The sequence below is a fragment of the Mirounga angustirostris genome, unplaced genomic scaffold (genome assembly GCF_029215605.1).
Source record: "Mirounga angustirostris isolate CCGP_5_RB_7025 unplaced genomic scaffold, mMirAng1.0.hap1 SCAF_12, whole genome shotgun sequence".
NCBI classification, from domain to species: Eukaryota; Metazoa; Chordata; class Mammalia; order Carnivora; family Phocidae; genus Mirounga; species Mirounga angustirostris.
The window spans coordinates 68,851,006-69,139,363 of NW_026991720.1; the positions used below are offsets into that span (position 1 = coordinate 68,851,006).

The 288,358-nt window shown below is 38.7% G+C and overlaps 2 protein-coding genes, 1 long non-coding RNA gene and 1 pseudogene across 6 annotated transcripts; 2 read left to right on the forward strand and 2 right to left on the reverse strand.

Annotated features, from left to right (window-relative positions):
* Positions 1–7,368: 7,368 nt before the first annotated feature.
* On the reverse strand, positions 7,369–57,240 carry CASD1 (CAS1 domain containing 1). 3 transcript variants are annotated; one of them, XM_045864685.3, is made up of 18 exons: positions 57,107–57,240; positions 49,504–49,600; positions 48,811–48,931; positions 38,826–38,870; positions 37,534–37,596; positions 33,215–33,259; positions 32,659–32,782; positions 31,323–31,537; positions 29,282–29,704; positions 28,145–28,234; positions 22,538–22,657; positions 21,398–21,554; positions 19,917–19,996; positions 17,514–17,615; positions 15,025–15,165; positions 14,417–14,494; positions 10,320–10,412; positions 7,369–8,880 (listed from the first exon to the last, which is right to left on the reverse strand). In XM_045864685.3, exons 1-18 carry the CDS (start codon positions 57,237–57,239, stop codon positions 8,614–8,616), a joined length of 2,394 nt encoding a protein of 797 aa, XP_045720641.1. In that variant the 5' UTR covers position 57,240; the 3' UTR covers positions 7,369–8,613. The 3 variants fall into 3 exon arrangements, with proteins under 3 accessions (XP_045720641.1, XP_054361266.1, XP_064431328.1); XM_054505291.2 differs by lacking the exon at positions 29,282–29,704; XM_064575258.1 differs by lacking the exon at positions 17,514–17,615.
* LOC123835560 (uncharacterized) lies at positions 57,081–117,533 on the forward strand. 2 transcript variants are annotated; one of them, XR_006788770.3, is made up of 5 exons: positions 57,081–57,218; positions 59,726–59,803; positions 113,840–113,875; positions 114,632–114,703; positions 117,375–117,533. It is a non-coding gene; the product is annotated as an uncharacterized LOC123835560 (long non-coding RNA). The 2 variants fall into 2 exon arrangements; XR_008505271.2 differs by lacking the exon at positions 57,081–57,218 and adding an exon at positions 57,515–57,680.
* COL1A2 (collagen type I alpha 2 chain) lies at positions 116,388–151,672 on the reverse strand. The gene is made up of 52 exons (XM_045864684.1): positions 151,274–151,672; positions 148,766–148,776; positions 148,149–148,163; positions 147,467–147,502; positions 146,240–146,332; positions 144,905–144,961; positions 141,869–141,913; positions 141,729–141,782; positions 141,583–141,636; positions 141,215–141,268; positions 140,745–140,798; positions 140,194–140,247; positions 138,584–138,628; positions 138,238–138,291; positions 138,095–138,139; positions 137,681–137,734; positions 137,102–137,200; positions 136,935–136,979; positions 136,730–136,828; positions 136,250–136,303; positions 135,982–136,089; positions 135,564–135,617; positions 135,364–135,462; positions 134,373–134,426; positions 133,829–133,927; positions 133,364–133,417; positions 132,832–132,885; positions 132,627–132,680; positions 132,279–132,332; positions 131,235–131,279; positions 129,953–130,051; positions 128,658–128,765; positions 127,860–127,913; positions 126,876–126,929; positions 126,124–126,177; positions 125,973–126,026; positions 125,770–125,877; positions 125,345–125,398; positions 124,412–124,465; positions 123,279–123,440; positions 122,461–122,568; positions 121,659–121,766; positions 121,206–121,259; positions 121,011–121,118; positions 120,814–120,867; positions 120,314–120,421; positions 119,798–119,851; positions 119,566–119,673; positions 119,028–119,286; positions 118,438–118,622; positions 117,527–117,769; positions 116,388–116,850 (listed from the first exon to the last, which is right to left on the reverse strand). The coding sequence occupies exons 1-52, from the start codon at positions 151,341–151,343 to the stop codon at positions 116,704–116,706; spliced, it is 4,104 nt and encodes a 1,367-aa protein (XP_045720640.1). The 5' UTR covers positions 151,344–151,672; the 3' UTR covers positions 116,388–116,703.
* Positions 151,673–281,912: 130,240 nt separating this feature from the next.
* Positions 281,913–282,388, forward strand: LOC129045493 (small nuclear ribonucleoprotein-associated protein N-like; annotated as a pseudogene).
* The last annotated feature ends 5,970 nt before the right edge of the window (positions 282,389–288,358 follow it).

Genomic DNA, 288,358 nt, shown 5'->3' on the forward strand with positions numbered 1-288,358 from the left:
CATATGGTTTCACTTATTTTTGGAACATAAGGAATAACATGGAGGACATTAGGAGAAGGAAGGGAAAAATGGGCGGGGGGAATTGGAGGGAGAGATGAACCATGAGAGACTATGGACCTGAGAAACAAACAGGGTTTTAGAGGGGAGGGGGGAGGGGGGATTGGTTAGCCCGGTGATGGGTATTAAGGAGGGCACGTACTGCATGGAGCACTGGGTGTTATACGAAAACAATGGATTGTGGATCACTACATCAAAAACTAATGATGTATTGTATGGTGACTAACATAACATAATAAAATTAAAAACTACCCCCCCCCAAAAAAAGAAAGGATAAATACCTACAATTTGCATCGACATGGATGGAACTGGAGGGGATTATGTTAAGTGAAATAAGTCAAGCAGAGAAAGACAGTTACCATATGGTTTCACTCATATGTGGAACATAAGGAATAGCATGGAGGACCATAGCGGAAGGGAAGGAAAACTGAATGGGAAGAAATCAGAGAAGGAGACAAACCATGAGAGACTCTGGACTCCGGGAACCTAAGTGAGGGTTACCGAAGGGAGGAGGGTGGGGGGATGGGGTATCTGGGTGATAGGTATTAAGAAGGTCACATGTTGTGATGAGCACTGGGTGTTATATGCAAATAATGAGTCATTTAACAATACATCAAAAAATAAAGATGTACTATATGTTGGCTAATTGAACATAATTAAATAAATAAGTAAATAAAAAAAAGAAAACGCTATAGTCAGAAATCAAGTACTTACTGTGACGACACAGACAGGGTTATGAAGAGAGCTAAGAATTAAAAAACCCCCACAGAACTGCCAGATACCGAATCGAGCTTTATTTTGACTGTGTGATAAGCCTTTAATATGACAAATATTTATAATATTGGAGATATTTTAAATTTGAAAATTAAAAAATAAAGGTAAAATAAGTTTAATTATGACATTTTTCTTTCCTGGGATAAGAATCCTGATACCATCTTTTTACTAGGATGTAAAATGTCAGGATTTTCATTGTGATATTCAGTACAATTTTACCTTTGAATCCTTTAGAGACAAGGGGTATGTGATTCAGTTTTATAGTCTCCCAAATTCTTCATAATTTTTACTTTTGAACATTGATAAAATAGCTGCATAATAGTATTTATATTTTAAGGCCAGTATTCCTAATGTCTATGTAGAATTCAGGTATTCCAATTCTGTCATATTTTGGTTCTGGGACCATATTAAATGGCAGTCATATAACTTCCACAGTGTCCCTTCATTTTTATTATCACTATTAATATGGAAAGGTCAAACAAATAGTTTTATTAAATTTTCGTAAGCCTTAAAACCAGAGAAGAATTTCTAGAAGTCATTCTTCAACATCACAACTTTGAGAATGTCGTCACCACTTCTTTCTCTGGAATCCCTTTTTAGCATAAGAAAATGAACCAAAATAACATGTTGCCAAATAAGTTTCCCCAAGTCACGATTCTCCTAAGAGTGAACAAATTAAGTTGTATATTTACACGACCAGTTTTGAAAGTCTTTGCAGAGAAATATTCAAACTGGTAAGATGGGTTGAACTGCCAATCAAGATGGACCATCTTTATTCCAGTCTTTGCAGTTAAGCCAACGGGATCATTTTCTCTTGAAGAGAATACTGAAGAATTAAATTTCTTTAAATAGTTCCTTTCTAGGTACAGTGCCACCTAACCTTCTGTGATATGGCAGACTCCCATGTGGTACATTCAATTTATTAAGCAAAACACTAACCTGTCTATAACACAAGCCAAGGAATACATCCTCTTTGTGATATAAATGGTTGTGTCCAGAATGCATCCTAAGGTCTTAGCATATAGTCATTCCCAGGGAATGAAATAGGTGGACCTAAGTTCTATGTCCTTTTGAAACTAACTTCAGTTTCATTTTGTAAGTCCATGGATCATCACAATAGCACTTTGTTATCATACTTATTAATTATAACTTGATTAATGTTAATATTAGCCTATATCAAACTTCAAGGTTTTTTTTCAAGCAAATTGATCAGTAATGAACCTGACATAGGTATGGTTCTGAGTCACTTGGTAATCTTAGATTTTTCTCTGAAAGTACACATAAATATAACTAAGTAGGTGGTATTGTTGATACCTGGGCTCTCAACTGCAATAGAAAATGTCACAAATGAACTTTTCATAAATTTTTCTATAAGTTCTCAGCTATATCTCGATATACTGAGGAAGATAAGAGTTTTCCCAGTTAGCCTTCTATTTTCAAAAGCTTCTTTCTTTTTGGCATGTAATTTCTGCTTATTTCTTTTGGCATGTAATTTTTGCTACATTCAGTGGATATGCTTTTAAAAGTTACCATCTGTTAAATGTTTTGATGCAATTTTTTTCACTTAATATATATCTGAATTTCACAGCATTATTAGTTTTAAATTTTTTATTTAAAATCAAGTCTTGTTAAAATGTCAGGCTCATTTAATTCATTAGTCTTATTTTATTTATACTGGCACTCACATATACATTTCTAAGTACTGGCAGTGGGTTTTAGTTTAGTTTATTTCATAATGATTTTTCAAGTTGTATTCTTTGACACAGTTACATTTTGCCTATTAAACACAGAGGAATATTTTTGACTTCCACAAAAAGCACAGTCTCTCTTTCTTTTTAAAATACATGGCTTTCTTGGTTTATCTTTTCATTTTCATACTTCCAATAGAGATATGGGTCCAAAGAATTAATTCTCTACTACAAGAAAAATAATCGTGTAAGTGCATTGGCAAAATGGCAGTTGACATCTGGCCCCAATGTAAAGCAAGCAAATGAGTTAATGATAGGATGGACCCACAGACAGTAAAAGACTTATGGTCTATATGGTATGGCTGGTGCTCTGTTCTGCAGGTAGTTGCAATCAAGGGCAGAAACTTACCCTGCTGCTGAGTCACTATTTACCTGGTTGCATGAGTGAATTACATTTTTTTAATAACATTATGCAAATCAACATTCTAAGAGCCAAACAGAGTACACCTTTAGCCTCTTGTCCAAATGGCTAAGGAAAAGTTTTTTTCCCAGCTGCCTCACCCTTGCATGACTGCCTACCTGCCCCGAGTGGGCTTAGTACTTGACACTGTTTTTTGCGGCATTCATGAATTCATCCAGCAAATAACTGAAAAAGGCATTGTTCTAAGAGTTGGGGATACCATGGTGAAGGAAAGAGAAAAATCCCTGTCCTCAGAAAAATCATGTTCTAATGGGGAGGGATGGAAAATAAAATAAATAGATAAGTAAAAGGTATGAGTGGGTCATAACTAGGGGACAAAAAATGGAGCCATTACAGTATTCCAGGAAAGAGCCAGTGGGGTTTTGGAACAGGGTGATCACATTGGAGGTGATGAAAAGTGGCTGAATTACTGAATTATGGATATATTTTGAAGATGAAGCTGACGAGGTTTACTAAAAATTATGATGTTAAGCTGTAAGAAAAAAGGAGCCAAAATTGTTTATCTGAGCAAGTTGAAGGATGTAGATGCCATTTACTGAGAAGAGAAAGATTGGGGTGTTTCTGTGGCCAGTAGTGGGGAAGCTTAGTTTTGGTCTGACTTAAGTTTGATCTGTGTTTTAGACATTCAAATGGAGATGTTAGGGAGGCAGTTGGATATCCAAGTCTGAATTGTAGAGGAGAGGTTTAGACTGAAAATATAATTTTGGTAGTCCACAGACTATAGATAATAAAGTCATGTGACTAGGTGATATCTCTTAAGAAGTGAGTGTGGAGGTCTGAGGCCTGAGTTTTGGGGAACTGCAATTTAGAGGTTGAGGGTATGAAGAAGACCCAGGGAACAAGACGGGAGAAACGGCCACTGAGGAGGGAAGAAAACAGGAAATGATGATGTCCTGGAAGCACAGTGAAGGTGGCTGAACAGGGAGGCAGTAAATCAACTGTGTCAAATACTGCTCATAGGTCAAGTAGGGTGAAGATTGAGAATTGGTCATTGGATTTAGCAATAGGGAGGCTCTCATTGATCTTGACAAGAGCAGTTCGGGTCTGTAGGAGAAAATAAATGAGGCAGTAGCTTTGGGAATGAACACAAGAGATAAAGAGGAGTTTTGTTTTTAAGATGGGAGAAATAAAGCCAGAATCCCTTAGCTGATGGTTAAGCCTCTTTACGTCGACTTTGTGTCTAGCACCTTGCTGTATCTGTAAGAAATACTCTCTTGACCCTGGAGTTGTAACCTTACTGAAGAAATGGAAGAAATGACAAAATGGTGGGAGCAGGTAATTAGTGCTAGAGTAGTTTTTAAAAAGTAAGATAATGAAAGTATTGTTTTCACAGAGATGGTGGAGTTCAAATTCTTAAATTCTTAATTCTTGAAATAAGTTGGATTTAGGTAGATGAAGAGTGGGAACAAAAGAAGAGTACAATATCTGGGGAACAGTAAGACTAGCCTGGCTAGAATTCATATTAAGAAGAGATGGGGTGATAAACATGGAGAGCTTTTACCATCAGCTAGTTCCAGCTTTGTTATTTTGGCAATGGAGAGTAAAGGAATTAATCCATCTGCAGTAGCTGTAGAATTAAAAAAAACAAAGTCTTGTTAATAGTTTTCTTTTTAGTGATTTTATTATTAGAAAATTCTCTCAAATGTTTTTTCAATAAGGAGTAAAAGCTAATAAAACTAGCTGAATTTTAAAATACTGTAATAATTACTTTTAAACATGAGGATTTTGCCCTATGGAAGACAAAAATACCTCTAGGTAACCACAAATTTCCTTTTAAAATGTTCATCTATCCCATTTTTATGCTCTGGAATGGTATTTTAACATTTTATAAATAAGAAATAAGTAAGTCATTTCTAATTAAACCATTAGATATTTTACAGTTCATAATATCAACTCTACTTTTGGAAAATAGTCTCTTGTTTACATTATAGATCTAACTTCAAAAAAATATAAAATATTTCTAATCTGTACAAGACACTAGAAGGGATTTCATTAAAAGAAAGACAAATATAGATTTAATGGAGCTTTTCAAATTAGGTGTATTTGAAGTTTTCATCAATCCTCAAAATCACCCTAAATAAAACCAGACTTAGTATTTGGAATTTTTGAAGTAGTTGTCCAGATAAGTTCTGGAGATAACTATCCGAGTTACTTTATTTTTACAAAAGGGAAGCTGTTAGGTTAAGCCATATGAAACTGCCATTTTTATAGGCTAAAAATGATAGCATGGTAGAATTTTAATTAACGGCTCAACATAAAAATTCCAACTTGGCTCTCCCAAGGTTTGTTAAAGTCCCAACCTCAAGGGGGAGGGACAATCTAAAGGAAGCGAGGTATTGTCCTAGAAATTGCACATTCTTTGGAGAACTGTCTTTTATTATCTATTACATGAAGGTTCTGCCCTTGGTCCTATAGTTTGTTTACTTATTTATTTACCTTAATGTTTGCAATCTAGTAAAAAAATTAAACATAAACATATACGCTTATTATTAAAGTTAATTTTACTATACTTACAAGCTTCCTATGCTAACATTTGAAATGATAAGGCATTTGTGTGGAGAGAAAAATTCACTCACCTTTAAAATTGTAACTGGAATGGTAGGGTGCAAATGTTATTTTTTACCAGCACCTAAAACAAATCATAGGATCTAGCTTAGAGGTACAGTGAATGATTTTAGGTCAAGGCTCTGAATTTTTAAAGTTTGTTTGCTTGTTTATTTGACAGAGAGAGAGAGAGAGATCACAAGTAGGCAGACAGGCAGGCAGGGGAGAGGGAGAAGCAGGCTCCCTGCTGAGCACGGAGCCCCATACGGGGCTTGATCCCAGAACGCTGGGATCAGGACCTGAGCTGAAGGCAGATGCTTAACCGACTGAGCCACCCAGGTGCCCTAAGGCTCTGAATTTTTAATGCTATGTTGGCTATCCATAAAAATGGGAAGGTTTGGCAAAGGAAATGGGGAAGGATTGCGGTAGATTTGAGTCAAGAAGTCCCTTCTGGGCCCAGATGGTAGATGTCTCAGTGCGATTTATGGTAGAGAAAATCTGAGTTTAGAGAACCTCTGTGGCATTATCTCAATTTTAGTGTGTCAAAATATTCCGTTAAACATCTTTTTCTGAAGAATGGTATGAATGAGCAATGCTAGTCAAAATCTAAATCAATGCAGAGAAGGTATTAAAACATATACCATACGTAGATGCTGTTCTTTTTTTTTTCCTGTTTTTGTGTTTTTTAATTTTATTTTGTTATGTTAATCACCATACATCATTAGTTTTTGATGTAGTTATCATGATTCATTGTTTGCATATAACACCCAGTGCTCCATGCAGTACTTGCCCTCCTTAATACCCATCACCGGGCTAACCAATCCCCCATCCCCCCTCCCCTCTAAAACCCTGTTTGTTTCTCAGAGTCCATAGTCTCTCATGGTTCTTCTCCCCCTCTGATTTCCCCCCCTTCATTTTTCCCTTCCTACTACCTTTTTTTTTTTTTTAACATATAATGTATTATTTGTTTCAGAGGTGCTATGGTAAGCGCCATAGATGATGTTCTTATGGCAACTTCTACCACAATCACCTCTTAGCCATAAGACTCATCAAGAAAATTAAATGTAAATAGAATATACTTCAATTACAAATGTGCTATATTGTAATTATTAAATATAACAGTGGGACATATTAAATGAGAGTACGTAATGAAGAAAGGGCTTGTTAACTTTTAGGCTTGAATTCAAATAGGAGAGAAAACATATTCATTGGGTATCACTATTGGAAGACATAAGTGCTTCCAAAAAACAGAGAAATGCTGGTCATCTTTCTTTTTCAATTGTTTCATCGGGAAGAATCTTTTTTAGGTGATAAAACTTACAAGCTAAATTAAAATGCACTCTACTCATTGGCAAGCCACACCAGCAAGAATAATGTGATCATGGTACTTGGAAGTTTTTGATTTATAACTATACTATTCTCTACTTATAAGGCTGCAGTCTAGGAGGCAGAGCAATGAATCATTACAATTGTCTATCTGGGAAATGTCAAAAGATTAAGGGCAGAAGAAGAGAGAAAAAGAAAGAACACACATTTCTGTCTGAGAATTACTCCACAATTAATGGGAAGATATCACTAGCACATAAATCCAGTGCTAAAGAAATAATAATTAAATTTTTAAGATCTTCAAGTAAGACTACTAATAAACCATAGTGCTTGAACTTCCTGGGTAGAAAGGCAGATTATCCTCTGATGCTCTGATAACTAAATCATTCCTTATTTAACTATCACAGTGACCTCTCCCTATGCACGAAGAGTTTGGAAAAGTAAATTTAAGCTGAAGAAGTAGATCAGAAATTTGACCCAATCATTAATGGATCCAGATTTTTAAAAAAAGGACACATACAGTTTAATTGATACTTTGCCAATACAAAAATAAGCATCCACAGAATGTTTATTTACTGTTTAAATTACTCCATATATTCATATACCATGAACAGAAAATATACTTTATCCCACACACAATAAGAGCAAACAAGTGCAATCTTTCAAACATTAAACGTTATAATCAAATCTGTACAACAGATAAATAAATTTATACCTCTAACAGTTAGCTTGTAACAAAACAAAATGAAAAACATATATTGCCCAAAGTCACCGGTTTACTTAAAATTCTACTTATGGTTATACATCTCAGTCATAACAACTTGAATCTTTACTACACTGCACCAGTTAGATTGATAAATATATTTTTTTTAAAATAGGGGGAGTAATAGGAAATACCAAAATGAGTATAAAGAGCTTTCCAAACATTGGAAAAAATAGAAATTAATTAGTTGGAGGAAAACATTAAATGGATCCACAGGGTAACTGGTATCACACTGGTATAGCTTAGGGAAAGGAAACATATGAATGGATTGGAAAGAAAACTTGGCCTTTTTACAGGAAGAAGCAACGACAACATCAACAGTGACAAAACCCTGTCATGGAGCCTAGCACGACTCTGTGAGACAAAATGTACAAGGATTTAGGTATGTATACCTGAAAGCCACAGCTAGGAAGAAAACCCTTGTCAGGAAACAGGTAACATCAGAACGTGAACACATATAAATTAAAGGCATACTGTTTATCGTTCCACATCATTGCACATATGGTAAGAGAACAATACTGCAGACATTCTTGAGTAAGAAAGTTTTCGGTGAAGTAGGAAGTTCCATGATGAATACAGGTATAGACAATCTTATTACCACAAATTTAGTAAAGATCAAAACACTCAGTGGTGCCACTAAGCTAATTAAATTATGTTTTTACTGGAAAGGTAATTATTTCCCTGCCTTCATGTTAACTTAAAATCATTTATAAACGGAAATATAGATCCAGTAGAAAAGACGTTTCACATGCAATCCTATACAATGCACTCTGCTTCAACTGTTCTTCAGGATTTCACATTGGAGACGTACATTTCCAATATATACAACCACACATGTTCCACAGACGCCACTGAGCTGTCCTCTTGCCACACGGGTTTTTAATTTACATATACATTTATATCTCCAGATAGATGCTTTTCTCCTCTAGGCAGACACAAAATTAGCCTGAAGAATTTAAGTTTCTTAGGATTTTAGGAACCTAATGTCTTGACTTCTCTTGAATCGACGATAAGATGAGGAGTCCACAGAAAAATGCAGCTATACATGCCAGCCTTTTCAAGAGAGAGGAGTTATCTTTAGGAATAATAATCTGTGCAAGATCATTAGTGATCTGAGAAATTTCGTGCGCCACACAGACAAATATGAAAGTGCTGACGATGATGTTGAGCATGGGGTTTCCAGGTATGAGTACCAAGACGCCTCTGGTGTCGGCGGCCAGCCATATGTGGTATTGGCAGATAAAGAGCTGGAAGGAGAGGAAAGTTAGATACGTACAGACGGTCAACGACTACAGCACAGTTTTGCCTAATTTAAACATTTCCTAGCATACTTATGTTAGAAGGCTTTTTCCAAACCATTTACTTATGTTTCACTCTTGGTCCTGAAAAGTCGACTGCAGTCTACTCTTCAGAACTCCTACTTGTTGAAGCGCTGTTTCAAAGTCCCCAAGAAATCAAACAGAACCTTACAACTTTAAAAAACATTTTTTTTTTTTTTTTTTTGCATGACACAGAAGACAGCTGACAGAAGGATTTCCGGACTCTGGTCTTTAGACCAGAGTATTACTAGGGGTGTGTGCACATATGTGCACACTGCATATTTATATATATTTGTGATTATACTTCTGTATGTGGATATATGAACAGGACGTGGTATGGGCATTAAGATGTCCTCAAGTTTGCTCTGCATGGCCAGACAAATGTTTTCAACTCCATTTGCATATTCCTAAAGTATATTTCAACTTCCATGTGAGTATACATATTAGATGAAACCACTACAACTTTCAGTGGTGGTTACAAATGTGGTTCTTTCATCACATTTGTTCAAAATATCAGAGAGCAGAAAAATGCTTAAGCTACCTCTCAAATATGAGACTATAAAATTTTGATATTTTTACTAGAAATACCAAATTATAAATTCATTCATTAAAGTTAATAAAAACACTCATGCTCCAAATATTAAGGGGATAGCAAAATAAACATTCTTTTATCTACTGAATGACTTGATAAGTCATACAAAAAAAAAGAACATGTATTAAAGAACTCAAAGAAAAATTTATTTTCCCTATTTTAAGGACAACTTAATAATAAATCTTATACTCTAAAATATGTCTTTATGATTATAATATGAATTCTACTGTTTTAATATGTTCTACTTTGAATAATAGAGCTCAGAATATTCAGAATGTTTTTCAAAACCTACTTTAAGGTTTTAAATAAGTCATATTCAGTATTGCATACAAAATGTAATAAGGTTAGAAAATTTCCCCAAATTTCCTATCATAAGGGTGAATTTTATTCGCATAAGTATCGGTAAACTAAATTCCAGGAATATTTAATTATGGAGATGAAGAACAAATAAAAATCCCTTCAGCTTGACTTCATTTATATCTATTTATAAATTTCATTTATATCTATTTAACTTTTCTCTTTTCTGATCTAAGCAATTTAGTGCTTACAAGCTGAAGACAATATAAAGAATATTTGAAAGTCATCTAGGTCTAGTCATTAAATAAGTAGATTAAAAATATACTACTTTGTTGCTGTTGAAAGTTCTGAGTTTCCTCTCTGTATTTCCATAAATAACATAGTTTTGATTTAAAAAAATGTATTTTGGATTTATAGACATACACACACGCATATAACACTTGGCTGTGTAAGTAGAACAAAATATTAATGTACCAACCTCTAATGAAATTTTTCCAAACCAAGCAAAAAATGAGCTATAAACTGATCGGGCATATCCAGGGATATTCCTTATTAGGATGAAGGCTAAAATCTAAGGAAAAACCACAAAGACAAAATAAATAACCTGTTTATTAAAAGCATTTGCTTTCCTTCAAGTGATAACTTTATTATCTCTGTTCTTGAATTTGATACATACACAATGGTTTTTGTCAACAGAGAAAGTTTTAGCAAGTTATTTTTGTTCTAGACTCTGTCCAAGTTAGATTTCTCAACATGTGGTCTGTATACTGTGTATCAGTGCAGATTTTAGGTAGCACGTGGCTGAACAATTTTATGTGTATTTGAAAAATTATAAATCCACCTCCGTGTAGAAAGAAATGATATCATAGTTTGTGTAGCCAAACTCAAAAACCCCCATGATACAATTTGGCTTCTTCCATAAAGTATCTGCCTGATTGCCAGCAACATACCCCGTCCTGCAGTCCTCCATAGCCCCCTTTCACTAACACCCATGTAAATATGAGAAATGGCATGACTTTTAAGATGTCCTCATGTTTGCTCTATATGGCCAGGCAAATGACGTCTTGAACTGCATTCACATGTCATATATTTTCCCCTTTTGATCTCTTCTCCCTAAAGACAACCTCCAGCTTTTGGGCGCCTGACCTTCACCATTCTCCCCCATCCTTTTGTACCAGGTGGAACAATCTTGAATTTTCTAAACCTCTAATTCAGTGTCACATTCAGTAGCTAGTTTATCTAGCAAAGAACTCTCTTTAGAATCTATTCTTATAAAAAAGCAAGAAATTGTAAAGAAAAAAACTTTTCACTTTCACAAATACCTTTCAAAAATCTTCTCATAAAAAGACTGAAAAATCTATTCACACTTCAGAGAAAAACCCTATATTCAGTGTTGATCACTCTGGGCATCTGGTCAAAGGCTTTAGGAAGAGGCCTCTGGGATGCATACAGGATGAGCAAATAGGAGATTTGTGGATCACTCTATCACTTATGGAAAAAGGAACCAAAGTGAACTACTCAGGTACCATTAAGTTGAGTGATCTTCATGGGTAGTGGCGTCAAAGGGACTCAAGTTTGAATCTAACCTTTGCCTTGTATTAGTTCCGGGATTGAAGGTAAGGCACTTTACTCCCTTAGGTCTGTTTCCTCATCCATATGAATAGGGGTAAGATTTACTTTGAAGGTTGATGTGAACATTAGATGGGAAAACATATATAAGGTACTTATCATAACATGCATTGTGAGCCATTTAAAGAAACCCATTAGGTAATTAATAGCACAGGTGGTATACATAAATGGTAAAAATCATAAAGGTGAGACCTAAATAAAGCCCTTAAACATGAAACCCTTTAATGAGTTATTATAATTAAAGTATTGCACAAACTGTAAAATGCTAGAAAGAATGACACAGATAAACACAAATCACTAGTCTGAGCATCAGAAAATCTAGGAGTAGCCCTAAGCAAATCACTTTCCTTCTTTCTAACTTTAATCTACCCTTTCTCAACGTGTACTTATTTCTTTAGCATATTCCAGTCTGTGTTTCGTCATATACTTCGTAAATGATGTGATTAGGGGAACAGAAAAATCAAAGAAATGATAGCCATGGAGAAGACAACTGGGGTCTAGGGAGTCATCTTTATTAGCTTGGTAAAGAAATAATAATAACACTTAAAATTTGTTCAGCATTTGTAACTTGCTGGGTACTATGCTAGCACTTAATATACATTATTTATGGTTAATCATCTGTATGCTGTTCTACAGCAAGCCTTTCTGGAAATTTCTATCCAGACTGATGGGCAAAATAAAAGGTCAGGATTTGGGGCACCTGGGTGGCTCAGTTGGTTAAGCGACTGCCTTCAGCTCAGGTCATGATCCTGGAGTCCTGGGATCGAGTCCCGCATCAGGCTCCCTGCTCAGTGGAGAGTCTGCTTCTCCCTCTGGCCCTCCCCCCTCTCATGCTCTCGCTCTCTATCTCATTGTCTCTCTCAAATAAATAAATAAAATCTTTAAAAAAAATAAATAAAAGGTGAGGATTCAAGGATTGATCTATAAGAGTGAAATAGATAAAAGGGATTAAGAGTACACTTATCTTGATGAGCACTGAGAAATGTATGTAATTGCTGAATTACTATATTGTACACCTGAGACTAATATAACACTGTTAACTGTACTTGAATTTAAAAAAAAAAAGGACTGATCCATAAGCCTTTTGCAGGGTCAGGCTGAGAAAATACTTTCTAACAGAACACTAGGAATCTTGTACATGTTAAACTCTTAAGAAACCTCCTCAGATAAGTATGCTAAGGACATATAAACATATATAAATTTTTAATAATCACATCCATACCCACACCCCCACACCTACATCACCTGTTGGCATCTGAGAATAAGAGTGAAACATGATAAGGAAGTAAAATTTGGGGCTCCCTGAATGGTCTGAGTTTTACAACAGGGGACTAGCGCCCTTGGAAAGAAGTAGCTGCCAATAAAATTGGTACTTGCTTCAATTTGTGCTCCCCGTCCATTCTTGCATTCTGTAAAGGAGGAGCTGAGGCCCTCGCTGAAAAAGTACTAGGGAGATAGGTGTGCGCAGAGGGTAGTGACTGGAAAGTTGATGGGGCTCAGGAGGGTAGTGACTGGAAAGGTGATGGGGCTCAGGAGGGCTTGTGTGTTCTTCTGTGTAGCCGCTCTTTCCCTTAGTTCCCTTTATATCCTTCTGTACGGGTGCACTGTGAACGGTGACACCTCCTTTCCATCAGGAGTAACAGAAATGATATGACATACGATATGCAAAGAGTTACTGGTAAGCACTATCACTGTCTATAGAAGTCCTGAAAATGCTACATGAATACAGTATAAGGTTTACAATTTCATTATTGATTGTATTTGAAGAGTCTGTCACATGCTCAGTTTTATTGACTCTAGAGAGGTTCAAGGGGAATAAAATAGTTCCTGCAGTGAAGAGAACTTAAGACCTAAGAGAAGATCCTCTAGAAATCATCCTTGCTCCTCTTTGCTGCACTGCTCATTTTTTAGGTCTCAGTTTAGATACTGCTTTTTCCAGGAACCCTGCTCTGATACCAAGGTGGGTTGGGAAGAAGTCCCATGTTACCAAAGCGCCCGGTACCTAACTATCATCACACCATCACAATGTCCCATAATGACCTGCAACCAGAGGTATCTCTGCAAAACATCAGTCTGATTTGAGTTGCTCCTTACCTCTGCCCGCCTCCCAGTCACAACCACATACTTCTCTAGACTCTGGCTCTCCGAGCTGTAACCCGCATGGCCTTCTTCAAATTCCCTGAATGTAAATATGCTCCCTTCCCCCACAGGGCCTGAGTTCTTGCTGTCTGCCTTTATCCCTCCATTCTCAATTTAATTTTCCCAGGGAAATAATTTCTGACCCCTCACCATGCCTTGCTTCAACTCCAACTAGGTCAGATTCCTTTATTAGATTCTCTTGTAGCATCATATACTACTATTTATAATTACACGGTGATTCTATGATTACTACCTGTAATAGAAGAATGGAGGCTCTGGGAGGGCAGGACCTAGGTCTGATGTGGTTACCACTGTATCCTCCCAGCCTAGTATCTAGTGCATAGTAGGTATCAAATATTGTTAAATGAATAAAAAGTGTTCAATGAATGAATGTTCACTGGTTCATAGCTCTATTAGACTGTAAATTCCACGAGGGCAGGAGCTGTATGCATCTTAACACTGAGCTTCTTACACACGTATATACGTGTACGTACAGCGCGGGACTTAACACATTAATAGTTATGATTAAATAAAGAAATATGAGTAAATGAAGACAAAGCAAATATGAGGAGAACCAACATTTTCTAAGTGCCTACTAAAGTGACCAATACCAATCATTTCCATACATTTAATGTAGCAATCCTTTAAAAGAGATTTTAATGTCCCTGTATAGTAAAGGAAGGTAGCACTTAGGAAGATTAAGTCATATACCTGCATTTTATAGTTTGATCTCAAATCTCACTGCCTCTAAAGACTGTATTCTTATCAAGAATTAAGAAAAAAAATTTTCTAAATCAAGACAATTACCTGTACCACAGACACAGATGGGTGGAGTTCGTTGCACTCTGCTTTGTTTTTACAACTGCTGGCCCAGATGGAATAGGTCTAAACCAAAAAAATATAGGGATCAGTTCATGAAACCAGTTATGCCTTAACGAGGCAGCTTTCTCAGCATCTTTACACGGTTTTCTTTGTTTATTACATTATACTCCATGATGCTATTTAAAAAGCTTCAGTAAAAATGCCCACACATTTGGTCATCACTTGTTTTGGTTTGCTCAACTGCTCAAAGAAAAGAAAGCAGAGAAAGAGGAGCATAGGTCTGTGCTCTTCCAGAAATAGTGATCATGAGGCAGTGATGGTTCTTCCTGTCAAACACCTTACATTATATTTTTCCCAAAATTTATTACAACTTTAAAAATTTGTTTCACTGAATCCTCAGTTATTCTTCATATTTAACTTACACATACATATTCTCTTAGCATTTATGTTCAATTAGAAAAATACAGAGCAAAGGATTTTAAAAGTAAAGTTTTATATATTAAAAATAATTGATTAAATTCCTATTTCTTAAAGTTAACTTCCTGTATCATTTAGGACTTCAAAAAATTATAAGATTACATTTTGAAACTTACCAAGAAAGAAACTACTGAAATAAACAATAGAAAATTTGAAATTTTGTTTGAAAAAAGAGGTTCACCCTTTCCCTCAGAAAGTACTTGACGCTTCTGTAAAGCCAGATAGATGAAAGCAAACAACATTCCATGAAAGACTACCTGAAAAATAAGAAGAGAAAATTTGTTTTAAATGGCAACTTTTCAGTAAATAGCATGAATATTTGGTAAATGAGGACACTATGTACAAAAGTAAGTAGGTTAAAAGCTGAAAGGTTGTAAGTTTCTATGAGGGACTTAAACTTCAAGAAATGACATAAAGTCAACGATTGTTAGAAACTCTCTGCAATAGGACAGCAAACAGCTCTTGCAACAAAACGAGATAAGCTGGTTCATTCTGAGCAGTCTCAGCAGCAAGTGAAGAAACAAAGATAATTTCAAAATAATGATAAAAACACAAGAAACAACAAGTGTTGGGAAGAAAAAAGAGAAAAAGGAACCCTTGTGCGCTGTTGGTGGGAAAGCAGATGGTGCAGCTGCAGTGGAAAATAGTATGGAGTTTCCTCAAAAAATTAAAAGTAGAACTTTCATCCAGTAATTCCACTACTGGTATTTATCCAGAGAACAAAGACACTAATTCAAAAAGATATATGCACCCCAATGTTTATAGCGGCATTATCTACAATAGCCAAATTATGGAACTAGTCCAAGTGTCCATCCACTGACAAATGGATAAAGAAGTGGTATATATATACACGATGGAGTATCGCTCAGCCACAAAAAGAATGCATTTGCAACAACATGGATGGATCCAGAGGGTATAATGCTAAGTGAAATTAAGTCAATCAGATAAGACAGATACCATATGACTTCAGTCATATGTGTAATTTAAGAAACAAATGAACAAAGACAAAAGGAGATAAACCAAAAAACAGACTCTTAACTACAGAGCACAAACTGGTGGTTACCAGAGGGGAGGTGGGTGGGGGAATGGGTGAAACAGGTGAAGGCAATTAAGAGTACAGTTATAATGACGAGCACGGAGTATTGCATAAAATTGTTGAATCACTATATTGCACACCTGAAACTGATATAACACTACATGTCAACTCTACTGGAATTAAAATGAAAAAAAGAACAACAACAAAAATAATAAATAAAACTATTATGGAGATGTATGATAAAATTTAAATGCTAAACCAAAATAAAACACATTCTATATTGATACTTTCAATCAAATAAATCAACACTAATACCACCAAGATCATGCTTTTAAGAAGGAGCATATGCAACACAAGAATGGAAAAAAAATATGGTGGGCCAGAAAGCACATAAAGCTTTTTTTTTTTTTTTAAGATTTATTTATTTTTTAGAGCGAGTGCATATGTGCACGCGCATGGGGGGGGGGGGCAGAGGGAGAGAATCTCCAAGCAGTCTCCCTGCTGAGCGTGGAGCCCTCCCATGACCCTGAGATCACAACCTGAGCCAAAAACCAAGAGTCAAACGCTTAACTGACTGAGCCACCCAGGCACCCCAAAGCTTATTTTTTTAAAAACAAGGACTTAAAGTGAACTATCATATCATAGTACACTGCTCTAATGACAAAGTTGAGAATTTAAAATTATTTGCTATCAAGCCTTTAGCAAAGCTTTTTATTCATATGTGGTTTTGAAATACCCTGTAGTACACTGGCAAGTACAGAGTTATTAGATACCGGGAATGGCACAGAACCGGCATTAAGAAAACATTTGTGGAATGAAAAAAAGGATGGAAGAAAAAGGGGAAAGAAAGGAGAGAGGTAATTAGTATTTATTCATTGTCCATTATTTTCCAAATGCTGTGCTAGATGTTTTACATTTTCTTGGCAAGGTGAATCTTAACTTTCCTTCACGATTACATTCACGGAATCACCCTCAACACCACTCTCTCTTCTTTGCACACTCCTATCACAAAATCCACACTACATAATTCAGCACCTAATTATAAGTAGTAATCTTGGGTTTTAAACTCGATTGTAAGGCTTAGAAGCCTGGTGGTATGTCTTCTTTCTCTACTATATTCCTTCCTCACAAAACCAACATCTAGAGCATATATCAGGGCTCAATAAATATTGTGTTGAATGGCTGAAGCATATACATGAGGGATCATTTTTTTTAAAGTTTATTTATTTAAGTAATTTCTACGCCGGACGCGGGGCTCCAACTCACGACCCAGAGATCACTCCACCAACTGAGCCAGGCAGGCACCCCTATGAGGGATCATTTATAAGTCAAAATTAGGACTCAAACAAAGGCCCCTTTATAGACAACATTTTTACAGTATTTTCCTGTTGATATAAATACCCATGCATACCCTTTCTCTGCTATAAAAAAAGGTGGAGCAGGGCTGCTTTAATTTACCAAGTCAACACGTTTCCTTATTCTAAAACTAAAAAAAAAAAATTATAATTTTTCCAAATAATTTTTTAAGTATAATTTGAAATGGCAAAATATCACAAGATAAATACATACGTAACGGTCTAACCTCCATCTGAACCACCATTCATATACATTCCCTTTCAGTTCAAAACACTTGGACAATGGCCAAAGAGAAAAGATCTTCTCAAATGCACCCTATGAAAAGGAATCCAGAACACAAATTAAGATGGTATGAGTCAATACTTGTTTTCTAATTCTATTATAAATTATAGTTTTCTAAAGTTAGGATTATCTAAGAGTCATTCACAATTTAAAAATTCTCTTTCATCTGAAATTCATTTGAAAAGAAATTTATTTTACTAAAGACTAACAAAGATGACTTAAAACTTTTTGTTAACTTACTTTCACTGCACATGAAAGACTATTGAGACTGCAAAATTAAAAAAAAAAAGGCAAGCTAGTAACTGGAAAATTCTTCCATTTAAGGTTTTAAATCTAGTATACAAAACAGCTAATATTTACAGATCAAAACACCAAAATACAAAAAAAACTTTAAGATCTCAATATCCTAAAGAATGATAGTTAAGGTTAGTTTTTCTTTCTCTAAATGTTCTTAATAATCTATAATTAACCATTTGAGTTAAAAGAATGCTCTGAATTAGTCACCTTACTTAATCAACCATACCCAAATGCTGTTACTAGCCTTTGAAACAAAGTTTACAGTTTTACTGTGGTCAAGTTAGTGAATGGTACCCTCTTATTAATCGGACAAGCCTGGAAAATCTGGGAATCAAGGGGCAGAAGTCTTGGGTGCATTCCTGCACATTAATGAAGTCTTTCAAAGAAGAGAACAAAAACCTCAATTTCCAGACTAAAGAATGGCAACAAACTCTATTAAGGAAAGCTCCATTATGGACCTAATGCCACAGCATAAAAAATGTAACATAACAATTTTTAAAAAGGCTATTAAAAAACAAACAAAAAATGAAAACAGAATTGTATTTTAGGTCATGCTGAATCTTTAGGTTAGAAGAAGTTTATTATTTTAATGAAATGCAATATTCTCCGTTTAATCATTTAAGAATTTAAAATACTTACAGCTTATTAAATAGAGGTTCTATCAAAATCTATGCCTCAGAAAATAGAGGATGATTCTTACCAAGAGTTGCAATATAAAGTACTTACAGATCATACATATGATATGTATATGAAATACAGAAATACAATATTGATACAAAACAGAGAAATATATAGTATCTATTAGAGATACATGGTCTTAGAGATCATATATATGTGACACATTTATCATTAAAAATAGTATTTCTGATTAAAAATTTGTTTCTTATGTGATCAATGGGCGAGTATTTAGTGAGCACCCATTTTGTGCAAGACACTGGGCTAACCAGGCCAAGTATTTTTTTTTTCCAGTGCACTGATCCAAAGCTGGGGAAACCTTCTTAGTCTCTTTATTGAACCCCTGGTTCACCTTCCCTTCTCTCCCTCAGATGCACTGTGGAGCGTCTGGAATTTTAATGAGTAAATGTCAAGCAGCTGTTGCAGTTACCTGGCTATTTCTTTATACATTTGCTATCGTTTCCTGCTTACTTTATAAATCTCCTGTAAAAAACCTTGGAGTTCAGGCAGAAATAAAAATGCTTTATTTCTAAATATGAAAATAAAGTATGAAAGCCTACAAAACAAACAAACAAACAAAAACCAGCTTATAAGATCACACACACACTATGCTTACGTGGCATTTGCACCTGACACAGCTAAGTCCAAGACAGGGAATGTTGGAGATGGGAGCAAACTGCAGAATATGTCACAACTATAGGTATTCAAATTAAAATATTTTGTTATAAATATCATGCTGCCCAAATAATCTGTCTGCCTGATGGATTGACCAGCAGGTAGCAGTTTCCCACCTTGCTAAAGTAGCTGAGAAAACCTCAATCATCATAATAGGGGGAGATAAAACGGTAGAGATAAGAAAATGACCAAAAATTTTATTAAATTAATAATTGGCGCTTTTATTAGACACTCATACTACATATATACAAACTCATGTGCTCCTAAGTTGGCTTTGCTAACTGCCAAAATTTTACTCTATGCAGTTATGGAAAAATCAAGGAACACTCTGATGCAATGAATAATGCACAAACCAAGTTGCGAATTCTGTCAAGAGAATTTTGATCTCCACTTAGAGTAGTGTCTTATAAGAGGCATTCAATAAACGTCTGATTGATCAAAGTAAAATGGATTTTGAACAATTGCCAGAGGAAGAGCTTTAAATTGCTCTTACAACAAAAACAGTGGTAACAAAAGTAGATAGGTCTCAAAAGAACTACACTGAGTAGTCAACTACAGAGTGACACTTTTATTACAGTCATTAAAAAATGAAGCTAAAAAAAAGCTCTGACTCTTCTCACATACTTTAATAGACTTGAACTTTAAAATAACATAGAACAAAATATAAACTGAAAAGACTGTACAAACCTGAGAATATGCCAAAAAACATATACATAACAGCAAGAAGGCTAGTTTCAACAGTAAGCCAAAATGCCAGAAACAATTTCCTAAGAGAGAAAATATTTAATTTACTAAAAGGTATAAATTTACATTAGAAAACATATTAATAGTCTCTGTTTAACATAGTAACACCCTGCATAGTTCTTAAAATAATTGAAGGCTGCCCACAGGATACATAAAATATATGTAAGTGGTATTAATTATAAGAAGGGCAAAAAGGAGTAGAGCATCCTCGCTAGGAAAGAGGCCACAACCTATGCCTGATACCCTCCGTATCTCCTGTTCATCCACTATAAATATATCTGAAAATACCTCCTTGGATTCAACTATACCTATTTATTATTCAAAGGCACAACAAAATTTGGAACAGTATGTTCAATATAGTTCTAACATTCATGTTGAATATAGCTTAGGTAATACTGCTGAAACATTAGAGTTCCAAGGAGAGAGCTTAAGAACTCCCTAATGGATCAGGGTTTAACCTTAAGATGTATTTTAACATACGCATATTTTAAGTTATGTGCTCATGGTTTATATATATTGATTTCATTTGTTAATACGCTAGGTTTGTGTCGAGGGATTAAGCTACAGAGGCTGTTCAAAGACATTCATGGGCCTGATGAAAGGCTGGAATTCGACTCTTACCTGAAAAAGTTATTTGACATTATAATGGGAGTCAGTGGAAGATATTTCTGATATATGGTATGTGGTTGAAAGAGTTAAGTTAAACATTATCAAAAACAACAACTTTTAATTTTTCCAAAAGAGGGAAGCTTTTATTTCAATGATATGATCTTGAGGGAAAGGAGCATTAAGATAAATAAGCATGGCCTCACTCTGAACATTATCAGTAATGGGATGTGTGGAGTTTGAAGGTGACGACCTTCCGGGCACTTAGGCTTCCTTGTATGTACAACAGGTTGAGAGTAACTGTGCTAAGGGTTGTCTAGAAGATAAATTATATTAGTGCTCTTTAAACCTGGCTAACACAAAAAGCCTTTTTGCAAATGAATGCTTATCCAAAATTCTCAATATAGGTAAAAAATCAAATAAAGCAGAGCTGCAAAAGACTGGAGAAGGATGCAGGGGCCCAGAGCCCTATTTGGCTTGCTCTTCTCTCTTCTAGTGCTCTTCACTCTGGCTCTATACAAGACAGTTTGAAAACTGTTGCATTAGCTGATATGTAAAATGACTTTGAAAAATTTAGATAAAAAAAAAAGAACACACACATACAATATACATGCAAACTACTAATCTGCCCTGTTATATAATCACTTGAATTAGTTCGCTGTAACATTTTAGAAACATAGTTTAAGAACAAAGTTTCAAATGTCAAAACTAGACATAAATTTGAACTATGTCTCAATAAAAAAATAGCCTTTAACAAATAAAAAGAAATTTAGTACATTAAAAGAATGTATTTATTAACAGTAAGAGAATATATTTACCGTTTGCTTTTTTTTGGATGATTTGTGGCCATAGGGCTAAAGTAACATATATGACCATGAACCATACGGTGACCAAGGGGACAAAATAATAGAATTGGTAAGGCCGATCCATCACTATACATAACACCACTACCAGGAAATTGAGACGAAATAAGACCTATTAAAAAGGAGAAGAGAATGGTTTTCATTCCAGGTTTGCATGAAGAGCAAAGACATTCTCTCTGACAGAGTATAAACATTTATTTAAGACTAAAGTAATAACTGTACAAGTATATTTTACTAATCCTTAAAATTATATTTGTTCTACAATCACTGTAAGGAGTTGAATATAAAATATTTATGCATCATTATATTAACTAAATCCAAGCAAATCACCAGCCTGAGCTGTCCTCTGGCTACAACTGCCATCTTGTTAAATGTAGGGGAAGAATCATAAGCCTCCTTCCTAGGGCTACAGTTTATAAGCAGAGATTAGATTACCTCAACAAAAGGGTGTCCATTTCATCTCTGTTTGATGTTGATTTACCCCATTTAGGATTAAATTGAGAGTTGTCATAGATACAAAATAATATTACTCAAATTAAAAAGTGTCTTTGGGACCCATGTAACAGTCATTTCAGACAGTGTGATGTCATTCAAAGAACACAGAATTTGAGCAGATTGATATTAGAGTTTTACCACTTACTATGTGACCGTAGGCAAATCATTTAACCTCTCTGAGCCTCAGTGTCCTTTCTGTAAACATGAAAATCACAACTCCGGGTTGTAATGAGGGGAAATAAAATAATATTCAGAAAGTGCCCAGCACAAGGTAGAAACTTAAGAAATATTAATCCTCTTCTTAAAGAAAACATAACACAGTATAATAATCCCGTAACTGTACATTTCTACAAAACTGAACTGAATTAGCAATGCTGTCCCTTGTGTACTGGCGCTTTTATTAGACACTCATCTAAATTACATTTTCCCTTCCCTCAGTAATAAATTATTTATCTCAAATTATTAACCACAGAACACAGAAATAACACAACTTTAAAGTGTAATTTCATAAATTCAAATTATCTGTGTCCTTATAATGACCATATTTATATTTTTCACACCAAAAGGAAAGAAAAAGAAAAGAACTGAATACATTCCTACCTGACAGACTCTATGAATTCCAAAGTCTCCTTTGATCCAAAAGTATGAGAAATGCCCGTACCCCGTCTGAAATAGGTATGCAGCAACCAGAACCCGGATGTGCATGTACACAGGCAAAAACTGTTGGCAAAAATAAACAGGTAAAATATGTTGGCACTAACTATACTTTGAATTATCATAACCAATACATTGAATCAAGACAATGGATCATTGTTACTTGGCATGAGCTCAATGAAAAGATTTATTTTTAAAACATAGGCAACATAGCAAGAGTTAAAAAAAAAAATGTGGACTTTGGAATCAGATCTCATTCAAATTCTGGTTCTGCCACTTACTAGCTACGTGACTTTAAGTGAGTTTTCTAAACCGCAAAACAAGAAGGTTCTTATGAGGAATGCAGGAGTTAATAAAGGTGAAACACTTTGTACATTTTCTCCACTTGGAATTAAATATATGATATCCATAATTACTAATCACCAGATAGGCTGAATATAAGTTAACTGTAGATTTCACATTTTCCCAATGAGAAGATAAAAAAAACAAAACAAAAATCCCACAAATTTTGGCCCCCTCAACTACACAGACTTTAGATTTGTAAATTGTCATATAACTACTTATAATATATAATTATTTAGCAACAAATATATATTAAAAAACATATGCAACCATAATTTAGAAATCCTATTTCCCTCCCACTCTTAATTTATAAAACAATTTTATTCTACACTCCCACATCAATGTTTCATGACCAAGACCCTTAGAATCATTTACGATGGTTTTTCAGAGCATCCTAGCTTCATTTCTAAGTTAAATGAAATGTAACACATTTCTGATCTATATTTTATGGGAATCACTGGAAATATCATCTCATTTGTAAGTCCTAATTCTCATAACCCTAGAACACTGTCATTCACCCTGTTGAATCAGCCATTGGTCCTTTATGTGTATATTCATGATCTCCACAACACAAGTAGTACTCTGTTTTTTAAAATGATCTTTAAAAGCCTTATTCAGTGACATCCAACCCTTGCAATTATAAGACTATTTTTTCAGGGGTAATTACTAAATCTATGTAAAAATTTTTTGGCTTCTATTTTATAGACTCATCTGATCACCTCTGTAATTATCCAGCATTGACACTGCTTATGGCCACTTCAGGTTAATGTGTCTTTCCCAAGTGATACTTTTGTAGGAAAAAATAATTAAGTAGACACCCTAAATAGATTTTATAAGTCCTTGAATGTATGCATCTTTTGTATATATCCTTGAATGCACCCTTGAACACATCTTTCTCTTTTCTGAGAAGGCAAAAACCCCCGAATTTATAATAGGTCATAAATTCTTCAATACCGCCTCCATTCTAGCCAAACTGTTAAGATTCTCTGTTTTCCATACTTGTCCTTCTTGTGCTTCCCTGTCACCTTTCCTTTGTTTATCTGTTTATTCTACCCTGGAATGTTCTTCCTGTGACATATTTTGCTTATTCAAATCCTATTCTTCTTTAGAGCCCTGTTCAAAATTTCCTATTTTTACTCAGATCAAAGTCATTTTTCCTTCCTTGGCATTCTTAAAGCACTCACAATCTATATGTCAAAAATAGTTTTTATTTATTGCCCTTCATCATCAGTTCTTTTTAAATGTCTTATCTCATCATTAAATCAGAAATTTTCAATGAAGGTGTAACATACTAGAATCACAGTGATGATGAAGGTAGCAAATGTCATCTTAACCTCAGGATTTGTCTATTCTAAGCCTGTTACCTTATTCTTGAAAGCACTCTAAAATATTCCCTTCAAGTATCTAAACATTTTTTTTTTTTAAGAGGGTGGGGAAGGGTGGAGCAGAGGGAGAAGGAGAGAAAGAATCTTCAGCAGGCTCCACGACCCAGGGCGGAGTCCTACACGAGGCTTGATCTCACAACTCTGAGATCATAACCTGAGCTGAAATCAAGAGTTGGATGCTTAATCAACTGGGTGGTTGGGTGGCACCTGGGTGGCACCCCCTTGAACACTTTTTAATAGCAGAAAACATACCAATTCCCAAGGCAATCCATTCCATTTTCAGATGATCATTTTCTACCATAAAGTTCCTTTTCAAGAAAGGTTGAAATCTGTGTAAAAGCTTCCAACTTCAGCTCTCTAGGACAGTGCTATGCAATCAAGATAAAATGCGAGCCATACAGTACTTTTTTAACATGGCTACCAGAATATTTAAAAAGCTAAAAGAATCAAGTGAAACTAATTTTAACAGATACAATGCATTTAACTAAATATATTTAAAATACTATCATTTCAACATGTAATAAGCATGTAGTGAGATATTTTATATTTTTTAAACCAAGTTTTTTAACTCATTATGCATTTATCACGATGAGTCATACTTCACTGGTATGTCTGTCATGTTCACAGAACGCCTCAATTCCAACCAGCCCTACTTCAAGGGCTCAACAGCCACACGTAGCTGGTGGCTTCCACAATGGAGAGTCTAGCTCCAGAGCCATTTGTACCACACTTAGCCACTCTTTTATCTGACTGTTCTACAAGTATCTGAAAACAGCGGTCCAACCTAGGCTAACTTCCCAGTTACTTCAACCACTGTCCATAAAACATGCTTTGAAATCCCTTCAAGACTGGGGCTGGGCCTACAGAGTTGAGACTTGGTTGTTACATGTAAATAGTAAATACTATTCATTTAAATTAAATTAAACACCATCACAATAATCTGCCAAGTGCCTGCCAATGTCGGATTATTACAAATTTCATGTAATACTTCTCCCAAGTTTTTATTTTAACATATTTTAAGTCCACAAACAATGAATCATGGAACACTTCATCTAAAACTAATGATGTAATGTATGGGGATTAACATAAGAATAAAACAAACAAACAAACAAACAAACATTTTAAGTCAACAGGAAAATTGAAAGAATAGTACAATGGACACCCACATACCATGCTGACCCATTTTAAAGAATGTTGTACACGACATCATCCCTAAATATTTTAGCAAGTATCTTCTAAGAAGAAAGAATAGTTTCTTACATGACTATATTATCATTATCATACCCAAGATTTAATATGAATATAACAGTATCTATTGTACAATCTGTATTCAAATATCCCTGATTGTCCCAGCAGCATCCTTTATGGTTTAAAAAAAATTTTTTTTAGCAATCTTGAGTCAAGGATCACACATTGCACTTGGTTGTCATTCCTCTTTATTCTCCTTTAATTCAAATTATTTTTCTTTTTATCTTTCATGAGTCAAGTATTACAACAAAATTTTAGTATTAAAATATATTTTGATTTCCAACTACATTATAATTAATAGCTAGGCTAGCTTCCGATTCTGTTCTTTTTCTAGTCCCACAAATTTTTCCTCAAGATCTTTTATTCAGATTCTTTCATGAAAGTTACTTACAAATTCCCGAAGGAAAAAAACCCACAGTGGAACACAAAATCATCTACTGTATAAACCTAACTTGCTGTACTCTCCATATTAAATTCACAGTATTTTATCCATATTTCCTATAAATTATGTTTTAAAGGAATGTTTATACCAACAACTGCAATCTGCCAGACCATCTGGATTATCTTAATAATTCTCTGTAATTTTTTATGGTTTCTATTTTAGTATAAAAACAAGGCACAACTAAAGTTTGACATATTTTACTCAAAATAAAAAACATTAGGTAATTAAAATAACCGTGGCACTTAAAAAGAATTTTTAATGAGGGTAATCCCTCAAATATCCAAGAATCAAGTTCCAAGATACGTTATAACCCATGCTAATAATGCTTTGCCAATGTAGATACAGGTAATTTGTAACCACAAAATCCTATTACATAAAAGAACAGGAATATGTTAATTAATCATAACAAATGGTCTGTTAATGAAAAATATGTCCTTCCAGAACAGGGATTTTTAAAAATTGTAATTTAGGATATATTGGGATGTAGTCTAAGATATATTAGAATTAGAATGCTGGCTTGGCAAATGATTATAATAGAATGCCAAATTGCCTTCATCTTTTTATGATCCAAATTCTTTCTGGAATCACTGAATTGAGGAACTTAATCTGCCATTAATTTTTTCTATCTGATTTTTTTAATAGGAGTATCACCCTTTAATATGTCAGCAATTAATTATGTCTCTAAGTGGCATTTTCTTAAAACAAAGCCTTTTTTCCCCTCTCAAATTAATCCAATCTTTATTCATATGTCAGAGATACTTCTAGGATTCAATATTCATCTCTACCTACTTTTTAGAGAATCTGACAAATATATCCTCCAAATTCTGAACTGGGCTTATAAACTAAATTTTACTATCCTCATCTGTCCTTGCCTTGGATTTCTTCTACTGTCTGGGATCTTCTGTAACCACCTGAACACACTAGGTCCCCCTCACCTGCAGTGTCACGGGAATTTCACTGCTGCCACAAATATACTTGTCAGAGCCATACAATTTCAGTATAAATTATACTTCATGCTTTTACCTTCTGCCCTTCAAACAAACCATCCATAAAATCACTGCCAGTTTTTGAAAATAATGAAAAGACTCAATGAAGAATAATATTATTTTCAAATTGTTAGAGACACCTGTTAGAGAAAAAAACCTCAGTATTATTTACCTTCCTAACTGCTGCTATGGAAATTTCAAAATATTTCTGTCTGGACAACACTCCCCCTCTTATCTCAATTTATCATTGATTCAAATACTATTTACAGATGTGTGCTTTATGTAAGCAACAAAAAAGTTTGGTAGTTCCAAAATTATGAATGAGTTTCTCAAATTTTTAAAACATGTTTTATAGAAATTAGTTTGTATCTTCACTATAAAACTTGTGTGAGAAGTGGTTATTAGATACCTGGATTCACCCTCAAAAGCTCATTTTAACTGCAATATAGCTAGAATGTTACAACTCGGAATACATTTTTTCCTACCCCTGACAAATCCAGAGTATTCCGAGACTATGAGAATCCTGTCTTTTAAGACACCTAGGGAGAAGGAAAAAAATGATTTTGTTCAGGTACAGAAGGCACTAGGTGAGCACAGAAAGGGTCCTCCAGCTCATGGAGGAGGTAATACTTAGGAAGTAGGGCACAAAAATGGTACAATGGTAGTCCCTTAGTACCTGAGTTCTTTGAATACTGGGGCAAAAGAATTCTAAGGTTTTTAAATTTTAAAGGGGTAAAAACAGTTGGCCAAACTTCCTAAAATACAAGTAAGGGCAGAATATAAATATAATCGTCTAACTTGATTTCTTTTGATAGGAACTTGCCTATTTGAAATCCTTTGCATCTACACAGTTTCTTCCTAAGTTTAAATTAGCTGTCCAACAGGGTGGCATGAAATAATACCCTTAGGTTATTGGCTACTTCTACTAATTAAAATTAAGGCCAAGTATTACAAATAAATTATTGCCTTGAAACTATACCTTCTCAAAGAGTTGGGTGGTAGAAGAATGGGAAGGTATAATGATTGGGTGGGAAATAAAACAGGTTTCTAAAGGTGGAGAATATAAAACACAAAAGAGGTGATGCCCTGAAAGAAACAGTATAGTCCCACCATTTCCTATGTCTTCTGAACGTAAATTCAAAATACTTACTGTACTTGCTCCAGAGATATGATAAATCAGAATCACAAGCTGCATCCAGCCTTTCCATTCATCTGTTTGTTCTCTATTTAACACTTTAGTCTGTGGAAAAGAACCAAAGTCTGTTTTAAAATTCACTATGAAGCTATTATTAAGTAAATTTTTTTTATAGGATATAAAGCAAATGCTTCTGTCAAAAGAAACTTGGGGGGAAAACAATTAAAGATTGGCATTTGATTTGATAAAAGATATAATAAAACTATTTAAAATACAATATGAATTTGAAGATTAATATAAACTAAAAGAAATTTTAAATATTTAAGTTGCTACTCATGGTTTTATATTAAGATTACATTTATATTGTGACAGATATGTTTGTAAAACTAAAAAATGGCATTTTATAATTTTCTTTAAAAGAATCTTAAGAGTTTCAGCTGGAAAAGACCTTATAGTTCTCTTACACTTTAATGTGAAAAAAGGGTCTATTACTATAGTTTATTTTCCCAAGGATATTCTCACTGGAGATTAAAAAACTGATTAGTAATCCTCATATGAGAGTTATTTCTTACAATAGAGTTTATTAATTCAAAATAAATCATGCCTTATAAAGAAGTTGCACCAATACTCTAAGCAATTACAATAATTCTAAAATAGGAAATTCAGAATATTGTAAGCAGTGCCCACATTATTATGTACATTCGAATTTGTGTGTATACTTGTCTGACCGTATAAATATATAAATATAAAATGTGCATATAGGCATTTGTTAATTATATTTTTAAGTTACATTTTTTTTTCACTTGATATAAGATAATAGTATCTCATGTTTGCAGACCATTATAAAATTGGGAGCATCTCCACTTTCTCCATCCCCAAACAGGCAAAAGAACACTAAGTTATGACATCTTTTTCACAGATCATTATTTACCGACTTTTCAACAATCTTCACATGACTCTTTGAACTTTTTCCAAACTGTTTCAAAAAAGCAACTGTTAAGAGTCCACCAGGCAAAGTACAGCTACAATATCCCTTTGTATTCTATATACATGTTTGAATATTCTGGTATGATAAATGATATTATTTATTTAATCCAGAGTTTATAATGAGATAAAAAGGATAACATTAGCTAAAAGGAAAATGACTCTTACCTCCTTAGTATTTTCATTGTAAAATACTCCCAAAACCAAGATGTAGATAATTGGAATAAAGAAAGTTGAATGTGTATAAAATTTATTTTCCTTCATAAATAGATTTGCACGGTCACACATATAGAAGTAAGCCATTATCAGGCCAAGTTTGCAGAAAGACTGTAAAAGTATTTCTAATGGAGACACAGGGGTATTGATAATATTTTTTTTTTCCTCTCCACTTTCCAAATCAGTACATGTCTTATTCTTCCGGTGAGCATTACGATGGATTATATAAAAAATTAAATATCCGATAATAGATAAAGTGAAAAAACAAGCAGCTAGCTTCTGTATGAGAGTAAGAGGAGGCCGAGGTTGACAACAGGAACCATCTACAGGCTTCAAAATCTTATTGCAATACACGTTCATAAGAATCATTGCACTCTGTGAACAAATCAAGTTATTTGGTTATTATCTTGTCAGTAATATATCTCGCATTAGATTTTTCTCTTGTGAATACTACTGAGTTTTCAGCACTGAAACCAAAATACCTTTGTGCTTTTTGCTACCATTTCCCAAACACTCATGCAAATAATGGTATTCCTTCAAGCTGTAATAGCCAGTTCAGGGTTTTTCAAACTTCTTGGACTATGATCCAAAATGAAAGATTCATTTTATAATGTGACCCAGAACACATATATAGGAAACGATACCTCTCCTTACTAGTTGGAATGCACTGTGACATTTTTCTATTCTATTCTTTTAAAAAAAGAAATACCCATTTCATGGCTGCTAATGGGCCATGACCTTTGGTGAAAAAAATACTGACAGATGTCAAAGCCCAAAGAATTTTAATTAACAGACTTTCAATACAGAAGATACCAGGATACTTAAGATAGAGTCCCAGTCTTTAGATGTAAAAATAAAAAAAGATGTAAAATTACTGGCACCAAAGAAATCACTAATTCTTAGCTAACAATATTTGTAATTTGCTTTTCATTTCGTTTACAGTTTATGGACCACTTAGGATTCTAATGTTTTAAGGTTTCTAATATCAAATAATGTGGAATCTTTAATATGGTTTCATTATAATAAAAATCTTCTAGACAAGCTGCCAATATTCTGTCTAGTTGAAGTTCAATCAAATCTAGTTTTATAAAAATTTCATAGTTTAGGCAATTTTGGAACTCTAAAATGATTATATTTTTTAAGCCTAAGCATTCAGAAAGACTCAACTATTTAGAAAAGCTCATCCTTTTAGCCCTGTGACTTCAGGAAGTTCTCTACCTGGCATTCTTGAAGATACTAGCCTACAAACTCCAGGCTAAGGTTCTTAACCAGTTCCAGGGTCCACAAAGCCCCTTTAAAGTCTATGGAGAACCATGTCTGTGAATATGCAAACAAGCATTTTTCTGCATGGAACAGGAATAGAATCATTGCCTTTTATTGAATAGTCAAAGGGGCTATGTGATCCTCAAAAAGATTCTGCTTTATAAGAAAACAATAATATCTGTTGTACTGTGTGCGAAAATTTACAATTAGGCAGTTCTCTTTCTTATTTGACCTAAAATCCCTTTCCATCTGTCAATCTGGATTTGCTCAGTAACTACTATGCACTCTGACTAATACTTAGGGTTTAAGAACTATAAGGAAATAATAAAATGATTCCACATATTTTAAAAATGTGTGCTTCACAGAAGCTTAGTCTTATAAATTTAAGGCTTAAGGTAAAGAGAACATAAAGTAATAGTTTTTAAATATGAACGTGCTGAGAACTTATAAGCTTCTTAGGAGATAAGGTATATTAACAGTGACTAGCACTCAATAAATGAAGTTTCATTTCCTCCCTTGCATAACTTCTTCCCTTTTTACTAAAACTCTAATATATTCAGCGAGGTAATAGAAAGCAAAATTATGTGTAGATATATGTTTAGATGGAATAACTACAAGTAATTAAGATTGCAATAAAATATATTTATTTGTTACCATATTATAGTGATGTATAGTTATAACCAATAAGATATTATAGTTTCTATCTTCTGACAGATACAAGAATTCTTACAGTTTCTCTGCTTGATTCAGGGAGATGTAAGCCATCCAATGATTCCATGATGGTTTCTTGAGCAATTAATTTAGAAACACTGAACATCTTAACATTTGATTTAGAATTTCTGGTGCTACTATTCAAAATACTGACTGCAGCTTCATTGTAGGCATCTATCTTCTCATTAGTGATCATTTTCCTATTTTCACTTAATAGATCTTCATAAACAGGATCTGCACGTGAAACACATATTTTTAAAAACACATTTAAAAAGTCCCTATTGGTAGAAATTGTGATCATGCAAATTAGTTGATTGCATTTCATATTTTGTTGTTAAAGTTCAGATGCTTTCAATCAATCAATACCTCCTTCAAATTTAAAGAATTTTCATCCCTTTTTTCTTTTATGTACACAGCTTTCAGGAAACATTTTTATGTTCTAGCATGTCTTAAGAGTTTAAAATTTGGGGATGCGGAGTTCTACTGGGCAATGGAATTTAAAACTGGACTGGGGAAGACTGCCTAATAAAGAGTAGCAGTCAATCTTTTTTTTTCTCCTGTCACTGCTTTGTTGACACAATTAGGAAGTAGTATTATTGAGGACCAAGGTCCCTTATCACTTACTATAAATAATTTAATTTTTTCTCATTTTAGTAAGAGAAGGGTTAACGATGAGTCTATAAATAATATAGATTGCAGAACAGACTATCACCACCCTTGTTGTTCCACTCAACTTGACATTCAATTTGGAAATAATCATAAGAATTTCTGACAAGCAAGTTGAATTGTTAAAATATCCAAGGCAATTTCATATTATGGTAGGCATTAAATAATGGACCTTCAATAAACTCCTCAAATGACTTGATCTAATGTCAACTTTCTCTTAAAGAATTTCATTACCAAGTATAAACTAGATGGTATGATTTAAATATATTCTGTCAATTCCAAAGTACATTCATTTACTTCCAATGAGTCTAATATTATGAAACAGACAATAATTTTTTCTATATTTCCCAATTATAATAAATATACTTTGTAAGAAATAAAATCAGACCTAAACATCTCATTTGCCTTCGAGAACTTATTCTCTTTGTTATATTCTACAGCCATTTTATATACAGAGGCTCCTTGAAGGATATGTTTATTTATTATTTATTTTTACTTATTATATTTATTTGTCTGTTCCTTAAGTTCAGAAAAGGAAAGCAAATAACTCAAATTATTCTAATTTTGCAATCCTTATTTCAAGATTTATTCTCACAAAGGAGTAATTTTGCTTCTTGAAACAGGAGACAATAAAAACCCATGCCTCAAAATATATGCAAAATGACATTTGTTCATTACTCATTCCTTACCTTGTAAGACCCAATAAACATCACTAGTCTTTGCCAGTTTTTCTAAAAGTGGTGCTATGGAGGTAATGTTCATTTTATATTGGGAAAGCGCTTCCTTGCTACCATTGTGAATCTTGATAGACCACTAAGAAGTAAAAATTAAGCATTAATTCAGTATTTATCACAGAAAAATTATAATTGACTCTATTGTAACAGAAGTTATTATTTTAAGATAATTCCCATTTTTATTCAACATTAGAATAAAATTTGGTCCAGTTATTTCATGAAATCTATGAAGGTAATTAGAAAAAGCTGATATAAAATTAGACACTCAATGTATAACATTCAAGAAAAATATAATTTTAGATATAAAATAATATTGACATTTAACACCAAGTTTATGAAGTGCACTCAGATTTTTTTCATGATAATTCATCAGCCTCATTAATTGTAATAGAAGTGGGAATTGATATCTAAGTACAATCAAGAATTTTATTTAACATAAGTTAACTTTTTCTTAGCATGTCCTTAAGTATGAAACAAAAATCATCATGTAAGAATATAGATAATAACTTACTGTGGCAGCTCCTGCTACAATCACATGGGGCTTTGCAACAGAGTCCTAAAGAAAGAAAAATCTTTGTCATAATGTTCTATCCAGTTAAGGGAATTAATATAAGTAACATCACTTGCTTCTTGCCTTGAATTTAAGTTTTTCCTTCTAAATGCACTTTAATTTTCTAGAATTCCTTACTGGATTCTTGTTATATAACAAGATGGAACATCCAATGCCTAAAACCTTACATGGTTATATGGTTAAGAGGGTGGCATGAAACTGGTATGTTTAATTCTTTGATGTTCAAAAAAAAAAAAAAAACCCAATCACTAAAATCTAATATGGCCTAATATTATCCTGAAATCTGAGTAAACTGTTTATAGAGTATATTATGGCAGCAAATTAAAAAAAATATCCATGGAAGCCAATAGGGTACATGGTGTAAGTGTTAAATAAAATATAAGAAATGTCTTTGGGAAAGCTAAATCCAATACGTATTTAACAAAATCCTGACCAAATGGAAATCATCCTATTTAACAAATCCTGACCAAATGGAAATTGTCCTACTACTAATATTACCAATTATATAGTACTTGTAATTTATTAAGTTCTGTTAAATTAGCTTATTTTAATATAGATTCTTACCACTTGTGATATAGGCAATAAGATATTATACATATCCTATAAAGTTAAGCATACAGACTCAGAAAAGTTTACAGGGTATTGCGGCTGAGGCCTGGTAGGGACAAAGCCAGAACTTAAGTCTTGTGACTCCTGAAGTGTACTTTCCACAACATCTAAGACGTGATATTAGAAACATGTGCACAAGGAACAAGTAAATATAAGCAAGAAATTTAATTAGAAAAAAATCTGACTCATCTATAAAAATAAAAATGATGGGTACTGTCTCATTGGAAAAGGTAATACATGCTACTGTAGAAGACTATGAAAGCGGAGAAAAAGAGTAACAATAATTTCCTTCCTAGATATTCTTATTTCCAGTCTAGTGTGCTTCATTTTACACTGTTATTTTAGTGGAACTTTTTCCTCAGCTTTAGATGGCTCCTTTTCTCATTCTTCACATTGGTTATCCCAAATCTTATTTCCCTTCTATAGGTCCCTCTTGCCTTCCTTCTTACTTTCAATATAGAATTTAATTCTCAAACTTCATAGAGAAACGAGAATTCATCTGGCTTGTGTGCTCTAGCCTTTCTTCCTCCGTTCTTACAACCTCAGCCAGCTTATCTTTCTTGAACAACAGAGTCAAGAAATATCTCCCTATTCCTAATGGCTAATCCTTACTCTGTTTCTATAGCCTCCCTCTATACCCATGAATGATCCGTCTCTAACTCTCATCAATCTTGTCTTCATTCTCTAGTCTCCTTCCTTCCCCCATCTACGAAATGCTAAATCATCTTTATCCTCAAAAACACGTTCCTTCAACCATGCCTCACTCTCAAATTCTTCCCCCTCACACCGTTAACCAACAGATTACATGGAAGAGCATTTTGCCCTCGCTATGACAATTTCTTTTATCTCTCATTTATGCCTCAATTGATCACGTTTTGATTGGGGGCTTGACCTCCCCATTAAGGAACTCTGAATTGCCACATTCTGTTAGCTTCATTCTACTCTGTCTAGTTCCTTAAGTGACACTTCTGACTGGCCACTTTTTTAAAACTCTTTCCTCCCCTGTGTGTTACATTACAATTATTCTTCTGCTTTTCCTCTTACTCCCTTTACTGCCCCTTCTCACAAGTTTTTTGATCATTCCATTACAAGCCCTCTTCTTTAATCTCTAAACCCACTGCCTATTCAATGTCTTCAAGTAACTTCAAATATCACCTCACACTGAACCCAGATTCTCCAAATCCACCTGAGTAGCTCAGACTTCTTAATGACTACCACTTACCTATAGTATTAAATCTAAATCGTTGGTTTCTTCACAGGTTAGCCTAATTTTCCCACAACTACTCCACTATGTCATCATTCTCTTGTTTAAACCTTTCAGAGCGGAGCCTGCTTCTCCCTCTCCCCCACTGCTTGTGCTCTCTCTCTGTCAAATAAATAAATAAAATCTTAAAAAAAAAGATCCCCTGAATAAGCTATACTCTATCTTCAGTATCTTTGCATATACTATTTCCTATGCATGAAACAACCCTCCTTTCTCACACCAGGCCCTCCCCCTCCCCCCCTTTTTTAGATTTTATTTATTTATTTGACAGACAGTGAGAGAGCACAAGCAGACGGAGTGGCAGGCAGAGGGCGAGGAAGAAGCAGGCTCCCTCCTGAGCAGGGAGCCCGATGCGAGGCTCGATCCCAGGACCCCATGATCAGGACCTGAACCGAAGGCAGACGCTTAACTGACTGAGCCACCCAGGCACCTCTGGGCCCGCACCCTTAAGATCACTTTATCTGAAAACTAGTTTTGAAAACTTAGAGTAGTGCCTACTCTCTGTAATCATCCTGCACCCTATCTTCCCCTTTTTTGGTATGTGTCACATTACTTTCTTAATTATATCTGCCACTCATCTGGAAGCTCTTTGAGGAGAGGAACTCTATTATGTTAACCAAGGTATCAGCAGTTTTTAACCCAGTACCTAGAAAATGACAGGCGATTAATAAATATCTGTTGAATCATAGTGGAGTTGTCTAAATTCAGCTTTGCTTTTATGCCTGTAGGCTTCAATAATGCTATCTCAGGTAATAAGTGTGCCTTTCTGACCCCACAGTTCTTCTGGAAATATTATCTCCTTTGTAAAGCTTTCTTAAACTATAACCTATGTCTAACCAACCCCCATACTAAGTGCCTCTATCCATGGTGCTTTCAGAGTCCGTTGTGCTCAATTCTGTAGTTACTCTTCATTTTACCACATTATTACTCATCAGAAAGTCACTATCTACTAGATATTGTAAAATCTTTGAGAGCCGAGACTGAGGCTAATTTCTAGCCACACTCCTAATACCCAGCATAAAACTAGCAATACTACGTAAATCATAAAAATATGGATCATTGTATTCTTAGGATCTAGCAGCTTACTATGAAAACTGCCAAAAATAAATACATAAATACATGCATACATACATACTCTTTAAATAAATGAAATCAATCAACTAATCAATCTTAGGTAATGACACGGCCATCTCCCTAAATAAGCTGAATCTTTTCTTTCCCCCAATAGTGCATATGGAGTTTTACAAGAGAAGCTAATGCTCCAAAAAACTAGTTTTACAAATTACAAGAACTGAAAATCTGGATATGCAATGTATCTCCAAGTTAGTAAATAACAAAGGTCTTCGGTGATTTTGCAGGACTTATAAATTATACTACACTGATGTTTATTTAACTGTGAATTTCTACTACTTTAATGGATATACTTTTAGGTCCAGCACAAATATAAAACATATGTTTAAATCCTTTGAAATATACATGTAACATTATTCTATACTTTTGCAATAAACATATCAACAAAAACAAAAGACAATTAGGTGAGACTGCAATTTACCAGAAAGTTGAATTCTAGAAGTTGTTTGCATTTTTGTTTTTTGAAAACTTAAACACATTTTGTGAAAGAAACAAAGTTAGAAATGTTGACTACATAAGCTTATTTGGTGTATGAAGTGGTTGCAGTACTAAACGTGTAATGTGAAAAGAAGCAAAGAAAAATACCATTGCAGCACAAGTAATTAAGCAAAACAAGATCAACAAAATTGAATATTGCTTTATCCATCCTGAATGCGAACACCTCTGGGAAAGAATACAGGTTTAATTAAAGGACAGACCAAGAGCTCCACAGAGACTACTGTGGAGATTGTAGAGTGGACTTGTGAGGACTTAGGGGTTTTCAAGGTTAATAGCATGCTTGTCCTTATATCTAATTTATCTCCGAACATTATGAGCCAAAATATACCAGGCTCCACTTTTGGGTCACAAGTGTAATGATAAAAGGGAAGAAAACAGGCTGTTTAACAAAAAATAGGTGCCTAAAGAACCTGGTCATGAGTCTGAAGGACAAAGTGGGAAAACACTCAAAAGAATGTATGTTGTGCGAGGAAGATGACCTGGGTTTGAATGAACTGGGCTACAGGAGTAACAGAAAATTCTCACTTTCACTGCAGAGTGTGGCATAAGCATAATGGCTGTAGGACCAGGGTGGTGGCAGCAGAGGAACTGGATCAAAACTCCCTCTTCTCAGTAAAGTGACAGAATCAATCCAGCACAATTTAGTCACTATTAAGAAAGTTGGCATAAAGTACAGAAGAGTGGGACAGGTGAGTAAGGGGGAGCAAATCAGTGCGTGTTCATGAGCTTTTAAAATGTGGTATTTTCAAATACAGACCTCGGTCCACACTTTGATACACTGTTTCATAGAACCATTAACTTCTGGATGCCACAGAAAATCCTGAAAAAGAAACATAAGAAAAGAAAAAGTCAAAGAAACTATCTACCATTCAAAACAAACATGCACCTGTCGTACAGAGTACCTAACGAATACCACCACTGGTCTGCAACACCTTCACTCCCACCTCAGTTTCCCGACGGTCTCATGATACTTCTTGTACCCACTTCTGTTTCCCTCTAAATGACTCCCTGTAGTAATCGCTTCAAAATTTAAATCTGATCTTGCCACATTCTTGCTTAAATATTCAAGGACTTTCAATGGCCCTCAGAATAAGTTCCAAAGTCCTCAGAACTGCTAAGGAGGTGCAGGATCTGGCCTCTACAAAGACATTCTGCCTTTTCTCCTGCCACTCTCGCCCTCATGGTAAGTACCCTTTGATTCTCCTTCAGCTGCTAGGATGCTCTATGTGCTCCTTTTTCTCCAGGACTTTGCACATACTGTTCTGTCTACAATGCTCGTAAAACTCTTCCATGGGACCTGACTTGCTCCTACTGATCCTTGAAGCTTTTTTTTTTTTTTTTTAAGATTTTATTTATTTATTTGACAGAGAGAGACACAGCGAGAGAGGGAACACAAGCAGAGGGGGTGGGAGAGGGAGAAGCAGGCTTCCCGCCGAGCAGGAAGCCCAATGTGGGGCTCGATCCCGGGACCCTGGGATCATGACCTGAGCTGAAGGCGGACGCTTAACGACTGAGCCACCCACGCACCCCAATCCTTGAAGCTTTAGTTAAAACATCTCTTTCTCAAAGAGGAAACTATTTTTAATTCCTTGTTTTGTACATTCCTAATGCCCCACTTTTTCCTTTTTACCATCCTTATTCCACATTTAATGCATGCAGAGAACTATAATGGCTTGCAAAATCCATTAGGTCTAGGACATCTTCGTCTTGATCCCCACTGTATTCTCAGTATCTAGGAGAAGTTACTGCAACTAGGAATTCAGAAAATTCACATATATTCTTTTACAGATATTAATCCTGAACATCTACTGGCTTCAAATTAACATACAAGATTATTTTTTTCTGGATTAAAAAAAATCCTAGAACCAAATTTTCCATTTTATTACACAAAACAGTGCATACATTTATTCAATCATTTGAACTATTCTTATCTACTCTAAATACATTGAAATATATTTAGTATACACAAAGCATTAGCTGATCTACAAATAAATTAACCAATGAATACAGTTTCAACACAATATTTAGCTTACTGTTACATGAACTTACCACTTTCACTGATGCAATCTTGTCTTCAAACGGAATGTTCCCATGCTATCATTTAAAAAAGAGAGAACAGAGAAATATTCATATACAAATTAATTTTATGTCACTAATTCTCCCTTTAGCTGCTTTTGTTAATTTATTTACGCACCACATCTCAATTATCTGTATTCAACCTGAAGGGAAAAAGACCTGCACAGAATACCAAAAAAATAAGTGACACTACATTGTTTATATGTGATTTTTAACATCTAAGATATAATTCAAAGACAAAACCTCAACTCCAAATAAGCAAGCAAATACGTAAACATGCCTACATAAATTATCTTTTTGTCACGGCTGCCACATTCCAGTTTAGTCCTACTACTATTATCTATGGCAAGGATGGATTGCTCTTCTGCATTTCCTGAGTCCCACCCCAGCCCCCCAATCCATTAGACAGAACTATATGACTAGTTCTGGCCAGTGTTACATGGCTAGATGTGATATGGGTCACTTTCCTCTTCCCAGGGCAATTCTCTAGTCTCTAGCTTAACCTAATGCTGAGACTGCAGAGGCATAATGTTCCAAATGGTACAACTAGAAGATGGTACAAATTCCAACAAGCAGGAATCCCTGATTGAGCGCAAAGAGCAAAGCCTCTTGCCAGCCCACCCACAACATGCAGCACTGAGTGAGAAAAGAATTTGTTAAGATCGTAGAGTGGTTTTGTTGCTACAGCAATATTAGTCTGTTCTCACCAGCATACTAGTAGCAGTCCTGTCTGAACAGGAGTGCACATATATGACTCTAGGTTATTTTGGGTTTCGCTTTGAAGACTGTACATAAGTGGTCCAGTTGAAGAAAAAAATAAAGTTTGGAGACAACATCTTATAACCAAGCATTCCATATAAAGAATAGAAATCCTTTCAGAGTTAAAAATCCAGGGTCGGGTGGGGGTGGCGGTGGTCAACTAAAGAAGCTAATTCTCTTCCTAAAACCAAGGCTGAAATGTCTTCATTAATTTAACCAGACAAATAGTATTTATATTTATATCTCTGTGAAACAAAGCTTGCTTTTATCAGCAGGCTAATGTTTAAAATTCAAGCATCATTTCCCAAAAGGACTCTTGGGACCAATAGTGCTTTAAGGTGTGTTCTATGAAAAGAGTTTCCTTAGTCCAATAAATCTTTTAAATACTGGGTCAGACAAAATTACACGTGTTTTCCTCCTCCTATCCCATTCCGACCTTGTTAAAGTTCTTCTCCAGAGAACTAATGTGTCATGAACTTCCTTTTTCCTCCTTTTGCATAGTTCAGTTAATTCAACTCAATCTCTCTCTTCTTTTCCTTTACCATTTTAATGTAACATTTGATATATACAAAAGAATATGTCACATATGTAATCACAAAGCACAATAAACATAAATAAGCACTCCTGAGTCCATGGCACAAATCAGAGCACTACCAACACACTGAGTGACCTACGTGGACCTCCCCTTCTTAATTCCTTGCTTCACCCAAAGGAACCACTACTTTGAATTTTGTTTTTTTATTTTTCTTTCTATTATATAGTTTTGTCACATGTATATGCATCCTTAAATGATATATTGTTTCATGTAATTGGCTTTCTCTCCAACTTTTAATTTTGAAAAATGTCAAACTTAAAAGAAAAATGTCAAACTGAGAGCAAAACTGACAAAATTATAATGAGCACCCCAACCACCCTTTATCAATTGTTTACATTTTCTACACTAGCTTGTCTCTCTCTGCACAGATATGTACATTGTTTTTCTCTTACCGAACCATATGAAAGTAAACTGCAGACGTACCATTTCACCCTTAAATACATAAAGCATGTATTTCCTAAGAACATATTCTCTTACGTAACCATAATACTATAATCCCACCTAAGAAACTTGACATTGACAAAATATTAATCTAATATACAGTCCACGTTCAAATTTCCCTAATTTCCCAATAATGTCCTCTCTATAGCTCTTCTATTTTAATCTAGAAATCAATTAAAATCAGGCATTTAGTTATCATGTCTCTTTACTCTTTTATAATCTAGAACATCTCTTGGCCTTTTAAAACCTTCCTACATCAATCAATTTATTATATTTATATATATCAAATATTATGTTTATTATTTTTGTAGAGTTTAGGTCAGTTGATACAATGCACCAAATCTAGATTGTAGACAGCACTGATAGTCACCTTCTTGTAGGTTTCTTAATAAATGAATAATAAGAGCGTCCCTAATAATAGTTGTTTAGGTTCACAGGCTATACAAATGTTCACCCTCACATGATAATGGAAGTTATTTTCTGAAGTGTTTGTAACACTCTATACTCTCACCAACAGTTTGAGATACAGTCTTTAATAAATCTTGTCAGATTTCATATTCTTTGCCATTGTAAAATTTAATTTGTCACTAAGTAGGTATATAATGGTATCTCACTATGGTCTTCATTTGAAATTCCCAAATTATGAATGCTTAAACATCTTTCAGATTTACACTGGGATTTATGTTTCCTCTTCTTTGAAATGCCTGGTCATGCCTTTCCTCTTTTGTTTCTACTGGGTTTTTTTTTTTTTTTAATTAATTTGTGAGTCCTTATATCTCTTGGATGTATGTTATAAATATCTTCTAGTTTGTAGCTTACCTTTTCTTCTGTATCTTTTGATGAACAGATTCTCTTAATCTTAAGGTATGTAAATTTATCCATCTTTTATTTTATAGTTAGCACTTTTTGTTTCTTATGTAAGAAACTTCTCCCTACTTGAAATAATGAAGATATTCCCTTGCATTTTTTTTTTTTGCTAAAGGTTTAAAAATTTTAGCTTCCACATTTAAGTCTAAATTCATCTAGAAATGATTTTACTTGATGAGATGAGGTAGGGGTTCCAATTTCACCTTTTTTCCATATACATAACCAATTGCCTCAACATCATTAATTGGATAGACCTCCTTTTCTCTAGGGATATTCAACAGCATCTCTGTTATTTATTAAGTCTTTTTATATGCAAGTGTTTTATTTTATATATATTTTTAAAGATTTATTTATTTATTTTAGAGAGAGAGAGCAGGGGGAGGGGAGGAGAAAGTCTCAAGCAGACTCCCTACTGAGTGTGGAGCCTGATGCAGGGCTCAGTCTCACGACCCTAAGATCATGACCTGAGCCGAAATCAAGAGCCATACACTTAACTGACTGGGCCACCCAGGCGTCCCACACATGTTTATTTTAATGCTCTATATCATGTTCCATTGGTTTCTTTGTTTAACTCTACCAATACCACACTGTCTTAGTTATGACAGAGTTAAAATAAATCTGGATATTGGAAAATAAGTCTTTTCCACCTTGTTCTTCAGACCTTGTGGTTATTCTTGGTCCACTGCCCTTCCACATAAAATTTAGAATCAATTGGTAAAGTTCCACAACAAATCCTGTTAGGATTTTATTCAAATCACATTGAATCTATAGATCAATTTAGGAATAACTGACATCTTTACAATATTGACTCTTCCCATTCCAGAATATAGTATATATCTCATATTTAATTTTATCATTCTAAATTGTGCTTACATAAAGTTTTATGATTTTTCCACATAAAGACCTTCCACATTTGCTAGGCTCATTCCTATGTACTCTATGGTTTTTGTTAACTATTGTACACAGTATTTTTTAAATGAGTTTGAATTTTATGATCCTCGTGTGTAGATAAGCAATTCATTTTTAACAGCTTCATTGAGTTACAATTAATTTTTGTATGTTCATTTTAATATCAGCTATCTTGTTAAAATTTTTATTACATCTAGTAATTTTCTATAGATTCTTTGGAGTTTTCTTTGTAGATAATTGTATCATACGAAATTCTGAGTCTATCTCTTTCCAATCTTTACATCTTTATCTTTCCTTGGTAAGACCTCTAATACAATTTTGAATAGAAGCAGAAATAATAGACAACCCTGTCTCCTCTTTGAATTTAACATAAATATGTCTAACATTTCACCATTAGGAATGTTTACTGTTCCTTATGGATCCTTATAGAATTTTTATCAGGTTAAGTTAGAATATAAAGGAACTTATCTAATAGAGAAAGAATGATACCAATTCTCTGATATTGTTGAGGCTTGCTTAATGGCCCAATATGTTGTCAAAAAGATTCCACGTGTGCCTTGAAAAAATATATTGTTTGATTTTTTAGTGTATTCTTTAAGTATTGAGCTGTAAGTTCATAAAATCAGCATGTTAATAGTCAACTATATGCTTAGTAAATTTGCTTGTCCTATCATTAAATGCATGAGCCGTGAGCAATTCCCTCACTTTGATGGAGGATTTGTCAACTCTTCACTGTAATCATATTAATTTTGCTTTATACATTTTAAGGTTAATTTATTTCATGCCCACGAGTTTCAAATCTTAGTGATTTAAAACTTTTGTCATTAAAAAGTATCTGTATCCTTGATAACACTTTTTGCCTTATAATCTATTCTCTTATACTAATATGACTTATCTTTCTTTAATAAGTATTTGTCTAGTAAATCTTTTCTCATTTTTAATTAAAACCTTCCATATCCTTTTTGTTTTAGATATGTCTTTTTAAGCAGCAGAAAGTTCTCTTTAAAACCAATCAGAAAATCTGTGTTTAGTTGACAAGTTTAGACCACTTGCACTTATTTTGATGATGTTTCTATCATCTTACTTTTTGATTTTTAGCTCCCTCACGCATACATAGGTTTTTTAAATATGTGGAATATATATAAAAAGTGATTTTTGCATGTATATGTTTTTGTACATGTAGATATGAATGTATGTGTATGGGCATATGTGTGTGTGTGTGTGTGTGCATGTTATGTATGTGTGGGACATTAGAAAACTTTGTGATCATACTCCTCTGACTTGCATGCTATTATTAGCCAGTTCTTTAATACTGTCTTTTTATAAAGTGTAAAAAGACATTATCGGGTGCCTGGGTGGCTCAGTTGGTTAAGCGACTGCCTTCAGCTCAGGTCATGATCCTGGAGTCCCGGGATCGAGTCCCACGTCAGGTTCCCTGCTCAGCAGGGAGTCTGCTTCTCCCTCTGACCTTCCCCCTCTCATGTGCGCTCTCTCTCTCTCTCATTCTCGCTCTCTCAAATAAATAAATAAATAAATAAAATCTTTAAAAAAAAAAGACATTATCGTTTAGACACTGTTTAGATTTACATGCATCCTTAGGATTTTCTTTAACCACTGCTTCTTACGTTCCAGGTCATTTTTTTCTGAATTATTTCCCTTCTTCCTGATGTTTACCCTTTAGAAAATCCTTTATTATAAATCTATCCAGCAATAAACCCTGATTTTGTTTATCTGAGAATGTTCTAAACTTCGAGAATAGACATTTGTATGCTAGGCACACAATTCTAGATTGAAATTTCCTTTCTCTCAGAAGTTTAAAGCTATTATTCTAGCATCCTCTGGCTTCCAATAGTACCACTGAGAAATCTGCTGGCCCAAAGCTTCATCTTCTATACACAGAGCATCGCCGCTATTGGCATCTGTCTTCAGGCCAGCCTGGGCCTCTACTGAGTGCCTGTTATTACTGTTCCCATCTCTGGTTTTGACTCATGGTTTGTTCCTTTTCTGGGGAGTGTCTCCCATTTCCTCAAAGTCTAGAAATACATCAACAAGTTTTAATCCAGGATCTAGCTGGTTTGAGGCTGAAGGGGCCTCCAGAGTATCTAGTTTGCCCTCTGGCTGAAAGCAACACAAACAGGGGTGTTTGTTTGTTTGTTTTACTGCAAGACTTCTCAATTTTTAATATCCCAGCCTAAATTAAAACCATCTAAAAGGGGGATAGGATACCCAGCTCTGCTCAAACTTATTTGACCAGAGTTTTTGCAGAACCAGTCTTGCACAAAATGGAATTTGAGGAGTCCTGCTCTACAGCTTCTTTAAGATTTTTTTTTTTTTGCTTCAACACGGAGAAGAAAAAATTCAAATAAAGAATTATCTTCAATACTCCTTATTCTACCCAAACAAACCCATACCAAGGCTAAAATAATAAAATTTAGCCTCTACAATATGCCAGGCTGTGAGAGGCACAACAAATGTATTTAAAAAATAAAAATGATAATACACAATCCCTGTCTTCAAGGTGTTCAGACAAGGGAACTAAGTAAAATACATTTTGGCAAATGTTCCACTAGCAGTTTGAACTACTTTCTCAGCAACTGTCTCTCAGACTATGACAAACTGTCTTTGTTTCTTTTTTAAATGCACATAAATTTAAATGTATCTTGTTTGATAATTGTGGGCACCTCAGAAAAATCTGGGCACCTCTAGAAAATAAAGACTGGAAACCTACTGTTATAACCAGGGCTCAGAAACAATGTACCATATTGTACCTACTTTTGGCTGTAAACTAAATCATTATAGTTTTTTTCAACTAACTGCTGTCAAATCCATTATTCCAATTTTCAGAAATTCACACTATTCTAAGCCTAGAAATATTACAACTGTTTCTTTGAAGTCAGAAATCTCTCTACTTTTTACAAGTTCACTCAAAGTATTTTACTTTAAACTGTGATAATCTCATGTCATTAAACATCAACTCTTCTGTATAATTTTGTGTATATAAATACAAATGAAAAATACATTTACAGATACCAAAATAAATGAAAAGTGGACTTTATCATTTTCCATTATTCAAATTTAAAATCTATACTAGCCTTTCCTAGTGGACAAAAATCTCTAATAGCTAATGGACTCTTCTCACAAGGAATAGTTCCCAAGGATGTAGTGACTATGTGACTAGATACTTAGCTGTGAAGTCCCTCACTTTTCAACTCCTTACCACATGGCGAGTTGACAGGAACAGGCAGATTTTCATCATAAAATCATGAGCTATTCCCCCTACAATTCTAAACTTTCTTGTATTTTACTTTTCTCTCCTTGCTATCGCCCACTCCCAATCATCTGCAGTTGAAGACAGGGATTAGAATTTTGCATCACTTAAAAATGTATAAAAAGAAAGGATGAGATAATCCACAAAGTATTAACTGACCAACCAATTAATTAACAAGTATATGTAGAGAGAGAGATCCATTCTTGTTAATTTTCAAAGACAGATATATTTTTAAAATCAGAAATTTTCTATAAAAAGAGCAGAAATTTGTCACATTGTTGTTTTAAGTATACAGTGTAATTGCCCAGTGCCAGCAAAGCTGTAGAAAATTAGGTCCTGATGGACATTGAAAATAGCAGTATAAATTAAAATAGTTTAGTAATATAATCAGTAGTTTTTAAAGTGTATTCTTTAACCTAATATTTACATTATAGAGATTCAATTCTTCAGAAATAATCTAAAAAGCAGAGTTTTCACACAAAGACATAATCAAGAATGTCCTTTTTTTAAATTGTAAAAGAAAAAATAGAAAACTACAAAAAGAAAAGAAAGAATTATATAAAATTACGTATATCCACTCAATAACACATTGCCATTATGAAGATGCTTACATTGATTATATAATAATACGGTGAATTATGGTAAGTGGTGGGAAAAGAAGCAAGACATAAAATTGTACATGCTAAAAGATTACAAGATTATTATCACTTTAAAAAAAAATTATTGTTATGTTAATCACCATACGTTACATCATTAGTTTTTGATGTAGTGTTCCATGATTCATTGTTTGTGTATAACACCCAGTGCACCATGCAGTATGTGCCCTCTTTAATACCATCACCAGGCTAACCCATCCCCCCGCCCCCCCCCAGAACCCTCAGTTTGTTTCTCAGACTCCATAGTCTCTCATGGTTCGTCTCCCCCTCTGATGTCCCCCCCTTCATTCTTCCCCTCCTACTATCTTCTTCTTCTTTTTTTTTTTTTTAACATATATTATTTGTTTCAGAGGTGCAGATCTGTGATTCAACAGTCTTGCACAATTCACAGTGCTCACCATAGCACATACCCTCCCCAATGTCTATCACCCAGCCACCCCATCCCTCCCACCCCCCACCACTCCAGCAACCCTCAGTTTGTTTCCTGTGATTAAGAATTCCTCATATCGGGGCGCCTGGGTGGCTCAGTTGGTTGGGCGACTGCCTTCGGCTCAGGTCATGATCCTGGAGTCCCGGGATCGAGTCCCGCATCGGGCTCCCTGCTCTGCAGGGAGTCTGCTCCTCCCTCTGACCCTCCCCCCTCTCATGTGCTCTCTGTCTCTCTCATTCTCTCTGTCTCAAATAAATAAATAAAATCTTTAAAAAAAAAAAAAGAATTCCTCATATCAATGAGGTCATATGATACATGTCTTTCTCTGATTGACTTATTTCGCTCAGCATAACACCTTCCAGTTCCATCCACGTTGTTGCAAATGGCAAGATCTCATTCTTTTTGGTGGCTGCATAATATTCCATTGTGGACTGGAAGAACAAATATTGTGAAGATGTCAATGCTACCTAGAGCAATCTACACATTCAATGCAATCCCCATCAAAATACCATCCACTTTTTTCAAAGAAATGGAACAAATAATCCTAAAATTTGTATGGAACCAGAAAAGACCCCGCATAGCCAGAGGAATGTTGAAAAAGAAAAGCAAAGCTGGCGGCATCACAATTCCGGACTTCCAGCTCTATTACAAAGCTGTCATCATCAAGACAGTATGGTACTGGCACAAAAACAGACACATAGATCAATGGAACAGAATAGAGAGCCCAGAAATGGATCCTCAACTCTATGGTCAACTAATCTTCGACAGAGCAGGAAAGAATGTCCAATGGAAAAAAACAGTCCCTTCAATAAATGGTGTTGGGAAAATTGGACAGACACATGCAGAAGAATGAAACTGGACCATTTCCTTACACCACACACAAAAATAGACTCCAAATGGTTGAAAGATCTAAATGTGAGACAAGAGTCCATCAAAATCCCAAAGAAGAACACAGGCAGCAACCTCTTCGACCTCAGCCGCAGCAACTTCTGCCTAGAAACATCGCTAAAGGCAAGGGAAGCAAGGGCAAAATGAACTATTGGGACTTCATCAAGATAAAAAGCTTTTGCACAGCAAAAGAAACAGTCAACAAAACCAAAAGAAAACTGACATAATGGGAGAAGGTATTTGCAAATGACATATCAGATAAAGGGCTAGTATCCAAAATCTACAAAGAGCTTTTTAAGCTCAACACCCAGAGAACAAATGATCCAATCAAGAAATGGGTAGCAGACATGAACAGACATTTTTCCAAAGAAGACATCCAAATGGCCAACAGACACATGAAAAAGTGCTGAACATCGCTCGGCATCAGGGAAATCCAAATCAAAACCTCAATGAGATACCACCTCACGCCAGTCAGAATGGCTAAAATTAACAACTCAGGAAATGACAGATGTTGGCGGGGATGCGGAGAAAGGGGAACCCTCCTACACTGTTGGTGGGAATGCAAGCTGGTGCAGCCACTCTGGAAAACAGTATGGAGGTTCCTCAAAAAGTTGAAAATAGAGCTACCCTACAACCCAGCAATTGCACTACTGGGTATTTACCCCAAAGATACAAACGTAGGGATCCAAAGGGGTATGTGCACCCCGATGTTTATAGCAGCAGTGTCCACAATAGCCGAACTGTGCAAAGAGCCAAGATGTCCATCGACAGATGAATGGATATTATCACTTTTTTAAGAGACCGAAAAGAAATATGGCAAAATATGAAAAGAAGAATAAGGGATATTTGCTCTTAGTTTTCTTTCTAAGGAATTCTAAAAAGTTTTTCTATCGAAAGAACTTACTATTTCCAAAAAACTAGAAGTTTACGGTAATGAAAGGTTTACTAATACCTTACCCACCACTTCTTGTGTTCTCCATTATGTTCCCTATTATGGTTATCATCCCTTTTTCCCTCCACCATTCCCAAAACCAAAGTAAAACTTTTATAGTTCTGTTAATGTGGAGAGGCATATTCCTCCTATAACTATCCAGTTGGTTAACTTCTAAAACAATACCCTAATGAAAAGGATAGATAAGGTTTACCTTATTTCCTTCTTCTTTGAATTGGGGATTGATTATTTTTACAAAAGAATAAAACAACTGACGAATTCTGGAATCTCCAATAAATGCAATATGTTTATCTACAAGACAGTTCTTTGCTTCACTGAAATCAACAAAGAAACATTAATTACAATAAGTAAAATCAGCATGTTGGCATTTCAAAGCACATAGTTTGTGAAGAAAGTAGTACAGAATTATCATACACACAGTTATGTTGCTTTAGAAATAGGTGGCCAGGTTTGTTTAGCCAACCAGCCCATGGATGATCAACTAACTCTACAATGATTAATAATTACAACCCTCATTTGTTAAGTGTTTAAGAGGTACTCTAAGTATATTAAGTGCTTTCTATCCATTATCTCAGAATCTAACTCCATGAGGTAAGCTATTCAAGTCCTAAAGCTAAAGTCCTTCACTCACGGGCTACTTATTGCCTTGGGCCTGGTTCTCTCTCACCTGAGATAAAGAAGCTTGGACAATTTCTTTCCCTAATGCTTTTGGCAGGAATCTTCATTTGGGCTCACCCCCACTTCCACCCCCCACTCTGTCAGCAATTCTCTACCATCATATAGAGAAGTACCATATAGTATTTTCTTTGCTTTACCAACCCCTCTCCACTAGATATTAAGATCCATCCTAGAAAAGAAAACAAACAACAAAATGAAGAAAACTTACCTGATTTTGTATTTATGCATCATGCAACTGTGAGGTTGCCAAACTTTCTCTCCAAGAAATCTGCCACTTGAGAGAAGGTATTCACATGAATCATTGCCTGTAATAGTTCAGCAAACAGTGTTGTAAACAATAGTTATATTTTTATACTTTGATTATCTGACCTCGTGTAAGCTCTTTGAGATGAGAAAGTACAGTTTTCTACGCTTCACTATACCTTCTAGGTGGATATTACTCATCCATGAGAAGCACAGTAAATATCATTATATTCATATTCAAGAGGATAAAAGCCACTAATGACAGATGCTTCACTGTAGAAGGGACTCCTAATTCTTAAATGCTATATTCACTGGTTTGGCAGTGCCTTCTGCTTCAGGTCTTTTTTCTAGGGACATCATCTCAAACTCAGAACCAGCTTATATCTGCTGACCACTCCTAGTTGGGAAAGAAAAGTTTAAGGAATAAAAGAGAAGACTTTGGAAATGGCTTCTTATTCAACTATTATAATGTATAATGCATTTGCACAACTGGAAATGCAGTAATGAAGATATTTTACAAACCTACTCCCTGATTTTCACAACTCCCCTGTGAGGAAGTATGGTAGCCCTATTCTGTAAATGTGCAAACAGAAAAAGATTTATTCAAGAACTTCCTACTGAGCTTACTAAAATTTCATCCTGTTATAAGTTACAAAGATAAGACTTAAAACTATGTTAGCTACAGGTGGCCAAAGGTACATGGTATAGGTATCAATAACAAATGTAGATTTCATCGTTATTAATAGTCAGCCTCTCTGCTTCTCTTGATGTTCTTGCCTTCCTTTCCAGTCATCAGTCAGCTCCTCCCAGTTTGCTTGAGGCTGTCACGATTTCATACAGAAAGTTCCACACCTGGGAAACCCCTCAGTCTTGTATAAACGGGACAGATGGTCACTGTATTTCCTTTGGCCATTTTATTAGACATTAGCTTACATGACTCAGGGAGTTTAAAAGGGATTTGGAGGCATTAAAAAAGTCCAAATATGTCAAATGGAAAAGGGAGAAATGAGATATTTAGGAAAACCATGGGGGGGGGGGCGCCTGGGTGGCTCAGTCGGTTAAGCGAATGCCTCCGGCTCAGGTCATGATCCTGGAGTCCCGGGATCGAGTCCCGCATCGGGCTCCCTGCTCGGCGGGGAGTCTGCTTCTCCCTCTGACCCTCCCCCCTCTCATGTGCTCTCTCTCTCTCATTCTCTCTCTCGCAAATAAAAAAAAAGAAAAAGAAAAAGAAAAACCATGGGGTTACAATAAAACATACGTATTATTTAATTTAATCACTAGTTCTTTATTAACAGTCACAAATATATTTGTTAAGGTCAGGAGAGAAACGCTACGGCACAAGAATGGTCCTGAACCATTTAGGGTGGGGACAGAGAACACCCAAAGATATTTCAAGTAGAACATCTGTTTTCTCAGCTGGTTATCCATTTATCTGGCCAACATACAGATAAAAGGTGATACAAATACAAGATAATGAAGGTGCTATTATTTCAGTGTTATAAATTCTAAAATAGAAGAGGAAGGAAAAGTGAAAATACTGCATTGTTGTCCTGGTAAAAAACTGGATAGGGAAAGCAAAATATCAATTATTAAAATTATGCAATTATATATGTAGCCTGTGCAGGTTTTTTTTTTAATTTCAAAGATTTTTTAATAATAGCTCTCTAAGGAAACTATAAATAATCCATTCTTAATTCTTTCCAATTATTAAAAACTAATTCTAGTTCTAAAAAACAAAATTAAGCTACATAAATAATCAAGAAGGAGTAAAGAAAGGACTATAAGAACACACAATTAAGTTATTTTTCTAAAAACATCCTTCTGCTTCATTCTTTTATAATGGTTCTATACTAAAATCCTATTAAAAATCTAGTAAATGTTTAAAATTAGAACAAAAATTCCATATTTATAGCATTTCTACCTCTTTAAATACATCTATAAACCAAGCAAAAAGTTAGTAACATCTATTTTCTAAAAAACTTATAAGAAGTTGCAAATAACTAGGTATTAATTCTGTGGACTTTTTCTTCCTTTTCTTTCTTCCTTCTCCCTTCCTTTTGTTGTTGTTATTTGACTTTTGTTTTTTAATAGAACTTGAAACAGAAACACATCTTCAGTATGTGGGATTATGATATTTGTTAAGTATCTACAGGGTTTTCAATATGGTTTTATTAAGATGGAAGTACAATACCAACATCTTAAAATAACCAGTCTTTTCTCCACCAGAAAATGTGTTTAAAAATGCAAAGTTCTTTTTTTCCTCACTACTACTACTCACACATTGTTTTTTAGTAGTTCAGCTAGTGGGAAAAACAGCTCTAAACTGATGAATCCATATTAGAGCCCCCCTCCCACCGGCAAAACAGATTTGGAGTTGCCACTAACCACACTGTAAACATCGTATTTTAGAAACCACTGGTCTTGGGATGCCTGGGTGGCTCAATCGGTTAAGTGTCTGCCTTCGGCTCAGGTCATGATCCCAGGGTGCTGGGATGGAGTCCCACATTGGTCTCCTTGCTCAGTGAGGAGCCTGTTTCTCCCTCTGCCTGCCGCTTCCCTGCTTGTGCTCTCTCTCTGACAAGTAAATAAAATCTTTAAAAAAAAAAAATAGAAACTACTGGTCTTTCCAGGAAAGAAACTTTTAATTTGCTAATGTAATGCTAGTTGATGATGACATTTCCTAATATATTTTATGACGCAAAGTTTTTTTTAAGTAATCCTTGTATCTGAAATCGATAGCCTCTTTATCATATTGGTTGAAGTTCCATCAGAAGATAGCAATTGTATCAGCTATTTTAATAGAATCTAATATAAAGAATTCTTAGAAAAGTAAAAGAACTGCTAATTAGACAATAAAAAAGGCAAGAGACTTTTCTTATACTTGTCTGAAAAATAATAAATAGTTGTAATAACTATTATAATCTGATTGAAAATAAATTAACCTAATCTAAAAAAGAAAACTCCCACAAAATTCCATACTCTAAAACAACTTCTCTTTTCCTGAAAAGTACTTTTGGACCAAATCACTAAATGAAACCTAGATGTTAAAATAAGTTGAAGTCCCACATCTTTATCATGTATACTAAGTATATACAAATATCTGCTGGCACATATTTCCCTTTCAAAATCCACCCAGAAAAACCCCAAACAAAAGAAAACAAAAAATCCCAGTCATTATTTTCATTTGTCTCATATAATTTTGATAGCTAGTTTAAAACAACCAGTGTGAGATGCAAGTTGCCTAGTGCTCAGATAAATTAAGCTAGAAACACAATAAAAACAAACAAAAAAAACCACAAAAAACCACACACACAACTAGAGGGATAGAATTCTCTACTTCAGCTATCTCCAATACTAAGATTATCTAGACGAATGGCTGTCTTCAGTCTATTATTTTAACCATAAGCATTTTGGTTTGTCAATCTAAAGTCTCAGGTTTTTATGTATAATTTTTCTATACTATAAAGATACTAAAAGCAAACAAAGTAAGTAAAAAGACAAACACGTGTTAAAAAAAAAGCTGAAAAACAAAATATAACAAGTAAGGAAAACATCTAATGTGCTAAGTAAACCATAGCTTATATTTCCCTTTCAATAGAACAACTCTGGCATACTGCACCCTTAGACTGGCTGAATCATCCTACCGAAGCTATCTGTTTCTTACTACCAACCATGAAAATATCCATAAAGTTTTTAACATGATTTGTGGAATATTTTGTTTGCCTAAAATTCAGCAAGGTCACACTTTGGTCTGTGTTGAAAAATCACTTTTAGGGGCACCTGGATGGCTCAGTTGGTTAAGTGTCTGCTTTTGGCTCAGGACATGATCCCAGAGTCCTGGGACTGAGCCCCACATTGGGCTCCCTGCTCAGTGGGGAGCCTGCTTCTCCCTCTGACTCTACCCCCCACCCCCTGGCTTGTGCTCTCTCTCTCTAATAAATAAATAAAATCTTAAAAAAAAAAGGAAAAAAAAGAAAAATCACCTTTTACATTTTTCATTTGACAAACTAGGAGTGCCTCTATTACAGGTGGTGTCATATATCAGGATCTTTCTGGCAAAGAGAGAAAAGGCTAAGAGACCTACTGGCCTCTTGTCACAGAAATGATGTTTTTAATCTGTAATCACAATATTAATGGAAATTTTGTGATTTAGTAATGTTAGAGATTGAGAAAATTCAGAAGAAATATAGTTAATCGGATTATTATTTAAAATGTCATTCTACTATTTTATGTGAAAGTAATATTAATAAAAAAAACCCCTTTATTTTCTGAAGTTGAGATCAGAATATACTATTAGAACATGAAATTCAATGAAAACCAAAAGAACCAAATGAAAGGAGAAAAATAGAAGGAAATAAGGATTTTGAAAATCTATTTATCCGATTATTGTTTATGGAGTTCCTTCTGTGTGTTAAGCTCGGATAATATAAAGATGAATAAAATACCCTTGGAAGCTCACAGATTGTGTGGGGAAGATGGATACAAATTATTATGATACAACATAAGTACTTACTAATTGCTATAGAAACACTAAATCCCTAATTCTTATTTCTGTGATGGTGACATCTGAATCAGACTCTGAAAGAAAAATCTGTACTTTCTTTTAAGGAGAGAGGTCACTGCGGGCAGAGAAAATCAGGTATCTGTAAGATATGTAAAAGGGCAAAGCATATTGTGACTGTGAGCCTGGAGTTTAGAAAGAAGGGAAAAGATAAACATAGGTAGGTAATAAAAAGTAAGCTGGTCAGATTTTGAAGTTTTACACATTCAACTTTTTGAAAATCATTTTATTTTAAAAAGAAAAGGAAAAACTCTTGACTGATACTGTGAGGTTGAATTAGTGTTTCTAAAGTATTTAATCCATGTCCCTCTGGAAAATGCTTTCTCACTCCATCTTCTATACATCACCACTGTCTAAGGAGCCCTGAGAAAGGCAGTCTATAACCTAATGGCATGAGGCAGACTAACTGGGTTGTAAATCCTAGCTCAATCACTGACTAATTGTGTGTCCTTAGGCAACTTAACCTCTCATGCCTCATCTTTAAAATGTAAATAATACCGTAATTCGCTGGATCTAAGACCACTGATTATAAGATACATCATTATTTTATGTAACACTAAGAAAAATGTTATCAATTAAACTTTGACATGCAATAAAGTTTTAAAAATTCATCCTGATGACAGAGATGTCAAAAATGGTGGTGGGGGGGATAGAATGGAGGATGAAATATGGTAATTTTAGCTACCTCACAGAATGGTTGTAAAGACAAAAGGAGTTCAAACATGTAAAACCCTTCGTAGCACAGCACCTGGCATATAATAAGTACTCAAAGTTAGCATGTCGTGTTTGCCAAGCCTTACTTTCTGCCATACGCAATTCTTTCCTTTCTATAGTTTATAAAGCAAGAGATACTGAAGATATGTATTCGAACTGCATTCACTCTACCTTGCCTGAGGTGTCCGTACACCCACACACTGGAGATTTTAATATAAAGCATAAACCTCTGTAACTAATAGAAAGTCCTTTCTTATTCTAAAGATTTATGATATTGTGATGCAAGTGTAGGGTTATCTTTGTGTGAAGAGCATTACATTTCATGCAGTTTGACTCTGCCAAAGCATGAGGATGTCTAAAAACTTCTTGGTAGGATCATTATTCTTCCCAAACAGTGTCTGGCTCAAGTTCTTGACATTCAGTCTAAGCAAGTACACACACCAGGTGTACTGCTTCACGCTGAAGACACTGAAGCACCTACGGAAGCTGGTGACTAGCTTCTGGAGGAGGCTTTATAAACAACCCCAGATTGCTACACTGACTCATAAAGTTCCATCTGACATTCTGTTTTCCCTGCTGATGACAGATCTTGAAAGGATGAAATGTAGAATCTAACTATAATAATTAGTATCCAAGTTTATCAAAAGACAAAAGCACAATATAAAGTTAAAGGGAGGGGGACCAGAGATTTACCTTTAGCATGGTAGCACCACAGTTATAACATTTATCTTCACTACCTTCACATAGACAAGATCGAGTTAGGTTACTGTCATCTTATACCAAACTAACATAAAATGATTAATAGTAGTTAGGAAATTTTCTTCAAAACGAACACGAATTAATGCATCAACACTGCTGGTTTCACTTTACATATGAAAGTTTGACTTCTGTTAGAGCCATTGCCAATGAACCAAAGTCCAGCCAGATCATATGGCTGTGACCTATAGGAGGGTGAAAGAGAAAGGCCAAAGGGTATAAAGAATTTATCTTTTAAAATCGATTCAGCGCATTTATATACAGAACTATTCATCCAGTATGGTACTAAAGATTTTTAATCCTCAAGAATTGGAGAAAACAAAGCAGCAAAACTGCTCAAAATATCCTACACTTTGAAAGATCTCCTGGGATGAGAACAGAGCTCAGATTCCAATGCCCCATTTACTGGATATTTTGCCAAAGTGGGTGCGAAGTTAAATGGGAACAGCGTTAAATGTGCACCTGTCCATTACACATTACATCTTGACCAATTAATCTCATAGTCACCCAGAGCTCTCCAGATAATGGCTTCGATAATACTAAGAGCCAAAAATAAAAGATCCTATCATTATTAAGTTAACCTCAGCTCGTCGGCCTCTCTGCTAGTGGTATTTTAACAGAGAAAATTAGAAAAAAAAAAAATCAATCAACAAGTAAATATCCCTTGATTACTGAAAGATAATTCGTTCTGAAATAAGGAGGTCATATTTCCTTTTCCCCTTTACACCAATTTCAAAACCCACATCGAAGGCCTCCTTTCAAACTGCTTCCGACGTAACTTCCTTGCCCACCTCGACTCCTGTCAACCCACAGCTTCCTTTCAAATAATCTGCCCCAGTGCCTTTACTTTGTAAAAAGTGTGCAGCCAGAACCCTTGAAACGTTTCTGGATCACCGAGGCTGGGCGACACCTCCTCCATTTGGCCAAGGGCATCCTTTGCCAGCTGTCGCCCAGGCGGCAGAGGAAAATGGGGCGGCCCTTGCCGCTGTCCAACAACAGCTCGGCTCGGCGGCACAGGGCAGAGGCCGGAGTAAACAAAGGCTAAAGAGCCGGACCCCTCGGGCTCAGAACCGACGACCCCAACTCTGGCAAAGGGGCCCCTGGCAGGCGGGGCCTCCGCCTCCGGCGCCCCGGGCTGGCCCCCGAGGGTCCGACCCGGTGCACGCGAGGCCCGGGCCTGGCGCGGCTCCCCCGGCGCAGCTCGCGCAGGAGCCCGGGCCCCGGCAGCAACTCGCGCCAGGCCCGGGCCGGCCGGCCCGACCGCAGCGCAGGCGGCTCAGGGGCCCCAGGACCACGGGCCCTTCTCTAGGGGCGGCGCGCACTGGGGTCCGCTCAGTCGGCCAGGGGCGCCCGGCCCCTGGCCGGGGACACCTGGGGGCACGTGGGGGCACCGCCTCCGCCGCCGGCCCGGCGCGCGGGCGGGCGGGCGCGCGGGCGGACGCGTGAGCGTGGGCGTGTGTTGGGCGAGGGGGGCGGCCTCCAGCCGCCGCGTCGCCTCCTCCCCCGGCCGGCCCAGGCAGGGGGAGGGCCCGCTCACCTCGGTAGCGGCGGGAGGCGAGGTGGCACGCTGCGAGGAGCAGCACGGCCACCAGCGCCAGCACCTTGGCGCTCCTCACGCTGAAGTAGTGGTTGATCTCCCGCTTGCCCAGGTTGTAGGCCAGAGCCGCCATCTTGGTTCCTCCATGACAACAGTGCGCGGCGGAGCGGGGAAGGGGCGCCGCACAGGGGCAGCACTGGGGCTGCCGCCGCCGCAGCCAGGCGAGGAGCCGCCGCCAGCCCCCGCGGCCGCCACCCGCGCCTCCCGCCGGGGAGCCTGACCCCGCCGCCGCGGCGCGCCGGGCCTCCACCTGCGCCTCTTCGGCCGCGGCCGCCTCGGCGGCTTTACCCCAGCCTCGCCACCCCTGCTCGGCGGTGCCGGTTCCCCAGGCGCCCTGGACGCCTGTCTCCTCCCCTTCCTCCTCCTCCCCTTTAGCCTCCTGCCTTAATAGCGGCTGCGCCTGCGAGGGGGGTCCGGATGCCCGGTGCTCCGGGGTCACGGGCCCCAGACAGCTCTCCGGGGTCAGCGGGTCAGGGGCGCCGGCGGGCGGCGGCAGCGGCAGGGACATGAGGATGTGAGTAGAGGGGACGAAGGGTCCAACCGAGCCCGAAAGCGAGCCCTGGGGCTTTCTCCTGTCTTTCCGGCCACTACCTGAGCCCAGGTTGGGGCACACAGAGCTACAGTTCCTGAAGAAAAGTACACGTTATTCCACCCCCCCAACACACCCTTTCCGAGCTTTCTACCACCCCTGAACCTGCCCAGCTGCATGTGATATCACGGGGCTTATGGTCAACCTATCCAGTCAGTCTGGCTGGTCCTAGATGCTTGACAGGTGTTGAAATTGCTGATCGCTCTAGCACCCAACCCACGAAGACCAGTCAACCCTTTAACTTACTTTCTTGGCCCATTTCTCTTGAAACTTAAAAAAAAAAAAATCCTCAGTTGCCCGATTCCGCGAAGTACAGAGTAGAAGGTACAGAACGAGCCTAGCTTAGTGTAGGTGTTGGGGCGAAAAGATCCTCACCCTTCATTTGTATTTACGTAAGGGTTAGCTAGGTGGATGCGCCAAACATTAAAAAGTGTGCTCGTGACAATCATTCCTGCTCCTAAAGTTGGTTAATATTTTGTGGCTATAGATAAAGCAAGTATGCCTTTGCTTCTATGAAGCGCTTGTTATCCCTCACCCAGCTTTTTCTTTGTTTTTGTTTTCTCCTGTGCTGCCCTCCAGATGGGAATGGTTATTTATATTGCTTTCCTATCTCCTTGCCTTGTTTAAAGTGAGTCACTGGTTAGTTGGGGTGTTTTCAAGTATTCTTTACAACTTTCCCATTTAGCCATTCCTGAACTTGTGTTTATGAGCCCCTCTTAAAATTATAGAATGTTAGATTTGAAGGGACTATCGAGATCTTGTCATCCCAATTCTTTTCATCCAAGGACTCTTTTTATTATGTTTTCATCTGTGGACCCCATATCTTGAAAGATTTTGTCACTTAAATGAAATCACATACATCACTGTCATGGATGTAATGCTAATAAGCAATAAAGTTAAATAAGTGTACAAACACTAGGCACTGTCCCCTGGAAATGGTCGCTTAATTTTGGCTGTCACTCTTCTGATCCAAGGTTGATCACATGCTGAAGGAATTAAATCAGATATTGTAAAAACCAGATAAATAACTCTGCTAACAGCATATGGTCCGCCAATAACATCCTAGAAATTTCTATGATGTCATCAACAGCAAATTAGAATTTCTGATCAGCGTGTGATAACCAGTGTTAGCCCGCAGGGTTGATTTAATGCCTGCCAAAAGTAAAGAAACTTGACATTTTATTTAATTGCAATTTCCAGAAGGCTTTCTGAAATATTGTAAATAGCTTGTGGACTTCATTCTTCCTTCCCTCTAGTTTAAAGCTAATCCCTCTCCCCTGCTCTAAATCTCTTCCTGTCCCCCTTTCTTGGGGTGTTGATGACTCCATCAGTCATCCCTACGTCAATCATCCTCTCTCTGTGTCTTCTTTAAACTCTCCCTCTCTCCTGGCTATTTCCCTTCCACCAATAAGTTTCTCATTTTAGTGAAATACATCCATGAACTGTTTCTGTGTGTTTACTTCTACAGCTCTCTTTTCTTCTCTGAACAAGTATCTAGAAAGAGTAGTTGACTTTGAGGTCTCCACTGGCTCCACTCCCATTCTCCCTTCTAAATAACTCTCAAATATACTGCCTCTGCTCTATCCCCTTGCTGTTGCCTTGGTTAAGGCATGATTTCTTGCCTGAATTTCCTATTCCCTTAACTCATCTTCCTCAATTCCGGCTCAAAAATCCAATCTTACTGCTTCTCTGCCATACCTCTAACCAGACTGAACTTTTCAAAACTCAAATCTGATGATGTTAAAAACTAGATAGTGGCTCCATGTTCATTTGCCAACCCCTAAACCATCCAGAATGTTTACTAATGCTCTGCCAGTTACCTCACCCCCTAATAATCTGATAAAAAGGGAAACCATCTGATAGGAACACTTTCAACTGTGCATTACTTAAAAACAAAAGCAAAAACAGAAACAACTACCACATTTATCCCTTTTCTTCTAACCAAATATCGATTTCTCATTTTACCACAGGAGGTTATGGGGATAAAGAGGACAGGAAAAGGAGACAAAATGGAGCAGCCAGAACAGTAGGAGGAGCACAATTTTGAGGTGAGAATCTTCTGGTCTAAATTGTTTCTGTTTCACTATATCCATTCATTCGTTTATATTGATCTAATTTTTTATTATGGTATAATTGACATAACATATTAATCTCAGGTGTGCAATGTAATGATTTGACATTTATATATAAAGTATTACAAGGTGATCACCACAATGATTCTAGTTAACATCAGTCACCGTACATAATTACAAAGATTTTTTTCTTGTGATGAAAACTTTTAAGATCTACTCTCTCAGCAACTTTGAAATACCCTATACAGTATTATTAACTATACTTCTTTTCTGATTTGAAAAATTCCTTCTTCCTCCACCAAAGCTGTCTCTTTCATCTGTGTGTTGGTATACCCCTATTTGAGAACTTGGTCTCGTAAGTTTCCCTTCTTTATTTCTACCTTCAATTTATCCTTCTTCACTGTTTGTCCTATATATAAGCTCAAATGTTTCCTATTTAAAGCGCCTTCCTTAATTCACTACACAATCTCTCTTCTCCCTATGGAACTTCTTGAAGGAACAATCTGATTTCTTTCTTTCTTTCTTTTTCTTTCTTTCTTTCTTTCTTTCTTTCTTTCTTTCTTTCTTTCTTTCGTTCTTTCTTTCTTTCGTTCTTTCTTTTGTTCTTTCTTTCGTTCTTTCCTTCCTTTTCTTTCTTTCTTTTGTTTTCTTTCCTTCCTTCCCTTTTCTTTCTTTCTTTTACCACTTACTGATTTTTAAGAACTTGAAAACTAACTTCTCCTATTACTTTACTTAAACCACTTGTTCAAATGTCAGCCGCATCCTAACTGACCAAACCCAATGTCTCTATCCTAACTTTATCCTTCTTCCCTGCACAGCATTGTTGGAATATTTGCTTTCTTAAATCTTTTCTTTTTGACTTCTGTGACACTACATCCTTCTGTCTCCTTTCTCATGCATCTCCAAGAAGAATCCTCTTGCTTTTGCAAATCCTTATATGTAAGTACTTTTCAAAGTTTTCTTGTTTGCTTACTTTTCTTCTTGGGAAACCTACGTTACAAGTTGGCTTCAACTATCACATTGGATCCTGCATGCAACTTAGATTCCTCTCACATGCTCCAGACCTCATTCATGTATCTCAGGGATAGCTTCATCAAGTCTCTCATGGTACCTCAGACTCAATGTGTCGGAAACCAGTTTTATTTTCCTTCCAAACCCATTCATCCTGTTATGTTTACCATTTAGGTTATTGACACCACTGTCCTTCAAGTCATGCCTGCTAATCTTTGACTCATCTTTCTCCTCTGCTTTATCTCAAGTATGGGTTTTCAGTTGGTTGTGTGATCACAGATGAGCCATTGGATAGTCAGAACAAAGTACTAAAACTTCTATTTATCGTGAATTCCTGTTACAAATGATTTTAAAAGATAATTTTGGTGACAAAAACAAACTTCACTTAACACCTCATGAAACGGATAGCCCCTTTCACAGAACTGCAAAATGTGGTGGAAGGCAAGGAATTTTAATTGGATAAAAAAAGAACCAAGGAAGAGAAAAAGAGACAATATCTAATTGGCTGGAGTCACACAGTCAACTTTGTTTGGGATGAGAAGAAACAAGGAAATAAGTATACAGCCCAGAGCTAGCTTGGCATTTGCGAATTGGCTCATTGCATTTCTGGTTAAGTGGGGGCATTTACAAGAGACACAAAACTTAGAAAAGTTTTGATTTGCTGATATGGCACCCCTGGGCAGGAATGGCTTATTTTGGGCCTAAGAAGTTATTTCAATATTCCTAACTACAGGAAAATAAGGTTTTATTACTATTTCATATAAGTACTTCCCTTGTACCCTAACTTGGTCTATAGGTAGAGTCATGTCATGTGCACATGGAGAGGAATTCTGAGGGGAGTGTGGGAATTCACATTTGTGAAGAGATCAACAATGGCTCACTTATTTGTTGACTTTAAACTGATTGTGCCTGTGAGCCTAACAAATGGATTCACAGATTGTATTATCTACTTTTACTTAAACTCACAAAATAGATGGTGACTTTAAAATTCCCTATGGTGAATGGGAATTGAAGATGATTCTAATTTATAAAAGCACTAGCAAACAAGAATGTGTAGAATGGAATCTTCTGCTACTACAAGCTCTTCATCAACTACCTCACATGTTTTTTAAAAAAAGTGTGCCTATTATCATATACACACATATAGATATATCAGATATGTACATAGATTGTGTATCATCCATGACATACACAGACATGGACAACTTAAATCTGTAAGAAATCAGAAAAAAATTTTGAAATTATCCAGATTATTTGAAATGAGAATTTACATTTGCTCATTGTAAACCACAGATCTTGCTATAAATCTGTGGTGCTTGGAGGTGAGTTACTACTAATACAAAGCCATGGAAATTAACAAGATGTTTAGAAATTAAGCATCCAAACATGAATTAAACCACTCTCTTTAAAAGCAAAAAAAAGTTTGTGAGCATGTGTGAATGTTTCAAATTACATGCATTATATTAGTTATATTAGCAGTACATTTTTTATAACTATGCATTAGTTGGAGGAGTTCATGCTCCAATTTTAACGAATATTGAGTGCACAGTCAAAAACCCCAAATCACTTACTTAGTGAATTACTGTATCCTTTTTATTCTGGTTTCCTCAAAGCTCTTTCCTTCTCCAGAATGCTCTGGTTCAGGCTTCAACCTGACCATTGCAATAGGTTCCTACTACTCCTTTTTCTGATATCTCACTTTTTCAATCTCTTTTTTTTGCCAATTGCTGCTAGAGTTACTTGTCTGAGGCTTATATTTGGTCTTGTCATTTCCCTGCTTAAAAACTTTGGGGGTTTCCTGTCAGGACACAAAGAATTCCCAGCCTCTTATCGTGTTGAGGGTTGGCTGTGGTTTGGCCTAAACCACCAAGTCTTCCATTTAGCTCTCATTTCCTTCAACCATGCTAACCTACAAGCCAGGAACATTACATTTCTGTCACTTTTCTCCTCCTCGAACCTTTGTTTAAAACACCTTTTTCCTTGCACCATGCATTCTACTTGTTTAAAGCCTGTCTTCTTTTTTCCCTACTTCAGCTTTATTGAGGTCTGATTGACAGAGACATTTGTTTGTTTGTTTGTTTTTTAAAGATTTTATTTATTTATTTATTTGACAGAGAGAGACACAGCAAGAGAGGAAACACAAGCAGGGGGAGTGGGAGAGAGAGAAGCAGGCTTCCCGCAGAGCAGGGAGCCCGATGCGGGACTTGATCCCAGGACCCTGGGTTCATGACCTGAGCCGAAGGCAGACGCTTAACGACTGAGCCACCCAGGCGCCCTGAGACAGTTGTTTATATTTGGAGTGTTCAGTGTGCTGGTTTGATCTATGTAGTCTTTGAAATGATTACCATAATTTTCTCCTCTAAAGCCTGCTCCAGGGGCGCCTGGGTGGCTCAGTCTTTAGGCGTCTGCCTTCGGCTCGGGTCATGATCCCGGGTCCTGGGATCGAGCCCCGCATCGGGCTCCCTGCTTCTCCTTCTCTCACTCCCCCTGCTTGTGTTCCCTGTTTCACTGTCTCTGTCAAATAAATGAATAAAAATCTTAAAAAAAAAAAATAAATAAAACCTGCTCCATTTTACCTCTTCCATGAAGTAAGCCCATGGCTCCTGATGGGACTATAACTCTTTCCTTTCTCTGATTTCTCATAGTACTTTGTTTCTGTCTGGGCTTAAGTATGCATCCAGCACAGGCACCATCCAATCAGAACAGATACCTTCTTTACTTGGGCATATTGTGTGTATGGGGAAATTATCAGCTCAGTCTTTTGGGATATATCCCACTGTGCTTTATAATCTATTCAGTTATTATGTTTATCTTTGTCTTCTTCATTCCCCTCCTTCTAGATTTTATGCATTGGGGCACAGGGAGTTAGTACTTTTTGTATTTTGTAGAGAGTACTTGTGAAAGACTTAGAAACAGTCCAAGATATTGTGGTTGTCTTCAATGGAAAAGTAGGCATTGTCCAGATTATCTGATTCTATCGGGTCTCTGAATCTTTTATTGTCTTTGAGTTATTTTACATTGCTCTAAGTTATATAATACTTATAGTAATGCAAATGGTTTTTGTCCATAGAAATGCAAATTGTATCTCATTGGGATTCAGTTGATTATTGCTCTGTGGATATTGAGCAGTTTTGAAGTTTTACATTTGTTAGGCAAATTTATTTTGCCATTCCTAATGCCGTATATGTGTGGTTCTTTTAATTCTCCTTTGAACCAATTGTAATATCTTCTGGTTCCTTCATTAATTAATGAATTAAATAAAGGCTTTGACACATGATCATTTTATATCTGTATGAAAGTCATGCTATATCCTCTTCTAAAAATTATCTTTTAATACATGAATATGCCTTGAACTTAATAAATATTAATGTTTCTTAAATCCAAATTAAAGGTCATTTAATGAAGAACACTGGAGAAAATTGAGACACTTTTCTTCTGAGAATTTTTGAGACCATGGGATAGATAAATATTTTCCAAACTGAATTTTGGCTGTCTGAACAAGTGAATAATTTCCTACGATAGATTTAAAACTGGGCTTTTATCACAGTGAATTTGAATATTGGCCTTTGGATTTTTTGATCAAGTTGAGTGTACCTAAAACAAAACCCAAACATCTGGTTTGTCTTTACTCAAGTATTTGAAAACTGATACAAAAAGGAATAATAAATTCTAAAGTATTACTCAGTTACCTTATTATATGTTTTTAGTTGCATTTTTTTTAATCTGAAAGATTTCACCTTGAAAAAATTATTCAGAAATCTCAGTAATCATTTGGAAGTTGTATAAGGTAAAAGTTTCATACATGATGTAATAGTCTTAAATATAAGGAACACATCCTGCACCTTATGTTCACATCTGTCCTTGTCTTCAGATTGGGAAATGTGTGAGAGTCACCCTCAGGTCTCTGGGTTTTTTTTTTAATCTAAATTCTCTGCATATCCCAATTGTATTCTCTTTCTCCCACTTTTCCAGCTTCTCTTCTATCTCCTTTCCTTCTGCTCCAGTTGTGTTTCCAAATATCTGTACTTCTGAGAAAGCTCTTTACTACCTACCCTCAGATTCTCATTCACTTTACTGGTTTGGACAAAGGTGAAATCAGAGGAAATGAGAAAAAGGTGGACAGATTGGAGACAGACTTTAGAAGTAAAATAGACAGCACTTGCTGATGAGATTGTATGTGGGAGATGAGGAGGGAGAACCAAGTGTGACTTTTGTTTCTGGCTTGAGCAACTGGTGGATTCAGGGATCATTTACAGACATGGTGAGACTGGGGTGGCAACAAGCTTGGGAAAGATTATCATAACATTGTTTTCAGTGTCTTCTTGTTTATACTGAAGTATGCTTAAAAATTAAAACCCAGAAAATACAGTACATACTAAATTTTCATGTGTGAAATTCTGCTGCACCCACCACTCTCAACACCCTTTCTTTAGGGCAGAAAAAAATGCATCTCCCACTCCATTCCAAGTTGCACACTTTTTTTTTTCAGGTGAAATCAACATTGTTTGTGTAAACATTTTTTAAAGATAAAGGGGGAGAGGGATGGTAGTGTAACAATTATTTTGCCCTAGGTCTTCCTCGAAGGCTAAGACAAATTCTCCTTTCTGTAGAAGTGTTGTTTAAATTAGCTGGAAATTCACAGTTCACTGCTTTTTAAAAGGCACCCTGTCCCTTAGGGAAGGAGAATATGAATATCTCCCACTGTTTCTAAGGTGAAGGATGTTAACCATTGATCAGATCAGAATGGAGCAACTTGAAGGGGAGAAAAAACTTCTAAATGACCTGCCTGGTTTCACAGCCTTCTGGCCCAAATGGTACTGACATTTTCATTAAGCAGGTTAAGGAAAACAATAGAGGTTAATTAACTTAACTTAGTGGTGTTTCAGCTGAAATGGCCGAAACTGCCCCAGGCCTCAGGTAAGTCTAATGTTGTTAGTAGCATCTTGGCCTTCCACTTTACACTATATCACCTTTGAAGGTCTGTAAACAAATTAGAATTGCTTTTTGTGGGGGGCTGTGTAGCTCACAGGGATGTGTGAAAATGTATTAGGTAACGTCTGTAAAGCACTTTAAATGATTTATTCTGGAGCCAGTTTTTCCTAAGGGATACTTTGTCTCACATGCTTCTAATTGCCTTCTAGCTGGATGAGAAAAAGCAATCTTCAACTAAACACTTAGTGGGTTGCAGGAGATGACTCATAGATCTTTTACTCTATGCACACAGAACATATACTTATATTTCCCATCATGAAATTCTGCCTTTTTAACTAGCATATTTTTCTTTTTGGTGACATTTAGATATCATTTTTGGCTTGCAGAAGTGGCAGGTATGACTTTGTGGTTGTTAGGAAAAAAGTTTTTACTACGGGGGTAGAATAATGTAAAAAGAGCGGAGGTTTTGAAAGAATGTTCAGGGTTTGACACCTGGCTTCACCATTTACTAGCTAAATAATGTGGCAAATCATTTTGCCTGTTGAACTTCAACTTTCTTACTTGTAAAATGAAGATAATAATACCTATCACTCAAGGTTGTTTTTATGACTAAATGAGTAATGTATAGTTTTTGACACTTAGGTGATGCTCAATAAAAGATTCTTCTTTCAAAGTTCATTGTCACTGGTAAATTCACAAGCAATTGTTCTTCAGTTTGCTCTCTACCAGTCAATATCTACCACTTAAGGTATATGTCACAGAGCCCAGGTGTTTAATAGAAAATAGTCAAGCACAGATACATTCCTTTAGATAATTAAATAATACTTGATTTAATCTGTTAAGCGGTACCTCAGTATGTTCTTGAAAGGTCCTGCCACCCACCTTTTTGCTTTATTTCCAAGTTTTAAATAATTTTGCTTAACAATCCACTCTTGATCATAAATAACCTTTAGAGATTATTTTTGATCGCTCACACACATGCAAACACACGTCTGGTTTCATTATATTTGTTTACATAGTTCAGCAAAAGGTATTAACTAACCATATGTGCCTCCTTGAGCATTCAGTATTGAGCAACTATACAGGGCAAAGAACTAAATTCTGCTGAATAATTTCATTAAGGGATATAGGATTCAATCATTTAAAAGCATTTTTTTTTTTCCCTATCCCAAGATTAAGAAAATCTACCTACCAAGATTTCATCTTCATTGCTTATAGATTCCGGAGAACTCCTTTCTACTTGAAGTCCCAAATATGCTGCAGTTCCTGGCCAGCCAGTGAGTGATGCTGCCTATGACCTGTGAGGCTTTAACCATAAAACAGATACCAGACCAATGTTCTTGGGTGGTACCTGGTTTATGGTTTCTTTCTTTTACACATAAAGTACACTTGCTCCTTAATGATGGAATTTTCATAGCTGATTAAATATCACTTATTTTCAAATATGACTCTCAGGACCTTGTGTGACAGCATCACAATTGAAGACAGTAAAACTCTCTGTTGGGGTAACACATAATTTTTTATAAGAATTTGATACCTGGTGAAAGGAAAACAGCTTCTTATTGACCCTATGCAGGTAACTTTATTTTCATGTAAGGTATAGAGACTCAGTATACATAATTGGTTTTAAATTCTGAAGGAGGCATGAAGCCTTAGAAGCCATTTTTAAAATATTTCACTTGATGTTGAGAGAGTTAGAGGTTAAGTTACCAGGTAAAAGAAAGGACTTCTTCATACAAGTATCAGAAAATAGACAACAAATAACTGCCATCAGTATTCCAAACCAAATATCTATGATTAAATTTAGTTCATTTCATTCATTTATGTATTTATTTCTTGTTCTGCTACATCTTGGGTCATCAGGCTGCTTTCGTGAAGTCATCTGCTTCTAAAATAGAACAGGTCTTGGAAATCCCAACCGTTCCCACATATATCTGACAATTGTGCAGGCAGTGTTATCTTTACGCTCTAGAGTTGCAACTCAGGAGCCAATTTGTTGAAATATCAACAATTAAAAGAACACGGTACAGTCCTTTCTGTGAAATTCTGAGATTGCCCTTATTGTTGAAGATACAAATTTTAAGCTCTGTGCTTTTTTGGCAAGCTTCAGAAGATAACAGGAGTCACGGGATTAAGTGATTATGGTTATTTTACCGTGGTAATGAACAGTGCCAAAATTGAAGGAAGTACAATCTCTAATGAGTGCAGGACATAATTTTTTTGTAATAATATGATTAGTATTTTTCCCAAGAGTAAGAATGTATTATGAACAGTGAGAGCACTGACAGATCTCCAGGGCCTTTCGATTCATTCTGTTATGTGTACAACCTCAGAAATGTGTATATGAGTATTATTTTATCTATAAAACTTACCCTTTAATTTGACCACTCTTTTGATCAGTTCTTAACGATAGTGTTGAGCTAATCGAGGAAATATAGAACATGTCAAGAAAACAACTATTTGGGGGCATCACTTCTTTTATAAGGCAAAAGAACAAATCTTCATGAACTTCCAAGACCCGTATGGGAAAATTTTTAAAGAAGCTTTATGTGTAAAGAAAAATCCTGAAATTTTAATTTTTCTGAATCTGGGATGTGATCATGGAAAAGCAAAATCAAAAGCATTATCAGAGTACTTTAGATCATCTATCATGACAGGATCAGGTGTGCCTGAGAAATGATAAATTGACTACCTATTAGAGTGACAATACAGTATTCTAAATGACAAGAAGGTAACGCAATTGAAAGGAATCTTAGATCTTTCAGAAATGAGGAACTTTATGTTTTTGTTGCTTAATAATCAAGGGCTTGACAAAGTCAGCACAAAATACAGAAGACTGTTTTGATGGGATATGGAATTTCTGCCACACATGCAGACAGATCACAGAGAATGTGAAAGAATAACTATTTACTATCCCTTGTTAAGAGAAGGCCAAATAGTTCAAGATAAACTGTCATTTTAATATATAGAAAACCAAATTCTAGTTTTGCATTAACATTCTATTTAGCAGTAAAGGATTCATGAGCTTCCTGCTCTACTTTTTAAATTATCTTACAAATAAATCCACTAAAGCTGAGCAAACTTTGTCAAAACTTGAATACATTTTATTTTTTTTCAGATTCATTGTCTGCAGTTTGAGACAAATACAGTTTGTTTTTTCTGCCAACTATAACTTTCTATATCTATTAAAAGTTTGTCTCACACAATCCTCTTTTACATTCTGGAAGAACCAGATTTTTTTAAGACAAAGCTACTCTCCTTTCCTCGAAAACAAAAACACCTTCCATTGACTTGTATTCACAGATGTAGTTTTCTGCAACGATTGCTTTGATCTGGTCTTTGATTAAATGTATGGATGGTAACTTTCAGTCAAATTAGCTAATTTATATTTCATAGAGAAAACTGGAAGGGAAATGTAGAAGTATCTATCATACACTGTTTAGCAAATTGGCAAAACTGAATATGCACGTAAAACTCTAGAGTTTTATTTACACTTACTTTTACATTTTAAATTAGCAAAATGAACACAATCATTAACATGACCAACAAATATACCCACTATAAGAAACAAAAGCACATATATATTAAAAATACCTCTAGTGACCATGTTTCAGTATTATAATTCACTTTAGAAATTGTCTAAGTGTCTAAGGTTAGGCATTAAATAACTTCATTTAAGAGTAGCCCAGGATTTTAAAGTTAAATAAGTATCTTGGTTAAGTTAAGTAGATATACTACAACTTAGACAATTGTTTATCAGAATTAAAATTTAAGAGTTTAGATCCTTTATATTCACAGAGCTTGGGAGTGAGAGCTGAGATTCCCTGTATCAATTTGACTTAATACTTGTTCCAGGAAATTCTTGGCTCAGGAGGATAAAGATATAAACCAATAAACAATTTTACTATTTGCTTTAGGAAATTCCTGAAAAGCAATTTATCCATATGATTTGTTCATCTGGCCAAACAGCTCTCCTATCAGGATAAAAAATTGCTCACTTGGCCAAATAGGTAGCTTATAAAAAAAAAAAATTTACTTATTAAGACTCATGTCAAGAAGCTGGCCTTGCTATATTTCTCAATCCTAAACTATTATGTCAAGGACTGTCCCCCGTGTCAATTAGTTTTCTGTCTTGACAAACTTGCCTTCAACCACTTAAGCCCAGATCCCCGAGCCCTATAATTATCCTCCCCTAATTTCCCCATTTTGAGACATTACTAGGATCTCTCAAGGTGGTGTTATCCCTTACTGCAGTAGGCCTAATGAACTTAGCTTTGATTGATCAACAGAAACTGTGAGTTAATAAATGTGTATTGCTTTAAGCCTAGAAGTTTGCGGTAATATTGTCATGCAGCAATAGCAAACAGATACAACGGCATTGATAAAACCAGCGGAGAATCAGATAGCTGTTTTCAAACCAAAAGTTATCAAACTCACCTAGATTGTAAAAGATACAACTTTATTATGTGAACTCGTGTTTTTATACAAACCTGCTTCTGACCTTGAGGTTCCTGTGAGAAATTTTTAAGGCTAGTTTTATGTGTCCATTTTTTTTTTTTTTTATTTCCTGAGAGACTTGGGAATATTAGAGTTATGTTACGTGTTTATTTTTCTTTATGAATCAATTAGAACGGAGCAATTTGGATTTGAGAGACCTTATAATTTATTTATATGCTCAAGAGGTAGGAAAACGTCAAACACGTAATGAGAGGTAAAAGTTTTTCTCAGTTACAGATGCACAGACTTGCTGAGAGCTTGCAGGTTTAGCTCCTCCACCTCAATCATAAGTTAACAGTAAACCCCGAACCATGACAACCCAGAAGAGCAGATCTCAAAGGGGTGTTCTACTTTCAATGAGAATAAAATATTTTCTTGACTGAGCTGAGTTCAATAACAAACAGACAAACAAAAAAAAGGTTAACAAAACAGATTCTTTATCATCTCTCACCTAAGAGATCTTCCATTATGTCCTGACAGAATCACCAGCAGTTAGATCATAAAACTGGAGTCCCAGATACTGCTATTATCAGTGAGGAATAACTTGTTGGCTGTGCAGCAACCAGACTTAACATATACACAGGGTGCTTTCTTGACCATGAAATTAAGACTGGCCCAGTGGTCCAGTGTACCCACTGGTCCATGAGTCCAGCTGTGGAGGTAGACAAGACATGAACAGATGAATAGTCTTGGCCAAGAACCAGCAAAAGGAAACAAAAGCTCCCACAGTATACTCATAATGATTTAGGCTATTTTAGTATTGATGAGTTTACGTGGGGAGTAGGATGGCCAAAGGGGCCATATTACTGATGACCTTGAATGTTCAGAAGTGAGTGTATCATTGTTGGATGTTAAAATATACTTCTTTTTAAAAAGGTAAAATCATAACGTTCATACAGATATAAAACTGAGTTGATGTGAACGATTTTATTTAACTCATTAATGAGGAAACTGGTGAGGTGTCATAAGTTCAAGGGGGAGTTATTTAAAAAAGGACACATTCATAAATCAGGATTATTGAAATAAATGTGCAAATGGAGGTAAAGCTGGCCTTATGGGGGTGGGTGGGAAGGGAGGAAAATTAATTGACTCTCCACCAGACAGAATTTACACAATTATAGACAATAATTATTATGCATTGTTATTGGTTATCTATATCTTACAAAATTGTAAAGTAACTCAAGGACTAGAATCAGATACTTGGAACAGTATGACTAAATAGTATGGGGTTTTTTGTTTGTTTTGTTTTTTTACACTGAAACATAATATTCCCCTACAATGAGACTGACTGACTTGATAGTAGAAAGTAGTGGGCCAGACCTGAGAAGTGCTTTAGGAATAGAAACTATACAGCTTGGTAGTTGCTTACATGTAGTAAGTGGGGAGGACAATTCAAAGGTCATTCATTACAAGTGTGGCATTTGCCAAAGTGGTTAGTGGTTGCTTCCTGTGGGCTAGGATAATGACCATCGTGGTGCTGGGGACAATGAAGGGAAAAATCGAGGAAATATTTTAATAAGGGATCATTTTAGAAACTGAAGTTCTGTGACAGTCAAAAGAGGCCTTTTGGTTGGGAGAGGGAGGGTTGCCATCCACTCCATTATCATTAGACCCTCCTTTTTAATGGTTTCCTTAAGTGTCATGAAATCTGAGTAAAAGTAGTGTGCTTGCTCAGCCTGATAGCCTCTGGGTAAGTCCTTTGGCTTTCCATTTTGGAATTGACTTAGAATATATTACCTTTTTCTGATGCACTTGACTAGGAATCATTTCTGGACCTACAGATAAAAATCAGGAGGGAATTTAGGGAAGTCCTGAAATGAACCGAGGAAGACATTACTCAGTAGTTTTCTTCTTCCCACTGTGAATTTGATTTGAGAATATTCTGAGTAAAAAAAAGAGAAAGAGGGAGAGAAAGGAAAAAAGGGGGAAAGTAGGAGGAGAAATTGGAGAAATATTACCCTCTCTTCTAAAAGTCTGGGTGAAAAGGCATTAATATGACCAGGGATCTTTTTCAAATTAAAGATATGAAGAACATGAGGTTTCTTGTCTATTGACATATTACTGTTTGCTTAGCTTAACATCCTTTGAAATTCAGTCCTATGTCAAATATCTGCTCTAAATTAGTCACCCTGCTGTTCTGGTTTCCCAACATTTCAAAAATTTCACCTTAATATAATCTCCTCTATCCATGTATAGAAATGAGATAGTCTATTGCTTTGTTCCTTGTTTAAGAAAGAGGAGACCAGGGCGCCTGGGTGGCTCAGTTGGTTAAGCGACTGCCTTCGGCTCGGGTCGTGGTCCTGGAGTCCCGGGATCGAGTCCCACATCGGGCTCCCTGCTCAGCGGGGAGTCTGCTTCTCCCTCTGACCCTCCCCCCCTCATGCTCTCTCTCTCTCATTCTCTCTCTCTCTCAAATAAATAAATAAAATCTTTAAAAAAAAAAAAAAAAAAAGAAAGAGGAGACCAAAGCAAGGAGGAAAGGAAAGAGGAAAGGAGAAAGGGACAAGGGACAACAGGAATGGGGGAATAAGGGAAGAGAAAGGGAGAGAAAGAAAAGGGAAGTGGGGGACTCCTGATTCTAGTTACAGTTTGGTCACTAGCTTGTTATAGCAGTTAGTCTGGTCATTATTGTAAACTTGGGATACCTTTTCTTGTTCTGCGCATGGGGTAGTACTAAAACCCCCAAACTATAACTTCCCTTAGACTCCCATTATTCTCTCATTATTATACTGTCAATCAATAAATATTCAGCACCTCAGATGTGCCAAGCCCTGTACTAGAGGCTGGGGATATGGAAGTGAATTAGGGTGTTCTTGCCCTCTTTGAAATTTTCCTCTGGCGGGAAGTGCTAAAAAATGAACACACGTAAGTAAAATACAATTTAATACAGGATACTTAGTAAGGCCCTTTTTTGTTGGTTAGAAACTCCTAGATTGGTGGCTAGAAGCCAAATCTGAGGTTAAAAAATGTGCTGAGTACTCCAGACTCTGAAGACAACAGCAGAGAAGTGGGGACAGACATCCCCTCAAGGCTGTGGTCGCTTAAGTAATTCTCCCAAGTGTCTGGCCATCTCCTCTTTCCATTTTTATTCCACCTCTCTTAGAGAGGGGACAGAGAGAGAAAGAATCATTTGCCTGAAGTGAGAGTGCTTGGCCTTTCCTCTACTACATTTGTTTCTCCTGTACTTAGCGGAGTTGGGGAGGTATCCCCTAAAAGTCAAGTGAATGTTTGTTTAACCCCAAAAGCCAAGGGCAGGGAGCTTCAAGATAGCCATCCAGAGAGATTGGGAGTATCTGCAAGAAAGCAAGACTGCATCTTGTTTTCTATTGGGTCAAATGCTTATGTATGTCCTCTCTGATCTGCCTCTTTGCCATTTCTACATTGTGAGAAAAAATCAACAAATCGCAGAACAGAGAGAGGAGGTGGCCTGTCCTCTAACCTTGGCATGGCGAATATATATATTCCCCAGTTCATATCGACACTGTAGATGGACTCAAGTTGACCTCCTGGTAACCCTACCTGGTGAGTAGATCTTGACAACCAAGAACTTTGTGGTATACCACTAACATAGCTGCTTGGGGAAAGTTGGAAGAAGTGAGCCAGAATGGAATTGCATATGCCAGGGATCCCTCAGAGTTTTCGGAGGAACCAGCCTTTGGAGGCTTGCTGGAGGGAGAGCATCAAAGGCTAGATGGTGTTACCTAGAGCAGCCTCTGTGACCAAGAGAGAACCACCAACAAGCAGACAGTTACAGAAGATCTTGGCTATATTTTCTTCCTTTTCATCCCCAATTCCGGAAGCCCTAAAATTGGAAGGATTGGAGAGGAGTAGTGAAGGAAGATGCTGGGAAGAGACATCCTGAGAAGGAGAATGAGACTGAGGTTTATAAATGAGCTGGCCTGGATTTTTAATAACTAAAAGTGACCCAGCAGCTTTGAGAGCTGCCTGAGTTACTGTTAAAAGTCAGGAAAGGAAAATTGAACAGTGCAAGATTGAAGGCAATGGTTGGGAAAAAAATAATATTTTACCTTTTTCGTTTGTTTTTGTTTAGCCCCCATAGAGTACGAACTATAAGTAAACTGGTTACAAATGGGTGGGATAATTGTATTTGGTGTTAATGCTATGGAAACTCTTTGGGTTGAAGACTTTCATGAGAAAGAGGCACTCATTCCAAATTCTGGGATAAAAGTATAAAATGCTCTAAGGTAAGATCCAGAAATAAGGTCAGTGTAGATGGAGTTCAGCTAGTGAGGCTGGAGGTGATAGAAGATACTTCTGGCAAAGGGCAGAGGCCAACTAACAAAGAGCCTTGTAGGCCTTGGTAAAATATTTTGATGGTGACTTTGCTTTTCTCAAAAAATTTTCAAGCATTTTCTTGGCCCTGACCTCCCTGTAGATTTGTTAACCTAATTTTATTTAATGGATCACATATACCATATAGTTCTAAGTAATTCTGGTCTCAGAGGTAAGAAACTACTAAGACCTCTTCCATCTGTTCTCTTATAACCTCAGTGCTACTATCAAGATAGTTATAAAAAATTCCTTTATGTTATTCCAGGTTTCCTCTCACTCAGCTCTTCATACCCAAGGATTAAATCCTTGCCCATCAGGGGGATGCCCATACTTAAGTAGTTATAACTGACATCTAGATTCTAGATGATATATCTGTTTGTTATAAGATTGAAGTTACGGATTTAAGTGTTGTTATAAATAGTTTATATTAATCATGCCAAAAGAAAGAACAAACTATTAATTTGTTAACAGAGAAAATGGATGGAAAGCAATGAAAACATGGCAGCTAAAGGTTCTGCTCTTTGATATTTCTGATTTAAACCCCAGAACAGGAAATCTTTCCTCTTGGACTTAGCTTTAAACTCCAGAGATGGAAATCTCTGGCAGGAGCAGTATGCATTGTCTCTCATTAGAGTGCAGTTTTTCCATAACCACATTAAAGAATGCACAGACAGCAAGGGACGTGTGCTCGGCCCTCTTGCAGCAATGTTCCTGGCTTCTTCTCTAATGTGAATTACAGACCTCTCAGCACAATTCTTAAACTTCTCCCTGCTACACTTATGCAAATAGTTCCTCTGAATCCAACATGATACCTTTTGGTTAATCCTGGAACATTAAGTATTGCAGCTGTCTCCTGGAAGAAACTGAGAGAAAAATTTCCTTTCAGTATGGAAATAACTCTATAAAGCTCATGATAAATGAAGGCTTATGAATAGTATATCAGTTATTGCAGTCATCATTATAGGAGTATATTTCCTTGGGTTCTTATGGGAAATTACTTTCTTTGGCACATTCTTGGGAATTATTTCCTGTGTTCCATTAGCTCCACGGGATGACATCCTAAAATGACGGATGCAGTTCTATTGTTTTGTTAGAGTGCTCTATAACTGCTCTTAGGACTCCTTGTTTGAATGCATGTTATATTCTCTTTGAATATTATCTGAGAATATGATCCATAGTTTAGTCTTAATGTTTCCACAAAAATGACTTAATGAGCAAGAAGGAAGCTTGTTCTGGTGGAAAGAGTAATAAACCGCAGAACAGGTAATCCTTGTTCTAGTCCTGATCCCACTGCTAAGTATGTGAACTATGGCAAATTGCTTTAGCTGTAGGGTCTGTTTCTTCATCTATAACTTCTTTCTTTAAAATCCCCTTCAGCTTATGTTTTCTGCTATCCTCACATTTTCAGCATTTAGTAAATATTAACTCTGTGACTTAAAATCCTGCTGGGGAGACAAAAGCGAAGTACAAAAATTATGGGAAAATGTACAATCGAGTACTGACTTATATAGTACGTTCGTAAGGGATATCAGTTGCACGCAACAGAAGTTCACTGACTAAGCAAAATTGAACTTACTCCAGAAAGTATCAGGGAGCTCTCAAAATTAGTTGGAGGTTAGGTAGAGGGCCAGGCTGGGGAATGGGCAATATTCCAGAGAGTTCTGAGGAGCAGAGAAGCAGGAAGTACAGCCACCGTAGCATGGCTGGAACAGTCTGGTCAGGATTCTGCTGTTATACGGACACTGCTGCATATGACTGTCAACCGTTCATTTTGTCCTTGCCTCACTTGCTCAGCTTCACAGTGTAGGATGAAAACATTCAAAGGGCTGACATTAGGTCACGTGCCCACCCTCTAGCTGTACTTAGAGATGGGAGCCCAACAGGGCAGGCACCTACAATTACTCTCCCAACTATGATCATACACCAAAAGGGGAATTTGTTCCCTAAAAGGACGTTAGAGTGTCTTGAAGTAGAATGGTTAATGACAATTGTCCCCATATATATTCAATCACAGAGACTGGAGAAGCTAGCTTAGTTTATACTGGAATTATTGAGAAACTTTATGAATAAATAGAAGTTGAGGTGAGGTCAGTGGAGGGAGATTAAAAATGCTACACCAAAGGAAGAAAGAAGCAACAACAACAACCACACACACACACACACACACACACATACGTACACACACAAAAGCAAAATATATCTAAGCCACCAAAATTCAGTCTGTGGAACTTTCAGTATTACTTCTAATCAGCAACATTGTGCCTTTTAGTTCTCAGAGAGGCTTTATGTTTACTCATGGGAAAGAGAACAGTGTAACTCTTAATACAATTCCATCTTCTCATCAGAGAACATGCTCCTTCTTTTTCCAGAGGCATCCTGAAAATGCATTCCCAGGACCTTGTCCCAGGCCACTGAGACCCTGAGGTTCCTTAGTCTCCCCACCCATTCAGAAAATACCTCCTCTTCTACGTTACAAAAACAATAAGCACTAAAATATATTTAAAAACAGCTAATACAAAAGATAAGAAATCATACACTTTTATTACGGATATCATTTATTATTTGTGGGACATTTTCCCGTCTCCCTTTTCACGGACATTTTATTGATGAATTGGAATAGGGTAGTTCATGTGGTGATGGCGCGTAGAGTTTCTAGCAGCAGAAGCAACACTCTATTTCCATAGCACTGTGTGATTGTGCGGGGCGGCAGCTGTCCCGGTGTTAACCAGTTGCAAAGGCTATTAAGGATCAGTGGACTACACCTAGACTTCTGTGGCTGAGATGTTCAAGTTAAATTTTAATTCCCCTTCACCCATAATAGAGTGAGAACTGAGGCTTATAGATCTCATTTCACTTTTCACAGAGAAAGGAAAACACACTTTTTTATGGTAGCAACATGAGAGAACAAATGAAGACCCCCACCTGTCTCTGTCTCAGTCTCAACACTGTTTCAAATAAACACATAAAACCTCCTTCAAATATAACATTTTCATGAATATAAACTTGAGGATTTCTCTGTGCTGAGCACGCATATTAGGGACTCAATAAATATTGGTTGATTTAATTCAAAATACATCTAGAAACTGATAGAGAAGTGCTTCTTCATGTTGGCTGTCATGAAATTACATTACTGTTGTTTGTGGTAGTCCTGTGAAGTAGAGCTCTCACTTTTCCCCAGAAACAGTAGGAGAGCAAACAACTCTCTAGATAACATGGGTAAACATGAATAAAATGTATTTACAGTATCCTACCTTGATGATGGATTTGCAAATCTGTCTGCTTTCCGATGTTCAAGGCAGAGAAAAATTGCACCGGAAAAAAATCGTGTATTTCCTTATCAAAACTGGTGAAAGTAAACATGTATAGTAAATTGGAAAAAGCCTGTAAGTCCGGAATATTTTTTTTAAGTGTTATCTTTTGTGTGTTAGCTTGGTGTTCTTGGTGGTGAGAGGAGGGCAATGATTATCGACTTTCCCTTCTTTAATTTCGTTTTTCTTCTAGAAGTGACAATCAACAATTGACACAAGTGGGATGAGACAACAACTGAAGTGTATCTTTCCCCCAATTAGTTGTGAAGAATGTGTTCTCTTTGTGGTAAATTCCTGCACATAAGGCCGACTAGGATGCCAACAATTAATGGGCTGCTGTGGTTAACATTAGTGCACAAAGGTAATAGAACTGCAAAGACAGGCCCAGTCTGTGAGAGGTGCATGGTCGGGTTCAAGCCAGCAGCTGGCTTTCTAGACACCTTACAGAACCCTGTAAGAAGGCTTTATTTTGGTGAATTTATCGCAGTAAGTGATCCGGCCCTGAGCTTGTCTAGGCTTGAAGCCCTGAAGTTTTAGTACACTCAACGAGAACAGATGCATTTCTCAGGGACACTTTGATGGAAACCAAGCTCATAGGTTGATATTTAAAATTGAGCACCAATTTATTAATTTTTAATGGGAAGTATAGTTGTCACACTAACCAGAGAACTCTAGTCTATGACCAGTCCATTCTATTTCTGTAGACAACTGAACACAACGTGTCAAATTATAGCCTGAAACTTATTTGAGGAATATGAAATCAGAACAAAGGGAAGTGGTTAAACAAACATTCTTTAACTGTTAATACACTCAGGACACAGTCAACTATTCTTTCTCTTTCATATCTTTGGTGATTAGTCATTACACGCTAAGCTTAACAATCATAGGGCCATCTTCCCTCATTTCCCAGCCTTAGGGAAAACTTTAATCCTTCATGTACTGAATTTAGGAGAATTCTATTTTTAACTTTTACTCTAGTGTGGTGTCATTTATAAGGCATAAATTAAGATTACAGGTACAGTTATAAAAATGTGTATTTGGGCAGCACATAGAAGTCACAAGTATTCTCAGAAGGCTGAGAAAAGTTGAGGAATACCGACTCTCTAAAACAATGCATTGGCTGTTACCCGCTGCTAAAGCAAGCCAGGAAGGTGTGTCCAGTTGTGGACCAGGAGAGGGACACCGAATCTGAAGGGCAAATTCCTGTCTCTAAGGAAGTGTTCTGTGGTGACAAGACTTCATCGCGCCTCTTTATACACTGGATGAAATATCCATAAACACTGAGCATGTAATTCTCCTGGGGGTCCAGGCCCCCACATACCTTGGTAGCAGCAAAGGAGGTGTCCTGAATTGCGCAAACTGTGGTAGGCGCCATTGAACTCTGCTGGGGGCTGTGTCTGATGGGCCTCTGACTGTTAGAGAAGTCACATTTCATATGGGTACCCCACCCTCACTTTAATTTTCCCTTACATGTTCAGCAAAAGCTGGTGTGAATGCAGACAAAGAATGTGAAGAACTGGAGGATGTTCAGTGTCTGTTTCCACATTTCCCATTCCCAGAGGCAGAGATCCTCATGGCACCGCATGCGCTGAGGAGGCTGGCAGTCTAGGTGTTCTAGGTCACCGCGGATACTTGGCCACACCTGGACCATTTTGAGGGGTGCTCTAGATCCTAGACCTAAAACCAAACTGCCAGGATTCACTGATATTACTAACAAAAACAGTATCCATCCTCTCCATTTCAAAAGCACATTTTAAAAGGATTTTGTCTTTCTGTCCTGACTTTGCTGCTTCCCAGTCCCAAGTGTTTTTGTAGATGGGATTCCCTGAAGGTATTCAAGGGAAAACAGTTGATTAAAGAGGAGTCTCTGTTCCGGTTTGAAGAATTCTTGCTTCAGCTAAAGGATTGGGGAATGAGTTAATATATTGCCAAGAAGAGCAAGAGCAAGAAGTAGGGAACCTGTTTGTTGGGAGGCAAAGTTTTCCAAATGTAGTGGAAAGAGCTCATGCTTTTAAGTCCCACAGCCCTGTGTTTGAATCCCAAATGATCACTTACTGCTTGAGTGATGGTGGACAAGTTACCCAGCGTCCCTGCTGTGGTCTCCTGGGTCTCATGAGGAAGAAAGACATCTACGTCACAAGTGAGATCACAGGAACAAAGTACGCATCAAGGTGCCTCGGCCACTGTGCGTTCAAATGCCACTTTCTTTCTTCTTAACCCATGATGTTTAATGGTGATCAGGTGAAAAAAAGAGGACTTCCAGGATAATAACCTTTTCTTCCTAGTTGATTGAAAGTTTCTCTTCCCATAATGTGATTGCCCTGGTAAGACCCGGAGAAGCGCTCTTTCACGCCTTGTCTGCAGACATCCCCGCCAGCAATCTCTTTTCCTGATTCACTTAGTGTACTTACCCTTGCTGTGATCACCCATAAGAGAGGAGATTGGTTCAATTCAGCAATGAAGAGAATATGTCACTGTCCCACAGCGGCAGTAATGGCCCTTCTGCCCTTGGGGAGAGAGATAATAGGCGCTACTAAGTTATTTGAAACTTTCATCTATATAGTTTTGTCCTTTTTCACTTTTGCCCATCTGATCTTATGCTTTTTTTTTTTTTTTTTTTTTAATACTTGATGCCATTCAAGCCTGGGCTTTGGAAGTGGTTCATTTATTGTTATATTCTCATTTGTTTTTTGGATTTTTTCAAGATGGGTTCAGCTAATTTAGCTTTTTCATTTTTTCAGAACTAAGTAACTTCTAGAATCCTTTGATTCTTAAAGTTCTTTACCTTCTGTATGTGCCTCAAATGCCATAACTACAATATTACAGTGAGCCAACATTTTCACTAAGGAGAATCAAATCTAATCTCACTAAACTTGTTTTTCAAATGTAAGAGCCAACACTGTGATTACCTGGGGGGCCCAAGGCATGGAATGGGAATAGGAAAACAAGAGTATAAAATAGGGCAGATTGTTTTCCAACAGGAATATAGACATAAAATTAAAATAATTTTCGACCTACAGACACAGCCTAGATTTGACTATATCCGGGATGGACAGGGACACAATGAATACCTTGTTTCTTTGACTAACATTGAAAACATCTCATTAAAAAAAATATGTTTTCAACAGTTGTACCCTAGACTGCAGAGCCAATCACCTAGACAGAAGATATTTGGACAGAGTATGGTTACTATATATCTATAAAGAAATCTAATTTGGAAAATGCTGGTCATTTGATTTTGAAAGAAAAGCTAATAATGTGCTATAGTTACTGCAGAGACCTCAAAGAAGCCATTGTATTTTTGCAGTCGAATTTAAGTTATGGAAAATTCTGGGAAAGCTTTTCAAGTTGTATTTACTACATTGAGTGAATCAGAGGTGAGAAATGTTCTAAATCAATAGCCAGCATTCTAATGTGACTTTTATATAATTCTTCGAGAGGAGATCTAGGAGACCCAATGCAATGTGACTTCTAGTCAAGCCCAGACAACTTGCTACCCTGTTCTCTCAAGAGAAGGATGAACACATGGGGATGACAAAAGGCTACCCTCTTGGGATCCTGTTGATTTTCACATGTTATTTTCCCTTCTGCTAGCCTCCTCCACCAATTTCTCACTCCCTGCTATTTCTTTCACTGCCTGCATGGCAGGGGAAAAAAATGTGGTTATTGGCACATGTTGGTGGATATTGTGCATATTGGTACTTTGAATAAGGTTTTCTATTTCTGTTCACAGTGCAAGAATGCACACAGAGCAGGGGAGTTTTTCTACAGTCCTAATGGTCCCTTTGGCCAGAAACCGACTGATATCCAGCTGAATTTAGAAATTGTTATTTCGAATGGCCTTTAAAATGTGTTGCTTTACAGGTAATTAGGACTTAAATTAGATTTCAGAGAGCCACCATAGCAAGTTGATTAAGGAATAAGGTCTGGAACAGAATCCTGATTCTACATCTTAGTAGATAACGTAACTTAGGCAAATTACTTAACTTCTCTGTGCCTCAGTCTCCTCATTTGTAAAATGATGCTAATCATAGTGTTTGTTGGGATAAAATATTTTGATATATAAAGCACTTAGAATATTCCTGGCTTATGATAAATGCAGTTTGAATTTTTTGCTATCACAGGTCCACGATCCCTTATTTGCAATTCTAAAATTAAAAAGCTGGGGGAAAAAATGGCACATCTTATAGAAAACTCCTTAAGTGGTTAAGATCTGACATGAGCTGATCTGTGGTGATTTATAGATTTTATTTATCCTACTTTGTGTGAATATTCATATGTGTGATTAAAGAATTATTAATATGTTTGATTATAAGCTAGATACCTCCCCCCCTGGGTTGTTACATAAGATACTATCCGCCGCTTTTTAAAATCCAAGGTGTTCTGAATTCCAAAAGACATCACCCCAAGGGTTTTTCGAGGCTCGGTAAAGCAAAGTACAATAAAACAAGGTATGCGTGTGTGATAGTATGCTTTTGAATTTACTGTTTAAAAATTATATTTCTATGTCTCCATTTCCAGTTATTACTTTTTGTCTTAAAGATTACATTATTGGATAGTATAGTCACAACACTTCTCTTATGGTTAGTGTTTGTATTTTACATCTTTTTCCATATATTTCTTCCAGTTTTTGTTTTCCTACATTTAAGGTGGTTGTCTTGTAAGCAGCATACAGATTTTTAAAATCTCTTGAACAACTTTGTCCTTTAATTGTAGTAATTAGTCACATATTTGTGTTTAAATATACTATACTAGGCTTGATTTTATTCCTCTTGCCTTTGGGTCCTCCTTTTGCTTTTTCCCTACCTTTATTTGAATTAATATGTATATTTTATTATTCTCTTTATACTTCTTTAAGGTTGGTAGTAATGCATTTAAAAATATTCTTTTGGGGGTGCTTGGGTGGCTCAGTCAGTTAAGCATTCAACTCCTGATTTCGGCTCAGGTCATGATTTTGAGGAACAGGTGCTTACTGGTCATTTGTATGACCTTTGGAGAAATACTGTATTTTGCATTGAAAATATTGAAAACCTTGGCCCATTTTAAAATTGGGCTATTTATTTTTTTGATTGTTGAGTTGTAAGAGTTCTTTAGATATTTAGAATGCATCTCTTATTAGATATATGATTTGTTAATATTTTTTTCCATTCTGGGAGGGTTTTTAAAATTTTCTTAATGATATCTTTTAAAGTACATTTTAATCTGATAATTTGATAAATTCCAATTTATCTACTTTCTTTTGTCCCTGTGCTATGGTGGCTTATCTAAAAAACCATTGCCAAATCTAAGGTCTTCAAGATTTATTCCTATGTTTTCTTCTAAAAGTTTTATGGCTTTAGCTTCACATTTAGGACTACAATCCATTTTGAGTTAGTTTTGAGTTAGAGGTTGAACTTTATTCTTTTGCAGGTGGATATGAGGTTGTCCCAATGCCACCTTTAAAAAGACTATTCTTTCCCCATTGAATTGTCCCCTTTGAATTTCCTTTCTGACTTTCATGTGGAGGTTTTCTAGTTACTCTCTTCCAGTTTACTAATCTTTACTTTTGCCTTATCTGCTTTTAAAGTTACATATTGAGTTTTTAATTTCTGTTATCTTTTTCAGTTATACATTTTCTACTTTATTCTTTTTGGTAGTTTTCTGTCTTTTTATAAATTCTTTGTTGTTTTCTCTATTTTCATGAATATATTAAACATTGTTATTTTTAAAATTTTATTGAAGTATAATTAACATGCAGTGTTACTTTAGTTTCAGGGGTACAATATAATGATTCAACAATTCTATACATTACTCAGTGCCTGTCATGATCACTGTGCTCTTAATCCCCTTTATCTGTTTCACTCATCCTTCCCTTCTGGCAACCTCTAGTTTGTTTTCTGTATTTAAGAGTCTGTTTTTTTTATTTGTCTCTTTTTTCTTTGTTATGTTTCCTAAATTCCACGTATGAGTGAAATGATAATGGTATTTGTCTTTCTCTGACTGACTTATTTCACTTAGCATAATACCCCCTAGGTCAATCTGTATTGTTGCACATGGCAAGATCTCATTCTTTTTTGTGGCCAAGTAATATTCCATTGTAGCCTTATCACATCTTCTTTATGGCTGACTAATATTCCATTGTAGCTATATCACACCTTCTTTATCCATTCATCTATAGAGGGACATTTGGGTTGCTTCCATATCTTGGCTATGCAGCAATAAATATAGGAATGCATATATTTTTCAAATTAGTGTTCTTTCTTTCTTTTTCTCTTTTTCTTTTTTTTCTTTTCCTCCCTCCCTCCCTCCCTCCCTCCCTCCCTCCCTCCCTCCCTTCCTTACTTCTTTCCTTCTATTCTTCTTTTTTCTTTTTTTTTCAAAATAGCCAAAATACTCAGAATTACTGCATCACATTATAATTCTATTTTTAATTTTTTGAGGAATCTTCATGCTGTTTTCCTAAGTGGCTGCACTGATTTGCATTCCCACAAAAGTGCATGAGGTTTGCTTTTTCTCCGCATCCTCTCCAACGTTTGTTATTTTTTATGTTTTTGATTTTAGCCCTTCTGACATGTATAAGGTGATACCTAATTGTGGTTTTGATTTGCATTTCCCTGATGATTAGTGATGTTGAGCATCTGTCCATGTGTCTGTTGGTCATCTGTATGTTCAGGTCTATTCAGGTCTTCTGCCCATTGTAATTGGATTTTTTTTGGTATTGTATAAATTCTTTATATATTTTGGATATTAACCCCTTACCAGATATATAATTTGCAAATATCTTCTTCCATTTGGTAGATTGACTTGTTTTGTGGATGGTTTTGCTTCACTGTGCAAAACCTTTTTATTTTGGTATAGTCCCAATAGTTTAATTTTGCTTTTGTTTGTGTTGCCTGAGAAGACTATCTAGAAATATGTTTCTATAACCAATGTCAAAGAAATTATTGCCTGTGTTTTCTTCTAGGAGTTTTATGGTTTCAGGTCTCACATTTAGGTCTTTAATTCATTTTGAGTTTATTTTTGTGTGTGGTGTAAGAAAGTGGTCCAGTTTCATTCCTTAGCATGTAGCTGTTAAATATTGTTACTTTAAAGTCTCCAATGATAATTCCAATATCTGTGTCATCTTTAGTTCTACTTCTGTTCTCAAATGTTTCCTAAATTTTTTGTTATATGTTCCAATTTCTTATTTTCTCTATTAATATGTGATGAGTATTGGACATCCTGAACATAAAATCTTAGAGGTCTTAGATGATGATGTCTTTCCCCAAAGGTAATTTAATTTCATTTTGACAGGAAGATAGATATGTGGAAGATCACCTTAATCTGGTCAAGAGATCTATGCTCTCAGATGTATCATGGGGTTATTTCCTACATCCCTTCTACTTTTGTGATCCCTGAATTATAATCTGTATGTCCTCAGTACCACCATATTACTGAAATTTTTGCCTAGCTCTTTAGCATACTGCTATGTTGGCTAGGTTTCTGGGAGTCTTGCTCTGTGTAGGTGCAGTTTTGGAGATGGTGAACTTTTCAGGGACATTGCATGCAGGATTTCAAGCTCTCTTTTATGTATTTCCTCTTCTTTCTCAAGCCTTAACCCCATTGGCTGCCCTCAACTACATAATTCTGTCTCTTCAGCCCAGTAAGAGTGCTGCAAGCCTGGTTTGTCTTTCGGTTTAGCATCAGTTTCTGCTACAAACCTGCAGATGCCTGGAGGGGAAATACCGCAGAGAGGCTCACTTCAGTGTGCTTACCTTTTCTGCAGGACTGCCGCTTCTCAAGTCCTGCCCACTGTCAGGACTCTCTGCTGTTGTCAAACTATTGTTTCATGCATTCGCTAGCTGATTTTGGCAAGAGGAGTATTCTGATGTATGCTCTTCTGTAATAGCTGGAAGCAGAGTTCCCCCAAATTTCTTTGGAAAAATATATAAGGAAATCCCTATATTTTGCTGCAATATAATTCTGTCATATCAGTAAGTAATGTTTTTAAGAAAGTCAGATACTTTCCTGGTGTTTTAATTTAGGGTTTTATTTGTGACCAAAAGACTTGGCACCAAATAAATCCTAAAGAGAACCCCCCCAATTTGAATGCTATAACATTTCCACAAAGATGTGATAATTTAAAATTGTAAAAACAGGGCTAGGTTTCTTTCTGCTATATATAAGGGACTTCAGCATATGTGATATGTAATATATTCAAGAAAAACTCTATTATATCAATGTGTTCATCCACAGTTAATATGGCGGCTACCATTAGCATTTAGTTCATTATACTTTTGTCTTAGAGCACAAAAAGTATTTCCGGAATTACAATTTGGATGAACTAGTTCTCTTTATAATGTTTCCAATAAAGTTTGAACTACTTGCTACATTTTCTCTCAGTAACCTTTTTTGAGGATTAATAGAATCCTTTTATTGATCTCCATTCTACCCAGAAATACTACGGCACATATAAAAATATTTATTGACATTGCTGTTGATGACTATCAAGATGTTTCTTCTACTGAACATTATTTTTAAAGTAATGATTGACAAAATATTTTTCTCTCCCTTTATCCTTGCCTAAGTTTTTGCCAACTAAGTATATCTAGTAAGTATCAGAACAGGAACTAATCATTTCTGCCAACTCACTGTCATTGATACTTTGACAATTATCAAAAAGCCTTGACATTTATTATCCACATGAATGATGAACATTTCCTTTAAAACAGAATCCTCAGCTTGACTATAGAATTGCAGAAATAGCTGTCACAGTTTAAAAATTGTATTCAAGTAATACTTATTAGGGGAAATGTAAGACTTTGGAATAAGCAAAGAAGACTTCTGTCTATATATTCAACACAATCCCAGAGCCTTTGGGGATTATCTGAACCTATAGGAATATGCAACCTGTCTCTAGCTATTTTACAACTCCATACAGCATGAAGTTAAGTTGTAGAAAATGGCTAACAATGCAAATAATTCTTGTCTGTAGACATGCACAGAAATTTTGTATAATAGAGGGAAAACATTTTTACTCCTATGGAAAAGCCAGTTTTACAAATTCGTGTCAATATTACAGATTCATGAATGTGTCTTCTTTGAGGTCTCCTTTTGAACCCATTGTAATGAGTCTCTCATTTAACTAATGGGTTAAAGAACACCTTTGGCATATGTTAATTTTGTATTTGTATGAGAGTCATGATTTTATCTTCTTTTGAAAATTATAATCTAACATAACGCTTCCTTGGGCTTGTTCATTTATGGAAATTCTTTTATTTATTTTTTATTTTAGTTTTATTTTAATTCCAGTATAGTAATATGGTATACAGTGTTATATTAATTTCAGGTGTACAATATAGTGATTGAGCAATTCCATACATCACGCTGTGCTCATTAAGACAATTGCACTCCTTAATCCCCATCGCCTCTTTCACCCATTGTCCCTCCCACTTCCCCTCTGGTAACCATCAGTTTGTTCTCTGTTGTTAAGAGTCTGTTTCTTGGTTTGTCTCTCTCTCTTTTCCTTCGCTTGTTTGTTTCTTACATTCCACATGAGTGAAGTCATGTGGTATTTTTTTTTCTCTGACAGACTTATTTCAATTAGCATAATATCCTATAGCTCCAGTCATTTCATTGCAAATGGCAAGATCTCATTCTTTTTTATGGCTAAATAAAATTCCACCTCTTCTTTATCTAGTCATCTATTGATGGATACTTGTGCTGCTTCCATAATTTGGCTATTGTAAATAATGCTGCTATAAACATAGGGCGCATGTATCCCTTTGAATTAGTGTTTTTGTATTTTATGGGTAAATACCCAGTAGTGCAATTACTGGATCATAGAGTAGTTCTATTTTTAACTTTTTGAGGATCCTCCATACTGTTTTGCACAGTGGTGATACCAGTTTGCATTCCCACCAGCAGTGCAAGGGGGTTCCTTTTTATTTTTTTAAGATTTTATTTTATTTTTTATTTATTTGAGAGAGAGAGAATGAGAGAGAGAGCACATGAGAGGGGGGAGGGTCAGTGGGAGAAGCAGACTCCCTGCCGAGCAGGGAGCCTGATGCAGGACTCGATCCAGACACTCCAGGATCATGACCTGAGCCCAAGGCAGTCGCTTAACCAACTGAGCCACCCAGGCACCCAAGAGGAACCCTTTTTTCCCACACTCTCGCCAATACTTGTTGTTTCTTGTGGTTTTGATTGTAGCCATTCTGACAGGTGTGAGGTGATATCTCATCATAGTTTTGATTTGTATTTTCATTTATGGAAACTCTTAAGGAAGAAATGCATTCAGGTGTTAATGGAAGTTAGGCATGTTTGGGTAGAATGATGGTCCACGAAAGCATGAAAAATAAGAGCTTGCCTCTGTGAAATTTAAGATAGACCCAGTCAACATAGGAAATAGGTCTGTAAGATTATAAAGGTTTCCTGGGGTTTTGTTGTTGTTGTTGCTGAAGTTTCTTTCTTTGTTTTAGTAGTTCCGATACAAAATCTGTTTTTGCATTGAATCAGTTACATTACAATTATTTTTAATATGATTTCTTGTACTTTTTATTTCAAAGTCTATAGATTGGTTCAGTAACTACAACTGCCCACACCTCTAGTAACAACTATCAATAAAGAGATGTTGAGATAGCTGGGACATAAGCTATTGTGTTTGCAAATCCTTCAGCTGGAGGATAGTCTCTGAGGCTACTTACAAAATAAAGTCTTATTCATTTCTGTACTCTTTCCCCTGCGGTAGAAATGCAAGGAGTGATTGCCCTGTCATTCCTACTATACTAGTCATCTAGGTTTTCTCTCTCCTATCTTGGGTTTTGAGAAGTCCTGGGGTATCATAATCAGGAGGGAGATTTCCTCAATGGGTTATTCAGTAAGAGATTAGTAGAAGCCTATAATCCAGAAGTCAGCATCCCTGCTTAAAATCAATTGGTGAAGCAGTGGGTTCTAATTAAGTCCTTTATCTTTGCTAAAGAGAGGATCAGCTGGAGTAGTGACATTCTCACTAGAGTGAGAGTTCCTGCTTACTCACCTTCCATTCTTTTCTGGGTACTAGAATAGTGCTTTTGGCAGTAGTCCTTAATTAGATCTACCCACTTGTTTCTTCCCCATGCAGCAAGCTCTTTCTTGGGCTGTGAGACTCCTGGGGCTCCTTCTGGTACTCCCTTTCATTTACTCACCTCTTTCCATCTTCCTTTTAGCCAGGGATAGGGGGAAGGTGGTGGAAAACCCACTCCTCTCTATTCAGACTTCCCTCACAGACATTTTCCCTTCCTCAAATTTAGTTCTCCTGTTTTTTCCCCCCCACAATAAACTTTGATGGCTCATTACCGTTGGAGGTTGAATCATTAACAGCCAAAATATTAGTTCTTTTTCTTAATATTGAAACCCTGCCTCTAAGCGAGGGAAAATGTTTGCATTCCATCATTCTCCACATGAAAGAAAAGAAAGAAAAAAACAGTTTAAGTTTGCATATTATAATGGCCATAAAATTGTAGTCTTGCCACAGAAAAATACTTGATTGGGAAGCTCCTAGGAGGTGGAAATACAGATATTGGAGCTGAACAGCTCCCCTCATTACCCCTTTTTCTTAGGTTAAGAATGCAGAAGAAATATTGTACTAGTCTACATTTGCTATAAAAACCACTTGAGGTCTGATGTGTGTTTCAGAGTTCAAAAATTTTTAGATTTTAGAATGGTACCGTAAATCCATATACCACATGTGAATTTATGATGTAACTTCTCCCAGAGGGGCCTGGGTCAGCACTGCCTACTCAAAAATACGATTTTTTTTTTTTTTGCCACTAACATAGGAATATCCATACTCTTAGTAGAATAAAGTCTTTGAATGGCCTCTTGTCAATTTAGATCAGCTTTTGCTACTAAATAATTTCAGATCAGATTATATTTTGCTACCAAATGAATATAAAATCACTTTAGATTTTCAGAGGTTTCTGGATTTTGCAATTTTGAATAAGAGATTTGGGCTTATATTTCCTTAATTTTAAGATGCCATTAATTATGAAATGCCCTATCCATTTACTGATAGTTTTGAGAACCAGAAAATAAATCTTTCATTTACTATTATTTTATGGGTTTTTATTTTATTTTTTGCTATTTTAGTTTCTATATCTAATTTCATTGCATGTGGGCACTGAACATGGTGTGCATAATATCAGGGTTTTTTTTTTTCTTTTTGTATTTTGTTGAACCTTCCTTTGTGGGTAGCACATGGTTATTTGTTGTAAACTTATTTATATTAGAAAGGAAGGTTAGGGGCACCTGGGTGGCTCAGTTGTTAAGCATCTGCCTTCGGCTCAGGTCATGATCTCAGGGTCATGGGATCAAGCCCCGCATTGGGCTCCCTGCTCAGCGGGAAGCCTGCTTCTCCCTCTCCCACTCCTCCTGCTTGTGTTCCCTCTCTCGCTGTCTCTCTATCTGTCAGATAAATAAATAAAATCTTTAAAAAAAAAACTTATAAAAAAAAAAGAAAGGAAGGTTATTTTCTGTGTGTAATATGTGTGTGTATACACATATATATATATTCATACTCTGATATGTATGTGCATATATATGTATACTATATAGATTATATATACATATAAGTGTATACATAGATATACATGTATATATTTTTATATATTAGCAAATGTTAAGTTGTGTTATTCAGATGTTGTTGATACTTATTTGAACCTGCTGGATCTGGGCACTCACTTATGTTCATTGTTAGTTACTAGAGAGTCATTGCTCCTAGACCCTCTCAGTAGAAGGTAGAAAATATATATGCGTAAGTAAACATGCACACACAATATTGTGATACATATATATCTATGTCTGTGTATCTACCCACATAAATATATCAAACAAAAACATGAGTTCACATTGGTACCTCCAATTCCAATTTAATAACTCAGGCCTCTTTCTAGCCTTCCTCCTTTTCATATTTGTAATTCACTTCTCCAACATTGTTAGATCTGGCTCCCATTATCCTTAATACGGTTGCTCTTTCCCCTCCACCCTCCTATATGCAACTAATCTCCTGATCACAGGAGCCATATCTTTGGCCTTTAGCTTCACCATCATCTCCTCATTGCTCCCCTTTCCCTGTCCTCATGCATACTTGGCTCCTGTCTCTACTGCACCTCCTCAGATACAGTGCTGGCCCCATGGCCCAATCACCTCTTCAGCTCCAGGCCCACTACTGCCTCCTGTGCCTTTGGCCATGCTATCCCGCCCAAAGAAAGAGAAGTGGAAGAAAGGAAACTAATTAGGTAGCAGAAAAAAGAGGAGAAACAGAAGGGTTTATTTCTTACCTTTCATGGTCTGCAATTTTACTCTGAAGTTTCTAGACTTGGATTTTTTTTCTTATTGAATTAGTTTTCTGGTAGCACTTGGTGAGCTCTTTTAACAAGGGAATCTCATCACTTAGTTCTTAGAAATTCTTTGCCTCTGTTTCTCCAAACATTGCTTTTCCTGCTTGTCTTTCCTCTCCTCTTATGAAAATTCTTTAAGTGAGTTATTAGAACTTCTGAATCTATGTGCTATATCTCCTAAAATTTCCTCCAGAGTTTATATCTCATTGCCTCTGTTTTATGCTCTAGAAGAAATCCTCAGCAATATATGATAGCTCAGCAATTTACTCTGCAGTAAATCCAGTCTTAGTCTGTTTATTTATTTTTTAATTTTAATTTTAATTTTTTTTTTTTTTTTTTTGCGAGAGAGAGAATGAGAGAGAGCATGAGACGGAGGAGGGTCAGAGGGAGAAGCAGACTCCCTGCTGAGCAGGGAGCCCGATGTGGGACTCGATCCCGGGACTCCAGGATCATGACCTGAGCCGAAGGCAGTCGCTTAACCAACTGAGCCACCCAGGCGCCCCTTAGTCTGTTTATTAAATTGTATATTTTAATGAGGGAATTTTCATTTCAAAAATATTTAACTGAGGGGCGCCTGGGTGGCTCAGTTGGTTAAGCGACTGCCTTTGGCTCAGGTCATGATCCTGGAGTCCCTGGATCGAGTCCCGCATCGGGCTCCCTGCTCGGCAGGGAGTCTGCTTCTCCCTCTGACCCTCCCCTGTCTCATGCTCTCTCTCTATCTCATTCTCTCTCTCAAATAAATAAATAAAATCTTAAAAAAAAAATCTTTAACTGATTATTTTTATTGCTATTTATTCTTGTTTCATAACTACTAGTTCTTGTTTTTAAGGTATTTTATTAAATTCCCTGCTTTATTTCTCCTATAGTATGAAATGTTCTTGGAGACCTTGTATTAACTCACTTCCTCAGGTGTAAGTTCTTTCTTGTGAGTTGAGGGGTTGAGCTTGTCAGCAATCTTTCATGGTGTTGCTCTGGGATTAATAAATTCTATTTAGACATGTATCTTCCATGACAGAATTCTCCTGTATATATGCTAGGCCGTGGTGGTCTCCTAATGGCATCCAAATTGACTCCCAGTGGGGTGATGTAGTTCTCCTGATAGAGCATGATGTGGCTATAGCAAGGGCAGTATCTTCGTTCAGGATGGCTGTCTTAATGTCTTAACACAGCAACTGTGACACGCTCCAGATGTAAAGGGCCCAAAGATTTTTTTGCCTATAATGACTTCCAATTATGATGACTTCCCACACAGTGGATGCCTGGATGCCTCCTAAACTTATGGCTATAATTGTGGCTCATTGCTATGGCTGCCAGTCTTTCTTTCTGTGATACCTCACAGGTTTACACACACCAAGAGTTTCCTTTCTTATTAAGATTTCCCTCCATCCCTCCCTTCCTTCTTTCTGTTATTCTCTGGTTTTATGTGTGAAGAAGAGATATCAGTATGTATTAGTCTGTATCTTAGAACCAGAATCTATTAATAAAATTTAGTACCTTTGTGTTAATTAGTTTATGTAAACAATGATATTTTTATGTCTTTGGCTTCATAGAGATTGAATCTATATATTTGGAGTCTAAAGGCTCTTCTGAATCATTCTTTCCATCTGTGGACAGTCATTTGGAAACACTTCCTAGGAGACTAACTTCTTCAACTTGTTTAGGATTGACACATTGGTACTGTAACAGGGGAGAGCACTAGAATTTTGTAAGCATTGCCTATTTGATTAAACTCATACTTTCTTTTTATCTGTAATTGAATTAAGCATTTCTAGAACTTAAATAACCTCTCTTGAAAGTCAGCCAAAGTTTTCTGATGGATAACTATTGGAGGCCCGGCTATGGTTCTTTATAAGCATGTATCGTTTGCCCCCATCTCGCCTAGCTTTGAAAGTTTGATGATTTATTAAAAAGATTTGGCAATTTCTGTTGCCTTTAATTGCATTGCCCGACTTCTGCTAGGTAATCTCTATCTTCTGCTATCGCAGTGTTTCATTTCAGTGCTATTTCATAATGCAGTCATTTTGAAAGCATTTTAAGTGAAAATTTGGAATCTGAATTTGTCAGTGTGCGACTGTATGATGTGTGACACCAGAGCAAAAACAGATCGCACCTCGATATACAAGGGTCTTCTTTTACTTAGCGAAGTTTTATCAGTGTGCAGGCAATGCCAGCTACATCATAACTTCTCAGAGTTTCTTTGGACATAAAGTATGAAAAAATATGCTTTAGTCCAGGAGATTTGGTATTTTTGTTAAAGATCTGATATACTGAATTAGAGAAGGGAAAAGGACACAATAGTCACAAGGTAAGAAGAAGCGACCAAATTGTTTATCAGATAGGTGTCCTCTGTTTGGGAAAGGAAGATTAACTCCAAATAGCTTAAGAAAAAAAACATATTGGCTCATGGAACAGAGCAGCTCGGGGTTTGATGCAGGACTCAAATAATATCATCAGGGCCTAGTTTTGCCATTTTTCTGAATTCTGCTGTCTCCTGGGCTTGCTTTATTCTTGGGGTAACTCTAGACCTAACTTCTCCTGCGTTCAAATCCAGAGGAAAAGGGAGAGAGTGTCTACTCTGGGGTTTCCTCACAAATCCCTGGAGCCATGGTAATGGGACCAACTTGGGTCATGTGATTCCCACCCAATCTCCTGGGGGATCTGTTGCTCTGATTGGCCGGGGACCAGGATGGTATGCCACCCCAAATATACAGATCGGTTGTTGAGAGGTGGATAAATAGTTTGCCAAGGAAAACTGTGCAATTTGCTCAAAGAAGTAGGAGATGAATATCGGGTAGTCAAGACCAACAACAAAATACCTTAGAGATACGGGTGGATACGGAAGACTGATGACAGAGAACTAATTATGAAGATTTTTAAAGGTCTCTAATTAGTTCTCTGTCATCAATCTTACATAACATCCCTCTTCTTATATATAGACTAAAGACTATTTAGGATTAAACTAAAAAAGAAAAGAAAAGAATTATATAGGGATAAAATGGAAAAAAGTAAATGTTTCCTTAACGATCCAAGTGCACTTACAACTCTTATTATTTATCATGATGACCTGGAAGACTAATAACATTGCTCCAGTTGTCTCTGGTGAGTAGGTAAATAGTAGCAAAAATCCTGTTGGCTAGCAAACTGGAGGTAAACCACACCATATTTTTTGTTGTTCTCATAAATCCCAAATACAGTATGCTGCTTCTGGTCAGAACTCGATTATTGTTGTTTACTGACCCACTCAGTAGCATAAATATATGTAAAATATGATTGTAATGTGGTATTCCAGCCTCAAAGCTGATCTACTGCACCTTCCTCAGAGATCTTAATGCAGACAAGCAGAACAGCAAGAAAATAAGCAGCTACTCCCTTTCATAACCAACAACACTCTTGGCCTTTCCCTGTCACTCTGCCCCCACACCCACACCAATGGAACCAAATAAACACATGGAACTGAAATGTTCTCTTCTCGTATGGTAAGATCGTAAGTATGCTTGAGTGGTGTCTGTCTTTCAACGTCCTAAGGCTTTGCGCTAATATAAGGTGTGGTCTCTCTTAAGGGTATTTGCATTATAAAAGGAAATTCTGAAGACTCTAAAGAAGCCCTAGGAGCAGTAACGAATTGTGGAAAGAGAGGTTCTTTGGGGGAGATGCCCCATCCCCACATTTTCAGTGGAGCAGCAAACATAGACCAGGTGTTTTTCATAGTGTTTCTGCTTATAGATTTAACCTAGCCGCCTCAAAGTGCATCCACTTCTGGGCCTATGTGTGTGAATGACTTAAGGATACTAGGCTCCTTCCCTCTTCCAGGTCGTGAGAGAGGGAATAAATAAAGACTTGGCAGCCATGTCACAGAGGCTGCTGACACCTGCTCGGACAAATCCCAGGGCAATGTGCTTTCCATCTTCATTGCATGTTCTGCACGAAGAACTCAACTCTGTTTATCCTCCATCCAGCAAGAGATTATATTTCATGGCCAGCTGGTTCGCTTTGAGGCAGAATTTGGCTCCTTAAATATAGTACTTGTCTAGGTAAATGTTTAAGTTGTTTAACGAAGAACATAAAATCACTTTTCACTTTTCATTAGTCTAATAGGGATTATTCATATATTTATTGACAAATTTTTTTGTTTTGCTCCCTCCCCTCAGAACAGTATAGAAAGACCAAATATTTTATTACTGTGGAAGGAATTCTTTCTACTTTATCATTATTCACAGCACTGTCCTCCTGAGGCTGAGAATATGATCATAAGAGGTGTGGAGTTATTGGTTTCAATTAATATAAATATTCTCAATTAATGTTGGGGGGAGGCTTTTTCCTTTTTGGTGTATTTCCCTTTGGTGTTATGTAGTATCTTCCATACTCACCACTGTCACGATAGCCTTGTGTGCTTAGAATTAAAAACTTAAGTCCCAAGGAAAAAACCTTAAGAAGCATATCTGCTTCTAAAGATCCATAAACATCTCCCAAAGCCCTGCAGTGGATACCCATAGTATCTATTGCAGCACCTTGCACACATTATGCATTCTGTCATGCTTGTTTTTTTGAGTGAAAAGAGATGTAAATAGTTTTAAATTAACTATGTTAACTATCCCCAAATCAAAAATAGATCATAATATTAGCTCTGTTCATAAGTCTTTCATTACGGGCTATTTTGATGTTTATGCTGCTCATTTTCGCGGAGCCCTAGCCTGCCAACGTGGGCTGGATCCTCATGAATGCAGTGGACTCAGATGTGACAAAGCTTCAGACTGTTTCATTATGTCCAGTTTGCCTGGTTTCACATAAAAAAAGGGAGCCTAGAAGTGTGAGTCCCTGAAGATCAGAAAGCAGCCACCATGAACTAAGCTAAATGAGACACCTCTGATTTTTCGGGCATGACTGAGAAACTGATGGTGCCACAGCTGTGTAGGGAGAATGCATAGCAGAATGGAGTCAAGCTGTCTAGGTTCAAGAACTAGATCTTCCCAATTACGAATGTGTACTCTTGGATCAATTATTTAACATCTCTAAGGCTCAGTTTCCTTGCTTGTGAAATGGAGATAATAATAGTATCTAACTCACAAGGTTGATGTGAGGATTAAATGAGATCATGCTACTGAGAGAACACGGGACAGAGCCTGGCACGAATAAACACTCAGTGAATGTTAGCTGTTAAGTCCTGTCTGCCATAACTACTCCTTGACTCTGAACTACTAAAGCTCTTGGAATCTGCCATGCTCCTTTTGGCACTTGATTATGCATTAATTCATCTATCACCATCTATTGAGGTGACTTTAATCCCCGCTGGAGTGCTGAATATGGTTCACATAGTGTTTAAGATAGCAGATTGCCTCTTTTAGCTCTGTTCACATTAAACTGACCTCTGATAAATATTTATTCAAAGCTCTAAGTCAGTACGGAAAAAGCTAAAGGAATATTGTGTTCTATTAATGCAGAAAAAGGGTCCGGTTTACAGGAGCCCTGCTTTATTCCTCATTGATAGGATACTGGGTTTGATTATGGTAATCTATACCCTGAGAATGACACTGGTAACGAGAAGCAAGTGGGGGGGGGGCGGCGTCTGGCAGCCTTACATTATGAGAAATGGTTGAAAAGACTGGATAAGGCAGGGGATGAGAATGTGTCTTTCTTTGGTGTTAGATGCTAGTGAGGAGGTTTGCAGTTTTTAGATTTCTATTTATAGTCAATTTTTAATACAAATCCCCGAGGCTGGGTTGGGGGTAGTTACCATCAGGAGTCACCACACTTTAGAAGCCCTTACTCTTACAACTGCTATGGCTTTATTTCTAGGTCTAGGTCAGCTTTATTGTCCTTCCCCCTACCCTTCCCCCCCTCCCCGAATAGTGCCCCTAGAGGCTCTTCAGTCTTTACTGAGGGAGCACCTAACCAGTTTGCCAGAGGGCCCTCAGCATTGCTGAATCCTGAGTCAGACTCTCACTGTGCCCTGCTCCCCCAGGCTCAATAGGTTCTAAAGCACTGGAGTACAAACAGGTGGGAAATTGGAACTAACAGACTGTAGATAGCCAACGGGCCTGGATTCATGGTCAGGAAGAGGGAACTGGGTTGGATAGAGTGGATTCAAAGCTTTGTCTTTTTCAGAGCATGTACTCAGTTTGGAGACACACTCTACAGCTTTGCAGCAGAGCCCTGCCCTCAATCTTAGACTGCCCGGCATGTTGAGGATTGTCTCTCAAGTGATTGTACTATTTAGTCTTTTTTTTTTTTTTAATTATTAATGCAAAGAAGAACATGGTTTTTCTACAAAATAAAAAAAGATGCCATATTTATACTATATTTGGCTTGGAGACTAAGTATCTAAATGTGTTGGTCAAAACTATCAGCGAGAGTACCAAGAACTGCTTTCTTTCATGATCTGATGTTTGGGATCATTGAATTTTGCACTTAAAAAACCAAGTACTTTGATTTTCTGCTCGTTTTTGATTCTGAAATCGGAGATAAGTGCAATTTCTGGCTATTACTTACTATCCCCATATGGATTCTCCTGCCCTTATAAGCCTTCTACCATCCCGACTGCTTTTAACTCTAGTGGTGGCTCAACTATGTGTTTGGATGTTTCACCAGTAACTCAAATTTGCTCTTTTCCCATCACAGTAGTAGTCTCCATTACTTTTTGTTTTGTTCTGTTTTTCAGCAATAGTCGTAATTCGTGTAACTGTAGGATGTTTGTTTGATGTAAACTCTTAGTCCTATCTGGAAATATTTAAAACACTGTGTTCTTTGGAAGCACCTAAGTAATAGTATTTTAACACACATAGCTTTTATTTTCACCGAGCCCACATTAAGCCAAGGTAATTTTGTTCCATGTTGTGTAATGTTCTCACTTGTGATTATTTCTGCAGGTTTCTCGTTTTCTTTTTTAAATCACAACAACTGAAGGGCAACAACAGCTGCTGGAGTTATGTTTGTCGGACATTTTAGGTTAGTTTTCCCCTTTGCACGAACGGGTTCCATTGACAGCACCAAACTGGGTATATGTTGAGATTGCCACCCGCTGGTGAAATAGAGAATTTTCATTTTCACCAGTAAGAAAACATACTTGTTTTCTGTTTTCAGAGTATGAGCTCATACATTTAGGTTCTTTAAAAAATATATTTCAAACTCCATTAAAAGAATAAAGAATTTCATTATTATGAAACAATTTAAAGCTTTATGAGAAGAATAAAAACGCCATTGTTATAAAACCATTTAGAAACCTTTATTTACATCTCTCGTAGCCTCTACAAAGTGAAGTGAAAAAGGAAAAAAAGCTTAGAATTAATTATGCCAAAGTGTTATCAGTGGTTGCTATTGAATACTAAGATTAAGAAGGATTTAACTAATTTTTGTTGCTTCTTTATACTTTTAGTTACAGTTTTTTTCTGTAGAAAACTTGTATTGCTCTAACAGAAAATATAAATCTGAAGAGGAAAAATAATTGTATGTGTGTATATAAATCGAAATGTAAGTCTTCAATAACAGCACTTTATAGAGTGTTAAAAAAAAAAAAAGCACCACCCTAAATCAATGCCACATTTAACTAAGCAGATACAAAAGGAACAAAAGCTCTGAGATTGAACTGCAGCTTTCATCACTCCACTAGCACAAATTTTAAATTCAAATGCATACATAAGAATTTATTATGTGATAAAGATGCCATTTCAATTTCATGTGCAAGGATGCTTGGTTACCTCACATCATTTACCAAATAAATTCCACATGTGAAAATTAAAACCATAAAATACAATAAATTTTAAAATACAGAAATGAATATTTAAGCTAAGCAAAAATGCAAAGAAAATTATGAAGGAAAATATTGAAAACTTCTGTGTAAGAATATTATCGTAAAAACAAAGGAGAAGCATATTAGGAAAAAATATAGCATATAGAACTGACAAGATAAATATTTTTTTAAAAGGCCTATGAGCATTTGAAAAAAGTTAAATTTCATTACTAACCAAAGGATTGCACATTTTTTTGAAATAAAAAATTTAGCTATAAATTGGCCAAGATTTAAAAAATACCAGTGTTGTCAACTCTAGAGCTACTTCGCTATTTGAAGTTATTCCTTAAAAAGATACTTAATGACATGAAAAAAAATGCCCATATCAAATTTAGATTACAAATAGTGTTTAAATAATAATGCAGTTTATGTATATCTCTCCAGAAAAATATTATTCCAAAGTTTTAATAGTAATTTTTTTGTATTACTAGAGTTATTGGTGATAATATCCTTCTTCATGCATTTCTGTATTTTTTAACTTTTGGCAGCAAAAAATTATAAATACACAATATGCTCATTAAAATTCACTTGAGAATAATACAGGTAGTTTGATTACTAATTAATAAAAATAAAAGCATATGTGTATATGATACATATCTAGCATTATAATTCATCTATGTAGATTAAAATTGAGTTTAATAATGATTATTTGTATGGTTATTACTTTATATTTCTGTGGTTATAGGTGATTATTTCCTTCATCATTCATTTTGTAACTATTTTACTACTGATTTTACTGAAAATCGTCTTTAGGAAGATAGGTAAAGACATGGAAAATATTCATGAAAACTTAATAGTTAAACGAGGGAAAGTATATGCAGTATATGCAGTTTGTCCAGTTTGTAGAAGTAGAAGCATATATCTATTTTATTCATACATATACACGAATAGATTTTTTAAAACTTGGAAGGACAATGTTTTAAAGGTTTTAATGGTGATTATAGTACTATGAATATAGTCGATAGTTTTCTTCTTTATTTTTCTGACTTTTTAACTAGAAACAATAAAGTCTATCCATGTATATCAAATATATACATTGAATTTTATACTTTAAACATGTACAGTTTATTGTGTTGATGATGCTTCAATAAAGTTGTTGAAATATGTAGTTTAAAACTGCTGCTCAAAAACAAAATAGAAACAATTCTCTTCTTTCTGAAAAGAAAATTTAATGTTTAAGAAATGTAGTGTCACTTTTAACTAGCCTGATGTTTATTTCATCCCATTTGTAGATATGTAGAACACTAAAGACATTTAAAAATATTTCTTCACTGGCATTTGGCACAGTAATGAATCAGCACTTTAAGCCAGTTTACACAAATTTGGATCTGCACATTCTTTTCTAGGGTAGGGGGAATGGGGTGGACTATTTTTACTTACCAAGATAATGTTAATCCCTATCATGTGCAAGGAGCCAAGTACCTTGTTGAAACATTTAGCTATTTTTCCCTTGAAAGAAGGTGATTTCTTATGATTAACAAACTTAAGCAAGCAAACAAACATGATTTGACTTTTCAGAAAGAAACCACTTACTCAGATATTAGAGTCTCTCATTAACACATCCCGTGCTTCAGCAGTAATTTTATTGATTATGTGAACTGTTAAATAGTCCACCTGCAATGCAAATGTAACTTTAAAATTAAAAACCTGACATCAGTTTATTTTCCTCCAGCAACTTCAGAGCTAAATTAAATAAAACCCTTGATTCGAAGCAGCCAGCCTTTTCTGATAAAGCCTTCAAATATCCGGCATGTTAAAAGTGTGTTGCTAGGTACGTGAAAGATGACACTAGACAAAGAACGACACTGTCTCAATCATTTTTTAATAAAGGAAAATATACAGCTCTCCTGCGTAGCTGCACACTGCTCGACTGGTGGGCAATACTAATATGTGTCCAGAGATACGATGATGTATCTGCTAGTCTAGCCGAGCTGTGCTGAGACCTCTTGTACAGATGCCCCTGTGTGACAGCTGGCTGTGTTGTCCATTCTGCCTTACTTGCAGGGCTCGCACTCTAAAACCCAAGCAGCTAATTTTAAAATAGTAATGCATGGCACAGGCGTAAAGAATGAATAAAAATACTCATCCCCAAGGCATGTCATGAGTTGATTATAATAAAATTGCTTAATTATTTATTAGTAGTTGCTTTATAAATCACTCTGGTTTTGCTGAAGGGTATAAACTGTGAGATGGGAGAGCAGAGCTAGAGAGGTGAAATTGTCAGGGGACACCGTAGTGAAGGGTTTCATATACCACACAGATGCCTTTTGACTTTATCCTGTAAGTGATGTGGAAACGGAAATCTTTTAACAGGAGATTGAAAGGTCAGATTTGTGTTTTCTCTGTGTGATGGCAGATGGATTTGAGGGGGACAGGAAGAGAGGCAGGTAGCAGTTAAGGTGAAAGACCATGAAAGCCTAAAGTTGCAGTAGAGGGGGGAAAAGATGGGAGGAAGCACCAAAATATTTGAAAAGGAAAGCATGTAGGAAAAACATTCAGAAGGATCTGGTAGTTGAGTGAATATGCGGGCCAGAGGTAAAGTCGAGGAAAGAATTGAGTTTTCTTCTTTGTATAACTGGGTGGATAGTTAACACCGTTAACTGATACTGAAATCACAGGTGCTGATGGAGATTAGAAGGGGGAAACATAAGTGGCTGGTTGACCTACTTTGCTAATGGATACATGCAGTCGCTAAGAAATTTTACAAGAGCAAATTGTATAGACAGACATACAATAAACAATGACAGTAAAATTACAGACAAAACCCTCCAACTAAATCACACAAGGCCAGGAAAGCATAAGAACCTTTTTATGAATCTGATGGCAGAGACATGAACAAAGATGGAACAATTAGATTGCATTAATTGTATTTGTTATGTTGCAATGGCAATGATTCTGCTCCCAGCAATAATGAGCTCTGTTATAATGGGCATTCACCTTGTATCCCACCTATTCATTCATTAGAATGAGTTTCTTTCCCCCCTTTTACAAAGTAAATACACAATAAGATCAAATAAATTTTGATGATTGCCAACAGATGGTGAGGGGCTCAACCTCAGACCATCTGATCTTTCGCTTTTCAGTTCTTTCCGGCTGTTCTTTCTACTTAATTACCTTCCCCTCACTTCCTAATCCCTTCCATGTAATTCTACACCAAGATTGGGTCTAGCACTCTCTATTAATTTTCCACAGCCTACACTCCTTTCTGATAAGATATTCTTTCTTTGTAGCTGTGTTGCTAATGGATCTAAACAGTCTGGTTTTAGCAGAACCTTTCAATCCTACTTGAACCATGTCTTTGCTCAATTTATTAATTCAGTTTAATGCTGAGAATTTAAAACTGACTCTTACAGTTTAATCTCATTTCACATCTGACACAATGGATCAACCACCAGTAATTTTGCACAATCAGAGAACTATTTTAACTGACCTGTCTTTAAAATCCTTCTCATATGAGACATTTATTTTTTCCAGTCACTAAAACAGACTTACCAGAGTGATATATGTGTTTCCGTGAGAAATTTCTTTCATTACATGAATGCGTCTATGCATTTTTTATGAATGGAGCTGAGAGTGTATGGCTGTAATAGGTATTTTAATGAAATTTTAGGCAACTGCATAAAGGGTAGGAATTCAGGGAAGCTCAGAAGGCATCTCCTAACGTAATTTACTATAGACTCTGTATATTTACATAATCCATATCTAGATAGAACCTTTTTTCTTTTGACAAGTACAGTTTAATGTCCAGTTCAAAATAAGGAGGCTGTTTCTGTGTCCTGTTCAATAGTCCCTAATAACACTGCTTTGACCGAGGTAGACTAATAGAATTCTGTTGAGACTTCCTGCACTATACGTATGTTCTCATGTTTCTGTTGTGTTTAGCAGCAGTTTGTTTAACCAAGTGCTTGTTCTTTTGATATATAGGTTGCACATCAAATACTATATATTTCTAAGCATTTGTAATCAAATAAGGCTTGGTTTTAAAGATATCATCTATGTTTTGTGAGTGCCAGTTAGAAACAGTCACTATTTTTTCTGATAAAGCAATAAATGTTCATTTAAAAAACTTTTTTTAAATACAGAAAAATAAGAGGCGAAAACTCCCCACAATACCCGTAATCTCATTAGAGATGATGGCTGTTAAATTTTTGCATATACTCTTTCTGGATCTTGTATGCATATCTGTATAAAATGAAAATTTTATTTTATTTTTGTTAAAGATTTTATTTATTTGACGGAGAGACACAGCAAGAGAGGGAACACAAGCAGGGGGAGTGGGAGAGGGAGAAGCAGGCTTCCCGCCGAGCAGGGAGCCCGATGCGGGGCTCGATCCCAGGACCCTGGGATCATGACCTGAGCCGAAGGCAGACGCCTAACGACTGAGCCACCTAGGCGCCCCTAAAATGAAAATTTTAACACAGACTTGGACTTGTAGATGATGATTTATACAGATAATCACTACACACATTTAACTTATGTGAATTTTACTCTGTGTGTGTGTGTGCAAGAGGACAACAGTTTAAATAGGTTTAAAAATATTCCCCTTCATTTTGTTCACAAGTATATGTCCCAGAATAAGCACCAGATGGGTGATAGGAATTTACTGTTTCCTCAGTCTCTGTGTCTCAATTCCTGTGTATCTTTTATGGTATGTGCATCTTACAGCAGTGATCATGACTCCAGTGGTAAAAATACATATTTTTCCTACAACATGGTCTCAACTCAGGCCAGCTGCTTTGGTGCTCAGGCACAGACACAGTTACCTATTCTAATGCTAAAAAGAAAAACTATGGTGAAGTTATGGTTATTTGCTATCCAACCTGGAGATTTTCAAGGGTAATGTTAACTATATGTGATCTTTTTCATCCTGATTTAAAAACCTATCTCCTGCATGAGAGGCAACTTCACAGTAATCTACTTGTTTATTTTGGTGTATAGTTATTAATCCCCCCCATATCACTAAGTATTCTTTGAGAACATTCTTAATAACAGTATTGCGATCCATCATATGGATGTGCCATACCTCCTCTAACCAATCCACTATTATTAGACATTTGGTTAATTTCCAATCTTTTGCTATAAATAAGGCTATGACAACTGTTGCGCCTGAGATATGATACGAGTGATTTGTCTTTGCGCTGGTACTTCCTGCTGTTGTAGTGTCTTTCCTTCAGGCACTTCTATCACGTTCATGCTGATAAGATACGGGAGGCGGGAGAATGTGATTGCACAATAACCAACTGAGGGTTGACTTCAGTCAAAGAGGAGGCAGTCAGACATATTTTTGAGTACAACCTTTTGGTGTTTCTTGGAAGCTCCTTACCATGACCCCTCCTGTTCGGGGGGTTCGATTGGCACTTAGGCAAGCGAGCCAGTTCAAAGGGTGGATTGGCTGTGGCTTTTTTGAGAGCTCCAGGGTTCTGGTTCCTTCTGTCAGCTTCATGCTGCAAATAGCCACGGCATTTCTCAAAGTTAGAAGACTTCTGTGATGCATGGGCTTGTCTTTCATTCCAGCAGAGCTCTCCCTCTCCCAGCTTAGGTTGCTCTGGGTGGGCTACACGACAGGACAGCTCTGTGTTCTGACTTGGGCAGGGGAGGGAAGACTAGAGTCTCACTCTTCATACAAACTCTGCTTGTTCAAAAGTCTTTGGAAAAATTAAGGATTCATTTCCTAGGATACATTCCAGGGTGTGGAATAATAACCGCTCAAAAGTGTAAAAATATTTTTGAGGCTTTTGGTACATACTGATAAAGTGCTCCCCAGAAATTTCGTACTGATTTATACTCATGCCAGCTATACATGAGACTGATATTTTGGCTAAAACACTATTATTTTTAAAAGAAGGATAGCAATAGACCAGTTAAGATCGTACTTTTTGTGTCTTTATTAGACAAGTTGAACATATTTTTTTGTATATTTAGTGACATCTATCTTTCTTTCTTTCTTTCTTTCTTTCTTTCTTTCTTTCTTTCTTTCTTTCTTTCTTTCTTTCTTTCTTTTTTTTCAGAATTCATGTTCTTTGTCTCCCCACCACCCAAGTTTTTTTTTGGTGCAAGTATGTGTTTTTTTAATTAATGTCTAAGAACTTTTTTGTGTTTTACGTTCTTATCTAAAAACAAACTACTCAAACCACGTGAAATAAGATACACATTTTTCAGGAGGAAGAAGTGACAGGAAGAGAGTGAGAGGATAGATAGGATGCATACCTCCAAATAGAGATGTTGCTTATGGCCTTTCATGCCCTCACCCCCTTGAAAAATAGCCCCACCTGAGGCTTCTGATGCCTAGGTGGCCAGGTGTTATATACCACATGACTTTAATGATTACAGTTGATGGGATGTCTACTCAAAGGTCATCAGTTAACAGGCTGCCAAGGGATTTATGAACTGCACTGAAATCTCTTCCTAAGGAATTAGGATAGCAAGTAAAAAAAAAAAAAAAAAGACAAACATGCGGAATATGAATGAACCAGATTAGTGGTAGAGCTGCAGAGAAAAGAGTCACAAATTCCTGCTTCTGAGATCTCTAAAGCCACCTTAAATAGAGAGGCACATTCCGGCTCCGGTTTCAGCAAAGCTGTTTACCTTTCCCACTCTTAAGTATGTCCCTGCTGCATGAGCTTCCCTGAGTCATCTCTATTATTCACAATTAAGTGAACTTGAAGAACAGAATGATTCTGAGGGAACGTACTTATGCTACAGATTTAAAACTATCTCAGAATTCCATACGTATCCCAGCAGAGTCATTTTTATAGTTATTTCTTTGATTTAACAATTTGCTCAACATAAAATCATCGAGCATACAGTCTATATTAGGTATTGGGCTAAGTGATAAAGGAGATACGGAGACGAATCAGACAATCTCTGTGATCTAGAAGCATGTAGTTCAATCACACTTTTCTACATAGCGTGGTCTTTCGTTACTGCAGTGTCAGATCAGTGGCGACCAACTAGTTGCTAGGCAACTTGAAAGACAGGAATACAGATCCGAGGCAGCTCCATTCTGATATGTATTTTTCTTCGAAATGTTTGTCAAGAACTGTGGAGGGTCTGAAATTTTCTCTGCTTTAAAGCTGAGATGTTAGCCGGCCACAGTGTAACAGATGCTGGCAGAAGACATGTGACTTCTAGGTCAGAGACAAGGGAGTTATTACTCGCAGTGAGGCAAGCAACAGAAGCTTTATGCTGGCTTTGCTTCCCTTGCCCCCAAGGCCTGTGGGGCAGTGCAGAGCAACCCAGCTGGACGTGTCACAAGAGAGGAACACAAAGCATAGGGAACCCAAATGTTTTACAGTGGACTGCAAGCAAACCTGTCAGATATTTGCCCTGTAGGGAAACATTATCTTTATTATATTGGACAGTAACCTGTTCTCCACTCTGGAAGGAGACACTGTCTCCCTCTTTCGGGGCTGTTCACTATCACTATACAAACATCGTTGAAAAGATAGTCCAGAACAAATGTTATCAGTACCTTTGTTGGCAAGATATTTTGCGGAATTGTCTCCCTACAATATTCTTTCTCTGGCCTTTTTTTTTTTTTTTTAGGCCATTCAAAATTTTGGTTCTTGTTTCTACTAACTTTTAAGTGATCACCCTATAGGGTGATCTGTTTTTGAGAGGACACCCTATAGTCCTCTGTTTTTGCTGTTCACTCTGTATCCTGTTTACTAGGTATATGAGTTAAAAAATTTTGTTTTTTGTAATAGAAATCAACTTTTCTCTAACTTAAGCAAAATAGATAGTGGAAGGATACTGGATTATTTCATAATTCAAAGCACAACCCCAAACCTACTACTGTTCTAGGACCTCATCAGCAGAAGTTTATGGCCACTCCTAGAGTGCTGTCATTAGCATGCCTCAACTTCAGTGGCTCCCAGTCTCTGTCATTCTCCACTCCAAGTTTTAAATTCTCTGGAAAGAAGAGTCAAATGGCCCAGTTGGCTAAGGCTCTGCCTCTATTTTTTTCAGTTATGGAAGGGGAAAGGGCCGTAAAAGCATAAGCCTAGTAAATCTTGGCTGTTCCCAAATTAGGAGAGATCATTTCTTGGGAGCGTTGGAAGCCATCCCAATTGCTTTCTACTCTGTCTGGATTTGTTTTGATTGATATTCCATTGCTTATAAGAGAAATACTGTTATTGTATGCAATTTTTTTTAAATCAATTAAATACAGCTTTGCTTTGCGTGTTATTTTCTTGGCCATTTCTCCTGCCATTTCTCAAAAAAAAATTTTTTGAGTCATTTTGTGACCTGCTCTAAACCAACTTAGTGATTCAAGAGTTTGGGGAAAATACTGGTAGCTTTTAGTGGTTGGAGATCAATTGGACTATCTGTCTTTTCTTGTCAATCTTGCTATTAGTGGCAGGCTACCAGTAGAGCAAGGCTTAGCTCAAATTTTGTTAATATTAAATATTTATTAGCTAGCCATTTATCTTCAAGACCATTATTTCAACAATAAAAATTTATTTTTTACATCTTTTATACTAATTAATATATCCCCTGACATAGATTTCAATAATGCCCATTTGAAATACCACAGTAGCCACCTCTAAAGCTTGGATTTTCCTAATCACGGTATCTCGGAGGTTACCTAATCAGCCCTGGAGGGTGGACTAATGTTACCTTATTGCCCACATGTACATATATATGTGAGACCTCCTGTGGAAGTATTTTTAAAGTAAGTTACCAGACAGACAATATAATAGGTCAGAATTTAGGCATTTAGTCATGCGCTCATGCTAATTTCCATACTCCTTTGTAATTAACATTCCTCCTGACTGGATTAATTGGGTTTGCAATAAGTAATCACATTTATAATACTGCAACTGTTCCCAAATTAATTGCTCATGGGTTCAATGAGCCATTACATGTTCTCATTTAAAGCAGCTTAGAGAGCCCATGATTTTAGAGCTGTGGTCCTAAACGTTTTGGGGAGAGGGGCACAGAATCATCCAAGAATATGTCAGTAATATGGTGACAGCAATAAACCAGTGGTTCCCAAACTTTGAGAGTACATGGGAATTACCTCAGTGGTAGTCATTGAAGATGAAGATACCTTGACTCCACCCCAGCAATTCTGGTTAGGTCGATACTGTATGGGCTGTGGAAAAACTAAGTATCGCACACCATCTTCCTAGAAAAAGGCACGTTTGCACCTACTTCCAACTTTACCAGTGATCTTAAGGGAGCGTTTCAGAACCCTGTGGCATTAGCCGAGTACAATTTTCCTCAGCACTGGCTGCACATTACAATCACCAAGGGAATTTTAAAACAATATTTCGGACCAATTCAATCATAATATGAGTGGTATAGGGTGACTAAACTGTCTGCATGGTTTTTCCCCCCAACCCAGAATGGAGACTAGAGATTTTTCCCAATGTATCAATCTGTTTTACTGAATTAGACTCACTTGACAGATACCTAACAGAAGTGATAATAAAAAGAAGCCCACTTACCCTATAAATCTTACAAAATACACAGTTTAATTTGTGTATTGGTGAGAAGGCACATCATTTTTGGCATTGATTTGTCTTTCTCTCTTCAGAGGTTCAAAGGATTTAGTGGACTTTATACTCTGTTTGATAGATAGCCCTCCCAAGCTTGGGAGAAGAAAAGCAAGGCTCTTTTTATAATTTATGGTGACAAGGTGAGTGTTTATTGTGATATTTTAGTTGAAGAAAATCTAAGAATACACACGGAGCTTCATATTAACTGTAGGTTTACTATATTTTAATATTTAACGAGAAGTAAATATTCATTATGAATAAACCCAGAGAAATGGTTAAATGGGCAATTTTCTAGATGTTATCTGAGGAAAGTCTTTTTAAATTCTTTTGATTAGCAACATATCATGAGCAAAGCAGTCGATAGAAACTTTAATTTAGTGACACTGACTGATAAGGTTTAAAAAAATTTTTGAGACTTTTGTATTATAAGGAAGAGGAGACCTATAATCAGTGATAGAAAAACCATGTTGGAAATGACTATAATCCAGCTTCTCTGAAGTGGTTCCACTTATAATAATACTCATATAGACATTCAAGGCACTGGCAATAATAGGTGATTTAATGATGTTCGAAGCCCTTGAGTAAATTCATATAGGCTAAGAAATTTCCCCCAAGGACATGAATTTAATAATTATGATCATTTCTTGTGCTGATAACCTTTGAGTTAGAATTTCTGCTGGCTGCCAGAGACAAAGTTTTAGAAACTCAAATTGTGAAAATTAAGTGTCAGGAGTTTGGCTAATTCAACATGTATGTATGAGTTATAGTCCATTTGTGTACAAGAACTGGCTTCCAAGTAGGTGAAGGGCTGTTGTCTCAGCTCAGAGAGCTTTGTCTCCCAAATCGGATGAACCTAATGGCATATGGCAGAGCCTAGTTGAATACAAAAAAAAAATTTTTTTTTTCAGAAGTTTTACCTTTTTGTTTTTACTGTTGAGGTGGGATTGTTTTTTTCTTTGTAAAAAAATTGAGAAGATTTTCAAGCTTGTAATGAAAGCTCGGTACTTTTTTTTTTTTAATTTTTTTATTCTTATGTTAATCCCCATACATTACATCATTAGTTTTAGATGTAGTGTTCCACGATTCATTGTTTGTGCATAACACCCAGTGCTCCATGCAGAATGTGCCCTCCTCAATACCCACCACCAGGCTAACCCATCCTCCCACCCCCCTCCCCTCTAGAACCCTGTTTGTTTTTCAGAGTCCATCGTCTCTCATGGTTTGTCTCCCCCTCCAATTTCCCTCCGTTCATTCTTCCCCTCCTGCTACCTTCTTCTTCTTCTTTTTTTTTTTCTTTACATATATTGCATTATTTGTTTCAGAGGTACAGATCTGAGATTCAACAGTCTTGCACAATTCACAGCGCTTACCAGAGCACATACCCTCCCCAGTGTCTATCACCCAGTCACCCCATCCCTCCCACCCCACCCTCCACTCCAGCAACCCTCAGTTTGTTTCCTGTGATTAAGAATTCCTCATATCAGTGAGGTCATATGATACATGTCTTTCTCTATTTGACTTATTTCACTCAACATAATACCCTCCAGTTCCATCCACGTCGTTGCAAATGGCAAGATCTCATTCCTTTTGATGGCTGCATAATATTCCATTGTATATATATACCACCTCTTCTTTATCCATTCATCTGTCGATGGACATCTTGGCTCTTTCCACAGTTTGGCTATTGTGGACATTGCTGCTATAAACATCAGGGTGCACGTACCCTTTCGGATCCCTACATTTGTATCTTTGGGGGAAATACCCAGTAGTGCAGTTGCTGGATCGTATGGTAGCTCTATTTTCAACTTTTTGAGGAACCTCCCTACTGTTTTCCAGAGTGGCTGCACCAAAGCTCGGTACTTTTTTATTGGCTCGTGGAGAAGGGTTCACCAGAATTGTGAGGGTTTGGAAGTTTGCTGGAATCCACTTGTAGTAGGAGAGATCGAAGTGTCATTGAATTGTAGATGTGCTATCCGTCTAGGCGGCGGTCCGAGAAGCCAGCACTCTGGGAAGGGGAAGGGTGGGGTTCCGGGCTTCGGGAAGGGGCAGCCTTGCGGGGCCGGGGCCGCCGTGGACAGTGGTGCCGCGTGCTCACTCTCCAGCAACCCTCCCGTTCCTGATCCCTGCCGTCCGGTGGGCAGTTCATCGTTATCTTCATCTTGCAGGGGAGGAAATGGTGGAGACAGGGCTCATATGCAGACAGCTCTGCCTCCTGAGCCCTTCTGCTTTTTGTCACATCCTCTTGTGTCTGTTCTCTATAATCCCTAAGACCCCTTGCTTCACTCCTGAAGCTAGTCACTGCGTTGTGGGGCAACGTTTGTAGCATTGGGCATCTCTCCTGGCCCAAAAGGCCATTCTCCCGTTCTCTTTTTGAACTTAGTTTGCCTCCTTGTGACTAACATTTTACCAGCTCCATGGGAGAGAGATTAAGGACAGATTTAAAAGAGTAAGGGGAAAAAAAGGGAGCATTGAGGACGGAAGGTAGGCTGCCACGGAAGCTGGAGAGAAGGCTGTGTGTCTGGGGCAGACAGGAAATAAGCACAGGAGGCTGTTCCATTTTCTCCTCTGAAATCTGAGTTTGCGTTCTCTGATGGTGTGCGTGTGGCTGTTCAAAGACGGGGGTGTTCTATTATCCAGTCAGCAGGGGGAGCAGTGAGCTCAAAGTGACATCCCGTGGGGAGAGAATGGCCATCTACTCAGCCACGGTGGTTTATGAGTAGGTGTTCTTATTCTGCCTGGCATTAATAGATTCCATTAAAAAAATTGTTTCTGCTTTTTCCCCCCATGCTGTTGACGGTTAATTAAGTCATTGGGCACCAAGAGCACTGCTGCACTAGAAAAAATTCACTTCAGCGGCATTTTGTGTTTGTGAGTTTCTTTAAATATGTAATGAATTGCAATTTTAAGGATACCTTTCTAGAATCCATGAGGATTGTTAATTCTGGCCAAAATTATTCTTATAGCTTGGGCTCAGAATAATAGCTCTGTTTGGGAAGAGTCAGATGAGGAGGAGACACTTGGTTCTGGGATGATTTGAAGGTCCCTGAAGAACATGTTCCAATTATTATCCTTACAGGAATTGCAATCTCTTTTAAGTTAAACTTCTTTTAAAAAATTAACATATGCATGTTTTACCTAAAAAGAATAACTCATTAATCAGTCTCCATTACTGAATTTGTTTGTTTCTTATTTGTTTGTGGACAGGTGCACTTTGATATCGGAAAGTCCAACTCTGGGTCCTAAAGCATCTGCCAAGCCTTGTTAAAACACAGGCGAGAGGGCCCAGGGCAGGAAAGTGGAAGAATGAAAGAGATAAACCTCAAGTTTAATGTGGGTCAGTGCTGGTTGGTTCTCTCAGGCCTTAGGACAGGAGAAGCAGCATGTTCCAAGTGTGAGACCCAAGATGAGACATGAAAGTCATAGTTCAGGAAAGCCCAGGGTTTATTAAATAAGGAATACTGCCTTTGTGCATAGGTCATAACATGGTTTGGGGGCATGAGCCCTCCTTTTGAAGTATCTGAAGAAAGTTGTGGATCCTCCCCCCGAGAAAAATGCACATACGCACAAAATTTAGCACTCTATTTCAGGACTTCACTGATGTTCGGCCCTCCCCTGAAGCCCATCGTGAATCCTTGTTTAGGGCACTAGTCTCTCCAATAGAGGGTGGGAATGTGCGTGCATCCCAGGGGTGTGCAACACCATCCACTGGAGTATGTAATTTTCTATTTGTATTTATTTTCTCTCTTTTAAAGGCTTTTCTTTTCCATGTAGGTTTTACATTGCACATCATACATTAGTACCGTAGTACATAGTATGCGCATAACATTTATATATAAGTAGATTAACAAAATTCATTATAAGGGCTCACATTTTTTACTGACGGGCAGGCATGACTCAAAATGGATCAATTACTAACTTAAAGAGAGGTGCTAATTGAATTTAAAATCTAGGCTCTGCTCTCCCTACATTGGAGGGCCAGGGAGAGATTAACTCAAGAGGGGACAACAGGTGACTGGAAATTTTGGACCTAATGATGGCACTTAACGTTTGCCCTCACTTCATGAGGCGCATTCGCGTCTGCCCCATTCGGTCCTCCCGGCAGTTCCGTGGACTAGGGAGAGCAGGTATGTTAACCAAATTCTTAGAGAACTTAAGAGACTTTCCCAAGTGCCCTTGGCCAATCGGTGGCGGAGCTGGTGCACATAACCTCAGCGGCTGACCACAAATTATGTGCTTATTTCACCCAGCAGCAGGGATAAGTCGATCATTATGGGCTGTCGGTGGCCCTAGTGCTGCAGTTACTGGTGTCCCTTGCGGACACTGAGTTGCTGAATCCCTGGCTGACCCAGGCACAGGGATAGAAAGCATATTTTAGCTGCTTGATCAGAGGGCCAGGAAGCCGAGCTAACAATTCAGCATTAGCTCTCTCCTGTTGGTACTGTAATACCAACATATTTCAAAACAGATAGAGGGCTCTGGAAGGGTTTAGATACATCTATGTACGAAAAAGATTTACAGCGGGTTATTAAATGGGAGTTTTGAGGCTGGTTTCTCAGGACGTGCCAACCGCTCTTTCTCCCAAATTTCCCTTGGTGCCACTGTCAAAGGCAAAGTACTCATCTAGATGGATTGTTGTTCTGACCCAAAACGACATTTCCAACTTCTCTTATATATAATCCAATTTCTGAACTTCTTTTTCAGTGATATTAAGTGGAATAGCAGAAAACAGTATTTTGGCATTAAAGATAATAAATGTGTTCTGCATTGGTCAGGTGTCCTTGCTCTTCGCCAGTGCATTAGCTGTATTGATTTTAGAATTTTAAATGACCCTTTTTACCAGACTTGATTAATGTCTCGTCCCCCAATCTTGGCTACCTGCTCCTTCCTTTTCTCATATGCAATCTTCTTCCCTCTCAGACTGGCATGGGTTAGAGGCGGCTGACCTTCATAGGACCAAGGGTCAGGAAATACTGTGAGGAGGGTCCTTCGGGCCCAATGATTAGCCTCTAAAGGGCGGGGGAGGGGGGGCCTGGTCATGCAAGGGTCAAGCCTTCAGTACTCGGCTCAGGCCCCAGGAACACCCACAGCGGACCTCCTGGCTTGGTAAGTACCAGACAGTTCTAGTATGTGGCTTCCAGAGAAGAAACCTCTGGCCAGATAGAGGCTTTGAAAGTGGAATGAGATCTCTGGCAAAAGCTGGCCAACTAAACCCGAATGTCACTGTTGCTGTGTGAAGCTAAGATTAATTTTCTGCGATTCCCTCTCATTAATTAATAGTGTCCTTCACTATCCTCAGAGGACACTTTGTTTAATACTGTGTTCACACATTGTTTTATTCTCTCTCGCAGCCGAAATGTGGAACCCCCTGAGGATGCTGCCGCCTGGTATGTATGGCTTTGTGCACCACTCCCTGGGGCCCCCCAGTGTGGCCGGGTCACAGTGAGTGATGACTCTGAGGCTGGGCTTTTCCTTCTCTTTCAGAAGAGAAGTGGGTGGGAGGTGGACCGCTCTTGCCCTGGAGATGGCCACTCCTCACCCAGGATTGTTTTCACTTGCTTACTGCTTATTTCTTTTCATAATATTTTAAGGGTAAATTTGTTGTAAATGATAAAGGTGATATAACTACATTACAGCAAATTTGGAAAATTTAGACATAAAAGTCACTCCTATCATTACTCCATGAATGCACCTACTCTCAGCATTTTGATCCGTATGTTTGATAGATTTCTAATGACAGTGTACTTGAATGTGATATTTTAAAGATTATAACATTCCATTCTAAGCTTTTTTTTTTGTTTAATCATCCTCATAAATGTTATTGGGATATCAAAATAATATTTTTCACTCTTCCTGTTGTTGTCTATTAGATATTACCATTATTCATTCCTCATTAGTATTGATTGGATATACCATCATTTATTTCCTCATTGTTGTTTATCAGATATACCACTGTTTTTTGAACTATTTTCCTGTAATCCCACACTCCTGATTAAATGATTATTAATGCCTATTGGCTTAAGAAATCTGCCTATTTGGATTCAGTTTTGACAAAGAGCATTGTTAACATCTAGCATAGTATTTGGCTCTCAGCTGGTACTCAGGAAATGATTTCTTCCTTCTTCATTTTTGCCTTCTTTAAGCCACTTTCTTGGACTGTGGACCTGAGGGCATAACATATTGAAGAAACCCAGCGATTTCTAACTGGCTATCATGTAAGTTTGCACTGGCCATTTCAGTTAATTTGTCGGGAGCACTCGTATTCTGATTACAGGGGTTTCGTTTTCTTTGTGTCATTTGGTAGGTATATTGCTTCATTCTTGCCAGATACAAAATGTGAGAACTTCGAGGGGCTGTGGAAATCACCGTATCCAGTGGTTTCCCAGTGGATGCACAACACAATTTTGCAAGGTGCTTAAGAATACTGATTCCTTACTAAATCTTAATTTGGTGGTTGAGGACTGGCAATCTGCATTTTAAAAAGCATCCCTGTGTTCTGATGCAGGTGGTGGATGGACAGTAATTTGAAGTTACTGTTTGGTTAATAGACCTTGCTGACTTTTTAGAGCTGATGTTAGATTTTCATCATGTTCAGTTTTTTGCTTTTAAAACTAATTGAATCTTGAGATGACTTATTTCAGGAGGCAAATATTACAATCACAATTATGTACTGCAACAGGAAATAAGCTCTAAATGAATTTTAACATTTTACTTGACACATTACTATGTTTAAGTGTATTAAAGATGTCATTGAAAGGTGCAGGGGAGGAAGATGAACTTGATTTGGCAGGGAGGTGTTCATGGTACTATTACCCACAACTGTCTGTGCTGATTGACAGCACACACATTACCTCCTAACAGGCATTGTACTCAGTTGCATCAGATTTAAGTGTGTGGCATTTTTACTGAATATTTGAAACTGTTTTAGTTAATAGTATTAATTGTACATAGACCAACTTTCAGCCACTGTTTCAAAGTGCTTAATAGATAATAAACCAGAAGGTTCTGTGGTCTCCGCTTAGAGTAAACTTAGGTCTACAATACCATTTGTTTAAGCCTTATGTATTTTGAGTAGGGCAAATGTTTTATAGTTCAGAGAAGGAATCTACCCCCCGCCCCCCCGGCCAACCATAGTATAGATAGGGAAATTAAACACAGAAAGGTGAGTGCTCAAGGTCACTCAGCCACAAGGAGCAGTCAGAATTGGAGCTCAGATCTCCTGGGTCCTTGTTCTTTGCTCTTTCTACTAGACCAAATTGCCTTTTTTGCATAGTTTCTATCTAATGAGAAACGCTCAGTCTAATGGCTGGTAGAGATGCTATGATCCATATATTTATATTGCGAAGAGCATCGAAGCAAGGAATTCTACTCGATATTTTCTTTTGGAAAACCAAACATGCTTTATTTCATTTTTTTCACAATTTATTTAAACATCTCACATATACAAAATAGGTACAATTTAATTTTTCTGCTTGTCCAAGAAACAAGGCTTCTTTTTGGTACCACGGGAGAGGATGAAAATGAGACTGGCAAAGAAATGCTGAATTTAAAGAAGAAGACAAGGTTGGGCAAGTGATCTGCATACTTTTATTTGGGAGTCAGATGTGAAATGCTGATGCTAAATCAAATGAAAAAAGAATACACAATACAACTCATTACAGAGGATCATTTCTTCTCAAACTCTTCTAGCACCATCAAGGGTCTTCAAGTATCTGAAATACTATTAGCACCTTTGTATTCTGAACAAAACAAAACAAGTACCTCAGCTCATCTCTGTCTAGGTCAGCACCTAATGATGTGGATCACACTCACAGGAAAGTGTTTTGAGGTAGTTTTAAACCTTTGGAAGTTTGGGTTTTAAACTTCCCTCTGCGGAAGATATTCAAAAGCCACAAGTGGTGCAAATGTTCATGGTTTTTATTTTTCAATTTTTATTTTGGTTTTCTTACAAAGGTTGACATTTTCCACAATAGGTGTAAGAGTGTTGAAAAAAAAAATCCAAAATTTTTTGGGGGGGGATGGGGGGGAGGGAATGAATGAAATCGTATTGCACTGTGCTCTGATCAATCCTTCTTCTCTTTTGCCCACAATTTAAGCAAGTAGATGTGCAGAGGAAATGGAAGGACTCAGCTCTCAGTTAAAAAAGAAGAAAAAGAAATGGCAAAGAGAGAAAGTTTTTTCAGATTTTTCTTTTTTTAATTTAGGTTGAGTTCATTCATTTGAAACAGACTGGGCCAACGTCCACCCTGAATTCTTGGTCAGCATCACCGATGTCCAAAGGTGCAATATCAAGGATAGGCAGGCGGGATGCCTTATTTGTTTTGTATTCAATGATTGTCTTTCTCCATTCATTCGTCTTTTTCTGTTTAAAAAAGAAAAAAAAAATTATATATATATATTCATAAAGCAGCACTATTTCTAAATCTAACATTATCATCAGAACCTTCGGTAGTTAAGAACTACTTTTGGGCCTGTTCATTCTGAGGTGTGTCCCAGATCAACATGTTGATCTTTGAAAGAGAAGCATTAGGGGGTGTTTTTAGGGAGAGAGATTTCCTACCAGTCTGTCTAATTTTTTAAAAGAAAATTTCAATACATATTCCAAGTGGTTTATTGCTACAATATCATTTTTGGGATATGTGTGTGTCAGTAGGGAGAGCTGGGTGGGTATGCTGTAAATTTTAATTTTTCTTCAATGTATAGCATATTGTAGAGAAAAATTACATGCAGACCATACTAATAAGTCAAATAAGGTACATATAGCTATAAATTATACCTTGGGACCTTTTAATCTCAAGTACTTTTAAGTTATGGGCAGACATCATCATTTAACAAACTCATGTTTAAAGAAAAACAGCTAATGCACAGACATGGTATGTATTTCAGCACTTCAGAGAATTTCCGAAGGCAAGATCTGATAAGAATCCTCAAGATTTGCCATCTGAATTTAAGGTAGGTAGGTCTCTCCTTCACCTGTTCATTCAATGGGTCTGAGCTAGAACTCCAACCCACTTTCCCCAAATTTCCCTATTACTTACAGAGCAGCCGTCTACAAGAACAGTGTAGGTGAACCTGCTGTTGCCCTCGGCAACCAGTTCAACATCATTGGAGCCTTGCAGAATGACAGCCTTCTTCAGGTTGCCAGTCTCCTCATCCAGGTAGGCAATGCTGTTCTTGCAGTGGTAGGTGATGTTTTGAGAGGCATGGTTGGCCAGCAGGCGCATGAAGGCGAGTTGAGTGGCCATTTCCTTGGTGGTCACTCCTTCAGCATTATATTCAAACTACAGAGAATAAGGTAGAACCGCTAGTTAAGTGGAGAGGGACTGAAATACTAAGTCAAAAAAGAGGGGGGCGGGGAAAGGCTGACTTAGGGAGGAATGATGGACTCAGATCTGAACCTTGGGGAAAAAGGTACTTTTACAGGAAACTCAATTCACTTGTCTGTGCAATATTAGTTACCTAGAAGGCACCTAGGAACTACCAGGCTGAGGCAAGATCATCTCATCTCAAAAAGGTACCTGTTTTAGATAAGCCTTTTAGAATAAGAGAGCAAGGAGACAGGGTCACACCTCTTTCTTTTTCTGTGATTCCCACCAGTAGGCATTCAATAAAGTTGAAGAGATTTGATTAAAAATTCAGAAAAGCACATGTCCTGAGAATACATATGCATGGGCACAGGGCTAGGTGCTGGCCAGCATGTCCTCATGCTAAAGGGCATTAGTTTCTCCAGTGATTATCAGTTAAGTCAGATTTGAATAATAACTTTAGATGGTATGGATATGTCCAATCACTCCAGCTTTAATATGCAGTCCAGGATAGAACGGAAACCCGAGAAAAGAGGTTCTTTTTAATAATCCCATTTTGGTAAAGGATTAAAATGCAGATCATTGAAAAGCAAACTATCTTAATATTGTTTAGTAGGAGAAGGGATGTTTGTAGGATTCCTCACCTGGGTACCACCATTGATAGTTTCTCCTAACCAGATGTGCTTCTTGACCTTGGAATTTCTGTACCAGTTCTTGGCTGGGATGTTTTCAGGTTGAGCCCGGATGCAGGTTTCGCCAGTAGAGAAATCACAGTATACTTTTATAGCATCCATAGTGCATCCTTGGTTAGGGTCAATCCAGTAGTAACCTTTAAAAAAAGAAACAAGACCCAGCTCATAAAACCTCTCCTTGAGTGGAGCATAGGTTCTAATAATTACTAGACAAAGATTTTTGATTCCCATAAGTAACATTGTCTACCCCACATTTAATAGGAAGAGGATGGCTATTTTTAAGATGAGACAGTTCCTCCTCTCTTGTCCTCCATGAAAAAAATCAAATCAGAGAATATATATTTTTGCCTTTTTCGTGGTAATATATAGAGAGGCCTGAGACTGGGTGCTGGCTGGGAGAAGAAAATGCTTTATTAGTTAGGTATGATTCCACATAATGCAATTTTTACCCCAAACTTTTTCATTCTAAATGTCCATGGGAATGGACTTTACAAAGCCCAGCTCATGAGAAGGGCCGGTCCGGCTTTGACATCCTGACTTACCGCTGCTCCACTCTGGGTGGCTGAGTCTCAAGTCACGGCATGTGCGAGCTGGGTTCTTCCTAGAGCCTTCAGGAGTAAGAAGGGTCTCGATCTGGTTGTTGAGGGATTTCAGAGTAGCATCAACTTCATAATCCTTGGGTCTGAGAGAAGGTGGTGAGCGAGGCTGGTCAGCCCTGTAGAAGTCCCCTTCATAACCAAAGTCATAGCCACCACCACTCGGGCCGGGAGGGCCAGGAGGACCAGGCGGACCTTGAGGGCCCTGCAAAGGTGAGAGCGAGAAAGAGGTTTCATATTTGGTCACAGTGAGAGATGTCAATGACAGCAGATTTTCAGTTGAGTGTTACAGGCACGTTCTAATAAGTAAAAGAGAATAACTTGATCCCAGGCATGCTGGTGGGGATGGGTTGAAACAGCTCCTTCCATACCATCTTTATACGGTTTAGAGCTAACATATGGAAGTGGGGAGCTCCTTGAGTGTGTTGTCACAGCCATCTTGGGTTCGTCTGAGCAGAATGTTATTTCCCGGAACGATACTTACAGCAGGACCTTGGCTCCCCTGAGAGCCACGGACGCCAGCAGGGCCGACTGTACCGGGATGTCCAGTGCGACCGTCCTTGCCAGCAGGGCCGGAAGGACCAGCAGGGCCCTGGCGAAGAAGGACACCAAGTGTGAGGGAGTCCGTAAAAACCCCACAAGGAAGGAGGGGCCTGGGGCTCCCTCCCTGCCATAAGCTCTCATTTCAGAGACCGAGGTCTCTTGGGTTGACCTACCCTAGGACCGGCAGGCCCCACAGAACCAGGTGCACCTTGATCGCCATGTTGACCCTTGAAAGAGAGGACAGGAAAATCACACTTTCAGAACACGTGTCAACAAACAGATTTTTTTTTTTTTAATTGAATGGAAAACTTTAGTTTCAATGGACTCTGGATTGAGAAAATTGAAAATGTAAAATGGGGCTCTTTTCTCCCATTATGTCTATTATATTCAATTACATTTTTTTCTACAAGCTATTTCAGCAGTGTAATATTAGTCATTCCTCTAATTATATTTATTTTAAGTGGGGTTGAAGGACATTGTTGCCAGGAGATTTTAATATATGTATATTTCGATCTCCCTTAACCCTCACCTTTTTGTGTTGGGATGAAATAGCATTATCTCTGCGAGATGGAGTCAGCCAGAGAATAGGAAATGAATACGATGTAGTTCATTTTAGAACAAGAGCAGTGAAAATTTGAGGAAGATCATTTAAGATCTGTACACATTCAGAATGTCCACACTTTACTTACAGCGAGACCAGGAAGACCTTGCAGTCCATTGTGTCCCTTTAAGCCAGGAAGACCTCTGGGCCCCTTGTCACCAGGCTCTCCCTTATCACCTCGAACACCTTGTGGGCCCTGTAAAGAAAAAGGAGGACAGACAGGGCATTTTACCTTCCTTTGAAAACGACACTCACTTCCCCACCAGTATTGCTTTATCTGTTTACAGAGCTAACTCAAGACATGCAAAGGTTTAAACACCACGTGGGTGTTACACCCATCTACTCCCCTAATCTGCTTTCATTGAACCCTCCGTTAAGTGGCTAGATTTTGGTGATTATTTAATACAAACAGGCAGAAGAGATTTGAAATGGAAGAGCCTTAGAAGCTAGATGTAGCAATTCTCAGCATGGACTGAATTTTTTAAAAATACGAAGTCTAGCCTATATATTATTTATTTTATTCATGGACGGTCTGGACAGAGTTTCCTCAAATGTTCATTTGTGAAGAAATCTTCATCATGTACGTACACTAGGACCTCTTGGACCAGCAGCACCAACTGAACCCACAGAACCAGCAGGACCCTGCAAATTGGAGAAGCAAAACCGAACTTGTCAGCCAAGCCCAAGCCCCTCCCCCACCAAATCCCCCAGTTCCCAAGTGTGGGGAGGTCAGAGTGAAGCCTCGGAAGAGGACAGCACTAAGGGACTGGTATTTACGAACTTACGGGTTCACCACGGTTTCCGTGTTTGCCAGTGGGACCCACAGGGCCGTGAGGACCAGGCGCGCCCACAGCGCCAGCAGGACCAATGTTGCCAGGGTAACCGCGCTCTCCCTACCAAAGGCAAAGTGAAGTTTAGCATCCACCTGGCCTGGGTTTTAGTCACTTTTAAATTGGAGAAAGACAAAGAGGTGTGCTGACCTTGTGTCCGGGTTGACCATCGCGGCCTGGGGGGCCATCGTTCCCAGGGTTGCCCTGTGAAGATACCACACCAATTAAGGCGCTTCGTGAGGCTCTTTACCCCGCCAGCCCCTTTAGTTCAGCTCCTCTGTCTTCATCCCTCCCAGTACTCCACAGTGAACCCCCAGGCAGACCATCAAACAGGCCAGTTAGAACTTGCCAGCCTAGTTTTCTTAGAGGTGTTTTTAGTATTTTGGCCAAATCTGAAGTATACCATTTAAAGAGCCATCCTCCCACCCCCCAGCCCAAGTAATTTTTCACATTTTCAATAGCAGGAGTGGTCAAGGCCCATAGATGTTATGGGGAAACAGACCATCTTATTCAGAGACTTGGAACAGGAGGAACTCAGCTGAGGACATGAAGTCATGCACAATGGACTACAGTTTGCTTCTACAAACCACACGTCAGACTCACATCACGACCAGCTTCGCCAGGAGCGCCGTTCACTCCCGGTGCGCCCACAGCCCCAGGGGGCCCACGAGCCCCAGGTGGGCCAGCGATGCCGAGAGGTCCGTGTTCACCCTAGACGTGGAGAAGAGGAAACATTCCTCTCATTGGATCGAGTTCAAGTCTCACCCTCCCAACACAACCCCGGCTAGGGGATTGCAGTTTGAAAAGAGAAAGTGCAGTGGGGGGTGGGGGGGTGGGGGGGTGGGTAGGCACGGGCCACAGAACAGCCAGAAGCCCCATTCGTGTTATCCTCGCCCTCATCCTACACACTCGGATGGCCGGCTTTCTGTAATTTTGGAACGTCGCTCTGTACGAGGTAAGCCTAGCTGCATCTGCTGTCCCAAATGAAATGAATTCATAAAGTTGAGAGAGTTTATGGAGATGAGAGGATTCTTAGGTGCTGTCATGTATGAGATTTAACGGAATGATTCAGAACTTCCAGAGTTTCATTCTGCCTACAGGATAAATGATGCCAGCATTTCATATTGCAGAGGAGTAAATGCAATTAGAGCTTATATAGTTCTTAAGCATGTAAAAAGAACAAAAATCATTCTGCATAATGTTAAGCTGTATCTTTATAGCGTGTGTCTAAGTAAGGTGGTATTAAAGCTTCTTAGATAAGTGACATGTGATCTGTATAAAGAAAATGCCATGAATAAAAAATCTTAAGTGGAGTTATTCAGTGATCAATCTGTCACATCTGAAGTGGCAGCTTTTAAAATCTTTTATTATGTTAATGAGAAGAAGAATGGTGTCAAACACTTACCACAGATCCAGAAACACCTGGTAGACCACGTTCACCTCGAGAGCCTGGGAGACCCAGAATGCCAGGAGCGCCAAGGAGACCTTGAGGACCTGCGGTGCCAGGAGGGCCCTGAACAAGAGGAAAAATACATCACCGGTGAGCCGCGAAGTGATAATACACGTTGGCTTGAGGATTGTGAGAATCCGCTATCCTCAGTTTAGAAAAAGGCTGGTGACCTCCTAGTAGGAGGACATATCCTTGGACATCTTTTCTCTAGTGATGACAAGGAGTTGACAGCTTGGCAAGTATATTTCTTTGTACCTGGTTCCTCCTTGAGACCAATGGAACAACAGTCAAAAATATGTGATTGAGATTAATGAAGACATCTGGGGTGACGCAAGAGAGTTTGTATAGAATCTATGCCAAGAAGCAAATTTTGACCTTGGCCTCCAGCTGAACCCGGTCTAGGAAAGGCACATTTCAGAGTAACATTGACAGACAATGCATGTTTAAGAGATTGGTAGCTTACTGAGATTGATTCGTGTACAATAGGATGACCATGGCAAAGGGATTCTGGTTCTAATCCCAGGACGAGTGAGGTGCCATTCTGATAAAACAGTGAGTTCCTTCATTTATTGCCCTCCCCGTCTAGTGCCTTCTAAGCAACTGCAGAAGCCCCGACACCTCAGTATGTGCCGGACAGATTTCCTGGCTCAACTGAGTTCTATGTGAAAGCCTGCAGTACTCATTAACAAATAGATGCCACTTGAAGATCTGTGTAAAGGCTTTATTTTAATTCAATACAAGGTATTACGAGAGAGGAGCTTGCAATCACTTACAGCGGTACCGGGCTCTCCAGAGGGACCCTTCTCGCCGGTAAAGCCGGGGGGACCATGTGCGCCAGTTTCTCCTGTTCGGCCAACTGGACCTTGGTCACCCCGAGGCCCACGGAGTCCTTCTTTACCAGCAGCGCCAGGGGGACCAGGAGGGCCGGTGATACCCTGTGAGCCAATGACAGAGTCATTTAACCCGTCACAGACCCGGGAGAGAGCAGCTGAGGTTCTAGAGATGAAGATGCAAACAGTGTGAAGCAACAAAATGCTACCCTGGCCACTGGGGAGACCTGTGGGGGCTTTGTCACATTCCTTGTAATGGAGAGAGGCCACTCCCTGTCCTCCTCCTCTGGAGCCTGTAATAAAGTGACTGACTGAGGTCGAAGCTGGGGCCAATGTCCGTGAGGAGAGGAAATGCTGTGCTACCAGGCCCCCGGCATCTTGGGGTCAGAACTCCAGAGAGTGAGAAGAGTCCGTCGTAAATGAATGGGACTTGGGGTTTGGGAAGACCCTGCTCATTTCTTTGTGAAGATAGCCAACACTGGCATTTTGTTCATCACTGAGGAATCACATGTGCGCTCCACTAGGTTTAATTAAATGCCTACAGGAAGTGAAGATTTTTCTGTTATGAACCTGTAAAAGGGTTCCAAGAAATCAACATCTTTGCTGTTTTTTTTTCCCTGAAATCTTAACCAGAAGACTTAATCCTTGGTAATTAATTAAATTCTCTTGAGTCCTGACAGGAGAGTCCGAATCAGAATTAAATTAGAGGCCAAACCACCTTTAAATTCAGGAACAATTATACGTGAACAACGGAGGCAGAATGTTGGCCATAAAAGGTAATTAGATATAGAAATATCTGATATGTGACTAAAACTGTTCTGTTTTTTATTTTTAACAAAGAGACCATGCCCCTAAAAGGGGACTTGTGTTCACATGAATAAAAGCCTCTTAAGCTGATCTTATAAAATATAATTTGTGATGATTTTGCCTTAATGGTTCAGGAAAACTGATTTCAGACCAGGAAAGTAATAGCAAAATATTAGTAGCGTGTTTCCAGAGAGTTTCTCACCAGTTTCCTACTAGAGGCAAGGCCTTTTGGGTAGAGTAAATGAGATACTTTGAAGTGATTTACTTACAGAGGGCCCAGGAGGACCAGTCCGTCCAGCAGCGCCAGGAAAACCAGTAGCACCCTAAGAACCAAGCACATTAAAATTCCACAATCAATGCCAACTCTAGGGATTTGGGTGAGATGGAAATTTCTCCTCTGGCCAGTCCTCGATACACGTGACCAAGGATGGACCAAGGAGTAGCTAGTGGTAGCCCCATATAGGGTATTATTTAACAAGGACCCTGAAGGCCCTCCATCTCTGCACCTCTCTCCTACCAGCATGCCCCGGTTGCAACACCCATATTTTGCATTAAGGCTCTGATGGTCCCTTTTGAAACGCTAACATATAACCTGACGGCTGTAAGAATAAGAAGACAAGACACCATGCCATTATTACACATTGCTGTGTATACAACAGGAACTATTTTAACCACCTGAAGGGGTGCGAAGGACATGGACACTGGATAAGTACTTTTGTTTCCAGAGGAAGGTACAACCAAAGACCAAGAGTATTAACTGCTGTCCAATGAGAGCAGGAAGGAGTCAGTGCAGTTCATTCCTAGGGAGGTCCGGGTCCTGAAGGAGTCAGTATAACAGCACTGGGCGCCAAGAGAAAGGGCATGGTCAGGCAGGAGAAGGGGGGCATCAGTAAAAGGACAGGCGGTACCAGAGAAATTATTTTTTATCCATTGCGCAATTAAACAGCCTGGGGTTAACTTTGGTTATTACCTCAGGTGAGGTGGTAGCAACATACACTGCATTGAGTTCCAGCTGGGATTAAGTTAGTAGCCCATGATCTAACGGTAACTTCAATATCAGAATTTCTCTGAAAGAAGTGAACTTGGATCTCAAGAGTCTCCTTATTATAGTTCAGAATTAACCAAAAATCTCCAAACTTTCAAGTTGTTTTTAATAGATTCTAAAGAAAGTCACGTTATCAGAGTCCATTGTGAATACTCACAGGGGGGCCGCCATCACCACGACTTCCAGCAGGACCAGGGGGACCATTTGGACCCTAAATGGAAACAAACAAAAAAACATGGAGTCAAATCACAAGACCGTTCTTCTAAATGTTGCTTTTTTCTTTGAAGGTATCATTCCCATGTCTGTGAGAAGCCAATCCAGAAATTAAAAATGATGATCTGCGTCATAAATGTCCTTCAGTGTGACCACCCTCATGGGGCTATACCAAAGAAGTGAGAGGAGATGTTTATGAAATGTTTACAGATTATAGAGTGGAATGCAAATGTTAATTCTTATTTTTTACATCATCTTCTATCTCGTATGTTCCCGGGATACAGCAGGCACTTGATTGATCTATGTTGAACTGTTGGATTTCCTGGGTACTGACACAGGCTGTGTTGACCACCAGTGAATTCAACTTACAGATGGGCCAGCAGATCCGACGGGGCCTGTGGGACCGACAGGACCATTTTCACCCTTGGGCCCTTTGGTTCCTCTCTCTCCTTTAGCACCAGGTTGACCAGCAGCACCCTGGTAGAGAGGAAGAGTTGGCGTTAGGCGTTCCAGCTCATTCTACTTGCCACCTTGGGATCTTTTCGGATTAACCTGCATCATAGGATACTTACAGCAGGACCAGCAAATCCATTGGGGCCAGCGGGACCAACCTCACCACGTTCACCCTAGGTGGGAGAAGGGGTTTAAGAATGTCACAGTGATCTTAGCTTCATTAAGGTCTGAAAGTTCCGAGTGCCCCAGATGCCCCAGGTTTCCACTTACAGGGCTACCACGAGGACCGGCAGGACCGGCAGAACCGGCAGGACCGGCTTCACCCTATAACGGGACCAAAGAGGAGTTTGTCAATGGGCTTCACATCGACGCTCACAGAGGAGGTGGGGAGAGGTACCGGTGGTAGAGAGTGGGCTTCTTGTCAGAGTTTGCAGTGTGTGTCAGAAGAGAAAACTAATGCACATCTCAGGGAGTAAAATAAAATGCATTCTTACTGTGCTTAATGTTGTATTCATTTGGGGGGTTGAAGTGGTATTGGTCATACACTTGCAAAAACACGATAAATCAGTGCCCACAATACGAGGAGGAGGAGGACATTTTAATTTTTAGATGGACACAGAGCTGATCTATTTGCTGCAATCTGTGCAGTACAATAAATAAGGTCTATTTTAAGGGGACTATTCGATGTGAAATGGGCACACTATGTATTTTATTGATTTTTTACAATTGAAGGCTTTGAGGCAGCTCAGTACATTAGGATATCGTTAATGGGCAACAGGGAAAGTCTTTAAAACAAATGATAGGGATTAAAGTACAGATCAGCTAGCTGGCACATCTCTAGGAAGGGAAAGAGGACTTTAAACACATAGCATTTGTTTCCTGCGGCCCCATCACAACAGATAGGTTTTTAAATAAGCAGGCTTTACACCAAGTCATAAAAATGAACTGCGGGGGCTCTCTGGGGCGAGGGCGGGCAGGAGACGCTCGATGCTGCAGTTGGCTCCGTGAAAACGCATGCTTACCCGGTCACCAGTGGCTCCAGCAGGACCAGGGGCACCCACAGCACCAGGGGCACCCTAGCACCGAAAGGAAACGAGTCTTATTAATTACACCCCCAGGCCATCAAAAGTCACCCTGCCATTCGCCCTCGCTGTGCTCAGACCGTGACCGAGCGCTGTCACTGCACACTTGGGGTGGACATCGAGAAAGCCTTCGATGCACTTCAGTTCTAATTGTCAAAACTACCAGAAGCGGCTCTCAGGAGGAAAGTACCCCAGTGATCGGAGGGGATGGAAATGTGGAAGTCAAGGCGGGTTAGGAACTGGGGAGATCCCGAACTCTCTGCTCTTGTCAAGCTCCCCGGAGAGCAGCAAATGAGTAGCCTTGTTTGAAAACCGCCAAGGCTGTGGGATTCAGAGAAAGGACGATTTTCAATGTGCCAGAGTGAGTTATCAGCTCTGAGGGAAGGGGAGGAGGAGAAGAGCCAAGGTAGCCGACGGCCCGGAAGAGCCATGTTGCCAACGCTCGAGGTAGCGTTATTATCCCTTCATGGGATGATCTTTGGCATCTCCGTGGCATTAACAGCTAATCACTGGGGCTGCTCTTTGAGTGGTAAATCTTAGGACACGCATTTGAATAAATGGGACCTTTGTTAGAGGTTCTGGATTCTGGCTTCTTAAAATATAAGAGTTATTGTTTTGTTTTTTCTTCCCCAAAGTCCTATAATAAACAATCACTTAAAAGTTCTATTAAACCTAGAGCTTTTGGTTTATAATTTGCACTTGGTATAGTTAACACTAAGGAAGGTAGAAAATTATTCAGGTTATGATTTTCAAAGGGCTAAGTTCTGTTGAATCTTTCTTTTGGAACATGTTAAATGATCCAGGAAGGAAAGGAAGATTCTTACTAAACCTGGATCCTCCTTTTGTCAGTTCAGTTTTGGAAAGCTGCTCAACTCGAGTGAAATGTAAAAACAACAGTCTAAGTACAAACAAAATTCTACTCACACGGGCACCATCTCTGCCTGGGTTACCAACTTCCCCTCGGAGACCAGTTTCACCCTGAAAGTATAAAGCAAGAGCAACTTTTGGTTTTCCGGCCACATTTTTGAATCAAAGTGTATCTGCAGTGTTTTTTACAGAAAATCCTATACACCTTCAGTCATTTAACGTTTGGCAATGTCTTCGAGTCCCTACTCTTCTCTAGGATGTTGAAGGAGGAAAAAAAAAAAAAAAAATATATATATATATATATATATAAGGAAAAAATAATTCAGGGCCCTCTCCAGATTATTGTTAAATATTCCTTTCTAATTTCCAGCCCGTCTTCTGCAGCATAACCAAGCAAGGTACAGATTCCTGGGGACGGAGTGACAAGGCAACATCACAATGGGCTCCGGCGCCCGATCTCTCTTACGGCGGAACTGATGCCGCGGCACGTTGGACAGCTGTTCAGCGTAGCTCCTTCCCGTTAATTAGGGCCGGATGAGGCAGGCTTGTTCGCGGCATTAAAATGAGCCTCATGTATTACTCAACACCATCTGTTTGCGTGAAATTCCATGGTAGCAAGCAATTTGGCCAGATTAGTGAGTTTAGAAATGCGTGGGTGCTAGGTGGCAGAGGGAAATGGGTAGAGATAGATATCAAAATGCTACCAGCCCACCTACCAAGAATTGCAAAAAAAACAAAACAAAACAAAACCCAAAAAACAAAACACCAAAAACCAGACCACCAGACACCAAACCCCAGCCTGCTTCGCTAGAGCTCCTCAAGCGCACGTGTTAAGGGCCAGCACTGAGAGCGTACCTTCTCGCCCTTGCCTCCAGGTGTGCCGGCAGCACCCCGCTCTCCTGGGAGGCCGCCGGGACCCGATGGACCCGCGGTGCCCGGAGCGCCGAGCACACCAGGTTCACCCTGGAATCAAACACACGTGAAATCAATTATGTCGGCGGCAAAAGAAGAAAACGAGGACCCGAACTCTCGAAGGATTCCAATTTAAACATTTAATAGGTCGCATTCTTGCCTGCTTAGAGACACAAAGGAGGGCTATTGAAAAGCAGGGAGACTGTAACCGAGGGAGATGTTATTAATGACACTGTGGCTGAAGAGAAGAGGAGTGGGAGTGGGGGGCGGCGAGTTTTCTCTGACCCGCTCCTGGTCTGCAGGCAGGCAGGCACGGCAAAGAAGAGGCCCCGGACAATAGGAGGCGCAGAGTGAAAAATGTTTGCCCACAAACCTTTTTCAAGGATAAGTCTCTTAGCCCACACAGGAAATGTGGAGAGAAACCTCGTCAACTGGGGAGATGTTTACATTTTAATCTCCGTAAGAGTGGGGACTATAAGCTTCCACTTTATATAAAAACCCTACAATTCCACATCCTTCAGACCTATTGACTAACTTCTAAGAGAAAACTCTTTGAGAGTACCATCCTCCGGACCGTGTTCTCTTTCTTGTTTCCTCTCTCTGTCTTAGCTTTTTATTTTTTTCTGATATCCTTCCACCGACCAAAATAGCTTTTTGCAGGTAATCCTTGCATTTCCCTCCCGCCTCCCTGCAAGGTAAGAAATCAGGAGTAATAGGAAATGCCTTCTCTTTACTGTGGTTAAAGTAATCTGTTTTTCAGAAATGTGTTATTCCACCTATTTTAAAATGTAAACCAGATTCTATTTTGAAACTCAAATTGTCAGGCTTGTGTTTTGGGGAATGAATGTATTGTCCAGTTAGTTTTCACCTCTCTTACTATTAAAATTTGGACTATCTTTGGAAATTGTACTCTCTGAAGTAGGATGGTGAGAAGGTGAAACTTTGTTCTTAAAAACAGTGTCCAAATGTATGTGATATTTCTAGATTAAAACCAAAGTATAAGCAGTGTGATGACACGACAGTAAAAACCCATACTAATTCATTTATGTCTGTAGAACACTGGGACTTCCTTTCTTTTGGAATAATTCAAGTCCACTGGAATCAGATTGTCATTCACTGTGATGGAAATCATCACAGAGTAGGAATAAAAAAATCTGAAAAACAATTCATTTCCTATTGTAAACGACCTAGTTACTCTATAGTGGGCCAAAGCAGCGTGAGAGAACAGAAAATTTTACCTTGTTTCCATCGGACCCAGGGGGTCCAGAAGGACCTCGGCTCCCAATAGGACCAGAAGGACCAGCAGCACCACTTTCTCCAGGGGGCCCACGCTCCCCCTGTTAAAAAAAAAAGGGGGGGGGGGAGAGAGAGAAATTAAAGTGTTGCACTCTTCATAGCTTTCAGGGATACCATTTTACACATCAGAGTTCATAGTTTTTAAGCTTTTGAATCCTGTTTCTGCCATTAACAAATTATAACTATTTTTCCTTAATTTCTCTACCAGCAAAATGAATGGATGGGATGAGATAATCTCCAAAGTCTCATTCAGCTTTAATGTTCTGTGGCTACAACTCCAGAATGTTTTTCTTCTAGAATATTCAACCTTGGAACTCATTCTTTTTTTTTTTTTTTTTTTGGCTCTTTTTGTAATAGATCCATAGGTAAAAATAAATGCCAGTTATGCGTGGTATTCATACGAGAAAGATTGTGTCGTTTTAGGAGAATAGCAATGCTAGGTGTAGCTATCTACACCTAGATTAGATATTCTCATAGCTACCCTCCCTTTTTCTAATCTTAGGCAAGAGTGATGAACAGTTATAATACTTAACAGGATATACATGTGTATGTGTGTCTGCATGTGTATATCAATCTATCTACCTATCTAAATTTCTCCCAATTGCATATCGGTATCACCATGACAAGGTATTCCATGGGCCAGAATATTTAACACGTATGTAGTCCACACTGTAACCATTTTCAAAGGCCCTTGTTATAATTCTGGTTCTATGATACTAAATTTGTTTGGGCATCCTATATATGGTAACTAACCATGTAACAGGATACTTGAGGGGCAAACTCATCATTCCAGTTATTCTAATGACCACAGACAAACTAAATCTATTTTTTTATACAAGCAGATTCATGATTTCAGCTTTAGACTGAACATCAACACACATTACAAAAATTGATTTTAAATCTCAGTAAGATATTACTTTTCCTTGTCAGGTTGAGCCACTTTCATAAATACATCATACTTGTCTATATAAATTACTGAATATAATACATGTATTAGGTCATTTATGTTTCTTGTAACTGCGTGGGTTTTGGCTAAGAAATATGAGTAATTAAATAAAAAAAGTCTACTTTCAATTAGAAATCACATGTTCTCTACAGATTATATTTGACTACAGAAGAGTGTCAGGAACTTGTTGCAAGGTCATCAATAGCTTTTAAGAGAAAGCACTACGTTTTAAAAACACATTGCCCAAAGTTTATGAAAGTAAATTAAAAAACACTTACTCTTGGACCAGCAGGACCAGGGAGACCAAATTCACCAGGGAGACCCTAGGCAGAACATGATACAGAAATAAATCATGAAGTATGTATATGTTCTCGAAATCCACTTATGATTATGATATTTAGATAAGTTTCAAAATAGCCGAGCAAAGCCAGCTACCCTCTAGCTCCCTGAGCGCATAAAAGTACAGGGCTATGAGGAACAAGAGAGTTTGCAGTTGTATACGGACAGATACAAAAAGTGAGAATTCCATTGCTATCAAAGATATTTCTATGCTAGAACCTGATATCAGAAAATTTAAGTTTCCGTTACTTAATTACTTTAAAAAAAATGACAAAACACACTATCTCATTTGATAATATGATAAATAATGATGAACAATATCAGACACTGCCTATTTTTAGTTACATAACAGACTGCTTTCTTAATAGAAATGATCATATTCTGCACATTACCTAGTTAATTGTATACCCAAGTGTATCTCCTTTATTACTGACCAGCTGTCTCCTTAATGTGCCCCACTGTTGACAAAGGAGACCAGGCCACAGAATGTAACTGAATTGAGGCACATTCATCACAATTATCAGAGAAAATGACTCAGAACTCCTGCCCTGACTGTGGCTAGCAGTGTCATGTCTGAATGCCAAGAAAAACATTAAACGCAATTTTTCAGGGTCTAGTTTGATGGAAAAGCAGTGCATTTACTTTTTCACCATGGGAAAGGAAATAATTTGCATGTTAACGTTACCAAGAACCATACAAAAAGTAAGGCTATTAAATGGAATGTTCATTGATATATTTTCCTTTCATAGTGCAGTGTTTCATTCAGTCTTTAAAACAAAGGAGTTGTTATTCCAACGAGAGAGCACAGAGTAACTGGGTTTATTCTCTCCAAAGTACCAACTTAAGTAGAACGCTATCATTAACATATGAAATACGAAGTTTCTTTTTGCATATTATAAGTGCACTGCAGTCAGGCGGTCGCTATTGGGTGGGGGGTGGAGTCCCAAGTTCCGCTGAGCCTACTATCCCTTGTTTTTACTCACCCTTTCTCCTGGTTTGCCAGCTTCACCAGCTGTACCTGCGGGGCCAGGCAGACCCTAGATGAAAAAAAAAAAAACCCCACAAATTTCCATCTTACGGCTCTATTCAGAGGATTTGCTAATAATTAGTTTTTTCTGGATACTATCTGATATCGACATGATCACAAACTATTCTGTGTTATTAAAGAGTTACACAAAAGTTTGCCTTGAAAAAAGTGGGCCCTTCTTTACTTCAGTTCTGAAATCATGCTCTGTGTGCTGGGGCGGGGGGGTGGGGAGCGGGGGCAGTGCGATGGAGATTGATAGCCGGCTAGTCTGACCAGAGGCAGTATTCTGTCTCAGTTGACTTACCTGGAAGCCTGGAGGACCAGCGGGACCTTGTTCACCTTTTCCACCTTGGACACCCTGAAAGTAATAGTAAAGATAGCGTTAAGTAGAGATGTATGCCCCCATTGCTCTCTACCTAGATAACGTTTGGACCGGAAAAAAAGATGGTCATTTGGCAGGACTAGATTCATTCAGGGCAGCAAAGGACAAGAATGGGAGAAATACTCACCTGTGGTCCAGGAGGCCCCTGAGCACCATTGTTTCCATCAGGACCTGGAGCACCCTACAATAGGTCACAGAAAGGCTCAGCGTTACCTGTGAGTCAGACAGTTTAAGAAGACTCGAAGCCTCATCTTAGCATGATACGAAGCGTATCATCTTAGCATGACTCATTGTGGGTCCCCTGCCCAAATACCAACTTTTGGTATGGCTTGTGGGAAGTCCATGGATGGAGGGCAATCTATGAAGGCCAGAGAATGCTACTAACATATGCATAGCTTTTTAATCCTAGAATAAATTAAATAAAAATCAAATGCGGCCATAAATAATTTTGACCTAAGACACATTCTGATTTGTTAGAGCTCCATCCAGTGCCTTATAAGTGTGGTTGAAAAAGAAAAAAAAGACATTTTGTGACAGTAAAACGATCTTTGGGGATGCCATTTTGAAAAGAAAATGACAGAATTATATCAGATGGCCTCAAAGAATGGGTGTTTCCTAAGTGAACACTACGTGGGCAGATACTCAAAGTCAGCACCTACCCGAGCACCAGCAAGACCAGCATGACCCTTCTCACCAGCTTTGCCAGGATCACCCTATGATAAACATTAAAAAAAAGTACACACTTCATGTCAAATTAAGCATGACAATTCTGACATGTCAATTTCTTGCTTGCTTTGCTTTTCCTTTCTTTTTTAAGGTTCCTAGTCTTTGAATTCCGTTAGCTAAGGCACGACCCATCATCTTGCACCTCCAAGTACAATAAGGCACACCTGTGTCTGCAGGGGCGCAGACTCCGGAGACGGATTTCCATCAGGTGTACAGTGGTATTCTGGAGATCAACTGTTAATGTGCTAAGGGGCTTGCAGTGTTCTTGTGTTGAAAGGGATCCCCCTCCTCCCCGACCTGGCCCTTGAGGTAGAGTGGACCGAGGATAGCAGAGAAACCGAGTTTGGGTGAAAGGCGGCACAGAAGGGCTGAGGGAGGAAAGGGGGTGGTGTTCTTACGGCGGGGCCTTTGGGTCCAGGGAATCCGATGTTGCCAGGCTCTCCTCTTGCTCCAGATGGGCCAATCGGACCAGGCCTGCCGTCAATACCAGGGAGGCCCTGAAACCAGAGTTTATGTAAAGTTCACTCAGCATCGACCAGGGTCTTCCGACCTCAAGCCTGTGATGCTGCCACAGGATGAAACAGAATCATTCTCTGAATGCATAGAGCTTCCTGGGATAAAGTGTCAATAAATTATGAATCCATTTTCCTTTTCTAAATAGGATGTCAGTACACACACAACCAAGTCAATCTCGTATGTACCCAATTCCCTCCTCGTCACCCTCTTCAATTTTCCCTGCCATGGTTTTCTTTTTCCTTCCCTCCTTCCAGTCCTGCGTTCATCTGGACTCCATAATTACAATCTATTACTTTGCGTTCCCAGATGAGGTATGTGGCTGATATTTATTTTCAGTGTGTTCATGTATAAATAAGCCACAGAATAGACTTGATAAGGGTGCAATAAGTGTCCTTGAAAATATAATGGAAAATGAGCAAGTCTTACCATGGGACCTTCTTTACCAGCTGGGCCAACATTTCCAGGGGCACCAGGAAAACCCTATAAAGTAAATGAGGATGCTTTCATGTCGGCACTTTAACGCACATACTCGAGGCTCCAATTTATTAAAATCTCACAAAAGCACTCCCCCCCGCCCCCCACTTCTTGTTTGTTGCCTAGGGTAAATCATTAGGGGCATTAGCCACTAGCTGGGAGGTATGAAAAGAGCTCTGAAATCTTTCTTCTATTTTTTATGCCTTTCCTTTCATTGGAGTTTAGCACAACTGATTCATTTACGGATATCTCAAAGTGTGAAGCAATATACTATATGGGCAAAATGTATCATGTTATTTACCTCATAATAGAAAAACAAATACTTTTAGTAAGCGATTTCCAAAGTGGATTTTTTATTGCTATATTTGGTGTCTTTATTACTTGTTTATGGTACAATTACAGATGATATTCATCCATAAGAGATAATGGAGGCAAAAAAAAATAAAAATCACTCTATTGCTATGGATTAGAGTGTCTACGAATCTAAAGGTCATTTCTCCATGGCTAGTGTGATGCTGAATACATTAAAGCACTTTGTGATTGCTGGAAAAATGATTCCACTTATGAGTCTAATACACTGGTAATGTATAGTCCTAATACGTTTCATGGACACCTTATATAAAACTCACAAATTGAGATAAAAGATTCATGCTGATAGGAGAACCAACCTAATTTGGATATATTAAAATAAATCTATTCTTCCAAAAACCTCACAGCCATTGGATCAAATAATAAATAGGAAATTTATGACCTAACCAAATCTGTAAAAAATATCTCTGGGCTTTGATAAAGTTAAATTAAAAAGGCAACCATCAGCAAATCTACTAACAGATTTACTTTGGATGATTGTTTTTTCTTTTTTATTGTCTTCAAAGATGAATCCTCCCTTTCAAAAAGGAAACAGTGCCAGGTGTGACTTGCTCCGCTTCAATCTGAAACTTACTCGGGGCCCCATGAGGCCAGGCTCTCCAGGGCGACCAGAATCTCCATTGGGACCTCGGACACCAGCAGGGCCGGTCGCACCACGAGGGCCAGGAGGGCCCTATTCAACAGAAGGGAGAGGGGAGGATGCTGAAGCGAAGGACAAACCCACCAAAAGCAGCATCATAGTCCCTGCCCGGGAGGGAGTAATGGACAACGTACCATGACACCAGCTCTGCCGTCAGCTCCAGGAAGACCACGAGAACCAGGACCTCCCTGTAAGAGATTACACGAAACAGGAAAGACTGGGGAAAACCCTTGAATCCAATAGGGCAGCGTTTATTGAAACATGGCTGCATGCCAGAAATCTTGATGCCCTGAAGGGAGAGATACAAACAAAAAAACCAAGCCAAAAAACTTCACCCAAACCCCGAAGGAATGTGTGGAGGAGGCAGGTCTACAAAAGTAGGTCAACGTCGTTTCCAGACCACATTGAGAGTCACTGATTTAATAAAGCAGATGGAAAGCAGATGCTGCCTTCGTCTAGAAAACGCACTCGGTGATTCTGACCAATTCCCAATGAAAGGGTGTCATCAGATCCCTCTGGTGTGTCGGGGCATCAAGAGCATCTGGAACCTACTCTCAGCCCAGGAGGTCCAGAGGGGCCAGTGGATCCGGCTTCACCGTTGGGGCCTCTCTTTCCTTCTTCACCACTGGGACCGGGAGGACCTTGGGGCCCAGCAGAGCCCTGTTTCGTGAGAAAAGCAAACGAGGAGTGAACGGGAAAAATCATTCTTATGTCCTATCCAGCCAGAGAAAAAGTAATCCCTTTTTTACAAAGTAAAAGTAGGACTTTTTGGATCAAATAAGGAATAAATCCATAAAACTGTGATCATCGAACTACTTACGGGCTCACCCTTGTTGCCGCTTTCTCCTTTGGAACCAGCTGGACCAGGCTCACCCTAGGGTTCGATACAAACCGGTGGTCAAAGGACAAACGTGTGCCTTAACGCTCTCACAGACAAACATCTTGGAATATTTATGGGTCCAGATAAAGAGAAGTTCAAGTTCTGTAAGAAGGTGCATGTTCAAACAGCTGGCGGGGCTGGCTGCGTTGAAAGGACTTGAGTGATCTAGAAATGTACCTCACTGACCTTTGGGGAGTGTTCCAGGAGAGCAGGGGGCGTGTGTGTGAGAGAGACGCCCGCACGGACACACGGACAGAGAGAATGGACATGCGCACGCACTCACAGAAGTAATACAGACTAAAAATGCTCAGGAAAGGAAACGTAAAACTGCTAAGACCACAAGAGGAAGTCCGGACGGTGACAAAATGACAGCTGAGCTGGCCGCTCAGGAGGAGGAGCGCTGCGGTGGCGACCACTTACGACGAGTCCTCTGGCCCCAGTAGCACCAGCAGCGCCAACAGGCCCGGGAATTCCGCGGGGTCCAGGGAGGCCGGGAGCCCCAGCCACACCGGGCAGGCCCTGGAAGAGAAGGCGGCGTGGCGGGTCACGAGGGGCCTGGCCGGCGAGGCGGCGCCCATCCAAGTGCCTCTGAGGGCGGAGCAGCGCCCCAAAGCCAGATACTCACAGCAGCACCCTTAGCACCAGCCAGGCCGTTGGCTCCAGGGTTACCCTGTGAGCAGAAAGAAGGGAGAAGGCGGTCGGCTACGGGCAGTGTTTCCGTTCTTCTTTGAGCCCAGCTTCGCGCCCTTTGCCTGCTCCCACCCCGTGGGGTTAATGATGGGGGCTACTTACAGGAGGTCCAACGGGGCCGGAGACACCCGGAAGACCTACTTCACCGCGGGGACCCGCGGGACCAGCAGGACCAGGGTTGCCAACAGGTCCGAGTTCACCCTAAGAGAGGGAACGACACTGAGGCATCGGTCTGCAAATAATGAAAGAGCGAATCTCCATTTTTAGGCCGGCAAGTTCCATGATCTTTCTTGGGAACTGCAATCATTTCCCTCCTCTGGTTTGGTACCACCGATTTGGATTTGAGTTCCCTCTCGGCTACCACCTTCACCTACTTCTGTCTCTCTGTGATAGAGACTCCAGTTCTCAGCTAGCCGGTCCTCACTAGTTTGGGAGCATAGCCCAGAGGGGTCCCATAAAACACATTTCCTTGTTGGCTTCTCTACCTATGTTCTTGGGCTCAAGTACAGAGACACTGTTTCAAGCTTGGAGTGAGAACACAGGTCATTCTACAGCCATTTTGAAAGGGGGACTCATTAAGTTCCCTGTTGTGTAATTATCTATCTGCAAACTCTGGGCCTATCTTTCCCATCACAACGAGAAGTTGATCAAGGTAATGACAGTGGTCGGCAGTGTTTTTACCTTGGGGCCAGGAGCACCTGGAAAGCCTGGAGGGCCAGCAGACCCAATGGGACCCTGAAATCAAAGTAGAATGTGGTAAAGAGACTTCCTCCCAGCAAATTAACACCACAAGACCAGAAAATTGAAGTGGCTTGATCTTATTTAATATTGGCAAAGAGAAAGTGGACAGCTAGTCTGTTGCCATTAATACCAAAGGGGATACATCCAAGGAATCCAAGGGGAGGTACAGTTTACTTTATGTAGCAATGAAAAGCGCTAGGGATAGTAGTACTTATAAAAACAGAACCTTCGAGAGACCACATAGAACGTTTGGTAAGGTGTCTAAAATGGTGTTATTTTTTATAAATTAATAAAGAAGATAGTTCCCACCCCACACTCTCAACCCCTTCCAAATTCTTCGGTGTCAAAACTTACAGCAGGACCCACAGGACCCACACTTCCATCACTTCCACGGGCACCCTGTGAAGAAAATAAGGAGACAGAGTCAAGAGGAAAGTTAAGTGGCCGTTATTAGAAGAGTTTTTAAAAGGATAAGGGACAAAAACGGAAGCACTCACAGCTGGACCAGGGGCACCGATGCGTCCTCTCTCACCAGGAAGCCCACGGGCTCCCTAGAAGCAGAAATATTTTCAGTGAAATCCAGAATGCTAATTTTAAAAATGTCACAGACATCATTTGCTTTGTCCAATTTCCCACATGTGCAAGAATCCACTAGAAATAAATAGGTCTTGTTCTAATTCCAACTAAAAGGTAATGGATTTCAATTAAGTATGCAGAAGGTTATTAGAAAAATATCAAAGAGTACAATGCCGAGGGAAATGGTAATTAGCAAAAACATGAAAGAAGTTCCAGCTTGCACAGAGGGTACACATTCAGATTTACAATCAAGTCATCGATACTTACTGTTTGACCTGGAGTTCCATTTTCACCAGGGGCACCGGGTTCACCCTATGTGGAAAAGAAGGATTGAGTTTTTGTTCGTTACAGGTATCAATTATTTTTTTTTTCCTGATTGGGTCATTTTTACCCTATTATTTTAATTTGAACCATTTATATATTTTGTAACATTTCTTACACAAATAGACTTTCTCAATTATGCCAGTCACATAAATTTTTTAAATTTCTAAAATACGAGTTTTTAATATAGGTAATAGCAAATGTCACAGTACTAGGGAGATGTGGTCATTTGAGGGTTATGTATCCCAGCTCTACTTTCCCCTTAGATTTTGGGTATCATTTTGACTAGGCTTATGTATCAGGAATGATATCATAGAAAGAGACAGCAGAGGATAAACTGCTTTCAATAGAACCACATTTACCCTCTTTAAAGTTATTTTTAACACTTGGTATTTTCATTTTTGTAAAACATGCATGGAAATTTAAAGCTTTGTAGTATTTTTCAGAGCTGTCTTATTTATTTCCAACCTATATTCTTATCTTGAGTGAAAACCATGGTGGTGACAGGGGAGGGGGAGCAGTAATTTAATAAAATGGCACATGTAAAGGAACTTTGCTTCTAAGTCATCTGATTAATATCTGGAAGAAACAGATTTGCGAGACCCTTTAGGAACCCTCCGTTTCTAGGCTTCTATGTGAAGTGTATTCTTTGGGAATAGGCACAAAGTCCATTCTTTGAGAGTCAGAAATTCTAGTCTCTGCCCTCCTAACTACTAGATGTGTGACTCTGGGCAAGTCACTCATTCTCTCTGAGCCTCAGTTTCCCTCATCGGCAAAATGAGGGGGGGTCACCAACGCTCCTTTCGGCTCTAACATTTTATGATGCTGGGACTAGTAGTCTGAGCCATTACATTAGGCTCCAGGGAGAATGAGTTTGACCTTATCCATTTCTGTGGCAGCTGGAAAGTTAGAACAGATTCTCCATATTCATGTTCATTTCTGGTCCCGCTAGTATTCGTTACTCATTAATTTGTAATTACGTTGGTATTCACTTTAATATCACATTATCTCCTTAATAGGAGAGAGAACATTTTATAGTTGAAAACGCTGTCAGAGAAGAGCCTAGCCAAGAGATAACACACTTCTGAGACTTTAATTACCTAATTAAAAATTTTTTGAGTGTGCACAGATAAATCACAGGAAAGAGGTTGAAAAGTGTATTGTGACATGAATGTACCTATCTAATTAGTGCATGGCAAAGGAGAATTTACAGTTTAAAATAACATAGCGTTCTAATATCTGATTATATGTTTATTTACTTTTAGTTTGGCTGCAGAGATGGCTGAAATTGTAGGAGGATAGGAAATGAAGGCAGAAACTGTGGACATTATTTTTATCTTAACTGTTTAATAGATATTGAATTAAATAAATAGTATTAATAACTGGCCTTTTGTCACAGAATCCCATATCCTCACCATTGAGGGCTCTGAAATACCGAAGAGAAAATAAGATACTCTTTGGAATATGAGCAGTCTTCACTAAAAATATCCTTTCTGATGGGCATGGGGAATTACAGTCAACTGTTTTAAAAACAATGCTTCTGATGTAGTATTTACCTTCACACCTGGAGCTCCGGGCTGTCCCTTCAATCCATCCAGACCATTGTGTCCCTGAAACGCAAATCCTTATTATTAAAATGTCGTTCCATTATAGTGCTTGGTCAAATCCTGACCCCCACCCCAGGTGATGGCCGCTTCTGTGCAACGCCAGGCCGGCGAACTCGCACCCGGCAAACTTGCTCCATTGCCCCTGATAAGTCACTAAACCTCCCTGCACTTGAAAGGGAAGGAAATAGAACGAGATGCTCTCTCACAGCCTTGCCCTCTTAAATAATTTTTACAATTTTCAGATGGGTTTAAGTACCTCTTAAAGTCATACGCCTTTTACACAATTTTCTCCGTAGGGATCCTCGTTTCTTGGAAGCTAGGAACATACTGAGAAAAGTACACCCCACTCTCCTTTTCAGCCATCTGAACTCTTCTCTAACTCTCTTTACTCTGGCGAATTCCGGGAATTTGGTAGCAAGTATGTGTCACCCAGGAGTTGAAATATAGTCAGGGCTTTTCCTAAAAGCATTTACTCTCCTCTGGGGAAAGGATGCGCTCACCCTAATGCCCTTGAAGCCAGGAAGTCCAGGAGTCCCAGGGAAACCACGAGCACCCTTAAAAAGAAACACACAAGACAAATAATGTTTTCGTTCCAAATTGGAAAACAGTGATCTCTTCCCTCCGAATTATTTCTTCTCATTGAAGTTCAAGCTTGGAACCAAAGAACTAGGATATTTTTAAGCCTGGAGCAGCAAATTCACTTGCTCTCCTTTGAGTAACTAATACTAGGGGATCTGTACAAAACATGATGTAGCTCACGGTATGCTTGCTGTCATTAAAACATTCCTTGCATTAACAAAAACTGTATGCGTTCTTAACCAGGCTCCTCGGCTCGTCGGATGCCTTCAGTGAGTAGTACAAGCGTTCAAACATCCAGGTGGCCACTTAGACTGATCCCAGCTTTACCAACCATCTTGCATGGAAGACGCCCCTGGCATCCAGACTGGAGACACCGGGAGAAAAAGCTCACCTGTGGTCCAACAACTCCTCTCTCACCAGGTCGTCCAGGTTTTCCAGGGTGACCCTAAAACATGAAAGCATCGTAGGGTCAGCCTTTTCTTGCTAAGCCATCAGGTGAAAGCCGGAACATCTTGGTTTTTAAAATGGGGGAAAAAGGCATTCTATAAAAATGTGGGTCCAGATATATATTTAATTAACAACGAATTTCCTTACATACACACAAATTAAGATTTCATTAAAATAACATCTTCCATATGGGGAAGAGTTATGTCGGGCATATTCAGCTTTTGGCCAAATACTTCATTTGAATCCAGAAATTCTTGTCGAGGCAGGAGTGTTTAAATGGCATTTTGGAAATGCTTATGAGTAAATACTCACATCCTCCCCAGCCTTGCCAGGAGGCCCAGGTGGACCACGAGAACCCGCAGGACCCTGAGAAAACAGGACACCAGTCATTTTGTTAAGGTTATATTAATAAACATCTTGAAGAAAAAATCTATCACAACGGACGAAAATGTACTCACAGTTTGACCAGGTTCACCGGGCTCACCAGCAGGTCCTTGGAAACCTTGAGGGCCCTAAAAGAAAACAATACGTCATACTCCACACCTTTCTTTAATTCTGGTTTTTTCCCTAAGAGAGATTACACGCTGCTGGTACTTACAGGAGCTCCAGACGCACCAGGTGGCCCTCGAGGTCCCATCAAACCCTGGAAAGAAGACAAGTCTTAGTACCGAGAAGTTACCGTGGTGGCGGTCTGAGTTAGAGACGACTGGCATAGTAGTGCCACAGGCATTTTGTGATAGACAAACAGGATTATCCTGGTTTTGTTTCAGTTCTTGTTTCTGCCAAGGAGGCTCTTAAGGACCGACATTCCCTCCACTATTTCTCGGTCTTTGATTCCGCCTTTTCTCCTAACCCAAATCAGCAGAGCCCAACTGGATAGGTGGCCACAGGTTCCTTAAAGTTGCAGACACCTGGGCAGGTCGAGATTGTTTTAATGCAATGAAGCGGATCTGTCTTTGCACAGTTCGGGACCTACAGCCACCTTCTAGGCAGTGGACAAAGCCTTTCCATTTGGATTCCCTCGATCAGAGGTCATCTCCCCATGTCATATTTAGCTAAGAAATTGATATTTTTATTGCCACAAGGGGCATAAACTGAAAAGGATCAAAAGATATTAGAGGGAGGTTTGTTATATAGCCTTATAGCTCCTTTTAGGGCTGCTGGGGACTGATGAAAATGTCAGACAAAAGCGGATGTGGTGAGGGGTGAAGGAAAAATAAAACAGTACTGAAACATCTTCCTGGAGGGTTCTAATATTATTACTGAAAATGTGGCCCACAACCACAGCAGATGGTTCTTCCTTTTGTTCTTCCTCCTGTGCACGCCAGTGGAGTGAGACTGTTACTAGATGGCGAGCTAAATCCACATTCTCGACTCCCCTTTGCAGTAATCAATACCCATGCAAGCTCTCCTGTAGGGACCAGCTCCTTCATGCTGAAAATATTGCATAGGCAAGTCTAGAGTAATTTGTTCATGACACACCAACCATGGGACTCCGCAGGCAAGTCTGCCCCACAGTATCAATGCCTAGAGTGAAATAATGTGGACTTTATTAAAAAGCACCTCATCTTAATTATAAGAATTATTTGTTTGGTTTTAGAAATTGCTTCCACATTAAAAGAAACTGTCGCTTTTCAATCAAAGTAATCTTTTAGGTATACATTAAAAATAATTTTCTTTGACACCATGAATTTTTAATTACATTTATTCATTTTTCCGCGTATTTGCAACAATTTCATTTACATAGAAGGTAGTTTATTTTGTTGAGGCTGTGAGACGGACGATGATTACTCATTAATTCAGAGAAGAACCCTGTGGGGTTTTATAGTTATTGATTTTCCAACATGGCAAATTATTTTAATACTTCATTGCTGCCTATCTTTCTTATTTGCGAACCACATATCTGTTGATTACATATGTCTATGACTGTGTGTGGATGGGGCAAGCTTAAATTATATTACACTGATATTTAAAAGTAAAACACTCCCTTTTATGCCCCCCAGAGAATGTTCCAAAGTCAGGGGAATCTGAAATCCATATTAATTTTCTGGGCTTATGTAGGCTATTTTATTAGTGTTTTGCTTTTTTTTTCCCCTTTAGCTTCTTCTTGAGACATGGGTACTGCTTTAAATCTGACTAATGTTCAGCATTAGCTGAAATGGCTAATTTCAAATATCCAATATAAACAAAGCCAAAGAAAATCTCTACTTCTTCATTTCAGATATGGATGTTTTAAATTACCAGGAAAAATCTGGAAATTGGAAATCCATCAATTAAAGGCACATTACTTCTCAAGTGAGAGTTTTAACTTACAGAAAATATTATCTTGCCCTTATAGTGTATTAGCTTATTGCGGACCATTAGGTCCAGCTGAACATCTTCTTTTGAAGACAGAGCACTGAATGCATTGTCCAGGTAAAATTTATACTTTAGAGACCATGTTAACATTAAACTGTAGTGTTTAATCAACTTAATATTTTTAGTTCCAGCAATTTTTCCCTTTATTTAATACATACTAGTATATATTGTGCATGCTCATATTATTTTTTTTTCTAACACATCTCATTGATCCTTGTCGGAAGGCTCGCTTGTTAAAGACAGACCATCATCATCATAATCATATAGGGAACTTTTCTAGATGTTACTCAAATTATAGGATATGTTGCTAACTATTTGCGCTGAGTGATATGAATGCTAAATTATACTCATATTCTCTTCTATATGGATTCATAATTAATAGACTAAAAAGGTATCAATCAAAAGGTATTAAAAGAAACATTTCCAGTACTTATAACTCCTTGAGGGAGGGTGAAATTCTGTCATATTCACGGCTACATCCCTAGTGCATAGTACAGTCTGGGGCTCATTGAAGGCACCTGATAAATAGTTGTTGAATAAACTGATGTTTTATTCAAGTACTAGATATGTGAGACATGATGTCGCTGATTATGAGACATCCTGCCTGGAGGCTAGTCCTAGTTTTGCCATTAACCACTTCCATGGCCCTGGAAAAGCTTAAATTCTCTAGTGTAGACTAAATGGGCTGGGGCATCTGGGTGGCTCAGTCGGTTAGGCCTCTGACTCTTGGTTTCGGCTCAGGTCTTGATCTCAAGGTCCTGGGACTGAGCCCTGCATTGGGCTCCGCACTCAGCGCAGAATCTGCTTGTCCCTCTCCCTCTGCTCTTCCCTCCCCTCCCACTCAAATAAATAAATAAAATCTTTTTAAAAAAATGGGCTGGACTAGAACTTGCTGCTCCTTTCCAGCAAGTTTATATAACTTAATACCTCTGTGTCTCTAAGGGTTGCTTAAAATTCTAAGCAATGTTAAAGAATATAAAAAAAAATTATTCAGAGTGATCACTCTTTTGAATTATATTGATTTATCTAAGTTATAGTTACTATGTCCAGAGATTATTTACACACTGGAAACATGTTTGTAGAGAAGATTCAACCCCCAAGATCTAGGCTTAGATTGTTATAGATTTGAATACAAAAGGAGTTGCTGCTTTTATCTGATCTAAGTATTGAGTGTTAACCTAGGTAGTTAAGGAAATGACGATGTGAAATTTTTAACATAAAAACAAATTCTCTATTCAGTAATTTTTTGGCTAAGATTAAAAAGAGAGAAACATACCATTGGTCCAGGGCCAAGGCCAACTCCTTTTCCAGGATCATACTGAGCTGCAAAATTCTAGAGGGGCAAAAACACATTATATATATTAAAATTACCAGCTCTGTAGTTCACTTTCTCATCCTACTTGTAGAGATTTTTATGTTGTTGTTTAAAAGGGAGCAAAATTTTTATATGTTTATTAGTTTATAATTCCATATTGAGCTAAGTTCCTAAAAAGTCAGGAGAAAATACAGGTTTAAAATTGAGTCCCCATCTGGTGTGAAGTGGGAAGCCTCCCTACCTTATTTTTTCAAGCCCTTTCCTGCCCTGCTTTCGCCTCTCCCTTCTCCCCACCCTCTACCTCTACCCTGAGAAAGGGGCGCTTTCTAACTTTAAGTCACTGGAGACCCCTGATATATTGAGCAGAGACCAAGAGGTCACCTTTGCATTCCTACCTGTTGCCCTGTTCCTCCACAACTACACCAAAGTGACTCAGAGACCTTTCTCTTGCTGGAGTTTCAAGAAGGATATAAAGAGTTTTCAAGTTTAGACGAAAATTAAATTAAAATGCCCCTTGGAAGATTAAACTTTTAAAAAATAGTTCACAGTAATAACTTTACTGTTAAAGATCTCTCTTATAGTAGTAGATCTATTAAAGAAGGTGCTTTTTAATGCACTCAGTAGATAAGCAATCATAATAAGATCTTTTGGGGGAGAAAGGTCTTATTTTACTGGCATACAGTTGGGTATTAGAATCAGGCTTCTGATTCATAGTGCTAACCAATTAAGCAAATATGTTTTCCTTCCTGCAGCGAGGCCATTTGGCACTCATAGCATTGTTAAAGACATAAAGCTAAAAGAAGATATTAATGAAAAAGGGAAATGTACTTTTCTCAAATTAGTTTCAAGCAAATTAAACCTAAAACTACTTTGAATGTTGGTTCAGCAGACTTCAAGCCAAGGAGAATAAAAAGAGTAGGATGTTTGTGAAATTGCTCAAGATCAGGGAATTCACTTATAATTCAATCTAATCAAACTCTTTAATAATGCAACACCTCTTATTTGTGCCCTACTGATGAAAGATATGAAATCCCCAAATTAAATAATAGTCGTGAGGGCTGCAGCTACCTTCAGTGAACACAAAGACCAGTCCTGTAATTGACAAGGGCCCACAAAGAGACCGGGCAGAGCAAAATCTTGAATGAAGAAACCAAAGAAATGAAATAAAATGTACTAATATCCAAATAGCAGACTCTCCCTTAACTGCTAAAAATAAGTCCCACAATGAGCCTTATTTCAATAGAGGTATAAGACACTGAAGTGAGCTAAAAGTGAGCAGTACTTAAGACACCTTACCCCGCCAAGACCAGGGGGGCCAGGAGGACCAGGTGGACCAGGAGGGCCTGGGATACCATCGTCACCATCTCTGCCTGGTGGGCCTGGTGGACCCTGTTTTGTAAAAAGTGAATTCGGTCACAGTTAGACAGACCCCCATAGAAACCTATACATATAAAAGGAGACCTAAGAATACATGTGGTAAGATTCGTTGTTCAGACCTTTCAATGTGCAAGTGGTAAGGAAATTTAATACACCGTATTTGTCACTAATTGAACTTCACTTATGACCTTAGAAGAAGGTTTAGTGACTGATACAATACAAAGAAGACAAAAGACAGACCAGTTCCTCTGGGAGAGGGATTTCTCAGCCTTTGAATATCAATTCGTAATGGAGCTCCAGGATTCAAATAAAGATGGAAATTATAGCTACCATTTATAACCCTTAAACTTCATATGGAAAACAGTGCACAAGTGATGTACTCTGTATATTGATTGTCAGTTTCAGACTGATGAACTTATTCAACTGTTTTGGTACATTATGTATGAATGGTAGATTAATTGATATGATAATTAATAAAGTCACTTTATCACAAGGTAGAAAATCTGCAGATTTCCTAACATTAACACTATTTATGTTGTTACCGTAATTTACTGACATAATGCTACCTCTAATAGACTGTTTGAGTGGAATACATTTTAGACTGCACTTCCCAATAGATATGAGATATATAGGTATTTGTATATTGGCAAAAGTGTCATATAATGTAGTTATACATGCCAAATAAGCATAGCAGGGAGATCTAAGAATACCATGGATAAATTGTAAACAGTTTGCACATTTACGAATTTAGACAGAAACATGTTGTTGACTGCTATTTCACTACTATTCCCAGGCTACGTAAGAGATCTTACTTGAAAAGCAAACAAAACCTGTGCAAAGAGAGGACTGTGGTGGTTAGGTAGATATATTTCCCTTATGCATAAGTTGGACAGGTCAACTGAAAACAAAGAAAGACAGACCATGCAAAGAATATGGCTGCTTATAATAGCTTTGCTTTCTAAAAAGATAATCTTGTTCTAAAAAAATAGTGATTATATATAACAATGTTCATTCACCTCTTCTGTAGGGCATTATCTGCTTAAAAGGTGGTGCAAATATCTGGATACATAATACTCTTGTAAACTGTCTAACCTGTAGTTATTCAGATATGGTCCAAAGCTTTTCAACAGTTCAAAAAGTACACACCCTTTCTCCACGTGGTCCTCTATCTCCAGCTGGGCCCTACGAGGAAGATACAAACAGCACAATAATAAATGTCTAAGCAATTTCCAGTGAACGAGCAAGCATTCTTGACAATAATTAGTCGATAAGACTGATCTAAACACAATATTATTAGAAAGTAGCTGTAAAAATGGCATAATACAATAGAAAAAAGGTATATTGTTTTTATTATAATTACATGTAATGTTTTTAAACCAGGAGACTAGAGGCTGCAGTCTCCAGTCATTAGGCCAATATTATAACTACTATTTTTAGAAATACGATTTCTATGGATAAAATTGCCATTTTGTTACATCGCTAACAGTATATTTATATAGATAAAGCCCTTTAAAATAAACTTTCATTTACTACCTATAATTAACATAATACTCATTCCATCTCCAGAATTAAAACAAGTCTTTTTTTTCTTTAGTATGTAAATCACCAGTTTGTATAATATAAGTGTAATTAGAGATAATTCTGGAAGATAATAAAGCTTGGTTATCTTAAACATCAAAGCTACTTTATTTTATGGTTTAGCTAATGCATTTCCATGTGGGCAAAATCTTGACCAAATATTTTCCTTCTGTAGTTTACTATAAATTTAGTTAAATCAGAAGTTACTTCTGATCATTTCAGATATTATGGAAAAGTATTGGACTCTTACCTTTCTTGCAGTTGCCTAGAAAAGAATAAGAAATAATTATGACGAAAAATTGTATATTTTTAAAAATGGCTAACATTTCTGTGTAGTATACAAATATATCTATAGAGTATATACATTGTGCATACCATTATTCCAATATTTCAAAGTATGATTTTAAATTTTACAAATAAATTAAATAACATATGTTCAGAACCAAAATGCATACTTATCTGTAATTATGCCTCAAACTCAATTCATGAGCTAAGAAATTGTTCCTAATACTCTTGCAAATGATTCCAAGGGAGTAACAAGAGTCTCTAGCTCTGTGAAGTCTCCTGCTTTGTAGCAGTGGATGCTTAAAACCCAAACTTCCACTGGATTATTTATTCTGTTTCTTATGAGCATTCTTGTAAGGGTGGTCTTATTCAATAGCACCGCCCATTTTGGAAATTGGGGTGGGTACTTTCTAGGCAGCCAGCGAAGTCTGACTACCATAACTCTTGATGATTTTCTTGGAAATCCAGGTTGTTCCACACCAGTGTAGCCTCCTGTTCCTTCCCCAGAGAAGGCATTAGGGTGGCCAAAGCCACCTCAGTATTAAAAAAAAAAAAAATTTTTCTAAAAATAATTTTGCTCACCTCTTGTAAAGCTGTAGAGGAAAGGGAAAAGAGGGAAATAATCATTAGTATCATTTCATTGATGGATAGCTGTGATTAACAAATAGGTATATTAGTCTATAAAATGGACTTAATTAAAGGATCAAGTATATTTTTTATTAAGAATATTCTAATGAATTGGAAATTATGCAGGTCAAAATTATGGCAGGGATCAGCAGGGTGATTTCTTTGCAATATTAATATGCAAATATATTTTGAATTAAATTGTTAATTATTTACTATTTTATAAATACTGTGAAATATTAATGTGTCTGAAGGATATTTCCAATGTGTAGTAATTAAGTCGGTAAACTGCATAGGTGGATCGCTGAATGTAAGACCAGTACACTGATGAAGAAATAATTTATGGTTTAGATAGTTTTTGGTATTTAAAAATCTAAAAAAGGGAAAATTTAGGGAACTATGTTACCTAAATACTTTGTTTTTTATAAAAATTACCTAGTGCTTCATTGAGTTACCTTACTGTCCTTTTTCAAAAGGTCTAAATTGCAAATTAGTCACTATGAGAATGGAGCCATTTGAACATCTGAAATTTTGCTTTAAACTGGTTCACTTAAATTAGGTAAGGTATTTTACCAATATGTATCACTTTTGTCCCTGAGAAGGAATTGCTCCGTATAAATGGGAAAACTGGATTAAAGATCTTGAGAAGTAATGGGAAAAACACACTCAAGTAATAACCCCCCCTTTGCCATAATTGCTCTAAGTCCTTAAAGACCGAATTCCTCTCCTACAGTATAAAAATTATAGGTTAACACAGGATATAACGGTGGCCAAGCTGGCAACAAGATGAATCACCCCTAAAAATTGCTTTAATTAGGTGCCAAGAAGTGTGTCATTTGGAGTAAGAACATCTGTTGCAATAGTCACAATTCAGGAGGGTGGACCACATCCAGCACTGATATTTAAGGGCAATTTATGAGAATTACTTTTAAATTAGGAAAATGATATGTTTACTTCATTGTGTCCATCAGTAGGAAGAATAATTATGCCCAGGCTTGATTAACGGAACTCCTTATGATTTTGGAAATTTGCCTTTTAATTACTCAGACTGAGCCATTTTGAAGAAATGTGTGTTTGGTAACTTTTATTCCAGACTGCAGTTGGCTGTTGGTCAGAAGGTGAACTGCCTTTTGTACCTTCAGACTTGCCTAGGTCTGTTTTCATCTTTCCTTAAGGAGCCAACTCTTTCCCCCATCCTCAGATCTCATAAAAAGGAAATCGGTAATGTGAATTTGTTCTACAATTACTCCTTAGTATCCACAGTGTGTATACTAAAAGTGGACAAAGGGAGAAAACACACACACACACAAATGAATCGGCAATGATGCAATGGTAGACACCGTGGCATGTGGGTGGAGCAAACTCTTTATAGAGTGTTGGGTGTGGCCAGACACCCCTCAGACTCTACCAAGTCAGTATCTTTGTCTGGTAATTAGGCAGCCATTTTCAAAAACGGACAGATTTTCTCCATTCTATCTTGACATAGAAGTCTGGTCATGAAACCTATGGCTGAAAGTGGCCTCGGAGTCCATCTAATCTGCATTCTGCGTTTTAGAAAAGGCTCAGCGGGACTTGCCCGAGGTCGCATGGTAAATTAGTGGCCAAGTCATTGGAAAACCCCGGGTCTCTTGAGTTTCGGATCCATGTTGATATTTTCCAACTTGCTGTGTTCAGAATGTCTGATTGTCACAGGGAACATGATAAAGAGGTAACTTGCAGGCTCAACGAAAGGCAGAACAGGTTTTAATTAAATAATGTTACCATTTCCATGACCAGATAATAAATGGAAAAGCTAATTCTACTCTTCAGACTGTATCCATCCCAAGTAACATCATTTTCGTTCCCAGGATACACCGACTAGCTACGGGGGATGGCTTCAGTCAGAAATGCAGGTCCCCTCTCCGTGTAAACCTGTAGGGTCTCTCCTGGGGATTCCATTAGCGTAAGGCCTGGTCCCCTGTGCTTCCACTGTCCTCCCTCCAGAGGGCGCCTCATAGTTATCGTCATCATCCAGGCAAGCCTTAAACCGCCCAGAAGAGCAAAGCCCTTAGGGGGTGAGTTCTGTGTTACTAAATTCAAGGGCTTTTTAAAGCAGGCCTCAAGTTTTACGGGGTGGGCGTCAGTGCAGCCATGGGGCCTGAGAGTTGTCAATATCTCACCCTTAGGAAAAAGACTTTCTGCTCTCTTTGAGCCTCACTGATCCAGATCAAATTCAGACTCACTTCGAGTTGAGAGAAAAGTTCCCTAACTTTTGGCGAGGGTTGAGCCTTTTCTGTTTTCATTTCTAAAATAATTCCCACGTTTCTCATCCATGCCTGCGTTTCTCCACATGCCAGGAAGCCTTCCTTCCAAGCTGGACCTAGAATTGACTTTAGGTTTTTTTTTTTTTTTTTTTTTTTTCAGATCAGGGTGCCCACCCATCTAACCTTTCTCCCCCTCTGCCCCAAACAAGCCGAAGGCACTTACATTGGCATGTTGCTAGGCACGACGTTACTGCAAGCAGCAACAAAGTCCGCGTATCCACAAAGCTGAGCATGTCTACCACTTAGACATGCAGACTCCTTGTGTCGCAGAGCCCCTGGGTCACCGGCGGAGGTATCACCTGGCGGGCGCAGGCATGCAGTCGTGGCCAGTACCTCCAACTTAGCTGAAACCTCCTGCCGCCTTGGTGCTAAAATAATAAAGCCCGGATCTGCTCTATTTATACGGCCAAAGTTTCCCTGGCCCGAGGGTGCCTCCAAAAGCGCCTCCACCAATCGCAAGGCTGGGGCTGGGGGCCCGGGCAGCCACAGCTGGGAGGAGACTGCGGGGGCGCAGAGGAGGGAGCGAAGGGGGGAGGGACGTGGCCACGGGGCTGGCTTCTTAAATTGGTTCCATTCTTTTTGAGGACGTGGACACTTTTGAGGCTTTCAAGGGGAAACTCTGACTCGCTGTCTGCATACCTCCGCCCTCCCCATCCCCCCGCCCTTCCCCGCCCTTTCCAAGTTTGGAAACACTTTGGGACACGTCGGAGCGCTCTGCAGACACCGACGTGGGCACACTTTGCAGATCTCTGGGCAGCCGGGCAGCTGTAGAAGGGACGGGAGCCCGGAGATCAAAGCAGGAGCTGTCCAGCCCTGTCTCACCTTGTGCCCTGCGGGCCACCCGCAGGGTGGAGGGCGCGCGCCGGGCGCGGAGGAAGCAAGGGAGGAGGGAGTGGGGATTCGACAGCGTGGCGCAGCCGAAGGCCGCCCTCCCCCCGCCCCCTCTCCCCGTCCCCTCCCCCGCCCGCGCCCAGCTTGTTCCAGCTTTGGGGCGTGTGTGCCCCCACTTTCTCAGCAGTAACGCTCTCGCCTGGCTCCGGGAGAGGGTGAGAGGGGGGGTTCTGTCTGTGCAGGGTTGGGTTGGAGTCCGAGGACGCCTGCCGTTGGGGAGGAGGGGGGAAACACGCGAGGGGTAGCGTGGCACTGAGCACGGGGGAGGATATGCTTTGCGCACTCTAGACTGGACCCAGCCACTGGGGAAGTCCTTCGACCTCTACTGAGGCTGACTCTCGGTTTAGGCTTTGGAGATTATCTGGCCCTGCGAAAAGACTGAGATTGACGCCTGGATGCCTCTCTTGGGGTCTCTCCTTTCTGAGGTTGCAGTGGAGAATCCATCCTCTCCCCTTCAGGTTTCCACTCTCCACCTCCTCTTCTCCACAGATGCCTCTTCTCCACGTTGAGACTGGATTCAGATAGCTCTCCAGTGAGTTCCCCCAATGCCTCGACCTCCTTGTGCATTCACTGACCCCACTCTTACAGGTAACGCCCAAGCACGTTCTTGGCTTCCTCATGGCTCCCCTCTACACCTTGGGGAAAATGCCGAGCCCATCTAGAGGGGCTTCCAGTTCGACTCTGAGATGGGGTAATCTTCTCTGGTCGCACGCATCCCAAGCAGCATCCTCATCAATGTGGATATTAACTCCCTCCTGAACACCCAACTTCCTTCTCCCCTTTCAGCCCCATCCCGTTCGTTCTCTGCTCCCCACCAGGGAGAGGAGGAGTTGGGACCTTGACCCTGAGCTCAGGATTTGAGGGTGGAAGTCCTCATTGAGAGCTCCTCAGAACTGTGAAATACTGGGTGCAGTCAACTTCAGTGAATGGCCTCTTCTCCAACACTCTTGAGATGTCATTCCAGGCCCATAAGGCAGGGGGCTGCACTTCTGCCTGCTCTGCACCCCCAGTGAGGCAGTCATGTGCTACTCAGAATGCCATGGGCTCCCAGAAGTCAACGCAACAGGGGCATCTTTAGGTCAATTCCCTCTGTGCCAAACAGAAGTGAGTGGGCTGCAGTTCCTTGCTTCCCCCCCGCCCCGCCCCCACTTTCTTTCTTTCTCCTATTTCTCCCTTCCTTGGTTTTTTTTTTTTTTTTTTTTTTGCTGTGCTTTAAGGAAGAATTTCTGCCTAAGTTAACTCCATCAGCAGCTGCTATAAACCAAAGGGACTGAATATTCTTAAACAGGTTGCTTCCTCTAAACTTAACAAACAGGTTAATGGAAATAAAAGGGAACAAACAGAACTATAATAAACCCTTCTTTTATTCTATTTAAGGGCACTGACTTGGGAGATAACTTGGAAAGACTTTATGAAGTAATTGGGAGGGAAGGAATTTGAAAGTGTATCTGGTCAGTTCTAGGAGGGTTTTTACAAGGAGGAATCCACAGTCAAATCTGATAGTTTAAATTGGAGAACATTTTGTGGAAGTGTGACTGTAATTTCTTTTTTAGCATAAAAAATGCTCAGCTAGTTTTTGAAAACTAGAGAAGTAACAGTTCAAGCACACATTTATAAACTTAAAGGAAAAACATCTCTGCAGAGTAAACTGATAACTTGAAACATTCCTGGAAGCTGATGCAAATACCGAATGCTGCCAGGCTCCTTCCCTGCTGATGTGGCAGAGTTTGAAGCAGGCAGTCCTTAGCATTTGGTGGGAGGCCCTGAAACTAGACGGAACAATGAAGATGGTGAAAACCAAAGGGGAATTTTTCTTTTTTAAGCGGAGGACCGACTGCCATCCCAGCCATTTTTATACATCATTTTGACTCTTTCTTACTCATCACTCATTGGGGAAGATAGTGTTTACAGTCAGATCTCCGTTAAATACTTTGTGCCTCAAACAGAGAGAAGCTTTTTGTGTTGCTGGGGGTGGGGCTGGGAAGAGAGCTGACCCAAAGCCTACAGGATGGTCCTAGTGATGACTGCCTGGTGTGTGAGTGTAGGGGGGCCTGGCGTGTTGGCTGGGGATTGAGCAGGAGGAGAAGATTGAGTGAGGGAGTAGAGGGGGAGACACTGAGGGCTGAGGAGTAGAGGGCTGTTAGAAGGGAGGCAGAGATCAGTCTGCTGCTGCCTGACAGTTAACACCTGGGTTCCTATTCCTGAAGTATTCTCTGTTGCAAAACAGATGGTCTCTTCAGCTTCCTACATCCCACAGATTTCAAACGGGGCCACACCTTAAAGTATGACCCGAGAGTCTGCCTGATAAGGGGATGTGAACAGCCTGATAAAGCCTTGTTGTCTTACACTTTTATTCCTTTCTTTTCTTGGATCAAAGTAAGCATTGGACTAATGTCTCCTTTCAAACATTTGTTGAGGACCCACTCTGTGGAAAACCCCCAAAATACCCTCTCTCATTCTAGTTTGAGCTGAATTGTCAAACAATTGCTGAGAAGGGATTAGCTGATAATTAAGGTGGCAGCTGACAAGGTTTGAGGGCTGCCTTCTCTCTGTGATATTCGGAAGACATGGAGATTCCTGCCCTACATCCTATCAGTTGCGTTATTCAGTTCCCATTGACCATTTAAATGTATAGTCATTCAAGTGACATTTAGTGTTGCGCCAGGCACGGTACTAGTTGGGGGATGACATGGTCATTGCCCTAAGGAGGCTGGCTGATAGGCTGTTGCAGGATAGAGGAGAGTGTGGAGAGGACTGCCATGGGGAAGGACAGGATGTTTATGGGAGGATTTAAGATGGACACCTCATCTAGACTTAGGTGGGTAGAGTCAAGAAAGGCTTCCTGGAGAATGCAGCAAGCTCAAGCCTTAAATATGAATAAGATTTAGAAGAGATGGGGGTAGGGGGAGATCCAGGTACAGAGGCATTAGAAAATGTGGGAGTTCTGAGGAATGGAAGCATTTCGCCATGGTGGGATGATGGGGTGGGGGTAGGGAGAGGGGGGACAGAGGATAGAGGAAGGAGCTACAGATGAGATTGGTGGATTTGGCAGGAAGCAGATCAAAAAGCAAAAGCATGTTTAAACTGTATTCCGGTGTTTGTGTTTTCTAAACTGTGCTATAGGGAGTGTTTGGATAATTTTAAGCAGAGAAATTATGTAATGAGAGAGTGCGTCGAAAAAGATGGTTTCAGCTACAGAGGAGCCAGTGAGGAGGTTACAGCAGTAATTCTCCCCAAAAACAAATGTGGTCAGGACCAAGGTGGTGCTGTTGGAGTTGGAAGTAGTCTGATGTTTGGTTGTGGGGATCGAGGGAGAGGGAGGACTGGAGGAGTGTCACCAAGTTTCTGGCCTTAGCAACTGGCTGTGTGGAGGCATAGTCCATCCAGCTGGGAAACATTTGAAGGGAAGACCTGAGGTGAGGGGAGGACGAAGAGGCCAGATCTAGGCAAGTTCAGTGTTGGGTGATTGTGGACCACCCAAGTGGTTATGTTCCATAGATGAGCTACATAGGCCTGAAGTTCAAAACTTATACTTGGTCTAGGTTTATGGACAAAGGAGTCAAAGACATTAGGTTACTGATGTCATGGAAGTGGATGAAATCCCCCAGGTTGTATGTGTGTGTAGAAGTGGACAATAGGAAAAACCCAGGACAAAACCCTGAAGAGATCCAGCATATAAGCAATGGACAGAAGAAGGGGAAAATGCATCCAGGTGACTGAGAAGGAATAGCCACACAGGATGTGGGAAAACCATAGTGTCTCCATCACAGAAGGCAAGGAAACAGGTTGTTTGGGGAGGGTGGGGGAGAGCGTAGTTTTTTGGGTGTTGAAGTTTCATGTGTTTCTGAGAGGTCAAGTAAAGGCTAGAAAGACTACATAAATTAGCAGTCTGGAGGTCACTTGTGATCTTGGTGAGATGGTTTCAATGGAATGGAATCCAGCTATGAGAAGGTGGAAGAGTGAGGTAATAGACACATCTAGGGTAGAACTGAAGTTATACCGGGAATATAACAGGAGTCAGGAGAGAGCTGGGGTATAGTTTAAGGATGATGTTGGGATTCATATGGCAGAGAATTATGTATGTTAGAAAGAAACCATCCGAAGCAGATGTTTAATCTTAACACAAACCCCATTCTAAAGACTTCCATTGAAGTGCTCTTCTTCTTTAGGCTTCCTACATTATACACCTCCTAATTTGCTTTTTAGCAGTGAAGCAAGGAGCAATTACGTGCTTAAGAGATTTTTTTTTTTTTTACTTGATAGTGAATGATCATTCTTTTTTCAGGAGTTCTCTTTAAAATGTGTAGACACAGTCAGTTTCTGGGGAATTAATCTGGGATTCAGTGCCCCATTTTTCAAGTTTAGAAATATGAAATAAACAATCACTTCTTTATTTCTGCAGGACTCCAAGTATCCTTGTGTAGAGATTGTATGGATATATTTGTTTTGTGGTATCTTGTTATTGTCTATTCTAAGCCCGATAATTCCAAAGGAATATATTAGGGCACACGAATTTCAGCTTTCAATTAAGTCCACCTCTTCTTTGAGAAGATGCTGATTATATTTCTTCAGCTAATTCCAGATCTATCCTTAAATTGAAGAACACCAGAATGCTGATGCATTCCAAAAGTCCACTCTGGCTTATTAAAACTTTGGTTGGCTTGGTTTCCAGACTCATATTTTTCAATTCGTTTCAAGTAGCTGGAAGAAATAAGGAGACTTTTACTTCAGTTGCAAGAAAGATTCTGGGTGTTGGTAATTGATTCACCCATTAAGTTGAATCGAGATACATTCTCTTTGGTCCCTACACCACATACAGAAAAAGAATTATAAAGACTTAATTATATATGATACCATATTTAGAATTTATATAATTTATATTTCATCTTTTAAAAATAACTAGCAAATTAAGTTAACAGTATTACTGACAAACTCTTTAGAGTTTAAAATTTGCTCTTGACTTTTGGAATTCTCCATCTGCATGGATAATCTTTCAGTTAGTTAATGAGCCATTGTAACTACCTATTATATTGTGTGCTAGGTACTATGCTTAGGAATTTGACGTAAATTGTCTCAAACCTCCAATAATCATTATCTAAATCTCGGGGGGGGGGTATGTTTTATTATTCCTGATTTTACAAGTAAAAACCTCAGGCTTAGAGGAGTGAAGTGACTTGTCTAAGGCTTCCTGGATACCTTAGAATGAATTAAGTCTCCATAGTACATTTTCTTTTCTTTTTTTAAAAATTCCAGTGGAGTTAACATACAGTGTTATTTAGTTTCATGTATACCTATAGTGATTCAGCAATTTTATACATTACTCAGTGCTCATTAAAAGAAATGTCTCTTAATCCCCTTCATCTATTTCACCTGTCCCCCCATCCACCTCCCCTCTGGTACCCATCAATTTGTTCTCTATAGTTAAGAGTCTTTTTTTTCCCTTTGTTTATTTGTTTTGTTTCTTAAATTCTACATATGTATTTGTCTTTCTCTGCCTGACTTATTTTACTCTGCATTATACTCTCTAGACCCATCCATGTTGTTGCAAATGCCAAAATTTCATTTTTATTTATGGCTGAGTAATATTCCAGTGTGTGTGTTTGTGTGTGTGTGTGTGTGTGTGTGTATACACACATAGGACATCTTCTTTATCCATTGATCTATCGATGGACCTTTGGGCTGCTTCCATAATTTAGCTATTATAAATAGTGCTTCAATAACTGTAGGGGTACATATATCTTATTGAATTAGTGCTTTCGTATTCTTTGGGTAAATACCCAGTAGTGGAATTACTGGATCATATGGTCATTCTATTTTTAATTTTTTGAGGAACCTCCATACAATTCCCAGAGTGGCTGCACCAGTTTGCATTCCCACCAACAGTACACAAGGGTTCCTTTTTCTTCACATCCTTGCCAACACCTGTTGTTTCTTGTGGTTTTGATTTTAGCCATTCTAACATGTGTGAGGCGATATCTCATTGTGGTTTTGATTTGCATTTCTCTGATGATGAGCGATATTGAGCATCTTCCTGTTGTACATTTTCTAATGCCTTGTACTTCTAATATCTAGTAGCTCTCACAAGGATAATTGATTAATTAATGAAAGGAGTTAATTGTCCATTGACTGACCTCACTTAAATGTGAGGTCATTAATAGCAGAGAGACAATGCCCATTTTACTCACACTTCCAACCCTTTATCCTAGCATAGCGCCTGCTAAATAATAAATGCTCAACAAATATTTACTCAGTTAATGAAGACTGATTTGGCATGATGTCACTGGAGAATATGGAACTTAAATGCCAGTTGTGGTTATTTTCTTCATTGTTGGTTTACCATCTAATCCACACACTTAAAATTTTCTTTTTATTGATAGGTAAGAGTGGCAGTCAACACATGAAATTTACTTGAATAATATGTGAGTGTGTTTTAGCCTATTCACCCAATAGTAGCACCTAATTTTTCCTTGGGTATCTCATAAACATTTCAAGTCCAATTATTGAAGAACAAAGAGATTGAAAAATAGGAAAAAGCTAATTTTTCTAATTATAAAGTCACAAAATTTTAGAGTTGAAAGACAATTGAGGGATCATCCAAAACATAATCATAATTCTAAATGTGTAGAATTAGGATTTGTTTTCTACCATACTTTTAATGTCTGGCCAATGTCAGGCACACATCAGGTATTCAGTAAGTTTAGGCTGCATGAATTAATACATTTTATAAATGAGGAAACATGCCTAGAGAGGTTATATGACCAACTGCCTTATTATAGACCTGTGACCAGGGGGTTTCCTGATTCCCAGTCTCTTGATTTTTCCTTTAAGTTAAAATAACAACTAGCATTTCCCTGAAATATTTTGTAGCATTTAGCCTTTAAAACAATCTGAAAATTAGTTATTATTTTAGAGAGGATAAAACTGAGGCTCAACAAAGTTAAAGGTTTTCTCCAGGTCAGTGGTTCTCAAAATATGGTCCCTGGACCAGTAATATTAGCATCACTCCAGAACTTGTTAGAGATACGAATCACATGCCCCATCCCAGACCTACTAAATCAGAAACTCTGGACATGGGTTTAGCAGTAGCCTGTGTTTGAACAGCCCTCCATGTGATTTAGTATTGAGAAATGTGACTTATGGTTAAACTTGAATTAGATCTAAATCTAGCATCATGGAGAATAGAGTGAACATGACACCTTTCTATCAAAGGTGGGAGAGTCCAGTTAAGAAAATGTTAACTCCTTTTCTCTATTGTCCATCACTCCAGAAAGCCCCCATTCACATCTACTTTTGCTCTCTTTCCAATATATCTGTTGACTTGCTGCTTCTTTTCTTAATTCTTCTTGGTTCAAGGGAATGGGTATCTGAACATCCTGAAAGGCTATTAATTATTTTTTATTTATGGTATTTGTAACATCAAAGGAAGACCGCTTCAGTTCTGTTTTGCTGACCCAAACTCTATTTATGTTTATCTGGATAAACAGCATTTATAGTGGGAAAATGTGTGAGGAAGGGTATATGTGAACTCTTGAGGAACGCTGAGTGTGGCTGGCCTCATGGTTGGAACTTGGTGCTAATGAAGTCCAGGCTGTAGCCACAGTCCCTCTGTGGGCCAGTTAACTTCTCCCTGTTACACTACCTTGGAATTCACCACTCTGTGGTCCTGGGTGTAATTCCCTGGGTAATTAGTTCAGGTGAGGCAGGAAAGATTCATGGTTTACCGCAAACCCAGGACTCATTCTGGACAATGCCCCAGATGATGTTTTGAAACATTTTATTTGTATACTGACATCACAGACATATGCTTCTATTCCCTATGGTCCCCAAGTCACGTTTTGATACTTGAATTAGAATGGCACTCCAGAGCCTTAAAAAATGAACTTTCCTTCTGAAGACCCCAAGAGAGGGTGAGTGAATAAATCTTCCTACTCAGAGCCCCAGAATGTGCAAGATGCTAGACTAAGTAGCAGAAGTCATTGTTCCTGCCTGGGAGTCCCCACTGGGTTTCCTGACAGGGTCCCAATTTTATAACTGTGGCCATTTATGTACATCTTCAAGACCCAAGACCCCGTCCTGCCCAGACTCTGGAAATGCACCCTGTCCTTGAATAAGGTGAAATTAAGAAGCTCCAGTTCTAGCATTTTCTGCCAATCTTTGGATCTGACTCTGTGGCATTGTTCCTTTTGTCTGGGCTTCCTCTAGCTAAAGCCCAGTCTAAATGTTATGCCCATTCTTACAACATAGATTCTGTCTCTTCTTGTACCCACGTTCCTCTTTTGATAATGTTTATTTCCTTGATGACTGGCTTTATTCCCTCCATTCATTCAGTCACTCCATGAATCTGTTACTGTCCATGCAAGACAGTGTCGGGAACTGGCTGTGAGATATGCTCCTGGCAACCCTCCCTTGACTGTCCTTTCCTAACACTCTGAAGACCGGAGTGCTGCCCCTAACTTCAGCACCGTGTCTCTATGTTCCTGTCTGGTACTGTTGCAGACTGTCCGCCTGGATCTGCAAAAGTGCTTCCCCAGGGCTCTATCTTCCAACACCTGTGGCAACACCTGCCTTTCTTCTTGCAGGACCTCACTGATGGCAGTCCTGGCTTGGCCCAGCACATCCTCGTTATCTCTGTGCTTTCCCTGCTTCTGACTTCCAGCTATTGCCTACAGCTGAGTCCATTTCTGCCGCGCCTGCTCCCGATCTCCACTTTTCTTTCAGAGTCTCCATCTGAGAGCAGAGAATGAGTTTTGCTAGTTCCTCTAGCCACATCTTGTTTTAGATTGTATGCTCAACAGTGTTGGAGTTCCAGTTATGTGCCAGGTGCAGATGTGGGGATAGACAGAGGGGTAAGATATAGTTTCCAATCTCGGGAGATATCACAAACACAGCAGAGTCTCCCCAATTGTGAGGATAAGGAGATATTTCAGTTCAAGGTACTTAAGATGTAAGGGGGAAAATAAGGTTTTGGAGGGACTAAATGCAAACCCTTACAAATCTTTGTATCATCTCTAAAGTAGAACCATCAAGACAGCATGCTAAATAAAGAGAGTAGCAGTAACATTTTTCACCTCTTAAATTACTAATAATGGTTATGGTACAATTGCTTTCCATTTACCATCTCTTGCTCAATAGAAATTTCTCAGGGTCTTTCTCCCCTGCCATTTCAATGAAATGCCCATAAATTTGCTTTGCTTTGCTGAAGGTAATATGCATATGAAAGGATTTTTTCCCCCTGTATCTGGTTCTCCATCCAAATGCGCAATGCCTTTCTGATTTCATGATTTGGAATTGTTGACTCCTGCATCCTCAGTCCCAGAGATAACTCCCCAAAGCACATGCCATCAGGCCCCTCTTACACAAATATCACTTCCCTGCTTCCTTGCAGCTGCGGGAGTGCCATTTTAAGGTCCTGGTTTATGTCTCCTCAGATTCCCTTATTTCCTAAAGCCTCAAGGCAAAAAACCTCTGTTACTGCCATGCCATCTGCTTTACTTTTTTATTCTCGACACCCAATTTCTTTTTTTTTCTTCTAATTATCCTCAACAGGAGTGACTTATAATTCTTATATACAGGAACTAAAATTTTGTGGTTGGGAAAAAGTATACAAAACTAAATCTGCACATACTAACATCCCTTGTTTACTAAAATTTGAAGTAGGGGCAATTAACTCATGAGGAGAAATTGCCTTACATAACTGGAGAAAATAACACATTAACTCATTAAAACAAAGATATTTTGCGTTTATTCAGTGAATAATGTATTAATAAGATCTAAGGGAGTCTCCGGCAGGATCAAAGAAGTAACTGATTCTGCTGGGGATGGTTGACTAGGGGAAGGAAACACTGAAACTGACTCTTGGAGGAATTCATTAGGCCAAAAGGAAAGGAAAAACCCTTCCTAGGGAGCTGGTATAACACGTGTAGAGGCAGATGACATTTACCATAATCTGTACTTAAAAAATAATGAATGCTATAACAATTTCCCTCTAGAATACTGGGTCTCAACCCCACCCAGGCGATTTTAGCCCCAGGAGACATTTGGCAATATCTGGAGACATTTTTGACCATCACGGGTGGTGGGGGGCTGGTGTGCTACTGGTGTCTAGTGGATAGAGGCCAGGGATGCTGCTAAATAACCTCCAATACACAGGACAGGCTCAATAACACATAATGATCCACTTCAGATGGCAATGTTGCCTAGCCTGTCTTACGCACCATGGGGTCAACAGGCAGAGGTAATACTGATTTAACATTTGTTGAGTGAATGGAGGCATGAAAGAGAAGGGGACATACTGGGGGAGGGGAAATACATATGCAGAGTTAGAAGTTAGGGTATAATTAAAGACCAGTGAAAAAATAAGGCCATTGTAAGTTAAAGAAAAACTATAGGGGCACCTAGGTGGCTCAGTTGGTTAAGCATCTGACTCTTGATTTCAGCTCAGATCATGATCTCAAGGTCATGGGATGGAGCCCCATGACAGGCTCTGCACTCAGCTCAGAGTCTGCTTGTTCCTCTCCCTCCACTCCTCTCTCCTCTCTCTCTCTGTCTCTAAAATAAGTAAATAAAATCTTTAAAAAAAAAAAAGAAAAAAAAAAACTATAAAGGGCATCTTGTGCCATATTAAGGAGGCTTCCTTTAATATATAGTGTGTGGAAAACCACCGGAGGGTTTTCAGCAGGAATATGATACCATCCAATTTGTGCCCTACCAAGGAGCAGTAGAAAGAGCCAGGAGTCTGGGAAGTCACTTAGGCATTGTAATAGTGCGGGGATGATGAAGGCCTAACCTAAGGCTGAAGCAGTAGAGATAGAGAGAAGAGGGGCAGATCTGAGAGATATTCAAGACTTACAATTAATAGGACTTGATAATCAATTAAATATGGAAAATAGAGAAGTTTTTGCCTTGGCTACTAAGTGGACATTGGTATCATTACTAGAGATGAAGAAGACGGGAGGAGAAGCAGGATTTTGTGTGTGGTGTGTTTATGAGCTTGTCTTTGTATATTCTTTAAAAACATTAACTTATATCATTATAACTCAACAGACTTTTGATTAACCAATTATCTAGGCACTGAGGATATCAAAATAAATAATTCCAGTCCTTAAGAAGCTGACATGTTCATAGCAGCTCTATGCACAATAACCAAATGTGGAAACAACCCAGATGTCCATTAATGGGTGAATGGATACACAAAATGTGGTATATCCATACAATGGAATTTTATTCATCGGCAGAAAGGAATAAAGTACTGATACATGCTTCTACAAGGATGAACCTCCAAAGTATTATGCCAAGTGAAGGAAGCCAGACACAAAGAGGTTACATAATGTATGATTCCATTTATTTGAAATATCCAGAATAGAGAAATCCACAGAGGATCTGGTGGTGGCCAAAGGGCTAGGGGGAAAGGGCAACAGAGAATGACTACTTAATGGGTATAGGTCTCCTTTTATGATGATGAGAATGTTCTGGAACTATATATTTGTATGGTCTCACAACATTGTAGAGCTACTAAATGCCACTGGATTTTACACTTTAAGGTGGTTAATTTTATTTTATGCGAATTTTACCTCAAGCAATTTTTTTTAAAGGAAGTTCACAATCTCATGAGAAAGACAAGTAAAAAATACGGCAAATCAATGTGAACTATATATTATTGTCTCGAATAATACAAAATGTTCTTCAAGCTGAGGAAACTTTCCAGATAAAGCTTCAGCAGGTATGAAAGCCCATGTCAGGAGTGGGGAGCAAAAGGGATTTAAGAGACCATTTGCTCTATTTTTACAGTCCTGATTACCACACTTCATGTGAAGCATAATGGAGTTATTCCAGAGACATAAAGTGGTTCCATCAATGTCTTGTGACCAGACAATGGCAAACGTTTGAAATAGTGCAGTTCGCCAATTCTTGAACTCAAATCTCCTATAGACTTCATCACCAAAATACTTGTAGAAAGTGAAGTCAGAGAATGACAGTGGTAATTCAAAGAATTACAAATAGAAAAATAATTCTTTAAGAAAGAATAGTGGAAACTTATAACACAACTTAAAACGGTATGACCTCTAATGTTTTAGATGGGTTTTTTCCCCCAAAGAACATTAAGGAATCTCCACCACTTCAGTTCTTTTTAAAAATAAAGAAAGGGAAAAAAAAAAAATAAAGAAAGGGTTAAAAGAGGTACTGTAGTGAACAATAAGGAATTGGGGGAATAGTCTCACAATTAACTAAAGGTTATATTCCTAATGTAAAATGACTATATTAACACCCTTATTTTCTATATCTTAAAAAAATAGACTATTGCTCCTTTTATGTTGATGATACCTTTCTAATATGGTAATGAAGAACTGGAATCACTGAATAGTTAGGATAGCTCCATCCCTCCATATTGGAAGAAATAGTACTTAACCTACCTCTTTCTCAAGTGAATCATTTATCCATTTATTCAGCAAACATGTCTTGAATCATAGGCCTGAGGAGAAATGGATACTTAAGAAGATAATAGTCTTCAAGTTGCTCATAATTTAGTGGGGATGTGTGAGAGAGAAACAATACAATATGATAGAGGTCTTTCTGTAGGAAAACAGATGAGGTATCTAACTTTGTCTGAGAATATTAAGGTGGATCTCCAAGAGGAGAAGATGATTACTGATGGGTGAGGGTTTGTTAGGTTGGCACTGCAGGAAATAAACAAGAATATGTAAAAGCATAGCAGCATGGTGCAATCAAGTTATTTATTCATTTAGTTATTAAATAGTTATTTTATGCCTTCTATATGTCAGTATTTTAGGCCTACTATGTCTCAGGCACTGTGACAGGCACTGATAATCTAAAGCAAGAGGGTTCCTGCTCTCATGATCTATAGTCAAGCAGAAAAGACAGGCATTAAACAAGTCTGCACAGTAAACTGTGATGAATCTGACAGGAAATATATGGGGTGCTATGGGAGTACATGGCAGGGGCCCTGATCTAGCCATGAGACATAAGGAAGGACTCTGGGGAAATGTCAAACTCAGAATGAGAATGGTGTCTTAGCTTGGGCTGCCATAACAGAATACAGCAGACTGGCGAATAAAACAACAGACATTTATTCCTCACTGCTCTGGAAGCTGGGAAATCCAAGGTCAAGTGCCTACAGATGTGGTTCCTGGTAAGCACCCACTTTTTGTCTTGTAAATGGCTGCCTTTCTTGTTTTCTCTTTATATGGAAGACAGAGCAGGAGCGCTCTGGTCTCTCTGCTTCTTCATAAAAGGATACTAATCCCTTCATGGGGGCCTCACTGTCATGACCTCATCTATACCTAACAATCTATCAAAAGTCCCATCTTTAAATACCATCACATTGGGGGGTTATTCATCACGGTTGAATTTGGTGGGGACACAAACATTCAGTCCATAACAAATGGGTGCCATTTAGCTAAGGGAAGGGAGATGGGTGAGGTAGGGGTTGAGTCCACAGAGGTGTGCTCTAGGTTAGCCAGAAGACAATCAGAGAGGGCCTTGAAAGGCATCTCAAGGAATTTATTCTAGCAGGAATGAGAATCCACTGAAGAATATTAAGCCCTAAGCCAAATGTTAACCCTAGTCTTCTCTCTAACTCTAACCGCAATCAAATTTTGTTTAGAAAGATAACTCTCTGTGGTCTTGAGAATGAATTGGGAGAGGGGTGAATGGCACAAGGCTCTTTAAGAGAACTTTAAGAGATTTTTCCAGATAAGAGATGATTGGTAGTGGGGTCTGGGGTGATAACATTGGGGATGAAGAGAATTAGGTGGATTTAGGATATGAGAATCAGGAAAAGAGAAAATCAGATGTGACAATCAGTTTTCTGCCTTGTGGTAACATTCCTTTCTTTTTTTTTTTTTTTTAAGATTTTATTTATTTATTTGTCAGAGACAGCGCGCATGCACATGCAAAAGCAGGGGGAGCGCAGGCAGAGGGAGAAGCAGGCTCCCCACTGAGCAAGGAGCCCGATATGGGACTCAACCCCAGGACCCCAGGATCATGACCTGAGCCAAAGGCAGACGCTTAACCAACTGAGCCACCCAGGTGTCCTGTGATAACATTTCTGAGACAGAGAATCCTAGCAGAAGAGTGCATTTAAGCTTGAGAAAATGATAAATGCCCTCTCAAGCATATTGTTTTGAAATACCTGTGTATAATTTCCCATGGATGGAACGTGGGAGCTGTTTATGGCAAAGAATCAGAAGAGAAGTAGACAAGTAGGCAGCATCCATGTCATGGAGGGCAAAGGTCTATCTTGTAGGGAATGGAAAGTTACTGAAGGATCCTCACTAGGGCAATTCTGTGGTTTAATTTGTGTTTTAGAACAATTATTCTGGCAGTGGGAAGGATGGATCTTGAGGAGTTGAGATTAGAGCCAGGCAGTTGAAAAGCAATTGTATCACATAATGTGGTGGTGGGTTGGACAGGAGGAGAAGGAGAATTGTGTTTCAAGGGCAAGTTCATAGAATTTGCTGAGAGAATATCAGGATTAAGGGAGGAATTGTGAATGATTCCTAAATGTCCTTTGGAACACTGAGTGGATGATGGTGTCTAATAAATATGGGGAAAGAAGGGAGAAAGGCAGACTTGTGAATTTAACTTAGATTTACACCTGGTATATTTCAGGACATTATTTGCTGCTGACTGTCAGGCAACTGCTACTGTGGTTTCTGTGAAATCACCACTGGTAGTCTTATGAATACTGACCCATTTCAGTTTCCCTCTATAACCTCTTTCTTTCTCTTGATCCCTGAAGATGGGTCTCCTCCCCTCTCTGTACACTATTGCTCTGAGAAGATCTTTTAACAGGGAGGTAACTGAATATCATCATTCTAAGGTAAAGCACCACCACTAAATGTTGACTTTTGTTCTATGAACTCAATGTTAGCCTTATATATACAACTAATTCTGGATACTTCTATTTGCATGTTCTGCCATTTTCTCAGTTCAACATATTCACATCTAAACTTTGCAAAATTCTTCCATTATGTCCAAAATCTTTGTATTTTCCCGAGTCTCTTTGTACCATAATGGTCTCTCAGTTGTACATCTGAAACCTCAGGATCACCTGTGATTCTTCCATAGTCTTTCTTCTTAAAATTCAGTCAATCGTAACATCTTATTTTTTTCCTTTAAGATGCCACTTGTTTCAATCTTCTTATATTACTATCCCAAATGTTCTAGTTAATAAAAACAGAAAAGAAAAACATGGATTAAGTCTCATACTCTGTGTCAGATAATCAAAGCTGCTCAGAGTGTAGTACCATTGGAAATACAAATACATAAATCAACAAATGCCATTTAATATGATGGGGAATTATTGTAGAGTACAATGTATAGTGGAGGCCACAATGAGAGAGCTATTAATTCAAACTGTGAAAATCAAGGGAAAGTCGATAAGAGAAGCAAACCTCTCAATGAGTTTTGAAAGAGGAATAGGATGGCATGGTAGATAAGAAGAGAAAGACAAGACATAGAGGTAGGGGGTACAGTATGAACCAGAGTGTTGAGGCCACCCTCCATGGTTAATGGGGCTAGGGTACAAATTACGTAGCAGGAAGTGGTGGGAAATAAGGCTAGCGAGGGACCAAATCCCTTATCCTAAATAAGCAATGCTTCACACAACTTGCAGATTGCTGTTCCAACTTTGTAGTTGCTTTGATGCCTCTAGTCCCTCCTTTGTCTGACTAACAAGAATTTATTTCATATGGTATTCAGAATGAGCTTTCCAGTACTGTCATGTATATGACCCATTTAGCCAGCACAACAATCCCTTGAGGTAGTAGCAAGCTCAATAACTTTTTTGGTATCAACAAACCCAATTTTAGACCCTAGATTTTTTATATCAGGTTGTCAAATGCTTGCCATTCATGTATGCATTTTGTGTGTTTCTGCCAAACTATCTTTTGCACAATGCTATGATTATCATTCTACTGCTCAAAACTTTCATTTACTCCCTATTATCCTATATCAGCAAAAAGAGCCACTCTACTTGACGTTTTTAAGCCTCTCCATAATTTGGAAACATCATACATATTTAATCTTATTTTCTACTACTCAACAAAATTCACCTTTGTGCTTTGGTTATCTATTGCTGCCTAACAAGCTAGCCTTAAAGCCTTAGTGGCTTTAAGAGAACTTTAAGAGATTTTTCCAGACAAGCTAGCCTTAAAGCCTTAATGGCTTTAAACAACAAATTCTTGATTTATGGCTCAGGAATTCAAGTGGGGCTTAGCTGGGTGATTATTCTGTTTTACTTTGTATTGGCTGAGGTCACTCAGGGTTCAGCCGGCAGCTGCTCTGGTCCAAAGGGTCCAAGATGGCTTTGTTCGTAGATGTGGTATATGTGTTGCCTTAACAGAGATGACTGAAAGTCTGGGCTCAACTGGGACTATTGACAGAAATGTCTACATGTGGCATCTCCAGCACAGAAGTCGGTTTTCTTATTTGCCTCCCACAGAGCGTGTTCTAAGAGACAAAAGCAGAAGCTGCGAGACTTCTTCTGTCTTAGCCATAGAATGGAGGTGATGCAGAGCCACCTACACTACATGTTAAAATCACAAAGAGAGCCTCAGTGCCAACTAAGATTCAAGAAGATGGGACGGCATAAGGTATGATCACCTGGAATCATGGTTATTAGGGAGCCACTTTTGGAGATTAATAAGCACACTTGGCTTTAGTCCAACATATCCTTGGTATATATGCACATGTCATGCTTATGCCCATCTCTGCACCTTTACCCATGTTGATCTTTCTACCAGATTCCATTCCATATCTCTTTTCACTTATTGAAATCCTCCTTGTCTTTCAAGGAGTGTTCAAGTCTCATCTTGAGCATTTTGAGTCTTTTACTGAATACTCTTATTCTCAAAAAATCTTCCCCTTATTTAAAATGCAACATTATTTCTAGTCTGGCAGTAGGACAATTTCTAGTCTGAATTGGAGACATCTGGGTGGAAGAATCAGCAGGGCTAGATCCCTGTTTGAATGTTGTGGGCTAGTGTAGGAATCAGTCAGAGATGATGTGGAGCTTAGAGCCCCAACGGATGAGAGGATTGAGCTACCATTTACGAAACCAAAAAACACTATGTGAGCAGTGGATCTGGGAGAAAAGATTAATTCCCTTTTGAATATGTTGTTTTGGGGGTATAGTGGAAGAGCCGGATGAGGGAGTCTTGCGAACAATAGAGGGAGAGGAATGGAGATGGGGGAGAGGTCAGAATTAGAGAGAGGGATCTGGGAGCTCTTGTTGATGAGGTGCTCTTGAAGCTGCGGGGTTGAATAAGCTTGCCAGATGAGAATTTGTGGAGATGGAAAATAAAACAGCCAATGGCAGTTCTGGGAGGAATTTTTTTGCAGCAGAAGGAATATGAGGATACAGAGAAAGAGCAAAGAAAGAGATAAGAAGACATCTGAAGGAGAGCAGAGCTCCTAATGCAAAGGAGTAATGGGCTTCAAGGAGGTAAAGATGGTCAAGTATTAAGGCTGAAAGTATGTTTAAGAAGCAAGGGACTAAAGAAGACCATTGAACTTTATGATTAGGAGGTCACTGACCACTGATCTAGGAATCATGAGGAGGAAAGCTAGGTTGTTACCCAGTGTAAGTGGGCAGTGGGGTAAGAAGGAGTGAGGCAGACTGGCCACTTTTTCAAGAAGTTTAGCATAAAGGAAAAAGAGGATATCCTCTGCAGCAGAATTCCAAATAGAACTCTTAAAGATGACTGTTCTTCTCTGATGGTAGTCATTAAGTGGGAGTACTGTGTATGTGTGTGTGTGTTTAGGGATACACTATGTAGCAGTGTTTTCTAAGCCATGTTCTGTATTAATATCACTGGAAGACCAATTACACTTTCTAAGGCTTCAGGTCAGAATGAGAATTTTTTAGGGGTGGGCTCCTGGCATCTACAAGTTAAAAAAATAGCTTACAGACACTGATTTAAAGGTTTTGGTACATCCAGGGACCTTGGGCTTCACAAAATATTTGATGTCTTCACGGGAGTAGGGTGAAATGGAATTAAGTTAAAATGGAAAACTGCAAAATGAAAACTACAGTAAGAATTCCAGGTGTGAAAAAGAAGACAAAGGGCGCCTGGGTGGCTCAGTTGTTAAGTGTCAGCCTTCGGCTCAGGTCATGAACCCAGGGTCCTGGGATCGAGCCCCGCATCAGGCTCCCTGCTCGGCGAGAAGCCTGCTTCTCCCTCTCCCACTCCCCCTGCTTGTGTTCTCCCTCTCCTACCTCTTTCTCTGTCAAATAAATAAATAAAATCTTAAAAAAAAAAAGACAAATATCTCTAAATTGAAGACAAATATTTAGCAACTACAGAAATCCTATGCTTTAGATTTATTATTGTTGTTGTTGTTATTATTATCAGTGTTTGCCTCAGCAAGCAACGTGGACAATTTTAAGAAAGTTTATCATCAGAATTCCAAGCCATTTTCCTTTTCCTCTTTTTCTTGTTCTTAAAACTGGGCTGGGGGAGGAGGGCAAAAAGAATGTGGTTTGTGAGACAAGCTAAACCTCAGGAATTATTTCAAACCAAACACTTTTTCTAACTATTTGAAGCCTGGAAGTCTGGATATTGGGGGCCAGGGAGTGAGCAAAACTTGGGCTATGGAAACATTTGACATTTCCTGGGAGGTGCCCTGGAATTAACCCTTGAGCACACTTTTGAGATATGACCGAGGTCAAGTCTAACCCTAGGCTTTCTCTTTATACTTTTCAGATTGGTGTTTTCTTGATCTACATCTCAGTGGGAAAAGAGTGGCTTTCCTTGAGAAACCAGCAAACAGCGGTGCCATTTGGGGATGTCAATGATACCAACCCTGTTCAGTGCCTCTGTGTTCTTACACTTGTCTGCGGTAATCCAAAACACAGACACAAACAGTGTCACGTTTTATTAATCATATTTAAATATGAATTAGTTCGTGGTGTTATGTTGTGTGTATGTGTTCAAGGGAAAATCTTTATCAGCACGGAGCGTCTGGCTTTAGTGTGCTAGGAAAGGGTTACAGAAGTCTGTCTTCTTGATGTATAACAGCTGGTAAGAAAGCTCTGCTTCGTGCTAACTCACCACCATCACCACCCCCCACTGCCTCTCTCTACTTAGTAAAATTCCTTGCAAAGTTGAAATCCAGTGGTAAGCAAAGGAAGCAGCGTTGGTTCATTAGTTTTGAGAGGACTAAAGATGACATTGTTATAGTTGAAAAGCAAGTCTTAAATGCACCAACTGGTATGTAGTCTCCAGGATTTGTGGTTAGAGTGTTGTTCCTGAAAAGGAATCATTCGGGATAAAGAGTAGTCTTGGACTTATTGAGAGGCTGAGCTAGAATTGGAAGCCCCAAACCAAAATCACAATCAAGTCTGAGAGCTCAGCATCTTCAATTATGTGAACACCGCTTGGCAGATTCGTGCTATATGCAATTTACAGTAGATAACAACTTCCACTGCCTCTCTAATCAGTGTCTTACAGAACTGGGCTTGCTCGCTACAAATAAACAGGGACACACAGATGAAGTGTCCACAAAATGGCACACCCTTGGGTCAGCATAATAGCCACTTAGGCTGTGGAGAAATCCACATGATTCATGAGGTCCTTAACTAAACACATTAAGGAACTATATATTACATTTTCTCCAAGTTAGAATCAACGCTTTAAATAGCAATCAGGAAGGAGAGGTCGAAACATCCATCTCAGAATGGCCCCCCTCTCTCTGTCTCTGTGCCTCTGTGTGTGTGCCTCTCTCTTGCTTTCTCTCATGAAGATAAAGTGTCAGTGTATAACCCTCATCTTCTGAGTAAAATTAAGTCCCCAAGGAAATGAAAACAACAACTCATTCCTCATTTAAATCCAAGGATCATCTGGATGGATCCAGTACACTACAGTGCTCATTGTGAGAGCCCAAACTGATTTAAAGGACGGGAGTTGGGAAATGAAAGAGAGAGAGATGGTAAAGTTTTCTGAATGCGTAAGTACTGCTATAGAAAGGGATGGCTGGTTTCTTGGATGGAAGGCTGAGGGCAAATGCCCTCTGTCAGAGCACCTCAGCTGAGCCACGCTGGCTTCTCTCTGGAAGGGCGGGCTGTGGGGCCGCAGCTGGGCTGGGCTCCAGCTGGTCAGCTATGTGGCACTGCTGCTATTATTGAACAAAATTCTTTCCTCATTACACATCTCTCTTCTCAATTTAATAGAAAGTACAGTTCTTGGGATTTTTCTCTTTGTGAACCTGAAGAAAATCAGAAACAAGAAGCTTATTTTCCCCTCATTTAACAAGGGACGATTTGCTGGATCTGCAGCTTGAAGCTACTTTATATGAAATTAATTCTAAGAACACAGAAGAAAGAAACAGAAATCTGACCAATGTGATAGGATGAATATTCAAGCAGAATCCATAATTTACGAATGGAGAAGTCTGTTAGGGCTGATTGGCTGTTTTTAACGGACCTTAATTCTGTGGCGATTTGCTTTAAATTGCTTGTGTGAATTTAATGATCAGTCCAATATTGTTTCTATTATAGATGTTAAGGGAAACTTCTGGAGCTGGAACATTAATCTTTTTTTGGAAAATTATTAAAATCCTGGCAAGAACAAAAATGAAAGAGGGGCAAGATCCTTTTGAGTCTCATTTTTTAATCTGTAAATTGGGAGTAATACTTTCTCAGCCTACATACCCAGAATGATGAACAGAACCATTATTTGTGAATTCACCAGTGCTTTTTGAAAATCAAATGAAAAGGCTTTGCAAATTATAAATCAGTGATTCTCAATTGGGGTAGGAAAGTTGGAGGAATAGGGTTGGTAGTCACCTACGCTTTTAACTTAAGACTGTAGCCAGATTTGAGGACACCAATTCATGATCTTTCCCCTTCGGTTTTAAAATCTGAGGCCTCTAATTCCTGGTTAATATGGCCCCACATCAGACAGAACTTTGCACAATCAATTATCATTGAGTTGGTACTCTTGTGTATTTAGCAGCTTGGATAATTCTGGCCAAAAAACAAAATCGAAAGCATAAATAAACAAACCCTGTTCTTGCCAAAAGCCAAACTTGAAAAAAAAATTTTTTTTAACCTAAACTTGGAGTCCAAATTCTCTAGAATGTCATGGCTGTGACAGTCCAGCCCAGGGATTCTCAATGTGTGGTCTCTAAAGCAGTAGAATCAGCCTCACTTGGGAAACCTGTTAGAAATAGAAATTCTGGTCCTCTTCCCCAGACCTAATGACACAGAATCCCGAAGGGTGGGGGGTCCAGCAATCTATGTTTTAAGAGGTCTTCAGGCAATTCTGGCCCACACTCAAGTTTGAGAATCACTCATTGATCTGATCTAATTCTGTTGGCTATTTGGTCACATCACCCATTTGAACAATTACAATGATTGTTGTCTCTCAACCTCTACTTCTCTCTTCTAATCCCTCCTTTGCCTTGTCATTGATCTTCCTCAAGCACCATTTTAATCATATCATTCCTCCTCTCAAATTGTCTCAGTGGATCCTATTACCTGCCACATACACTTATGCAGATATTGTAGCTAAAAGAGGTCCTCACTATCAAATCCCACCAACTAGTTTTACAAAGGAGACCATTCTGAGGCAGAGAATGAGGGTGGGCAAATCAGATGAGAAATCCTTGATATCACATCAGCCTATTTCTATCTTGTTAAAATGTGGTTATTGACAGCTTTGGGGAATTGGGACAAAGTTGGTGCCATGAGGGGGCAACATGCAAATTGGGGTGTGTGTTTAGAAGGGGTAAGAAGTCTAGGATCCAAGCTTTTTATTCTTTGGGAGAGTCAGGCCCCCTTTTGTGTTCTTGGAACTAGCTCATGGCGTGTATTAGTTTGCTAGGGCTGCCTTAACAAAGTACCACAAACAGCATGGCTTAAACCACAGAATTTTATCGTCTCCCAGTTCAGGAGTCTGGAAGTTTGAGTTCTAGGTGTTGGCAGGACTGATTGCTTCTGAGGGCTGAGAGAGGGAAGGATCTGCTCCATGCCTCTCCCCTTGGCTTGCAGATGGCTGTCTTCTTCTTCCTGTGTCTTCACATCACCTTTCCTCTTTGTGTACCTCTACATCCAAATCTCTCCCTTTTATAAAGACATCAGTCACACTGGATTACAGCCATCCTAATGACCTCATTTTAACTCTTTAAACTCTCCCTTTTAACTCTTTAAGAACCCTATCTTCAAATAAGGTCGGAATCTGAGGTACTGGGGGTTAGGATTCAACATACAAATTGGGGGTGGGAAACACAATTCAACCCATGACATGGGCTTATTACCACGTTCTCCTGTGCCCTTCGATGGTCTAGTGTGACGATCCCAAAAGGAGAGTGCTGAGTGAGCAGGTGCTGTTCCACAGCCATCTTTTTTTTTTTTTCCCCAACCTGGGAAACAACTCTCATGTTAACTCTAATTCTAGAAATTAAGAATGCTAACACTGGAGATTCTTTTTTTTTTTTTTTTTAAAGATTTTACTTATTTATTTGACAGAGAGAGACACAGTGAGAGAGGGAACACAAGCAGGGGGAGTGGGAGAGGGAGAAGCAGGCTTCCTGCCGAGCAGAGAGCCCGATGCGGGGCTCGATCCCAGGACCCTGGGATCATGACCTGAGCCAAAGGCAGATGCTTAACGACTGAGCCACCCAGGTGCCCCTGGAGATTCTTTTAGAGAACTTCTGCCCTGACCTCATCATTTGAAACTGATGGGAAGAGTTTTGCCCACAGTCACAAATCAGGCTTCTGATTTCAACTACTGTGCTTTTGAGTATGCTGCATCCCTAAGTGATGAGGCCACTGACCCAAGGTCACAGCAGAGATGGGACCGCCAGACTCAGTTCTCCTTATAGGACTCTGTGCCCTTTACTGTTAGTGCTGAGGGACAGATGTAACTTCTGAACACTAAACATTATGTAACACTTGTGTGCATAACCGTAACTTTCCAAAGTCACTTTCCACCTGAGACAGCTGTATTATTGTGACCTATTGGAGGTTTCAGCTTCTTTCCATCAAAATGGATTTCCGCCGCATTTTTACTGAACAATATTTGCCTGACTTCATAATACTTCTCTTAGCTTATTTGTTAGAACTTTTATGATAATTGGTACAGCAGAAATAAGGAACAGACTAACCTGACGTGTCTCTTCAGATCAAAAGTCACCTATTTCCTGCAAATTGTCAGAGAAAAAGAAAACAGATTGAGATAGTTTTTTACCTTTTAAGACACAAGGCTGCAGAAAAAGAAAGAGCTGCTGATCAGTTTCTGCCCTTGGGGGGGGGGGAACCTAGGAAAAAGCCTCATTAATTTAGACTTATTGTGAGTTTGTGATTATATGAATATATGGAATCATGTAAATAAGATCATAAGGGGAAAGATTAATTAGAAGAAAAATGTTTCCAGTTATACAAGATGCAATCAGGTGAAGAAGCAATTCTCTCTTGTTAACCATTCTATCTCTAGCATTTAGCATCGGCCTGGCAAATAATACGTGCTCAATAAGTTTGTGTGGAAAAATGAATGAATAAATGAATAAAATAGTATACTTACAAGATACGCAGACGTCGGCAATACTTGGGCTGGCGCCTGGATATGATAATCTAATTGCAAATCTTGCTTTGTTATTTATTAAATTTGAATCTCAACGAAGCAGTTCTCAGTCTAGTTTTAATTACCATAGATTCTTTAAAGCAATAAACCTGAATTTCATTAAAAGAATTATATTACCCAAACTTCATTAATTCATACTCCTCTTTTCCTTTATTTAGGATGGCATGGTGAAGTCTAATTTCATTGAAATGACCCAGAGGGAAGTAAACGATACCAAATAGGAGAAAGGAAAACTGATTAAAGACAAACTCCAATGTTTACCTCCATCCCTGTCTTTCCTTATGAAAGTCAACCTCACCTGAGAGAGAGAGAAGAAACAAAATATATTTTTACAGAATTTAGAGAGATGGGTGTGACTGTCATGGGGTACCTGAGAAATTGTTAGGAAGTATAGAAAATAATTGCTGCTTTAAAGTTACAAATCATAGCTTTCTCCCCTGCTGCAGCGAACACCATCACCCACATGAAGAAGCAAACTTGAAATCCAGCCAGTTATGTAAATCATATCAGAATCATACAATATATCTTACTTGACTCCAGGAGTGAAATAACCACCTCAAATCTGTCATGTTTGAAGATCTTGTTCAAATTCTTTATTTTTAAACTTCATTTTCCTTTATGTCAAGGGCTACCCTAGGTGAGTGTAGAGACGTCTCTGTGCTTGATTTTACTGCTCACAGGTGTTATATTTTACAGTAACCTTAACATTCTGAGGTGACTCCACTTGGCCACCTCAGATGGTTAACTGAGATTGGCATTGGTCTCACCTAGGTGGAGCCTTTCCTTTCCCTTCACTTGGGAGTGAAAGCTTATTATCATCAAGAGACTAGAGCAGTAAGATAGACAATGGTTTCCTTCGACTAATCTTGTCTGTTTTAGAAGGTCAACTCCCTGCATTTTCAGTAAAAAATCACGGTTTTACCTTATTCCTGGTACCAGGACTTATTTTCATGTTTATCAGTGCTGTATTTTTCTTTGACATGTTCGGCATGCTATTGCTTTTCTAGTAATCTGTTTCTCTTTCCCAAACCATGAATGTATTGTCCTTGGGCCTATTCTCTCACATTAAGCAAATAAAACTTCTATGGCTCAGTAAGCTTTCACAGCCTTTATTATTAGCAATGACATTCTATTGAGCCTAATGGAAAACCACTACATAATAATGAGATCTCACAGAGATGAAAACCAGCACGTTTTCCTTTTAATTGCTGAGTATGATCAGAATGTTGCATTTTACTGCAGCTAAATATTAAGAGCTACTCTTCATTAATAATACTTCCCTTTTACCAGGCACTTATCATGCGTTTAGAGTTAATCTTCACAACAACCTAAACATGCTGACTTCCTTTTATCACGTAAATACAGATGCAGAAAATCCACGATTCAGGTCACCAACAAGTGGCAGAACTAGATTTGGAATTGACTCTGCCCAACCCTGAAGCCCCTGGTCCTTCAGTAAAGAACTGCCTCTCAACATAGTCTGTAGTCAGCAGTAAAAATAAAGTTTTCAAGCATTCAGATCACTCTAAAATGCCTCTTTAACATGTCATTTTCCCCAAATATTAATAAAAGCCTCCACTCAATTGTAATTCTTCCTAATTAAGTGAAAAATAAGGGGAAAAAAATCAAGACAGAAATAGGAACTTGGGAAAAGAGAAAAGATTCCCTTCAACCACATGCCTCCGTGGCACCTATAAACTTGTCGTTCTTTTTGAGTGCTGGCCAGAAAGGAATAGGGTCAGAGAAATGAAAGCAGAACCAGATGTGGGCAAGTCTAGGTGACCTGCCAAGTGGAAGATAATGTTCTATACAGATGCAGACACAAACGTAGTGAATAAAAATCTTAAAGACATACTCATCTCCATTCACTGGGCACCAAACAATGAGAAAAACACACATCTATCAAGGGTGATGCTGTAAAACTTAGCTCTAAGGTTTGGCATATAGAGTTCTATTTCCATTCTGAATTGTCTTCAACTTCCTTTGCTGAGCATTATGGGACCAAAGTCTTAACTGATTGCAAATGTTTCTGTGGTAAACTTTTCCATGGGAGTCACCAGCTGGATTCAGCAGGGCTTCGTCTTTTGCAGTAAAACTTGGGAAAGAGTGGGTAACAACAAAATCTTCCTGTAGGACATCACTGTAAAAAGTTGTCAATAAATGTGTTTTCTGTGTTTGTTAAAGTGCAGGGTGCTCAGGAGGAGCAGGTAAAATAAAGCCATAAAAAAAAGTACTTGGACTCTAATTCCTTCTCAGCCAGACGACTTCTAGTGGTTTCGGAGTGCAACCCAGAAGTACGATTGGTTTCCAGAAAAAATAGTGTAAGCGTCCAAACCAAGCAATCTACCTAAAGTGGGCAAAGCAGAGCTGGATGCCATTATGAGTTTGAAGCAAGAGACATTCTTTTCCTTCCTTCTCTCTCTAAGTGGACCTAAGAATTGAGTGTTGTTGTTTTTTAAGATTTCATTTATTTGAGAGAGAAAGTGTGCATGAGATTGGGGAGGGTCAAGGGAGAAGCAGATGCCCCACTGAGCGGGGAGCCTGATGCAGGGCTGGATCCTGGGACTCCAGGGTCATGACCTAAGCTGAAGGAAGATGCTTAACCCACTGAACCACCAGGTGCCCCAAGAATTGAGTTTTAATAGGGAATCAAAACCTGAAAAGATTGCCGGGGAAGAGCTAAGCTCTTAACAGTTACTCAGTTCTGTCATCTGTTGTATATTTGCATGAAGAATTGAAATTCTTCAAAATAAGCTTTCCCGTCAGGATTAAAAAGCAGAAAATCTAATATCACTACTTCTGGATGTTCCTTCTTATATTTCCCAGGGGTCAAAAGTCTTCATTAGAACATAGAGCCATCCTTAAATTGGACTTTCCTGGAAAGGGCTTTCTTATTTAACGCAACTTCAATAGAAAGACAGCTGGGTTTTCCTTTACAGAGGACAACTGTGAACATAGCAGGTGGTCAATTAGCACATTAACCTAAAATATTTATGTTTGTTTATTTATTTATTTGTACTTTTAATCAAAGGTGAAGAGTGAGGTTCTTCCTAAGAAAAATCACTTTTCTTTGCTCTCTGGATATTGACAGAGGTCACTCCTTATAGCTCAACCTCTAGGACTTCATAGGCATGGAGGCTTTTTTTTTTTTTTAACCTTATCATTAGGGAGGAAACCAGAATGTGTGAGGGCAGCAAGTCCTTTGGACTGGCAGGGAGGGAGCTCTCCCACATTCTTCACAGGGTGAGGCAGGCTTAAGTGCCGCCCATTTATCCTCAGCCCTCCTTGCATCCTGTCACTTACTTCTGTGGTATGTGGAATCCCTCTCTTATCTTGGGATTTCTCTCCAGAGGCCCAAGACCTCCTCCTGGAGTTCTGCCTCTGGCAAGGACTCTTGAGATGCGTTTTCTCTTATCTTATCCCTTAGGTGTGACTGGCAAAACTTTATGTATGAGGGTCAGAGGGAGAAGCAGATGCCCCATGGAGCGGGGAGCCTGATGCAGGGCTGGATCCTGGGATTCCGGGAATAAATCTCTAACTCTGTTCAGATAGTATGTACATGGAGCCAGTTTTGAGAATGAGAGGGGAGCTTGGAGTGTTGAGAGAGGGCATATTCCCATTTTCGCATTGCGTCTCAAAGGACACCAAGGAAGGTGTACCAAGTAAAAGGGTACTGGGTAAGTACTATTTGCTCAGCTATTTATTTATTTATATATTTTTAAACATTTTGTTCATTTATTTGTCAGAGAAGAAAGCACGCACCAGCAGGGGGAGTGGCAGGCACTCTCCGCTGAGCAGGGAGCCCAATGCGGGGCTCGATCCCAGGACTCTGGGATCATGACCCGGGCCAAAGGTAGTCGCTTAATCGACTGAGCCACCCAAGAGTCCCTGCTCAGCTCTATATTTAGACCCTGGTGTAGCCTGTTGATTCCTTTGAGAATAGACCTCCCGGGGGTTGGGGTGGGGGATTCCTTGCAGACACTGGGCTTGGCAACACCAACGCAACCCATAGCTGGGGACATTCTAGATCTGTGGTTTATAACCTTTATGTCTTTGTGGCACACAAAATAATTGAATTCTAAATCAGGTGGCAGTGCCCTTGAAAAGACGAAAAATCAGTTCAAAAAAAGGGAAAAGTTTTGGAAAACTGAAAAAAATTACTGAAGTGACTATCCTCTTCAACTAGTCACACTTTGGGCCTTCAGCTCCAGTCTCCACTTGAATCAAGTTTCTGAATGCTCTGACAATACTTTCCCCTTTGTGAAGCAAGGTTTGTTCCAGTGAATGCTCAATTCCCTTTCCTGCGAGATTGAGTTTAACCTCTCCTGTCTTACCCTCAGTGAGGAATACTCTATTCCATATTGCGCTGCACAGTCAGGTCAGCCCAGCATCCTATCTGATGGCCATCACCATAAGGGCTTAGGTCCTCAGTTGCAGCACAAGTACATTTTACATACTGAGCCCAAACTCTACCCTGAGGAAGGGTCTGCAGTGCACTAGTGTGCTATAATTCACCGAGAACCTGTACCCCAGAAAGCCCTCACCTTCTGCCCTCTCCAGCCTCAGCCTGAAGGAAAGCATCAGGAGAAGCTATGTGAGGGGTAAAAGCCTCCATCTCTGTGCATCTTTTCCTAAGTGCTTCTTGTTAAGAACTGTCAAGGCTTTGAGATTTTTACCCTACTTGCAAGCTAGCAAGTGAGACCACCACCGTTTCATGGATACTGGTAGAAGACAAGAAAAAAAAAAAAAAAATCCCTGAGTAAGAAACAAAAGGCTCTTTATTGCTCACAGTGATAGCAATGGTCAGAATATAAGCATTCTTTTCTCTTTTGCCAGTTCCCTGAGTCCCATAGGGTGATGGAAACAAACAAAAATGGGGGCCAAGGGACAGCCTCACATGCAGGGGAACTCTTGAGTTTAGGGAACCCAAATATTTTACAATGGGCAGTAAGCATTTCCGTGTTTGCTCTCAAGGAGGCATTATCTTTATGGCACTGGAGGATGAGCATGCAAAGTATCTCTCTTTGTTTTGGAGGGAAATACCATCTTTTTCTTCCAAGGCTGTTGGCTGTACAAACATCCGTGAAAATATAGTCCAGAATAAAAGAGCAATCAGCGTTTCTCTTGCAAAATGTGCAGAAGCATGCGACCCACGGAGAATTGTCTCCTAACAATTTTGTACTTGTACTGACAGAGCTAGTAAAGCATTATTTTCAGGGTGAAGGAGAGTTAAATTACTTCTAACCAGGACTCTAACTCCATCCTAAGCCATGTTATCCTTCTGTAGGGTAGCTATACTAGCTTGGGAGATTACAGAGAAGAAAAAGATAAAAAGTCGTTCTTGAGAGGTGAACATATTTAAGGACTAGTAACTTGTCAGTTCTAGTAAATGCTAAGTAGTAGAAGTAAATGATTCCTCACTGAATGGTTACCTTTCTTTTCAGATTATTGCCCCTGGGTTCATGCCTCAATAAACTACTGGTGGGTAGTGTACTTGAATGCCATCTTTCCAATGTTCAAACATTACCCAACCAGTGTAAGATCATTAAAATTTTTATACCATCCTTCCCCCCAAACCAGGACATTAACCTCACCACTAATAGGTAGATGCTAACTTCAAAAATAGGTTCTCTAATTGTCACTGGAAACTACCACCACCACCACCACCACCACCACCATTTATAGACTGGAAAGCAATTACTGCTTTGTCAGTTCAGAAGTTTATAATATTTATCTTTTAACTAATTAAAAATGATATATAAGGCCTAAACTTCAGTTGACTAAAAATACAAAGGAGGGGAACTTTGCACAAACCGAACCATTAAAGGGGGCTTGTTTGGGGAGTGAAGTGAGGTGGATAATTAAAACAGCTTCTCCAACTCAAAGGGACTCCGGGTCAGTCCCCTCTCTGAATAAAACAACATTTTCTCAGTGGGAGTGTGGTCTGGTGAGCAATTAATTTTAAATGATAGTTTTATATGTTCTGGGAAATGTAAATATCAATACAAGAATGATCTTCCCTCCCCTTTATTATATTTTCCTCTTTCCAAGATGGATCATATAGCAGGGTTAGAATTCATACAGAGCCTCTCTGCCAACCAAGAAAGAGCGCCTGATGAATGCTCTTGGAGAACACAGCTTCGGCAGATAAAAAGAATGGCGGGGAAAAAATGACTGCATTGCATCAGACTCAGATTATTTTTCCCCGAGGAAAAGGACAGCTTCAGCCTTCACTTTTGTGAGCTTTCAGCCTGCCATTACTCTTCTTCTGGGTCTCCACCGTGAAGTAAATAATTTCCAGGTTGCTTTCATTTTGGAAAACAGAAAACACCCTGAGAGGATTTAGAGAAAATAGCCATGCTCATCAGAGATCCCCAGCCTCACGACTCTTTGCTCTATGGAATTCTGAGGGAGACTTTGTCTTTGCTGTCTTTATAGCAATGGAGTTTGTTATGCTGTTTCTGTGGAAAATATATGCATGTTAGGAATTAAGTTCCACGTAAAATGCAGAGAAAGAAATGTCTGGTGCATGCTGGGATAGAAACTTTCTTGAAAGACACCTTTTCCTTGTCTCTGTATATATTGCTGAGGTACACAATATATATTTTTCTTTTAAAATTAGATTCCAGTTGGTTATGAAACTGTTTCTCTAAGGACCATCTTTTTCATATAAGTTTCTGTCCAAAGGGTATAATTTCTTGGGCTTCTAGAAGGCACTTTTGTTCAATTCATATACTACTTCTCTTCTCTGCTCATTATTGTCTACCTTTTGTCTATCTTTTCTATTCAAATATATCTCCTTCTGTTGGTGGTAATTACAGAGTCTTGCTACTATGCTAGTTCACGGGGGAGATTACAAAGGTGAACATCATTCATGACTTTAGGAGTTTTTGTGTAGAGCTGTGCTGTCCAATACAGTAGCTACAATTTGCCCAATATGTGGCCACATATGGCTACCAGACACTTGAGGTGTGGCAAGGGTGAATGAGAAGCTGAATTTTTAATTTTATTTACTTTTAATTAATTAAAACTTAAAATATCTCAATTTTTTAAACACTGGTTATATGTTGAAGTGGTAAGAAGCAGAATCTTCAGATTTATTTCACCTGCTTAGATGGACAGACTTACCAAATAAAAGAACAAAATGCCCAGTTAAATTTGAACTTCAGATAAACAAGGAAAGACTTTTTAGTGTACCTATATTCCTTCTTTTAAAAAAATCTGGCAAGTCTACTTGTTTTCATTACAAACTTCATGAAGGCAAGGAAATGTTTTTGGTTGTGTTGGCTACCATAAATGCAGCTGATTTTTCAAATGTAAGATTTGCTACATGACTTTTTGTCCTGGGAACAAAAGCGACTGGTTTTAGAAGAGGTGTTTCAAGTTAGAGGACAGAGGCGCCTTGGTGGCTCAGTTGGTTAAGCGTCTCCCTTCAGCTCAGGTCATGATCCCAGGGTCCAGGGATTGAGCCCCGCATTGGGCTCCCTGCTCGTTGGGGAGTCTACTTCTCCCTCTCCCTCTGCCTCTCCCCTTGCTTGTGCTCTCTCTCTGTGTCAAATAAATAAATAAATAAATTTTTTAAAGTTAGAGGACAAAAATGTTCAAGGGCCGGGGTTCTCTCCACAACTCCTACATTCTCTCAATCCACCATTCCCTTCCTTTCTTAACTTTCCTCCTCAACCATGAGTCCACATGGTATTATTTCAATAACACTATGGCCATTACCACTAAATGCATTCACCTTTGGCTTTCGTTGCACCCAACAGGTTAGAAAGTCCTCCCCAGGTTACCCATATATCTGCCCTTCCTGAGCTTGCATTGCACAACCCAACCTGGCTGTGGCAGGCTGAACAGCAGGGCCATTGGATCTGCCGTAAATGTATACTCAACAACTGCAAATGCGCCTTTTAACTTGTTGCAAGTTTTTGCTCAATTCCCACCCCCATTTTCTGTAAAGACTTTCAAACTCTCTGTTCCTCAGAATCCTTCAACTTCTCTATCCTTTCCATTGCTCTCAGCCGATGATATTTTCACTGAGAAAATGGAAACTACTAGATAAGATTGTGATCTCTCATCTTCCCATTTCCAAATATATCTCTGCCTACATCTGTATCGTATCTATTCTTCTTTCCTCCTGTTTAATAGAAGAGCTGTTTGCATCCTCTCAAAATCCAATCTGCTCACTTGCCCTTTAGATTTGTACTCCAAGTCCACCTCTGTCTCCCTCCCTACCCAACCCCCACCACCATATAGCGAGATTGGCCTGTCCCCATCACTGAACTGTGATAGTTCTTATTAAGATCAGCAGTGGCCTCCATGTCTCTAAATCCAATGGACATTTTCAGGCTGCTTCTTACTTGACCTCCCTGTGGGGTTTGTCATTATTGATCATTTCTTTCTTCCCTTGACTGGACACAATCCTTTTCTGCTTGCTTCCTCTTTGTGGACTTATCTTTGCAGTCTCATCCTTCTGTTTCCTGACTTTAGCAAAATTCACCAATGCTTGGGGCCCTTTCCTCTTTTCCTCTGGTACTCTGTCCCCAAGCTCTCTTGTTATGCCTCTGGCTTCCCTTACCACCGATATGCAGATGACTCACAAACGTGCAACTGAAGCACACTTCCGACCCCTATTTCCCTTTGACATTTCAGGATTGATGTCTAAAAACACCTCAAGCTCAATACATCAGAACTGAATCCATTATTTCTCCCTTTCCCCCAACTTGCCTCCTTTTATGTGTTATCTGTTTCCATGACCCCTGCCCTCTCACCTTCACAAAGTTCAGACTTAACACTGCAGCCTGACATCTCTCTCAGCCTCCTCCGATGTTTTCCCCAAGAAATCTGTTGCACCTTTAATTCCATCTTCTTGTCTGTTTTCTGGACTAACACAAGGTAAGCAGAAACCTTCCCTGGGAGATGAAGCAACAATGAAACATAGCGAGTACTATAATAGAGCTCACTGAGCTTGGTCCCTTGATTTTCACAGGCAAGGCTGCTGAAGCTTAGAAATCCTTAATTGGGATGGAACTGAACAAGACCTGTCATCTTCAAAGTTCGTAAGCATAACCTCTGTTGCCCTGCCTCACCTGGCTCACAGCTGGTAAATGTAAAGTTTCCTCCGAGGCAGACAGGGGTTCTATTCTCAATATGTCTTTGGACATTTTCAAAGGGTAATTTTAATGTGAGCTCTAATGCTATATAATATACGCACAGGAAACGGCATAAATCATGCATCCTGCTTGGTGCATTGTCACAAAGTAAACTCACCTACACAGCCTCCCACAACAAAAGGCAGAGCGTTCGTTCCTCATACTGCACAAGACGCTTGGGGCTTCCCTCCAAGTCATGAACACTCCTTCTTCTTCAAAGGAAACCACAGTCCGGACTACTAATAACAAAGACTAATTTTTAATTTACCTTTATGAAGTAGCTCAAGTCCATCTTTTTTCATAAATTCTCAGTGCTTCAAACAAGTAGGAATATATGTGTACTTACAGCAATTCGCCATGAAAACCTCAGAAGCTATTTTGTTCATTATTTCAGTGCTAGAGTCAAGGCCCTTTCTCACTCGTGACCCTGTGATATTTTGTAAGAAAGACATGGCATCTCTGCCAGAAGTTGGGCATGTTCATTCTGCTGTTACCTTGGAAAAATTATTTAACTCTAAGATTCATCTTCCTCTCTGTAAAATGAGGATAATAATATTACATACAAAGATTACCATCATCTGGAATAAATAAGTTAATGCATATAAAAGTCAAATATCATGGTGCCCAGAACATAGTATAACTTTGTGGGAGTTATGATTAGTATTACTAATATACAAAAGTTCATACCAGAACTTTGTAGAGTCAATGTGCTAAATTAGTGCCCCCCTATCCAACCCTGGACACATGATTTAGTTTTTGACTGTTTGTGTTTCTCCTCTTTTCTAAAAAGACAAAAGGTGAAGAAACAATTAATGAGTTGTTTTTGTAAGCATTGAGCTCTACAGATGAGAAGATGAAAGGTGCCTTTTAAATATACAAATTAGGGCGCCTGGGTGGCTCAGATGGTTAAGCGTCTGCCTTCGGCTCAGGTCATGATCCCGGGATCCTGGGATCGAGTCCCACATCGGGCTCCCTGCTCCTTGGGAGCCTGCTTCTCCCTCTGCCTTTCTCTCTCTCTCTCTCTGTCTCTCATGAATAAATAAATAAAATCTTTAAAAAAAAATAAAAAATAAATATACAAATCATCTTTTTGTTTCAAAGCACAGCAATGCAAAGGCAAGTCACTATCCTTTTGAGAGGGGATTTTTTTTGAAAGAGTAAAAGTCATATTGACTTTTGAAATCCCTCAAGAACATTTACTTGGATTACATTTTAATGCAAAAGCCTCTATCTCCATTCCAGATAAAAAGATGTCAAGACTTAATAGATTGAAAAAAGAATCCAAAATTAATTTCTCCTGAAGTAATGAGATTAAAAACCACAAAGGCACAAATGTACATATATTGTTGATTATAAATGGTAGGGTTTGGGAGGTAGATGCTAGAGAGGAGTCAGGAATCCTGGGATCTAGTATCTTCTTTTCTGCTATCCAGTTGTATGGCCTTGGGCAAGTCATCTTACTTTTTTAGGACTCAATTTCCTTGACTGTAAAATGAAATTGTTAGTTCAATAACTTTATATTAACAGTTGATGGAACCGAGATTTTTAGATAATAGTCAAAGACTAAAGATTGAATTCAGCTGTGTGTGTGTGTGTGTGTGTGTGTGTGTGTGTGTGTTGGAGTGGTTCAGATGCTGGAGAGAAATGAGTTCATAAAAAGGGAAAGAGGATACCATGGGTGACAAGAGAATGAGTATTTATAATGTTATATCCTAGATTTCTTGTTTCTGAATATAGACTGAACCTGAGAGTTCTCAGTTTAGAATTAAGATAGGCAGTGTGCCACAGTGGAAATAGTACCAGAATAACAGTCAGGGCTCTGGATTCTAGTAGCTGCTCTGTGTGATTAGCAGTATGATATTTGACATGTCATTTCATCTCCTGGGTATTCTCCGATGTAAAAAGAGGTGGTTGGACATGACTACTCAGATCTCTTCCAATTCCTAAAGTCTGATTTTTAAAGAGGAAAATGAACCAATTTTACTGTGTGGTGTGGGTACTGGGTGGAGTGGCCTCATGGCATTTTAGGATCAATCTGAGGCTTATAATTAGAGAACTGTCCAGGCAAAACTTTGTGCCTTCTTTTTTAAGGTCATTTGGGAGATTGGGAATTCAAATTTTGTCTCAAAAATTCTTTTTTTTTTTTTTTGTGAGCTATATTCACAATAATGCCATATACCAACCACTGCAAAGCTCAGTGGCTTCTAGCAAAAAAGTCATTTATTTCCCATGCATGCTTCTGCAGGTCAGCTGAAGTTTGGTTGATGTTGGCTGGAGTGGGTTCCAGGTTGCAGGTTAGTTTTGGGTGTCTATATGGGAGCAGTGAACTATCCTGAGTACATGGATTAACTCGGCTGTGTAGATGTACAAGACAGCAAGTCCAGTTGCTCAAGGAAATTTCAATTTTTATGCATAGGTTGTCTCTGCTAATGCCCCATTGGTCAAATCAAATCATATAACCAAGTCCAAAGTTAAGGGGCTTAGAAGTGCACTCTCCTTACTATAAGACCATAGCAAAAATACAGTTGTATAGCACTATTATAAAAGAGTGAAAAGACTTTGGACTAAAAGTTCAATGTATGACAACTTGACATAGATGTGTGAGTATGTGGATGTATAATGAAACAAGGAAAGCGAAAGAGATTTCTGAGTCAGCTGGGAAAGAGAACAGCACAGGATTGAGAAGGATTTAGGTTCTATAACTATAGGCCAATCTTTCTATACCCACTAGCGAAGTAGTTTCTAGTACTCTACATAATTGATTGAATGATGCTACTAATGAATTTCTACAGAGAAACTGTTATTATCATGCTCCACAAGGATCTCCCTATTGCTAAAATCCCATAATTGCAGGGCGCCTGGGTGGCTCAGTCGCTAAGCGTCTGCCTTCAGCTTGGGACATGATCCCGGGGTCCTGGGATCAAGCCCCACATTGGGCTCCCTGCTTGGCGGGAAGCCTGCTTCTCCCTCTCCCACTCCCCCTGCTTCTCCCTCTCCCCCCTGCTTGCATTCCTGCTCTCGCTCTCTCTCTGTCAAATAAATAAAAAAATCTTTAAAAAATAAATAAAATCCCATAATTGCTAATTCTCATAATCATTCCTCAAGTCTCACAATATTTGACCTATCAGTGGTATTCAACACAATTGAACACTCTGTCTGCCAAGTACTTTTTTCAGTTCGCTTTACTTCTGCTCAAAGACTGTTGACCAGAACTAGTCACATGGCTCCTTCCAACTGCAAGGAAATCTGGAAAAGTGAGAGTGCCATGGATATCCAGGGCCATTCTGTTGGGTTCTCTGAGCCCACTTTATTTCCCTTGCTTCCACGACTTTGGGGGTGTGCCTCATTGCACCTCCCCCATATACTGAGGACATTCTCTAAAGGTAAGCATTCTCTAAAAGAATAAATGACGAAAATGGCCCTAAAGAAAACATAGGAGGAAGGAAAAAAGAAGTAGCGAATGCATAAATGATGGCCTGTATAAGAGGCACTAGGGTGTGGGCACCACTTCCTAGCTGGTGACAGGAGCAACTTATTTAACCTCTGTGTACTTCGTTACCTTATCTGTAAAGATAGGAGTGATAGGGATAGCACCTACCAGCACAGGATCATTTTGAGGACAAAATTAATATACATGAGGCACTCAGAACAGTGGCTGGCACGTGGGAAGCACAGTAAGTGCTAGCTATCATTATTTCATGCATTGAACAATTAAATTCTGAATAATAGAGAACTGAAAATAAAAGTGATAGTAAATTTATAAAATTTTAAATCACCTCCCATAGAAACCCTCTTCTAATGAGGAAGATGCCCATTTTAATATGTTTTATTACTAGGATTATGGAAACACATAAAAAAATAAAAACAGAATGTGTTCTTTCTCTGCACATGTGGCACTTTGGCTGGAGGTACTTTTTTTTTTTTTTTTTGGAGAGGCTGAACTAGAGCATTTTGGCAATGGAACAGAGCCAATGAGTAGGGGGCACTTAAGATGTGTTTGTAATTGCACACCATATTGTTTTATCGAAACTCATCCCATTCTGTGTCAAGGGAGCATGCTGAGTGTCTCAAGGTCTAAGGGGCTTGTTAGAAGCCTGCAGAGAACTCAGGCCCGCCCCTGCTGATGTGGCTCTGTGGTGATGGCTTTTCTTCTAAATTGACAGCAGGAAGGTATTCTTGCTGCTTTCTTTCCCTCTGCATTTCCAACAAGGAAGAACAGCTGAGGCAAATGAGACAGAATCTTTTTCCAATTACATAGTATGCATATTTCATTTCAGCCGCCGCCTATGAGGAACATGATACTGAGTGATTTAGTGGTGCTGAGGCAAACCCAGCCTACAAAAGATTTGGGGGTACACTGTTAAATTTCCAGAAGATTATTTGGGTGAAATGGCATGGTAGGTTAATTATCAGACTGAAAAGAATAAGGCTTTTAGTTGCTTTAGAGGAGAAATTGCAGTCCTAAATACAGTCCCAAATTACTCTTAAAGCACAAAATGGTAAAAAAAAAAAAAAATTGTGACAAATCAAACTGGCTTTTTAGACTAAAATTGTCTTGAAGGGGAGAGGGCAGAGCTTTTAGAGGAGAGGTCATTTACTTGGTGGCACTTAGATGCTAACTTTTACTTTGAAGAAGGGTATATGTGAATTGACTTTCTTTAACCTCACATCATCATATAACTCTTAACTCTTCATAAATGTTCCTGAGGGAAAAGGCCAAGTTGGAATTTTCCCTGTGCTGAACTAAGTAAAACATCAGCCAAAATTCAAGCCAACATTTTTTGCAAAGGCATAACTTCTGAACAAGAATCTAAACAAAGTGAATTATATTTCTTGTTCCTATATCTTTCTTCCTCATGTCTCATCACGTTGGATCCTCCTCCTTTTTTCTCCTTTGGATTAATCCTTCCTTATTTCTCTCTTTTTTTTTTTCTTTTTCCATTTCTGTCTCAAAAAATCCTTTGATATCATACCATACCATAAAGCAGATACTATGGAGTGTGCTGGGGAAGAGGAAGGTGATGTGTGCTGGGGAAGGGGAAGGTGATGTGTGATGAGAAGGGATGAAATGAAGATCTTTTCTCTGTTCTCAAGAAATACACAAACTTCTGAGGGGTAAATCCATACATAAGGATGCTTTTCTAATTCAGGATGTCTGGACCAGGGCTTTTGGTCATGCTGAGGTCTAGAAGATCTCTCCCAGGTCTCCTGATTTGGGGGTATAGACTGTAAGTTTCACCTTTGCTACTTACTAGTTCGGTGACCTGAGGTTAGAAGTTTCTGAAACCCTTGGAACCTTCATTTTTCTGATCTCTAAGATGGGTATAAGAGTTGGTTAGTTGAAGATCATTAAAAAGAGTGGGTTTCAAATACACGGGAAGATGAATGAGCAGTCTACTACAATAGTAATACCATAGAACTGCAGGTAAAATGAAGGCTTGAAGTAAGGAAGGATGAACAGTACCAAGGGGATGAGGAGGAGGGTAAAGAAATATTAAGTTGGTAGAATCAGGTCTTGGATACCAGGCGAATGGAGGAGTGGAGATGTAAAAGGTCAGGAGGTTTGGAGGCTTCTGGCTTTGGTCTCTGGTGATGCCATTAACTGGAAAAAGAAATTCAGTACAGATATAATTTACTTTGGGCCTTTGGTTTTGATGGACCTGTTGAACATTCAAGTAGAGATACCCAGAGGGTAATTTGAAACCTAAGTCTGGAGAAGTCATCAAATTTCAACACATATTTGTGAGGCATATAAAACGTGCAAGATAATCTGTGAGACACTGAATATAGAATAGCTATAGAAAGATTTAATTATCCCTTTGCTTTCTAGAGGAGGAGAAAGATGTAAGATAAATACTAATGCAGTGAAATACAGAACTAAAAATATATAAGTTATATGAAGGAAAATCACAGAGTGCTATGAAAATATCTAGTAGGAGGTGCTAATTTAGATTGGGAGGTTTCGGGAGGTCTCTCCGAGGAGATTTAAGCTGTGACTGAGGATGAATTAGAGTTAACTTGGTGTAGTCTACTCCTAGGCGGTGCCTACCACAAAGCCATTCTCTTGACTTTTCCCCATGGCTGCAGGTTGGCGACTACAGGTCTAGTCAACACATCTACATTGTAGCAGATGGAATTAGGAAGAGGAAGGAGTGCTGCCTATCCACGGCAGGACCATTAGCATAGACTTCATCTTACATCTAACTGGGCAAAACCACAGCATATCACTACCCCTAGCTGGAAGGCAATGAAGGAGAAGGGCTTGGAAATTCAGGTTGGGGAACTTGGCCAATAGTATCTGCTATATTAAGCAAGAATTATGCCTTCAAAATTGAGAGAGAAGGAAGTTTCAAGAAGGTAAATTGGCAACAAAATCAAATGACACAGAGGTTGAGAAAGATGAGCTCTGAAACGAACTATGGATTTGACATTTAGAAGGGCAGAGAACCTGCCCATCATGCTCTCTGTTGTATTCCAGGCACCTTCTCCAGCACCTGGGACAGAGTAGGCAATTAATCACTGACTAGGGAAATTAATCTGGCTGCAATGTATTAGATGTATTGCATGCATAAAGGTCTGTATTGATCATCCAGTATAAATTAAATTCTAATTTTCTCTAAGTAAATACTTTCTGGAAAGAGTGAGCATCTAGAGAGTTATCCTTCATATGTACATCAGAAACCAGTTAGGAGGAATAGACTGAAGTTAAAAAATATTTCCCCAAAGCTCAATGAAAGTAAGAAAAAGGAACTACCTGGAAGAATTTGCCTACCTCTATAATTTTAGTAGCAGTTTTTAGTAGGGACGGGTGGTTTGTAGACATGGAAAAGCTGTTTATGTAACATTATAGCTATGTACATATGCTCTCTTGTTATAGGAAAGATTCAAAGCTGTTTTCTGTCGCATAGGTTGGTAGAAAAATTTCCACGACAGACATTTGTGTCATCAAATGTGTCCATTCAGTATCTTACATTTGCATAGCACTTTAGCGTTCACAAAGCACATTTTAATGTAACATCTCATTTAATTATCTCAATCAGATGGGAGGTTATTAGGGCAAGTATCAGTAATCCACCATTTTATCACTGAAAAAAATAGATCTTAAATAATTTACTAAAAATCACACACATACTAAGAGATTGAGTCAGGACTCAAACATGAATTTTAATTCTCAATTCAGCATTCTTCACCAAATAAAGTTGGCTTCCAAATACATTGAACTAGTTAGGTAGTTAGTTTCACATTGTTACATGAAACCTCCAAAAGAGTATCTGCTTCTGTGGGATGGGGTGGGGGTGCTTATTCGAATCAGTAGCTAAATAAGTTTCTGAAATGCTCCCTTCTCTTTGCAGAGACAGCTAAAAAAGCATGAAAGGGGACAGCCTTTCTATACGGATGAGAGTAGGAATCACAAGGCAATTCAGGAATCCTGTGTTAAGTGGTGTTCTTAATGTAGGAAAACTCCAAGGATAACTTCCTTTTTCCCATTCATTTACGGTATTCTCTGCACATGGCCAAGTATTTACTGTCCTTGCATTATTTTAGTTGGAAATAAGAAAAACTTCACAAAAGAAGTAAGTTATAGGTACATGTGGTAACCTGATCTGATTTAAAGCCTGATTAGAACTTAAGCATTTTTAACTCCTTAGGGGGCGTGGCTTCCCCTGTGGACATTCTGCCTTTCCTCCCAGTTTACATTTCTACCTCAGTTTCAAAACTGAGTTTTACCTGATGTCCCTTTCTTCTGGAATCTTCTGCAGCTTATCATATGCACTTTGAGCCCTTTTAGAGTAAGTGTTGATATGTTTACTTGGATCCTTTCTTTAAAGTTTTTTTTTTTTTAAGATTTTATTTATTTATTTGAGAGAGAGAGAATGAGAGACAGAGAGCATGAGAGGGAGGAGGGTCAGAGGGAGAAGCAGACCCCCCGCCAAGCAGGGAGCCCGATGTGGGACTCGATCCCAGGACTCCAGGATCATGACCTGAGCCGAAGGCAGTCGCTTAACCAACTGAGCCACCCAGGCGCCCTACTTGGATCCTTTCAATTCCCCATCTCCTCTTCCTTGTGACCAGTGACAGGAATATGCACCCATCTTTTTAAAAAGAAAAGCAGTAACTATAAATATATTTGTGGTCTATAATTCCAGGGTTTTATTTTGTGAAGGGAAAAAGATGAAGAAGAAGAGAAATAACTCACTATTCTTAAAAGATACTTATATTGTAAATTATTGCCCATTTAATTTGACAAAGTTTAAGTTTGCGGGCCTTGAGGCTAGGAGCAGTTCTGAGCTGCCTGAGAGATAAATGAGAGCTGCTGATCCAGGTGAGCAATGGAGCTGAGGGACTCACTTGTCACTAGGTGACTTTGGAGATTATGACTCTGTGTGCTCTGAGAAGCCTTGCAGGTGGACGTGTGCAATAAATCAAAACTAATCATATCCTGAAGAGAACAACAGCTGTGTTTACACCCTTATGGGGTTATGTTGACCCTCCCTGGCAGGCCTTCTAGAAGTGTTAGATGTGACAACTTGCTAATAGTTTATCTGAAACAGCTTTTGAATCCATTTATTAAAGTTTTAAAGATTTATTTTATATCTTTCTTCTAGGGTCCAGGGTTCAGGACATTCATTTATTCACTCAACAAACCATTCTTAATGTTCTCTGTGTGCCAGTTGTGCGCTGGTGAGATGCAGAGATGAACTAGTCAATGTCTTTATAATTAAGAAACTTACAACCTAGGAAAGAAGGTAAAACACATAGACTGCGAAAGAAAAAAAATGTGGCATGGGAATATTTAATAACAGTATTTTATATATTAATATATTTAATAGAAAAATAAGAGAAAAAATAGGAGTAGGAATATATTAAAAGAGTGGCAACAAGAAGGCTCGGTGCAGACATAACAGGCTCCCATTCTATATTATTGCCTGCTTTCATTTGCAGAACACTTTTTTGAATATAAATGACTGTAGTGATATTCAGCTAAAATTATCTAGTCATAAGAAATTTTAGTGAATTGGTTCAAAAAGCAAGCACAATTACTGAGGTTTACAAATGGCAAAACCCAGCAATTACAAAGTGATGAATTTGTCTTTATCTCTGTGCTTGCCCACATTAGAGTCCTCTGTACAATTTTTGGTACTAGAATTGGAGAATAATATAGAGAGCTTTCAAAGATTCAGAATTAAAGTCCACAAATTGAATAAAACAAGATCCTTCACAAGGACAGTACCAAGTGGCTTGGGGGCATCTAACCCTCCGAGCTCCCTGCTCTGCCCCCAGTAAAGATGCAATGCAAGTAAAACTGTGCTCAACGTTCACAGGCAGCTTTAGGACAGAAGTTGGCATCCTTGCTAGCCAACCAGATTATTACCTCCAGGGCCCTTTTAGGTAGAAATTCTGGAGCCTCCACACGTCCCTAAATGATGGAAATAAGATTTATGAGGAATATCTATGGGATTTTCAGCATCTTCTTCACCCTAAGTACTCAAAAATATTTATCAGAATGAATGAAGATGAGGATGAGATGTGACTCCAAGACTGACTTAGCTTTTACTTTCTGTACCTCCTCTGTACCTCTTTTGGATTTAAATAGAAAATTATTATGAATTTGTTAATATTGTTAAAAATGGATGGAATGGAAGGCCCCATACCACCAAAGGATCCAATGTGCAAAATAAAGGATTTGGGGTAGATAGATTACTTCCTTACTGATGTGGTGGACAAGAAAAAATATTGCCCAGTTAATTTATAGGACTCATTTTTAAAAGGAGAGTAGATTTTCAGTAGTCTGGGATAGTTTCAGAGAATAATTTGAAGACCTATCAAAGTTCCTTTCTGCCCTGCAGGTAATAATATAGGACTATATCTACATGGAAAACTTAATGATATGTGAAAAAATTATGGATTCATGGAATCATGAAGATGAAATAATCATTATTTCATCAATTCTCAAGCTATCTATATTTTTTTCCTTCCACATATCCTATTGCTTAACTAACATCCATCTCTGGAAGTTTTCCTTTATTCATTGTAACATGTCTTCATTGAAGACCTGCAGTAGGAAATGCTAGTGCCAGGGACTGTGGGGGAGACAAAGATTACTAAGAAACAGTTGCTCTTTGCTTTTAAAGAGCATACAAACTTGTGTGAAGAAAGATGACCCTAAAGGGGCTTGAAACTTCAAGCTCATGATTTGTAACAAAATACCTATTTAATTGTTAACATCTAATCTTTTATTGTATCATACATCCTTTTCCATTATTCTGGGCTCCCCTCCCCAGGCAAAGAAATGGATGACATAGGGTTGGTTACAGACTATTTGACCAGCACAATTTTGGCTGTAAATACTTCCACTAACTCACTATACACTTACACACACATACACACACACATAAAATTTTAACTGATATGAATTTGGAGGCAATTATTTTATGTTAGCTTAATTCTGAGTTGCTTTTCTTCACATCAGAATGCAGTGGTATGTTGAAGTAAAAGCATATTTTGGCTTTCCCATGGGTGTGGGCTTTCTCCCTGGGTTTACACATTTTCCTTTGTGCCTATTGTGGAATGGTTTGTAGAGACTGCAAAAAAGCAGAGGCCTAGCCTGACTCCTCGCCCCTCCCCCACCCCTTCCAGCTCATCATAGTCTTATATAATCCAAGAGAAATCTGCTTTTGGTTAGAATGCAGTGGGGAGCAAAGTAAGAATTTTTTTTTCTTTTATACATGAAAATGTTCCAAGTTTGTATGAAAGTTCTGTCAAAGCAACAACTTTTAAATGGAGGCAGCTGGAAATCATTAAGGAAACTTGCAGTGGACAGTGATTAAAGCAGGATGGAATTTCTACTCTCTGTCTCTCTCTTTTTATGGTACTTTAAGCAAGTTAGTGTTGCTTTTGAAACTTGAATTAGCCCTCTGACTATGAGAGTTGGAAAATTATTTTACTCTTTTACTTCCTAGAGACCACTCCACTGATTTTTGAGGCTGTTACTGCAAATGAATAAATGAACACATTTGGAACTAACTGGTGCTCGGCAGCAGTGTGCCTCATATTTCATGATTATCCCTGCATCTTCCTGGTCTGAGTCTGATTTGAAATGATAACCACTGAGGAACATTACGAACACTTTGTGGCTTTCCTAGTCTTATATGATAACAGAAGGCTACTTTCTAAGGCCCCAATTTTTACCTCCCACCTTTCTTCTTTAATGGTTGTGCCACTTTTAATGACAAGAAATAGTTGCAAATGAGTCACTCCAAGTTCTCTTTCTGTTCCAACTTTCTATAGGTTCAGTCACAAGGCATACAGGGACCTCAGCAGCAAAAGCTGAGGGGTAGAGGCTGAGATCAGAGCTGGGAAAGCATGGCTGTGAGTGTGGTGGGTTGGGGTGGGTGTTGCTATAAAGAGGTTGAATTTGGTCAGTGGAGCAGGACAGAGGAAGCACAGATGATGGATAGAACTTGGCAGGGACAGAGTCTAGGAGATTAGTGACCCTGGCTCATGGCAGGGTGTGTGGAACATAGGGTCCAGGTCTCTCCAGGAAAGCAGATTACCATTACACAGTCAGAAAACAAACTCAGTTAGAAGGGGATGTTAGGAGAGATCATGGCGGGCTGAGGAGAGCAAACAGCCTCAGCTGGTATTGAATTCCTGGCAGCAAAATGAATTTTCATGATTGTTTGCCTGCCTCACTCAGTGCTGGTGAAACACTGGGCTTCCTTAGTAGGACTGGGCTGGAGAGACTGGTGGAATCTTTCATGACCTGTCTCCAGCTCTTCTTCCCACTTAACCACATCGATATCAAACAAGGAAGTCTGCGCTCTTCCTCATTTTTCCTTTTAATACTTATTATGAAGACCAGAACATAGAACTTACTAGAATTTTGATGTGCCAAAATAATCTTCCTACAGTGAATGAGCAGGGTGGAATCACAAGACAACTTTGAGCTTTCCCCCTCTTCCCATTCCAAACTTTTTTGTTGCTGGAAGAATTCCAGGAAGAACACAGTGGCTCTTTTCATCTATTAGATAGTGAGAAACCCTTTGTGCTCTTCTAGTCACCCAAGAGATCTTATTTCAGTTATTAAAATGTTGACTTCCATGTAATAACATTAATGTTATTTGAAGTTGAGGCTTATGGTCTTTTCTTAGCTTAGGTCTGCAAGAGGTGACCTGCAGGGGAAGGCGGGACTGGTGAGCTCCATCTCAGATTCACTACTTCCTGCTTCTATGCCTCCCCCTCCCCCTCCAGCTTGCTACTGCAGGTTCTAACTCCATAGGAGGAGGCTGAGGGAGAGGGAGGAGGTCAGAGGAAAGGAAAGGTATTATTTGATCAGTGTGAAATTAGCTGATGTCTGTGTTCTCTGCACTTGGCAGGTTTTTTAAAGCTGACACTTTCTCTTGGCAAACTTTAGGGCATTATTTGAAAATTGCCCACCCTCCACCCCCAAATCACTGGGGTATCTGACCTGCAGTTCTCTTGATGTACTGGGAAATTCATCATTGCAGATGCTTGCTTATTTGATATTCTCCCTGGGTCCCTGGGAATCTAGTATACACTCCTTTGTAAGAGTTACCGTGTACCTCGAGGCAGTCATTTGGGGCAGTATTTAGAGGACCTTAAGGCTGTCTCTTTTCTCTTGCATTCACGTAAACTTTCACACATCCTTTGCACCAAAAAACTTTTGTAATCTTTCTTTGTAGCAATCCTTCTTGTCTTCCATTAGAGTGGAGTTGCTAGTCTGCTAGAGTTTTTCTATTCTATTGTCCTCTGTCAACACTGGGGCACACCTTGAACTCTCTAAGTGGTTCCACTGAAGCCACTTTCTGTTCTGGGTTCAAGAAGAGGGAAAGCATGCCTAAATTTTCCTGTCACGGAGAATGAGAGGGACTCAACACTCATCAACAGCTCTCTTACCAAATCTTATTTTTAAATTCCAATTCCTCTTTAGCCTCCATCCTCCATTATATGGTAGAGATGGGTGGTTTGGTCAGGCTTGCTTGCTTATTTATTTATTTATTTACTTACTTACTTACTTACCTACTTACTTATTTACTTACTTACTTACTTACTTAACCACATCTCAGCAAGCCTTATACAGATGGTATCAAACTTCTCAGTGGTTAAAGAAATGTTTAGCACCCATTGTCTTGGGACCTCTCTAAAACTAAAGAGAAATAATCCATTTAAAAAAATCTTGTTAAAACCTGATTCAGACACTAAAGGTGTATTGTTTTCTTGGTGGTAGAATCATTAAGAAAGAATGAGAGTTTTCTTTTCCCTCCTAGGTTTATTAACTTTGAAGAGTTGTGGGGTTTTTTTTATTTAACATATGCTCTCTATTTTCACAGAAGTCTAAGTGCTAAACTCAACTTCTGTATATGAATCTATTATTAAGAGACAACTCTTGTTAAGAATAACAAAACAAAACATTAATTTGGCAGAGTTCTTAAAGTCTATAGTTGAGTAGACAAACTATTAGATTGATTAAAGAGATTTTCATACAAAGGCAGTCTACTAATTTGCTGAGCATTGTATCTCAAGGTTAAAAAATCCTGGCTACATTTTAAAGCAGGGAAGATCAATTAAAACATTCATTAGATTCCTATTTAGACTTTAATTGTCAACTCTGCTCATTTGTTGGAACACTTTTTTAGTCATTAGTGTCTGTCAGTAAGAAATATGTCTTAATTTCACTTATATTCATTTATTCATCCTTTCATTCAATCAACAAACATTAATAATGTGCACTTCGCCAGCTTTTAAAAATATACTGATGAAAAAGACAAAGCTTACCCTCAAGGACATATTCACCTCAAATTTTCATGTTATTGAAATTAGTATAAAGGCATTAAGTTTTACTAAAGTTAGAAAAATAATTGCCTTTCACAATGGAAATATACAGAAAGGACCTTAATAAATGTAAAACCTAATTGTTCTTTTCTGTCTGTGGTTATTAATTATCCCAAGTACTTTTCAGTTTTAAGATATCTAAGTTTGTTTTGGTTGCTGTTGGGCCTTGCATCTGTTGGAGAGCTCTTGGGAACAGACAATATATATTTTCATTTGAATTCTGTAGGACCACAGAATCAAGGGTCAGTAAATTCCCCATTTTCTGTTCAGAAGAAGTTCCCTATCTTACCTTTATAACATGGAGAGTAGAGCTAGTTGAATTTCCCAGATTCTGAACAAAGGGATTTCTGTGTATAACAGGTAGTGGGGCTCTTATACATGTGAATCCTTAGAGGAAGACTGTAAGCTCTCCAAGATCACCTACATGTTATGGGTAAACTTTAACTACCTTCCAATTGGGCAGCTTAACTTCTGATTCTTTAGATAAAAACTACCTCCTCCCTTTTTTGGTGCTTCTGGACAAGATCTGGGTCAGCAGTTAGGCCCTCCAGAGCTGTTGAATGTATGACCCACACATTTCTGAACACTTTGCAGTCAGAACTGTAGCATGAGATTTCTTTTCTTGGTGTATAATTCCAGTGATAAAGTAATTTTGCACTAGAGGTTTAATGCTGAATTTTTCAATTTGATCTAGTAGATTTTAAGTGCTTTCTTGCACCTATGATGCTACCAAACATTGTGAAGGATACAAAAGACTTATCAACCATAGTCTTCCCTATTAGACAGACACATGACAATGGAGACTGCACAATGTGGTGGCCAGAGAGCCAGCCAAGAGCCAAGACTGTCTGCTCTGCCATGAACAAAATATGTGAACTTGGTCATGTCACAATTTCTTTGGGTCTTGGTTTCAACAAATATTTATTTTATTTCATTTGAAAAATCTGGAAATATTTCAAACACATAGAAAAGTACAGAGAATATTATAACAAATACCCATGTATCCATCAATAACAGTTGTCCTTAAAAAAAAAAAGGAATAAAATATCACAGAAAAGAGTTGAAATCAACCCTATCCTATTTTGTCTTTTTTATTCCAGAGATTACCACTCCTGTAGTGGATGTTTGTTCTTGCTACCTAAATTATTATAATTTTCAAAAACTATGTAGAGTACTATTTATGTTGTTTTTAGATTTAAACCAGTGATGCCATATTGTGTGGGTATTTTTGCAAGTTCTTTTGTTCACTTAACATTATATTGGAAGACTCATCGTGTTGATACCTATACCTTGATTTATTCTTTACCTGTTGTACCATTAAATAAATATACTTTGAATTTCCCTTCCCATATATTTGAACATTTAGGTTGTTTCCAATTTCCTACTATTTCAAACTATGCTGTACTGAACATCATTGCATAATGTCTCCTTGTGTACGTGTCTGAAAGTTTCTCTAGTGCAGAGCTTTGCAAGTTCCCAACTGATGCACTATACCACATTAAAGTACTCAGATCTGTGTCAGTTCAGGTCCTTGGAGAAGCAGATGACCAAGATGGGAAGTAGATGTACAAGGGATTTATTTTGGAAAATGTTTGTGAAGAGTAAAGGGGAAAGGAATAGGATAGGGCAGGAGAGCCTTTAGAAGTCAATACAGATTTGACACCTGTGAAAGAAGAGGGCAAAGGGAGGACTGGATTGGAAGAGTCTTGGCCACAACACAGCTCTGAGAAAACATCCTCCAGGCTGATGGTTAGAGGAGTCCAGTATCAGCTAGGAATGGACTGGCTCTTGTACCCTATGCTATGCTCAGCCAAGGGCTGGGGGTATCCAGGGAAAGTACTGTGAGCCCCACAGTCCCAGAGAAAGAATTGAGGCAGCTAGAGGAGATATAACCAATTGTGAGGCCCAGAACCTCTAGGAACCGGGCAGTGTTACCTGGAGTTTACTGTTCCTGATAAAATGAATTTTCTTTCTCCCATTGGCTCTGGGGATCCCTCTTTCTTTCTTTTGAGGCAGGGTATGTATTGAAATGTTTTTTATTTCATCCCATTTTATCATACATTTCTACACGGTTTAACAGAAATGGGGTTCTGTTTCTTCAACTGTCTGTGTTATCAGAATTGGAAAGACTTCATTTTCTTAATCTGTGAAATGGGAGTTTGGACTCAATGATCCCACTTTCTGCTCTATTAATCTGATTCTAATTTAAAAAAAGAAAGAAGAAAAGGAAGTGGGACAGCCAATAATGTTAGTGGAATGATGTAGCCAGAGATAACCTAAGACAAAATCTTGGACAATAGGTCTTGAAAGAAAGATGGGAACAGTATGAACTGTAGGTCATCTTCATTTCATAAAGTAGGGGTGTCATGTAAGTTTGACTTCTTTTGTGACATCTTTGATGGAAGGATTCATGGCTTACTTATCTGTGTGTATATGGTCCTAAATACAGCAAATTCTTGGGTCATAAGAATAAAAAAAAATAATGTGTATTAGATAGAACTTAATAGAAGAATCAACACTATTGTTCATTATTCAGAGGGGAGTTTAGTCTTGTACTTAGAGACCTACATTTTACATTTTTACGATCTGTATAGGTAGGCAGGAAGAATAGAATTTATATGTGATGTGATGTGATGTGTGTGTGTGTGTGTGTGTGTGTGTGTGTGTATAAATTAAAGCTAAAGCAGTGATGGAAAAGAAGACCAGGAATTTGGGATGAGATGATCTTATCTTCATTTTGGAATATCAAATACAATAGAATTCTTTTGACAAGGTTATTAAAACATAGACAAATTATCACTTTCCCCCCCCCCAAAATAACAATATATTGCTCAAGCTGTAAGTAGTGGCAGTAACTTGGGTCTTTCTATATGGCTCAGCATATCATTCTTTGACCGCAGCCAATAATATGAGAAAAGGAGCAAATGGTCCCAGATTGACCAAATCAAATCGTAGATGCCTAATTTGCAAAACTCACCATTCTCATTCAGAAAGCTGCCACAGAAGCACATTTGGACTTTCTTCACAATTAAAATTGCCCCTTACTCAACAGGTCTGTTTTTAAAACTGCATTTCTTTTGTTCCGCTGAATCATAAAGGTTTTTTCATCAGTAAATAAAGTGAACTTTAAAGATCCAATCTCACTGTGTCCAATTTTCTCATTTAGTACTGGTGTTAATGTCAATATAAGCCTGGTGGTTATAACCAAAGCATTAGGCAGCTTCTCTTTCAGTTAGGTTCACATGAATTTGAGTCTGCTGATTTAGGGTTCTGGGATTTCCTATTCTTCCCTAGCATTTATGAATTCAACTTGCATTTTCAGATTTCCAAAGGCCACTTGAGGGTTTAAGTAATGCCTTTAATTATAACTTAAAGTATAGGCAATTGTATTTCATGAAGCTAACAATTATCCAGAGTATATTATTAGAGAGTGAGTTATTGAAGTCTGCATAGTTTGTGAAAACCCATTGAAATAACTGGGGGAGAAAAGAGATAAACTAGATTGGAACAATGGAGCTTGAAAACAACTTTGATTATGTCTGGAGTTTACATGGTAATGAGTCCTAATTCTCAGGCATTAGAGTTCTTTGTAAAAATCCTTACAGTCTCTCTTGTTTACCCTCATTCAGAAATAGAGATGTTGGCAATATTTTCATTAACTTTTTAAATATAAACACTGAGTGCTAATGTGGTAGCTGACTATGCTTTTGCAGACTTTATTTTATGTAATTCTTAAAATTTCCCTGTGACATAGGTGATAATGCTCCCTTGAGATAGATGCTAAGAGGAGATAAGCAATTTGCTGGAAATCACATACTTTAGAAGTAGGAACACTGAATTGCAACTCATATCTTCTGCTCTAGAATCTAGACTAAAAAGCCCATTATATGATCAAGTGACTAGAATGGTAGAGCAATTTTCCAGTATTGAGGCATTTGCAGGTGATTTTAAAAATTTGAGTAAGTAAATACAAGAATGACATTGAAAAATACATTGATTTAAGAATCAATGCCAATATTTTTTTTCCCAACCTGGCCCATTATTCCTAGTAATGCTCACATGTCCCACCACCCTAATAAGTCTGGCATAAAGGAGAGAAATGTATTTGTATCAGACATGGTTTGAATTCTAACCTTCATTTATTTGTTGTATAACCTTGGGCAAACTCTTTGATTTACTTATTTGTAAAATGGTAAAAATAATCGCAACCCCAACAGGGTTTTTTAGGAATACATGAGATGGTGTTTGTAAAGTGCCTGCCATTCTAGGTACTAAATAAATGTTGGCCATTCTATTTATAGTAGTGCCGAGTGGGGCATTATTTCAATGTAGAACATCTCACCCCTTATAGAAGGTAGATAGTTTTAAAACACATCATGGGAGATTTGTGATCATTTAAGTGACTCATATAGGCTATATTTTCCTGGATTTTCAGTGCAATGGTTTTCTATCTGTATTTTTATTTAAAAATCTAGGATATGGGTTGGAAAATTCATAGCCCTTTTTACAGCGTTTCTTTTGCTTCCACGGATAATTTAAGTCCATATTTGGTCTTATTCTTTGATTCTAACATATGCAATTCCCTTTGAGTAAAAGTTGCAGCATGTTTTGCAAACTCAAAGATGTTTTAGGTCAAAACAATCTTCCTATTAAGTTTGTAACCACCTGAGATTTTAGTCTTATTTGCTTACCATGGTCTCTCTGAATGGAATAGCATGACACTAGCACTGGAATGTCTTAAATAATGGCATTTTTGCTCCCTTCTCAGTAGAAATCTGCAGTGAACATCCTTGCAGGTGGTAGTTCTAATGTTCCTTATTTCATTAGATAGCTTAAATGAACACTTGTGAGTGTGTCGGAAGAAGACAGAATCTACAGGATCTCAGTCCTTCCTCACCCTGTCCTCCCTGGTCTTCTCCCCCTCCACCTTCTCCTCCTCTTACTCCTCCTCCACTGTCTCACCATCTCTCTACTCCTTTTATAGCTACTTCTGCATTGGATGATATTTATAAAACAGGCCTGGGGACATAGTGTGCTAGGCAGCTGGGCAGTTTTCAGAGGCAGTAGAAACAGGTGACTTTCCCATCTGTAGCACTCCTTTAAAACTATAAAATAAAAAATATAAGTAATTTCAGAGATGATGCCTGTAGTGATGATGATTTCATAGCTAACACTGGCTAACATTTATTTAGCACTTACTTATGTGCTAGGCACAATGTGCTTTGCATAATTTCACACGTTTCTTACGATAATCTTACTATGAACCAAACTATGTCCCCCTAAAGTTCATATGTTGAAGCACTAACCCCCAACATGACTGTATTTGGAGATGCGGGGCCTTTATTGAAGTAATTAAGGTTAAAAGAGGTTGTAAGAGTAGGCTCCTGCTCTGATGGGATTAGTGCCTCTATAAGAGGAGAGCAGAGAGCCCTCTCTCTCTCTCTATCTGTCATGTTAAGGAAACAGTGAAAAGGCACATTCCGCAAACCAGAAAGGGAATTCTCACTAGAAATCAACGCTGCTGGACCTTGATCTTGGGCTTCCAGCCTCTAGAACTGTGAAAAAATACATTTCTGCTGTTTAAGTCACCCAGTCTGTGGTATTTTGTTATGGCAGCCTGACCCGACTGACACAAACCATAACTATAACCCCTTTTTATAGATGAGGAAACTGAGGCTCGGATTATTGAGGTAAAGAATTCTGACCAAATTCTAATCCTGTTCATAATTTTTCTGTGCCTTCTAGCTCAGAGTGAAATTTGGGGGGTGGGGGGCTGCTTTTAATTGTTTTCTCCAACCATATGTTTGCTTCCATTTCTCCCTCTGATTTTTTTCCTCTTTTTTAAAGAGTTATTCTCTCCGTGCTCAGCACTCTCCATTTTCTGTTTTCTTCCCAAACCCTATCCCCCAGCCACATGAAGATATTTTGTTGTTGCCTGGTGTCCTCCCTCATCTCTTCAAAATGTTTTCTGAGAACCATTTCCTCCCTTGATGTTGAGGGTTTCTCTCACTTATCAAGCGTATCCTTCTCCTTACTCTATTACAATGTTGTTTCCTCAGTGTTTCCACTTGGAAAAATATCTCCTGGAAGACATTGTGTACTTTGGTAAAGTTTTTGGTAATCTGAAGGCAAAGAGTAATAAGAAAATAGGCAGATAATGTGTCATTTTTCTAAGTCAAGATTTAGCAATTCAACCTCCACTTACTCTCCACTTCTTAAAGAATTGAAAGATGATTTATTTTGTGTTATTATAAAAAGGCATCCTACCTATTCCTTTCCTATTTTAATTATGAAGTAGTCCTTTGAAATTTTGAATTCTCAACCCATGGGGGTACAAATTCTCTGTAGCTTATTGAGCTGACAATATCAAGACATGCAGTAATGGGGCGCCTGGGTGGCTCAGTTGGTTAAGCGACTGCCTTCGGCTCAGGTCATGATCCTGGAGTCCCGGGATCGAGTCCCGCATCGGGCTCCCTGCTCGGCAGGGGGTCTGCTTCTCCCTCTGCCCTCTTCCCTCTCGTGCTCTCTGTCTCTCATTCTCTTTCTCTCAAATAAATAAATCAAAAATCTTTAAAAAAAAAAAAAAAGACATGCAGTAATGAACTGTAGACATGTTTCTAGTCTTGAATACCCAGGGCCATCTTACTGTTTACATTACTCATCTCTCTCATGTAAGAGAAAAATAAAGATATTCCCCATAGATCTTTCATTTTACCAATTTTGTGAGTCATCCTTATTCTCTCACTCCCTTACCTAAACTTGTAATAAATCATCAGGTCCTGGAGATATAACTTCTTAAATACAGTATCTCTTGCAATCAGTCTTCTTGTCTCCAGCCCCCTGCCATTATTTCAGGCCCTCTTATTGCTGCCCTGTCACACTCTCCTCTTGCTTATAACTCTTCATGACTCCTTGAATAGAGGATAACATATATGTACAGAAGAGTACATGTGGTCTTCTGGGCTTTAATTCCTATCTATAAATTCAATCTTATCACCTACCCTTTCTTCATCCCTGTTCTTTGTCTGGAAATTTTGAGAAATTGAATCATTCTGCATGCACTGACAGCTATATAGCAGACACCCTGCTGGATGCTGGGGACACAATGGCGACCAAGATAGATATGGTCATGATATGTCCTCCTGGAATGTGCAGTCTACAGGGAATACAGATAAGTCTGCAGGAGTTATGCTAGAGTATGTTAAGCTCTATGGTAGGGAAGTAATGGCATACAGTTAGGGAACATAGAAGTGACACCTAATTCAGACTTGGGGAGATCAGAGAATTCATTACATCCAAGTCAAGACTAGAAGGTTGAGAAGGTGGTATTGAGATCCAAGGCTTAAGAGTTGAGGTCAAGGAGTAACTGCTTCAGAGAGAACATCACTTGCAAAGGTGATAAAGTACATGTTATTCATATTCAAAGAACAGAAAGTACTTTATTGTGTGATTGCAGAAGTGGCTATGAGAGCTGGGTTGGAAGATGAGGCTGGAGCGATAAATATCACTAACAATCAGGCTCTTTTAGGCCACTGCTCATGCTGTTCCTTTTGCTTGAAATGACCTGGCAGCCTCCTACTCAGCTTAACCATCTTCTCCTTTATAAAGTGTTTCCTTATCTTGCTCAGTGGTACAATTCTTATCTAGCACATACTTGGGTTTTCACTCATATCACTAATCTGTTTCTCCTACTAGAAGGTCAACTCCAGGAGGCAGAGATGATCATTTATTTGTCCTTACATACCCCTGTATTTAGCATAGGACCTATTATAAAGTGCTTGCCCAATCAGGAACATCTGCTAATGTTGCACTTTGGAAAAGATCCTGTTTTTGCCATGGGGAATAGAACACTTTGGTTCATTCAAAGGCTTGGGGTTGTATAGGTGTATAATGCCTTACTTTAACATATCCATTGATACATGGAGTTAGGAGACTGTACAACACCGTTATGTTTATTTGATTCTATAGACTAATATAAAAATATAAAAATCAGGCATGACTTACAGCAGTGTGATCAGGCTCCAAATTTTTTGCTTTGAGTACTGATTTTTTATGAAGTTTGAATGAACAAAGGTTGAGGGAGAAGGTATGTGTTAAGTGTCTTCTATATTGAAGGTCAAGGGCTGAAGCCCTGCTTCTGCTTTCTCAGAAAGCAGATACCAGGATCCATTCTGGCCTCACTCCTGGTAGGCCAACAGGATTGGATTAATAAGGTGTGTGAGGAAAAGAGAAGAATGAGGAAAAGAGAAGAATGAAGATGTGGTGGTGAGAGCAACAGAGGTATCTCTGTAGGCCTGGGATCTTTGGGAAGTGCCTCCAGAATGAACTTACTACTCATTTTTAACTGAGCATCTAAGAAAGAATGTCTCCTCTGCCCTTTGACGACCTATAGATCTATGCATAAGCGCCCAGACCTAACGTGCTAATCTTCAGTTGTACTAGCCTCTAGCACATACAGCTTCTAGGGTGGATTTCCAAAAGCCAGCACCAAGGGCAACCGACTTTTACTTCCAGAATTTTTGTGCATAGCAAGATTAGTGGAACCTTGGAGAAAGAGGAACTTCCTGTTCATTTAAGAAAGCAGGAAGCCATAGTTGTTATGCTTGGGGGTATTGCTGTTTGTTTCTCAAGGTGGTAAAACCTGGACTTAGGTTGCACAGTATTGCACATATACACCAGAAAGTGCCCCAGATGGGTGAGGTATACGGCAGTGAGCTGAGAAAGCTTTAAAAAAACTAAATAAAACAAAACCCTTTGGCATATGGTAGCAGAACTCGGCAGAAAATGGCCAGTCTTCGGAGTATGTTGGACTTAATGAGAAACCCGGATGCTCTTTTCTTTTTTCCTTTTCCCAGAGTGTATTTAAAGGTTCTGAATCTTCATGGTGTCTTCCAAATGTGCTCTTCTTTTTCCATAGGCCGACTGCTACCAACCCTAATATTTTCCTCTCTCTGGACATACAGGCTTGACTCAAAGGAGAGGAATTAGTGTAAAGCTTCATATTTCTACATGTTGAGACTGAATTGTTGAATTGGAGCGGGATACTTTTTACATTATCCCCATCTGCTTTCTCTACCCAGGACTGAGCAGAGAGTTGCAGGCAGAGGTGCTCAGTTGTTGACTGGTTGTGAGGACAAAGGAAGTAGCAGCCATTTAGCTTCTTCTTTTGGGTTACAATGGACTGGGCTTGTGGGTGAATCACAGCTTTAATTATTTCAACCGTCAAGACTGTACATGAACCTCTCCATTCTCTATTTAATTCTTTTAAGATTGATCCTTCTAATGGCATGCATATGGTCATGGATCAACAAAAAGTTATGACAAGTGCAGAAATGGCTTTGTGATTCATTTTAATGGAAGGTGTGTGGGGGGGGGGGCAGTGGTAAAGAATACTGGGGATGGGATTTTTTTCCCCAATGTGGCTTCAAAGCAAATCAATGCAAGGAGCTTGCACATCCCTGAATGTTACATTCCTGGATGTTCTTTTCATTCTCACTGCTTTGCTGTCATATCAGTTATCTATTGCTGTATAATAACTTGTCCCAAAATTTAGAGGCTTAAGAACAACAAAAATGTATAATCTCACAGTTTCTGTGCATCACAGATCTGGATGTAGCTTAGCTGGGCCCTCTAGGTCAGAGTTTCTCACAATGCTGCAATCATAGTGCTGGCTAGAACTCTAGGCATTCTGAGAACTGACTTAGGGAGAATCCACTTCCAAGCTAACTCACATGGTTGTCGGCATGTCATGATGGCTTTTGGCTGGAGACATCAGTCCCCTGCCAGGTGGCCTTCTCCACAGGGCTATTCAGAACATGGCCACTTACTTCCCTTAGATCAAGGAGTCTAAGAAAGAGCAAGAGATGGCAAACAAGATGGAAGTCACATTCTTTGGAAGGGAAGTAGCCTAATTTTGGGAGTGGTATCCTGTTACTTTTCCTGTAAACTCTTCATTAGAATCAAATCACTAAGTCCAGCCCACAATCAAGGGGAGAGGATAACACAAGGGCATGACTATCAGGAGGTGGGGATCACTGGAAGCTATTACAGAATCTCCCTACCTAATTTATTAATTAATAAACAACTCTTTATTAAAGGTCACTATATAAAAAGCTCTGCTCTGTGGACTGTAGTTTCAGAAGGGCCCCAAGTGCAGAGAAGGATGCAATGTGCTTTGTTCCTCAAAGTGGGATTTGCAATCTATCTGAGAAAAAAAAAAGTTTATACTTTAAAAATATCCTGCAATAATATGTCACTATACATAAGTGCTCAGAGAGTAACAGAGGTGGGAGAGCTCTCCATGGAGACAATTTAGGGCTGTGTCTGACCTAAGAGAGAGATGGGTCCCCATCGGACTCAGCTACCACTGAGTAAGGCACAGGAATGGATGATTACCAGAGGTCCATTTGGAACTGAACACAAACCAAATGAACAGCTTTATCCTTTTCTAAGATATTTCAGGACTTTCTCACAGTCTTGCTCCAAGAATTCTCTTCCATTTCATCCCTCTTCCCCCCAGTATGGTTGGGAGCAAAAGAGAGGAAAGACGAGGAAAGCAGGACTTATAGTTCTTTACATCATGATTTTTTTCTGATTCTGTTTCTACTAATTTTTTCTTTTTTTTAAAAGATTTTATTTATTAGAGAGAGAGAGCACACATGAGAGAGAGAGAGAGAGATCATGAGCGGGGGGGGAGAGGCAGAGGGAGAAGCAGACTCCCAGCTGAGCAGAGATGTGGGACTCGATCCCAGGACCCTGGGATCATGACCCGAGCTGAAGGAAGACGCTCAACCAACTGGGCCACCCGGGTGCCCCTGTCTCTGCTAATTTTCTGAGATGATTTACTGCGGAGCTCCTGTGCATCTTTACTGTTTGTAACTGCGAAGTAAATGATGATTAGAATTATATTGTTTTGTTTTGTTTCTTTTACTTTTAAAAAATCTGTCCATGGCTAGCTTCTCATTTTGTCAATGAAGAGAACAAAATCCAGAGAAGTTCAATGACTTGCTCATGTTCTCTAGCTTCCAAATCACTGCTCTTTTCATGACATCCCATAGTCTCCTACCTAATGTGGATTTTTTATCCATCACATTAGATGTCATTGCAAGTCCAGTGACAAGATGGCCCTTACCTCATATGTGAGTTGCCGGGTCAGTTTTGGAGGTGATACTTTTATTTACTCATACCAGATTGTATTAGCACAGATTTTTGAAAGCATGGTATATACGAAATACCATTTATTTTATTGAGATGAAGACCTTTTCTTTCAATGGAATACTCAAAAAAGAAAATTGAATACATTTTGGTAATATCTGCTTGCCGGACACAAGGGAGCATTAGAATTATTTTATCTGATATTTAAATATGAGATTCAGAAGAAAACCAGTTTGCATTTGGTAATGACAGAAGTTCACAGAGACAATCGAATATGTACTACTCTCTTAAGCAGTTTGTGAGTTTCTGGTAAGTTTTGTATACCAAAATGCCACTCTAGGGGAAAAAACCCAAACTTTTTAATTGGAGATTTCAGAAATAGAGTCTTTATTAAATCTAGATTTTAAGTTTTCATTTACATGTGGTCATAAAACAATGTTTCTTATCTCAGTTTTTGAACTTCATGTGTATTTTCCAGGAGATGTCTTGCAGACATGGAGAGGAAATGAAATAGTATCACCTCTTAACTATTCTTTTATCTCCTCTGCACTTTCTTTTTCTCCTCCTTAATTTTAAGAATTTATCGTGCTACCCTGAACTTTCATAAACTGTAATATTCCTGCAGAAAGTGATAACAGCCATGTTAGATGCTGTGATTTTTTTTTTTAATAAAAGTGATATACCATCTCTCCCTAACAGAAATCCCAAACCCCAAATTAAAATACAGTTAAGTATTACAGATGATGTTGATATCAGTGTCATTATTTTGTGAAGACTAAATATTTTTGGAAGAGTAATGGTGGGTTCAATTTGCTGTGACAGAGTGATCTCTGGTGAAACTGTCAAGCAAAACTGATAACTTGAAATAAAAGAAAGACTCTGGCTGCAGTTGAACTGACTTATGAGTAGCAAAACTCTTGATGAGGACCTGTTAAGTATCAGGAACGACCTGAAGTGTTTTCACAACCATTACAATGTGGGATACTTTTGAAGGTGTTGTCTTATTGGCCCCCGTACTCTTCTTGAAGATATAGCTGTCCTCTCTATTTCACAGAAAAGGAAAACCTGACGTCAAAAAGACACACGATTTACCCACGGCCACACAGTCACTAGAGTTGGATCCTAGGTTTCCTGAGTCCAGGACAAGTACTTTGATACTTAAATACTTCTGAGCATTTGTGATGGGGCTATCAATACACAAGAGATACACAACAAACACTCCTCCACAAACACGCAAGTGAACAAACGTGAACACGGACTAAGCAATGTGCTTTTTCCATGCCCCAGCTCTTCCAGACCACTTGCCATCCCTTCTTCTCACGCTGTTTTCCCTTTCTGGGATTTTGCTATCTTTTGTCTTTAGATTGGACTGTTCTTTATCTTCTCTGTTTATTGAAATTCTAAGCATTGTTTAGGGTCCGTCTCAGATATCTTTCTTTAGCTGTGTAGTCTTTCTTGATTTGAATGGAATGTTTCCTTTCATCACCTTGGCTCCTCCAAATGATGTCATTTATGCATGACTTTGAATGCTTTATCATATGGTACCTTGTATTAGAGTTATTTATGTTCATACTTGTCCCTGCTCAGCAGGGTCAGCTTCATAAGAGCAGAGAACAATGTCTATTTTTTCTGGGTCTTCCAGCGACTTATACATAGAAGAGGATAGGTATGTATGAGATGAATTGAAATATTTGTATGAGCAGTTAATGCCAATTCCTATCCAGGCGATGAAGAGTTTACCTTCGTGGGCCTGAGCAGTTGGGTTCTGTACTCCCTTAGATGATCAGATGGTAATTACTGGGCAGAGGGGGAATGATTGACTCTGGAGGGAGAGCCGCTTATGAAGGCAATGGTAGTCAGAGAGTGGTAAGAAGAGACCAAGGTTCCCCTTTAGAAGTGCTCATCCTACTTCAGTTGCCTGCTCTAGTCTTTAACTTTCCTGCTAGAATGAAAGCTCTACAAGATTATTCCCTGCTGTGTCCTCAGTGCCCAGTACAGGGCAGGGATAGAGGAAGTGCTTATAAACATTTGTTGACTGAATGACTAATGCATGACAGTTGAGACTCTCACAATAAGAGTAGAAAAGGGGAACACATGTCATGTACAGATTGTTTATTCGCTGATGACGGTCTGTGCATAAAGTGTTTTGGTTTCTTAGTGTGTATTTTGGATATTTAGATGGCTTATGCCTTTTGTCAATTTTGTGTTTTTTTTTTTTTTTTTTACCATCCATATGCCTCTCTGTTTTTAGTTACCTTTCTACACTGCCAAAACAAAATAAATCCAACAGCTGCCTCCACTTGGGTTTCCCTTAGTATTGTTTTACAGTTTCCTATCTCCTTTAAATATATCCCAAGTACTTTTTTGTGTGTGTGTGGAGGGGAGAGGTGGGAATTTGCAGAGAAAGCAGACAAGTCAATCAATCTTGTCTTAGCACAAAAATTTACTCCTAAGAGTCTAGCTGTGGAACTAACTTACCTCCATTTTTTCCCCAAAGATTCTTTGCATGTTAAATATCTTCTTCAACAGCATTCTAATTATTCATTATTTTCTCAGTTTATAACAAAATCAGTAGGGAGATTTTCCTTCCAGGAATAGATATTAATAAGGTTCATCTCACTGTTTTTAAAAGAGGAGATTCCTAAACCTAGGCAGGAAGTTTTATTTAAAATATTCTAGATGTGAGGGATTTAAATATATTTAAAGAGGGCTAATTTAAACAATTTAGTACGTACTCTCTCAAGGGAAATGAAACCTCAGCATATGTGACTTTCATTAGTGGCTTTACCGTAGAGATATAAGCCAAAACACTTAATAGGGAAAGTTTAATAACTAATTAATTGATCCTTAAATTGTTTGCTAATGGGTATTACATACTCATGAAACACATCTTTTGTGTATTTTCTGAAGTGCTCTCCTAGGGAAGAGGCAAGATGTTACTTAGAGTAAATCAACCTCGTCAGTGATTGGTAAGGCAGCCAGGATCCCATCCCTGAATATCCCAGATTAGGTCTCTTCATTTTCTCAGATCATGAAAAGTGAAGAAAACCATTGTTATATGTCAAACTAAAACATTGTTTTGTGGAGGAACTCAGAATGAGGTCATTTTTGATGCAATATCTATCATACTACAAATCAAGCTAATGTATATGTACAAGGAAATGAGTTAAATCATAAGAAGGCACCCCTATGGTATCTTGCTGACTGATTGTATTTTTATCCAGAAAAATCAAAGTTTCCTAATATTGAGAACCACAAAGAAACACAATCACAAAGTGAGCCTAAAATTTAGTAAGGTTTGAGTCATTCTTTCATTACATTTTTGCTAGTTTTTTGTTCAAACAAACATGTACGGCTAAATGCAATTCATGTTATGACATAGTTTTTCTATTTGTTTTGCTTAAGAAAAGTGTTTTAAATACCACCTGTACCAAATATATACTGACAGTTCCCAAATGTTCATGTTCGGCCTGGACTTTCTCCTGTACCCCAGACTTATATGTCCACCAGCACACTTAACACATTCACTTGATGTGTAACAGATACACCAACTTCATCTGTCCCAAAGGGGACCCCAGCTCTTCTGCACCCCTATCCCTGGGCCCCTCATGGCCTTTCTCACCTCAGATAATGATAACTTCATCTGTTCCAGTTGCTCAGGCCAGAAACTTGGGAATTATACTTGACCTTGCCCTTTCCCTCACACTCAGTCTACCAGGCTTCAGAATGCACATGGAACTGACCATTTCTTACCACCTCTTTCTACAGTCAGGTCTGAGCCTCTGCCATTTCTTGCCCGGATTTACTGGAAGAGCCTCTGAGTGGCCTTTCTGCTGCAATCTTTGTCCCCCTGCAATCTATTCTGAAGAAAGCTGCCAGGCTGATCCTTTAAAAATAGAGGTAGGTCATACCACTCCTCTGCTCAGAAACCTTAAGTAGCTCTTCATTTCAATCAGAGTAAATGCAAAGGTCCTTAAAATGGTTGTCAAAGCTCTCCATGATCTGGCCTTTTAATACCTCCCTGAACTTATCTCCAACTATTCTCTACCTGGTCCACACAGCTTCAGCCACACTGGCCTAAGTCCTGTTGCCGGAAAATGCCTCCGCCCAGAAAAATCATTCCTTGATACCCACATAGCTCACTCCCTGTCTTTCAAGTCTTTCCTCCAGTGGCAACTTCTTAATGTGGCCTTCCCTGATGCCTTTGAACATCACCATCTCTGCCTCAACAGTGGAAAGGGCATATTTTGCATCTGTATCCATAGGTTCTATTTGTTGTGTTCTGGACAATGTGTTTATTCTCTCTGTGTCTCAGTTTTCCCACTATAAATTAAGGGTTTGGGCAAAATGTTCCATAAAGCCCTTTGGGCTCTAAAATTTAAAAAATTCTATGAGACCAATTTGGCCCTGATAAACTAGTTAGACTCAGGCTTAAAAGTCTTTTAGCAGTGAAGGAGACAGAACCCTTTTCCTAGAAGCTCAGCTCTTGAGAGAAATATGAAAACATAACCCACGTAGCTTGCTAAGGCTACTGTTACACTTTAGAAATAAGTCTTACTTAAAAGCTTGTTTGTTTTTGCTGGTCCTGGTTTGCTTTGGCTCCCTAAATAGTTGGGAGGCCCTAGAAAAGGAGATTGAATTCTCTGGGCCTTGGTTTCCTCATCCATAAAATGAGGATATTGTGCCAGATGATCTCCAACTTCTCTTCTAGATTTGGAACTCTCTTTTTACAGGAGGAAATCACACGCTTTCCCTCGTTGTCACAACTCTTCATCTAGTTGTATAAAATATTCATATGCAAGTTAGTGACTAGAGACATAACTTCCTTGGCTTTGGGTAGCATGGCACCATTCCCACTGAGTATAATTGTAGGCATTTCTTATTATAGTTCTGTTCATATGCCTAGCCATCCTACAGAGGCCTTGGCATTTAGATTAGAGTGAGTGTGACTCCAGGACACATCCTTTACATTTATTTTCAGTGTTAGATAATTATGCAGAAAGACAAAGTAGAATGCATAAATACAGCAGCTGTTTTGTCCCCAAGTATTGGAAAACTTCTTGTTAGAATTGAGAGTTCTGTTATGCTTGACTACAATGGTCAGAGGATCACAGCTATCTGAATATTTTAATGCAAATACTCAAAACATTTTGAAAGGAAAGTTCTTTTTAGTCATTGTGCTTAATATTTTCAACTCTGAGAAAGATTAGTTTTATGTTTTCCTTCATAAAGGATACTAGTGAATAATAACCATCTAAAATTATCAAGTTAGTGAGTCATTTTTCTCTTTGTGAACTCTATTTAAACATAATTATTGGGATGCCTGGGTGGCTTAGTTGGTTAAGCAGCTGCCTTTGGCTCACGTCATGATCCCAGGGTCCTGGGATCGAGCCCCGCATCGGGCTCCTTGCTCAGCGTGAGGCCTGCTTCTCCCTCTCACTCTGCTGCTCCCTCTGCTTGTGCTCTGTCAAATAAATAAAATCCTAAAAAAACCATAATTATTAAACTATAATTTTAATTAGTTAAGATTATTTCTACATGGAATTGAGGCAAATGATTTTTGTAAGTACTTTCTAGATGTGTGACTACTTATAGCTTCTGGGGTGTGATTATGTGACTAATGAGAAGGATTGTATAAAAAGGAAATTTTCTGTTCTTGTTCTTTCTCTATGAAACTAGGGACAAAGAAGAGAATGGTAGTTGAGAGGTACAAAGAAAATCAAGAGCGGATGTAATTTTGGTATGTGGGGGCACAGTGTTTTGAAATATACTTTTGTGTGGTTTTCAAAATATTTTTGAGGTGCTATCCAACAAATTCTCACAAAGTTCCTTTGAGAATAAAAAACAAATAATATTGAAATGACGGTTTTCCATGGGGCAGAGCCTAGAAAATGGAAGAAGAATTCTCTAGACTCAATCATGCAACATTTGATTTCTTACTGAGTCATTCATGTAACTAATGTCATTCCTTCCTTCCTTCCTTCATTTATTAGCTATATATTGTTCCAAGTTAGGCTTTGTTAAGGATTTGGGAATGTGATTGTCTTGTTACTGGAAATCTATAAGGAACAATGCACTAAAATGCCCAAGGATAAACCAAGCAACACTGGTACCTATTCTAGCTCTTTTTCCATTTTGTAGGAAGGATATTTTGTGGAACTGTGAACTTAATTGAAATCATATGTCACTACTTTTTGTGTTTCCAGGCAGGCAGACTAGCATCAGCTGCAGAACAGAAACTCGACACTCATGATGTTTTTCTCTTTATTACTAGGGAGGTTTTTAAGAAGACTAAAAACTCATGAGTAGTTGTACAGTCTGAGAAACACTCTCAGTTATAAATTTCTGGGATTTTGTATTCCCTTGTAGCCAGAATTTAATTTTATTTCTTTTAAAATTCCCTTCTCCTTATAAAAGTTACTTCTCTTCAATACACATGAACACACAGTCTTGAAATTATGGGGAATTTTTCCTCATTTCTGACCAATCATTCTATGTCATATTCTCATTCCCTTCCTCCAATTGAGGATGGGGTCCCACCCAGAAACCAGAGGTATTTCATCTGGGTTGACCCGAGCAAGCTGCCTTGTTCTTGGTAGTCCCCTTTTCTCGGGGACAGCATGCTGCTTCTCTAGGGCATATCTCCTGGTTCTTGCTGGAAAGGGGCAAACTTTCTAGAAAAGTGGCCATGGCCCTTCTGAAAGGATTTAGTAGCCTTTATTTTAACTGCAACAAGCCAAGTTGATGGGGGAGGAAAAAAAAAAAAAAAAAAAAGCCCAGTCCTTGAACAACTCCAATAATGCTTGGTTGCCATCGTTTAAAAAAAAAAAAGTGTTTTCCAAGCACAAGCTATGGAAATGAAGAATAATGGGAAATGGGAAACTCACTCCTTTGGAAGGAAAAAAAGGAATGAAGGAATGAAAGAAAGAAGGAAGGAGGAAAGAAAGGAAGGGGGGAAGGAAGGAAGAAGAGGGGGGGAAGGAGGAGGGAGGCAGGAAAGAAGGAAGGTAGGAAGGAAGGGATGGAGGGAGGAAGGAAATAAGCGAGGGAAGAGAAAGAAAAATAAAAAGAGGAATGAGAGAAAGAGAAAGGGAGAGAGGGTGACGTGGCTGTTAGTAACATTAGTCTCAGAAACCAGCTGGAATATTGTGTGTCTCTTAGCTTCTGCATAATGAATAAAGGTTGTCCAAATGATATAGTTTTGTTTCCAAGAGGGAGGAGGCCACGTTAGCACATTCATTCCTTCAGAACCACAGTATTGCAGACTGTACCGTCTCACTGCCTGTTTTCCCTGTTTACCAAAGGGAAAGGGGGTGGAGTTGCCTTTAATTATTAACCTTTAAAATATCCTCTTTATTATTTGTGGTTATGGCAAAAAGCAAAACTTATGTTCATAGATAATCTCAATCCTTATTTTAGTCCTTATTTTCAGCCTCTCCCTACTGAGCGTTTTACCTGAACCAAACCTAAAATTTAACAGATGTGCTGCAGTCGGACCAAAGGGAGAGAATGCAAAAGAAGTCAGGTCCTGTGTGATACTTACCCGTGGTGAATCCAGAGAGAAATACCTGGGATTTTCCCGTACCTACATCTGGGGCACCTCTTACTGGCTATATCATTTCAATCATCCCAAGGAAGCAAAATAAAGTTTATCCCTCTATTATATTCCTGAATCATCTGTGAGCATTTTACATAAAATTGTGCGTTCTTCAATCAAATTCAAAATACCTTGTTAAGGAGTTAGGAATAGTAAATGTCAAGAAAGCTGATAATTGACCTGAACTTTTATTCGGGTTCTCTCATACCTAATTTTTTTAGTGAATTAATTTTGAAATCTGTATGCATCATATTTTTCATGTATGAGACTTATGGTGTGAATCTGTCATGACAATGGTGACATGTATTGATTTCCTTAGATCAGCCATACTAAAGGTAAGCAATTGCTATTCTATCACTAAATGATGGGAGAATAAAATTTCTCTTGGCATTTCTTTTTTAGCAGTGAGATGGAGTATTGACTTTTAGGGTTCAAGATCTATTGTTTGACTATTATAAGCAGTGGTTAGCATTGTCCTGATATATATTATGCATCCATTATCTGTTTAATGGATGAATGCTGACAGGCATGATAGCAAATATAAAATCAAATGAATGCATGAGCATAGTTTGCCTGTTAGATGCCCATGTTGAAAACAGTATGAAAAACAGGGTGGCTTGTTCTTTCTCTTGAAAATTCAAATTGACAGGTGACCGAAATTATTACTTCGACACATAACTGATAAGCAGTCCCCCACTCCAGATATTTAGGTTAGTGGCTACTTTTTGTTTTTTCTGTCACTTACGTGTAGATTATAAAAAATAAGGAACTAGATCAACATTCAGGTTTCGGAACTGTCTAGTTTTTGTGACTTTTAGAAAGATCCCTAGGGATGGTATGTTTAATGGTAGAACACAAAAGGCCAGACAAACATTTAAATATATGTTGAAATGAGCACATTGTAGGGATTATATTAAGGATATAACTGAAAGCTAATGCTATGTCCTCATGAGACTAAAGAAATTAGTGTTTAATAAAACACTGTGTGGTAATCATTGAGGCTTTTTTTTTTTTTTTTTTTTTGCTGGGTAAGAAAGTATTTGACCTGACTACAATTTTTTTATGAGGGCATTTCAGAGTCAAATGGCACAACGTGCCATCCTACTGGGGAAACAGATTTGTGTTGCTAAAATGATGGTAAACATTCTATTCTTTCCATGTGGTAAATTTCTAATGCTAGGTTATATCATAGAAGTCATTATTTAATGTATCTCTATTTACTAATTCTAGAAGCTCAAAATGAGATAGAATTTTCTGGAAAATTATAATTTATCTCAATTGGAATGAATAGCCAGAAAATAGACCATAATGGAAAGGACCAGGCAAATCTATGGATCAAAACAAAGTCTGTGTCCAGGAGCTATTCATCTGTGAATAGTGAGCATGTAAAGATGATCCAGGATGAGAAAATTTCTTTAGGGGAAAGGACCTAACTAAATTGAGTACAGTGATATAAGTTGGTCCAGATTTTGAGATTTTTGAGATCTACCATTTTAACCTAGCCAGTAATGGAACAGATGAAGAAAGAAAGAAAGTCCAGTAAGCACGAATTTATCCAAAGTCTGAGAATCAAAGGAATTTTTAGGAAACCAAAGAGGGATGATCCAAAGATGTTTTCCTTCATCTTTGGCAGAATGATTAAGGTCAGGTTAAGGTGTACAGAGGTTCAGATGAGACAAAAGGCAGACATTAGCCCCAAGGCACTAAAGTCACAAGAATGACTCAATTCTGAGATAGAGGACAATAAAAATAGAGACATGTATACCATCCCCTACTTAGAATATATATTGACCTTAGTAAATGTAGACCTGAGCTTGAAGGTGAGATTTTCGTAGGCACAACTGCTAGTCAGGCTTCCCTGTATTTAGGAATAAGTTAAGGAGCCTAAAGGACATTATGGACAGGACATTATGTAATCATCAAAATATATTAACCTTTCACTGGATATTCTTGTGATGTGACCTTATGTATACTGCTTTTGCGAATCTTTTACCAAGCATAGTACAGTTGACCCTTGAACAACACAAGTTTGAAGTGCACAGGTCCACTTATACATGGATTTTTTTCAATAAATATCATATAGTGCTGTAAATGCATTTCTCTTTCTTATGATTTTCTTAATAACATTTTCTTTTTTCTACCTTATTGTAAGAATACAATATGTGATACATATAACATACAAAATACGTGTTCATGTTATTGGTAAGGCTTCTGGTCATCAATAGGCAAGCTATTCGTTGTTAAGTTTTTGCGAGTCAAAAGTTATACTTGGAGTTTTTATTGCACGGGACGGGGGCGGGGGGAGGTTGGTGCTCCTAACCCTTATGTTGTTCAAAAGGCAATTGTTTAGTTAGCAAATCTTTTTTTAAGTTTAGGTGATTTTCAGTAGCTTTTTTGTCAGTTGCAATGAAAAGAAATCTGACTAGTATTAAACAGACACAGTCCCTGCCAGAACATAGAGTCTGCTGGGGAGATTTAGAGTTAGGTAGGCAATGCCAAGGAGGTGGCCAAGGTGCTGGCACTGGGAAATGCAGGTACTGGGGATGCACAGAAAAAGCAGCTGACTGTGCCAGGGAAGACATCCCAGAGGAAGTGTTATTTAAGCTGAAACTAAAGCACCTCCAGGTGAGGGAAGTGCTGTAGGCAGATGGAACAGCATGTTGGAAGTTTCCAAGGCAAAAGAATGCAAATCATATTTGAAAAAAGGTAAGAAGTTCTGTCTGTCTAGTGGGTGGTCAGCAAGGGAGGGATGTTAAGAGAAGATGCTGCTGATGAGGTAAGTGAAGGGCAGATGCTGAAGGGCCTCATCAACCCTGTCAAGGATTTTGAACATTAATCCAAGGAAAATGGGCATATGACCACTATTTATTCATTCGCTTATCTGGTTACCGAAATATATTAGGACTTTCATTTCTTGGTGCCTTGGTTTTCTCATTTAACATAAAGTAAATGGGTTCAGGTGGCTCCTTCAGGGAATATGAGAATTTAGGAGTATTTTATGTTAATGACTGATGCTCTTTCTCCCCTCATTTTTATTTTTGTTGACCGTTTCAGTTTACAAACTCGATAGTAAGCTGTCGAGTCCTATATTTGGGTCATATGGAAAAATAGTAATATAAATTTCCATACACAATGGCCCCTAATCAATCTAGAAAAGTATGCTGAATACTCTGTGTTAAAAAGTATCCACCGAGGGCGCCTGGGTGGCTCAGTTGGTTAAGCGACTGCCTTCGGCTCAGGTCATGATCCTGGGGTCCCAGGATCGAGTCCCGCATCGGGCTCCCTGCTCAGCAGGGAGTCTGCTTCTCCCTCTGACCCTCCCCCCTCTCGTGCTCTCTCTCCCGTTCTCTCTCTCAAATGAATAAATAAAATCTTTAAAAAAAAAAAAAAGTATCCACCGAATTGTTCAGTCCAGTTATTCTGATTCTATGAGAGCCTGCAGATGAATCAATAGTATTGGCAGAGGTAATTGGTTAAAGTGGCATATTGTGAATTAGTTATCTTTGTCAGATGAACATAGTAAAATATCTGTGCAGAATTCACATAGGTAACATGGGAATTCAACTTTTCTTTTTTTTTTAATCTGTATGCCCTGGAACTAAGTAGGTAAGGTTAGTAAATTAATCAGCAGTGAGGGTGAAATTATACAGATTAAAGACTTCTTAACAAAAATCTCCTTATTGGCTCTTTTGTCTTACGGCAATAATGCTGAGAAGCGGAATGGTTGCCATCACACCTCGAAACAAGTGCTGTTCAGTGCTTGATTAAGATGAAGGCCAGTCCTGCTATTCAGCTTCATTGTAGGCACTCATCCACTGCGGTGGTGAAATAATGACAACAATGCTATTCTTCATCTAAAGATTGTGTTGGCAGCTTTGCTATTAAAAAAGGGGCAGGTGGATTAGGGGACTATAAGGGACCTAGAAAGGACTCTTAGCTAATCTTAGATAGATAAACCACTGATCTTGCTTTTTAGGGTTTTTGGGAAAAGAACATTTCTCTCTTTTATCTATAAAAGGTATTTCAGAATTGGTCTGTCCTGCCAAGGGATCTGTTGCTTCTTCATTTATTTACTTGTTTGCAAATTCAACAATTATTTATACAGATCTACCATGTATTAGGCAATAAGGCAAATATGATTCTACACCTTTCAGGGTCTTTATAATCTAGAAAGGAAGAAGGGAAGTAAAAGAAAATATGATGAATGATGATAAATATTATAATAAGCAAAATGTATAGGGCCACAGGAGCCTCTTATGGGGATTTCTCACTTAGACTAGGGAATTGGGGGAGGTTAGAGGAAGTAAATTTTAGGGTGTCTGAAGCAAAAATAAGAGTCTCCAAGTGAAGTCAAGTTCAAGGTGGGGCAGAGAAAGGGGAATAAAAGAGAATTTTCTAGGCAGAGGAAAGCGTGTGGGAGGGCTGGAAGGTAAAAGGTTTCAGGCTATATTTCAGGATCTTGATAGCCTTGGGTTTCAGGCTAAGGATGGACTTTTTACAGGAGGTAGTATTTCTGTTTGTTTGTGTTCTGGGTCATATGTCATCCATATTACAAAAATTGTGCGATCTCATTATGCTCCTTTTCATACTTTTAGGTGGTGGGACTCCTCCCAAGGTCGGGGCCTACGCCCCCATATGACTTGGAAGAAGCTCTGGAGCTCTGGTAGGGTTAGGGCTCCAGGATGATAAGGCCCCAATGGAGAAGAGGTAGTAACTAAGAGTACAGCTCTGACATAACAAAATCCTCAAAACTCAATTTTTCTACTTCCAAAATATAAGACTTTGGGAGAGTTAACACAAATTTACAACTTCCTTCCCATTTACATTTTACATGGAAGCTGTAACAAAAAATATCTTCTTTATGATGATTCAAAGAATTAGTGAGAGGAACGCCTTAGTACATACACTGAATAATGTTAATTGTTACTGTTGTCTTTGTCATTATTATTCCTATCTCATCTGATTCAGAGGGGTAGAAGAAGCCAGTTTATTCACTGTTACTGAAAAAAGCCATCACTTCTCTTATTCTCTATTCTTTAGATTGATTTCAGAATCATGGAATCTTGTTCCCAGACTTTGATTTTACCATCCCAGCCACAGTGGTCCATAATTACCAGATGTATAGCCCGGATTTAAAACCCCTGGGTATGTATTTGTCACTAATTTGGGGGAATATTTGAGTGATGACAACTCCAAATCTAATTAACATCTGGTAAGGTGTCTCTGTTTCTGACAGCATAAGGTTAGAATATGGCTTTCCCCCCAGTTGTGAGAGAAGATGGGAGACTGTCATCAAAGCTCCTCAGTGACAGTCACAATGACATCTGCTTTTTAGACCTGGACCCTGTTTTCTCAGAACTGGGATTTGATGCATTATATATTTTTTCTTCTTGAGGGAGAATAGTGAAAGCAGACCTAAGCATACCATAATCATGAAGTGCTGATTGTTTAAAAGGCAGAAAGGTCATGAAGATACAGGAAGGGAAAACCACATGCTAGAATCGCTAATTCTAAGCCCCAGTGGAAGATGAATAGGCTCTTATTTATACATACTGGTCTCAACACTGAGGCTACTTAGGATAAGAGGCAGAAAGGCCCCCATTTCAAATTACCAGGCATCTGTAGCTAATGACTGTATTCAGTTATAGTGCATATGGCAGGTGACTGTTCCCCTCTCAGACTTGTTCCTGCTATTATCCAGATAGCTACTCTTGTTTTCTTTCTGCTTTTTTTCTTGCTAAAATCACAGAGCTGAGCAAAGTAGTAGCAAGCCATCGGGACCTGCTAATCAAATCTGAGAGACTAGGGCTCCAATCTCAGCTCATCATATGACTTAAGAGGCCCTCATTTAGACAGGATCTGAAAAGTCCCTTCTAAAGCCTTTACAAAGTGAGAATAATCTTCATTAAGTGCTACAGATTTCACAGGAAAAAAAAATGGATTAGGGGCTTGTCACAGGAAAGATAATTAATGTGCTGGAAAGAAGTATAGGCAATAGAAAGAAAAATTTCTCCATGAAAAGAAAAGAAAAAAAATTTACAACAGCTAGGGTGGATAATGATTAAATATTAAGAAGTAGTTCCTGCTGGCTTGATTTTTACAGTATAATTAAAAGAGAGAGACAGAGATGGGAAGAGACACATACACATATACACAAAGAAAATAACCCACACACACAAAATATAATCTCAGGATTAAAAGGTACGTGAAAGGTATGTGTGTTATTGGATTGATATTTATTTATCTCTCCTGGATTTAAAAAGATTAGATCTTTTACTATGTTAAAGTCCTCTAAAACATGTTGCTAAATTGCCTTTCAATATATTCTTGGTCAAAATATTGTTGTGGGTTGGGAAATTATTTTGAAGTTATTTTCTAAGTTATTTTATAGCTAAAGAAGTCTTAGCGATTTTTCTCTCCACTGTTTAATTCAGCTATCTTGCTGCTCATAGTTCTTGCTGAAATTGGTGTTATTTCAGGCCCTGAAGCAAATGGTCCTTTGCCCCTTTTCTAATTTCCTCCTTTCCAGACAGCAGGACTTGGCTTTTTATCAAGGAATCAAGTGCCCACCCAATGGGCCTGCTGGGACTTTTTCCAGCTAAAACACATTTCTTTCCTGCAAATGTGTAATCATTTGCAAGTGAGTACACGGCTGAAAACCTGTTGATAGGAAATGCTGGAAGAGCCAGTTCTTTTTCTGTGGTGCTAGATATATCTTGGACATAAATAATTAACAATCATGACTAGCTATTTATTTATTTAATTATGATTGCCATAAAAATGAGAAAATGGTAGAAAAGAATTCATCATCTATTTCTGAGGTAGGGTGTCATGTGATGTCTATACTTGGGTGGGGTTGTACTGAATTCAGAATCAAGTCCTAAGCTTTGCATTTCAATTGCATTCTATCCAATTGAAATATGTATTGTATGACTATGATGTATCTGGTTCCATGTTAGGCAACAACAACAAAAAAAAATCTAAAAATTGATAAGGCAGTATTGCCTCATGGTTTTCTAGAGGAGACAGACACAAATAACCTCAATAAAATGAAATGGTCATAATATAGGATGAGCAAAATGTAATATTGTACTGGGCAGATGCCCTCAGTGCTGCTTGGGGGGCTGTGTATAGGTTCAGATTTCATGGAGGAGGTGACCTTGGAGTTAGGGCTTGAAGAATTGAGTAGGGAACACCTGGCAGAAAAGTAGGAAAGGACATTTCACTGTCATCTGAATTATCCTGTGAAACAAAAACGTGATCATGACATTCTTTTGCTCCAAAAGTTCCAATGAACCCACGTTATTTAAATTTAAAAAAACCTAAATACTTAGAACTCATCATTTTAAGTCTTTTATAAACATGTGTCTGTCATTGTGAAGTTTTTCTAGTGTCCTTGAGGGCAGTTTCTATGCACAGAAAAGACTATTTGTTATTCTTTTGGATTTTCAATTAATATTTGACATATTATGGATCCAACTTAATTTTTCCTTAATCTTTTACATTCAACTTAGGAATCTTATTATTCTATTAACAATGTAGCTTATTTCAGCAACCACTTTCAAGGGAATCTTTAAACCTAATTAATTAAAATTGTTTAAACATTTTAAATTAAATTTATAAATTTAAAATACTTGATTTTTAAAGATCTAAAACTGTCTAATTAATAAGTAAAATCTTTGTAAGTACTTAAGTAAATCTTAAGAAATCCAATTAATTAAACTTTAAAATATGATGATATTTAAGTTCTTTTAAAATGCCTTGGTACTATTTATAAACTTAGTACTTCCATGCCTTTGAAATTAAAATAAAAAATTTAATAAATTATCTAATTACACAATTTAAATGGGAATCACAAAACTAATGTGTTTATATATTACTCTCAAATTAATTTATACTATGGATTTACTTTGCTTCATCAATTATTTCTAATTCCCTAGGGTTATTTGACACTTAGCCACTGTAGGCAGAGACTGCTAGCTGTCATACAGTTTCTAGTCTCTCATTCTTCCTTAGCGAGAGGGATCTTAGCTTTTTTCAGGTAGCAGTAGGCCGAAGAAATTACATTTCCCAACCTGTTTTGCATCTAAGTGTGGCCACGAGATCAACATCTGGCCAATGAAGTGAGTGTTGTGTGTGACTTCTAGGAGAGCTGTTTAAAGGAAAATGACTTATCTGGGAATAGAGTCTTTTTTATCTTTTTGCTTTTTTTTTTTTTTTTTTCAGCTGCCATCTTGAACTACAAGGTGACTTTGAAGATCAAAATAGAAAGATTCTGGGTGATTGTATTAATTTGCTAGGGCTGCTATAACAAAATGCCACAGATGAGTGGCTTAAACAACAGAAATTTGTTGTCTCACAGTTCTAGAGGGTAGAAGTCCAAGGTCAAAGTGCCAACAGGTTTGGTTTCTTCTGGGGCCTCTCTTCTTTGCTTGGAGATGGCAGGCTTTACATGGTTACACCCTTGGTCTATGTGTTGTTTGTGCCCTAATCTCCTCTTATTATAAGAACACATTGAATTAAAGCCTGCCCATATGATCTTATTTTACCTTAATTTCCTCCCTTAAAGGCCCTATCTTCCAAATACAGTCACAGTCTGAGTTACCGGGGATTAGGACTTTAACATATGAATTTGGAGGATCACCATTCAGCTGATTTATTAAGGTTACTATGGGATGAATGTCTGTATCCCTCAAAATTTATATGTTGAAGCCCAATCCCCAATGTGATGGTATCTGGAGGTGGGGTTTTGGGGAGGTACTTTGGTCATGGGGATGAAATGAATGGGGTTAGTGTCCTTATAAGAAGAGATACAAGAGACATAAGAAAGCTTGCTTCCTTTCTTGGCAATGTGAGGATAACAGCAAGAAGGTGGCTATCTGTAAGCCAGGAAGTGGGATCTCACCAGACATGGGATGTGCCCATGCCTTGATCTTAGACTTCTCAGCCTCCAAAATTGTGAGAAATAATGTTTATTTTTTAAGGCATCAGTCTATGGTATTTTTGTTATAGCAACTTGAACTGACCAAGACAACAGTGCCATAATAACCAACAGGATTTTATCAAATCATGGAAGTCAGGATGGCTTCAGAGAAGAACTGACGAATGAACAAAAATGTGAAGAATGGAAATTAACAATTGAAGATATGGTGGTAGAGAAAGGTCTTGTCCTGGAGAAGAAAGTGTGAGAACAAAGGCCTATGAGGGAAAGGAGGACATATGGCTGGGTTTCTAGAGGGACAGCGCACCTGGTGGGAGGAATAACTAGAAAAGAAGTCGAATGAGAGCAGGCAGGGTCAGGTAGGTTAGGGATTTTTGTTTTACCCAAGAGCAAGAGAAATCTGGTTATTTGAAACAAGGGTGGCATGATCAGATTTGCATTTTGAAAAGGTCACACTGCTGCAGTTTGGGAAACAAATTGGAGGGATGCCAGAATCAATGGAGGAAACAATAGAGAAAAGAAGAGAAAAATACATAGGCCTGGGTCTGGAGGAGTGCCAACATTTAATGGCTGGGGAGAAAAGGATAAGCCTATAAACAACTTTTTCCAAGAAGTTGTTCTTAGAGGAGGTGAGAGAAAGACTAGTAGCTGAAGAAGGGCACTGGGTTTAGATTTTGTTTTTCCAATTGGAGAGATATGAGCATGTTCAAAATTTGATAGGAAGCCACTGTGGAAAATGACTTGACAATTCCTGGAAAAATTAAGCATAGAATTGCCATATGACCCAGCAATTCCACTCCTAGGTATATATCCAGAGGAACTGAACAAAGGTGTTTATTTTTATTTATTTATTTATTTTAAAGATTTTATTCATTTATTTGACAGAGAGAGACACAGTGAGAGAGGGAACACAAGCAGGGGGAGTGGGAGAGTGAGAAGCAGGCTTCCTGCGGAGCAGGGAGCCCGATGCAGGCTTGATCCCAGGACTCTGGGATCATGACCTGAGCCGAAGGAAGATGTTTAATGACTGAGCCACCCAGGCACCCTCTTTAATACAATTTAAACAAATATTTAAACAGGTATTTAAACAAAAACTATACACAGATGTTTACAGCAGCACTGTTCACAGTAGCCAAAAGGTGGGAAAGCCCAAATGTCCACTGGATGATGAACAGATAAATAAAATGTGGTATATTCCTACAAGGAATATTATTCAGTTACAAAAAGGAATGAAGTATTGATATGTACTACAATTTGAGTGGACTTCAAAAATATTGTGCTAAGTGAAAAAAAGCCAGACACAGAGGTCATATATTACATGATTCTGTTTATGTAACATATCCAGAATATGTAAATCCATAGAGCTAGAAAGCAGATTAGTGCTTGTCAAGGGCTATAGGGAAGGAGAAATGGGGAATGATTGCTTAACGGAAACAGGTTTTCTTTTGGGGTGATGAAATATTTGGAGCTAGATTGAAGTGATGGTTGCCCAACATTGTGAATATACTGTCACTCAGTTGCATACTTTAAAATAGTTAATTTTATGTTATGTGATTTTTTTTTTAAAGATTTTATTTATTCACTTGAGACACAGAGATAAAGAGAGAGAGACAGCATGAGCAGGGAGAGAGGCAGAGGGAGAAGGAGAAGCAGGCTCCCCGCTGAGCCAGGAGCCCGATGCGGGGCTCGATCCCAGGACTCTGGGACCATGACCTGAGCCGAAGGCAGATGCTTAACCATCTGAGCCACCCAGGCGCCCCTTATGTTATGTGAATTTTACCTCAAATTTTTTAAAGGAAAGAAGTTTCTGGGAAACTTGAGATGAAAAGCAGAGAAAATCATTAATAAAGAGTGGTCAGTTTCTGAGAATTTGTGAAGAGATAAAATTAAAGCAAAAGTACAGAGATTATCTAAAATAAGTATGTGGCACAGTTCCTTTGTGGCAACAGGCAGGAAGTAAGAAAGGTGGGCATCTATATATGGGTTTGTGCATTTGTTATCAAGAAGTTGAGGAGAGCCCTTATTAGGACATCTATTTTCTCTATGAATTAACATGTGAGATCACCATGTGCTGAAAACAAATGGGCTGAAGGATGGACTAAAGACTTAAGGATAATTTAAAAAAATTTTTTAAGTCATTGGAAAAAGTGAGTGTAGACTAGAGATAAGACAGTCAGAATTGGTTAAGTTTATAGCATGCTTGAGACTGGGCTTCTGAAGTTTTAAAGGAATTAACCAGTCTGCCATTTTATTTGATTTTTTTCCTCCCTAGCTATGTTTACCTATGCAGGTACAGGCATGGAGAAAGAGTTGGATAACTCAGGACTGGGGTTTTGATGGACCTGTATAATGAAAAGATAGCAAGAGAGTTAAGGTATCAGCAAGAATGCTATTGAAACCATGAGTCATCAAATGAGGTTATTTCAGGAGGAAAATGAGGAGAGAAAGAGGGGGAAAAAAAGCTAATGATTAAGAAGGAGAAAATAGGGGCTCAACCCACTGGAAGTGTTGATGAGGTTGAATAAAGGCCAAGGGGTACCCAATCCAGCATGCTAAAGGTAGAAGGGTTTGTGAATACAAAGGGGAATTAGTGAGTTTGGTTATGGAAGAGGAAAAATAGAAGCAGTGTCAAGAACAAGGGGCTGAATGGAATGGAAAACTTGAGAGAGGCCAAAAAACTGAAAGCTGAGGATGCTGGATGGGTCAGTAGGTCATCCATGTAGACACAGAGATCATTCAGGCTTTCAACAGGGCTTGGATGATAAAAACCAAGTTTGGGGCTGGATGCCAAAATTTTCATTAAAGAAAGGTAGTAACTTGGGTAGAGATGGGATGGTAAAGATTAGTAAAATCAAATGGAATTGGTCTAATGAGAAGACAGGCTGGGAGGCAGTCTGAATGCAGCAATAGGGACAGATGACGATATTAACACTATCTCCTGGTCCTAGAATAGTTCAGGCAAGAGACGATAAACAGTGACCTATAAGTGTGTTGCAAAGCAACAGTGTCACTGAGGTCCATTTTCATTAAGGCAGGAAGATGGAGGAAACCCTTGAAAAGGGGGTTGAGGGTATTGGTTGTGTATCAGACAGGGACTGGTGGTCAAGAAAACAGAAACTATTTCATGTCTTTCATGCTGTGGGAATTCAATTCAAGGAACTAGTTACAAAACGTCTGGCAAGATGAGAGGAACAAAAGGAGACAGAGGAGGTGGCTAAAGTGGTACAGGGGGAGAAGCGGATTCTCAGAGATCAGAAGCTGCTGATGCCCATAAGCCAACCCTTGCTGCTGTGCTACTGGAGAAACTGTCATAGTCAGTTCTGGATCCATCTCACCCAGGGCTAGAACCACTAAGAAGGTGCTGCCCTGGCTGGGCTGCTGGAGTCCAGAATTCTCTGATTCCTACTGCCACAATTTCTAAGAACTACCACACCATCAGAGCCGGAAGCAAGAAACTGCTCCCTCCCTTCCACCTTCTGTTCTCCACACTGTCTTCTATTGGCAGAAGGAAGGCAACTGGCAGGGGGCCTGCAGAAATATGTTTGCAATCTCCCAGCCCCAGCAATGTAGATCCAAGTGGAGAAGGGTAAGTGTGGGCTGAAAGAAAACACTGAATAAGTGGAAGGGGGGGCAGCTTGCTGGTTATGGATATGCTATTCCAGGGGGGGCACAGTGAAGGGTTTGGATGGTGGTATAGAGGTGATAACTGAGTCAGGGATAAAGTGAGGGAGATAATGAGAAACATCCTTTATCCTAATTCTTCATCGAAGACCGGAGAAAATAGAACCAAATGGAAGAAAATGTCTGCAACTTCCCACCACCACCTCTAATAACCCACCAAGATCTATCTTGACTCCTGTTCCTATGCATGAACTTGCCAGCTTCTTAACCAAAGCCAATCCCGTCCGTTCTCCCTTACGCAAGGATAACACTCCAGTATCAGTTACTTTTTTCTTTCTCTATTGGATCATTCCCATCAGAATAATTATGATGTAATTTTCTCTCATTAAAAAAATAATAAAAGGGAAGGAAGGAGGGAAAGAAAGAAACCCTTCTCCTGACTCCACTGTCAGGAGTTGCAGTAAATTGCAGTAAATGGCAACTCTATCTCTCCATTGCTCAGGCCAAGAACCTTGGGATCTTCTTTCCTTCTTTCTCTCACTGTCCCCACTCACTTCCATTCTTTGCACCAATCTATCTATTGAATCTTGGCAGCTCTGTCTTCAAGGTACATCATCACCTATGACCACTTTTACCATTGCTATCTTAGTCTATTCTACACATGCAGCCAGATGATCCTTTTAAAATATTTAAGGTTATGCCTCTTCTTTTCTCAGAGCCATCTAAAACCTTCCCATCTCATTATTTCTCATCTAGAGTAAAATCCAGAGTCCATTTATTTGCTGACAGGCTTCTACGGGATGTGCTCTGTTTCCACTTTGACCTTCTTACTTCATACTTGTCTCCCCTTCAATTACTCTGCTCCAGCCTCACAGGTCCCCTTGCTGTTCCTGAAACATACTAGGCATGCCTCAGGGCCTTGGCACTAGCTATTCTCTCTGCCTGAGAGAGTCTTCCCACAGTTATTCACATGACTCATTCATTCACTCCCTTCAGGTCTCTGCTCAAATGTCATCTCTGTGAGAGCTTTTATAAACTAATCTCTTTAAAGGAACAGCTCCTACCCTCTTAGCACTTATCACCATCTGCCATACCATTTATCTGATTATTTCTCCCTTCTCTGTCTTCTTCCACTAGAAGATAGGGTTCAGGAGGGCAGGGACTTTGTTTTCTTCTTTGCCATGTCTTCAGAATCCACACAGTGCCTAGAATGTTATAAGCACTGATGAATCAATATATAAAAGCATAGAGGATAGATAGATAAATATACTACATTTTATGAGGAAGATGCCACAGGATGCCTGGCTCTGTTCCCTAGGTTTGGATAAACTCTGTAATACCCTTGACACTTGTGAACCTATAAACTCTCAGGGGAGGCCACTGTCATTTCATTCTGACCCCTTCCCTTTCTACCTTGAACCAAATGCTCTCACTTGTAATTCTAGATCAAGCATTTTAGCTTTCATTTTTGAAAGGTTGAAAATTGTCTTTGATTTGTTTTCTTAATTTACTCCTGAGAAAGAACATGAAACAGTTAATATAATGAAAAATAATATCTTAATCCATGAAATGTCCTGATTTCAAGTGAATGTCTCTTAGACTTGGTGGTTGTTTTGACTAAGAATATGAAAATTGAACTCCAAGTTCTGAATTTTAGGCAGAGAAGTCTAGACTTCTGAAACACATTGATTTATATCTGGTAGGAAATCTGAGGTATATGTTATTTTCCCCAAGCAGTGTACTTTTTTTTAACCTCATAAAGGGCAGGATAACTTGTTTAGAAAGTATATTTATACATTTTCTTCTGTGTTGAATACTTTGGTTGTGTTTGAGTGATTATTAGTGAATTTATCTGATGCCCATCAGGGATATGGATGAGTGCCAAAGTGACTGTGCTCTCTACTCACACCCCTGCCTCCTCCTTCAGGGACACACAAGTGAGGAGTTGGGAATGAAAGGGTGCAGGGAGACAGAAAGCAAGAAAGAGCAATAACAGAGAAGAAAAGTATGCCTGAAGGCGGGGAGAGAGTTGAAAAAAGGCACTGGAAAAAATCTGAGAGGCCAGCTTTAGGGGTAGAGAACAGCTGTACTGCATATTGCTTTCTGACAAATCAGTTGAAATGCTTCATAAAAGTCTTCAACCCTTTCAGCAAACAGAGGGGTTTTTGTTTTGTCTTTTTCTTTTGAAAAGCATATAATGCGGTTGAGAAGGCAATGTTTAATTAAGAGGAAAACAGTTCAGTTTCTGTGAGTAAATTAATATCCACCTTTAGGCAACTTGGTGGAGTGTTTCATAAGCCAAATGGAAGACTCTGGAAAATAAAGAAGAGTTCAAGTAGCTGATCCTATGAAAACAGATTAAGGTCTAAGATTTTTAGAGGAATAGACAAGAACATTTTCAAAAGGTACTTGTAGTAAACCTATTTTATATTGATTAGGCAAACCAAATCAGACAAATGGACACATTTGGTCAATTCAATTTTCAGAGGCACATCCCCATAGTTGTATGGTATGGTGGTGATCTGGAGACCCAGGGTGAGGAGGACTTCTGGGAATCTGGCTTGATATGATTATTCAAGTTGCTCATTTTACTTGACAGGTCTGGGTGGTTGAGACCTAAAGTTTTACTTTGTTTGAATTGCAATTATATCTGTGTACACTAGAGAAAACTCCATCTCCGTGTTAGTAGATCATAGCAGCTGACTGAGAAAAAATTTTTAAGTTGTTGCTCTGGTGCTTTCTGTCTTGCTCATTGCAAGGTTGGGGGGTGGGGGTTGATGTTCAGGGAACTCGTATTTTTTCAAACATGGAGGCCATGCCAGGTAGAGTTGAGGGGGCTATGACTATGATAAAGAATAAGACAGAGAAAACGTCTTCTACTGAGGGGCATAAGAAATCCAAGCAGGCACAATGGAGGTCATACATTAACTCTCTATATATGAAAATCCAATTGGAAGAATTGAAATTGATGGCAATATTTGTTAGACTTTGGTGGATGAGCAGGATTGAAATGGGCAGAGTGAAAGGGTTAGAGAATCATTCCAGAAAAAGGAAATAGCATGAAGAAATCTATGGGGACATAAAGAGATAGATCCAAGTTCATAAGGACATCATTAGTAAGAGAAAAAAGAGAAGGGAAGAGAAGGAAGGAAGAAGAGTGGGAGGAAGGGAGGGAAGGAGGAGAAAGGAAGGATTCCAGGCCAAAGAATTGGTTGCAAAAGGAAACCCATGGAAATCTCTTCAGGAGGGAAATAAAATCAATAGTACATTGCAAGGGTTTCTGAATTTTTTCATATTATTATCTAATATATTTAATCAGTGCATAAATTTGTTGCTAGGCTAACAAGATTAACTAAAGAAGGTTATGCTGTTACAAAAAAAAATCTAAGTTGTTAAAAGTTCCATATTCTTGGATTGCATTTTTTTTTATTTTTTTAAGATTTTTATTTATTTGGATTGCATTTTTAAATTAAGACTAAATTATTAGCAGGTCTTTAATTTCCACCTTAGTGTTTCAAATTTAAATCAAAATACCGTTACAGAACATGAACCAAGTAAATATCAATACTAGTTTACAAGCTAGTACTGCACTAAATTTACAAAGTAAAGCTTAAGTAAACTTTAATTTCTGCTTTTAGGAAAAAGTTTTCCTTATATAAATCGTCTTATCTCATTCCTCAATTTGGGATATAAAGTAAGGTCCTATTTCACTTAATCTGTGCTGACATCAAATGTTTCTTTGTACTTAAAAAAAAGCTGTTCCTTTTTGGTTTCTTTCTGTTATTATTATGCACATTCGAACAAACAAGACAGAAATATTTACAAACAAAAGTCTGTGATGGTTTCCCCAGCCAGTGCTGGGTGGTGAGCTGGATTGGCCAGGACCCCTGGCTTATGGCTTGCGTGGATGTGGCAGGGCAACTACACTACTTCTCCTTGGGGTTATAGGAGGGAGAGGGGACAGCTCCTAGTGCTACAGAATTATTTTTAAGAGCAGCATTCACAGGCAACTCCTCCGTGGCCCAGGTTTAGAGCTGCCATCTGAAACTTAGAAAGTTTCTAGTGTGTCCACATACTGAGTTTTGTGGGCCTCTTGAGCATGTCTTTAAAACTTGCTGTTGGGAATGTTAGCAAGGTTGGAAGCTGCCAAAAAAAAAAAAAAAATCTGCAAGTGTGGAAGAAGGGAGAAGAAACTTTGTTTTGATTGTTCTTTCAATTTAGCATCTTGCTTTCTCTCCCACTCCCTCCCTTGTCCCTGTCTCTCCCCCCACTTCCTTTCTCCTTCCTCCTTCCCTCTTCGTCCTCCTCCTCCTCCTCAGCTCTCTCTAAATCTCTTTTCATCTAAGAAGTTGTTAGAAGTTACAGCTTTCAGATGTAACTCTTTCTCCTTCCCCTCCTTCTCTCTCTCTCTCTCACACACACACACACATACATTTTGGGGGAAGATCTGTAGTCTCTCACAGAATTTCTCTTCTCATCCCTGTCTTGAAACAGAGTGTGTGTGTGTGTGTGTGTGTGTGTGTGTAGTTCAGGTACTATGGAAAGAATGAAAAGAAAGTTGGCTATGGTTCTACTCCCTCAGCTCTGAATCTGGCATTGGTCCATTTCTATATTTTCTGTAGGTGGTCCTAGATGATGGGGAAGGAAAAGTTTTGCTTGTGTCATGAATTACACTTTTTAATTTTCACAGGCTTTCAGGACATTCTGGACCTTTCAGTAAAGAATACTCTGCGCTGGGCGGTCAAGTCAGAGGGGGGAAATATTCCCCTCAGGCACTCTGATGTCTTTTCGCCTGCAGAATGCTGTGGGCTCTCACAGGGGGAGATTCCATTTGTCTGAGCCTGTGGAGTCTGACTCACTGGCCAGGGAGGGCAGAGTTCAGCCCTGAGCTGGGAGCAAGCCCCCCCCTCCCCCCGCCTTAAAGGCACAGCTCATGGACCCTGGCTTAAGAGAGGAGAAGGGTGCTATCAAGTAACTGGGCTGCTCCTCTGTAATTTCCAGCTGCGTTGTTTATGTGTCCATCATTGATAAGCACAAATTCCAGTAAAAAGGTAATAGTTTACTTAAAATCTTCTTCACTTGGGAATGGAAAAATACATATTGGATTTTACAATGCCCTTGTGAATTGAGATCACCTGCATCATCCACATGAAGAATAAGAATATTTATTGTATGATTGAGGTTCTGATCCATAGGGGGAGGAAAAATCATTTGCATGTCACGATTTATCCTCCTCCTTAATTCTCTGCCCACTCACTTCATAAATTAACAACAGGTAGCATCAATCTCTCTTCAAAATATGTAAGACACATGTAACCTGGGGGGCTCAGGCTTCGTGAGCTGGTGAAAATAGGTGTTGTCATTAACTCAAACACCCACATCTTAAAGCTCAAGACCCTGCTTGCTTGGCTGCAAGTTCAGTATTTTAGAGAATCCTCCTCCAAGTGCATTGCCACGGGGTATGCACATATATTATAAATCACCGCTTGTCCTTTCTGGCTGAGATGACCAATAAGCTAGAACTCAACAATCTCAAGCCTTGACACATCCAGAAATGGCTTTTGAATCTGGCATTCTAATTGTGTGCTGGGCATTGCCACTTGGATGTGGACACGCTGCAGCCCTGCCACGATCACTGCTGGAGGGGCTAGAACTCAGTGACACTCCCACACAGCTGGGATTATGATGCCGCCACTCTACTCTGGGACCACTCCTGGGAGGTGGAAAGATGCCAATTACTTCTGTGATCCATTCAGTTAATGGGTGGGGGTGAGACAGATTATTTTCCCTTGTACTTGACAGGTTTTAGATGTGTATGAAGAAGTAACTTATATTTAACATTTTTATTTGAGAAACTTTGATGTGTACTTCAATTTACTAGCTATCACCTTTAAAACTCTTTGACACGCAGAAATTATCTGGTTGATTTATCATTGTCTCTTGAAGGTTGACTCATTTAGGAATGACATGACATTTGCATTTGAAATCAGTACTGTATTTATTTCATTGTTCTGAGCCTTACTAAATAAATCTGGGGGTTTTTTTTTGGATAATTGTGAGAAAAATAATAATGTAACAACCATTTTGGAATGTATGGGTTATCCATAGTTCACAGCTCTTTCAACTTCGATCTTCACAAACTTTGCTCAGAATAGCAAAATGACCATGTTCCGGTACTGTGGCTGGAGCAAGATTAATAATAGTAACAATAAAATCTTTAAGAACAAGCAATGTGATTTTGTCAATGTTTCTTTACTTCTAAAGTGAAAAGTTTCTTCACTTCCTAAAGAAGAAAGTAATAAAACTGATCTTAAATGTAGGGAAATCAAAATCTTCCTCATGAGGATAAAGACATAGAAGTCAAGAATGGCTGAACTTGGTTGAAGTCTGTGGATTTGTGGCTTAGGATCAGCATAAGGACACATACTACACTGATTTTTTAGAAGATGCTATAGGTCAAATTCTTGATAAATGGGATGGGTATTTCATGTAGGGCTTCTTAAAAACCAATTATTTTCCTTATACTTGACACCCAGTTAGATTGCTTTGTGTAGAATTTAGACTATCATTGATCAGAAACAGAAAAGTCTGAAATAAAAACTGGAATTCTGTTGAAAAGTCCCAAATACCAGTTACTTTTACTTATCTAAATTCAAAATATGGGAAGGAAAGGCAATCATATAGTTAAAGTGAACTCTTATTGAGTACCTGCTCTTTATCCCACATTTTTCTGATTCTTTACATGAATGTAGCAACTTACTCATCCCAACAACTCCCTGAGATAGTACCATTATTATTTCCATTTTCAAGATTAAAAAAACAGATTCGGGGAGGTTGAAGAGCGTGCCCCCAAACCCAGAGCTAGTTAGTGGGAGGGCTAGGATACAAAACCAAGCAGTGGGCTTGGAGCCTGCATTCTGAATCACCACGGGATGCCTTTTTGATGTGAAATATGCCAAGATGAAGAAAATTCAGCAAAGGAACTGGGGGTCACAATAATCTCCTAACTGAGAAATAGTATCTTAGAGAACCAAAGTCTCTGTACTGTGAACACTTTGTTTTACAGATGAAGGAACTAGCCAAAGCAACTCAGATGACTTGCTGGAGGTTACTTACAGCTTTTTGGTGGCAGGGTTGAAACTGGAGACTAAGTAGGTTTTCCTGCCTTTCATTAATCCCACCAATGTTTGTTGTACCAGCACATCTTAAGGTATTGAAGATACAGAGCAACGTAAGACATGAGGTCCCTGCCCGTAGGAAGATTACATTATGACCAGAACAGAGATTTAACATTCGACTAGATTACCAAGGAAGACTGTGGAACACTCATGTTAAAATATTAGAAAAGTGAGGATAGACTATAAGGGAGTGGAGTGGGCTTACCATCAGTTCTACCACATTTTATAAATGAAATTACTGAGATTCATGCATAATATGTCAGAGTCATAAGTGTCAGAAGCAAGCAAGATTCAAACCCATCTTGATTTCCCTTCACAGTGAACAGAGAGAAAGAGGGAGAGAGAGAGTGTGTGTGTGTACAAGTGTGTATAAAAGGGACATTACAACCTCCTGGTTAGAGTAGCACTTTACAGGAATCAGTAAAGCTGGTTAGATCAAGATACCTAGTCCAACTGCCTGGAACCAAAGAGATCCATTTTTCTTACAGAACCCACACAGTCTAACAAAGCCTCACCTTTTTCTTCACACTTAATTTCATTAGAAATTCAACCTGGGACCCCTGGGTGGCTCAGTCAGTTAAGCATCCAACTCTAAGCTCAGGATCTCAGGGTCATGGGATCAAGCCCCATGTCAGGCTCAGTGGCTCAGTGTGGAGTCTGCTTGTCCTGCCCGCCGCCCCCACCATGCTCTCTCTCTAAAATAAATAAATAAATCTTAAAAAAAAAAAAACAAACACCAAAAACCCTCACTGATGTGTACTGGTTCAAATTCTCTGGTTCTAGGTTGGGGAGCTTGTGACATTAGGGAGCATCTACCAGCCTGATAGCTGCAAAGGAGATGGCTCAAACACCAGAGCAGAGGGCAGGCATGCCATCTTCCAAAATTTAGAAAGAGAGAAAGAGAGAGAGAGAGGGAGGGAGGGAGGGAAGGAGGGAGGGAGGGAGGGAGGGAGGGAGGGAGGGAAGGAAGGAAGGAAGGAAGGAAGGAAGGAAGGAAGGAAGGAAGGAAGGAAGGAAGGAAGGAAGGAGGAAAGGAAGGAGGGAAGGAAGGAAGAAGGGAAGGAAGGAAGAAGGGAAGGAAGGAAGGAGAGAAAGAAAGAAAGGGGAGCACTGTCTGGAGGGGTGCAGCCCGGGGTTGGGGTTGCCTAGGGCTTGGATAGGTGGGTCACGACCTTGCGAAGAGTTTTGGCGCCTTAAACTTTGAGAAGCCCAGATGGGAGTGAGATCTGAACAATTCACTTACTTGTTAGAGTTCTACAGGGGGTGGGGGTAGGAACTAGAGGGTGGGCACTTTTTGCCTGTCAGAATTACTGTTGATCTTGTGGTGGATTTCTCAGCATGGGAGACCCCATCACTCTGGCCTTCCTGAACCCAAGCTCATCCACCTCTCTGTCAGAGCTAACGTGGCAGAGGTGGTTGGGCAGTGGTTACTGGCTCAGGGCCCTGAAACACTGAGTAATTCCTAGGATGGCTAGGACTGAAGGCACTATTCCAGACACTTCCACGTTGTCTAAAAGTATTAAAAAACAAAACAAAACAAAACAAAAAAAACCCTACCACCATGCAGCCCAAACCGTTGGAGGCAGATCCCTTGGCTCTGAAACAAGATCCATCCCTTTTATGGAAGGACATTGCTGGAAAGTTCCACAATATAGGAAAGCCAGAGTTCTTTTTCTATTTTTTACAGAGCAGGGCACAACCAAATCGGGAGTGAGGAATGAAGAGGGATGGCTGAAGAGAATCATAGCGACTTTCCAGAAATTTTTGAATTTACATTATCACTCTTGGCTTATAAAAACAAAAGACTGAAGAGCCTCCTTTCAGATCTCCTCCAGTGAAAGAGTCCACCACTTTTCTGGAGGCCCCCATGCTGTGGACTTATTGAGGAGTCAAAAAGCATGGAGTTTCTGATATCAGAAGAAACAAGACAAGATATATTGCACATCAAATCCTATAAATGACAACCTGGCATGACCAATAGAAATAGGCCATTGTGGCTGCCCTCTAGCTGAGTGTTTATTTATTGGAGAAGAGAAAGGTAGAATCAAGAAAAAGGGGAATCATGTCAGGATGTTATTGGAGTCAAGCAGATTGACTGCCTGGAGTGACATCCCTGGCTGTGTGGAGCAGGGAGGCCAGCAGTTGGGTCAGCGCCACGAGTACGTTTGAGACATGGACTTAGAGCCCCCAAATCGATTTTAAATTGGATTCCAGGTTTTAGTGCAATTAAAAGCCACTGCAAAGTTTTGAGAAGAGAAATGGTAGGGTCAAATTATTAGAGCAGTATGGTTTTTATTTTAATTAGGACAAACCACAGGGATGGGGAGGGGGTGCGGTGAGAGGATCAGCAAGTGAGGTATATAGTTCACTAACCAGATCAGTGTAGGACCTGAGAAGGTCTTTCTGAAACCGACAGATTAAAGCTACAGAGTGACACTATAAACAAGAGGGTTTTTTTTTTTTCCCTTTAATTTTATCTGATTCAGTTACCGTGTTAGTTCTGACAGACTTGGATCACCAGCTTGATTAGTTCTCTTATGCATCCATAAACACTAAAATTATACTGTTTCATCCATTTATGTCTTTATTCACATCCACAATTTAGGCAAAGTGAAGAGGAAAAATGTCCAGATTAAGGATGACTGAATTCTCTATCCTATTTTGAAAAGAAAAAAAAAAAAAGGAATTCATGATTTTCTTACTTTGTCATTGTCAGCCCTACTCCTCTTGGAGGTTTTTTAGTTTGAAATCTGAATGTGTTTACCAGCTGGGAAAAATCTGACATTTACTTGATTTTGTCCCTTGGAAGTAAAAAAAAAAAAAAAAAAAATTGGCAGCCTCATTAAACAACAAGTCTGCTTATTTATTCCCTCAATCCCTCCCCAGGTTTCGAGTTCTTTTCAAAGCTCCGATAGACCTCTAACCAGTTTTCTAAGGTAATTTCTTAAAGTGCTGCCGCGAGCCAGAGAAAATGCCACGTAGCTTTCTGGGTTTATAAAGGCTCAGAAAGCCATTTTGGTTACATTTGCAGCTTTTTGTGTGGTTCTGGGTGGTAACACCCTATTGCCAACATTATTCTTTCCCTCTTCTGGGAAGAGCCATAATTGTACTTGGCTTGGTTAACACAAAGGCCTCTGAAAAATATGAAGCTGATCCCTCTAGTGTTCTTTTGTGAAGACTACAGTACAGAACACAGAAAGGAGGAAAACAGCCACAGAACAGCACAGACAATAGCTCCTGAAGTCAATCTGTTTTTCAAATGACATTAATAAAATTACTTGCCATGACAATTCTGTGCTGTGTGAGAATATCTACAAAAGAAAACACAGGCATTTTTCTACAATCTATCTATGTATTGTGAGTGTGCAGTTGGTTAACATTATTGGAGGGTGCATCGTCCTGAGAATTATCTGAACAAATAGTAAACAATTTAAATAACACTAGTCAGAGTTATCAGGGGTGCCGAGACAATGTAAACTTGCCTCGTTTCCAGAAATGAATTTACTACACTGGTTAGGATTATTATCTGACTCTATTCATAGGCTTTTCGGGTCATACAAAGAGGAGAAGAGATTTCCTGCATTTTTACATTCCTTTCCTGATGCTCCCTGATGTTCAATAAAGACTATGCTATCTTCATGTTTTTCTTTGACATTTTCTTCTACATTCAGACATTTATTAAACAACTATTCTAGTCCAGGCACGGAAGATAACAAAAATGATAAGATAGAGTCACTTTCCTCAGTAAACCACGTAATCTCACTGGCAGACAGCCTCTTAAACAACTAGAGTAAAGATGTAAGATGTATACAAAGCACTTGGGATTTAGGGGACGTGATATTAATTATTAATACTAGTAAGGAGGATGAGATATTTAAACTGGGTTTTGACGAACAAGCAGGATTTAGGGTCCTCATATGGCAAGCAGTTCATGGTTCCTTGGTCTGTGACTGACCCCCAATTCACTCACGGTTTCCAAGGAAAGTCACAGCACACTGGGCAGCTAGTCCTTGGAGCTGTGCAATCTTAGTTTCTGGCTAGTCCAGTTTCTGTTCTGGTGGCTCCCATTCTTCACATTAAATAAAAAGAGCTATGCCATAGAAATGCTAGCTTTCAGTTTAATGGACATGAAATAAAACTTGAAGCATCACAGGGGTAGGTATTCAGACTGCTGCTATATTTCTAGTAGCTCTGGATTCGGAACAGGAAGAGGTACTGCACAAGCGAAGCTAAGTGAAATACCCAGGGTAGAACCAGATCCATTGTGTGTCTAGAAGTAGGTCCCAGTTGCGGGAGTTTGGCTGAACGAGATGATCTCCAGGGGCCTTTCTAGTCGTAAGAGCCCATGAATCAATTTTCAGAATTATTATCAAAAGGGCTGATTCCCCCAGAGAGTCTAGGTAGTCGCACAGCCACTTGAGACCCTACTACAATGATATTTGCACCAGACATTGCCTAACAAGTTCCTCTGTAAAAGGGCCCCCAACTGACAAGATGATATTAACAGTAATGCTGGTAAAAAAAAAAAGTACACTGGCTGGAAAACACTGAGGTAGTTTTCTTGGTCTATAGAGATCATTTGATTCACTACATAGAACATATCATCTGCGGTCACTGTATTTACATTTTATGTATACAGTTAAAATCAAATCATAGTCATAGAGCTAAAAGCATATGGAGGGTCTTAAGAAATTGTACAATGCAAAATTGTGCTGTAATTCAATGTGAATGTCACTATAGTAAGCAAATTGTATTTTACAGGCTGTTAAAGTAACATTATTATTATTTTGTAAAGACTGAACTCTAGTATTTCAATAGCTCCCTAATGTTATAACAACAATATGGTGTAATAGCAAAGGCACCAGAGTATGTGTGTGTGTGTGTGTGTTGTACACACACACACACACATACACATATATATATGTGTGTATATATATATGTTACTCAAGTGTAAAATGCTATGGGAGGCAGTGTTGAACCCCAAATTAAATAGGAGAACCGAGAACTGTAACTATAGATTTAAACCAGGCATGCTTATTTCTAGCAGTCCTTAGGACATAGAGAGTTTCTCTTAAAAAACCTTTGTTCTAGACTTATGAGTTGACATTGATACATTGGGATTGTCCCTGTGTCTTCAGCCTTTTTATTCCTGCATTAATCACAATACACATTGTTGCATTTATCCTGCCAGTGTCAGATATTTTTTTTTAAAGATTTTATTTATTTATTTATTTATTTGAGACAGAGAGAATGAGAGAGAGAGAGCACATGAGAGGGGGTAGGGTCAGAGGGAGAAGCAGGCTCCCTGCCGAGCAGGGAGCCCGATGCGGGACTCGATCCAGGGACTCCAGGATCATGACCTGAGCCGAAGGCAGTCGCTTAACCAACTGAGCCACCCAGGCGCCCCAGATAATTTTTATATATGCTCTCAGAAGAAACGGAGTCCTAAGTTAATTTGGGAATCAAAATTTAAATATTTAAAAGGAAATCTGCATTTTGTAGTGAATATATCCATCAATTACAGAAGGGATATGGCAAAGGGAGAACACACATTATGCAATGGGGCACAAATGTATTAGGCCCTTGAAGTCTAAGACTGTCCTAACACCTGAATTTCCTTGGGCTTTATAAGATTTTGCAGATGAATGAGGTCATATCAATCGATGGCCATGACTCAAATTTCATTGGTTCATTTTATTTATATGACTGATACTGGACTCGAGCAGCTCAAAGTGTTCATTCTTCATTTCAAATATTTTGAAAAGTATCTCAAGGGGATGTGTCCTATGTGTGCAGGGATAAGCAACTTCCCTTGAATGCTGCTACACTTCTGCACACCACACCCTCTGTTTTGCCTAGCATTATAGTTCCCCATCCAGAGGCGCTTATGTTCTCCCAGGTACATTAGCTACCATGTCTGGCACTGCTAGTTTCTACTGGGCACTGACACAGGTTCTAGGCATGCCAAATCTGGGTAGGGAAGGAAAGGAGGAAAGGAAGGAGGGATGGAAGATGGAGGAGGGAAGACAACATTTTTCTCCCTGATTTTGTTTCATGGTTAAAAGTGCTGCTTATGCCTTGGTGTGTTACAGAGTAAAACAGCCATTGAAGATTTTACTTAGAGCTCTTTCTCCTTGAGATTCAGGAGTATCTATATACATAGGGAAAAGATCCAAAAGTAAGAAATTTGGGATCCTAAATTAGTTTTTCTTCCCAACACTTGATATTTTTCTTAAAAAAAAAATTGAGTAGTGTTAATTTTACTTAAGAAAGAAAGAGAAACATCTATAACTCAAGGTTCTGGGCTTCAGCATTATGTCCCAACACTGCAACATAACAGGGAAAGCCAAAGGGTCAGTTTCTGAGTTAACAATTTTATCAATTATTTATTGATTCATATCCCATTTATGTATGAAGATTTGATGTCACCTAAGATAATTAGAGAAAAGCCAAGATTAAAAATGAAAGGTGAAATCCAAAGAAAAGGATAGTAGAGAGAGTGCTTGGAGAAGAAATGAAGGAAATTTACTCTGATAAAAAGGAATTAAAAAAGACTAATGGAAAAGACCTTTGCCACTGAGGAGAATGAGAAGGAAGGAGGCACTGTTTATATCAATAGGTTGTTCTCTGTCTTTATTTTCCATGGCACTATATTGTTAAATCCTGCTAGCTCTTCGATAGCTCACCTCGAGGGCTAAACTAAGAAATCCAATTACTTTTCTAGAATCTGTAGTGATGACCAACTAAACTGTGGCCCTTGGGGACAGTATTTGTATCCTCTGACAGCAATTAATGAAACCAATAAATCAATTAGTTAAATTAAATTAAGGTCCACCCAGCTGTTTCCACAGCCCATCCATGTGTAACTAAATGTGATTATAAGGGTGCCCTTGACGTGAAACGGATACAATTCAAGTGATCTTTGCTGTCTTTATGTCCTTAACGTCTCCCCTTTACAAAATTATAGTTATTCTACCTTTGTCTTGACTCTATATTGGATGAACTTTGCTTGGGGGAGAGTTCTTGATAGAGGCAACAGAAATACTCTGTACTGCTGAGTGAAAACGAATAACACTGGGGACTGCAGTTCTTTCTATTTATTCTTTTCTTGGATTTAAGAAATCTCATTTTTCTTCCAAAATAATCGTTGTATCCAGACCTATATCCTCTTTCAAAGAGGAGGCTTTTCTCTCTCTTGACAATGGTAACTCCTCCAACTTCTGCCTTCTTCTGTAGAACCATTCTGATCTCACTACTTGCCTTACTGGACTAGACTGTCCCCTGAGGTAAACCTCATTTCACTGCCCTACTTCCCAAAGAAGTAAACTGTTTCTCTTTCTTCTGCTTCATTCCCACCTCCTCACATAATACTATTTTAACCTCTCTAGCCAATCTTTTTCACATTATGAATATATCATAACAATTGCTTCCTCATTTAATTCAGTGAGGTTCTCCCACCCTTGATCTTTTTTTTTTTTTTTTTTACTTCTGTCCAGTCTTGGACACTGTTGACCAAATCCTCCTTCTTGGAATGTTTTGAGATTAAGCATGCTACATACCAGGTCCTCTCTATACCTCTCCCCCAATGTCTTCTATTGCCTTCATTAATTCTTATATCCACCATTTTCATTAAATACTTACCAAGTACCCACTTTTGGAAGGCATTGTGTTTGTTCCTAAATATAAAGATAAAGAAATAATACATTCTCTTGAACAGCTTATAGAATAGAAGGGGAGGCAGAGGTGATAAAATAGCTATACTATGTTGAAATGTAATAGAAGGTTCTGCTGCAAGAAAACAAAGGATGGAGAGAACAGTTTTGCCCTGATGGAGCAGGGAAGGACAACACAGATGACACCTATGTTGAATGACCAGGGTAAAAAGAAGAGAAATATAATTTCAAACACAGGGGGCAGTGTGTGTAGAGACCTGGAATCCAAGATCTGATCTGAAATCGAGTCTAGTCACTTTGACAGTATTATCTGTGATTGATAATGATGGAAAGGTACACTGTGGCAAGACTCTGAAGAGCTTTGAATGCTGGACTGGAGAGTTTAGACATTTTTACTAGAAATGTGTGGGCTAAGATTTTTGAACTGATGCATATGATCTTATACAAGTTGCAAAAGACACTTGTCAGCCATGTGAGGAATGGATTAGAGCCCAAATTAGCCCATTTTAATGGTCTACGAGGAGAATAATTAAGACCTGAACCAGGATGGCTGCAGTGGGAATGGATACTAGACATCTTGGGCAGACAAAATGGATAAAGGACAGTATTGATTTGATGTCAAAGACCGGAGATAGAGAAAAAAATGTAAAGACAACTCTGATGTTTCTGAAATAATTTTTAGATAATATCATGCCTCTGTGCCAACATTTCAATACTTTCTCACTGCCTCATTTCAGTGTTTGAAATACAGTTTCTATATCAGTCAAAGTTCTTTTGGTTACAAGTGAAAGAAATCAACTCTGGCTAGCCAATCAAAGAAAAGAGAAAAGGATATCGCAAGGATACTGAGGCTATCTCACAGAATTCAAGAAAGATTTGAACAATTTAGCACCATGAAAGGCAGAAATCAAAGTAAGGATAGATACCTGAAAATAAGGAATTCATGACTATTTTGTCTAAGAGTTCTAATTCCCACACCCCCTGCCTTTAGGTTTCTCAGTTCACATCTGTATACTCTTGGGATCTGACTGTGTCAGCCTGGATCGGTTGTTTTCCTAGCTTCATTAAATTGTGACCATTGTGGCAAGGTCAGACTACATAGCTCTGGCCACTAGAGGCCACATCCTTGTATGTCAAGGTCAATAGACAGAAAAAGAGGAGACTTTGTGAGCTGGGCAGATACCCTAAGAGAGATGTCTTCTCTATGTTCTAAATTGTTTTAGGCTATGGATTCACTTGAAAATCTGATTAAAAAACAAACAAACAAAAAACTAATGGCTCTCTTCCCAGAAAAAAAAGAAGGCACAACCACAATGATACACAAGGAGTTATATGGGCTCCTTGAAAATTATGCACAAACCCAGATTAAAAAACTTTGGCTTGCAGAACAAACTCTACACTTCTTGATTTGGTTTATAAGAGCCTCTCACCAGTCAGGCATCCCACTCCTTCTCTCCTCAAGCACTCACAGTAAAAACAAATTACTTTCCCAACTCTGAACCTTTAATCATGTCATTTCTTCTTTCTATAAAGAATGCCCAAATCCTCTTATTGAAATCCTACTCATCCTTTAAGGGTCAAACTGAAAACCTGTCCCTTTTATGAGGTCTTCCTTGATGCATCCATCAACACAGGGACAACTCCTCCTCTTCTTGTCATGTGTAATACTTGATACCCATTTCTCTCACGACATTTATTGCTTTCTTCTCTACATTATAATTTCTATATGGTGTATTTCTGCTCTTAGATGTTAAGATTCCTGGAAATCGGACCAGGTGCCATTTAGCTCTGTGCCTGCACTTCTAGTGTTCTCTGTAAGTGCGAGGCACTCAAGAAAAGCTTGTCAAATGAATGAAAGGCCACTTACTGGGAGAGAAGGGGTCCCTGTATAATTTTATCTTGCTTGTATTTTTACAAGCTCTTCTTTTCAGAGGAACGAGTCCTTTTCTTATTTTCCTTCTTATTATACTCATTTTCTTGGGCTTTATGTTTTATCTCTGCTTCCCTCCTGGCAAATCCCATCTCCTTTTTTTTGTTGTTGTTGTTCATTTTCCCTTGGAGATAAATTTTCCCCCTTCAGCTTTTTATTATTATTATTATTGTTATTATCATTATTAATTTGAAGGACAGTTTTCTTTTCATTTGTTCTTCAGCCCCCAGTCTTTACTTTGGCCTCATTATTCAACAGAGGGAAAATTCTGATCAAGTCAAGAAGCACCCTCCCTTCATTGAAATGCATTGTTTTCAGATTCACTAATGGGAGCTAGAAATTCACAGAAGAGAAAACAGTGCCTGATATTTATATTTTAGACTGCCTCATGTACTTCATTCCCACTTCCCTCCATTATTTTTATTTTCTTACAAATGACAGATCTAGAAAGCACTACTAAAATATTTAAATTAACTTTAGCCGAATGAAAGATTCTCTTCTCTTTGTTTGAAGTACAAAACCACACTTACAAAATGGCCCGATAGGAATCCCTTCCCGTGTGGACGGTTTTCCGGATGGACTTGGGATGATGGGGGGCGGGGGGAGGAGAGGGAGGGGGCTTGCTATGTATGGAAGAACAGCATCCTCTACTGGTGAGAGGGCCTCTGAGGCTTGAGAAGCCTTCTGAGTGTGGATAGCCAACAAAGCTTTGGAAAATTCTTGGCTGGCATATTCACTACAGATTGAGAATCAATTCAAGATTTCTTATGTTCATAACTCATGATGTAACTGAAACTTATTTAACTTCATACCATTGAAAATCGGCAATAAATCTTCTCTTCCTTCTTTCCCTTCTCCAATAGGACTTTTCTGTTAAGAATTACTCTTATTCTTAATTTCCTTGAAAATTCTTATTATGCAAAGTTTTTATTATGGGCCCATAAAAATGTATGTTGGTTCAAATGGAGAAACTTGGTGTCATCATTATTGTCAAATATTTCATTAGAAACCAGCTCCGGTGGTGTTCCTGGGGTCTCTATGTAGCTGCTTTATTAGTGAGGCCATCTTACACAATGTCTTCTTAGTATTTACAAGCCCTTGGCCAGGGTCCACAACCAGCCATCATGAAATGAAATTTCCATCTGCAGCAAATATGTGTGAAAATGAGTATATCTTGTGTTTCTTTTTAAAATGTGGTACTTGACATTTTCTTCTATCTAATAAAGATCATGTGGCTCAGTTTGTCCTCTTCCACCTTCGATGCCTAACGGTGAACTAATTCACTCCAAGTTACCAGCTTTCTTATGCTATTCATGTCATCTTTCTGGGATAGAAGGAAAAGTAAGGTGAGATAAAGTTCAAGACAAATAATCACTGGGCAAGGATACTGATTTTTATAAGATTTATGAATTGTAAAATCTTACCCATCCATCTCCATAATTATTAGGCACATATACTTCATTGTCCTCATAAGATTGACAAGTTCCCTAGAGCTTGTAGGAGTGGACATGAAAAGAGGAGAGTGCTTTAGGAGTCTTTTCAATAAAAATGACCCCCAGGAAGTTCCATTTGTAGGTATTTTTTTTTAAGTTTTTTTTTTAATATTTTATTTATTTGACAGAGAGAGACACAGAGAGAAAGGGAACACAAGCAGGGGGAGTGGCAGAGAGAGAGAAGCAGGCTTCTCGCTGAGAAGGGAGCCCTATGCGGGGCTCAATCCCAGGACTCTGGGAACATGACCTGAGCCAAAGGCAGACGCTTAATGACTGAGCCACCCAGGTGCCCCCATTTGTAGGTATTTTTATATGATCTTGATAGGAGGGGCAGTTTCTTTCATTAGTGGGCTTCAGACATTTTCTTCAGATATTTTCTTTCTCTAGCCCACTCGGAATTAAAGAAGATCCCAATATCCTATCCGGACATTCCCTAAATCTCAAATCAGTTTCAGTGTAAGACATTTAGTTTCAAGAATTTTTTTTTCCCCTCAGAAGACCTAAAGCAGATCTGAACGAAGTCTGGATTCACCAAAATTTTTCTTTGCTCCAATTTCATGGAGAAGGCTAATATCTAGTAATTAATATCCACACATATTCTTTTGCATTACAATCATAAATATATTCACTTACAGTTCTATATTCTCATTTCTTTATGATGGAGTAATTAGCATTAAACTATCCTTGAGGTTATTATGATTACAATGACTGCTATAATCATAGTTAGTCATAACTATAATTATCATCACAAATATAGTGGCTATTAAACTAAATTTTAATAACTCACTCTATTATTAATATAATTTTTATTGTTAACTTCATGCCCTCTTAGAAGCTGTGTAATAATGAATAATTGACAGAGAAGTGGAAATACAAATCACAAAGAACAGAACAAGAAATCCTATTTCCTGTGTTAATGGATGAAGTACTAAAGTTTACTTATAAATTTGTAGCTTGAAACTCAACACAATTTTTTCAATACTAATAGTTTTATGAATGATGTTGAGTTTTCCAACTAGCTTCTGCCTCCAAATCTCTTTAATCCATAATATAGCTTAATATAAAACTAATAGGACAAGTAAGAATTGAGGTTCAGGGCAGAATTGAGGCATGCAGTGCAAGGGGGGAGACAGTGAATTTTCTTTTCTCTCTTGAAAGCCAGGCTGATTACGGAGAAAATTTAGTAATAATGAAGTTTTTTCTCACCTCCAATCTTTGGCAGGGTGCTTATACTACCTTCAATTAAGTCCTGCATGGTGGAATCCCACCTAAAAGTAATGCCAGGATGGTGGGAAAATGTTTATTTGATAACCATATGGGATCAACTACACAGAGGAGATGAATATAAATGTTGTGAACCCTGCCCCCAAGGAGCTTATACACTTACCTTTTGGCCTGAGTAGCTAGAATAATAGATTTGTCATTTACTGGACAAAGACAGTGAGATGAGCAAGTTTGAGAGTAAAATCAAGAATTTGATTTTGGATTTGTTGAGTTTGAAACACTATTGGATATATACATGGAAGCATGATGTAGGTAAACGGATAGATGAGTCTAATATATAGGGGGAAATGTACATATTTGGGAGCTGCCAATGTCTAGAACGCACCTTAAATTCATTAGATGGAGTGAGAACAGAAAAGGGAAAAGGTTTGAGAACCGACCCTTGGGAACACTTGAATGTTGAAGAGAAAAGAAAAAGCTAGTGCATGAGATTGCAGGAGCAACCAGTGAGAGGGAAGGAAACCCAAAAGACAGAGCTAAGTGAAGAAGCTGTTTCAGGAAGGAAGATAATGCCCAACTGTGTCAATGTTGCTGATTAAGAATTTGGCTTTTGATCAACAATGATCCGGTCATTGGAGATTCCACCATTGGTGGATTCATGGGGTCAAAAGCCTGACAGGAGTGAGTTGAATGAGAGAAGAATTGGAGGGAGCAAATATAGACAATTATTTCTAATGTTGTAGGGTATGGGGAGGCAGAGAACTCAGGAAGTGGCTAGAGAGATAAGAGTGTGAGATCCTACATTTGTTTTTGTGGTGATGCACTGACCCAGTAGAGACAGAAACCTTGATGACACAGGTGAGAAAGAGGACAACTGCAGCAGTGGTGTGCGTGAACAAGTAAGAGAGGGGTTAGTCTTAGATAGGACCATTTATGCACTGTAACGGGAGGGAAGTCAGAGTAGATGGGCCCAGATGCTGATATCTTGGTAGATGGCGCTAAAAGTGGTGGCAGTGGCAGTGCTTGTGGAAATCTGAATCTCACTTCCTGTTATTTTTTCCCCCTGAATGAAATGAGAAGTCAATTCAGTTGAGAGTGAGAGGTAGGAAGGAGGCATAGAGATTTGAGGAAAAAATAGAATGAAATAGTGATCTAGGAAAAAGGAAGGAATTCTTTTTGCTTCTATTCTTCTATTGGTTTTTGTCGATCTTTTCCAAATGAACTCCCTTCACTGACCTTCCAGCAGGAGGTCTTCCCCAGAGAAAGGGCTTGAAAAATGTTGGCCTCATTAATTGACTAGAAGCTCTTTTCTTTATAGCCTTGGCCAAGGGAGTCATGGCTCAAGGCCATTTCAGAGGCTTTAACTAATGAAACTACTCTCCCTTTTCAAATTTACCCACAACCCTTTCCATCTTTCTGTATTTTAAACTGGGAATTCAGCATACTTGCACATGAGCCACATTCTGCAAAAATATGTTTCTGTTGACATCAGATAAAAGTTGAGTTGTGAAATACATCTCCTTAGAGGATTAACCAAGCTTCCAAAAAGGCTCTTTGTTGTGGGATTTGCTACCAGATGGGAAACTCTAGGCTCTGGATGTTAACAGTATTCCGGTGATTGCAGAAAAATAGCTTCATTTTGTGTAAGCAAAATGAACATATATATGTAAAACATGATGACATTGTAAATAGATATGCAAATAAGAGTGGAAAAACATGGTTAAATTGCTTATGGTTTAGAGAAATGGAAATGGAAAAACATTGCTTGTTAATTAACCAGAGCATACCTAGAAAATACTCTCTACTGTTTACTTGCCTCACATGGTTTTGGGCACTGCACAGGCATGTGTAAGATTATTTGATGCAGACCCAATTCTCAAAGATGTTGGTCTTGGAGAGAAGTGATCCTTGTGTTAAAGCACTGGAAAACTGCTAAGTGACATAAGGTGTGGCAGCAAGTAGGGAAGCAATACAAATCTAGTTTGGACCAGATCTGTTAGGGAAGGCTTGCTGGAGGAGGCAAGCCTTGTACTTCAGAGAACTCATTTCTTTGAGTGTGACTTTTGCTTGGATAAAGCAGGGACACTCTGGCTTTCAATTCCTATCATGCTGGGCTGGCTCTCCAGTTGGTTTTCTATGTGTGTAAATCATGTCCCTTCAACTAAAGTGTTTGTTATTCAACAAACACAAAGTGAGAATCCACTAGGTTCCTTGGTGCTGTGGGTGTCTTGGTGAACAACTGTGGTGTCTGCCTTTGAAAAAATCATGGTGTAATAGACAAAGGCTGGTTCTTATGCTTTCTCTTTGGCTTTTAATGCACCTATAGTAGAGTGTTTTCACTTCTTGCTGACCCATATATTAATCCTATCCATTCTCCAAGAAAAAGTGTCTTCCATAGAAGATACTGGCATGAAATATGTATCCAATGAGGCTCCTGAGCTTCTGCTCAGTGGGGAAAATTGAGGGGTTGCATGGGGCCTCTGTTTTGAGTTTAGTGTTTGAGCAGGTGATTTTCTTTCCAAAATGGGCTTCACCTCCTCCTGCCACTACAGAAGATGTTGAGAGGTTTTCCTGTACAAGATCCCAGGCTCTTAGGTATAAAAGAACAGGGACAATGACTGCACTTCCTTTATCACATATTTATCAGTCACCTATGATGTGCCAGGCACTAATTTAGACATAGAGGATGAACAAATGAATGACACAGGCAAAGACCCTACCTTCCAGAAGCTTATATTCTATTTGAATGAGATGGACAAAAAACAGATGAACAGATAAATATATAAGATGTCACATGGTGACTATTGCCATGAAGAAAAATAAATATGCATAAAGCAGAGTAAGGGGAATTGAGAGAAAGGGAAGGACAAGGGGTCTGTTTTAGATTGAGTAGGCAGAGAAATCTCCTCTGATAATGTGAAATTTGAGCAGAGACCTAAAGAAAGCAAGGAAGTGTGGAGCAGGGGGGTAGTTGGAGAAGCTCATTCCAGATGGAGGCAATAGCAGTTGACTTCATGAGCCCCGGAGCTTCAGGACTGTACAATGAGCAAGTGCAAAGGATGAGGCTCTGCAGGAGGCTGGTGTGACAAGCCCCAAATGTGGGACTCACAGAAGCCAAAGACAGCTGGGCCCAAAACTTTCTCCTTAGGCACCTGGACTACAAGTTTCTTCCTGCCTCATGAAGAGAACCTGATCTCCTACAGAGTTCTGGCTCTGTCATTCTCAAAATGCCCTATTTGTTTTCATGAAGTCTTGCTGCTATTATTACCCTCCTGCTTATAACCCTAGTACAGGTGCACTTGGGAATACATCACACTCCTTTTATGACCTTCAGAGTCCTGGAGAATCTGGTTTCTACTGCTCATCTCAGCTGTTGGTCACCTCCTCCTTGTGCTTGGCCACACTGGTCACATTTTCTCCATCACGGCAGTATCTTCTCTAGCTCAGCTCTTTTCTTTCTGTTGCTCCATTTGGGCCTTCATCACCAAGCAAACTCCATAACTTACTCCTGCTTCAGGTCTCACTGTCAACATCACCTTCTCAGAAAGACTTTCTTGGACCACGCCACTGAAGGCAGCTGCACCCCCTCTCAACATCACCCTATTTTGTTCCTTCGTAGCTCTTATTGTTCACAAAATCATGAATTATCTTACTTAACTGTTTATTAAACCTCAGGTCTGTGAGAGCAGACACGTGTTTTGCCTATTAGTATTAACCCGATGATTTGTCAGAATGCCTGCCGTAAAGGAATATCCCTACATTAACTATAAATATTGGTTACATGAGAGAGTCAATACAGACACTCTGAGTTTGGTTGACCTTGCCTAAAGACTGCAGTCAAGATTCTGGTGGGTAAAAGTAGGCAAGCAATATCCTTAAAGAATTCTACCTTACCAAGTCTTATTTCTGCCTGGGTTCTACATTCTATCTTCCAGGTTTGATCCATTGACCCAATTCTATTCCAATGGAGAGGAATAATCTGGTTCAGAATATTTTTATTTTAATGTCTGAATCTAGTGTGTCTGAATGAATTAACGCAGACCCACTGTGGAATTGCTTGGGGAAAAGGTATTGGCATTTTGAAGCTGTGAGACTCAGATTTTGTTTAAACGAAGCATTGTTCAGACTTCATCATATGACAATATGAGGAATGATTGCTCCAGCCTCTGCTGTCAGGTGGCCTGATTCCTGATTCACTGAGATATGGAGAGGGGTGCGGAAGGCTACACCTATGCGGAGAGAATTGAACTATGAATGCACTGGTTTCTCTGGAATCAGGTGAAAAAATGAACTCTGATTTTGTGTTTATTTAGTGGCTGAGAAAGAAGATAGCTGTAACATAACCATTAGAGACAGACATTTGATTTGAATACTTTCTCACTTCTGTGAGCTGTGCCTTGAAGTGAGGGCTTCTCTCAGGCCTGTCCAATTGCCCCAGGTTCTTCTCCCTTCAGAGTGGGGTCAGCTGACAGGCAGATGCCTGGGCTTTCACCAATGGAGGTGGGAGAGGAATAGAGCCCAGGAGAAGAGGGTGGTCTGCTTTAAAAGCATGTGAGAGGAAGTAAATTGAGATTCATCTTTCAATTATCTTATTGACAGGAAAAATTGCTACATTAGAAAATCACCTATTTGTAAATACCAAGATGAATATAAAATAACTTAACGAAGGCAAGCAGAGCTTCTGTTTCAGTGCAAACAGCTATGCAGAGAACACAGATATCCTCAACTATAGCTCTCTCTCGCCTGCATATTATAATGATGAGAACAGCCATTTAATCAGCTCTAGGAAACAACTACAACAACAAACAGTAATAGAAGCCACACAATCTGATAATTTCTTTTTTTTTTTTTTTGAAGTGAAAGCTCTTCAGCTTCTCATTACTCTTGCCAAATTGTGTTTAAGCTTAAAACGAAAGTTTTGTCATTATCATAGCTCAATTTTGGTTAACCCTAGGGCCTTCCCTCCTCATCTATTGATGTAGATTACTGTACTGTCTGATATAGGAGCCATTGGCCACATGTGGCTATTTAAATTTAAATTAATTAAAATTTAATAGAATTAAAAATTCATTTGCTTTTAACACTATCCCCATTGCAAGTGCACTACAGCCACAGATGGCTACTGGCTATTGTACTGAACAAGGCAGATACAGAATATTTCCATTATCACTAAAAATTTTATTGGAATAGCACTGCTTGAGAAACTTAAGGCATATGTCGGAAGGCAGTATAATACAGGAGGGGTTTTCAATGCATTTTTTAGCTAGAAAATAATTTCTTGAACAAAGTTATGTAATGAAATGTCAATATATACAAATGATCATTGTACAGAGCTGCTCTTGCTTAAGCTAGAGTAGAAGGTTCTAGATCCCTACTCATTTGCCACTTCCATCACCACCCCAATACTTTGCAGATGACCACAGAGCACAGGTTGAGAATCATTAGTACAGAATGTCATCCTGGAAGCGAGCTGACCTGAATTTTGAATTTTGGCTCTTTTCTTACCAGCTTTGTGAACTTGGCAGTTCTTGGAACTTTCTGAGAGTTAAGTGTTCTTGTCTGTAACATATATCAACTATCTCAGCAGGTTGTGAGGGCACGTTTAGCTTTCTCATTTCTCAGATGGGGAACTGCAGGTTGGCAAGGCTACATGCCCACCAGGCAGCCACTCTGCCAGTGAAGGCCAGACCCAGACCAAACCCACTCCTTTCTCATTGCTATTTTACTCTGCTGCTCTATAATTTCCTTGTCAAATTGAAAGTTTTCAAGCCAAACCACTTTTTTAAAACCAGCTGTCTAGATGTCACTTGTGATTTTTTATTTCTTGGATCAATACGTGTGAATACTTCCAATGCATTTAAATAGAAATTGCCACCCTTAAACCAGCAAACACTGTTTGAGTAGGTCAGATCTCCTCTGATACCCTTCCTACTTTTTATATGCTTCATGCTCTTCTCTCTGCAGAGGGTGGAAAGTAAAACTGACAGTCAAACAAAACTCCCTAATTACTAAAAAGAGAAGGGATATTTTCAAAAATCCTCATTTTCAGTGGTGGAATTAGAAACCAACCTGAACATATGGCCAGCAAGACACTTGGGTGGATGGATCCTGTGTGCCAAAGGTATTTGCAGAGAGTTGGGGGACAGGGCATGGCACTCAATATGAGTAGAATTGTGTCAGAAAGAAAGAAAGGAGGCAAACTGTCTTTCCTTAAGAAATATTTCTCCTATGTGGAGCCCTTCATGCCCAAGACATTTTAAATATTGTTGCTTTGCTGACTACAGCTATAAGAGGGAATTTCCAGGCAGAGAAGCAGAAGAATTGGGGAAAAATCCTTCCAGTCATGTATATAAGACAATTTTGATGCAGTGTTATCTGCTGGGGTCTTTAAAGAAAAGAAGTGTTTGTTTCTATGATTAAAATCAAACAAGTCTTTATTTAGGGTTTTCAGAAGCTTATGTTGGTTCAAATTCTAGAAAGAAAAGAGAACTAGAATTTCCCCAGGACTGAGCAAGAAATGGGTGCATAGAGTTTCAAGTCATTTCAAGAAAATATTGGGGAAGTTTACTCTTCTAAATCATAAGGATTGTTTACCTTCTTTTCCGATTGGCTGGCTGTGTAGATGTTATGCATTATATGCATTATATAGAAGGTTATTTTTTAAAGTTGTATTTATTTATTTGAGAGAGAGAGAGAGAGAGCACAAGTGGGAGAGGGAGAGAGAATCCCAAGCAGACTCCACACCGAGTGCAGAGCCTGATGCAGGGCTTGATCCCACATCCCAAGATCACGACCTGAGCCTAAACAGAGTTGGATGCTTAACCAACTATGCCACCCAGGTGACCTGAAGGTTATTCTGATTGAACCTTGTACAGCCCTTTCAAATAGATTAACAGTTAAGTCCTTTACAATGTTTTCTGGACCAGTTGATGAAGGAAGAGAAAGATACCTCTCAGTGCAGATGGAAGGAGTATATACATTTTAAGTCTTTGTTATCTCTGTCATGAAGACTACTCAGATGTAAAAACAAGGACTTCATAATGTAAATTAGGGGACTTGGGCTACATAGTATAAGCAAAATAAAAATCAAAGTTCTACCACCAACAAATTGTCCTACCAGTGGATGGCACCATTATCCATATCCTTTGTTAAGTGATGGGGTTCAGGGCAGTTCACCCCAGAAGGTGCCACTTTGGCATCTGGATTGTTTTGAGCTGAAGATGATTAAGGCCCAACAGACTCAAGAAGAGTTTTTTACCTCCCCATTAACTGCCTAAAAGAATTTAGATAGGGAGCCTGTATCAGGAAGAGAGCTACTACCAGAAATAACTCTTATTTATTTATTTATTTTTTTACATAAGAAAGACTTCTCACTTGGTACAGCAAACGTTTGTTAACCAAACATTTACTCTTCCCATCTTCCTGTGAACTGTCTTCCTTCTATTTGAAGCCCCAGACTTCTACCCCTTCTGCTTAGCTCAAGATGCCATATAAACCTCAATTGCCTGACTACCAGGGAGCCTCTCATGTCTTTGTGGGGCTCATGTACATATGTAATTAAACTGGCTTTTCTCTCATTAATCTGTTTTATAAAAATTTAATTATTAGGCCAGCCAAAGAACCTAGAAGAGAAGAAGGGAAAAGTTTTCTTCCCATACATCCCCAGGGCAATATTAATAATAAACTAAATTTAGTGAAATTTGGTGAAAGTGACTGTTTTGGGGTTCTTTTTTTTTTACGATTTATTCATTTGAAAGAGAGAGAGTGTGTGTGCGTGCATATGAGCACACACAAGTGGGGTTGAGCGGGGGAGGGAGAGAAGGAGAGGGAGACAAGCAGACTCCCCGCTGAGTGGGGAACCTGATGTGGGACTCGATCCCAGGACCCCAGGATCATGACCTGAGCTGAAACCAAGAGTCAGACGCTTAACTGACTAAGCCACCCAGGCACCCACCCTGTTTGGGGGCTCTTTATAAACTATTCTGCCCCTTTAGTTTGTTTTTCGGTCACAATGATTATGCAGAGCTTTAAAGCTAAAGGATTCTTGTCTTCTTACATAGTTATTCCCAGTTGTAGTAGTGGTAGTAGTAGTTATCATAGTGGTGGTAGGACTGATAGCAATAACTACTCTCGTATTTGTGCTGCTGTGCTTCTACTAAACCTACTATTGCTACTTCCCTCCACTGCTAGTTTTGTTACATCATTAATTGTGCTGGTATGGTATACCAGGGGCTTTAGATACACGCATCTAATGCTTACAATCATTCTGTAAGGTGAGTACTGTTACTCTCATTTTATAAAAGAGGGAACTGAAGCTCAGAAAAGTTTATGTACCCAAGCTAGTGAGATTCTGAATTGAAATTTGATTTTAGATGCATCTGTCTCCAAAGCCCACACTTCTGCATCATTCTTTGTCCCTCATTTGCTACTCACAGTATGGCTATAGCTCCATAATCCCCACCTATATAGAATATACATTAAGATATGCCCAGCCCAGGGAGTGTGAACTTCAAAGACCTACACAGGAAGTCCAGATGGTTGCCCAAAAATGGTCTGTTTCCTTTGTGTTCACTGACTCTGGCTTGTCTCAAATGCTTCAAAGTTATCTTAATGTCATTTCAAAGGCAATTGAGGGAGCATCCATGGAGATAAATTGCGTCTGCAGCCTGTTGCTGAATGCATATTAAGTTCTATTCATGGATTTCCTAGCAACCAGAGCCCGATGACGCACGGACTCAGTGAGCTTGCGTTATACTCATCTAGAGAAATTAAATCACTTGGATTTTATTATTAATATTTTTAGAAAGCCTCACTAGATTAGCTGTTTGAAACATGTTGTTATCTGAGTTACTATCAGCAGCTGGTCCCAGTCACATCGGAAGTCACTGAGGACTCTGTAATTTTTCACAAATGCTCCAGTGAGAGATTATCTCCATTTTAATATTTTTGACAATTAGGATTTAGTTGGGGAAAGAAGGAAATTAAAAAGAGAAAAGTTGTTCTAGTAGTTTGTGATCTTGGCAAAGTTTTCAAACTTGAGACAAACATATTAGAAATAAGCAGTAGGCATCCCCGGGGGAAGAGACAAGAGGTAGGTAGTCAGGCTCATTTGCATGAAAGGGACGTATTGAAACCAAAGAACATAATTTTAACAAACCTGGCTCTCCACAAGACATTCTATAAGGTTAAGGGCAGAATCTTTTCATATTAGGGTTCACTGAATACACTATTCTACAGATTCAAAGAACATTTGAGTTTGTTTTTCATAGTTCTAAATGCCTGGAGTGGTGAAGGCTTCTTACAAGTTTTTCTCAAGTTTTAATTTGTGCTCATTGGACATACAAATCAAATATATATCTGATCTGCTGTAGTGGTGTGAGCATGGTATGCAAAGGCATGGTTATGTTAGATATCCAAATAAGCATGACATATTTTAAAGCAGTCAATATGAGAGGATAGATTCTTAATCCAATGATTCTACTGTGCTTAGAAATTTTTTTTTAAAGATTTTATTTATTTATTTGAGACAGAGAGAATGAGAGACAGAGAGCATGAGAGGGAGAAGGGTCAGAGGGAGAAGCAGACTCCCCGCCGAGCAGGGAGCCCGATGCGGGACTCGATCCCGGGACTCCAGGATCATGACCTGAGCCGAAGGCAGTCGCTTAACCAACTGAGCCACCCAGGCGCCCCTAGAAATTTTTTTTACTAAGACGATTTTTTTAGAGCAGTTTTAGGTTCGCAGCAAAATTGAGGGGAAGGTTCAGAGATTTCCCATACATCACAAATTTCCCCCACATGTGCATAGCCTCCCTCATTATAAACATCCCCCACCAGAGTGGTACATTTGTTATGATTAACGAACCTACACTGACACATGATAATCACCCGAAGTCCATAGTTTACATTATGCCCCATTCTATAGGTTTGGACAAATGTATAATGACATGTACCCATCATTATGGTATCATACAGAGTATTTCACTGCCCTGAAGATCCTCTGTGCTCAGCTTATTCATCTCAACCTAATTTTCAAACCCTGGTAACCACTGATCGTTTTATTGTCTCCATGGTTTTGCCTTTTCCAAAATGTCATAGAGTTACGCTCACATAGTATTACCTAGCCTTTTAGATTGGCTTCTTTCACTTAGTAATATGTATTTAAGGTCCCTCTACTTCTTTTAATAACTTCATAGCTCATTTCTTTTTAGCACTAAGTAATATTCCATTATCTGGATGTACCATAGTTTATCCATTTCCCTAACATCCTGGTTGCTTCCAAGTTTGGAAATTATAAATAAAGCTGCCATAAAAATCTGTGTGTAGGTTTTTGTGTAGACCTATGTTTTCAACTCCTTTTGATAAATACCAAGGAGTGTGATTGTTAGATATTATAAGAGTATGTTTAATTTTCTCAGAGACTGCCGAACTGTCCTCATCAGCATTTGGGTGTTGTCAGTGTTCCAGATTTTGGCCATTCTAATAGGTGTATAGTAGTATCTCGTTGTTTTAATTTGCATTTCCTTGATGACATAAGTGGTGGAACATCTTTTCATATGCTTATTTGCCATCTGTATATCTCATCTGATGAGATGTCTGTTAAGGTCTTTGGCTCATTTTTTAATCACGTTGTTTGTTTTCTTATTATTGAGTTTTAAGAGTTCTGTGTATATTTTAGATAATAACCCTTGATAAAAGTAAGGCATAGTGCAAACCAGGATTCAACAAAGGCACAGATCTAAATTCTTCAGGATAATCCCTGATTTTGACTTGTGCCCCAACCCATTTTGAGTTCAGATCATGGCTGGCTGAGTGTGCCAGATATATAGACTGATGATGTGTGTCAGACTTGAAGCCGTTTTTCATTAAAGCTTCTCTCTCATAGTGAGTTGAGGGTGTGAGCTGCTCTCTGCCTAATTTCCCTTGCTACCACACTTAGAAGCCTGGTGAGCCCAAAAGGTTTCTTCAGAAGAGTGACCGATAAAATGTGCCCCAGAGAGCATCCAGTAGGGCTACCGTCATTGTGGTGGGCTATCACAGTGCTTACTCTGCTTTTAACCGGAAGGATTCCAATTCTACATATCACTTTTCCATGTGATTTAAGTTCTACAAATGGAAAAAGTTTGGAGACTACTTCATTACAGCTGATACGAGGGCTCATTTTCTCTTTTTGTAGAGTTTGGAATGAAGGTTTGCTTGTTTAAAGAAATGAGCAGTTTTCAGAGTTTCAAACACTTCTGCACTCTCCAAAAATCACTGATTATGCATGGATTTCAGTGTTAGTATAACATTTCATATTAATGACCACCTGTTGCCAGATGGGAAAGCAATGATGGTGCCCAATGAAGTATGCCCTTACCAGTGCAGCACATGGCTCATAGGACTGCTTTGGGAAAACAGACCTCTGAGTGTTTTGAGCAAAAATTAATTATTTTGGAATGAATCTGCCAGTTTTCCTCCAAGTGGCTAAATGTCAATAAACTTAAAGTAACTTTTCCTATGGACTTTGATATTAGTGCAAATCCATATGTATGTGTGTGTGTGTAAAATTAGATTTATATAGAGAGAGATTTATATTCGATTGATATATATATATGATATATATATATATATACTTTTTTTGAAGCTAAAACAAATTATCACAAATATCAACCCTTTTCTGGCCATGTGCCAATTCAAAGGAACTTAAAAAAAATCTCAGTGAGAGATTGATCTCACATAAAATGTAATTCTGGATCAGAGCCATCCTAGGGGTTATCTTTACAGCTGTCCTGTGGCTTTTATTTGACAGTATGTATGGGAATAACTGAACTCATGATTCATTGCTGAAAGAAGAGAATCTAGGAGATGGAGTCCAGGTGGTCTTGCTGATGGCAAGAGAAACTTGACCAGCATTTGCTAGCCAAAGCTGATGAAAAACACTAAGGGAAGTGGTGAAATCCAGTGTTTATTTGACTTCTAAATTATACCTAGACTTTTTGAAAAATATTTCTCAGTTTCAAAAAATCCTTTAGAATTAACTCAGAACTTCAGATCTTAATCTAGAACATACAAAACTCATTATTGTCTTTTCTCTTTATATGTAATACTACCATTCATTTGAATATGTTGGTTGTTTTATAATTTCCATCCTCTAATTTTCATATTGCTGACATTGAAATTATTTCATTCCTTGTATTAGCTTGTGAATATACAGAATTATGTGTTCTTAAAAAATTGCCAAGTGAATAATTTAATTAAACATCTAATACTCACACCCTGCTATTCTTTTATATCACTAATCCCTTCAATAATCTTTTATAATCCCTACATCTCTATTTTAAATTGTAATTAGGTTATTGTGTTTTGCCACTTTCACCTTATGTTAGTTTTTATATCTCTATGAGTCATTGTGACCCACACATATGAGATTAAAATACCTATATAGTATATGTTCAGGTTAATAAATCTATTTGCTCAGTCATTATAAGGTTTTCTTAAAATGAGGATTAAATGGTAATATTCATATAGGGCTTAGTATTTTATCTCTCATGGTAGTGCTAAATAAACATTTATTAATAGATAAACTGTCTTACTGTTAATAATTTTTGTTGTTTAATATTTTTGTATTACAAATGGTACTTCACTGTCTTTAAATATTAACATTAAAGTAAATATTCTAGACTATTTCCTTGGGTTATGATTCCCTCCAAAGAAATACTAGGCAACAGGCTCTGGCTGTTTTGACAGTTTTTGCTGTGCATGTTCTCTAATTTATAGCAAATTCATTGTGCAGTTAGAAATGTCCCTGTTCGATGAATGGATAAAGAAGATGTGGTATATATATACAATGGAATATTATGCAGCCATCAAAAGGAATGAGATATTGCCATTTGCAACAACGTGGATGGAACTGGAGGGTATTATGTTGAGTGAAATAAGTCAAACAGAGAAAGACATGTATCATATGATCTCACTGATATGAGGAATCCTTAATCGCAGGAAACAAACTGAGTGTTGTTGGAGTGGGGGGTGGGGTGGGAGGGATGGGGTGACTGGGTGATAGACACTGGGGAGTGTATGTGCTCTGGTAAGCGCTGTGAATTGTGCAAGACTGTTGAATCTCAGATCTGTACCTCTGAAACAAATAATGCAATATATGTTAAGAAAAAAAAAAAGAAGAAGAAGAAGAAGAAGGTAGCAGGAGGGGAAGAATGAAGCGGGGGAAATCGGAGGGGTAGACGAACCATGAGAGACGATGGACTCTGAAAAACAAACAGGGTTCTAGAGGGGAGGGGGGTGGGAGGATGGGTTAGCCTGGTGGTGGGTATTTAGGAGGGCACATTCTGCATGGAGCACTGGGTGTTGTGCACAAACAATGAATCATGGAACACTTCATCTAAAACTAATGTTGTAATGTAAGGGGATTAACATAAGAATAAAAAAATTAAAAAAAAAAAAAAAAAAAAAAAAAGAAATGTCCCTGTTCACAGTCCAATCAACTATGATTTTATAATATTTTCTTATTTTTTTAACTCATCAGTCATGTTTTTGGACTACCAAGCAATTTTTCTCAAAGCATGGGAGATGAAGCTTCTGAATCAGAATCACTTGGGATGCTTGTTAAAAATTTCAGAAATCTAGCTTTCTTGCAGATTTTCTCAAAGTGTCTCCTAAGATGGGATCTGGAAATCTCCTTGTTGAACAAACTTTCAAGGCAATTCTTAAGCACTCTAAAGCTTCAGAACCACTGCCTTATAATTATCTTAATTTGTATTTCTTTAACTGAGAGTAAGGCTTAGCATAATATCCTAGACCTATAGGTATTATAGGCAGCTGACAGGTTTTCATAGTAGTAAACAAATCTCTTAAATCCTGCTCCTGCTCCCTGATTTGTTGGTTGTGGTTTGATACGTAGTTTTGAAGAGGACTGGATGTTAGAGAAATCCAAATGTTAATATTTTAGGGAACACACAGATTGCAGTTGCACCTGCTGTAGCTGTTATAGACCTCCTCTTATTATGACACCTGCCTAAGCTAATGTTGAAAAATGAAATGGATGGTGTGGTCATGAGTTTGAAAGAACTGATTGGCTGTACCTTGGCAGAAGGAATAGTAGTTTCCTGGGAAAGAAATAGGAACCTAATACCCTAGATAAATAAAGTAACTAAGACAATGAAATTAACAAAAGGCTTCTCATATTTTTATGAACAATGGTATATTGTAACCCACTCAGTCCATTTCAGTTTGCTTACCTCTAAAATTTACTCTATTCCTGAAACATCGCCTTCATTTTTTTTGTTAATAAGAGATCAATTAAAAAAAGAAAAGAAGAAGAAAAAGAAAAAAGTATAGAAGGATTGAGGAATAAGTGCATGTATGGGCAGGGGGAACGTGTCAGAAATAAAGTTTAGCAATAAGAAGTAGATTATCATTGGACTCAGAAAAATGCTTAATGACCTCAAGAGATATAGATGAAAAAGTAAGTTATAAAATCAATATATTATGCAACCCTACTGTAGGCACAGCTAAAAAGTAGTGCTTTGCTTTCGCATCTCATACAATCTTTCTCCCAAAATGCGTCCAGACAGTAAATGCGTAGCGCTAAACCAAAACAGAGTTAGATAGGCGTGGAGTAATAAACTACTATTTCCCAGCCTCTACAATCAAGAGGGAAGTGGGTTTATTTACAAGTCTTCTTCAGAAGGCCATTTTGGGAAAAGGGATTAAATTATGGAGCAAGCATGAAGGATTACTTTTTTGGAGAGGAAGCCCTACTAAGTAGAGCCTCACACAGAGAGCGCAAGGGAATTAGCTTTTCTTCAACACTTAGTGTGGACAGGCACTGCGCTAGAGGCATTAGTATATATTTTCTCCCTTAATTTTCTCAAAAAATTGTTGAGCAAACAATAGCTCCCATATTTACAGCTTCAAAACAAGGTAAAGAATCTGAAGTATTAGGGAACTGTGCTCCTGTAGAGAGACACTTAACTCAATCCATTAGCCTGGCACTCAGAGCTTTTAATGTATTTTCAATTCCTTACTATATCCCCCATCTGAATGAGTCTTCAAGTCCTTTTATCCTCAGGAACTGCCATTATTACTAATGTCTGGGGTGAGTGTGTGCATGTGTCTGTGTGTGTATCCATAATGGATATATAATATGTTCATTTTGTAACAATTTTTCATCAATATCTTTATATCTAATTAAAACTTTTCTACCACATCATTTTAACAAGTTTATTGTATTCCTATGCAGGTACCATAACTTATTTAACCAGGAGAATTTTAAATATAGAATCAGTTGAAACTCAGTGGAAAAGCATATTCCTGAACTGGGCACAGGCATCTCTTTTTCTAAATCTGTGTCCTCTGCCACTGACCTTTGCTAGACTAGGGACTGGTCACGCAGCATTTCAGTTTACCCAACTCTAAAATACTTATTGTCTACTCATCTCCCTCAGAGAGATATAGTAATGTTTCATAGCCATATTCTCAGGCAAGAGACAAAAATTCAGAATGTATAAGTAACAGTGATTTAAGCTTATACAATTTTAGATGCAGAATTGATTTGAAAAATGATCTAGATTACCATCTTATTTTCTAGAAAAGATGACAGAGGCCCAGGAAATTTATGTGCCTTGTCTAGGGTTAGGATGGTGGAACCAAGATTAGAACCTGGTTCTCAAACTTCAGTTTGATGCTCAATCTACTTTGTTACTACTGCTTTCCCAAGAGATTACTTTTTTTGGACAGTGAAATAATAACATTCGTGCCTAGCATTTGTATTATATTTTCAAACTCACTATCTTCTCTGATTGAATTTTTTTACCCCTCTAAGGTAAACCTCATGACCCCCCATTCTTCCACTAGGAACTAGGGTAAGGAGGGATAAAAAATGTGTCCAAGCAACATAGATAGTTAGAGGTGGGGCAACTCATAAGAGTAACATCTTTGATGCTGATACTATGTTAAGTCTTATGTGCATTACCTTGTTGTTTGCTCACTTCACTGAGGTACTGTTACCAGCCCCATCTTACAGATGAGGAAAATAAATTTCAGGGAGGTGTGGTCACTCACTAGCATACAACATAACTGGGATCTGAATCTATTGTTGTTGCCTGACTACAAAGCCCACACTCTTAATCGCTTTCTCATGTTGCATTCATATGTTAGTTCAGTCTTTTCATTCAATTCTTTATTTACTCACCAAACAATTCTGAAGGTTCATTTTGTGCCAGCCTCGGTGCCAGGTGCTAAGAAGAAAAACAACAACAAATAAGACATGGTCCAGGGCCCAGGAGAGAGAATTTGATATGTAAAAATATAATACAATATATTGCAGGAATTTTTATAGAAAAATTTCCAAGGTCAAGGAGGTAGGGGCAATTTAATTTGTACCGCTAATTCCTTAGCATTGAATGCCCTTTTCAGAAATCTATGACTCATAAAGGATGAGTCTGAGTGAGCCTGAAGAAACAAGCTTTGACCCCCAAGTTGAAGTCTGGTGTCTGTGGTTGGCTCAGTGGCTAATCTGGCAAGCTATCATGATATTTTAATAGCCCTGCCTACATCAAGTTACTTTATGAAAAGGAGGTGAGATTCTTGACGTGTTACTTGTGACATTGGTAAAGATTAATAATGACGATGACCAGGAAATATTTGCTAAATGTTAAAAGGCCTAAAACACAGTCCTAATCATCTCATTAATTAGGGACTAAATACAATTTAGATTTTAAATTAAAATTGTTGGCACATGGCTGCTATAACAAAATACCATAGACTGGGGGACACAAACAACAGACATTTATTTTCTAATGATTCTGGAGGGTGGAAAGTCCAAGATCAAGGTTCAGGCTGGTTTGATCCTGGTGAAGAGTTCTATTCCTGGCTTGCAGGTGGCAGCCTACTTGCTGTGTCCATCCTCACATGGTGGAGAGAGAGTGGTATCTTTCTCTCCTCTTCTTATAAAGCCACTAATTCCATCATGAGGGTCCTACCGTCATGACCTTATCTAACCGTAACTGCCTCTCAAAGGTCCCACCCGACAAATGACATCGCACTGGGGGTTAGGGCTTGGACATATGAATTTTAAGGGAATACAGTTCAATCTACATCAGTGGGATTGTGCAATCAACAACAGTATGAAATGAATAGTATGAGCACACATTTATTATTCACTGTTAAGCCTGAGGAAACCACATTATCTTCCGTGTATATGTCTTGCACCTTTATGTATTCTTATTTTTACTATGATATTTCTGAGAGGTTTGAATAAAAAATTCAGTTATTTGCTTAGGAGCTAAAATGAGTGACATGGAGAAACTGGCAACAATAAAAAAGTAAGGAATCATATCCCTTTGGTTTGAGTTGCAAATGAGAAATTTCTGCTCAAAGCCTTGGAAACAAATTAAGAATTAGCATAAAAAGTTAAATATCGAAGTCATGCCTTAAAGCCGCTAGTAACAATGTTGGTCTAATTTTGGGATATGTTTGCGGCTAGAGTTAATATTTCATTATAGTGAGTGGAATAATAATAAAAATTACCAGAATAAGAGTCTGGAGAAGAAATGAAATCAAATGTTATCAGTGAACAACAATTTGGAGACCACAAATAATGACACCTTGATTTTAAAATGCAAAATTTTATTTTATATACGAGGCAGAGCAAAAGCCATTTTGAGCAATAAAGAATGGTGAATTTAAAGACTTCCGGTTATTCCCACCAGCCCAATATGCTTTGACAAATCGCTAACTCCTCTGAATTTTCTCATAAGATAGGTTTAAATAACACTTTGTATGAGAAAGGGCTGTAAAAATGTTCAACATTTTAAGTATATTAAGTGCTTTTCCCTTTGGAGTCGACTTCTGATTTCAGGATTAATGAGCCAGGGGAGTTTTATTCATGCCCTTATTAAAGGAAATAAGATTAGTGACTTAAGTAAGTTGAAAACTGAGTTCATTAAACCAAATAATTTTGTATAGTTCCTCAAGTCCTCTACAGTTTCAGAACAATTAAAGTAAGCAAGGTAATACTAATTATACATTCTGAATTTTAGAAAAAGTTGAAAATGTACCTCCTTCAGTCTTATCATGTATTCTGAAAGTTAACAAACCACTGAGCCTCAGATGGTTTGATGATTTGGCGGGTCGATAGCAAAATGATCAAAACTACACACATTTTGTTCTCTCACTCACCACCATTGCATCACATTCATTGCATGCCTCCTAGGCATTGCAGTGCCAGCCACTGGACTTTGGGTTTTTGGGTACTGAGACTTCAGGGAGGAGGCTGTGATCACGGTGATGTGTAAAGCCCATGTCTTTCCAACCCTGCCCCTATTTTTGCTCCTTGCGGTTATCTGATTTAGCATATTGTATGAGAAAAGAGAGCATGATGGAATGGCTGAAAGAAATCACACCTTCCAGTTTCCTCCAAGAAGCCTCTTGGGAAACAGAGGGAGGGAAGGAGGGAGAGAGAAAGAGAGAGAGAGAGAGAGAGAGACTCTTTGCTTATTAATATGTATTTTCCATAAATGCCTCAGAAATGAATGCTGTTTCTGAATCACTGAAGCCAATTATACCAATCTATCACAAAAAGTTCTAAAACACATCTCTTCTTCAGAAACACAAAGGGACATATCCCAAATGTATACTAGAAAAGCCTCTCCCTCATAGCAGTGTTGCTTAGAATTAAGAGCCACATAAATTGAATTTCAAATTAAACAGGCCTACTAGTAATTGCTCAAAATGGGATTCCAGGCTTGAGGTTGGCAATGCTGTGGCATATTTACAAGGTCTGAGCTTGTTCTTGATGCTTGACTACTGTTTTCTTTTAGGAAATCCAAGGGCCAAAAACGTGTTATAAAATCTATGTCTATTTCATTCAGATTTTGACAATTCAGAGGGAATAAACATTTCCAATAGGATCGGACTACTGAGCCCAATATTCAAAATTGTAAGACTGGCTTATTTACTAATAAGGATTTAGATCATTTTCAGAACTTTGTTGGCAGAAGAGAGGCTTGAATAAACTAAGTTCAGTTTAAGTGGGAAAACTGCAAAAGGAATGGTTTTTGTTTATTAGCTTTTTACATCGAGCTTTTGATTAAAGAAAATAGTTGCGTAAAAAAGTTCCATTTTAAGCAAACACCTTTATTATTGATAGCAGTCTCAGGAGAATGAATCAGTGTGTTTCTCTGAGCAATTGGTTTGTTTTTATCTCAATGGACTCTGTATATTTTATAACTGATGTTTCCCTCTGCATTTTATCTGCTAGATAGATTAGAGCCCAAATTCATAGCTCACTTTTTGCAAATGTATCAGACTTTATAGCAAGTACTTTGAATACAAACATCACTCCTAATTCTATCTTTTCTTCTTTTACTTTTATCTAGTTCATCCCACATATACCAAATATTTTTTATCTTATTGCATGGGATGTTTTTTGAATTTTCCTAAGCTTTTTTCTTGAAACAAGGTGGAGTGCACATAGATAACAATTATTCATAATAATGTTTGCAGGGTCAGTGAATGCATAGAAAATGACAAATATGAATTCAAAACTAAGTGCCATTAGGTAATACTGAAATAAATTACTCCAAACTGTAGTTTAGAAACAAATTTCTGATAGTTTCAACTAATTCTAAAGTACCTGTAAATTCTCGCCACACAAAGCTAGGAAAAAGGATGGGGAATTCTTCTATTTGTTTTTGTTTTTTTAAACCTCCACATACAAGAGTGGGGACTCAATTCTCTACAGACCCTGCCTGATGACTGCTTATTTTCCCTGCTTGCAAATGCTGCTTTCAAAGATTTTAGGGCCAGGCCAAGGTTGGTAATTATTAGTTTGTACCATTCTAGCCACTAGTTGTTAAACTACTGAAAACTATTAAAATACTTCCATTTCTGTTGGTAGAGAGATCTTGCCCCTGCTAGTACCTTCCAGTCGTTCTGGTCATTCTGAGCCATCCCCTCCATACCTGAGCCTTGCCTGTAATTCATCAACTAAAGGGTTATGCCCGACACACTAGGTGGCCTCTGGTAAACTGCTCCATTCTGATTGGTCTGTACCCCAACATAATGATTTTAAATATTTTGAATATCATCCCTGGTCTACACGTGCAAACCAAGGTAAAATCTTGTTTTACCTTGAGTTTACCTTTTGAGTAAACTGGAAAGCCAAAATGGTAAAGTAAAAAAATCCAGATCCTCCCCGCAAATAAAAAAGACTGAAGGTTGGAGGAAGTTAGATTTTGGATAAAACCTTCAACCAATTGATTATCTAATCAGTAAGTATTTTTGAGTTTTTACTATGTCTTTATCACTGTGCTAGGCATTTTAGAGGATATAAAGAAATGTAATACCTGGCTGAGGAGGTGACAATATGCCTGTGACAAGATAATTGCCAACCCAGGCAAGTACTATATGTTATAGACTTCAGGGGATGAAGAGAACACCGATTGAGTATAATTAAGAAGATTTGTTTGAGGGAGGTAGAACTTGAGCTGAGTCTTAAAGAAGAGAAAGATTCACAAAGGTGAAGATAAAAAGTTAATTCCACTCTGCAGAATCAAAGCTAAGGATGCTGTACCACCGTCTTTACATGTGGTTCACGTATCTCTTATCAAATTAAGAACTCTAGTGATTGCTTTCAGCATGCATCCTTGTGTAACAGCAGCTCTAGGTCCATGGACATGTAGGTCTCCAGACTGGCCATGGTGGCCTAATGTGTTGGTAAGAATTTTTAGGGAAAGCAGCAACTGCCTTCCAGAAGGTCAGTTTCAGATTGGCTTTGAATTCACAGGCTACTCATGTCAGATTCCATTTTTGCTTAAATGAAGAGATGTAACTAGCAACCCATATTTTTTTAGAGTGCATGAGTGGGGGTGGGGGTGGGGGGTGAAGCGGGGAGGAGGTGAGGGAGAAGGAGAGAGAGAATCTTAAGCAGGCTCCCCGCCCAACGCAGAACCTGATGCAAGGCTTGATCTCACAACCCTGAGATCATGACCTGAGCCTAAATCAAGAGTTGGATGCTTAACCACCCAGGTGCCCCACTAGCAACCCATATTCTTAACAAATCCATGAAGGTGCTGATTAAAGTCCCTCATTTTGCATTTAGCTATGTTCTGTTTTTGGTATGCAGACCTGACTTCTTGACTGCAGGTCTCCCAAACCAGCATTTGGTGCTCTCTAGGCAAGTTTTAAAGGAAACTCAAACCTGAAGCCCACTGTGTTAATAAACAAAACAAACCAAATCAAAACAAAACTTCAAAGAGCCATCATATGTAAATGTATTACAGAGATGTAGAAGAAGCCATTTTCCAAAGGATGCAAACAAGCAGTGAGACTTCCTTGTTACACATAGTATGTTAAGAAACAGCTCTTCAGGGGTGCCTGGGTGGCTCAGTCATTAAGTGTCTGCCTTAGGGTCAGGTCATGGTCTCAGGGTCCTGGGATCGAGCCCTGCATGGGGCTCCCTGCTCAGCAGGAAGCCTGCTTCTCCGTCTCCCACTCCCCCACTTGTGTTCCCTCTCTCGCTGTCTCTCTCTGTCAAATAAATAAAATCTTAAAAAAAAGAAAGAAAGAAACAGCTGTTCAGAAATGACATTATGGGGGCGACTGGGTGGCTCAGTCATTGGGTATCTGCCTTTTGCTCAGGTCATGATCCCAGGGTCCTGGGAACGAGCCCCACATCGGGGTCCCTGCTCCGTGGGAAGCCTGCTTCTCCCTCTCCCACTCCCCCTGCTTGTGTTACCTCTCTCGCTGTGTCTCTCTCTGTCAAATAAATAAATAATATTTATAAAAATTTTTTTTTTAAAAAGAAATAACATTATGATGTTAGTTCTTTGGATGGGTCTTGTCATATCTGTATTTGTAAATATTTATTGGGTGAAGAGTATGGTTAAAATTGCACAGAGCTTTATCCTTAAGCTCTGGGGTTTGAGCTCAACTTCAGCTGATTCCGCATTGCACTTTTTTCCCGCATTGATTTCTGACTGAAACTTTTTGGTGAAAACTGAAACTTCCCAAGAGGTTTTCAGGGGGCAGAAATGTTTCCCCAAATGAAATGAAAGTCCCATGATGGGCATATATTCTAAACTGCTTTTAGGGAATTACAGCACTTAGAGAGGACTTCAAGGGGATGAGGAGAGAAAGATGGAAGGAAAAGAAGGCAAGACGTGTGACTTTTTCCTTTCCCTATTTCTCTGTTGATTACCTATATTCAGAAACTTATTGAGGGGCAAGCACATGACGTTCAGATAACCTTTGAAACATTGAACATACATGTTATTGGGGCTTTTATAACTAATTATTTTTGCCTCAAAGAGCCACTGTTATTTGGGAATTTCTTATGGCTTGAATACTATGAAGGTCTTCTGAGCTAAGAGGAAAAGGCCAACCAAACTTGTATCACAGAACTTAAAAGTTTAGAGTCAGAGCACTGGGGTAAGTGCATGGATTTGGGGAGATGACTTTACGGAAATGAGTGGAAAGTGTGATACACACACACACACACACACACAACGGACTATTACTCAGCTATCAAAAAAAATGAAATCTTGCCATTTGCAGTGACGTGGATGGAGCTAAAGGGTATTATGCTGAGTGAAATAAGTCAGTCAGAGAAAGACAAATACCATATGATTTCACTCATATGTGGAATTTAAGAAACAAAACATGAACATAGGGGAAGGGAAGGAGAAATAAAATAAGATGGAAACAGAGAGGGAGGCAAACCATAAGAGACTCTTAACTCTCGGAAACAAACTGAGGGTTGCTGGAGGGGAGGAGGGTGGGGGGAGGGGTAACTGGGTGATGAGGATAAAGGAGGGCACTTGTTGTGATGAGTGCTAGGTGTTCTATGCAACTGATGAATCGCTAAATGCTACCCCTGTAACTAAAATAATACACTCTGTGTTAACTACATTGAATTTAAATGAAAAATTTAAAAAGAAAAGGGGCAGCATGCAGGAACACCTGCTGACTAGAAGGTGTCTATGTTTTCATTTTTACTTTTCTGTTCTATTATAAACTTGATTAGAGAATTAGTCTCCCTCAGCTATCTTTGGATATTTCTGACTGGAAGTTTACATAAATGCATAATTGAGCAAGGAAATCTCAGAACATTAGAAGAATATTTTTTTAACAGTTGTGCCTCCAGTTTCCAGAGTCTTTGATATCACACACTGGCTAGTTCACCCCCCTGATGGCACTCTACTATGGAAACAATTGGTGCCTCAACCCTGCATTATTTAATTCTTAAAATTACTTACTTCTCACATTGCTTTTGGCATATCAGATACGAGGTGACTCCATTAGTCAATTATCATTTGCATTTTTTCCGGGCATTTTAGAGATCAATTTCTGGGTCATCGATTTGATCTCACAGGGAATGGGATTGGTCTCTGTTGCTTCTGGACTGTAATATTAAACCTCGCATAAGGATGCTCCAACGCACAGCCCTCCTCTACTTTTCTATTGATTGCCAGCTGTTGCTAGAAGATCGAATCTTGGGGTTTTGAGAATATTAAATTGAATCTCTTCTACAATAGTCCTATTCACTGACCATCCTAGCTAAGGATTCCACTGACCGTAAGAAAGTTCTTTGTCATGGAAAAGGAAGTTCGGCTTTGCCACGCTGTCCTGTTCTGGACCCTTTGGTTCTACCCTCTTGGTATCTAGTAGTATTCCAGGCTCTCCACCACAGGACAGCTCTTGGAAGACTAAAGACAGCTGCATTTAAGAAAACGAGAGATTCCTTCCCTCATTTTTTCAATAAGACTTAAAATAATGGTCATAAGCTTTGTGCTTTAATGTTCCTCAGTCCAATTCCTTTAGGCCACCAACTTCACCTATTTCTCCACACATCCTCTCGTTTAACTTCTATGTCAGGGTATAGTTAGGAAAACCAAAAACACGTTAAGGTATTTCACAAGATAATTTAATATAGGGAACTGGCTAAACTGGAGTTGGAGGATTGAAAAAAGCAAAAAGCAAACACACAGACGTAATGACTGCAGGATGCAGCTATCATTCTAGGGCTGGGGATCCTCAGGGGAATCCAGTGTTTGGGAGGGGGGTCTTGCAGAGCTAGAATTGAAGAGACGATGCTGTTTGGACTGTTTCCGGCTTCTCAGGAGCCTGAAGGGGAACTCTGTGGAGCTGGCTCTCAGACTTCTGAGGAGAGGTGCTAGGCTCCTGCCACACCTCATCAGCTCAAGAAAGAGCCCTGTGATGCTGGCAATCAGACAGCAGGGAAGGCACTGGTGCCCATTGGTGCTGGCCCCTCAGCAGCTTGGAGGAGGGCCTCTGTTAAGCCGGGGCTCAGTACTTCAGTTTGGGGAACTGCCTGCCTCGTGGTCTTACCACTAGGGAGAGGGTGACGACCCTGGTTCTGAGAGTGCTGAAGGAAGCCTCAGGCTGAACCCAACAAGAAGAGGAAATAACTTGCTCCCCTTCTCCAGTCTTCAGCCTCCCTCCATGGCCTCCTAGCTGCAGAACCCAGCAGGAAGGCAGCCGGCAAAAGAGAAATACATTTTGCAGACCTCCAGCCCTAGTTTCCCAAAACAGAATAAGGAATAAAGAAGGATGTATTTGGAACTGAGAGAAAACAGCCCAGAAAATTACTTTTAGAAGCTCATTTTTCTTAACTTTGGTTAGAAACTCAAATAAAGATGGATCAATTTCAATTACATTTTCAAAGTAGGATTAAACTTCTAATATGAATGTTAGCCTATTTATTCATATGTAGCCGCACAGGCAGAGTTGCTCCCATCATCCCTATTTCTTTTGCTTGGGTTTTTTGTTGTTGTTTAACTTTCCTGTAAATCAAATTTTCTCTAGCTTGAAGATTATGAATTTCTTCTTTGGAGACGTCTTCATGTCTTAAATGTATTCCCTCTAGTGTCTAATTTCATGGAATACAGAATATCAGAGTACAACTTAACTGCTAAAACTCAAATTACCAAAATAGAAACTCTACAGACGAACTCACTTGGGAAGTTAAAATTGAAGTAAAATTAACACCACTGACCTCATTCAAAACTTTCCTTGTCAGAGAGCTAAGGATGAAAAGAAAAATATATTGATGTCAAAATATAGCCTTCTCTGAAAAGTGACACAACATCTTCTGATATAATAGCTTTGACTTTCTCCTTCCTGGCAGGGGAAAACACTAACTGTAAATTCATGCATTGGGTGTACAAAGAAAGAAAACTTTGCCATTCTCCCAATTATTCTACGGTTTCTGGACTAAGGACCATGGAAGCAGGTGAACAATGAGGAAAGTAACTTTCTGATCTTGAAAATGCTTTCATTTTTTTGGTATGAAATTAAGAGCACTGGTCTGGGAATATGTGTTGTGTCTTTCTAGTCCTGGCTCTGCCATTAGAGACTGAGACCATTTGTAAGTAGCTCTTTGAGCCTCAGCTTCCTCTATTTGAAAGAGGAATATGGGCAATGATCTTCAAGGTTTTCCTGTTTCAGTAGTCTGAGCAGAAGACATTCATTCTAGAATGTCCTTGATTTTGTTTTCTCTTTTAGGAGTAGGGGTTCTGGGAAAGAGAAGAGGAAAGGACTATCATGCCTGAGTATTAGTAGTATTACTGCTTCAGTGTTAGTCTTCTCTCTTCTTTCTGAGTTACAATGGACTCTTTGTTGCAAGTCTTTGTGACATTTTAGCATCACAAAATTGGTTTTTATTCCAATTCTGTCTTATAAATTGCGATCTTTGATATTACATGACATCACTGGGCCAAAGTGTCTCATCTATGAAAGAGGGATAATAAAATCTGTCCGAAATCTTTTTGAGGAAAACATCAGATGATAAATGAAAGGTCACCAACATAATCCTTCATACCAATAATATTAATAAAGTGGTTGACAGCAATTACCAACGAATTGTCTTGCCTGTGCTTCTCTGGTATACTGGCATGCAGTGCTATCCAAGCTATTCTTTGCCTCCTTACTTCCATGCTGGCATGTGGCCAAATCACACAGACCGCAGGCCAAAGCGTGCATAGGTGCCGCTGCGTTTACATCAGCCTAGATTTCTGTTCGCAGCTGTGTGTGCAAGCATGCGTGCATAGGCACGTGCCCAGTGGAGAACTGGCAAGCTGATCTTCCCACCCTGTTGTCTTTCATCTTTTAATACGTAAGAATTTGATGGTAAGACTGGTCTTTTTCTGATGTAGAACAAAAGATAAAGCCAATTCTTCTTAAATCAGACTAGAAGGATAGAGGAAAGAAATTATTGACATTGTCATTTTGGAGATTGGTGAGGCTATGGAATAAATTATGGGAGTTTAGGAGTAAGAGGTCCATTCTACCTCTTCTAAACGACATCTTCAAACAACACAAAATTACAGGATGATTTACTGATGAAGCTTCATTAGAAGGTAGCTTCTTTTTATTATTATTATTAACATCTAGAAATAGTATTAGTAAATATTTAGGAAACCGAGACCAAGAAAGTTTAAGTGCCCTGTTTCAGGATACTAGTGAGTTTAAGGTGACACTAAGAAGGGAGAGTACTTCTGGGTTTATTTTTCAAGTTCCACTGGCTTAACCTTTTTGAGGTAAATGCTATCTGTCCCAGCCACTTTTGCAGCAGGCTCCCGGGGCTCACAGCACTTTGTGTTTCAGCACAACAGATGGCACCACACAAGTCGCGCCTTCTCGGTGAACCCCCTTCCCAAGCTGGTACCAGGCTCCAGAACAGCAGGCGCTGTATCAGAGCTGATCGCAGCTCCCCAGCTCCTTGTTTTCCTAAAGTGCAATGTCTCTTGTCCCCACCCCCCATTTATTCTGAACCCTTCAGCAAGCAGCTCCGCACAGCAAGCTTGACAGGACCTGTCTTCCTCGACTGTTAATTTCACAGCCGGATGAGTAGAAAGGTAATTTATATGGGTCAGTCAGATTTAAAATGCTGCTGTGTCTCCTGACGAGGTGGAATGAGAGGATTTAAAAGAATTATTAGTGTGGTCCAGAGCGGCAGGCTGTGGTTTCTCCGACACAGTCCCATACCTTTTCCATTTGGTAAATGCCCCACGTGGCCTCCACATGTTGACTGTGGATTACAACCAAGATGAGAAGCAAGCCACTGGGGGAAGATTTTTGTTTTCATTTATTTTTAATTAATTGCAAACTTCCTCTTTCATCTGGCTTGCCATGCTCTGCAGATCCTGGTGACACAGGAGCTCTGCCAGCATTAGGAGTCACTGTGCCGAACTGTGAGCGGCTTAAAAGTACCAGCCAGCTGCTTTGCACTCAGTCCTCAGGGAAGGTTTGAAATAAATTTGCATGCTTGGAATTCACCTTCAAAAATGATCAAATTGATGTTGTTGAAATCCATGCTTCTCTTTCCTTAATTCTCTCCTTAAATTATAATATTTATAATTACAAATTATTATTATTCAAACATACTTATTAATTTTTTAGGGGATAAAGAAAGTGTGTAGGGGGCATGTTAAGGCGAAAGTCATAGAGAGTTTTTCCTGCCCTTCAGATTTTTACTGAAATCCCTGGAACTAGTAGGTTTATGTAAGAAATGGGTGATGCTTAACAACAAAAGAGCCAAAAAACAAAACAAAACAAAAAGCAGCCCAAGGTGGGAGAAAACCCCAGTGGTTTGAGAATCAGTTACATCTCTTTTGAGGTCAGACAGATGTGAGTTGCGTCCTCTGGAGCTGAATAACTGTGTGAACTTGGGCAAAATGATTTAACAACCCCAATCCTCAGTTCTTTCACCTGTAAAATAGTTCTTCTAAAAACTAAATACAACAATCAAAATGAAGCATCTTGCACCTTTGTTGCATGTTCTATAAATGGAAGCACTTATTAATATAATCTAACAGAAAAATAGAAGTATGAATTCTCTAAATATTGAATTTATGTGTCTTAAAATATAAATTGAAAACTTTCTGTTTCAACAAGCTGGTCAACTAGGATAACAGACATACCCTCTTGCTATAAACATCTAGAAAATGGGAAGCTATAAAATAATAATGACAACAAAATTATTGGCTATCTGAACCCCCAAAGCAGAAATGGAATTCTTCCCATGAGTTATAACTGAAGAAAGAACTAGAAACCTGAATGGCAACTGGGAGAGGCTAATCCTGCCTCAGGGAGGGCCATATGGGGCCCTGGAAATCCCGATGTTTTGGTTCTAACACCTAGATGGAATCAGAAGAGGGAGCCTTGGGTCCAGACAAGGAAGGGAAGGTAACACTGAGAGTACTGCCTAAAGTCAAGTCCCTTGGAGAAATGAAAAGGTGGCCTTAAAAAAACCCACCGAGGCAGCATGGAGAGATAACAAGAAAATGTAGAAGCTGATTAAAAATGAAGACACCTCCCCTGGAAATCACAAGCGCCCTTGCCTTTGCTTCACTGGAGCTTACATATGATTTTGCAATACTCTGTTTGGGAAACTCCAAGCGTAGATATTTATATACAATTTGTCCAAAAAATGAGTAAAATGTAGCGGAATAATGAAATGAATAAAACAGAAAAAAAAGAAACAATATTGTCAAAAAAGCCAAACAGTGGTAAAGAAACAAAATAGGAAGATTTTGAGCAACAATAATAAATAGTGTGGGCACAGATAAATCATATTTGGAATAAAAAGGATAATTGCAGATTGAATGTGTGTGTATGTGTGTATGTATGTATTCAGAAACTATATGGAGATAAATTTGAAAGCTTTAGTCAAAAAAATAAAATTCTAGAAAAATTACCAAATTTACCAAAATGACTACACAAAAGATGAAGAGTTTTATAATTGTTAAAGAAATTGAATCAGTAGTTACAAATAAATCCAAATAAAGTCAGTTAAAGAGAGAGTTTTACAGCCGAGTTCTACACATTTAAGAAAGATATATAATTACTTTTTTATACAAACTCTTCCAGAGTAGAAAGAAGAAACTACTTTACCACTCATTCATGAGTACAGTAAACATTTGAAACCCCAACTTGTCAGAACTGCAGTACCACAAAGGAATACTGTTGGCTAACATCACTTATGACAATGATGCAAAATAATAAATAAAATATTCATAAAACAAATCCAACAATGCATCAAAATACGTAGTAGCATGACCAAGTGGGGTTCATTTTAGAAAATACCCAGATGGTTTAAATAAACAAATCTACTAATTTTATTCATTATATAAAGAAATTGAAGATGAAAAACGTAATTATCTCAACAGATTAAAAAATGATTTGATAAAATTCAATACCCATTCAGGGTTAAAAAAAAAAAAGAGCAATCCACACTTTTACAGTAAAATTAGAATAGGAGGAGAATTCCTCAATCTGATAAAGAATATCAACCAAAACTTACAGCAAAATCATATTCAATGGAGAAACATTAGAAGCTCCATTTTAATCCCTCGTAAAATGATGCTCGCTATTACCACTTCATTTTAATATTGAACTGGAGATTTTAGGCAGTGCAATAAGACAAATTAATTAAAACTTTTAAAATGTGAACAAATCAAAAAGAAAAAAATAAGACATCACTGATGATATGTTTGTCTCATAGAAAAATGTAGGAAAATCTACAAACTATTAGTACCAATAATGGTGCAGCTAGATTTCTAGATGCAAGACCAATGTACAAAATCAGTATTGTATCTTCATATCCTCCATAAAATGTAGTAAATGTACCTAAAGGTAAATATAACAAAAGAAATGCAATATCTTTATGAAGACAATCACAAAATTCTACTGAAGGACCTAAAAGAAGAGTTAAGGCATATACAAAGATTGAAAGACTTAATACTAAAAGGATGTTAAGTTTCTAATTAATTTATAAAGCAAATCTAATTTCACAGGACTTTATAAAATGGACCTAAATGTCATACAAAAGTAAAAAGCACTAAGGATGGACTAAAATAATTTTATAGAAAGAGATGAAGAATAAGGCTCAGGAGGAGAAGAAGGAGAATAAAAAGCAGAGACATACCCAACCAGGAGTAAACTTTGATATAATCATATTAAATAAGGCAGTGTTATTGACATGGGGAGGGACAAAGAGATCAACGGAAGAGAACAGAGTACCTAAAGACAGACCCATCTCTATGTAGGAACTTCGTGTAAAGTGGAGTGGCCTTACAAATGCATGAGGGAAAGTTGGGCTGGTCTGTAACTGTTTGCTGTGACATCAGGCTAATCCACAGAGGAAAGAATGGCAGACTCCTACTTAATACCATACACAAAAACAAACTGCAGGTGGACTGAACACCAAGTGTAAAAATCAAAACTTTAAAAAGTTCAATAAAAAATATAGGACAATATTATATGACTTCAAGTGAGAGGTATTACCTAAACAACAACAAAAAATAGCAAAATAAAAGAAAATGATAAATTTGACTTCATTAAATTAAAAACCTGTGCATGACAACTTATACCATAAATAGAGCCAAAAATAAAATAAAACAAAAACACCCACTCTGGGAAAACATATTTTCCATCTATATAAGTGCCAGCAGAATAGTATTCAGAATACATAAAGTCTTCTATAAATCAATAAGGAAGAGAAAAACAACCTTTTAGAAAATGGATACACAATAATAAAAAGCAGTTCACAGAAGGGGAAACTGGAGTATTTCATGCATATATGAAAATATACTCAACTTCGTTGTTATATAGGGAATACGAATTAAAATAGTATGAGAAACCATTTCATCCTCAAGATATAAGAAAGATAAGTCTGATATCACCAAATGTTGGTGAGGATGTGGGGAAACAGGACTCAGGTAATGTTAGCAGTAGGATATATTGGGACAACCACTTTGGAAAACAATATTTCATTAATTAGTATGCATGGAAACTCATGTATCCTAAAATTCTATCTCTAGTTATACATCTTAGAAAAACTCTCACACATGTGCACAATGGGTCATATGTCAAGATTTTCATTGCCACACTGTTTACAATGGTGAAAAAGTAAAAATATAACTGTCCCTTAGTAGGGGACTGGACAGGTAAGTTGGGTTTACTTATACAAGAAACACTGTACAGCAAGTCAAATGAATTAACTAGATCTACAGATGTCAATATAAAAAAAAAAACCCTCATGAATAGTATATGTAATGAAAAAAAGTTGTAAAAAGATATAGGCACTAGTAGTATCATTTAAATAAAATTTAAAAATACATCAAACAGTAATACGCATTATTTATGCATCTATGCATATGTGGTAAAGGAGAAATACTTAAAAGGCAAAAATACATACATACTTGATCAGGGTGCCTGTCGCTCAAAGAGAGGGGAAGGAAAGCATACTGCTGGTGGATTTTTATCTGTGCCTGTACGTATTACTTCTTTTAAAAAGTTAAACAATAAAGGGACCTATTAAGCAAATGTGATAGAACAATGCATTTTGAATATGGTGGGGAGATATGTGAAGTCATGCTTTTTCTGTATTTTTGTATTTGAAACATTTCATAATTGGAACCACAATTTTCAAGAGATAAATATTTTCTATATTTCAGATAAAGATAGGTGCCTCACTCTTCCTGTGGAGGGTTTGATGTGCCTCTGGTGCCCACCACCATCAGTCTTTGAGAATCATTGACACGGATAGGATGGAATCGTTATTTGCCAGTATCTTGCTACAAGTTACTACTTGTAATTCTTGTTATCAAAGCAATAGCGTTTTCCCTTTCCCAATTTGGAAGTATACTCTGATATTAATTATGCTCTTAAATCTGAACATGCCTTTTGGAAATGCTTATATATGCTCTCTCCAACCCAACTCCCCTCCTCCCATTGGAAATCACAGATAGAAAGAATTAGCTGTGCACATGTATTTTTCTGGAAAGCTCATTAACAGTCTAAGAGATAAGGGGACAAGTGTCAGAACTGGAGCCAGGAGTTCTGGCTTCTCTGTTCAGTAACTGTGGGACTGTTTTCTTAACTTTTCTGTGTTTTAGTTTCTTTATCTTTAAAGTGGCAGTGTTGACTTACCTCTAAATCCTTTTCAACTCTAAGGTTTTATAATTTCATGAAATATGTGAGTGCAGCCAGTTATAAAACTAAGTGGTAACTGGAATATATGACCTGAGGAAGAGCCAAAGGGCTCCTCTGCGTCAGAGTATCTCTTCCTCTGCCTTTGCCAGAGCGTCCCTGTTTCAGATTAAGGTAGTGAAGGCTGAAATTGGACAGCAAACATTTTCTGAGAAAGATATGCCATTGCTGTTCATTAATGCTTTAGTAGAAATACATTTAAAAAAATAAGCATGTCAAATTGCTGGCTTCCCGAAAGATTCTGGGACACAGGGCATATAGTTTTAATGAAACGGGGAGCCAGGATTGGGCTAGAGTGTTGAAAGCACTGTCTTAGGAGGGGTCCTTGTTCCTTCAGAAGGATGCATAGGGCACCGTATGCTTGGGAATAATGGACCCTAAATAGGGGAAAGAGTGGACAGGGAGGGTGGAGCAGAATGAAAGACTGAGAAATGCCATAAGCTCACAAGGGCAGCTCCCAGAATCACCTTTTAAATTCCACTCGATGAAAGAACTGTGTCTTGGAGGCAGGGGAGTTGACAAGACCACCCCCAAAGATACTGGCGTTGCTCGGGTACCACTTGCTGGGGCTGCAGGCAGCCCTGGGGTTGGCAGGGCAGCTGCTAATCCCTCTGGTTTAGCAGGCCTTGTCCGAGGGGTTGGGGGGCCATCCCAACAGGTAATGACTCCACAGGGAAAAGGTACTGTAGCAGCTGCTGCAGTTGCTGCTACTGTCAGCATTGCTGGAGCCTCAACTCAATACCCAGCAGTAGGAGGGACCCCACTCCCTCCTGTGGGCTGGGCAACACCACCTCCAGGCATTATGGCTCCTCCACCTGGTATGAGATCCCCCATGGGCCCACCAATTGGGCTTCCCCCTGTTCAAAGGTCGCCAACAGGCACACCCCCTCCAGGAATGAGACCCCTTCCACCAGGAATTAGAGGTTCACTCCCCCAGGAATGCATCCTTCAAGGCCCTAGAATATTGTCGATCCTTCTGAGTCACTTTTCCCCCTACAGTGTGTCTTGTGAAACTGTGTAGAGTGTTTGTGAGCTTTTGTTCCCTCTTTGCTGAACTAATATTAGCTAATAAACACACAGAGCAATTAAAAGAAACCTAAGTTGTTTGTTTTATGTAATGAGGAAGGGTGTTTTGAAATCTTTGGATCTGTGAGAGGGGTAGACTCCTGTTTTAGGATGACGTCGAAGAGAAGCCATTATTCATCAAACTGCCAAAGAAAATGCCCCACAGATGGGCCTCTTCACCAGTTCAACTATCCTGGAACTATACCTACCCAGAGCTTAGTGCTCCCTTAGAGTTACGTTCAAGTTGCATTAGATTTAATAAAAAGGTGGAGAAAAAGGTAGTTCAACAACTTTAACAATGAACAATCTATTCTGTTATCATACAGGAACTTCTGAATTGGTGTGGAACTTTTCAAGGATGCTACAGGAGTGATTTAAATGTAATTTCCTGGAGTCTTAATTGCTAATTATTTTAACTAAGAGTTCTAAATTAAACTTTCTCTATTTTGAAGGCTTTAAGGAGTTTAAAGCAATTGCTGTCATTGGGAATGTGTTTAGTGTCTGTTCTCAGGAGTGGAATCTAATCAGCCACGTAAGCATGGTGACCTCGGAAATACAGCCAGAAGCAGCAGCTTTAATTATATTGAAAACTCAGTGCCCATTCAGGTGAGATACCTAACCTTTGACTGGTGGATCTGGATCTCTACAAACAGAATATCGCAGGCAGTTGGTTTTGAGGTACAAAGCGGAGAGCCGTGATTCTGCGGGCAGATATCGGAGGATAAACGGCAGCGGGAGGGTGCCTGGCCGTGGGGATCCTACACCGCCAGTGAGCGACAGCCTCGCGCGCTGGGGACGGGGCACAGACTCGCAGACCCGTAGCGGCAGGAAAGGACTTTAGGGCAGCCCCCGGGGTGGAAAACCAGACCGGCAGGGTCGCACGCACGCGAACCGCAGCCCCCTGGACAGAAACCGGAGCGACGGTCGCATGCACGCGGACTGCATCCTCCAAGACGGAAACCTGGTGCGCTGGGGTTGCGCTGGTGAACTGCAACCCCCGGGGGTGGAAACCCCGAGCGGCGGAGTCCCGCGCACGCGAATTGGGAGCGGCTGGCGGTTTTAGAAGCACAAAGGCCAGAAACGTGCCGATCTGGAGGCAGGACTGGGGGCCTTGCAGAGGGGTGCACAATCCAGGACGCTGCAGATTATAGCAGCACGGACAGAAATGGAGACAGTGTGGCCTGGAGGGCTCACTGAAGAACAGACTGAGGTCTCTCTGCTCTGAGGCAGAGGGTTGGAAACGGTCTATTCTGCTCTGACTCGTGGAAGAGACGCGGAAAGCCACCAGGGAAAGGCACCAGAGAACAAAAGCCCCAAAGACTGATTCCCGCTGAGCCCATCCCCCGCCACAGGGGCGCAGGGCAACTCCGCCCAAACAGGTTTGCCTGAGTAACAAGGCGGCAGGCCCCTCCCGCAGAAGACAGGCTGGGAAAACAAGAGGCCAGCAACCCTAAGGTCCCAAGAAAACAGGTGCATCTTGCTTGGGTTCTGGTCAATAATTTGGACTCTATATATTCCCTCAAACACCCATCAACAGAATGACTAGGAGGAGGAGCCCCCAAAACAGAAAAGACTCAGAGATTATGACTTATGCTGCAGATTTACAAATGGATGCAGACATAACCAAGATGTCGGAAATGGAATTCAGGCTAGCAATTGTGAAGACAATGGCTAGAATGGAGAAATCAATTAATGGCAACATAGAGTCTCGCAGGGCAGAAATAAAAGGTGAATTGGCAGAACTTAAAAATGCTATCAATGAGATCCAATCCAATCCAGATAATCTAACAGCTAGGGTAACTGAGACAGAAGAGAGAGTAAGCGATCTGGAAGACAGTATAATAGGTAAAAAGGGAAAAGAGGAGGCCAGGGAAAAACAACTCAGAATCCATGAAAATAGAATCAGAGAAATAAGTGACACCATGAGGCGTTCCAATGTCAGAATAATTGGAATCCCGGAGGGAGTGGAGAGAGAGAGAGGACTAGAAGATGTATTTGAACAAATCGTAGTTGAGAACTTCCCTAATCTGGGGATTGAAACAAACATTCGCGTCCTAGAGGCAGAGAGGACCCCTCCCAAGATCAAGGAAAACAGGCCAACACCCCAACCTGTAATAGTAAAACTTGCAAATCTTAGAACCAAGGAAACCATCTTAAGGTCAGTTAGGGGGAAGAGACTCCTTACGTACAGAGGGAGGAACAACAGAATAACATCAGACCTATCCACAGAGACCTAGCAAGTCAGAAAGGCCTGGCAAGACATATTCAGGGTACTAAATGAGAAGAACATGCAGCCAAGAATACTTTATCCGGCAAGGCTTTCATTTAGAATGGATGGAGAGATGTAGAGCTTCCACGACCGGCAGAAGTTGAAAGAATATGTGACCACTAAGCTGGCCCTGCAAGAAATACTAAGGGGGGTTCTATAAAAGGAGAAAGACCCCAAGAGTGATCTACAACAGAAATTTACAGGGACAATCTATAAAAACAACATCTTCACAGGCAACATGATGACAATTAATTCATATCTTTCAATAATCACTCTCAACGTGAATGGCCTGAACACTCCCATAAAACGGCACAGGGTTGCAGATTAGATAAAAAGACAGGACCCATCCATATGCTGTCTACAAGAGACTCATTTGGAACCTAAAGATACATCCAGACTGAAAGTGAAGGGATGGAGATCTATCTTCCATGCCAGCGGACCTCAAAAGAAAGCTGGGGTAGCAATTCTTATATCAGACAAATTAGATTTTAAACTAAAGTCTGTAATAAGAGACACAGAAGGACACTATATCATTCTTAAAGGGTCTATCCAACAAGAAGATCTAACAATTGTAAATATCTATGCCCCCAACATGGGAGCAGCCATCTACATAAGCCAACTGTTAACCAAAATAAAGAGTCATATTGATAACAATACGTTAATTGTAGAAGACCTCAATACTCCACTCTCAGCAATGGACAGATCATCTAAGCAGAAAATCAACAAGGAAACAAGAGCTTTGAATGATACACTGGACCAGATGGACCTCATAGATATTTACAGAACATTCCACCTGAAAACAACAGAATACTCATTCTTCTCGAGCGCACATGGAACTTTCTCCAGAATAGACCATATACTGGGTCACAAATCAGGTCTCAACTGATACCAAAAGATTGAGATTATTCCCTGCATATTCTCAGACCACAATGCTCTAAAACTAGAACTCAATCACAAAAAAATTTGGCAGAAATTCAAACACTTGGAAGCTAAAGACCACTCTGCTCAAGAATGTTTGGGTCAACCAAGAAATCAAAGAAGAACTTAAACAATTCATGGAAATCAATGAGAATGAAAACACATCGGTCCAAAACCTATGGGATACAGCAAAGGCGGTCCTAAGGGGGAAATACATAGCCATCCAAGCCTCACTCAAAAAAATAGAAAAATCCCGAATTCACCAACTAACTCTACACCTTAAAGAACTAGAGAAAAAGAAACAAACGACGCCTAAGCCACGCATTAGAAGAGAAATAATTAAAATTAGAGCAGAAATCAATGAATTAGAAACCAGAAACACAGTAGATCAGATCAACGAAACTATAAGTTGGTTCTTTGAAAGAATTAATAAGATCGATAAACCACTGGCCAGACTTATCCAAAAGAAGAGAGAAAGGACCCAAATTAATAAAATTATGAATGAAAGGGGAGAGATCATGACTAACACCAAGGAAATAGAAACAATTATTAGAAATTATTATCAACAACTATATGCCAATAAACTGAGCGATCTGGATGAAATGGAGGCCTTCCTGGAAACCTATAAGCTGCCAAGACTGAAACAGGAAGAAATTGACAACCTGAATAGGCCAATAACCAGTAACGAGACTGAAGCAGTGATCAAAAACCTCCCAAAACACAAGAGTCCAGGACCTGATGGATTCCCTGGGGAATTCTACCAAACATTCAAAGAAGAAATAACACCTATTCTACTGAAGCTGTTTCAAAAAATTGAAACAGAAGGAAAACTTCCAAACTCATTCTATGAGGCCAGCATTACCTTAATCCCCAAACCAGGCAAAGACCCCCTCAAAAAGGAGAATTTCAGACCGATATCCCTGATGAATATGGATTCCAAAATCCTCAACAAAATCCTAGCTAATAGGATCCAACAATACATTAAAAGGATCATCCACCACGACCAAGTGGGATTTATCCCCAGGATGCAAGGGTGGTTCAACATTCGCAAATCAATCAATGTGATTGATTAATAAGAACACATTAATAACACATTAATAAGAGAAGGGAGAAGAACCATATGGTACTCTCAATTGATGCAGAAAAAGCATTTGACAAAATACAACATCCTTTCCTCATTAAAACTCTCCAGAGTATAGGGATAGAGGGAACATTCCTCAAGCTCATAAAATCCATCTATGAAAAACCCACAGCGAATATCATCCTCAATGGGGAAAAGCTGAGAGCCTTTCCCTTAAGATCAGGAACACGTCAAGGGTGCCCACTCTCACCACTGTTGTTCAACATAGTACTAGAAGTCCTAGCAACAGCAATCAGACAACAAAAAGAAATAAAAGGTATTCAAATTGGCAAAGAAGAAGTCAAACTCTCTCTTTTCGCAGACGACATGATACTTTATGTGGAAAACCCAGAAGACTCCACCCCCAAATTACTAGAACTCATCCAGCAATTCAGTAATGTGGCAGGATACAAAATCAATGCACAGAAATCAGTTGCTTTCTTATACACTAACAACGCAACTGTAGAAAGAGAAATTAAAGAAACGATTCCATTTACAATAGCACCAAAAACCATAAGATACCTCGGAATAAACCTAACCAAAGAGGTAAAGGATCTATACTCTAGGAACTACAAAACACTCATGAAAGAAATTGAAGAAGACACAAAAAGATGGAAAAATATTCCATGCTCATGGATCGGAGGAATAAACATTGTTAAAATGTCTATGCTACCCAGAGCAATCTATACCTTCGATGCCATCCCGATCAAAATCCCAATGACATTTTTCAAAGTGCTGGAACAAACAATCCTAAAATTTGTATGGAATCAGAAAAGACCCCGAATCGCCAAGGAGATGTTGAAAAAGAAAAACAAAGCTGGGGGCATCACGTTGCCCGATTTCAAGCTATATCACAAAGCTGTGATCACCAAGACAGCATGGTACTGGCACAAAAACAGACATACAGACCAATGGAACAGAAGAGAGAACCCAGACATGGACCCTCAATGCTATGGTCAAATAATCTTTGAGAAAGCAGGAAAAAACATGCAATGGAAAAAAGACAGTCTCTTCAATAAATGGTGCTGGGAAAATTGGACAGCCACATGCAGAAGAATGAAACTCGACCATTCTCTAACACCATTCACAAAGATAAACTCAAAGTGGATGAAAGACCTCAATGTGAGACAGGAATCCATCAAAATCCTAGAGGAGAACATAGGCAGTAACCTCTTTGACATCAGCCACAGCAACTTCTTCCAAGGTACATCTCCAAAAGCTAGTGAAACAAAAGCAAAAATGAACTTTTGGGACCTCATCAAGATAAAAAGCTTCTGCACAGCAAAGGAAACAGTCAACAAAACAAAGAGGCAACCCACAGAATGGGAGAAGATATTTGCAAATGACACTACAGATAAAGGCTGGTATCCAAAATCTATAAAGAACTTCTCAAACTCAACACCCAAAAAAACAAATAATCAAGTCAAAAAGTGGGCAGAAGAGATGAACAGACACTTCTCTGAAGAAGACATACAAATGGCTAACAGACACATGAAAAAATGTTCATCATCATTAGCCATCAGGGAAATCCAAATCAAAACCACACTGAGATCCCCCC

What these genes read in the sequence shown, in the direction of transcription:
- CASD1 (XM_045864685.3), bottom strand. Translation starts at nt 57,239, where the DNA reads ATGGCGGCTCTGGCCTACAACCTGGGCAAGCGGGAGATCAACCACTAC. An exon ending in TCAAAGAAGAAGGAAATAAG is followed by an intron (nt 38,871 to 48,810) that starts GTAAACCTTATC and finishes TTTAAATGATAG; the next exon opens with CATGGGAACATTCCGTTTGA. An exon ending in CATCTGTGTCTGTGGTACAG is followed by an intron (nt 10,413 to 14,416) that starts GTAATTGTCTTG and finishes GTTTTTCCTTAG; the next exon opens with ATTTTAGCCTTCATCCTAAT.
- COL1A2 (XM_045864684.1), bottom strand. Translation starts at nt 151,343, where the DNA reads ATGCTCAGCTTTGTGGATACGCGGACTTTGTTGCTGCTTGCAGTAACG. An exon ending in AGGGGAGCCAAGGTCCTGCT is followed by an intron (nt 119,287 to 119,565) that starts GTAAGTATCGTT and finishes TCACCTTTGCAG; the next exon opens with GGCCCTCAAGGTCCGCCTGG. An exon ending in TTCTTGTAGACGGCTGCTCT is followed by an intron (nt 116,851 to 117,526) that starts GTAAGTAATAGG and finishes TTTTTTAAACAG; the next exon opens with AAAAAGACGAATGAATGGAG.